The sequence below is a fragment of the Vipera ursinii genome, assembly GCF_947247035.1.
Source record: "Vipera ursinii genome assembly, chromosome: 4".
Classification (NCBI taxonomy): Eukaryota; Metazoa; Chordata; class Lepidosauria; order Squamata; family Viperidae; genus Vipera; species Vipera ursinii.
This window is the reverse complement of record NC_139514.1, coordinates 14,882,497-15,121,528: the sequence shown is the minus strand read 5'-3', so window position 1 is coordinate 15,121,528 and position 239,032 is coordinate 14,882,497. Positions and strand designations below refer to the sequence as shown.

The following is a 239,032-nucleotide window of genomic DNA, read 5'->3' as shown; positions in this document are numbered from 1 at the left end:
GAACAATTAACCAGTGGAACAACCTGCCTCCAGAAGCGGTGAATGCTCCAACAATGGAAGTTTTTAAGAAGAGACTGGACAGCCATTTGTCTGAAATGGTATAGGGTTTCCTGCCTGAGCATGGGGTTGGATTAGATGACCTCCAAGGTCCCTTCCAACTTTATTATTATTATTATTAAACTCTGCCCTATGGAACACCTATTCCCTTGAGATCTGAGAGGTCCCCTACCCTTTTAATTTTCCAATAAGCACTTACAACCTGTCTTTCTCCCCAAGCACTGGCATAGCGTGACCTTGCTATAGGGCAGGGATCAGCAACCTGAAACAGTGAAAGAGCCACTCGGAACCGGTTCCCTCACAAAAGGAAAAACTGGGAGCCACAAAAAATGTGTGCACATGTGCATACATGCACGCATGCGCAGAACAGGGTTTGACTGAAGAGTGGAGACAAGGTGAGATATGCACCTACCCTGCATATTTGAATTGATTGGTTGAACTTTTTTAGTCCCACTTTTTTTTTTTTGGACTGCACATGGCAGAGGACTGGGAGCCGCAGGAGACGGCTGAAAGAGCCACATGTGGCTCCGGAGCCACGGGTTGCAGACCTGTGGTATAGGGCAATGTGTTGTGGGCTGCATCAGAAAGTTCAGCTCTGGCACTAGTTTTATATATATATATCATTATTTTTATTTCACTGTTTGTATATATTGTTTTTGTCCTTGAGTTGTGACCTTCCAGAGTTTGATTTAAGATGGGTGGCTGTATAATTGTTTGAACGAACGAACGAACGATCGATCAGAGGTTTATAAATACAGGCAGATACGGTACTAGAGAACTGAGTATGTTTATCCTTTGGAAGTCCCTAGAAGATAAGTATGAAGGGACGTTTCAAATACCTGGAGAATCACTCACTACACAGAAAAAGGGCCTTGACTTTTTTGTTTCATCTTTTTAAATTATCACAAAGGCCAAACAACTGCTAAGCTACTGAAAGGCAGATTATGGCTCAACGAATAGGAAAGTGTATCCTTATTGTAAAGGCAGTTGAACATTTGAATCTCCACGAAAAGAGGTAGGCTCCCATTCCAAGGTCTTTTCAACATTTGTCATGGATGCTTTGGATTTGGATATTCATCAGAAGATGATCTAAGAGTTCCCCATGGATTTTACCAACTTTGTAAGGCAGTCTAGTGTGAGTGACTATGTCTGCAAAGATCTTCCTGAACAAGTTAATCCTGAACTACTATACTAAGCTGGTTTACGGTATATAGGCGTCCATCCATACACCTATCCACCCACCCTCTCTCCCTCCCTTCCATCCATGCATCAATCCACCCACACCACAGTAAAAAACTTTAGCAAGATTTTTTTAGCAACTTGGAGGCTATTTTATAGGAAAGAGTATGGTGCACTATCAGATTTGTATTATACCAGTTAGTTCCTCATTATATTCTCTAGCAGGTAGCCTCTTTCAAAAGCCTAGTTCTTTAATGCACAAATGCCTGGAAAAATACAGAAATGTAGTTCTCCAACCACTGTTCACAAATCAGTATGTCATATATAACAAATTCTGAATATCGCTCCATCTTTCCTGTCTTCTAGACTAGAATGAAAAAAAAAAATCAACTCCATCTGTGACCTGTAGGGATTCTCAAAACTTGCATTATGATAACCCCCCTAAAATGATAGTGTAAATGAATTTGTTCAGGAAATAAATGTGCTACTTTTAATCATGAAATGTTAGTCTAACTATGGAATAAAGCAATGTGGAGCCTTAACAATTCTGTAAAATAAAATGGCTTTATTGGAAATGATCCAATTTTTGAAGCCACTCTAATTTAAAATCATTTCATTTGAAAAAATCAAGACAACTGCTCCCCTCAACTTTAAAATCATATTTTAATAAGAAGATTGCTTGCTTACTTCTATGTTAATTCCTGGAATCTAAGCTTCAATTTGAAAATGAGTTATCTTGTTCACTAAAGTCAGGGAGAAAAATGCTACTGGATTTGCAAATGGTGGCCAGGCACCTTGAGAATCATTATTTCCTTCAAAGGTGAGCATCATAATCCTTCAAAAGTATTTTTTAAAAGATAATCAGTGGGGTTTTGTTGTGAAGCATGGATCAACCATTTATACAGATATTTCATAATATGAATTTTACATAGCCTATTAATTTAATTTAGAAGCTGGACTTGTTCTTTCAACTATCCACATTGTTATTGAGCTAACTTGCCTCTCTGTGAAAGAGGCTGAATTTAAAGCTATCAGAGACATTGGATACAAGATGGGTGTAAAATATGTTTTCTAAACAAATAAGCAAAAAATAAATGAAACAAAGCAAGGTTTTCAATTCAGATGCAGTTGAATATCGCGAGCGGCTTCCCTTCATAATAGCTACCAAAAGATCTACGATAAAAGTTGAGGTAGGGAGGAAAAAAGAAGAAGCCAATCTATTTTTTAAAAAAGCAAATAGCTTTATATGTAGTGTTGAAATATTTGTTGCAGTTTTTAAACGAACGTTAATGTTTTTTGGTTCTCTTTGCTTCTTAACGCTCAACTGTTCTTGGAGTCCAGCACTGTGGACTGGCCACATTAATCTTTCTGCCCCCTCAAATTAATTTGGATATCTGCAATCCAGATATACTTCCCTCATCCATTCCACTTACCTTAATCATGTGCATTTTTTTGGCCAGAGGAAATTTTTCTCCTCCACCTCTCCTGCCTAAACTAATTTATTATTCACATCCACAAGAGGGGATAGACACACAAACTGTCTTTTATTGTGCAAGATGTATGCTTGGATCATACTTACTATGTCCATTCCTCTTTCTCATGAAAAAGGAATTCCTTGCAGAGGTTTTCTATCCTGACCAAATGTAGCAGTGTAAAATACTCTATAATTGGAATTATATTTTAAATAGCTCAAACTCTGGCTCTATCAGCCAGTCCTTATTACAGTATATCAAAACTCTTTCAGTGTACCCGCCATTTTGGCTCTGCTCCCTGCTTGACATACTTGAGCTGCTGATAATCTCTAAGTGGGAAAATAATATCTAAAGTTTGTACTTATTTGGAATTTTCTTCTTGAAAAACATTCCAATGCAAACTCTTCAGACTAAAGAGGATTTTTTTTCCTTTGTGAAAAGAAAAGGAGGCCATGAGAAGAGCCAGATGAGGAGTGAGAAAATATGACTTGCAATGACAGAAAGATAGGGAAGATAGCAAACTTCTTAGTAGACAGTATCTTGGCCAATTTGAACAGAAGGAAGCAACCAGAAGGATAAATTGTACGCAAAAAAATGCAAAGTCCTACATGAGAGTAAAAAAAAGGAGATATTTAACAATTCTTTCTCTTGAGGTTTCCTCTTTATCGTACAGTTCCTTGTAGCATTCCTTGATTATCTTTTTTATTTCTTCATTTTTAAATTGTAGATGACCTTTCCCATCTAGTAAGTTATGTATCGTTTTCTTCTCTTTCTGTTTTTTAAGTTTATAGGCTAACGATCTTCCTGGTTTATTGGCATTATCAAAAAAATTCTGTTTTGCTCTCTTTATCTGCTCTCTTTAAATCTGATCCAACAGATTTAATTTATGTTTTATTATGTCCATTTCTCTTCTCAAAGTCTTTTTTGTGGATTTTTTTGCAATTCTGATTCTAACTTTCCAAATTTTCCTCTTAGTAGTACATATTGCTGTCTTCTCTGTTTATTTTTCTTTGCCATATATGTTAGCTATACCTCTAAAGTACGCTTTAGCTGTATCCCATACATTTTGTAATGTTGTATCTTTATTTTCTTTGAAAAAAAATCCATTTCTTTTTTCGCTAGCTCTATAAATTCTCTTTCTTTTAATATGGATTGATTTAAAGTCCATCTTGATGTTTTTTGTGTTCCTTTCCAAGTCACTTTCAGGGGATTATGGTCTCCCCACGTGCCTATTTCTATCTCAATATCCTGTATATTCATCCTCAAGTCAGCGGTCATCCAAATCATATTGATTCTTGCCCAAGATTTTTGGCTGTTTGAATAAAAGGTGTATTGTAGTTTTTGTGGGTTGATTTCCCTCCAGACATCCTGAATTCCAATTTCCTCTACCATATCAAAGAATGTTCTGGGTAATCTTCTGGTTTTTCCTGTTTTATTGCTTTTATAGTCAATTTTTCTGTCTACTATCATGTTAAAATCTCCTACTAAACAAATATTTTGGTACTCCATTTCTATTATTTTTCAGTGTAGGTTTTTATAAAATTCTTCTTGATTGTTGTATGGTGCATAAATTGCCACCAGCAGTGTCCAAAAATCTTCCAAAAATCCCAGAGACATTTAAAACTATGTTAGAAGAAAGGATTACAATGATGGAAATATCAGAGGCCATGTCGTTGTTAGCTGCGAAGTTATGTCTGACCCATCGCGACCCTATGGACAATGTTCCTCCAGGCCTTCCTGTCCTCTACCATCTTCTGGAGTCCATTTAAGCTCACGCCTACTGCTTCAGTGACTCCATCCAGCCACCTCATTCTCTGTTGTCCCCTTCTTCTCTTGCCCTCAATCTTTCCCAGCATTAGGCTCTTCTCCAGTGAGTCCTTCCTTCTCATTAGGTGGCCAAAGTATTTGAGTTTTAGCTTCAGGATCTGGCCTTCTAAAGAGCAGTCAGGGTTGATCTCCTCTAGGACTGACCGGTTTGATCACCTTGCAGTCCAAGGGACTCGCAGGAATCTTCTCCAGCACCATAGTTCAAAGGCCTCAATTCTTTGGCGCTCAGCCTTTTTTATGGTCCAACTTTTACTGCCATACATTGCAACTGGGAAGACCATAGCCTTGACTATACACACTTTTGTTGACAGGGTGATGTCTCTGCTTTTTAGTGTTCTGTCTAGATTTGCCATGGCTTTCCTCTCGAGGAGCAAGCATCTTTTAATTTCTTGGCTACAGTCCCCATCTGCAGTGATCTTGGAGCCCAGGAAAATAGGCCATAAAAAGACAAATAAATAAATAAATGGGAAAACACCGTGTCCAGATGGGCTTCCAGCGGAGTTATATAAAAACCTTCAAGATATACTAAGTGAAACACTGAAAGATGTTTGTGAAGCTAAACTCCCATCTACATGGATGGAAGCGCATATTACTCTAATACCCCAAAAAAAGATTCCGATTTGACTCAGATCAAGAACTAGAGAGCGATTTCACTGCTCAATGTGGATTATAAAATTTTTATATCGATAATGGCAGAGAGACTGAAAAAGTACTTTTTAGAATTCATACATTCAGATCAAAATGGTGTTTTTTTTACCAAAGAGACAAATTAAGAACAATTTAAGAGTGTTAACAGATGTATTAGAATATTATAAACTACATACAGGGAAACAATTGGCACTAATATTATTAGATGCCCAAAAGGCATTTGATAATCTTTCTTGGCAATTTATGACTCGGCAACTACAAATAATCGATTTTGGACAGAACTTCATAAACATGATAAAAACAATATATAATAAACAGACAGCGAAAGTGATTGTGAACGGAGACCGTACTGAGAACTTTGAGATAAGAAAAGGCACAAGGCAAGGATGCCCACTATCTCCTCTGTTATTCATCTTCACTTTGGAAGTTTTAAACAGAAACATTAGACAAAACATAGAATTAAAGGGCTGGGGATAAAAGACGAAACATATAAATTACAAGCATTTGCTGATGATCTAGTATTCATTCTAGAAGAACCTCTAGAGATGATCCCTAAACTGTGGGGAAAGAGAGAACAATATGGAGAAATAGGATTAAAAATAGAGAAAAAACTAAGGTAATAGTTAAGAATCTTACAGATAAACAACAACAACAACAAAAAAACGAATGTCAGAAACAATAGAGGTACAGATAGTGAAAAAGGTTAAATACCTAGGTATATATTTATTGGACAAATGCTCAACAATAAAAGATGACAACTATATAAGACTATTGAAACAAATAAAGTTGGACTTGGAAAAGTGGAAGAATTTGCAATTGTCAATACTAGAAAAAATAGCTACAGTTAAAATGAATGTATTGCTAAAGATTTTATTTTTATTCCAAACAATTCCGATATAACTTGAGAAAATTGTTTTCCAAGATTTAAATTCATTAATTTTGAACTTTGTTTGGCAAGGAAAGAAAGCTAGAATTAAGATGAAAACATTACAAGATGCTAAGGAAAATGGAGGTTTTGTGTGGGTTTTGTATTATCAAGCATCTGTGTTAACATGGGTGAAAGAATGGATAACTGTTAGAAATAAAAGGTTGTTATATTTGGAGGGACATGACCTACAACTGGGATGGCACGCTTTCGTGTGGTATGGGAAAGATAAAATTCATAAGTATTTCCAAAATCACTATATAAGAAATGCTTTGTTGACAGTATGGGAAAAAATTTAAACTAAAATATATGTAAAAATTCCAGGGTGGTTATCAACGATGGAAGCTTTTTTACATCCAAACTTGGTAAACTTTGAAAAAATTTGGACGTATAGAGATATTCTAAATACTGATGGGAATTTAAAATCGAAACAAGAAGTGGAAAATCAGGGTATCAACCTGTCGTGGTGGGCACATTTACAGATGCAAAATAGGTATGAAAAAGACATGAAACTGTATGGGTTTTATAAAGAACAAACTGTATTTGATAAGATATTGTTAAGTTCTGATGAGAAATTAATTAAGAAAATGTATAATTTTTTGTTAATCTTGGAGATGGAAAATGAACAAGTTAAAGAAACAATGATAAGGTGGGCGAAAAACTTTGGTTATAACATAGAACTAGAAAAATGGCAAAAGCTATGGGAGAGGGATTATAAATTGACAATGTCAACTTCGTACAAAGAAAATTTATATAAAATGTTTTATATGGCACTTGCCACCAGTAAGACTAGCAAAAATGTTTAAAAATATGTCAGATAGATGCTGGAAATGTAAACATAATTCAGGCACATATCATATTTGGTGGACATGTGGCAAAGCAAAGGCTTGTTGGAAAAAGATACATACATGCATGGTTAAAAAAAATGTTGGGAGAATATGTTGAATTTAAACCTGAACTTTTCTTATTAGGTATAATGCCAGAAAAGATTAATAAACAAAGCTTATATTTGATTCTACACGTCACAACAGCTGCAAGAATAACCTTCGCATAATATTGGAAAAATGAAGGAGTACCACCAGAGGAAGAAATAATTAAGAAAATATTGGAATGTGCAGAGATGGACAGATTAACTATGAGATTGAAAGATAAAGAAGAAACAGAATATTACCAAATCTGGGATTCATTCTACAAATGGCTAGAGGAAAGAACCAAGGATTAGGAATTGATTATGTATTAGCGCTTTTGAATTCAGACAGCACGCTAGTTGAAAAATTAAAATATGTATGTAAGGAAAAAAACTAATAAAATCTTTTAAAAAAAGAGAAAGACAAGGATATAAGATGGGGGGGCAATACTGGACAGCAGTATAAGCAAAAGGGAGCTGAGTATTTTGTTGAACTCAAACTGAACAAGAGCCAATTGTGTGGTGCAGCTGCAGGAAATGCAAATACAATCTTAGGCTGCATTGAAGAAGAAAAAAAGTAGTATCAAAACCAAGGGAAAAAAAGTATCTTTTCCCTTTTTTCTGCACTTAGAATATTACATGCAATTTTAGGCCCCACATTTTAGGAAGGACACGGAGAACCACAACTAAGATGAAACAGGTTGGAAAAAGAAATGTAGGAACAAAGTTAGAGGTATTAACTTACAAATATCTAGGCACTCCTGGTCAATCTGTACAATTAAACCTTAAACTGAATCTTTAAATGAACAAAAGCTGACAGTCTCTAAATGCAACAAAGTTAACCATTCACCATTCTGCAAGTCTAAATGAATACTTACTATGCACACATAGCTGTTTGATTCAAAATATTAAAATAGCAAATATGGCAGGTTCAAAAGTTTGGTTACATTTCCAGTTGATTCTTGGGTTTTTTCCCTTTTTCTTCTTTGTTATTGCATCATTCCTAATAAGATGCCAAAATGTTGGCCCTACAATTAAAAAATTCATAAGATGACAAATACTCTAATGTCCCTAACAATTTCAGGTTATGATTGCTGTTCTGTCTTCTTTCAGCTGCCATGAGCACCTCTAAATGGCAAGATGACCATTTTAAAACGTGTAAATCGTTCTTACAAAACAGAGGAATGGCAATTTGAAAACAAACCACTTTTCAATCTAAAGTTTCCAGCTAGCGGTTTCAAGTGGGAGAAACATTTAAAAAAGGAAGTGACATGGAACTGTTACAAGACCTGAAGACTAAGAAAATTTTTCGTTTGAATCGCTCCAAAACCTGATCAGAGCTGCAAAACAGTTCATCGCAAACAGCTTACTGAAAAATTCAGCTGATCTTGAAGTGCAATGTTGCTTATACACAGGGCTTTTTTTCTCATAGAACGCTCAGAATGGCGTTCCAGCACCTTTTTTTTTTGGGGAAAAACACTTTTCAACAAGCTGTGTAGCAATTCCTATTGGCTTTCAAAATCCAATAGAGGGAGCTCTATTGGATTTTGAAAGCCAATTGCTGCTGAGCCCGCCAAAAAACCCGGCCAGCAAACTTTGCACAAAGAAGTTGTCTGCAGCGAAGGCTAGTTGTCAGGAACTTTGCACCATCTCAACTGGGTAAATAAGACAGGGCAAGGAGTGGGAGGTGGGTTTTGCAGAGTGCATGTGCACTTCTTCCTTATGCTCACCTGTCAGCCAGCTGGTGGCCTACCCGGTGCTGGACCTGGGGGGTAGTTAGCGTGTGTTTCTGAACCATATCCACGTTGGTCTTTCCCGGCTGTGCCTTCCCTGTGTGATGAAACCCAGACACGGAGCTGCAGCTGGCATTGTTGCTAGAGGGGCACCAAATGGGCAGCGCAGCTGAACCCAAGGGGCTGGGGAGGAAGCTCAGGGAGGCAGCTCGGGGTGTCTGTGTCAGACACCTCGCAGTCCTGCAGCCCGTAAATAGCCACAATGTCCAGGAAGTCCCCCAGCGGGTGTCCAGCTTCCTTGGCATGGAGGGGAAGGCAGGGGGCTTGGCTTGCTGTAGACCAGGCTGCTGCAGGGTGCCGCTGCAGCCCCCATTATGCAGCCGCTGCCCAGGGCCAGCCCCGCCCGGCGGTATCGTGGAGTGTGTTGGCCTAGCCGGCGCAGGCGGGCGTCCATCCGGGAAGTGCTGACGGCCCCGGCAGGCAAGTGCAGGAGTGTCCGCCAAGCTCCCGGCTGCCCTGGCTCTTCTGCCCCGGCCGCTATTTGTAGTCCGGGAAGTTGTTTGCGGGCTTCTACACGCTGGAGGCGCCCGCCAGCGGCTGAGTGGTGGGCCGTTCTTGCCGCCGCCCTGGACAGCCCAGCCGGAGGTGAAGCGGGCGGCCTATGGAACACCATCATGTCTGGTTGTGCGCGCAGCAGCGGCAGATCACGCAAGAGCAGCTCTGGCTGCACAACTCAGAGCTCTCCAAGCGGCTGAGCGCTGGTTGGCATGCCAAGCAGCGCTCAGCCGCTTGGAGAGCTCTGAGTTGTGCAGCCAGAGCTGCTCTTGCGCGATCCCTTGCTACAACAGAAAGCAGGCTGAAACGGAGTGAGGGAGATTGCCAGGAATGCAAATCGGCTGATCTGGCGCTCCTGCAATCTCCCTCGTTTCAGCCTGCTTTCTCTTGTAGCAAGGGAAGCTGAAACCGAGTGAGGGAGATTGCAGGAGTGCAAGATCAGCTGATTTGCGTTACTGGCAATCTCCCTTGCTCCGTTTTAGCTTGCTTTCTGCAAGAGAAAGCCGGGCCACAGGGCCGCCTCCGCAGGTACTGCTCTAACGTGGAAAGGGAAGGACAAAGAGGGAGGGAAGGAAGAAAGGAAGGAATGAAAGAAGGAAGAGACAATGGGAGAGGGAGGGAGAGAAATAGAAAGAGGGAGAGAGAGAGAAGGAGAAAGGGAGGGAGAGAGGAGAAAGAAAGGGAGAGAACTAGAGGGAGAGAGAGAAAGGGAGAGGGAAAGAGAGGGAGAGAAAGAGAGACAAGGAGAAAGGAAGAGGGAGGGAAATAGAGGGAGAGAGAAAGGGAGAAATAGAGGGAAAGAAAAATAGGGAAAGGGAGAGAGAGAAGGAGAAAGAAAGGGAGGGAAATGGAGATAGAAAGAGGGAGAAATAGAGGGAAAGAGAAAAACAGGGAGAGAGAGAGAAAGAGGGACAGAGAGGAGAGAGAAAGAAAGAGGGAGGGGGAGAGAGGGAGAGAAAGAGAAGGGGAGAGAGAGAAATTAAATTAGTAACATGATCGTTAAGTGAATCTGGTTTCCCCACTAACTTTGCTTGTCAGAAGGTTGCAAAAGGCAATCACATGACCCTGGAACAATGTGACCATCATAAATATGAATCGATTGCCAAGCATCCGAATGTAAATCACATGACCCTGGGGATGCTGCAACAGTCATAAGTGTGAAAAATGGTCATAAGTCACTTTTTTCAGTGCCGTTGTAACTGAACAGTCACTGGGCGACTGGTGGTACTCGGACATTGCCTTGTCCTAAAAGTGGTGCAATGGATGAAAAGGTTGAAAAGCCCTGTTTTAGTATACTGGTACTATTTGGTTCAGAATATTTTTTTTCTTGTTTTCCTGCTCTAAAAACTGGGTGTGTCTTATGGTCCGAAAAATAGGGTAATTCTTGCCTTGCTCAGCAGTGCAGGTTGATCCCTTTCCATCGTCCCACCCTTCCTTTCCTCACACAGCCTGTTACTTGACCACAAAGAGCTGCTGCCCAGCACATTAGATTACAATATATTACTGGTTGACCTCTACCTTCTGGAGTGTTCAGTTTCTAATTTTATGGCCTGTATCAATCAGATTATTGAATGGTGTCTGAAATGCAGCTATCTAACACAGAAATCCAAGCCACATGGAGTGGAGCCTTAAGAGCCAGACTAGAGTTTACAGATGCAACACACTATGCAAATACACAGATCTGGGTCAGTAAAGAATCCATATACATAGTCTGACAGTATTTCTTATTTCTTTGAATCCACAACTAATCTTCGAATTGGACAGCATATCACATACCTGTGTCTGATATTATTACAGAGTTATAAAATAGACTGCTGTCACTAAATCATTATATGAGATTCTAGATCTGTCAGCCCAGTTCATCGCAGGTCTGAACTCCCATGCAGTGAAAAGGAGAGGGGTTGCAACTTCTGTTTGTAGTTATCCACGTTTCTGCACACTGAGATAATCGGCCATCGTACAAATACAGAGCCTATCATGCTTTTAAATTTATATATGGAACAAAATGTATGTTAAGAATTGAATATATAATTGTTTAATTATATAAATAAATATATAAATAAAATTATATAAATAAATAACAAGATGAGAGTTCCGGCACCTTTTTTTTTTTTAGAAAAAAAGCCCTGCTTATACATAGGAGGTTGTCATACAAAACTCTTTTCTCCAGCCTCATCACTAAAGTCCCTGTTTAAAATATGCAAAAGGAAACCCTGATAAACCTATTATATTTTGGAACAAAGTGCTTTGAACTAATCAAACAACCTTGCAAGATAAATTTGCAGAAAAAAGCATGAAGCATCAAAGGAACATTTGCTAATGGTTAAGGAAGGTATGTGTAGGTTTGTATATCAACCAGTGACCCAGGAAATACTGTGCAAATACAAGGAAGAATGAATTCAACTGATATCACCATATCCAAGAAGCTGATATCAGTGAAGATAATAAAACTGAAGAGAGGTTGGCTATTTTATTTATTTATTTATTTATTTTAATCCCATTTATATCCCACCCTTCTCCAAAGACTCAGGGCGGCTTACAATCTAAGAAGCACAAACCAATGTGCTTAGCAATAGCCTTCATTCTATGTATATGCCTGCTTATTACGGCTTTGCCCCCCCCAAGCGGCATTATTACAAAGTCAGCTTATTTTAGCAAACAATAATACAAAACACGCTTCCAAATCAACCATAGAAGACTGTCCTAACTTGTATCCACAACATTCACTGTGTATATTGTACATCAAGAGTATGTATGTATTCAAATGTACAAAAAAGGCATCTTTAATCTTGCACTGTTGAAAGAGACTGAGTTGGTCTTTGTTCACTTAAGAATTTCATGGGAATATATAGTCTGACCAAGTGTAATTAAACTGGTGCTTGTAACTGTCTGTTTAGCCCAGAAAAGAGAAGTCTGAGGACAGATGAGATGTCTTCAGAGATCAAAAAGGCTGTCATGCAGAAGAGATGGCAGAATTGTTCAAAGTTGTTCCAGAAGAAAGGAGGAGAAAGAACTTGCTTAAAGAAGTGTATTTTCCCTGGTCATCAGGACAAACATTCCTAGCTGTAAGAACTATTTCACAAGGAAAACACACTGCTTTGGGAGATAGAATCTACTTCATTGGAGGTGCTTATATGATGTAGTGCAGTGTTTCTCAGCTTTGACAACTTTAAGATGGGGTAGGCTTCAATTCCCAGAATTCCCTAGCCACCCATGTTGGTTGGGGAATTCTGGGAATTGAAGTTCACCTATCTTAAAGTTGCCAAGGTTGAGAAACATTGGTGCAATGAATCCCTGTATGGGGCAGGAAGTTAGATTAGATTCATTGCAAGGTCTCTTCCTACATTCTGTATTTCTATGAGATGTTGTACCACAAATATTTCTATATTTTTCTCCCACCCACCCCCATTCATTTATAAAGAGAAATCAAATAAATTTCCAATAAAAGCATAGGAAATATACATAACTGAGTACAACTAACCAATATTCCTCTTAGTTATGCTGGTGGATTTTTCTCAGCCACCAAACTTCTTTCAGAGAACCAAAAAATACTAAAAGTACACCACGATCTTTGGCAAGCAGACTCCTGCTAAGTTAGTTATGCATCCTTACAAACAGTAAGGACAATGGAATGGCAGCGCTCTTGACACTGCATTAAAGAATGTAAAGCAATATTTCAGCTAAAAGAAAATTGAACTGCCAGTTAAGTACCTGAATGCAAATTTTGAAGCCCCCCAAGAAGATGGGAACTTTTACATGGTTCAAGAAACTTCCTGCGAAGTCCTAAGGACTATTTATTAATTCAACTCTAAATACCAGTTTGATTTTCTTTAGTGCAGGGCTGTCTCCAAACTTAGCAAATTTAAGACTTGTAAACTTCAACTCCCAGAATTCCCCAGCCAGCCATGCTGGTTCTGGGTTACACCTTTATTGAAACAGTGTTTAGCAGCAGAAAGGCTTCTGCTTATATGCTTCATTCTCAAGCAGGCAAGTATTGCAATTTGATGTGAGAACAATGCTCAAGCAGCCAAACTTAACTGTGAAGAATATCTCCAGTTAGTCTTCTGCATATCATAGAATAGACTCCTCACCAACCCTGCCCACATAGCAAAATTGGGAAGGACACAGGATGGGAAAGACAACTTTAGGTCCAGGTAGCAGATAACAAAGCTGCTGATCTAAATAATGGAGGGTTAAGGACTACGTTCTTTGACAAGTTGATTTGTTAGAGGTCAACACTTTATATTTCTCAACCCAGTACACAAGAAAAAGACTTCTTCTCAATTAATGTTTGGGTAGCACAGAGGAAATATTTGGATGAATAATATGAGTGGAATTCTTCTACAAACATTTGTAGAAACTATCAGGTTAAATCTCTAAAAGTAAACAGAAGTTCAGGAGACCGCTTTCACTTTTTTTCAAGGAGAGTATCTCATCACAAATATTCAGCAAAGGAGCTTCTGACTATCTGATTTACTATTCAGAGAGCAGGCATACAATCCTAACCTTGAGCTGCAGCACCCTAATGGCAATGGTGCCTAGTACTCTGCTGTGTTTTTAAAAAAGAAATCAATATTTCGGGCAATGATGGAGTGCAGGTGGACATTTTTCTAGGATTGGTATTTCCCAACCTTATAAAACACACTGAACTGCAGCCAAAATGCACTGAAGTTGTATCTGCCTCAAGCATTTCCATTGCTAAACATAAATTCAGCACTAACATTTCTTAACAAGGCTTGGTTCCAACCTTGGGAGTTTCCTTTAGCAAAATCTTGAGGGGCAAGCATTTTTTAGTGACACTTTTCAACAATTCACAAGAAAGAGTAACGGATCATTATCTCAATCGTAAGAAACCAAGAGTGCAGGTTTTTCTGCAGTTAAACAATACATGATTACAAGAACAATAAGTCATTTTAATTCCTTTAAGTACTTCATTACTACGGACTGTAGAGGTAGCAGTCACCAGGAATTTCTATGCTCACTGATAGTGAATTAATTGGTTAGTTATATATGTATAGATTGAAGATAAAAAGAAAATATTACAAATATTATACAAAACTTTAGGGAAAAATCTGTTGGAAAAAATCTGTTAGGTGGAAATAATATTTGTTAAACCTTACTTGAACCTGTTATATTCTGAAGATTTAAAAAAACCTGGGAGTCATTTTAAATCTTTATCAGAAAGGTTTCCACCCTCCTCAACAGATCAATTACAGTGCTTATAATAAAGTACATAACGTGCCTAATTTCAGTCACAGCATATAAGCTATTAAAATGCTGCAATTTTCAGCACATTATTATGCTTTTTTACCACTACTGACAGCACGTATTACAATGGAGTTCAGAAAATGGAATTGAAAACTTTGGGTAAAGAAAAGCTAAACTTTGTTGTTGTTTAAAATCAAAAGCATACTTATTCAATCATTACACTACTGCAAAAAACAAAAACAAAAAATCAAAACCAACACCCAGGAATAAATTTCTTCAGGCCTGCAAGAAATGTATTCACTTAAAGATTTGCATGCATATATTTATGCAAGCACAAATAAAACACATGCAAAACATGCTATTCTACACAAATATGTCTAGCCAAATAAATGTAGTTCATTACCTCTGCAAACCTTTGGCTTGTGCTTTGAAAGTCAACCATTCTATTAATCAGCTTAAGACTGCTATTTTGCTAGGCTATTTCCCCTGCCCCCCTTAGTAAATGCATAGTTTATTTGTTTAGTTTATTCAGAACAGCACTGCCTTGATCCAGCATTAATGGAATAAGGCTGATTTATGAGGCTTTTGTGTCACTGCCAGTAAATATGCTCAATGTATCTTAATAAAGAAAGAGAAAGTATTCAGAATTTAATGTCCCTCCATATACAATATTTCATTTTTTCTGCACGCATTTATTTTTATACTGCTATACTCCCAAGACTTCTGGCAGTTTTCAGGAGAAATACACACGCTCAAATGATATAAGACATACCTATGATGAATATTATATTATCATAAGCAAGATGACACCACAGAGATAGCACCCCACTGACAAAAAATAAACAGTGAATCCACACGAAATGATCCATTTCAGGCACTGTTCTCAACATTGGAAAAGAGGGCACCATGAGGAATTTGGGGGAGGGAAGCTGTCCCAAAGGATTACCAATGTGTTCTCCTCAAATATCATCAACAAAAAATAGCTTTGCGTGCTGCCTGCATCTGGAGGAAGGGGTTTTGCTTATGGGTGCGGCCCAGTTGCTGGCATGCTGCGGCCTGCTACTGGTCCACAGACCGGGAGTTGGGGACCTCTGCTCTAGAGATGAAGAGGACTCTTGCATAGCCTTCAGAGTGTCCAGAAATGGTCCAAGAATGGGGTGTGCTTTCATGTGGTTTTCTGAGGCTGCAGAGGCCAAGAACAAAGGCCTCAAGTGACCCGGAACTGCATCAGGTAGGCTGTATGGGCTTGTCAACAGAAAGATAACGCTGCCTTAAGGTAAGTGGCATGTGGCAGATTCTGGGGATCACACATAATTGGACTATTTTTTTTTAAAGTAAATCTGTAAAGAATGGTTTCTCTTTTGTTCGGGGGAGATGTGACAAGCCCACAATGTTTGCCATCTCTGGTCTAATCATTCCACTTATATATTCAATAAACTGGTTTGAATGCTGGTGCTTCAAAGCCCTGGAAAAGCTCTTTGACCAAAACAAATAACAAATATGTGCATGCCATAAAAGGAGTGCTTTCTTGAAACATGTTCATTACAGTAGTCCTTGACTTCATTTAGTGACCGTTCAAAGTTACAACGGCACTGAAAAATGTGACTTATGATCATTTTTCAGTCACGACCTTTGCAGCCTCCCCATGATCATGTGATCAACATTCAGATGCTTGGCAACTGGTTCATATTTATGACCTTTGCTGTGTCCCAAGATCACATGATCCCCTTTAGCGACTTTCTGACAAGCAAAGTCAATGGGGAAGTTAGTTTCACTTAACAACCAGGTTACCAATTTATCAACTGCAGTGATTCATTTAACTACTGTGACAAGAAAAAGTTGTAAAATGGGGAAAAACTCACTTAACAACTGCCTCACTTAACAATAGAAATGTTGGGCTCAATTGTGGTTGTAAGTCGAGGACTAACTGTATAATCAAAGTCATATATAGATTTCTAAATATCTAATTCATCCTGCTCAACAGCACTCTATTTATGCCTACTGTTATATTAATAAAACATCTGAAACATAACAATACTTTATAAGGATTTCTCTTACTGAAGCAGTAGGTGTGAGCTTAAATGGACTCCAGAAGATGGTAGAGGACAGGAAGGCCTGGAGGAACGTTGTCCATAGGGTCGCGATGGGTTGGACACGACTTTGCAACTAACAAGATTTCCAAATATCTAACCCACACACTTAACAGCACATATATGCCTACTGTTATATTAGTAAAACATCTGACACATAACAATACTTTATAAGGATATCTCTTACTAGTTTAGATTTTAAATCATGTAAGATTTTAAAAACAACGTTGTTTTGGTTCCAGTCACAAAGAGTCTCGTATGAGCCAAAATACCTTTATTGCCTTCTCTATCCTTAAATGTTAATTACTCATGAGGCATCAACAAATGAAACTAAGACACTGATTGGATTCAGAACATTTCATGAATAGAGGAGACCAACTGATTCAATTAAATCTTACTGTTTTCAATGACTCTATTCTGAGCATGATTAAATCTAAATAATCCTTTTTTTGCTTAGATTTTTAAGAAAAAAAGAAAACCCTTCAGCTTGTCGAAGAGGTAATTGGGATTGGGGAACTCATTTCTTATCCCATGCTTCTCTTTCTTTTCTCTTATTCTCTCTCTCTTCCAGATACAGAACGATAGGTTTAGTACAGTAATTTGGCAATTTTCTTTTCATCCAGAAATAAATTAGCAGTGCATCATTATTATTAGAAAAGAAAGGTAGAGATTTCCCTCAACTGAGCTTGAGTCATAATTACATGAACACAATCAATTTTCTTGGCAACAATATACAAGTGCATATCACTTTTTTAATGTTTCTTCAATTTCCTAATAGTAGAGTAATTCCCCATGATTTTCCATCCAAGGGACAATCAAGCCTGAGCTGGTTTAGCCAAAGCTGCTGAGAAGTTCCTCTTAGTAGATGTACAAAAACAATCACAGAGGGTGGGACACATTAAAAGTATGTACCTTAAGCACTTGCATTGTTAGACCCTTTACAAACTTTTCCCGTTAAGTTATTGCAAGAACTTTTGATGATGCACATGCTGAAAAGTGTTGTTAAAATAAGATATATGTTACACAATAAAGTAATTCTTTCAATAATTTAGAAAGTCAGGATGATCTGCTCAGCTTTGCTCATAAAATATCTAAGAAACAGAGATGATTGAACAGGACTAAAAATAAAACGCAGAGGACATCATATATGCCCTAAACTAAGCACCAGCACTGTTAATTTGTTGGGGGTTTTAATCTGTAAACGTCTGCCATATTAAATGAGAACTAATTTCTATATGGGAAATGTATTAAATAGAACTAAGTATGAGTACCTGAAATGATTCATTAGGATATACCAAGGATATACGGTACCAAAGTATGTCCATATATATACCAAGGATATACTATGTGTCCATATAAAGTTGACAATAAAGAAGAACATGAGCTATTGATTTGTAATACTAACACACCTGGGTATAATCTATCCACATATGGAATTTTCTTGAATTTCCCTTCCATGATTGATGTAATAATAAGGATATTAACTTGGGCTAATATTAGTGCCCTTCTGAATTTAGGATTTATATTATTGGGCTGGTTTGATTTTTCCAAAAAGACCATTTATAAACATGTTTCTAAGAAGGGCAGCATGGTGGCTCGTGGTTAAGATGCTGGGCTTGTTGGCTGGAAAGCCGGCAGCCCAGGTTCGAGACCCGAGCACCACACAATGGGGTGAGCTCCTGTTACCTGCCCCAGCTCCTGCCAACCTAGCAGTTTGACAGCATGCAAATGCCAACAGATCAATAGGTACCACTACGGTGGGAAGGTGACAGGGCTCCATGATGTCATGCTAGCCACATGACCACCGAAATGTCTTCAGACAGCATTGGCTCAATGGCCTTGAAATGGAGATGAGCACTGTCCCCTATAGTTGACAATGACTAGCAGAGTAAAATCTGCATGGGCGCCTTTACTTTTACATCTTAGAAAAGAAACCTCCTTGTTTTTTGCCTTCATGAACTTTAGAATATATCAATGGCTGTTTCACTAAGAACTGAATGGATTTCCATTTGTCGTTTTCTGCAGCTTGAGGGAAAAACACACACATTGATTTGAAGGCATAGATTCACATAAACATGGATCACCTGAATCATCCTGACAAAGTGATTTAATCAGTTGTTTTTGTTATTTTACTATCAAGACTGAAGACAGAGTCATTTGTGGGGGTTTTTCTGCCTTGTATTATGCATCTTGAATTGAATTACTCTGCTTTAGATAACATATGCATGATTCTCTAGCCTAGGGTTGTTAACAGTCTTTTTTTCACTTGAGATTCCTTGTTCTGTATGCACTTTTTTCTAAAAATGCATACAACACGCTAGAACAATAAGACGTGGAGTCAGAAAATGACTCTGGATTTCTTGTTAATGTCAACCTAAATAAGTAATATGTCTATAAATGACATCCTGGAATCTCATAAAAGGAGCACCAGCTCAGTTTTACTGTCTGCAAAATATTTCAGTAACAACATACTGTAATCAGAGAAGTTTAACTTTAGTCTGATATCACAAGTAATGAATTTTCACTACTGCTTGTTCAAAATAATTTTCAGTTTTTTCATCTGAAGAATTTACACAGCCCCAAGTACAACAGTTCCTTCTACATTTGAAATACCATACCTGAAATCATCTTACAAGTGGAGTGTGTGTGTGTGTGTGTGTGTGTGTCCGTCTGACTCTTCACAATCCGTGGACCATAGCACACCAAACTCTCCTGTCCTCCACTGTCTCCTGGAATTTGCCCAAATTTATGTTTATTACATTGATGACACTATCTAACCATCTTGTCCTCTGCCGTCCTCTTCTCCTTCCATCTTTCCCAACATCAGGGTCTTCTTCAGTGATTCCTCTTTTCTCATTTGGTGGCCAAAGTATTTGAGCTTCAGCTTCAGAGTATCTGTCCTTCCAAAGGACAGTGAGGGTTGATTTACTTTAGGTTTGACTGATTTGATCTCCTTGCAGACCGAGGGACTTTCAAGAGTCTTCTCCAGCACCACATTTCGAAAGCAATAATATAGAAACATTATATTCAGCATCCAATATTACCTAAATTAAACTTTGCAAAGTATTGTCAAGCTTGCAGGATAAAATTCAAGAGCTTAATTAGTTTCACGTGTCAAGCCAGTGTAATGATTCAAAATTACTGATTGCCTTATTTCTTTTTTGAAATTTGGAAATGAACTTCAGGTTCTTTTACTTGTATTTATTTCTCAGTTAATTTTGGTCTTTCATTTTAAGGTATCTCAAGTAAAATATCAGATAATAATAACAACAACAACAATAACAATATTGGATCTGCATAACACTGTGCTCGTACATTACAACATTCTAAGCTTTGAGGAAAAACTCGAGGTGTATGATGGTGAACCACCAGCTAAAGTACTGGAAATTGTTTTGTATACGAGAACAATGCTTAAAACCAAATCTGCTGGTGATGACCTATAAAGCCCTAAATGGCTTGGGTCCAGGATATTTGAGGGAACACCTCCTGCCAGCATCAAGTTCCCTTCGTCCAGTGCGCTCACACAGGGAGGGTCTTCTCAGGGTGCCGCCGGTAAAAGATTGCCGGCGGATAACACCCAGGGGGAGGGCCTTCTCTGTGGGTGCGCCTGCCCTCTGGAACCAGCTGCCCGTGGAGCTTAGGACCGCCCCTGACCTTCGTTCATTCCACTGGGACCTGAAGACCTGGCTCTTTGAGCTCTCCGGCCCAGGCTGAGAATTTTTAACTGGGGTTTTTATTTTAAGGGATAATTTAATCTTTTTAAATTGTTTTTTAACTTTTGTATTTTGTACTGTTTGATTTTAAATACCCTGTAAACCGCCCTGACTCCTTCGGGAAAGGGCGGTATATAAATTAAATTAAATTAAATCTTAAGAACAAATGCATACAGAATTCAGAAAATGGCAACAGACGGCAAGTGCCACCTGTGATCCACCTGAAGAAACAGTGGATCACCCGGTCAGCTGCTGTAAGATGATTGCACAGATTGACTACAAGCAGCAGCATAACAAAGTAGCAACAATGGCACACTGGAAGATCTGCAAGAAATATCATTTGCCTGTAAGCAAGAACTGGTGGAACCATAAAAGTGAGTAATAGCAAATGAAAAAGCTAAAGTGCTCTGGGACTTTGGAATTCAAACCAACAGACACTTCCCACATAACATCCAGACTTAACAAATTGTCGATAAGAAACACAAAAAAGGTCTGGATAGTAGATGTGGCAGTACCTGGAGACAGCAGAATAGAACAGAAAGAAATAGAGACGATAAATTAATACAAAGCAAATAGAAATAGAATGACTATAGCAGGAGAAAGCCAAGATAGCATCAATAGTAATAGACTCTTTGGGGGCAATCCCAAACAACTGGAGCACCATTTGAACACTACTGGCATTGACAAAAATCACCACTGGTCAATTGCAATTACATCCTGCGGCAATACCTCTATCATCATCAAACATCCACACCTTCCTAACCAATGTTCTTGGGAAGGACTCAATAGGTGGATAAAGATACCAAATCCAGTCTGAACATTTGGCTGATTGTGCAACATACCATAATAATAAGTAAAAACAATAGCTTATTTATGAAGTTGGCATTCCAACGTATTATTAGAATGGAAGTGAGATTTTATAAATATAATTTATTAATAATTATAGGATAAAACATAGAAGTGAAGGAAGAAAAACCAAAACACATATACTATATACCGCGTTAAAATGCCATTTGAAACAAAAATATGACTTTGATGAAATGTTGCTTCAATTAACACATTTATATCCCTATCTATATTGCTTTTACAAACAATGACATCGGTGAACATTTATTAACAATTTAAATACAAGCTCAAGCTTTTCTTGAAATGATAAGGACCAATTGAGAATCAGTCGCTCAGATTTTAAAAAAAAAGTGGATTCATTTTCAGGTGAATTGATTTTGTGCATAAAGGAAAAAAATAAAGTGATTTTTCTCGTTAACAACAGTGGAAGACAGAGAAAGTACCATGTTCAGTTTAAAAACACAGACTGAAAAAACAAAACCCATCCTCTTGACTGTTTTCGTTAAATTCTGTTCTACTTATACAAAGCTACATAATCTGCAGTTGCAGAAATGGAAGGGAGTCAACCATACATGGGGATAGCTGGCAGACCCTCCATATCTGTGTCAGATTTTTTTAAAAAAGTCACAGTGCTTATTGCTTGTTACCATGGATACCATGAAGAAACTGCTGTCCATTACTATCACTAGAGAAAGACAACATAGTTTTCTGGAACAAGTCCTGTTTTGCCTTCATATGTTGCTTTTAGCCATCCAGGTTCCACAGATGGATATACTGTTAAGAAAGAAGGACAGTGCTTGACTTACATTGATTATGGTTTTCTCCCTTAGACATACTTTAATGTTTAACAAAAATAATAATATAAATAATAACAATATTCACATGCACACACATACATGCACAACACATGTTTATAACATATTCACGTTATCACTCATCCTTGAAAAAGTAATATGATGAAGAATAATTGTGTTGCACTAATGAAAAAACAAGCAGTCTTAAAGCTCTAAAGATGAACAGAGGTGCTGGTTGCTAATGTTATTGCAACAAAGACAATAAAACCTAATTGCATCTTACCATTGGAAAATACTGCCCCCTGCGGGAAGCTCAGTTCATGACTGTGTTCAGCCTTACAGGAATACATGGCCTTGGCTTGCCTTGAAAACAGTAAGAAGCAAAAAATGTAGACAAAAAAGAAATGGGTGATCAATGGAAAAGCACTCCAGTAGAAGAAAATATTGGATTTTCAATATGGGAAACACATCTGTAAATGAAATGCTTCAAACCAGGGGTCTTCAAACTTGGCCCTTTTATGACTTGTGGGCTTGGAATTCTGGGAGTTGAAGTCCACAAGTCATAAAAGGGCCATGTTTGCAGACCCCTACTTCAAACTAACAGACCCTTTTGAAGTTAACTATTGTTTTAAGGCACTCTCTAAAATGTGGTGGGACTGACTTTTAAATGTGTCCCAAACGTTGTGGCCAGACAATTCGCAGGATCCAGTTATACAGTTACCTTGAGGTAAGATGGGTGGCTCAATCAATCAATCAATCAATCCAGTTACAAGTAGTCTTTGACTTATGAACCTGCCCATCACAGTCCTACTAAGTTGCGACAGTTTTAAAGTGGGTTACCTATGTGATTGACCTAATTTTGAGAACTGTTTTTGTGGTGTTCATTAAGTGAATGCCATGGATGTTAAGTGAATGTCACAGTTGATAAGCAAACTCATTGTTCACTATAATATGTTTTTGCACCAAACCAGAAGTAAAACACAATTTTTGGGCAAAAATGGCATAAAACCTGGTTACGTGACCCTGGGACATAGCGAACAGGCATAAATATGGCCCGGTTGCCGAGTGCCCAAAAGATGATCATGTGACCATGGGGGGCAGCCATTGGAACTTTGGAACCAGGTCGTAGGTATCATTTGGGGGATCTAACATACCTTTGAATGGTCACCAATGACCAATTGCAAGTCGAGGACTATCTGTATATAGAGCACTAGCTCTTTAGACTTCAAAAATACACTCAAGATATATTTCCTCCCCTTTCTCTTCCCTCCCTGATACAGCTGACAAAGTGAGAAAGAGCCTGTGGCCTAGGGGTCAACACAGCTGCCTAAGTGCAAGCAGCCCAGGTTCGAATCTCAGAAGGGTATGGCTGGCTGATGAGAGCTAATAAGCTCGAAATAGCTATCCCAGTCCCCCTTTAACTCTTTGTTAGCAATCCAAAAAATTTAGCATACACACACACACACATGTATACATATATACACACACACATACATACAAGATTTTGCTCCTTATCAGATTTCAATGTGCTTTTAAATCTAAATTAAGTGTAAGACAAAGTTCAAGCTTAACTGACAAGAAATAATAAATATTACATCCTAACTATTCTATCAATTGATTAACACTTAATGAAAATTATTTGGCTGATTTAGAGTTTAGTCTAGTCTCAAATTAGAATACCCGCCCTATCTTTTGTTTCTTTTTATTGAAAAGTTTTACAATACATTTTGAATACAAAAAAACCCCTCCTCCCCCTCCCCTCCCCTCCCCACTCCCCTCCCCTCCCCCCCTCCCCGACTTCCCAGAGCTGAATACAGGGTATAATAATACAAACAAGCATAATCTAAAATATGCTAACAACAATAATAAAACATCAAATTCTATCACACTTTAACTCTCCATAGTCAAAATATTAATAAAATAACCACTAATTATACGTCATAAAAATCCGCTACTTATTCAAATGCTAAATGATACTTTTTAGTCCCATATTTATTCTGAATATATTCAATCCATCTTCTCCATTCCACAATGTATCTCTGTTGCGATTGATCTTTCAAATATGCTGAAATCTTTGCTATTTCCGCCAAGTTAGAAACTTTCAAAGTCCACTCTTTTATAGTGGGCAGTTCTTCCTTCTTCCAATATTGTGCTACTAAAAGTCTCGCTGCCGTAATTAAATTCAACCTGCCCTATCTTTTGGATTCTGAGGGGAAAATAAAGCCCTCAGACACACTGAAATCAATAAAGAAAAATATATGTAAAGAATTGTAATTTCTTTTAGAGAGGAATATGTTGACATCTAGTTGCAAATAGCAGTTAATTCTGTTAAGTAGCCACCGCTCTCATTTTTACAATTTTCCAAATTTTTAAATTTATTTTACATACCAAAGTCTGTTTCATAGTCACCAAAATGATTCCTCTTTTGTATGTGTCTTAGGGAAACCGCCCCTCCCTAATTTTTTAGGTAATTACCCCAAAGTGGGGGCAGAGGTGTCCTTTGCTGATAGGCTCCAAAACTCTGCCTTTACTGCTCTGCTTCTCTGTTTTACTATGGAATTTGGCTCATAAAGCCACACTCTGTCAGCAATTGGGCAAAACTGAACAACTTTGGATAGCGTATCACACAAATTACAATTCACCTGGACATCTGGAATATGCACAATGGTTGGGTGTGTCAGATGTTGTTATACTTTGCTAGCACAATCAGTGTATCCTGCATGCAATACAGGTAGTCCTCGACTTACAACCTTTCATTTAGTGACAGTTTGAAAGTTACAATGGCACTTGAAAAAATGGGGTGGTTAGAAACAGGCATGTTTTTACAATGGTTGTTGCAGTGTCCTGGGGTCACGTAATTGCCATTGGTGACCTTCTCAGCCAGTTTCCAATAAGCAAAGTCAATGGGAAAAGCTGAAGCTGTTTAATGACACGTTATTCACTTACTGTAGTGATATGCTTAAAAACTGTAGCAAAAAAAGCTCATAAAATCTGGTGTGACTCATTGAACAACTGCCTTGCTTATCAATGGAAATTCTGGTTCAAATTCTGGTTATATGCTGAGGACTATCTGATGCCCCTCCAGATGGATTACAATTGCAGCTCCTGGTTTTTCCAGTCAGAATGGCCAAAGCTGATTCTGGGAATTGCACATCTGGAGACATCATAATCCAGGGAAGCCATGCTAACAAATAATACTTCCATTTTTCCCCCAGATAAATATCTCTTCAGTTCTTTCCTACTTCCCATGCATGTTGGTCAAAATGCTCTTCACTCTCCTTGCTAATCATCTATCCTCCCTATTCACTCCATAAAGGCTCCAATGCTCACGCAAAGAACTCGTTGTATGCTTTCCTTTCTTTTTCTCCTATTTAGCTACTAGTAAAAGAGGATGTAAAAATAACATTGCCAACTGCTGTATGTTCCTGAAGAGGAATCTCACTTCATTTGTGCAAGGGCTCAAGCTCTCTAGGACACACAAAGGGACTTTATAAGGGTGCACTTACATTTCTATGAAGTTAATGATTTCTTTGAACCTGGCTGACAAATCTTTCTGACTGCCTCCATATAACCCTCTATTTGGATTGGACTGGAATTTAGTTTTCCACATGTTAGGGAAATTACCCAACCTTTCATGCAAGAAACTAAGTGATATAGGTGGAGGCTTTCCTGGCCAGTACTTGTTGGGCTCCAAGGTTTAGTGACCGCAATCTAGACACCAGGTGTATTGATGTTTCACTGGCAACTGTGGTTGGCACCTTCAGAGGCAAGTCTGTTACATAGACCACTGACAACAGACTACAGGTAGTTGTGAACTTACAACCGATCACTTAGCGACTGTTTGGAATTACAACCACCTTGGAAAAGGCAGTTTATGACTTATAAATCACTTCTGGCCATCTTAAAATGCCACATTGCCCTGATGGTCACATGACCTTATTTTGGATGCTTGGCAACCAGCTCATATTTATGACTTGGTTTTAGCATCCTGAGGTAATGTGACTGCGATTTGTGAATATATGTGTATGTATGTATGTATGTATGCATGTATGTATGTATGTATGTATATATATATTTACACAAATATGAGCTGTCACTGGTGTGACTACTGCCTGTCAATGGCCTTCAGGTTAGGCTGACACAGGAAATAAAGATTTGTCCCATGTTTGGGGCCTAGCAAGGTAATCTAAAAATAGCTAACAAGCATTTCAAACTGTTGTGACTCAGGGCCAGCCTGTGGGTCCGACAGCCGGCTCCGATGTATCGGAGGACTCAGATGTGGGGGAGGAGGGAAACGAACCGGCTGATGATGATTTGGAGGCTTTGCAGAGTCCTCAGCCGGGGACCTCTTCTCAGCTGCGTGAGCCCGAGAGTGCGGAGGAAGATGACCCACAGCTGGCCCTGTTCAAGGACGCCCGACGCAGGAGGCAGTCGAGCAGGAACAAACAAAGAAAGGCTGTGAGACTCCTCGGGAGGAGGCACAGGGAGACCACGCCCTGAGCTCTCTATAAAAGGAGTGTTTGGGGAGGGGCTGGTTGCTGAAAGCAACTTTTCCGCTTGAGAAGACAAGCTCTAGTGTTTTTGTTAACTGCGTAATTAAATCTTGGCAGAAGCCTTTTAGCCTTGGACGCTCTCCAGTCTCTTCTTTTGAATAGGGGTTTGTTAGAAGAGGGCTGGTTCAGAACACAAACACACACACACACACAAAAACACACATCAATATATATATATATATATATATATATATATATATATATATATATATATATATATATATATACATACATATACATATACATACACACCTATATATGTACCTATGTATGTATGTATATATGTATATGTATATATATATACCTATATATGTATGTATGTATGTATGTGTGTATGTGTATATATATATATATATATATGTATATATACGTATATATATATATATATATATATATATATATATATATATATATATATATACACACAGACACACAGAGTACATATATATATATATTACCAGTTTCCTGCAAAAAGATCCTCATTTGTCAGAATGGATTCAGAGTTGTGACTCAGAGTGTGATTTGCTTAACGACCACTTAAAAATGGTCATAAAACCAGGTTAGGTTAGATGGGTGCTTTGACTTAATGACTGTCACAATTAAAATACTGGTCCCGATTGAGGTTGTAAATTAAGGACTGCCTGTCTATTTATAAGACAGAAACCCAGTCGGTTCTTCTTCAGTTGCTGTGTAAGTTTCCTTGGTGGATTATTACACTACCAAGAAACTATACTATATTTCTGCATCCCATATTTTCTTGAATGCTCAGAAGCATCATTTCTAATCAGCATTTCTTCTTATCTCTAGCAATCCATTGCATGGTTTCCCCAATTTTTTCCTCAAGAAGGAGAGGAAACTCTGAGGACACACCTAAAATTGGATGTGTTCAAGTTCAACTTGAAATACGTTTAGATTTTATTCAACTCTTAATATTCTGTTACTGCTAACTAATAATTGTAAGGACAGATTTTCTTCCAGCATTGATAGCATCTGCATTTCAAAAGAAATTGTAACACTCAACATAGAAGTAAAATATGATTTAATACTCAAAGGAGCACAAATTAATGTGTTAAAACCTACCTTCCAGAGGGAGCCTGCTTTACTGAGCAACCACTTTCAAATAGTTGGGCTCTTGCTGCTACCCTGAAATATTGAAAACAATTTCATGATTACCAATAATTTCCAAGCTCTTTCCAATGCAAAAATTCACGTGTTCAAAATGTGAATAAACTTACACAGACCCTGGTCTTTGGTAGCCATTACTCGATGCTGTATCCAATCGTAATCTTCTGCACATTTTTGGAGGCAGATCTGGATTTTCTAGCATCTTTGGTCCTTCCTTGGCATCCAAGGAAGCTAAACTTTGCAAGGAACTTCTGCAGCTTTTGTTACCTAAATAACAAATTATTACATGAAATTAACTTGAATGTCTCCTTGTTGGTGTTCACTACAGGTAGTCCTTGACTTACGACCCCAATTGAGCCCAAAATTTCTGTTGCTAAGCAAAAAACAGTTGTTAAATGAGTTTTACACCATTTTACGACCTTGCCACAGTTGTTAAGTGAATCGCTGCAGTTGTTAAGCTAGTAGTGCGGTTGTTAACTGACTCTGGCTTCCCCATTGACTTTGCTTGTCGGAAGGTTGTAAAAGGTGACCACAGGGGGATTCTGCAACTGTCATACAATAAAGTTGCGAGGTGTCTGAATTGTGATCATGTGAGCACACGGATCCTGCAATGGTTGTCGAAATGGTCACAAGTCACTTTTTAAAAGTGCTGTTCTAACTTCATACAGTCACTAAACAAATGGTTATAAGTTGAGGATTATCTCCACATAGAGGAAGGTGTGTTGGATATGTTGCCTCCTTCAGTTATTTGCAAAAATAATGAAGTTTGGATATGAATGAATGAACAAACAAATGAACAAACAAATACATACATACATACATAGATACATACATAAAATACTTGTTGACTCTTTGGATGACTCTTCTATTCTCATTATTTCACTGAAAGACCATGATGTGTGAATAATTGATTTAAAGGAAAGATAAAGTGCTGAACACTTCTTTCATCTATTACTCAGTTCCAAATATACGTTTGCGGCTTACCACAATCCTTATTGTAAATGCAAAATAGGCATTGAGAGCATTTCCCCCCCCCCCTAATCCTATATTTGAAATTAGCAACAAGAGCACATGTATTATAAAACATGGTAAAACCACAAACTTTATTGGAGTTCACTGTCCCCCCAAATGTTGTGTAACAATGAAGCAAACTGATATTTGTCAGTGAAAACAATAGACTTATTATTATAGTAAAAAAATGAGATTACAAAATGTATCTGAAAGACAAGGGAATGGTCAATATTTCTGAAGTCTGTTCCTTGAAATTTGGAAGGAACTCATAACTTAAAAAGACCCTAGGTTTGGATTTCCTGTTTTCTCTTATTTGATTAAAATATTCTTTTATTATCTATTTTCCTCTTCAAAAATGTTTAGAAATTGCAGTGCTTTTACACCATTGGCATGATAATCCCATGACATGTGAGACATCAGTCATAAAGGACTCAAATGTCTATACACCAACCCACAGAGTATGAGCAACAAACAGAGTGAACTAGAAATTCAGGTGAACGAGGGCAGATATGATATTGTTGCCATTATGGAAACTTGGTGGGATGAAACCCACAAATGGAACACGCAGAGAAATTTAAATTATTTAAAAGAAACAAATCAAATAAAAGAGGAGGTGGAGTTGCTCTCTATATAAGAAATAACTACACCTCTACAGAAATGGAACACAACAATGATGAAAATTGTCTTCAATGCATTTGGGTCAATACAAAAAGGGGGGAAAAATGACATTGCCATAGGGGTATACTATAGGCCACCCAATCAAACAGAGGAAATAGATGAACTTTTTGCTAGTCAGCTAAGGTACATAGGAAGCACATCACAATAATTATGGGGGGCTTTAATTACCCTGAAAACAACTGGGAGACAAATTCTGCACCAAGTGGAAGATCAAACAGATTCCTGACAAATGTAGCAGACAACATTGTCTTCCAAAAAGTATAGAAGGGAACTAGGGGATCAGCCATATTGGACCTAATTCTCACTAACAGAGATGAAATGACAGACGGTGTTGAAGCCACAGAAACCTTTGGGGGGGGGTGATCATGCAATATTAGAATTCAACATTATGCAAGCACAAGCAATAGAACACAGTCAAATTAGAGTTTTGGACTTTAAGAGAGTTAATTTCAATAAACTTAGAGACAGCTTGGGAAGGATTGCACGGATGAGAATCCTCAAGGGGAAAACAATTCAAGAAGTGAGATAATAAAAGCCCAGTCTAGCACAATAGCAACGAAGAAGGAAAATAACAGCTCTCAAAAGAAACCCTCATGGCTGCAATAAAGAACTCTCTGATAAATTGAAAGACAAAAAGGACAAGTATAAAAAGTGGAAAGAGGGGCACATAACTAAGGCAGAATATCAGCAAATAGCCCAAGCCTGCAAAGCTGAAATGAGGAAAGCTAAGGCTCAAAATGAACTAAGGCTTGCAACAAAAGTCAAAAATAACAAAAAAAGCTTCTAGATGATCTCCAAGGTCCCTTCCATCATCATCATCATCATCATCATTATTATTTCATCATCATCATCATCATCATCTCAACAAAACCTTAAGGTCTTCTTGTGGATGCCTTCCTGTATTGGCTAATTTAAGCTTTTTATATGGCTGTCCAATTCATACCATGTAACTCGGGGGGTGGGGGATATACAAAAATAAATGAATGAAAAACTATAACCACATTAGAACTTAATAAAATAATAAAATGACAATCAAAATTGAAATCTTATATAGCTTTTCATTAATGTCTATGATTTCTGAAATAGCTCCCATATACTATAAGTGCAAACACTGCGTTTATTTCACTTTTAATAAAAACCCTTTGTTTCACATATGATTTGTCATCCCAGTTAGCAAAAACTCAATACTACATGTATTTTTGCCTTTAAGCATAGCCACCAACTATTCCCAATTTTATGTTTATTTATTCATTTATTAAATTTATATGCCACCCATCTTGCTGGCCAAGGTCCCAATATTATGTAAATATTTCTCGATTTGCAATGTTGAAATATATGTGAAAATAGATATGCACAACCCATTAAATAACTTATTGACCGTAAAGCAATGGATCATTCAAAAATTACCTTCTGCAGAAGGGATAGACCTTAAAGATGAAGCTGTTTTCATTCCAGAGAGACTATACAATCCTCTTTTGGCTGCGTCTCCTGGTGAGGTCACATTGTCTGGTCCAGTAACAGATGTGACACTTTGACAGTCAGATTCCACATCTGTTTTTGCTGCATCCTCCTTTGAGGAGGATTCAGGACTTGTGGTCCAAAGCCCTGAATTTTTTGGTCCATTGGATGATGGTGATGATGCAATCCATGGAACAACCCCTGTTTTTTCCCTGGATTGAGAAGACACAGGTTTGGTAGTGCTGTTCTGTTCTGAAGAGTGAGAGGACAGTGATTCTATGCTGCCCATTGGAGTGCTGTCTGGACTGCTACTGTATGAATCACCTGGAAGGTGGAAAGGTTAAGAGAAAGGGATGGAAACAATAAATGGCATTTCTCAAATTTAGCCAGCATTGATGATGTTACTTAGCTTGCTAACGAAACGTCTGTAAGAAAATCAGCAAGCTCAGAGAGCACCAAGGACCCCACATTTCTCAAATTTCTTTGCTTTTCCCTGGAAGCAAAACAACACTACCTCTTATTAACTAATATGCACAGAAATACAATATGATCTAAATTGACTTTACCAGAACAATATTTTACTTCATGATTCTGCACAAGTGTAGCAAAACCCATACAGATTAATGATGGCATGAGAATGCATTAATCTGAACATCTCGAGTGTGACTGTATGAGAAAATGGCTTATGGCTATACGACATGTAAGAGCTGTGGTGGCAGGCTAACTCTGCCCACAGCCAGGAATTCAATCCTGACCAGCTCAAGGTTGACTCCGCTTTCCATCTTTCCAAGGTTGGTAAAATGAGGACCCAGATTGTCGGGGGCAATGTGCTGACTTTGTAAACCATTTAGAAAGGGCAGTAAAGCACTATGACAGGGCTTTTCAACCTTTTCACCCATTGTACCACTTTTAGGATATGGCAACATCCGAGTACCACCAGTCACCTAGCAAGGTGTCAAAAACTTGATGACCAAAAAAAAAAAAGGAAAAAAATTATGAAGTACAGGTAGTCCTTGACTTACAACAGTTCACTTAGTGACTGTTCGAAGTTACAATGGCACTGAAAAAAGTGCCCCGCAAGCCACAGCCAAGCAAGACACCTGCCTGCCTGCCCGGTGGCGCTCTTCCTCCTGTCCGAGGTTTTCATTGTTGTGAGCATTTCTGCTGAGGATTGGCAGTGGGGGTGGGGTGGGGGGGTGTTTGGTTTTTATTCCCCCGTCTGCTGGGTGGTTGTAGCAGGTTTTGGTCACTTCACCTGGGACACTGTGGCCATCATAAATATGAATCAGTTGCCAAGCATCTGAATGTAAATCACCAGACCCTGGAGATGCTGCAACATTCCAGCTGATTGGCGCTTCTTTTGGGCTCAGCAGAAGTGCCAGGATCAGCGCCAAGCTCCAGCTGGAGCCCGGTGCTGATCCTGGCACTTCCGCTGAGCCTTGACAGCCCCCAAGAAGCACTGATCCTGGCGCTTCCACTGAGCCCTGACAGCCCTGCAGCTCCAGCCATCTCTCGCTCAGGCTTGTGAGGTGCTGCCACCGGTTCAGCTCATTCCCTGTTCTGTACCAGCCTACTACAACCCCTTTACAAAACGGCAAGAGGCTGGAACTAAGCCTGCCAAATTTATTGACATAAAACAGCAAACAGAGCAAACAGAAACACGAACCATGAAACAGGAGCTATTCAAACGGTTGCCTTCAGCAAACCAGCCCTCCCACACATTCCCCTTTTAAACAGTTCAAGGCGTGGCTTCTCTCTGCCTCCTTCCGAGGTGCCCCATTGCTTTCCTCTGTTTACTCCTGATTGACTGCCTCCTGCGTCGGGCGTCCTTGAACAGGGCCAGCTGTGGGTCATCTTCATCCACGCTGTCAGGCTCACACAGCTGGGTCTGCGTCATAACCAGATGGGAGGGGCCTGGCTGAGGGCTCTGCAGACCCTCAAGGCTATCCTCTGGAGGCTCTCGAACAACCCCGTCCTCCTCCTCTGAATCGTCTGACCCAACTGCCGAACCCACAGGCTGACCCTGAATCACAACATTCCCCTCTCCTGCTACCACTTTTCTAGGATGGTTGCGTACCACCTGCCAGGTGCCAATGTACCACAGGTGGTACCCGTACTACTGGTTGAAAAGCCCTGCACTATGAAGCAGTATGTAAATCTAAGTGCTAGTGGTAGTATTCCATGCCAGATGAAGGTCCCAAGAAGACGTCTTAATGAAACTTTCAATAGTCAGTTGAACAGCTGTAGACAAGCATCAGAATATTTGAAGTCCTATTTTCAAGTCTTTTTTTAAATGAAACCACTGGAATTTGATGTCACAAATGGCTAAAAGAAACATTTGCCCTTCACTAGTGTGATTAATTGCCCTTGAACATTTAAATTTTACATTTATATATATTGGGAGTTTTCCAGCATGAAGCTCAGAGCAATACAAATAAACTTCCAGGAAGTATTTTAGTGAGATAATCACTAAATCTAAAATTGCATCATGTCCCTTTGTACCATACCCTAGGATCCCTCCTATATCTTTGGTTGAGTCAGGAGAGGAAGAAAGAAAGATCCTCTTTGTGTACCATTACGACAGCTAATTCTGCCTCAGCATATCTAGATTTTGTTGGGGGGAAAGGTTATAAAAATACATTGAAACAAAGGAACAAGAAATATATAAACGTTCCAATATATATGCTATATAAATATTTTAAATAAATAAGAAAAGCCGAAATGAAAAAAATGTAGATAGGTGCACTGTGAATATCCCAAAATGCTCAGCAGAGAAGCACCCCTTGTGCTCAGAGCAACACAATTATTACCACCCATTTATAACCAACTGTGAGAAATCACAGTGCTAACAGAAACAAATGCACTTACTATCTGGATCTGCTAGACATGGAGTATATCGTCCTTTAGGCTTGCGAGAACCTGTGGAGAGACAGATTGCTCTTGTCCTTCTTGAGCTTGATCTGGACTGAGGCTTTCCAAGAGGAATATTGGGATCGGGGGCTGTGTGGAATATCTATCAATAAAGGCAAACATCCATATTGTTGAGAATCTTTGGGAATACCTGTATTTGCTTAGGCTGAGAGATTGTGAGTCATCTGCTTCCAGTAGAATTTTTTTTCTATACAATTTGAGTATCACATTAAATTCTTCAAAATAATTTAATAATTACAGAATAACAGAGTTGGAAGCGAGAGACAAACTCCCTGCTCAGGCAGGAAACCCTATATCATTTCAGGCAAATGGTTGACCAATCTCTTCTTAAAAACCTCTAGAGTTTGGGCATCCACAATTTCTGGAGACAAGCTGTTCCAGTGATTGTTTGTTCTCACTGTCAGGAAATTTCTCCTTTGTTCTAGGTTGGTTCTCTCCTTGATTAGTTTCCATCTATTGCTTCTTGTCCTGGTGCTTTGCAGTATAAATTGACCGCTTCTTCTTCTTCTTTGCGGCAATCCTTAGATATTGGAACACTGCTATCACGTTCCCCCTTGTCTTTATTTTCATTAAACTAGATGTACCCAATTCCTGTTTTAGCCTCCAATCCCCTAATCATCTTAATTGCTCTTTTCTGTACTCTTTCTAGAGTCTCAACGTCTTTTTTACATCGCGGCGACCAAAACTTGATGCAATATCCCACTATTACGTAAGACAATACACACAGCATCCTACTGTTTTCATAGGCTGAGGCTTCCCTTTCCCAAACTGACAGAATTTTGGGAAGTATCGGAATGTGAGAATGTGAAGAAAGCTTACCCTACATTATTAAATGAAGGAACCCCTCAACATTGCAGACACTTAAAATTCTGAACAATTTGAAGAGATTCTAACTTTTGGTACACATAGTGATTCTGATATTACCCTATTTATTCCAGATCAATCCAGATTACTTCTTTTTCAGAATATACTGGCGGTAAAAACTGCTTCTTAGCAAAATTAATACATATTTTGTAATGAGCATCTTTTATTTACTAAGTCACAGAATGTGGCATCATCTAGCTGATCTTGGCTGATTTTTTTAAAAGTAGGGTCACTGATGATAGAGTAAGAAAGGGCCTAAAAATCTTCTAGTCCAACCCTTGGCTTAGTCCTGGATCCTGTGGAACAAGTCCTCAAGCTGTGTCCTACAGAATCCTAGGATACCTTAATGGGTTCCATTAGAGATTAAGGGGGGTTGGAAAGTGTTCATTTGAACGCAGTCAACTTTCTTCCACTAAAGCTTTGCCTAGAATTTTTTCTTAACTAACAAGTTTCCATAATCTGAAAAATGTTGAAAACCTCTATATTAGAGCATTTCTGAAAGATGATTCTCAACCCTTTGATCAGATAATCTAGTGCAGCGTTTCTCAATCTTGGCAGCTTTGAAGATGTGTGGACTTCAACTTCTAAAATTCCTTACCAGTCATGCTGGTTGAGGAATTCTGGGAGTTGAAGTCCACACATCTTCAAGCAGCCAAAGTTCAGAAGCACTGATCTAGTGAGTGAAAACTTATTATGTCATGGGATAGCCCATTAAATTGTCTGATACAGTCTGGAAGTTTCTTCCAATAACTGGTATCTACTCCTTTGTTATACTTTTAACCTACTGTTTCTTGTCCTGCTATCTGGGACCACAGAGAATTCATCTACTTCCTCTTCTGTGTGACAGCCCTTCAGAAATTTGAGGACTGTTGTCATAGCTACTTTTTGTTATCTCTTCAATAGGCTGAACATTCATAGAGATTTTCTCCTTTCTTCCTTTCACTTGCTGTTCAGATAGGAGCTGTGAGTATAGGAAGATTCCCAAGTTGCAAATTACTTCCAGGAAATGCTATGCTGCTCTTGACTGAATAAACTATTCAATTTATTCACTATTGATTAAAAAACCCAAGACATTTATATTCCTACAGTTATTAAAGTAATATAATGTTGCATTTAATATTTTTTATCATAAGATTTCAGTAAAACTCATGAATTCTACCTTCTCATAATGCTCAATGAGAATCTCAACCACAATATTCTGAAACTTGATGTTCATCATAGCTGCCACTGTTTCCTCCTGGGCTCTCATCAACGTGGGACCAAAAATAACTCCAAGATTGGAGACTGTCATGAGATTCTGCTGACTATGTAATGATACCCTGAAAATAAGCAATTAAAATAATAGTAGAATTTAGATATCATGCACTAGCATTTCATTTCCATTCAATATAACTGGACATTCCATTTATGTATATATTAAGTAAAATATGTAATTTGTTTTGATAACATTCTTTGGAAAGACAAAAACTATTTGCTCTTTGGTGAGGAATATACTATTGTAAAAATTTTGGAAACAGGCTTTCCTATTTAATAATTTACATATTTAAATGATTTAAACATTCTACATATTTTAAGCAGAGCTTCAAATATTTAATATACTTTGTTAATTCTAGTTTTCCTCCCAAGCTATTTTCTCATGGAATAAAATTTCTACTGATTAACACAAATACTAAGTAATGCATTGCATGTACACTTATTCTAAAAAACAGGTTTCTTCCCAATAAATATAAATCCAATATAACCCTTTCTTTTATATGTGAAAGGGAAACTCTTAACTTTTTTTCCTAGCAAAAAGAATCACAAACAAATGTAGCTTACGGGCTTAGCTGAAATTAGAATATATAAATATCATTTTTCCAAAATGCTAATGGACATCTCATTCAATCTATTGCCACCAACGGTTTACCTAATTCAAATCAATTCACACAAGCCAGTTTCAAACACCAAAACTTTGTACCATGATCACAGGAAAAGTCACGCCTGGCAGAATTTGTCATTTTATACAATCTGTAAGAGTCCAGAAATTTATAAAAGATTTGTGTTAGACTACAGATTGACCCTGACTTATGACCGATCACTTAGCAACTGTTTAAAGTTACAATGGATCTGGAAAAAGCTACTTATGACCTGGATTTGAAGTTCCAACATCTGACTCCCCCTGGTCATATGGCAGCATTATGGGTGCTGGCCCACATTTATGGTCACTTGCAGTGCCCTGCAGTCACGTGACCATGATTTATGATGTTTTTGCTGGAAACCAGTACTTATTTCCAGTTTCTGGGGGGGAAATCCTCATAGCAAATGATAGATTCACTTAACTAGTGTGGTATTTGCATAAAAAAGGTAATAAAATTGGGTCTGGTCAAGAGGTAACCTACTTTATGACTATCATGATTTACAACCAAAATTGTGAGCTCAATTACAATGGTATGTCAAGGCTTATCTATATGGTTCAACACGAAGCTTCTAATGTTATTGGATTATTCATTCACAGCTCTACCTAATCTTAGGATGCAATACCTGGCCCACTTTCTCAAAATTACTCATTCTTTGATATGGTGCTTTCTTGAAAATATACAGATGGTCAATTTGGAACATGTCCCCAGTGAATGGTACTTACGGATTTTAGCAAATGAAAAGGCAAGATTGGAAATCCTTTACATCAATCCCCCCCACCGAGATGATTTGCAGATATCTTGTTCATATAAAAATTGCAAGTTACCGTATTTTCCGGCATATAAGACGACTTTTAACGCATGAAAATCTTCTCAAAAGTCGGGGGTCGTCTTATATGCCCAGTCGCCTTATACGCCGGAAAATAGTAAATCCTCGGGAGCAGAGACGTTAGTGGAAACGGACAAATCCAGCGCTCGAGAATGGCGAAAGACGGCCTCCTCATAAATAAACCGACCAGCCCAACCGAGGCTGAGGCTCCAGCTTACCGGCGTCCTAGGGCAGCAGACGCCCTTTTTTTTTTTTTTTGGAAGGGAGCGGGAGTCAAGCGTGTGCCGAGCCGCCGGCGCTCGGCGAGCATGAGAGCTCAAGGGAGCGCGGGAAGCCAGGTGGAGGCCGACCTGACATGTTCGCGCGGAGCTGAGCTTCACCTGACCCTGGGAGTTCGACTTCAGGGCGTGGTGCCGTGGCCAGACCTACAGCAACACCTGCCCGGGAAGGCGCAGCTCGGGAATTGCGACAGGCAGACCGCAGCGGAAAACTGGCGCTGGGGCTTCAGCAACCCGGGGTCGCCCCTCCGTCCTGAAGTAGAAGGCGGCCTTTTGAAAAATAAATATTATAATATGTGCGGGGTTTTTCCCCTTTATTTCTTTTCCCCCTTTCTGTATACTCCAGCGATAACTTATGCAAGTGAAAGGAGGAAAAACCCCGACTTTGCATTTTCTTGGAAAACTTTAGAAAAGCACAGCAAAATGCAGGGGGCTTCTCGATCTCAGTGCCACGCAGGGCTCCTTCTGGTTTCTAGTTACTTGGAAACTCGGGGCTTTCTTTGAGGGAATCTCAAACTTGCGGCACAGGGCTGAGCCCGTTTCTTTCACCACCACACCTGCCCTCCGCCGCCCTGTTCATTAACTAACCTACGGAAAGAACCACCTTCTTTCAGACCTGGTGCCTTCCCGAAGTGTTGGGCCACAATGCTCGTTGCTCCTGGCCGAAACAGCCAGCGCGTGTGGCTGAAGTAGAAGGGGGCGCCAAGGCGAGAGGAGACGAGGTTTAGGCGAGGCAGAGCAAAGCTGATCTCGAGGCCAAAAGCTCTTGATAAACCTTCACCTAATTGAGAAGCAGCCGTGACTTCCTACTTACCCATATTTTCTGGCGTATAAGACTTTAACCCATGAAAATCATCTCAAAAGTTGGGGGTCGTCTTATACGCCCAGTCGTCTTATACGTCGGAAAATACGGTATATTTTCGAGGTGTAAAAAAGTCTTCCTGGTTCAGCCGTGTCCAATTCTAGGGCACAGTGTGCATCTCTGTTTCTTGGCCATGGGAATCAGCATTGTCCAAAGACGCTTCTGTGGTCATGTGGCCAGCATGGCTATATGCCAAAGGCACACAGAATGCTATTACCTTCCCACCGAAGTGGTGCCTATTAGCCTACTCTCGTTTGCATACTTTCAAACTGCTAGGTGGGCAGGAGCTGAGGCAAGGAAAGGGAGCTCACCCTGTCTTATGGGACTTGGGTCTCGAACCCGAGCTGTCAGCTTTCTAGCTGACCAGCTCTATGTCTTTAACCACTGAGCCATTGAGCCCCCCTCCCTTTTAGAGGTGTACTCTAGCATATATTAAGGCAGGGGTCACCAATCCCAAGGCTGCAACCCAGTACCAGACTGCAGCCTGTTTGAAACAGGGCTATGGGAATGGCAGGCAAGCACATGAGGGCATAACTCCATTTGTGCAAGAGGTGTGTGTGTATGCGTCCATTTGTGCAAATGGAGCTGCATACACACTTGCCCGCCACTTGCACGAAACCACTCTCTCTACCCAACCAGTCCGCAAAGCCAGAAGGGGAAGAAACTCTGTATTAAGGCATCAGGATTTAGTTAAGGAGCCCCTAAATTGACCCTAAATTAAGGAGGCTCTTTTCATTACTGAGAGTTGTATGTGTTGATGCATCCTACATTTATATATTTATTTCTTCTCTGGAACATTTGTCACCTGGACTCATTGTGGAATTCATATCTCAGAGTAAGTTTTCCTACACGTTGGACACACTTGATGCAGGGTGCTGTTCTTGGTGATTATCTCCTTTATATTAAAGCAGTTCCAAATTTAATAAGCTAACCCTATTACATATTTCTGAATACAATAAAGTTGGAATAGTTTATTGCTTCATATTGTTTAAAGTAACTTTGTACAGATAGAATGCTCTGATAAACGTTTTCAAATCTTTACTAATAAAAGAATATTGAGTAAGTAAAGTTAAAATAGAGGTAGAACAGATATCAGTTTCCATATTACTGTAATTTATTATCTTAACAAGGAAAGCTTGGGCTACCTTGGTGACAAATTGTATCTTTTAGATAACAAAAGTGAGGCTGATATTGCCATGACAAGTAATAACTGGACATAAATTTTTGAAACGGGAACTAAGGCTTAGTTTCTTGAAGAAATTTCAGAAAATAGCTTTTTCATAACAGTAATGAGATAGAAGTGTTATTGTAATAGTTTTATTTTGGGATAATGAATATAAATAGGCTGAAATAATAAGAGAATGAAATTTATATCATTACATCACATTAAAGAAAATATCCATTTCCTGGAAATCTACTTTTCACAACAGTAAGTGTGATGTAGAGAGCGCAACTGTCTGAAAGTCATCCTGTGAGCTTTTCCTAGTCCTGGTTAAGCACCTTAACCACAACACCAAAGTGACCCCGATAGTTTCACTTGCATCTTTATTGTTTTGGCTGCCAGAGATCAAACATACATAGTCATGGGAAGAGAAATGGAATGTGTGAATCCAATGACTGAATATCATTGATTATTGCTGAAAATTTTTGACGAACACACATGTTAACCACACACACATTTATATAGAATTAAATGTAGGGATTGTTATTTAAACACAAACACACAAGAATTTTCAAACAAATGGCAGTGTGACCACCTAAATAGCAACAGGAACAAGAGACATAACAGGCATTTTAAGTTAAAAGTTTTTTCAGATATATAAGAAAAGATGAAGTTAGTCAGCCTGGAGTAACCTTCTACAAAATAATTCTTTGCCAAAAAAGAAATATGTACACAGATCATGGAATGAATGCTACTTCGCACTGGGAACCTCCACGGGGTGCAAATTAATAAATACATTTCCAGTCATGAATACTTGTTTTGGGATATGATTTAAGATTTATGATTTAACAGCACTAAAACTCCTCTCTTTCCTCCTATGATTATAAACAACCCACATAAAAAGCAATTATTACTTGACCAAATGCTTTATCAGAATGTCCAACATCTCCCGGTTTTTCTCTGGCAACTTGTGGACAAGCGCATGGACTGCTTCCACTCTGTAATTCTGGTCATCAGACTCTGTTAAAAAGATAGTAAAAAGAAGAATAACCCAACGAGGTCTCCTGTACTATATGCTTTCAAACAGAAGTTGGGTCCTGTCTGAGATGTTCTAGCTAGTGGATCCTATGCTGAGAAAGGCATTGATTAGGATGATCTTTAAGATTCCTTCCAATTCTAAGAATCTATATAAATCTCTGCTACTTCAATCATTATGTCACATATATATATCACTATATCACATGCTACTTATTGTAAGTAACAAAAATGGAATGCGTAGTGGCACAGTGGTTAGAATGCAGTATTGCAGGCTAATTCTGCAGACTATAAGGGTCAAGGTTGACTCAGCTTTCCATCCGTCCGAGGTCAGTAAAATGAGGACCCAGATTGCTAAGGGCAGTATGCTGACTCTGTAAACTGCTTAGAGAGCGCTGTAAACACTGTGAAGCGGTATATAAGTCTAAGTGCTATTGCTATTGCTAAAGATTTCTTTAAGCCAACAGAAACTGACAAAGTATGTCACCAGACGTCTAAACACTACTGATTTTTCACCACACAGAAATGCATGAGGCCCTCCGTAGATAGAAAGTTATGAAATGCACACTAAATCCTTAAAATAGAAATGGATAAAATAGCCATATGAATAGCAAAAGCTACCAGCGGGAAGGGGACAAAAGAAGACGTGATTAGCAAATGGGACATATAGGTGAAAACGCTGAGCTCACCTCCCACTCCCATTTTTGTCATGCTGCAGCCTGATTCTACAATTGTTGAAATTATTTTTTTCTCTCATTCATCTATACTCAGTAGCCCATAATGACAAAGACAAAATGAAAACAGTATAACAAAATTGAAGGTGGTCTGAATACTTTCTGAATGTAGTGCACGCGCACACACACACACACACACACTAAATTTATGTCACAGCAACCTAAATCTATAAAGAAACCTGAATTCTTATTATGTATATTATATATAGTTTGTCCCAACACCAGGATTATCATTCATTTTTTTTCACTTACTAACAGCAATGATGAAATCCTTGTGTAACTTGAAGGTCATAAGTGGCTCTGCAAGACACCTGAGGAAAAAAATTAGTGATTGAAAGAGGCTGAATGTAGTATTTTGAAGATATTCACATTTAATTCCAAAGCAGACACTAGCTTTAGCTCCATTCTAAACTCGCATGCATGGCTGTGTTATGGATAAGGTAAAGGTAAAGGTTCCCCCGCACATGCGTGCTAGTCGTTTCCGACTCTTTCATAGCCGAAGAGCCAGCGCTTGTCCGAGGACGTCTCCGTGGTCATGTGGCCGGCATGACTAGACGCCAAAGGCGCACGGAACGCTGTTACCTTCCCACCATTGTGGTCCCTATTTTTCTACTTGCATTTTTACGTGCTTTCGAACTGCTAGGTGGGCAGAAGCTGGGACGAGTAACAGGCGCTCACTCTGTTACGCGGCACTCGGGATTCGACCCGCCAAACTGCCGACCTTCTGATCGACAAGCTCAGCGTCCTAACCCACTGAGCCACCGCATCCCTGTGTTATGGATAGTACTACTTAAATAATCTTAGTCACACAGCTGGAAGGAGAGATGATAAATAAATCTTCCTGAGGTGCCCTATTGCAGCCTTCTTCAAGCTGGTGACCTCCAGATGAGTTGGACTACAGCTTTGTTCTTTCCCAGCTGTATGATCTTTAGGGGACCTTGCATGGGGAAGGATGCTCATGGAAGCACAGGAGACAAAATGTTGTGACTAAACCATTCATAGTTCTCAAAGGTAAAAGACCTTCTCATATCAAGTTTGGTTCCTTGATTCCATGTAATTTTCCTGGCCACAGCACAGTGGTGATTTATTACTACCATTTTTAGGTTGTTTTGTTTAGCCTACAGATCTGGGATTTCTAGTGATTTCCCATCAAGTCCTAAATGGGTTTGATTGCTTTGCTTGTTTAGAGACTAATGAACATTAGCTTGGTGGTGCAACGGGCTATCTTCTATGATTTCACTGAATTATGGGAAGAAGTAGGAAGTTTAAGATTCCAAAGTTACAACATCCCTAACTAAAATTCAGTATTTTTTCCTTTGATTAGGGTTAAACCTCTAAGGATGTTTAAATTAAAGAGAAGTACTTAAAGAGTCAAACCCTCAGGTGATCCTATCAAAAATACTGCTCCAATCAGCAGTTATTACAAAAAAAAAACCCTGTAGAAGTAATTCTGATAGCTTATACAACCTGAAATCCTTTTAAGTTTGTTCTAATAGCCCCTCTGAATGTCTGAGCTCTTAACAACTTTTCCAGTACATGTACAGTCAAATTTGATAGGACTCTACACTCCCAATATTTGGAGGGCTCACTTAAGTGAAATCAATATTAGGTTGTCTAGAATGCAAGACAATGCATTCAAAACTAATCCGCTTTCTGAATAAATATATACCTTCGGTTTTTTTTCCATTCCTTGACAATGCAAGGTTTTATTAAACAAATGAAATACTTGTACTTGTTTTATGTGATTCTAATAGCCAATTAGTGAACCATGCTGTGCAGTTTTGATCAAATAAATTAACTAGTTAAAGAAACTTATTGCCCAGTGTTGTAAGCATTAGATATCAACTAAGAAAAGCTCAGTTTAAAATGGAAAGATTCACAATGCACTGAAAATAAAGACAACTATATCAGTGGCTACAAACACCATCCTATGCTCTCTACATTACAGTAGGGTTTGAAGAGTATAAGCCCTAAGACATTGGAATGTTGCATGACTTATGCTTACCTGAGGTAGTTCTTTAGCCCACTTGTTATAGTTTTATTGTCCCAAATTTCCAAATCAATGTCCATATCAGGAGGGGATTTAGGAGCTATTAAAAGAGAGAGCAATTGGATGAATCCATTTCCCAGTGGAACTTTAGACACCACTACTAGGAGTGTCAACTTGAAAAGTTGTACATATTCAAATATTCAGTACTTGGGTAAAAGTCGCTCAACATTAACAATTTATATGATTGGGAACAAGTAGTTTAACTGACAAACTATATGCAATTTTGCTCCAACACAGTTTAACTACTGGTATGGATTACTTCATCCTTCAAAAGAAGGAAATCAAAGCCATAATATCTGGGATACAAAACCATGGGACAGCATTCACCCACAGATGGCTCTTAGCGCTCATCAGAAACTTTCTTGGGACTCTGAAAATCTGAGCGCTATTTGCAGATTGACCAGGAAGTGAACTGATCAGGAGCTCAAGGGGAAGTTGGTTCCACAGGGCTGGCGCTCCCACAGAGAAGGCCCTCCCCCTGGGGGTCGCCAGCCGACATTGTCTAGCCGCCGGCACCCTGAGGAGGCCCTCCCTGTGTGAGCGCACTGGGCAATGGGAAGTCGTTCCTGGCAGTAGACGGTCCTGCAAATATCCTGGGCCTAGGCCATGTAGGGCTTTAAAGGTAAGTACCAACACCTTAAATCTCACCCAGAGGGCAACCGGTAACCAATGCAGCTCACGCAGGAGGGGTGTAATATGGGAGTATCGGGATGCTCCCACCATTACCCACGCGGCCGCATTCTGCACCAGCTGGAGCCTCCGGGTGGTCTTTAAGGGCAGCCCCATGTAGAGAGCATTGCAGTAATCTATACGGGAGGTAACGAGTGCGTGAGTGACCGTACGTAGGGCATCTCAGTCCAGATAGGGGCGCAACTGGCGCGCCAGGCGAACCTGGGCAAATGCCCCCCAGGCCACAACTCCTATATGATCTTCAAAACTGAGTTGTGTATCCAGGAGGATGCCTACGTTGCGTGCCCTATCAACAAGAGGTAATACCTCTCCTCCCACAACCAAAGATGGAACCTCTTGGACTAAATGAGATGCCGGTACGTAAAGCCACTCAGTCTTGGCCGGGTTGAGCTGGAGCCTGTTTTTCCCCATCCAGATCCGTACCGCTTCCAGGCAACGGGACATCACATCGAGGGCATCGCTGGGTTGGTTCGGGGTGGAGATGAAAAGCTGGGTATCATCAGCATATTGATGATACCTCACCCCGAAACCACGGATGATCTCACCCAGTGGCTTCATGTAGATGTTGAACAGGAGGGGAGAGAGGACCGACCCCTGAGGCAACCCACAACTAAGGGGCCTCGGGGTTGACCTCTGCCCTCCTGCCAACACTGTCTGCGAACGGCCCGAGAGGCAGGAGAACCAGCGTAAAACGGTGCCTCCCACTCCCAACCCCTCAAGACGTCACAGCAAGATACCATGGTCGATGGTATCAAAAGCTGCTGAGAGATCTAATAGGACCAGGACAGAGGAATAACCCCTATCTCAGGCCCGCCAGAGATCATCCACCAGCGCGACCAATGCCGTCTCCGTGCTGTACCCGGGCCTGAAACCCGATTGGTACGGGTCCAGATACTCAGTTTCCTCCAGGACCAAAGGGAGCTGTCGAGCCACCACGTTCTCAACAACCTTCGCAAGGAAGCGAAGGTTGGAGACAGGATGAAAGTTATTTAAAATAGCTCGATCCAAGGCAGGTTTCTTGAGGAGGGGCCTCACCACCGCCTCCCTCCATGCCTGGATCATATTCCATGGACTCCAAAGTGAAGGCCAGATCAATATACTATCTTTCATGAGTATGAGCAAGGTAATTTGGGACATGCCCATGAACTGTTTCTGACCTTGGGCCTGGAGCACGGAAATGGAAGCTCACCACAAGAAGTCCAGTGACAAGGTCAAGGAGCTCTGTGAGGGCTGATGCCAAACATCGAGGTAGATTATACACCAGAAGCAACTCCAGTCTGAATCACCTACCTCTAGGACAGTGATACTAGCTACTGATGAGGTACCAGTAATAAACTTTGGACATTCTTCCTCCTTGCCCTTGGTATGGTGGCTAATGGAGGACCCAAAACTAGGAGGATTCATCTCTGTCAAGGGAATATCTCCTTGGGTATTTGGTTGCAGACTTGCATGCCTGGTCTATGTATATACACGATGAGATGTGAGAACGTATGGAAGGGAAGAGAGTGTAGGGAAGAGAAGGGCTTGCTGCAGCTAGAGGGGGGTCAATGAGGATGTGCCCATTCACTACAAGAACACTGGTGGTTTTATAGCTCAAAAAAGGGGACTAAGGGAACATTCATATGTGGCATAGATATCATGGATAGACATCCCCTCACCCTTTACAATATTACAACTCAAGGTCAGCTACTGAAACCAGATGCAGGGAGTTACTGAACTGAATCATGAGAAAAACTGGGTAAACTGTGGAATTTGCTGCCAGCAGTTACAATGAATGGTCATCAATTTAAAACTTTAGGAAGAGTTCATGAAAGATCAGGCTGTCAATGGCTATTAACAGTGTTGGTCATTTATTATTTTCTAAATAGAAAGCAGAATGCATTAAAAATTGGTTCCTGGGAAACAAAGAGTGAATGAGGGTTTTGCTCTCCAGTCCAACTTCCTATTTCCACCCAGTTGGCCATTGCGGGATACAAAATGATGGACCAGATGAGCTATAGTCTAATCTGGCAAGGCTTTTATGTTCCTTCTCTATTGCCAAGCTACAGCTGCTAGCTGTGTCACTGGCAATTCATTCATTCTCTGCCACTGTTTGATTATCTTGCATAAATACCAAAATGTTCCAGCATTTCAAAAGACTAAAAATTTGTGCTTGGTTTTAAATCTGATTACTGAATAACTCTCATTTTTGGAAGTTTAAGGAAGCATCTTAGAAGTTACAATAATCTGAAATAAATAGTTTCCCAATAATTTGCTGTAATATATCTGGCAACTAACAACAGAAATTTAATTGCTCATAATCTCCAAAATGTTTCTCAAAAACTAGGGACCAAAATGATAATCAAAACAAGAATTTTGCCACTAGAAATGGTAACATATACTAAGCGAAATACAATCTTTCCAACATAATCAAGAAAGACTGATTAATGTAATTTTATGAAAGAATGCCATATATGAATTATTTTACAACCAATTTTGATGATTTTCCAAAATGAAAAGGAATTTTATAAAGGATTCCAAACTGATTCATGTATTTAAAATTTGAGGTTCTCTTCCATATAGGAGGGCTATTTTATATGTTTTATTTTGCGTAATAATAATGCAGTTCCTTTAATTATAAATGTTGTGGAAATAGAACTTTGTTCTTTTTTATTAGGATGTCATACTGTGCTTAGATTTCAGCTTAACATTACAAATCTTATATAGTCTCAAAGTATAGTATTGTCTAGGCAGCGTGTTTTTATATTACTTTATGCATAAAAATTTCATCAGAATAATGCTGAAATAAAATTGGGAAAAAATAAAATTGGAAAAGAAGCAATAAAGAGTACTTTAAGGTTTCAGCATTTACGAATAATGCAATTATCCTAGCAAATTGATAAGCTCATTTGCAAATTTAATGCTAATCATTTAGCAATTGATTGCTAAGCACATTGGTTTGTGCTTAAATTGTAAGCCGCCCTGAGTCTTCGGAGAAGGGCGGGATATAAATGGGATTAAAATAAAAAATAAAATAAATTTAATTGGTTGATCAGGAATTTCTCATCTGATTCCAAGTTGGTTATAATTTATTTCAGCCAGCTTTCTTGGAGATAAATGAATAACACAAGGAAAGGACTTTAATTTTTTTCTGCACGTTTCATCCAATTGGCAATGTTTTGACATGCAAATGGGAAATGGTAGTCAGCAACCAGGATGCATATTTGGAAGAATTAATATTTAACCATTAAAACAGTTAGATGGGTTTTTCCCTCTTAAATTCCTTCTTTCACAGGAACATTCCAATAAGCAAGGCTGTTGGATTACAAGCTTATTTTGCTTATATATTCAAGTAGATTCTGTCTGAACACACAATAAAATACTGAAGTACAATGAACATCACAATATTCTTACAGAAGACGGTGTTCATCAGCTTCTGCACTTTGGAGTTCACACCCCCTATCCGGTACAATCCCAAGATTGTGATACCTTCAAAGATAAATGAGAATACAATGTAGTTAGACTTTATCCATTATGAATGCTTCAACACCACTTATTTACAGTTTACTTAAAACATGTCTTGTCACCTTGCCACTGTTGTGATGCATGATTATTGCATTCACAAATCCATATGGCCTGAGTGCATTTGTGGGGCACATTCCACCCCACCCCATATTCACAAGTAAGCCCATCACTCTTTGCAACCTGGTCACATGACAAAAGAGCCCCAGTTTAGAATAGGAACGAGAAGGCCAGTGAAGTATGATGGTCTCAAGTTCTCAGCAATCTGGAGTCAATCATTTTTTGAGTCCAATTTCCCTCTCAAGGTTATCACTGGGATAAAATTAACATAGAAGGAGGAGGAATTGAGGAATAATGCAGTAACAATGTCATAGGTATTGCTGCCAACCACACAAAAGAAAAAATCTGCGAAGTCTGTCACAGATATTTGAAATAATTCATTTGCACAAATGTATCCTTTTCTGCCATGGCGCCTACCTTGTCATTCCTACCAGAGATAAGACTGGCCCCATCCTTGTTAACTTTCTGGAAGTCCTCACAACGTAGCTATCTCAGTAGGCTTGTGGATTTCAGGGAAATTTATGCTGCCTATCTCCTTTATAAAGCAGTTTACAGATTATAAATGGAGAAATGGTGAGATGTTTATATTGTAACATGCTCCATCCTGGTCTTTACTAAGAATAGTAATAATGATCTCTTTTATTGTGGAATGATGTGCAATGTTTTTTAAAGATGTTTGTTTACATGCCACACAGAGTCACATTCATGAGATGGGTGGCTATGTAAAATGATTGAATTAATAAATCAATACAATGAACCAGAAATGTACAAGCAAGGTTTAATGGTTTGAAAAGCCAGTCTTGTATAGCATTGCACAGTTTGATGTCTTCTTGGAATCGTGTTTAAATCAGTCAACTAAGATACGTTGAGTGAAGAGACTTAAAGCACAAAGAAGGTGGTTAGTAATGACATCACTGAACATCACTGAAGACCAAAGGCCTAATTTTTTAGATTGATTTAGGGTTTTACTGAGTAAGCTCCCTGATAAAAAGCAGCCTAATATTTTTGAGAAAGGGCATTGCAGTGGTGAAATATAAATTATGCATTGCTTTCATTAAATAGGAATAACAATTATAGAGAAATACAGCCCAACATTTTATTTAAAAGTTTCCCACCTGCCAAGAAAAAGAAAAACAGAGGTAAACTGGTGGTTGGTAGTTCATATCATGGGTATGATTAGTATTTTGCAATAAGTTACAGCCACAAGTGCAGACACTTTGAAAATAGTTGAATCTGCAATCCCCTCAAGGCAACCATTTTGTTTGAACTGAGAACTTGTTCTCAAAGTTTTACATATGCTCAGCAGGCCCCAAAGGGTAAGGATTCATTAATTTAATTGCAGTGTTAATTAATTAGTTATTTAATTATTTGGTTTAATTGCAATGGTTTTATTAGATCAACCCTTTAATACATACCTCTTGTTTCCACTGCATGAATGCATCTCCTTACAAAATTAAAGCCAGCTTCATTTAGGAATGCTATCAAAAGAAAAGACTCAAAATTACATGTCATTATTCATCAGGCAAACCAGAAAGCCAAATTCACTGCTATCAAAATCACTGAAGTACTGATGAGGATTATATAATAATAATAATAATGATTAGAAATCAATGACTAGTTTTTTAACAGGAGACAATCAGCATTAAAGAAGCAGCATTCCTTATTATCATTATCCTGTCATCAGCAGAGAGAACCATAGATATAGATTAAAAAAGAAATCACTCTCATCTATTATAAAGAAAACAATGAGACATGCTTGTGATGTCACCACTAGTTGAGTTCAATCGGAAGGAAACCCAGTTGACATTTAGACCACCATTCATACAATTTAAAAAGCTAAAAAGTAAGCCATTTTATATGATGCAATGAATTCAACTAGCAACGGCACCTATAATTCCATCCTTACTGATTTGGTACACTTTTTTCCCAACCGAAAGAAAAGAAGGAAAATAGAAGGTATTGTTTAACACAATGTTGCTTAAATTCAGCAAATTTAAGACATGGGGCCTTCAATTCCCAGAATTCCCCAGCCAGCATGCTGGAGAATTCTGGGAATTGGAAGGTCATAAGTTTTAAAATTGCAGAGACTGAGAAATAGTGATCTAACTGAACAGAGATTTTCAATTAATGGTGTCCCAGTTTCTGGATGTATAAGTGATGTCATCTTAGAAATCAGACCAACTCAAAACGTTTCCCTTCAATCTATTATTTATTCATCGTTGCCTTTAAAAATCCGTCCTCTCATTTGAATCCCCAGAACTCAATTGCCTAGGAGGTAATGTGGTTTTGATATACTCCGGCTTTTGAAGATGGCGGACGTGTCGGGCTGAGCTCCGTGAGCTCCGTGAGCTCCGGCTGAGCTCCGTGAGCTCCGGCTGTTGGGCGTCCCTTCGGAGTCCCTCAGGGGTCTTTTTGGGCCCGCTGGGTAGGGGATGTGGATTGTTAATCCATGAAGCTGAATTTATGAGGCAAATAAGGAGGTAGTTTTGCTATTTGCCTGTTCCATCTGCGTGTTGCCTTTTCCTTCGCCTGTTCGTCTCCCGCGGTGTTGCTGGGTTCGGCTTCTTCGGCCTGCCAGTTCCTGCTGCCCTGGTGTCTCCGGGTCTCTCCTAGGAGGCTGCGGTCGGCAGCGGGGGTGTTTTCAGCTGTTTTGGGCTGCCATGGGCCGTCGGGTCGGCGCTGCTGTCTTGGACGGTTTTCGGCCGTTTTCGGCAGTGTTCTCGGCGTCTCTGGAGTTTTCGGCGTCCTCAGAGCCCCAGCTGATCGGCGCTTCCGTGAGAGGGGAGGAGAGCCGGTGTGAGATGCCTGCAGACCATTCTGGCGGCAGCGGCAGCGGCGGCAATGGCGGCGGAGACACTTTGTTGTTGGACCTGCCTGTGCTGTTTCTTTGGCGGCTGCGGCGTCTTCGGGCCGTTTGGCAGCGGAGAAGACGGCCGCTTGTTACTTTATTGACAAGGCTGCCCTTTGTGCTGGTTTTGAGCTGCTGCCGGCGATGGAGGTGGTTATGGCGACGGCGTCCTCGGGCTGCTCTGGGCGGTGGAGAGGACGACCATGGCGACAGCGACTCGTTGGGTTCCGGCTGCTTGAGGTGATGGCGGCGACGGTGATGGCGATGGTGGCGTCTTCGAGGCCCACTGGCCTGTTTTACCGGCAGCGACGATGTCTGTGGCAACGGTGGCGACATAGCGGACTACCAACTTATTTATTAACTTATTTATTAACTTATTTATTAATTTTCCATCTGCCTCCTTTTCTCCCCTTTGGACTGGGACGGACCTGGGCACAGGCCACAGTGGGAGAGTGGCTTGTTTTACATCGGCAGCCCCATAGAGGTGGGAGCTCTGTGGGTGCTGCCCCACCCAGGGTGGGCATTTTGGACCATCCCCGGGAGCAGACTCGCGCCCCGTTGTGAGAGGATGGGTTGTGGTGTGCCACTGGGAGCATCCAACCAAGTGGCAGTAGGTTGGTGGATGGCCCAAATGTTCCACTCCTTACTTTCGAACCTCCTGTTGGATTTTTAATCATTGGACTGCCCTCTCTGGACTTGCTCGGACTGTATGCATCGATATTCTGATACGGACTTGCTCGCCCTCAGGGGTGCCCCCCTCTCCTGGGTGCGTCCCGCCTTCTTTTCTATCCCCAGTCTCGATGAGGGGCCCAATTATTGGGACACTGAGAGATGGCCGGGTAAGGCCAGGGGCTCTCGATATAAATTTAATAAGAGGCCCCTGGTTAATTTTTTAGTCAAATTTTTTAGGGGGTTGGGGAGGGGGGTGGGGGGTAGTGGTTGTCTGGCTGTGGGGGGTAGCCAAACAACTGTGTTGCAGGCCAGGCCTGGGTCTGACGGCGTTCGGGGAGAGCGGGTTGTGGTTACATTTGGGGCTCGGGAGCGGGTCGTGGGACTGCCGATTCCCACGACACTGGGGTATGGCAGCAGGCGTATGGACAGAGGGCCGTATCGTTACCGGGAGGGCCGTCTCCGCTGTTTACAAGCGGTGAGGCGCTCCGACCCTCTGGTTCTTCCCCGAGGTGCCGGGAGCGAGGATGTGCAGCCTCCTGAGCTCCGGCTGGTGTACCTGAATGCCAGGTCCGTGGTTAATAAAGCTCCCCTCGTTAGGGATTTAGTTGAGGGTGAGCATGCGGACCTGGCTTGCATCACGGAGACTTGGTTGGGCCCAGAGGGTGGGGTCCCTTTGGTTGACCTCTGCCCACCAGGCTTCCGGGTGCTACACCGGCCACGAGCTCATGGCAGGGGTGGGGGAGTGGCGGTTACCATTAGGGAGACCTTATGTCCGCGGGAGACCACCGTTTCTCAGATAGTCGGGTGTGAGTCTCTCTTTATGAGATTTGGTCCTGGGGCGCAGTTGGGCTTGCTGCTGGTGTACATTTCGCCTAGTCGCACAGCGGCAGCCCTGCCCGAGCTGCTCGATATCCTCTCGGGTTTGGTGGTTGAGTTTCCCAAACTTATAGTTTTGGGAGACTTCAATCTACCATCCCTGGGAGGTTCATCTGAGCTAGCTCGGGAGTTCATGGCTTCCATGGCGGCCATGGACCTGACGCAAGTAATTTCAGAGCCAACTCATGAGGGAGGCCACACCCTTGACCTGATTTTTTTATCTAGACGGTGGTTGGATGATCTAGGTGGAGGCTCTCCATTTATTATGCCCCTGTCATGGACTGATCATCATCTCCTGCGGCTGGTCTTCCGTTTTGCCACCCCCCGCCGTGGGGGTACGGAGCCAATTAGATGGTACCGCCCCAGACGCTTAATGGATCCTGATAGATTCCAAGCGGCGCTGGGGTCCCCACCTGCCTCCACTGCTCACAGCTCGGCGGATGCCTTAGTGGAAGCCTGGGAAAGGGCAGCCACTGAGGCACTTGACCGGGTTGTACCCTTGCGGCCCCTGACCCGGCGCAGATCCCAGCGAGCTCCATGGTTTTCCGCGGAGCTCCGGGAGATGAACCGTCGGAAACGGGGCCTAGAGAGCTGCTGGAGGTCGAGCCGATCCGAACCCGACCGGTTGCGGTTAAGAACCTATATTAGGTCTTATCTCGCAGCGATGAGGGTGGCGAGGTGTAATTACTTCTCCACCCTCATCGCGTCCGCAGATAATCGCCCGGCCGCCTTGTTTAGGGTGACTCGCTCACTTCTTAATCAGGAGGTGAGGGAGGATCCCTTGCAGGGTCGTGCCGAGGAATTTAGTCAACATCTGTCGGATAAAATCGCTCGGATTCGGACCGGTTTGGACTCCAGCTGGGCAGAGTCAGGCGATCAGGACACGGGCGGTCTTGTCAATGTTACCTGGGAAGAGTTTGATTCTGTGACCCCTGATGAAGTGGACAGGATTATGGGGAGGCTGAGCTCCTCCACATGTTTGTTGGACCCGTGCCCTTCCTGGCTGGTTTATGCAGCTAGGGAGAGGACACAAGGCTGGCTCCAGGCGGTTATATCTGCTTCTTTGAGTGAGGGTTATTTCCCCACCGTCTTGAAGGAGGCGGTGGTGAGACCTCTCCTCAAGAAGCCTGCCTTGGACCCAGCTGTTTTGAACAACTTTCGTCCAGTCTCCAACCTTCGCTTTCTTGCGAAGGTTGTCGAGAGTGTGGTGGCGCATCAGCTCCCTCTGGTCCTGGATGAAGCGGATTATCTGGACCCCTACCAATCGGGTTTCAGGCCCGGGTACAGCACGGAGACGGCATTGGTCGCTCTGGTGAATGATCTCTGGAGGGCTCGGGATAGGGGATATTCCTCTGTCCTAGTCCTATTAGACCTCTCGGCGGCTTTCGATACCATCGACCATGGTATCTTGCTGCGGCGTCTCAGGGGATTGGGAGTGGGAGGCACAGTTCTTCAGTGGTTCTCCTATCTCCTGGGACGCTCGCAGTCAGTGTTGGCAGGGGGGCAGAGATCGGCCCCTAGGTCTCTCGTTTGTGGAGTTCCTCAGGGGTCGGTTCTCTCGCCTCTCCTGTTCAACATCTACATGAAACCGCTGGGTGAGATCATTCGTGGTTTTGGAGTTGGGTATCATCAGTATGCCGATGATACCCAACTTTTCTTTTCGACCCCAAACCACCCCAGTGATGCCCTCGCTGTGATGTCCCGTTGCCTGGAGGCGGTTCGGGTCTGGATGGGGAGGAACAGACTTCAACTCAACCCTGACAAGACTGAGTGGCTGTACATCCCGGCATCCCGGGACATTCAAAATGTTCCATCTCTTTCTATGGGGGGTGAGCTCTTACCCCCCGTGGATAGGGCTCGCAACTTGGGAGTCCTCCTAGATTCACGGCTTACCCTGGAAGATCATATAGTGGCCGTGACTAGGGGGGCTTTCGCCCAGGTTCGCCTGGTGCGCCAGTTGCGGCCCTATCTGAACCGGGATGCCCTGTGTACGGTCACTCATGCGCTCGTGACCTCTCGCCTTGACTACTGTAATGCTCTCTACATGGGGCTTCCCTTGAAGACCACTCGGAGGCTCCAACTGGTACAGAATGCGGCCGCGAGAGTTGTCTTGGGAGTTTCCCGGTACTCCCATGTTACACCTTTGCTCCGCGAGCTGCATTGGTTACCAGTTGTCTTTCGGGTGAGGTTCAAGGTTTTGGTTACGATCTTTAAGTCCTTACATGGCATGGGTCCGGGATACCTCAGGGACCACCTGCTGCCGGCATCAACTCCCCTCCGCCCTGTGCGTTCCCACAGAGAGGGCCTCCTCAGGGTGCCGCCAGTCAGGGAATGCCGACTGGTGGCCCCCAGGGGGAGGGCCTTCTCTGTGGGCGCTCCGGCATTATGGAACCAACTGCCGGTGGAGCTCCGGATGGCATCAGACCTCCGAACTTTCCGTCGTGGCCTGAAGACCCATCTATTTGAAATAGCTGGTCTGGCCTGACGGGGGATTATGGGTTTTAATCGTTGTTTTAGATTTGTATTACTGTTTTTAACTGGGCATGGGTTTAATCTTTTTTAATTTTTGTATTGTCTTTTTTATATATGCCCTGTGAACCGCCCTGAGTCCCTACCAAGGAGAAGGGCGGTATATAAATTAAATAAAACTATAAACTATAAACTATATTAACCAGGATAGAATAATTTATTCTATTAAGTTGAATAATTTTTCTTCTGCCTTTGAATGGAACTTTATCACCTTGGAAAGAGTAACTGACACTTCAAATACCAATTAGACATCAATTAATTTTGAATGAGGTGCAATAATCAGGAGAAAGAAAGAGGGGAGGGGCATGTATTGAAAATAAAATGAAATATATGGGATGTATGGAATCCTCATCTCCAATTCTAGCTTCCCATGCAGACAGAGATGCACAGGAAGCCCACAAAAATGAATGATTAATGTAGAGAAATCAAAAGCTCAGCATTAGACTTGAAATATTTAACTTTCTTAAAAGTTTTACTTTTTAAAACTTATCCATCTAAGCCGAGGAGGCATAAGGGAAAAAGGAAGACAGGAGTGCTTGATAACATAAGTGTTCTGTTTAGAATTCAAGAAATGAATCCAAACCATTCAAGAGAAAATGCTAGGAGCAGAGAATTATGTCATGGTAAACTAATTAGAAAAGATGAAATGTCAGGCTGAACTGTACTTGACGTCCATTCACAGAGGGAAGGAAAACAGACTATTACCAACTCTTGAAAGGCAAACAGCATTTGCAAACATTACTTATCCTTTAAAATGGGTAGGTTTATTTCTGTAAGGTACGCTTCACAGATATGTTTATAAGCCTTCTCTAGCTTATTTTGAATTATGGAAAACAAAAGCAGGGGTTCTAGCATAAAACGGACTGTCACAAGCAATAAAACAATAAGATTTCATTTCCATAATACATAGACATCACCTTTCAACAAGTTTTCCCATTAATCATTTTTTAAAAATGCTACGAAAGCATTCTTATTGTTAAAAAAAAGTGATCAAGAAATTCACCTTGGCATTTATATGAGCATTACCAGGTTGAAATTCTGAAAGGTTTCTAGATAATGTGAGTTGTACTCTTCACACATTTGCAGTTATTATCTAACTTATAGGAAACTCTTTCATCTAATTAATTTTAAGTTTGAAAAAATACAAGTATTTATTAATAATTGATCAATTAAATCTGCTTTTTAGTCAAACACAGTTTTTGCATTTTTCTTTTGTTTTGGGGAATATGGACATCAGATCAAACACCTAAGTGAGGATGGTAAGGTAAAGGTAAAGGAGTCCCTGTGGATTTTACTCTGCTAGTTGTGGTCGATTGTAGCGGATGGTGCTCATTCCTGTTTCAAGGGCCAATGAGCCAGAGCTGTTTGAAGATGTTTCTGTGGTTACGTAGCCAGCATGGCATCATGGAACGCTGTTTTCTTTCCCACTGAAGTGGTACCTATTTATCTACTTGCATTTGCTGCTTTCAAACTGCTAGGTTGGCAGGAGCTGGGCCGAGGACGGGAGCTCACCCTGTCATGTGATGCTCAGGTCTCAAACCTGGGCTGTCGGCTTTCCAGCTGACAAGCCCAGCATCTTAATCATTGAGCCATTACACTGCCCCAAGTGGGGTTGAATTTGTATAAATTATTTTTAGTGTGACTTGGTATTAATAATGGTTTAGGCCCTAATCAGTGAGTGTGGCATGCCAACACAACCAACCATAAAGAGCCTACTGCTCTCAGTTGTAAACCATATTTTAACATGTTGCCAAGGAGAATTTCACGAGGGATTTTGTGGAAGACTTTGGTGAGATCCAAATACAGTAGTCAACATCTAATTTTTATGTGGTGTCTCCAGATGGATGTTACTCAGATATGGTGTGTGTGTATGTGTGTTTATGTATGTATGTAGGAAATTCAGTGGGAAGATAACAGTGTTCTGTGTTTTGCTGCATGCTCTGTGTTGCAACATGATATTATGCTGTCCACATGACCTAGGACAATGCTGACTTCCTTGGCTAAGAAATGGAGGTGAGCACCGCCCCTAGAGACAGAGTTGACTGGACAGGGGAAACCTTTACACACACACACACACACACACCCATACACATTCTCAAGTAAATAAAATGCGCTATTTATATGAAAGCTTCCCCCAAACTTTTTTTTTATTGAAAAGTTTTATCATACATTTTATTCTTAACAATCCCCCCTACCCCTCCCCCCTTTCCCCTCCCCCCTCCCCCCCCGACTTCCCAGAGCTAAGTACAAGGTATAAAAAACAAAAAAAAGAATCATATACAACCATATGCTAACAACCGTAAATTCTAAAATCTATCACTCTCTAGCTCATATAGGATAACTACAAACACTATTAATATAAAATATATAAAATAAGAAAAAAGAAAAAGAGAAAAGAAGGGAAGACTTATTCAAATACTACATAAAACCTTTTAGTCCCATATTTGTTCTGGATATACTCAATCCATTTGTCCCATATTTATTCTGGATATACTCAAACCATTCCTCTTAACAGTTTAATAGCCTCCTTAAACTTCACATCCTCTGGATTCAAAATCAAAGCCTTTTCTTTTTCCTTTATTTCATTCTCCAATTCTTTCCTCCTAGCTTCCACAGCACATCTAAATTTATTATTCATATATATCAACACCCCTCTCATATAGGCCTTGCTAGCATCCCAAACCATGTCCATAGAGGTGCCCTTATTCATAATAATTAAAAAAAAATAAAAATAAAAAGGACCCTTTATCCGCTGTTTACATTCATCCTTAAAAAAAAATCCTTAATCAACAAAATAAAATCGATCCTGAAAAAAAAAAAATGATATCTGTCAGAAAAAAGAAAGTATAATCCTTTTCTTGCAAATGTCTTCCACGCCAAATATCTCACAGTTCCAAGTCATCCTTCATTTCAAAAAAGGATTTAGACAGTCTAACATGACTTGGGACACGCTTAAAAGCTCCAGCCTTGTCCATCTGTACATCCAAAACACCATTCCAATCCCTCATAAAAATAAAAAATTTTATAATCCAACTGGGCAAACTTCGTATAAAGTAAACTAAAAAAGTCAGCTTGTTATTGATCATTAATATTAAAAAACTTTCTTCCTCTTCTGTGATGAATTTAGTCCATTAACGTTCCAAGTTAAAAATTTACTCATGCATATCATCCCAAAGCTCTTGAAGCACTGCTTAAATAGAACTATCTTTTTTAGGCCCTACTCCTCCCACTGCTTGGCTGTAAGTACATTTTTCTTTTATTTTTCTTTGATCGTTTTAAAGCAGCACGCGTCTCCCTCTGCTCTCCAGAATCATCCAAAGAGGTTATAGCTTGATCTCCTCCAGCACCATTCTCCTCTATCTGTCCATCTTCAGCCTCTTGGTGTTCTCCTTCTCCAGATCCCTTTGCAGCTTCCAGAAGTGATAGAGGGGTTGCTTTTAAAACATTATTGTAAAAATCACGCGCCTGCATCACAGTGGCCAAACGGTGCCTTTTACCTTCATACATCACCATCAACCCAACTGGAATCTCCCATCTGAACCTTATATCTCGTTGCTTGAGCTCTTGCACTAAAAACGTAAAATCCTTCCTTCTCCTTAAAATCTTTGGAGGAATTTCTTTTAGAACCAAAACATCTTGATCAGCAATCACAACTTTAGTACCATAGGCAGCTTGAATAACTTCATCTCTAATTTCCCTCTTTACAAAATAAACCACCACATCTCTAGGTAACTTTCTCTGTCTAGCAATCCATGAATTCACACGAAACACTTTATCCATGCCTCCCTTTATTTCAGATGCTGGCTGATTCAATACTACTTCCAGAGCCTCAGAAATCAACTGCTTTAGGTCTTCCTTAATATTCTCTTTTAAACCTCTGATTCTAACAGCATATTGCATCTGGAAATATTGAGCAAGACTCAGTTCTGTGTCCATTTTTCCTCTTAAATCTTCATTCTCCAGTATTTTTGCTTCTAATATGGCATTCTTTTGAGTCAAATCTTCCACTTTTTCCTCCAAATCTTCCACACATTCAGCCACTCTATACACTGAAGACAAAATGTCTACCTTCATCACTCTGAACTTCTCTTCCATCCTCTCTTCTATTCTCTCCTCCAATTTCTCCAATTTCTCCTCCATCTTTGCAAATTTATCACCCATTGTTTCCAGAATTACCTGGGCATATTTTTCAAGAGCATCTTGTAGATCCTTCGGTGTCAATACATCAGGAAGAAGCAACGCTTGTAATGATGACTGTTGCATCGGAGAAGTTCCAGCACTCCTGAGAGCTTTTGGGGAAGATTTAGCCGCCATCTTTACTTTCACTTACTACGCACTTTCACTTTTAAATTTATAAAATCCATTAAGCTAGAAAGCAGCCATAAAAGTCCTCTTCACCTTTTCCTCCTGTACCGCTCTGCCTGCTCCTTTTATTCCATGGTCTTTCCTTCTGGCAGGGGTGGTCGCAAACGCCTGGCTCCGCTCCAGGAATCACGGAGCAGAGACGCTGACCAGCTGGGAGCAACCCAGGCTACGGGGGAGTTCAATCCTTCAGCCGCCCAAGCTTTAAGCTCAGGCAGCCCCGGAGAACTCAACCCCTACCTGGGAGCTCACCCCCTCCTCTTCTCCCGAGGAGGGGGCTTCAAATCCACCCGAACAGCTGATCGGCGCTGTTTCGGGTGGAAATAACACAGCTGAGCCGCGGGCAGCCCGCAAGGGCTGTCTCCGGCGCCGCGCCGCCACCGGAAGTCTCCCCCAAACTTGCATAGGGGAAAAAATCAGAATCTTTTAAGCATCATGGTTTACACAGAAGGGAGCAAAAATATATGAATGATTGAGGAGTGGGGGTTATTTAACATACGTACAATGAAAAAAAATAGTCATGCCTTATTTTGTTATCTTCTGAATGTTTCTTTCAGCAGACAGCTAATATCAAACGCTTACAAACTGAAGTCTTGTTGATTGAGAAAATTTTGGTTTTTCCTCCCATGGGAAGAAAAAAAGGTGGAATATTATTTAAGGAAAAACATTTAAGATGAAAAGAAATACTTCTGCTCTTTCAATCCCTACCCCAAACTGTTTTCAAAGTAAAGAAATTACTTTGCTGGGGGGAAAAAAATGAAAAGACTAGAAAAATTTGTGTGATTCATATGGCATTTCATAGGTGTAATTGTTCCCAGAAATACAAATAAAATATTTTTCTTGCACAGTTAGAAAGCCCCAATAAGATTTTGGTCATGAATTCTTTTCCTAAAGTCCAAAAATATTATTACAGTTTTGTCAACATTTTAGCCATAAAATAAGTTACTTTGCAAGTTCTTAATTTAGTTTATTTTTTGACTTAGCTTGATAGGTTAATAACAGGAAACCATGTTTAGAAACTCTCAGCTTAATGAGATTGTAGCCTAAGGGTATTTCACTAGTAAGCAAGCTATATTCTTAAATATATGCAAAGTAGCGATCAAATGCCTACACTGGAACATTTTATTTAGATGGGCTATTTGAGGACTTGAATGGCAAAGGAAGATAATAGTAGAAGAAAATGTGGAAAAAAAGCAGGAAATATTTACAACTTTAAAAAACAACACCATACATAATGATTTCATATAATTAAAATTCAACTTACTTTCTTCTTTCTTGCTAATAATAGCCGGTAGAGTATAAATCTAAAAAGAACAAAGTTGTATTATCATAAGGTAATTGTTTGAAAATCAGATGGGGTTATTTCACTTTTTTCTTATTAGAGATATTGTTATTGTGTATAGACAGGAATCTTGCCAGACTAAAGCACTAGCTGTATAGCTATTAGATATAGTTGTGAACTGCTAGGGAGGACTCACCTTCACTCTCTTTCTGCATACCAAAAATTCCAAGCTATGTTGTGTCTTTTTTCTCTGGGAAACACAGCCCTTCCCTCCTGCAACTTTGGATTACATTGGACCACCTACCTGATTCCCATCATTCCTAGCTATCATTGGAGGGGGACTCAGGAAGCATGACTTTTCTGTAGCTGCATCTGCCCTTTGGAACAACAAACCACTAAAGGTTCAGCTGGCCTAACTCTGCTCATCTTTTAGAAAGTCTTAAAAGACCTGGCTATTTCCCAGACATTGGGGCCAAAAGAGTAATTGAGTCTATGCTATTAGTTAATGGTGTTTCAGGGAGCCCATTTATATTAATTGGCTGGGAACTGTGTTTATATAAATATTTTAATTCTTCTTGGCTGCCCAGAGGTGCATTTGGTGAGATGGGCAGCCATATAAATCAAGTATAAAAGAAATGAATAAATTATTGATGGGATGCAACTCTCACCAATCTACATATGCCTCCTTTAATGTACCTCTACAACAACCTAGATAATATCTACCTGTCTGTCTATCTGTCTATCAAATTTCTACACCACCTAAGTGACTCTGGGTGGTTTACAAATAAAAAAATATATTCAGAAATATAAAAAACAGAATTAAAAATAGAATTAAAAACAAATTAAAATTAGAGATTATAAATTTAAAGGTGAAAAAGTTAAAGAGGTGGTGGGGTTGCATATTACTCTTAGACGCCCCATGCCAATTGTACCAAAGTTGCTTTTTCCAAAAGGCAACTGGACTTTCTTTGTTTTTTTTCCAAAAATGTTTCATGTTTCGCTTCTCATCCAAGAAGCTTCTTCAGTTCTAACTTCAGTTATTTGCTAGTTTAATTCCTTCTGGTGTCCTGATATTCACTTTATTTTTATAGTAAATCACTGAGAAATTTTGATAGCTAGTGGTAAATCAAGTCAGAACCAATTAATTAATAAAAATATAGCTTTGTATTTTAAAACAGCTATGTTGCACTTATATTTTTAAATGGCATATATAACAATTTTGTGTCTGTTATTTACAAAAATCACACACACACACACACACACACACACACACACACAGAGAGAGAGAGAGAGAGAGAGAGAGAGAGAGAGAGAGAGAGAGACACGAACAGCTAGCAAGAGAGAAACAAATGTTTTTCTTACAGGTTCTTTTCCATCCATAGCTTCTAGCCAAAGTTTTCTGTTGGATTCAGAAAAAGCTTGCAGGGTAATGATCCCATGTCTATTTAAAAAAAAGAGTACCACACATAAATCAGAAACCTGGTTATTCATTTTTGTTTCCATGAATCTGAAGACTACACTAAATAAAAGTGCAAAACAGAGAAGATGAAAAGGTGTTAGATACTACAATTCAGCTGAGCATAAGTTCTTATCAGGTAACTGCTTCTATTCTTAATACAAAATGTTCTTGCTTATTACAAGTTTCCCAAGTGGAAATTTTCTAGGCCCAAAAGCTTAATAAAGTTAACACAGCAATACAGCAGAAAAAACACAAAGATTAAAAATTCTTAAAAAGTGAAAAGCAAGGTCAAAGAGGATTTTTCAAGGAGACAAATTCAAATTGTAATATTATTTTATTAAAAACTGTTAAGGACTGAGAAAGATCATTATTTATTTCAGAATATTTTATCTTCACCATTTACTTTAAATAAGTGATAAGTTTGCTTTTGATGCAAAAATGATAGTTGCTGGGAGAACTATCTACTACTGAAGGATGTATTAGATGCTTAATATTGCAAACCTATTCTTGTGGGAATACACGCATGCATATATACATACACAGAGACATCAACCCCAGCACACACATACACACAATAAAACACATTCAAATGAATAACTGTAGTCTTCCAAAATGATAATAGATGGCACATTCAGAAAAAAAAGCAATGCATTTTCTATAACTTATAACCTCAAAGGAGAAATTCAGTAGGAAAATTTGGTGGGAGAAAATGGAAGTGCAAAATGAAAATGAAAGTAAGAAAACAAAGAAAGAAGAGAATTGAATAGCAGGCTACCTAGATGAGATTAACCAGAAAGGTTTGATTTTCTGAAATAGGATCTCTGTGATGCAAATTTGAAGGACTATTTACAGAGATCACTGAGAAAAAAATATTCACAATTCTGTTCAAAGAGCTTTGAATTCAGTCCCTACCTTAAGAGGAGACCACAGACCAGTTAACTATTGAGCTCAACATTAGGTGAAGCACATAGATGATGGCAATGCCAGCTAATGTAGGGGCAACAAATATTCATGGAGGCTGCAAGATCAATATTGTAGGGAACTATCTTGGAAATGGTGATTCAACAGCACAGAAACCTGAAAGGATGTCTTTGAAATGTGATGAAATGTATAATGTTACAGAAGGTGTGTTCCGTAATGGAAACGAATAGGGTCCTCTAGGACAGGGCTTTTCAACCAGTGGTACGGGTACCACTTGTGGTACATTGGCTCCTGGCAGGTGGTACGCGGCCATCCTAGAGAAGTGGTAGTGGGGGAGGGGAATGAGCTGAACTGGTGGCAGCACCGCACAAGCCTGAGTGAGAGACGGGTGGAGCTGCAGGGCTGTCAGGGCTCAGCAGAAGCAACAGGATCAGCACCAGGCTCCAGCTGGACCTCAGCGCTGATCCTGGCACTTCTGCTGAGCCCAGGAGAAGCGCCAATCAGCTGGAATGTTGCAGCATCTCCAGGGTCTTGTGATTTACATTCAGATGCTTGGCAACTGATTTATATTTATGATGGTCACAGTGTCCCAGGGTCAGGTGACGCGACCAAAACCTGCTGCAACCACCCAGGAGACCGGGGGGGGGGAATAAAAACCAAACACCCCCCCACCTCACCCCCACTGCCAATCCTCAACAGAAATGCTCACAACAATGAAAACCTTGGACAGGAGGAAGAGCGCCGCCGGGCGGGCAGGCAGGTGGTACTCGGATTTTTTCAGTGCCATTGTAACTTCGAACAGTCACTAAGCGAACTGTTGTAAGTCGAAGACTACCTGTACTTCATCTCTTTTTTTCCTTTTTGGGGGGTCATCAAGTTTTTGACACCTTGCTAGGCGACTGGTGGTAGTCGGATGTTGCCATATCCTAAAAGTGGTACAATGGGTGAAAAGGTTGAAAAGCCCCACTCTAGGACAGGGGTCACTAACCCCTGGGCCACGGCCTGGTACTGAGCCATGGCTCTTTTGCAATTGGGCCGGGAAAGCAGCGAGCACACACACCTCTTGCACAAATAGAGCATCACACAAATGAAGTTTCACACGTGCGTAAGAATGCCTGCTGCTTGCACAAAATGGAGCTGTGCACATAAATGTGCACACCTGCCACTCACACAGGACCATTTCCTCTCCCCCTTTCCCCCCCCCCCCAGTCTGCAAATGCAGGAAGATTGGGGACCACTCCTCTAGGATATCAAATCTGCTGAGAGAAATAAGAGTTTGAACAAAAACCAACATGAAAAGATCTGAAAGTCATTAAAGAGACCTAAGGGCAGCTGCTTACAGGCAGTGGTGGGATTCAGCCAATTTGGACCAGAACTGGCTGAATGCACACTGCTTCTGGAAGTCCGTTTTAGGCCTCGGAGGCGGCCTCCCAGGCCTAGAACAGCCCTCTGGAAGTGCATGGATGCCATTTCCAGAAGTCCGTTCTAGGCCTTAGATGCCCAGGCTGAGAACGGACTTCTGGAAGTGTCATCCAGGCAGAGAACCGTTGTTCAGGTATTTGAATCCCACCACTGCTTACAGGTAAAATGATCCTGGAGGACTTAATACACCTGTTTTATTTCTAAGAAGTAGAAAACTATTACCATAACAAACAGATTTCCATCACATTTTGTATAATCTAGAGAGATTTTGGGAAGAGGAAAAAAAAGGCTTGTGGGGTCAAGTGATATGCAGATTGCTCACAAAAATGCCTTGGTAGGATACCAAGGCAGTTTTTTCTTTAAGAGAATAAAAAAATCACCCTTTCTAAAATTTCAAACCTTTCGGCAACTTCGATATCAAAGCAGAAGCGCTTGTCAATTGAATCTGTTTTTCTCCGGATGCAGGACTTCAGCTTGAACACTTCTGGTGAATTTGGAACAAGGCCATTCTACAAAAAAAAAAAAAAAAAATCAGAACATTTAAAGTTAGAATGTAGAATCATTCATTACTTATTGCACAAGCAAATCAATTGCCAATCAAGATAAAGAAACTGTAATTATCAATCACAGGAGCTTTGGTTAATCAACTTGGCAATAGAATCAACTTGGCAGTGGGAGAGAGATTTATCTCTAGCACCTGCTTAGTATTAACCTAGAGCTATCTTACTGGCCATGAGACAAACCAAATACAGACTTAAGATATTTATGGTTCTAATCTAGCAGATCTATATTTCATTTCTACAGTTATTAATTTGCATAGACAAGCATATTTACACCTTTGCTTTTAAGTAGTGTTCACATATTATTTCAGGAAGTATTTTGATCGAGGCATTCATCCTTTCTCTTCAAGAGAAAGGAGAATATCTCTTTTGCAACAGATTCTGCAGACATTTGCCATATTTAGCATTAAGAAACTTTTTGTCAGTTTAACTAATAAATCCATGCTGGAATCTGGAGTTACAAAACATACTGTAATCTCCATTGGCTTTATTTCTGGAGAGGCTAAAATCAGCCAATGTGTAAGTTCTTCACTAAAGGCAACTTATTGGTTTGCTTGGTCTTTGGGTCACTGTTGACTCCTGGGGACTACCTGGAATACACCCAGCAGTTTTCTTGGAAGTTTGGAAGTGATTTGTCATTGCCTTCTTTGTAGGGTTGAGAGAGAGAGACTGGCCCAACCTCACCTAGCTAATTTGGTGTCAATTTCTAGCCTGGTGCCTATTAGGCCATTAGATCAGTGGTCCTGAACCTGTGGTCTCTAGGGGGGGGCTACGACATCATCACAGGGCGTCCGCGAAGGCTTGAAGAAATGTTATGATTTATTAACTGCAGTGAGAATTGCATTCACTCAACATTGGAAAAATGAAGCTTTACCAACAGAGGAAGAGTTAATTAAAAAATTTTTAGATTGTGCAGAAATGGGGAAAAAATGATACTGAAAATGAAAGAGAAAGAAGATTCAGTATACTTTAGAACAGGGGTGTCAAACTCAATTTCATTGAGGGCCGCATCAGCACTGCGGTTGCCCTCAGGGGGCCGGGTGGGTATGGCCAGGGTGGGTGTGGCCTACTGGGTGGGCGTGGCTAGAGTGCGTATGGCCTACTGGGTGGGCGTGGCCAGCTCTACATCGTTTGCCTCAAGGGTGCCTATGGGGGCCTGGGCAGGAGTGGGACAGATCTGAGGGTCTCTGGCAGGAGGAGGGTCTCTGGGCCAGGGCCAAGGAAGTGGGGGCCATTCCCTCACTGTTTCCAGGATGGCTTCACGGGCCACATGAAACCACTTTGCGGGCCGGATCTGGCCCCCGGGCCTTGTGTTTGACATGTCTGCTTTAGAACATGGGATACCTTTTATCAATGAGTAGAAAAACGAGATAGAGAGAAAGGAATTTAACATGTATTAATAAGTTAAATGTTGGAACCCAGACAATATGTTGCTGATAAATCTTGAATTGAATCTTGGGAGGTCAGTGGTCACAAAAGGTATTTAAAACGGGTGAAGAAACAGACTACAGTGGCTCTTTAAATGAATTTGCTGCTCTCTGTATACAGGAAATAATTATAACTCAGCACCATGCTGCTGGCATCACTCTACAGTTTACCTTTTTTTCCATTATCACATTTACAAATCCTATCTTGGCAGGCATAAGAAGTGTTACATTTTAAGACTTAAGACAGAATAGAGAGAGAGAGAGACAGCCAGCCAGTTTGGTCTAGTGGTTAAAGCACTGGGCTACAAAAGCAGGAGACCAGGAGTTCAATTCCTGCCTTAGGCATCAAAGCCAGCTGAGTGATTTTGGGCCGGTCTCTCTCTCTCTCCCCCTCTCTCTCTCAGCTTACCTCACCTCACAGAGTTGTTGTTGTGGAGAAATAGGAGGAGGAAGGTGTGTTAGATATGTTCACTGCCTTCAGTTATTTGTAAAAATATTGAAGGCAGGATACAAATAAATAAGTCTCCTTGAAATAGAGTATAATATAATTTTGCCATATAATTTTGTTTAATAAAAAAATCAATAAATATTCTGGGAGATACTGACATCTTTGAAGCCCAGTTTTCTTTCAGACCCATAACATGTCAATATACAGTATGTAAATGAATGTGAAGGATAATTCAAACTCAAAAATTAACCAATTTTTTTCCACTGGAAGGCAGACATACTTCATAAGAATACTGAACACACACACACCAATCTTCCTAATAATACATTAAGTATAATTTGCTAAAGGAGACACTATCCTTGGTAAACTTGGTAAGCAGATGACTAAAAAGTCATTCAGTCTTTGTGATGATACTTACAACTTTCCCTCCAGATTTGGCTTCAGAAATACTCATTGTGAATGCTTTGGTCCCCTTGTCATATGTACAATAATGTTTTGTCCAAGCAAACCCTAGCGGTCCTAAAAAGAAGAAAGAAAAAAAAAATAAGGGTTTTTTTTTGCAGATCACTAGAACAAAAAATTCATAACAAAGAAATATTTTATGATAAAGTTTATACTATAGTAATACAGAATAAAGTAATTATTAAAATATTGTAGATGACACACTGATGATGTTACTTAGTTGGGTACTGAAAGGTCTGCAAGAAAACCAAGCAAGCTCAGAGAGGCACTCGGGAAAGTGTACAAAATTAAAAACAAAGGTTGGGGGGGGGAAGGAAAATGCCCATTACATTTGGGTCATCTTTTTCCCTTAGCCTAAACAAATGAGCAAATAATTTCCTCCACTACGACAGTGTGTCATCTTGTCCTTTCACTGCTTAATGAAGCACTGAGTGTGCCTGGCATTTTCCTATGTCCTTGCTCTCCTCTTAATAATGTCCAAGGTATTTTCCGCTTAACAGAGATCTTTAGAGTGGGGGTCGCGTTTTATTATTACCAGTTAATTAAAGGATAAGAAAAAAAAAAACCCAGCTCAGAGCAAACTGTTGCTGCTCTGAAGCAGGCAAAGCTGCCTTGGAAAATCATTGTGAAGGAAAGACCTATTTTTTGTTACTTAGAAGCTGTTTAATAGGAGGAAATGGCAAAACATCTCAAGCTACTTGGTTCTTGGAGATTTGCTTTTAGGCAATTGAGCATCTCCATTCCACAGCCAGCAATTTAACAGTCACCTTCAAGTGATCACACAATAAAAAGGTAAAGGTTCCCCTGCACATGCGTGCTAGTGGTTTCCGACTCTAGGCAACGGTGCTCATCTCCGTTTCAAAGCCGAAGAGCCATGTGGCCGGCATGACTAGATGCCAAAGGTGCACAGAACGCTGTTACCTTCCCACCGTACTGGTCCCTATTTTTCTACTTGCTTTTTTACATGCTTTCAAACTGCTAGGTTGGCAGAAGCTGGGACGAGTAACAGGTGCTCACTCTGTTACGCGGCACTTGGGATTCGACCCGCCAAACTGCTGACCTTCTGATCGACAAGCTCAGCGTCCTAACCCACTGAGCCACCGCGTCCCTTTTGATCACTCAATACTGAGAAACAAATCAAATGAATATATCTGATAGATATCCCAGGAACAACCATGTTCTTTCTTTTATCATGTGATACAATGATGACAACTCCTTGGGAATCTAAGAAAAACTTCTGCCATTTGATGACTTCTTGAAATGTGCAACGATCTTACTTATAAACTGCTTCTACAAAATCTCCTTTTTATTGGTTAATTCTCTCTAATGATTCATAATACAGATCAGTTCTAGCAGTTGGTCTTTCTACCTCAATGTGCAGGTGCCTTATCTTTCTTATCCTTCTAATAAAATCTGAATTTTACTAAAATATGTATATCCAATAGTAAAACTCTCAACAAAACGCCTTATACAGTGCAATGACGTGGGCTGATAATGTGTATAATAATATCACAGAAGAAACCAAAGGTAGTACTAATAGCAATAGGCATGTTGGATACAATCCCAAAACAACTGTAATTTGAACACCATTGCCATTGACAAATTCACTACCAGTCAATTACAAAAGGCAGCTTTACTCAAGAAAAGCTTATGTTCTGCTATAACAGGGGTCTCCAACCTCTGGGCCATGACCCACTAGTAGGCCATAAGGTGTTTACAAGTAGGCTGCAGAAACGGTGGGGGAGCGTACACGTGGATCCACATCCCCACTTGTGCAAGCAGAAGGTGAGCATGTGCACTCCATTTGCAAGAGCAGCGGGTGTGCATGCATGATGCTCGTGCAAATGGAGCTGCGCGTGCATGCTTGCCGTCCACTCATGTGGAACCATCCTCTCTCCCCTCTCCCCTGCCAGTCCCCAAAGCCGGAAAGGTTGGAACTCTGTGCTGTGATATCTCTAACGCCATAAAACATCAGCATTTGCCTATCCCAGGTCCTTGGGAAAGACTTAATAGGTGGGTTAAAATGCCAAAACCAGTCTGAACATCTGGCTGAATCAATATAATAGAAAAGAGTATAGGTAGTCCTCAACTTACAATCATTATTTAGTGCTTGTTAGAAGTTATAATAACACTGAAAAAAATGTCACACCTAACCATACAGTCATGTGATCAAAATTTGGGTGCTTGGCAACTGGCTTGTATTTATGACAGTTCCAGCAAATAATGTGATCACCATTTGCGATCTTCTCAGCTGGTTTCTGACAAGTCGGGTTTATGTAACAACTGCATGATTCACCTAACAACTGCAGTGAATTAACAACCGGAGGAAAAAAGTCCTAAAACTGAGCACAACTCACTTAACTGCCTGGCTTAGCAACAGAAATTCTGGTTCCAATTGTGGTTGTAAATTGAGGACTACTGTACCAGTACATATAATGTGTATTTAGCTCTATGATGTATTAACCTGTGGTCAACTTATAAATATATGGTGTGACCTATTGACTACTCACGTTTCTCTTGTACGTAGAGGTAGCCTTCCATAGTCCATTGGCTGGGTGGCCTGTAGTCCTGGCTGGCAGACTTCATTCTCTGCATAAGTCGTTCCACTTCCTGACGGGTGCTTTCAAAATTATTCCTGGTCTAAGCAATAAGGCAGAAAAAAAAAGAAAAAAGGATGATCTTGAGTTATAGGCATTCTGTTCTGAATATGATCTAGTACAATTAGTAGTTTACTTCTGCATAGGTCACTGCTCCATTTCTATCTAAAATTTCTAAGGCAGAACTATAAGCTTACTCCAATGTTTCTGAATGTATGAAGCATCCAAATTAATAATTTTTTCTCTACATCCTTCTGCATCCCAACCACACTTATCGTATCATAATATGGTCTTTTCGTATGATCTTTTAGTTTTCTCTCTTCCCCTGGCAAACGTTCAAACATACAACCTACTGCTTGCAACTATAAGCACTGCACCCCAGGCAAACTCTATAGCTTTTCAACATTTTCCAATTATTTTACGATTTTTCACTTAAGACTTCTTCACGATCTTCATGCACACATTAAAAACTAATGACACAGCATAAGTGTCTTCAAGGGCCATTAATGAAATATATACAGGTAGTCCTTGATTTATGACCACAACTGAGCCCCCAATTTATCTTGTTAAGAGAGACATTTGTTAAGTGAGTTTTGCCCCATTTTACAACCTTTCTTGCCACAGCTGTTAAGTGATTCACTCTAGTTAGTAATACGGCTGTTAAGTGAATCCCGTTTCCCCACTGACTTTGCTAGTTAGAAGGTTGCAAAAGGTGATCACGTGACCTTGGGACACTGCAGCAGTCATAAAGCATCTGAATTTTTTTTTAATCCCATTTATATCCCGCCCTTCTCCGAAGACTCAGGGCGGCTTACAATCTAAAGCACAAAATCAATGTGCTTAGCAATAATCTTCATTCTATGTATATGCCTGCTTATTAGGGCTTTGCCCCCCCCCAAGTGGCATTATTACTAAGTCAGCTTATTGGCCCCAACAATCTGGGTCCTCATTTTACCTACCTCGGAAGGATGGAAGGCTGAGTCAACCTTGAGCCTGGTGGGATGCGAACCTGCACTAATTGCAGGCAGCTGGTGTTACTTAAGGAGGCATTAGCCCACTGCTCCACCAAGGCAATTTTGATCATGTGACCATGGTCGTAAGTGTGAAAAACAGTCATAAGTCACTTTTTTCAGTGCTGTTGTAACTTCAACCGGTCACTAAATGAACTGTTGTAAGTCGAGGACTACCTGCATTTAATAGAACTATTCTGCCTTATGTCTACAAAATGTAATATATTAATGTATTTTCCTTCATAACCTCTCTGAGTACAATAAAGGCTATTAATAAGCAAATTATATATCTGAAGAGAACGCCAGTATTGTATATTAATATACAATTAGCTACTATAGGAGTATTGCAGGTCTCCATTAATGCTTGTGATGAACAAACTGCAACTATATTTTTCTGAAGTACAGATAAAGAATCTCTGCTCTGCTAATAAAGTAAGAAGACTTCAAGGCAACAGCATTATCACATACATGTAAAGTGGCCTTGGAGGATATTTATTATTTTTAGCCAAGCACCAAATCAGCCACAAAGAAATCCAGGAATTAAAGACTTTTTCCTCCTCCTTTCAACTTATTTTTGAAGATGGTATCAATAAGCACAGGTGCTTTTAACAAGGTCAACAACTGGCACTGAATCATTGTGAAATGTAACCAGAGTTGTGGGATCAAACTAATCTAACAATGACCTGTAAATTTCCTCAGTGCTTTTTGCTAAAACACACACTCCCTTTGCACTTTCAAAATATAAAGTTAGAGCAACAGTGACCTCTGCTGCTTTTAAAACCAACAGTTTAGATATGATCTTACCACACACTTTTGCTCGCTGTGGTCAGATTTTATAATTCCACTGAGGGAACATAAATATGCAACAGTAAATATGAAATTTTTGCTTCTTCGGTTTTGAATTTATTTATTTATTTATTTATTTAGATTTATATACCGCCCTTTCCCGAAGGACTCAGGGCGGTTTACAGGATATTTAAAAGAAAATCCAAACAAAAGTTAAAACAATTAAAAAAGATTAAATGAAACCCTGAGAGAAAATAAAAACCCCAGTTAAAATTAAAAATTAAAAATTCTCAGCCTGGGCCAGAGAGCTCAAAGAGCCAGGTCTTCAGGTCCCGGCGGAATGAACGGAGGTCGGGGGCAGTCCTAAGCTCCGCGGGCAGCTGGTTCCAAAGGGCAGGCGCACCCACTGAGAAGGCCCTATCCCTGGGTGTTACCCGCCGGCAATCTTTAACCGGCGGCACCCTAAGAAGACCCTCTCTGTGGGAGCGCGCTGGACGAAGGGAGCTTGATGCTGGCAGCAGGTGTTCCCTCAGATATCCCGGACCCTCGCCATTTAGGGCTTTATAGGTCATCACCAGCACCTTGAATCTCACCCGAAGGGCAACCGGAAGCCAATGTAGCTCGCGGAGTAGAGGTGTTACATGGGAGTATCGGGGGACCCCCATCACGACTCGTGCGACCGCATTCTGCACCAGCTGAAGCCTCCGGGTGGTCCTCAAGGGCAGTCCCATGTAGAGAGCGTTGCAGTAGTCTAAACGGGAGGTTACTAGCGCATGAGTGACTGTGCGTAGGGCATCTCGGTCCAGGTAGGGTCGCAACTGGCGCACCAGGTGAACCTGGGCAAAAGCCCCCCTGGTCACGGCTCCTATATGATCTTCAAGGCCCACAGAGAGGGCCCACAGAGAGGGCATCCTCAGGGTGCCACCGGTCAAAGAATGCCGACTGGTGGCCCCCAGGGGGAGAGCGTTCTCTGTGGGTGCACCGGATTTATGGAACCATCTTCCGGTTGAGCTCCGGATGGCGCCCGATCTCCACTCCTTCCGGCGCGATCTTAAAACCCATCTCTTTAAACAAGCTGGCCTGGCCTGATGGGACGGGGTGTGATTTTTATAAATGATTTTAATTCTAAATTTGTATTAATTTATGGGCATTGTTTAATCATGTTTTAATAATTTTAACTTTTGTATCTAATTTTTATGTATTGCCCTGTTCACCGCCCTGAGTCCCTAGGGAGAAGGGCGGTATACAAATTAAATTAATAAATAAATAAATAAATAAATAAATAATAAAATTGAGCCATGAATTGACGAGGACGCCCAAGTTGTGAGCCCTATCAACGGGGGGTAACACCTCACCCCCCATCATTAGAGATGGAATAGTCTGGTTGACCCGAGATACCGGGATACACAGCCACTCAGTCTTGGCAGGATTGAGATGAAGCTTGTTTCTCCCCATCCAGACCCGGACCGCTTCCAGGCAATGGGCCATCACGGCGAGGGCATCACTGGGTTGGTTCAGGGTGGAAAAAAAAATTGGGTATCATCAGCGTACTGATGATACCCCACCCCAAAACCACGAATGATCTCGCCCAGCGGCTTCATATAGATGTTGAACAGGAGGGGCGAGAGAACCGACCCCCGAGGAACTCCACAAACGAGAGGTCTCAGGGCAGACCTCTGCCCTCCCGTCAACACCGACTGCGAGCGGCCCAGGAGATAGGAGAACCACCGTAAAACAGTGCCTCCCACTCCCAACCGCCTGAGATGCCGTAGTAGGATACCATGGTCGATGGTATCGAAAGCCGCTGAGAGATCTAATAGGACTAGGACAGAGGAACAACCCCTGTCCCGAGCCCGCCAGAGATCATTCACCAGCGCGACCAATGCCGTCTCCGTGCTGTGCCCAGGCCTGAAACCCGATTGGTACGGGTCCAGTTAATCAGCTTCATCCAGGAACAGAGGAAGCTGATGCGCCACCACACTCTCAACAACCTTCGCCAGAAAGCGAAGGTTGGAGACCGGACGATAGTTATTTAAAACAGCCGGGTCCAGGGCAGGCCTCTTGAGGAGGGGTCTCACCACTGCCTCCTTCAGGGAGGCGGGGAAGACACCTTCCTTCAAGGAAGCAGTTATTACTGCCTGGAACCAGCCTCGTGTTTCCTCCCGGGCCACATAAACCAACCAGGAGGGGCACGGGTCCAACAAACAGGTGGTGGAGCTCAGCCTCATCATCATCCTGTCCACTATCATCAGGGGAAACAGGATCGAACTCAGTCCAGATAATATGTTCAAGACCGTCTGATTCCTCCACGTCAGATTCCGCCCAGTCAGAATCCAACCTGGTCCGGATCTGAGCGATTTTGTCTGTCAGATGATGACGAAACTCTTCGGCCCGCCCCTGCAAGGGATCCTCCCTTACCTCCTGGTTAAGAAGGGAGCGAGTCACCCTGAACAGGGCGGCCAGGCGATTATCTGCGGACGCGATGAGGGCAGTGAAGTAATTAGCTTTCACTGTCCTCATCGCCGCAAGATAAGATCTTATAAAGATTCTTAACTGCAATCGGTCAGATTCGGATTGGGTGGATCTCCAACAGCTCTCTAGACCCCGTCTCCGACGCTTCATCTCCCGGAGCTCCACAGAAAACCATGGAGCCCAATGGGATCTGCGCCGGGTCAGGGGTCGCAAGGGTACAACACAGTCGAGTGCCTCAGCGGCTGCCCTATCCCAGGCATCAACCAAGGCATCAACTGGGCTGTGAGTGAGGGCGATGGGTATAGACCCAAGCGCCATCTGGAACCGTTCCGGGTCCATTAGGTGCCTGGGGCAGAACCACCTGGTCGGTTCCACAGCCCAGCAGTGGGGGTTAGCATAACAGAAGACCAGCCGCAGGAGATAATGGTCGGACCATGACAGGGGAATAATGACCGGTGAACCCCCTCCCAGATCATCCAACCACTGTCCGGACAGGAACACCAGGTTTGTTTTTTTTGTTGTTGTTGACATTGTTGACATTTGGAGGTTTGTATGAGGCTCACTGTTTTCTTTTTCTTGGTTCTTCTTGCTCTCTCTTACAGAGATCAAGAAACTTCTATTTCTCTGTTCTCTCCTTCTAGGCAGCGATTTGGATTTGGCCCAAAGGCAAGACAGATGACAGCCCAAGAGTTAAAAGTATTTTGAGCACTGACATCCACAACTGACTTACTTCATTCTCTCCAATCATTGCCCTCTACGTTAATAAGCTGTTCAGCATGAAGCATATTTTCAGACTAACTCATCCTAATATTTTTGTTAGTTCTTTTTATTGGACCACTTACACATTCCAGTTATCTGGGATTAAGATGGAAGGTGGGGGGGGGAACTACATTAGAATGTAGAACGGAATATAAAATGCATCTTGTGATATATTCACTCCTGTTTATTGAGATTATGTTTCTAGATGTCATGATGTCTATTTAAACTTGCTATACTCAATGTGGGGTCCATGGATTCCAATGCACTCAAAGTCCCCACATTTGAAATTCGTAAGGATCCTATCCAGTGGTGGGATTCAAATATGTGAACAACCGGTTCTCTGGGTGGATGCCACTTCCGGAAGTCCATTCTGGGCTTGGGCAACAAAAAATTAGCTACTGGTTCTGCCGAAGTGGTGTCAACTGGCTGAATCCCACTACTGATCCTATCTCATGTGACGTTTTATAGAAATCTCATAAAAATAGAAAGTTGGCATGCTGCAGAATGAAAGTCTGCTCTCAGCATTTTTATTTTCAGAATGCTTCTGGACTTCCAACAGGTCAGTAAGAAAAAGGAAAATAAAAAACAAAAGATCAAAGCATATGTTCTGCTTTGAAGTGTGTCCACTTGTGGAGAAAAACAATAAAAGGTAAGGATGGCCAGGAAGATGGATGGCAGATAACATTCCAGTAAAGCAGTGTTTTTAGCTGCGTATAACCACATTACATGTAGTCCTCGACATACAATAGTTCATTTAGTGATTGCTTGAAGTTACAGTGGCACTGAAAAAAGTGAGTTATGATCATTTTTTCACACTTATGACTGTTGCAACATCCCTATGGTCACATGATCAAAATTCAGAAACTTGCAAATGACTCATATTTATGACGGTTGTCATATCCTGGGGTCATGTGATCACCTTTTGGAACCTTCTGACAAGTCAATGGGGAAGCCAGATTTACTTAACAACTGTTACTAATTAACAACTGCAATGATTCACTTAACGACTATGACAACAAAGGTTGTAAAATGGGGCAAAGCTCACTTAACAACTGTCTCACTTAACAATGGAAATTTTGGGCTCAACCGTGATCATAATTCGTGGACTGCCATGTACTTCCATGCTGTAAAGGAACTCATAGCATATTCTCAAAACTCTAACTAGCCTGCCTCCATATCCTTAAAAAAAGAAATCAAATTAGAGAGTTGTGTACTGAAACATTAAAAATTAAAATTTTCTTTTATCGAATTTTGAAATTGCCCATCTCTCTCAGAGAGGAAAAGGGAACCAACACCTTTTCTAGCTGGCCTTCCTGGGAAGGCTTGATGAAAACAGTAATTCAATATCTGGAAGGGTATTGAATCTTCTTAGTACATCTTGAACTAAGGTGTAATTCAAAATGTACAAAGTAGCAGTAGCAATAGCACTGAAATGTCTCTACCTTGGAATTATAATCTATAACTGATGATTTTTAATGTTTTTGTTTTATATTGTAAGCTGCCCAGAGTCACGAGATGGGAGACAAATAAATTTCATAATAAATCAATAAATGTAATAAGCAATGCAGGAACGATTGTGCGTTTATGCCTGAAATTATTCATTTTATTTTCTGGAGCTTTCAAAATTGTAACTGAATTGGGGATTCATCATAAAGGAATTCAATTATTCAAAAAATGGTAGGAGATGAAATTTAGTCTTACATTCTGCAAATTGAATTGCAGCTGTTGCTTGTAAGGTGCAAATTCCTGGGCCAGCTCATATCCCTCATGGTAAAATGTAAATAATCCCTGAAGAAAAGCCAAAAGCTGAAAAAAAGAGAAAAAAACAAGAATAGAATCAAAACTCAAATGAAGCATTTAAAATTCATTACATCCATTGTGTAACTGACAATGTCTGTGAAGATATTAAGAGGGCAAAATGTTAAAACAAAACACGGTTTCTTTTTTTGGCTTTTTCAAAGAAGAATTGAGACTCTGACGCATCATTCTAAGCATAGTTTGTTAGCCCATCTCAGAAGCTGGCTGCTAGCACAAAGAGGCAGTGAGCACAAGTCTTCTGGTTTGTAGCTATGCCATGATGGAACTCAGCCCAAGATGCAAATGTTGCCTCTTTTAAAGTCAGAAATCAGGAGGTAGGCCAGCAGGGATTTCCAACCTTGGCTACTTTAAGACTTGTGACCTTCAACTCCCAGAATTCCCCATCTAGCAAGCTGTCAAGGTTGGATACCCCTACTATGGTGCAAGGATAGGAATAAAAGGCTGACTGGTCCTAAGGAATAAGGAGGTAAGTCAAAAAAGAACATGAAAGGTAAATAGGTAAAGGTTCCCCCGCACATGCGTGCTAGTCGTTTCCAACTCTAGGGGCCGGTGCTCATCTCCGTTTCAAAGCCGAAGAGCCAGCGCTTGTCCGAGGACGTCTCTGTGGTCATGTGGCCGGCATGACTAGATGCCAAAGGCGCACGGAACGCTGTTACCTTCCCACCATAGTGGTCCCTATTTTTCTACTTGCATTTTTACGTGCTTTCGAATTGCTAGGTTGGCAGAAGCTGGGACGAGTAACAGGCGCTCGCTCTGTTACGCGGCACTCGGGATTCGACCCGCCAAACTGCCGACCATCTGATCGACAAGCTCAGCGTCCTAACCCAGAGCCACCGCGTCCCTTGAAAGGTAAATAGGGAGAGATAAAAGAAAAGAAAGAGAGCCAAAGATAAAAGCTCGAGTTGTATCTTATTCAAAATAATTATGTAGTAAGAAACTGAGTCTGAATATTCACCATAACTGCAGAGATCATGCAGCATTGACTAAGATATTTTAGGTCTTCTGCTAACAGTAGATACTTCACAGACCTGTCTCAGAGTGACAGCTTGATAGCTAAAACTTAGCACATAGGTTTACACATGTGGTGGGAGATAAAGGAACAATCAATTGCACTGTCTCCATTCCAGTTTGTAGCAAAAAGGCTGAGTTTTAGGAAGAATGTCCAAAGTAAGATCAAATTTAAGACCAGCTTCCAATTAATCAGAGGATCGTTCTTTAAGCAGTGAGCAAAGCTTTTTATCAAAAGCATTATTAAGGCTTGTTAATACTGCTAATTTCACAGCCAAGGTTGAAGATTTTTTATTATTTTTTTGCAAATGAATGTAAGTTGCCTTAATTTTCCTGATGTCCATCTTTTTTTGTATACCTATCATGCTCCTTAGCTCAATATCAATGCAGTATTAAGGTGTCGCTTCCATGTGAGCAGGTTCAGATTATGTGTTTGTTTTTAGATATCTCCTTACTCTTGGACAACTCCTGACACTAGATGGCAGTCATGGCAAATTGACTGAGAACTGCTACATCTCTTAAAAAGAATTTTAAGTTTCAGAAATCCCTACTTCAAAACGCTTTTGTCAATGCATAAACGGCAGAAAAGTCATACAGTAGAATATGGCACTCGCTGACCAGATACATGCAGAGTCGCTTCTAAACGAGAGGGGCAGCAAATAAATTTAATAAATAAATGTTAGTCTTGTTGTTGTTGTTGTTGTTAGCTGCGAAGTCGTGTCCGACCCATCGCGACCCTATGGACAATGTTCCTCCAGGCCTTCCTGTCCTCTACCATCTTCTGGAGTCCATTTAAGCTCACGCCTACTGCTTCAGTGACTCCATCCAGCCACCTCATTCTCTGTCGTCCCCTTCTTCTATTGCCCTCGATCTATCCCAGCATTAGGCTTTTCTCCAGTGAGTCTTTCCTTCTCATTAGGTGGCCAAAGTATTTGAGTTTTAGCTTCAGGATCTGGCCTTCTAAAGAGCAGTCGGGATTGATCTCCTCTAGGACTGACCGGTTTGATCGCTTTGCAGTCCAAGGGACTCGCAGGAGTCTTCTCCAGCACCATAGTTCAAAGGCCTCAATTCTTTGGCGCTCAGCCTTTCTTATGGTCCAACTTTCACTGCCATACATTGCAACTGGGAAGACCATAGCCTTGACTATACGCACTTTTGTTGACAGGGTGATGTCTCTGCTTTTTAGTGTGCTGTCTAGATTTGCCATGGCTTTCCTCCCCAGGAGCAAGCGTCTTTTAATTTCTTGGCTACAGTCCCCATCTGCAGTGATCTTGGAGCCCAGGAAAATAAAATCTGTCACTACCTCCATTTCTTCCCCATCTATTTGCCAGGAATTGAGAGGGCCAGATGCCATGATCTTGGTTTTCTTAATGTTAAGTTTCAACCCAAGTTTTGCACTCTCCTTCTTCACCCGCAACAAGAGGCTCTTTAGTTCTTCTTCACTTTCTGCCATTAGAGTGGTATCATCTGCGTATCTTAGGTTGTTGATATTTCTTCCGGCAATCTTAATTCCAACTTTTGATTCATCTAGCCCTGCCTTTCTCATGATGTGCTCTGCATATAAGTTAAATAGGCAGGGCGACAGTATACAGCCTTGCCGGACTCCTTTCCCAATTTTGAACCAATCAGTGGTTCCATGTCCAGTTCTCACTGTTGCTTCTTGACCCGCATATAGGTTTCTCAAGAGACAAATAAGATGGTCTGGTACTCCCATCTCTTTAAGAACTTGCCACAGTTTGTTATGATCCACACAATCAAAGGCTTTAGCATAGTCAATGAAGCAGAAGTAGATGTTTTTCTGGAATTCCCTAGCTTTCTCCATGATCCAGCGTATGTTGGCAATTTGATCTCTAGTTCCTCTGCCTCTTCGAAATCCTGCCTGTACTTCTGGTAGTTCTCGATCCACATACTGCTGAAGTCTAGCTTGTAGGATTTTAAGCATGACTTTACTAGCATGAGAAATGAGTGCAATGGTGCGATAGTTAGTCTAGTTTAGTATTATAGAGCTGTATGAACCATCCAGCAAATTTCGGTGTAAAATGTCTTGCATGAATTAACGGTAAAGGGTTCTAAAGTGTCTCTGCAGATCTTCATCAGTTGGAGACTTGTAATTGTGAAGATTTCAGACATGGTTCCTGACTCATCTCAAGCGATTCCACCTGAATTCATATGTAGGTTGGAAAGTGGGTGAGTTGGGCAGGGAGGAAATATCAGTCACCAGTAAGCAGGAAGAAAAAATAACTTTCTAACTAGGTCCTATATGGTGTCCTTTGGTGATGGAATATTGTCTGGATTCCCAGGAGAGAGGGAATGCATTCCAAAGGAGTAAAAGTTAGCAGAGTTTAGAGAAAGAGAATTAAGACATCTCCTGCCTACTGGTTCCCAGAATATATGTTTTATGGTGCAAGTAATTGCTTTAGTTTGACTTCTGTCTATAGGCGAGGAACAACAAAGGAAACTGCTTAGAAGAGTCTCGATCTTTCTTGTTTTTTGGAGCCTGACACACTTTAGAGTCAGACATGTCAAACTTGCGGCATCACGTGACATTGCGCAACGTATCGGGACGGATTTGCCATTGCCGGCAATGGGGTGGGCATGGCTTCTGCATGATGCATCCGGTTGGCGGGCCAGCAGTTTGACACCCCTTCTTTAGATGAAGAGTTTTTCTGTACCTGGAGTAATGTCTACAAGGTTGAACAGTCTCCCAACTGTGGCAGCAAGACATTTTTCATTCCATTACTGCCAACCACAGGTGTCTTCATGATCTAACATTTTGTCCAAAATGAGAAAAACAGTGTCATGCCATCATTATGCAAGCTGTACCCTTTTCATGCATCAACACAAAACTGCTGTTGCCATCTTCACCTTCTTTTGGCTGTGCTGCTCCCAACGAATGTCTGATTTTTGCCACTTTCTTTCTTCTTTCTTTCTTTTTCTTTCTTTCTTTCTTTCCTTTCTTTTTCTTTTCTTTCTCTCTCTCTCTCTCCCTCCCTCCCTCCCTTCCAACAGTAAGAGGATGCAAATGCAAAAATTGTGGGGAGAAAGACCAAGCAAGAAAGCAAGCAAAAGAACATGAAGTCAAGCACAGTTGGGCTAAAGAAAACAGGGCATCCTGGGAGGGTCTTGCTCTGCCCCACTTTAGAAATGCAAGTAGAAAAAGCCATTTCTGGATGGGTGGGTGCGCCTGAGGAACATGTCTAGGAGGATCATTCAAACTATATAATAGGCAAAGTCCTCTTCTGCACTTGTGCCACCTGCTTCTTGGAAGATAATTATGCTTGTTCAAAAATTACCCTGCAGTAAAGATAATTTAATAAGTATCTGTGTGTAAAATGTGGTTGGGAGAAAGGATTAACTGTTTTTAATCTGATCTCAGTAATTAAAATCTAATTTTCAACCGGCAGGATTTTAATCACACCATTCAGATCTTAAAACTGAATAACAGTAAGTTTACAAGCTTCTCCAATTTCCTTCGAGACCTACCAAAAAAATCAAAATCCTTTTTCTATTTCTGATCCAACAAATGGTGACATATAAATTCCCAGTTCAGATGCAATATTTATCAAACTGGTTTATTGCAATAACCCATTGTTATAACCCAGCCAGGTTTAGAAACAATACTGAAGTTAAATCAAGAAGCAAAACCTTTGGGTCTCCTTAGGCTATCCTAGCTATTATTTATTCCAATTTGAATTCAGCCACTAAGTTGGTTTTCATGGGATCCATCTGAATGTCAGACAGCAACCTCTTTTGTGGTTTTCATGAATACACAGTAGCCAGATGAAATCTATTTGTTGTTTGTATTTTGGTGTTACTTAAAGTAGATAATATTAATGTTCACTTTAATTTACCATAATTATATATATATGACTGAATTATCCTTCTTTCTGGATTCTTTAAGTGAATAAAAGCAATGAAAACAGATTTTAAAAAGTTAAAACAGTTAAGTCAACAGATAATCTATGCATTTTAAAACTTTTATAAAAGCCACAAAGTATGTTACTACTTCAACTAAAGAAATAAAGTCTTGAAGTTGAATTCATAGATATATCTAGTGCCTACTTAGTTTTCTTGGCAATAACATAGAAAAGGCTTGTTATTTGTCTCTTCTGGGATATTCCTTCAATTTGCCAGTTTAGTTTACAACCCATGTACAACCCATCCAAGCCCTAACCAGGAAAGAAAGTACTTAGCCTTCAAGTCTAAACAAGATCAACTAGATCAGGCATGTCAAACTCGCGCCATCACATGACATCGCACAACGTATCGTTATTTTTTCCCCATTGCCGGCAATGGGATGGGCATGGTTTCAGCGCGACACATCTGGCCCATGGGCCAGCAGTTTGACATGCCTGAACTAGATAGTGTCACCTTAAAGATCTTATAGGAAACACATTCTAAAACCTTGGGATAATCATAGAAAACTTGAGTCAATGTCTGATGAGTCATCAGCAGGTTGCTAAGTTAGCTTCTAAGAAATTTAGGTCCTTAAAAGCAATCATCATCATTTTTTCTCTAGAGATATACCAAGAGTGGAATAACTTTTATTATATGAGCAATATGAAGATTAACCTAGTTGCCAAATTTTAAACCAGTTGCCACATTTAACACTAGCCCAGAGATTTACTGGAGAAGTTGAGCCTATAAATTACCAACCCATGTAAATCTGATTAATTTGTTTTAGAAACAGATGATCCTGTGAGAGGGCTCCTATACTTGTTTCTCTTTATTACAACTTGACCTTGAGGTATTCAGAAAATAATTGCTCTTGTTTGCAACTTATCAAATTTCACTTCAATCATGCTTTAGTCTTCCACAACTTACTGCCCAGCTTTGTTGTTCCTGTGTATAGCATTATTCAGATCTTTAAAGCAGGAAATACAGAACCTCCTACTCTTATTGCATTTGCCCAAGAGATGCTTACTATATGTTTTCAGTTTTTTTAGGCTGCCTGAGCACTTTCCAAGCTTTTATTCTGTGGTAAGATGGGCGGCCAATTCAGTTAATAAATATTTATGTTTCATCCCCATTCTCTCTGCCTTTAGTGCCTTCTTCAAATTTTTGCTGTATTTTTAGGGCTTTTTTCAAAAAATGCACAAAATGTGGCAAAAAAAATTACCCCCCTGGTAAGTACCTGGAGTATTTGAGAGAAATATTGCTGACTTATGCACCACTTGACAAGCCTTTATAAAATTAACCATTTGTTTTACATCTGGGCAACATTTTGGGAACAAGCCCCTAAACCTGCAGATCCCTGAGCATCAATAAAGCAACATCTCAATGGTTATGTATTATGACCTTGGTTTTCTCACTGAGTCTTATGGAGTCATAAAAAATTCAATTCTTATGGCCTCTATATTGAAGGAGTAGACCTTCCTTCTTTTTGCTTCTATGATCCAATGTTAAAATGGAGTGGCTGAGGAACCACATAAAGAAAAAAATCCAAGGTTCAAAAATACTGAGAACCATACTTTGATCCATGTGCCAAATTTGATCCCGGTGGAAGCAGTAGCAGGAGAATCATCTCATCAGCACATTATGCCCTGGTTGACAGACAAGATTGAAAAAAAATGGCACCTTGGATAGGAAACAATACTCCAGATGGACTTAGATTACCAGGCCTAAATGAACATGTGCCATTATTTCCTCATATTTCCTCCTTGTTTAGGCTTCAGAATATTATAAGAAACTGAACTGTTTAAAAGTGCATTTGATGTACAGATATTGCTATCTATTTTTATTGATTTTTGGTTGGCTGTTTCAGGATTTTTCATGTAACTTAATTGTGAAAACTGCTTACTGCTTATTTGATGGTTGTATTTGTAGTTATGAAATTGTAATTGTAGGCTGGAAATTTTATTATTATGACTATAGCCCCCAGGGAATTTCTCAACTCTTGTGGACAAGAGATCCAATCAATCAGCAAGCATTTTCTGTGGAAATATTACCCTAATACTGCCTGCCTTTTGAAACTAAGGCCTCAAGGATATTGAGAAATATAGCATAATATTATCATCAAGCATCTCACCGACTGTATATTTAGGAATTGAGGAAGAGGATACCTCTAAGCAAATGTGTTTGGATGCAATCATGGATCTGAGATGGAAATTTCTATGTCTGGAAATTTCTATCTATCCTAGGAGATGTTAACTCTGCTTTGCTGCTGGAGAAAGTCATTATCAGTCTAGATACTCCCCTTTAGCAAATTTTAGAGTGTCTTGTGTTGCTGCAAAAGTAAAAGATGCCTGCTGCAGAATATCTATAACACTATAACAAAGGTGTAGCATCCACACCTTTCTTTTGATGGCTGAATGGCTTCTTGTTTCCATAATAAGGACCCAAGCTGTTGCCCATTTCAGCACAATTATTTTTTTAAATGATCTAGGCCTCTGCATTAACTTGAAAATTCTTACCTTTTTACATATAACCTCTTCAACAGCACCTCTTTAACTTTGCGAAACAGAGGAAGTGGATAACTGTGAACCACTCTTGGCAGCCAATGTTTGCTTAGGTGCATGGTTGTATGAACCTAGCTACAGATGTGAACCAGTTTTGATTTTTTGAAATATTCTCCACTGATATCCTCCTCATAACTGCTGGTAATCTCTTCTCACTTATATTCAACGCTTCTTTTTGGGCTAAACTCAAGGAAACTTGTACCAAGGAACCCGGTTTTTCTCCCTTAAAATCCAGTCACACATCTTGATGTGGAGGAGAGGACAGGAATAGTCTTCAGATTAGACAAATTTGGACCAGGTCAGAGACAATCCCTACATAAATAACTTAAGAACTTGCAATTCTTAAAAAAAATCCACAGATTATCTAGTACTTAGTGCTTGATATCTAGGACTGGAGCATTTGGAGATTTATCTTGTTACTCATCTTGTGGGTTATTCATGTACAAAGGATTTACATGGCCAGATGTTAGACTGAAGTTCCTGCGTACAGCAGGATGAAACATGGGCTTCTTGGAACTAAATGTGAACAGGTCCTTTTTTTCTCTTATTCCTCCTGCTTCTTAAGGAGGTAGTAAAAGGTGTCAGAGAAGGAACAATGATCGCATTAATCATTTCTTGGTAGCCGTTTACAGTTTTCTTTCATCTGTTCCAGAGTTAATTAGAAAATGCCTCAGAATCTGATCTTCTTCAGATTTAATCTTGCACTAAACCACTTAGGTATCTAAGATGACTGCCTCAGAGTGTGGAGGGTCTCTTCATCTTCAGCATTAACACCAGATGTTCAACTGTACTGGTGATGGCCAGGAAGCCACCCACGTGGTGATCTTCTGTTGTAGCGCCAAGTGAAAATATTTCCCTTGTTTATCCTATCAACGTTTACTGGATCCACACGCTTCTCCAAAGACAGTTTCTTGTTCCTGATGTCTCTCTAGTCTAAGAAATTGACCACATCTTATTTGAAAGTTTCTTGCCATCATTTTCCACAAACAGGTGGATTTGTTATTCTAATGTCTCTGAACCGTAAACCTTCAGGGCCTTTTGTCTATTGTGATTTCAGATCATTTTTTTTCCCTAAGAAGCTGATAGTCATGTCTGCTTGCAAAGTCAGCAAGCTGGCTGCCCTCAAGGTGAACTAGCCAGATCTTATTTTTCACAAGGATAAAGCTTCCTTTTGCATTATTTTTGACAAAGCTTGTGATTATATACTACTGTAGCCAGGAATTAATTCTACCTCTTTTTCCCCCCATACCTGTTGACTCCTTTAAATTTCAGGCATACTTCACTAGAATATAGAACATAGAACAAGAGGGTTGGAAGGGACCTTGGAGGTCTTCCAGTCAACTCCCTACTCGAGCAGGAAACCTTATACTATTCCAGACAAATGGCTGTCCAATCTTTTCTTGAAAACCTCGTGACAATCTGTCATTCTCCATCAAAGTAGAATACCTCTCTATTAGATCAACATACCGCCATAGGTTTGGCTTATGACATTTTATGGCTTTCATAACTTAACCCTTCGCATGCATTGTTGGACCATCTGCCATTTACCTCAGAGATGCTACTGCTAATTATCTGAAGATCAGCTCCATGATCCCAACCTTCAACCTTCAGCCTTCACAAAGCGCTGTAAGTTGGTATTTAGGCTGGAGTGTAAACTGGTTTCCACAGGCCAGTTCATTCTTCACTTATTCTGATACTACCTGCCCTTGCATTTGTAAGTATTTCACCCACTTATGAGATGCACAGAGATCAGAAACGAAAAGGAACATATTATCTACCCGTAGTAATGCTTCTTCCAAGAGTCGTTATGCTACACCGTAACCCTTCTATCCCCATGCAGGGAATCCAAACTTGCCATTTTGTAATCTGTTTTATTTCTAGCTGTATCAGTTCAAGAAACTGTGTAGAAAATGCCTATGTTCAGTGAAAAAAAAGTCTGAATAATTTTTTATAGCAACACCACAGTTGCAGGTCAGCATCCTTTTCCTTACATTGTTTGAAGTCTTCTTGGTGGATCAAGTAGCATTCTTGGATAGGCAATCCAAGTTGCTATATAGGCCAGGATGGCTCTCCATCTATAAACAACTTGTAGACATTTAAACAATGTTTTCTACCAACTTCACGTTTTAAAGGAGTAAATTTAGGTCCTAGGGATAGTTGGAATTATTTGCTGAGCAGAGCAGATTTCAGGGGAAAAAAAAGATATGAGCTTCCCACACCAGAAAACCTATCACAGGGGTGGGCAACTATGGTTCCTTTACGGCCTGTGGACTTCAACTCTCAGAATTCCTGAGCTAGCTGTGTCATTCTGGGAGTTGAAGTCCACAGGCCGTAAAGGAACAATAGTTGCTTGTCCCTGACGTATTATGTCCCCGTTTTTATTCTTCAAATTTATGGACTTTCAACTCCTCAAATGCTTCAATTCCATAGTAATAGCCATACTGGCTAAGGAACTGAGAGTTAAAAGTCCAAACATCTGGAGAATGTCCAGACTGGAAAAAGCTGCTGGAGAAACAGCCACCACTTTAAGAGCCACCCAGCTTCAGCAAAACCATCCTAAATAAATTTCTTCTTGGCAGACAAACTTGAATTGTTTAAGACTACCCCTTCTAAAAATATATGCACAGACGAATACCAAAGAACTCCTGATAACTATTCCACTTTTTATTGACAGAGTGATGGTTATCAAAAGTCACTTGCCTCTCCTCTCTTGCCAGATTGCCAGCAACTTTGTTTAAAACTGATTATTCAAATATATTTCGCGGTAGCTGTTACTTTTTCTCTCTCTTCCCTAGTTTTTTTAAAAGAGGAACTAGGAAGATAATAACTGCTTGGCTGATGAACTGAAGGGTAGAGGTTAAATTCCTACCAAAATCGTCTTCCTGTGAGAATGAGATGACCAAACAATCTCAGGGTCAACAACATTACATAAAAATAAATACAAGACTATTTGAGGTTTCAGATACTGTGTTTTGTTGGCTGGAGCCTTAAAGTTACTGGCACACTCATGGTTTGAGCTGTGTTAAACTTTGATTTATTGAACTGGTTAATTTAGGGATTCAGAGAAAGGTTAATGTTTGTGGATCAACATATAATTATCTCCAACAAAACATTAAACATGTTCATCGCTGCACAGTTGCAGTACCAAGTTCCAAACGAGCCACTATAGATTAATTACATTAATTACTTATTAATTCAAATCCAAGGTTTTTCAAAAGTGTCATTTTGTACGATTGGAACAATCGGGGGATGCATCGTTATATGCGAGACGGCTCATAATCTTTTGTGGCTCTACTTAATAAAACAGAACTGTTTATAAATACACTTTTCATGAGACATCAGCTAAAGTGGTTAAGCACACATTCTCATCTACAGTTAGAGATCTCTTGAAAATGGTTATGGGGTGAAATTGTGTCACTAGCAGTTGTGCAATTAAAGTTTGCAGAACTTCTCTTTTGTTTGTTTCTTGTAAGGAAGACTGGTAACTGCTGCCCTTCCCGTGCTCATCAAACCCAAATCCTCTGAAGCTGGGCCATCAATGCAGCCACTGAAGATATAAATTTTATGCTTTCAGTCATTGTGTTTTGCTATATCCTGACTGCTCTGAAAAGAGTCAACAGGAGGAAGATCAGAATTCAATTTGTGGAGTCCTGATGTCCTCTAAGCTTGGTTGTTTGCTCTCAGATGTTTCATGTGGGGTTTGCTTATTTGTCCTCGACCTACGACCACAAGTAAGCCCCGAATTTCCATTGCTAAGTGAGACATTTATGAAGTGAATTTTGCCCCATTTTACGACCTTTCTTGCCAGAGTTGTTAAAGTTATTAACACGGTTGTTAAGGGAATCTGGCTTCTCCATTGACTTTGCTTGTCAGTAGGTCGCAAAATACAATCACATGACCACAGGCCACTGCAACTGTCATAAATATGAGTCAGTTGTCAAGTGTCTCATCACATAACTGTGGGGATGCTGCAATGGTTGTAAGTGTGAAAAACGGTCATCAGTCACTTTTTTCAGTGCTGTTATAACTTCGGACAGTCACTAAACAATCTATTGTAAATTAAGAACTATCTGTACTCACTAACACTGATGATGTTACCTAGTTGGACAATGAAACATCAACAAGCAAACATCCAAGCTCAGAAACCAGCAAGGACTCCACAATTCATCCCTGAGATACATATATTCTCTTTTTTTCAGAGTTCAATTTTATCTATATTACGCCCCCTACAACCTGACTTTGGTCGAATCTATTTAGAAATTATTTGGCTGAAATTATTTGCTAAAAGAACCGGGCTGGAGCATAATAGTTCCACTTTTATAAATATTTTCCATATTCTTCTTTATTATTCTTAAATAAAAGGTCAAATAGATTTATTGAAACCTGAAGAACAGTTTCTCTGGCAAGCATTTTAGCCAATTTTTACATTATGAAATTCTAGTTGCACAAAAAGCACTGCCATTAAAATGTCACACAGATAGATGGCAAGCCATATGCAATTTTATTCCACAGTGGATGAGAAAACCTTTCTGTGAACTTTTTTTTTTTAAAAAACATGATTTAGTTTAGACTTTCAGTTGTTTATGGGAGAAATTTTGACTCATATATTTTACCTGATTTACATTCCTTGAGAGGGTATAATCCTGGTTATTAAGAACTGCATCCACTAGGAATCATAAGACTCTTTAGAATTTCACTAGCAGGTCCTTATTAAAGTAACCAATATTTAGATAGCTTGACCGCTAGTTAGCTTTAGCTCAGTTGAGATGTTACAATCTACATTTAGGAATATAGAATAACAGAGTTGGAAGTTGAATATTATGGAAAAGTAGCCTAGTCTATCAATCCTATGAATTATTTGTATTTTGGTCTGTATGTAGAAGCATGTTGGCTATAGCAAATAGGATTATTAAAACTTACAGGCTCAACAAATTCAAACTTCTTTCTCTCTTGTACTTCTTGGATTTTGAAGACGTATTCTAATGATGCTTCATAAAAATTTTGATGTTCTCTGTCAATCTGGGTATCTGCCTAAAATTGAAACATAAAATGATTGTAAAATATACAGTTTATTATTAGTGTTGTTATAATTGTGTCAGGAAAGTCTTATGAAACAGAAGCGCCATAACAGTTTAATATATCCTATAAAAAGGAAACACAAGATAAATTCTCATGGTTAGGCATTCTACTGGATTAGGAGAAGCAAATAAATAAAAAGAAATCTATAGGAATAGATAGATCAGCATGCAAACCTAAGTACTGCAAAGTATACAATCATCTGAGATTCACATTTCCATGAAAGGAAATGCAATGACCTAATCAAAGAGTTGCTACAGTAAACTCACTCTTATTTTCAGACATGATGAATTATTTGGTCTGAGAACTATTAAAAAAAATCAGAGCAAGAAATAGTTCTTAGGGGTTTTTTTTTTGGGGGGGAGTTACTTCCGATGTAACTTAGTTTTATTTAGAATTTTCTCCGATCAAGAACATAAATGATTATGTTAAAGACTGGAGTAAGTTAGATCAAACTCAAATTAATTGTTAGACGAAATATATTCCTCTTATGGAAAAGAAAAGGAAAAAGTACTATATAAATCTCCATGAGTTAAAAGTGAGCAGAGGTTCATTGTGTAATCATGTGCTGTCTGTCTGTCCGTCCATCCATCCATCCATCCATATAAATAATGATGGTCAGCCATCATTATCAGAACTCAGATTCAGAAGTATAACAGGAAGGATTATAAAGAAAGAAGTTAAAAAGAAATGCACTGTCCCTCACGAATGTACATTAATTCTACAACCCACATCTAAAATTTATTCAGTGAAATATGGATAAATGATAAAGTCAGTCTAGAAACTATTTATTATACGATCAAGATTTATAAAGCAAAGACTTCAAAGAACTAAGGAATGCATAGGGCATTTTTACTGGTCTCAAGCCAAAGACAGATACTTCTACAAATCCCATTGAATCAATAGTACTTTAGTAAGATCATTCCCTTGGACTGCAAGGCGATCAAACCGGTCAGTCCTAGAGGAGATCAATCCTGACTGCTCTTTAGAAGGCCAGATCCTGAAGCTAAAACTCAAATACTTTGGCCACCTAATGAGAAGGAAGGACTCACTGGAGAAGAGCCTAATGCTGTGAAAGATTGAGGGCAATAGAAGAAGGGGACGACAGAGAATGAGGTGGCTGGATGGAGTCACTGAAGCAGTAGGCGTGAGCTTAAATGGACTCCAGAAGATGGTAGAGGACAGGAAGGCCTGGAGGAATGTTGTCCATAGGGTCGCGATGGGTCGGACACGACTTCGCAGCTAACAACAACAACAACAAGATCATTCAGTAGATGTCCAGAGGACTTATAAGCAATTAATGTCCTTCACTTTGGGTAACTGTCTATTGAGATAAAGTTAATCACAAAAAAAACTTTAGCAACCTTAGAGAACTTCTGGAAAATACAGAGGACAATTTTGGGGTTCAATGCACCAAAAAGTAAGGTGTAATCCAGTCTTTTCTATTATGGCATTTACTAGGTAGTGGTAGTCCTTGACTTATGAACACAATTGAGCCCAAAATTTCTGTTGCTAAGCAAGACAGTTGTTAAATGAGTTTTTCCCCACTTTATGACCTTTCTTGCTGCATTTGTTCAGTGAATCACCATAGTTGTTAAGTTAGTAAATTGTTAAGTGAATCTGACTTCCCCATTGCCTTTGCTAGTCAGAAGGTCACAAAAGGTGATCACATGACTTTGGAACACTTCAACCATCATAAATTTGAATCAGTTCCCAAGTGTCTGTATTTTGATCACCTGGCCATGGGGATGCCTCAACTGTGAAAAATGGTCGTAAGTCACTTTTTTCAGTGCCTTTGTAATTTTCGAACTGTTGTAAGTCAAGGATTACCTGTATATTGGATTTCCAGTATCAGAACAACCAGCACAATCAATGATCAGGGAGTGTGAAGCATATTTTCAAAACAATTGGATGACATCATGTTACATCATGCTAGTATGAATGTTGGGTTTCACCCTACGGATGATGGTAATGTATTCCCCATGAACCAGACTGAAGGATGTTTATAGGGAGTGGAGGATGATAATGTTGTTGAGGAATAAATCATTAAAAATTGCAAAGCCCAACAAAAATAATAAAAAAGTTAGACTTCTGACAGTCATACCCTACCCAACACTTTCACCCCCTCTTTTTGGAATGAGTGGGTGCGTCTGTGGGCAACATTCTAGAATCCTCAGTGGGCTATGAAATGTTTAGCTTGACAATCTAATAGTGAATAACAGGAAATAGCAGTAATCTGGTGATTTTTTCTACTTGCTGTTCTACTCTTCTGTTATAACAGCTGGAAAAAAAATGAGACAGATACTAGACCAAGCACCACTACCAATCTGAAGAAATAATTACTAAAAAATGACATCTATGTTCTGCAATGTACCATTAGCAGTTTTGTTTCAAACAATTAAAACTGATGTTTTAATTGAAATAAAATTGTTTGACAAGGGCACTGGACTAGAAGACCTCCAAGGTCCCTTCCAACTCTGTTCGTCTGCTATGTTTCAAAATAATGACAAATCTAAACATACAAATAGTGCATCCCAGTCTTTCAACCCTAAATTTAATGGCACGAGGTAGCCTAACTTTTATCTGACAAGTGATCATTGTATATTAATTCTTTTAAATTCATGGAAACTAGTCAAGGAGAGAAGCAACCTAGAACTAAGGAGAAACTTCCTGACAGTTAGAACAATTAACCAGTGGAACAACCTGCCTCCAGAAGTGGTGAATGCTCCAACACTGGAAGTTTTTAAGAAGAGACTGGACAGCCATTTGTCTGAAATGGTATAGGGTTTCCTGCCTTAGCAGGGGGTTGGACTAGATGACCTCCAAGGTCCCTTCCAACTTATTATTATTATTATTAACCCTTCTTCAGTAACCTCTTGTCAAAGATAACATAAAGGAAAAAAATAAATAAATCCAGAACTTATATATCTTGGTCATAAAAGAAACACAGTCAGACATATTTAAATTATTAAAACAGACAAACACTCCTTTAAAAACAACATCAACTTGACCTCATATATTTATTTCAAATTACTTTCATTTCTGCTCTGGGGAAAATATTTTCAAAATATATTTTAATTTCCTCCATTTAAAGTTGAAAATACAAAATCCCAGTTGCAAAAAAAACTTACATCTTGCAGGTGTGACTCCTTTTTCTTAGCTGATAAATTTAAGTGCTTCTCCAAAGTGGAATAATACTTTTCACTTTCTTTGTCAAACTTCTTCTTTCCTTCCTGGAAAATAAAGACACTTATAAAAATAAAGAATTGTAAAATAAAAAAAATGCTTATGATATAAAGTTAAAAAAAAGTTCCTTTCTCTGCCCAGAACTTAGAAATGGTGGCTTAAATATGAGAGATCAAAACTGAACAATTGCTGTGAAGACACATAGTTTAAATGCAAAATGTGTCATTCACACCACTTCAATCATTGTTTCTATAATGAACAGACTTTAGATTAAAAGAGAAAAGGCAACATCAGAACCTATAATTGCTGATAAGTTAGTAACTCCTTAAACCAAATGTGTTTCTCTCCCCCCCCCCAGGATTGCAGTTTAGATGGGCATGACAGTTGCATGATATTGAGAAAGGATGCAGCTGCTTCAAAGAGTTGCCAAAAGGACCCCGGCATGCCCTAAAATGTCTTCTCCTTCAGAGCTGAAGTCCTCAACAGCCAATCATATGATGAGTTGTTACAGGATAGCACCTGATGGTAGGACAAGAAGCAATGGATGGAAACTAATCAAGGAGAAAAGCAACTAGAAATAAGGAGAAATTTCCTGACAGTGAGAACAATTAATCAATGGAACAACTTCCCTCCAGAAGTTGTGGATGCTCCAACACTGGAAGTTTTTAAGAAGAGATTGGACAACCCTTTTTCTGAAATGGTACAGAGCAGGGTGTCAAACTCGCAACATCACGTGATGCAACATATCGTGACTTTTTTCCATTGCCGGCAATGGGGTGGGTGCTGTTTCGGCATGACACATCTGGCCCACGGGCCTGCCTGAGCAGGGGAGGTTGGACTAGAAGACCTCCAAGGTCCCTTCCAAATCTGGTATTGTATTGTATTGTACTGTATTGCACTTTCATAATTGGTTCCCATTATATGACAGCAAAGAATGGCATCCCCCTTTGGATCTGGTGGACCCAAAGATCTGAAAGCCCCAAATTATGAGCACATTTATATGTATGCTGGATAAATTAAAACTAAGTAGAATGATGGCAATGAATGCTAAGCTAATGCTAATGCTACCATGCTGCCTGTAATTATCAATGGCAAAAAGGGCAAGATATTATTCTAAATACCTCTCCTGTCTGAAATTATTCAATACAGCATACTAGGTATGTGAGAATGCATAATGATAAAGCACCTCTTTCCCATGTCCAAGTCATGCCGGATGCTTTACATTAATGTTTGGGTATATTAGGCCTATGGAAAATAATGTGCCTTATAAAGACAATATCTAGCATGATAACTGCTTATGAGTTCTAAATAAACTGATTTTCCTCATCTAGCTGAAACAATTATACAAATGAGCATTAGTATGAACCTAGCCATCATACATGGATGTGTTCATGCATTGGAATAATGGATAATGTGATTTCTTTGGTTCTGGTTTGTAAACCATGATTTCTGGTTCCCTATCAATGAGCTGGAGATCAATGATGTGGCTGAGTAGGTCACGGCCTATAGTCTCCAGCGTATTTCTCTATGGTTTGATGATTTTGGGAGATCATCAAATCACAATAGATGCTTTGCTTCCATACAAGTGTTATGTCAATTTCATTTTTTTTACATTTGCATTTAAAAAAATGACTGAAATTCTGAGTTGCCATGAATGCCTTCTGAAGGTCAAATGGGTCATAATCATGTAGGTGTCATATTGATCTGTGAGCTTTATGGTAGTCTTCACAATCAGCAAAAACATCCTAAAGTTCTGAAAATATTTAAGAAAAGTAAAACACTCTGACTTTCAGGGTTTTTTTTAAAGATAGGAAGCTTCATTCTTCAATTAATGTATTACTAGTCACCTGCCTATATGTTTTCTTTATACCAGGCAAGGCAAAATTCTCATTTTGCATTATTTTATATGGATAATTAGATAAACAGAGTTTTAATTAAAAGAAAAAGAACATAAAGCAGGTTAGTTTTTCAAACAGAAAAAAATCATTAGGTCAGTTTTGGAAAATGTTGATGACTCAGTTGGCACCACAGCCCACATCCAGACAGAGAAGTCTGGCTCAGAGCAATGTTGATCATTACATTTTTCCTGAATACCCATATCAACTTTTTGGGGAGAAAGGGGTGACAAACAGCTAGTGAAAAATCCCTACTGATCCATTTTTAACTGTATGAGATTATCCCTTGCAGGAAACATCCAGGGACAACTGGATATAAATTCCCGTATGATTTGGCAGGAAGCATAAGATGAGCACTTTTATGCTTTCACATGTCACTCACAAACTCTGCAAGATAGAACAAGTTGGTTCAAGAGCCAATAGCTCACGTTGTTAATGCTTATCTCTTTCAGGAAGTCTTCTCATTTTACCCCAAGTCACTTTTCAGGTGAAGTCAACAATTTCATATGTATTCCAGCTGTATGTTAAAATATACAGAAGCCAAGCAACATACACAGCTGCTGAAGTTTAAACTAAGTTTACAAACATAACTTTGGAAGAATGGAATTCAGAGCAAGGGAGAGCTAATAGCACCACACATCTCCATAAATACAGAATGCGCAATTGTTGATGCTGTTATCAAAATTTCAGTTTAATATAAAAATCAAGAGGAACAACTGGACCTTTGTTTACAAAGAATTCCAAATGTTTATTACACAATAAGTGGAGAATTTAACAGAAGTTATACTTGGAAAGTTGGAAGTACTGACTCTGCTTATGTTAACTGAAACTATTCTTGATAAGTACCTCTCACTGAATTGTTCAAATTACATCACTCTTTTACTGATCTCCATGTGTTCACTCTCTCCTACTTTATTAAGAGCTGCTGTCACGGGATGCCAACCTGAGTTCAATTAACTAAGGTCATCTTTTCCCACAGATAACTTTGATTACCCGGCTATCTGCAGTAATATGGTGTCATCTTTGCTATCACTGCTATGGGTCAAGATTGAGGGTGCTCCTGTGTCTACTGCTTAATCTATAAATCTAAAGCAGCACTTATATGATCTGAGAATCCTTTGCCCAAAATTTTTATAAGCCATTCAAAGATCAGGTCAATGCAAAGGAAAGATAAGGAGCAAACAACAGACAGACATTTTGTGTACAGACCAACCCAGGCTGTGTGTCTCATAATAGAGATAGGAAAGATTCATGTTTCAAAATCTAGAATATCCCTCCTAATCAGTGAATAATGTAGAAAACTGAGATGGACTATTAATATTAGTATTTCAAGCAGTATAATCTGGCAGTAGATAATAAGTTCTTTGACTATTGTGAAGAAAGAATATGCTGAATTGTTCAACATGTTAAAATGAATGTTGTCATCTACTAAAACCCCAAAAATAACTTATAAGGAAGAAACAGTTACCTTAGGAGAATATAAGTAGGGGAGTCTAAGTAGGGGAACAGAAAAAAATGGATCTCTCTCTTTTTATTTATCCAGTTTGCCAACATATTTGCAACAAAACCCAAGAAATTAGAACATGTCATAAGTAAGTCAGTTCAGTGGAACAGATCATATAGTATTGTTCAATGATTGATGTGATGCAACTGTTGATACCCTGAACTATGCAAGGGGAATTTCCCAGTGAAAGCAGAACTTCAGCAATGAATTCTTTACAATACTGGGTCCTATTAATCATATTGTTTCACTCAACCAACTATTTGTAAAAATAATGCTAGCCTGTTGTATAAAATCTGTAGCTCTGTTCATAAAAGGGCCTTGTTCTGTGTGGCAAGCCGTTTACTTGCTTGCAAATGCCATGAATTTCACATGTGTCAGCTCTACAAGTATTAATGAAAATGGTATAGATACATTTCTTCGAAATTTAACAAGAAGACAACATTAACTGAAAGTCACATTTCTGTTTCTTTTGAGTCCGTCTTTGTCTTTTGGCAACTGCCTGGACCAATCCCTGCAGTCAACATTTTGGCAGTGGTTTATCATTGTGTTTTTCTTCCTTGAGCTAAGAGACTCACTAAGCAAAGTCCCTCAACCGTGTCCCAGCTTCTAGCCTGTGGCTTTTAACACCTATACCAAACTGGCCCTCAACAGAAAGTATTAGTATTATTGTACCATCTAGTCAACCAGTGCAAATTTGATTCACTGAAGAAAAATAAAACCAATACTTAGAAGACAACAAGTACCTAGAAGCACTATTACCATCTTGTAACCTATGAATTCAATAATTGGCGTAGTGTTCTATACTGAATTATACTAAATTATGATAATAAGGACATTGTCACATATGCTGCAGATAAGTAAGTAATATGTAAAACATCAAACTGGGAAGAAATAATGATAATTTCATCACTAACTTGCTCACAGCTCTATAAATTGCTGATTGTTGGGTTTCTTACAAATAAATTCCCTGTATTAAGTCTCACAAGCCACAGGACTGTAGCCTTGAAATCTCAGCCATGATTTGCATGCAAAAATATGCAACCACTAACAAGTTATGAAGTAGAGATGAGCAGATGCTCTTTGTGGATCAGCACAGAAACTGCAAGATGGAAATTCTTCCCAAACCTTATTTCCAATTACAAGGTAATATCATATATTTAGCCTGATGATTTACCAAGTAACACCTAATAGTATTTTCTGGATTTGCTTACTAGTTTTTTGTTTTGTTCCTGCCAGGACCTGGTGCTTGTGAGGTTTTTTTTTTTTGTTGGTGATGAGAAACAGATTGGGAGACTAATGGCTTTTGTTTTTGAAGCCGAGAGGTCTTTGTTCCTTGAATATAGGTGAAATCTGACACCAATTATACTTGCTGCTAATAAAGGCATTCCGTCTACAAGAATGGCTGGAGATTAAATTATAAAATAAAGATTCTTAATGACTTAACCATTTGGTACAGGAATTTATTCTGGTGGATTCCACAAAGGGCAAAAGATAATGGTATTAACCTACTGGGGAAAAAAAAACAAAAGCCACAGTAGGTTGAATACTTTGCATTCAACAAACCGTCTCCCTCTTTGGGGTTCTCCGGAATTCTTCATCCACTGTGGGGTGCTACAAAGAACAAGAGGTGCGGGGAAATGAGCTTCCTCTACCTTAATTTGCCGGGGTGGGGTGGGGATTCGATCTTTCCTGGCACCTCTTGTTCTTTGTAGCACCCCACAGTCGATGAAGAATTCCGGAGAACCCCAAATAAATTCCTCTACCAAATGGTTAAGTCATTAATGTGCTTTGATAAACTGTAAACATTTCCCAATGTTACCTACACACAGTCAATGAAAATTCCAACCTCCCTCCAAGAAGGGGAAACAAAAGATAGTCTGTTACAGTAAGGGCAATAGTTCACCTACCTTAAGATTCAATGTTTTTTGAAACCATCTCTTTTGAAAAAAAAGAAAAAAGAACTTAACTATGATTTCCTGTTACCAGATCATCCAGTGACCTGAGAGGTCCGTTTACTGGAAAGCAGCAATACAGCTTTTTAATTGTCTCTATTCTTACCACATGCTGGCATTTTTTTTTTATTCCAATGCCAGAAGAAAAGTACATACCCTTAGTAGTAAAGTACTCTTAGTAGATGTCAGAGCCATTCATCACACATTTCAGCTGATTTATATCTTCATTTTTATTGAGACTTAAGATCTCACTGTTGAGAATTTCTCAATAAAAAAATTAGTAAGCCAGTCTTTTCAGCTTTGGAAATAAAACTACTTGACAAATATTCCCAGAACACTTCTAATACAAAACCACTAACTTTCAAATTTATGGGTCAGCAAGAACAAAATGCCCAGCTTTAACTGCCAATAAAAATACATGCTTTCTTTTTAATGGAAGCCCCCATTTCAACCTCTTAAGATTCAAAGAAAATCACAATAAAGGTGGAAGAGAAGCAAAAGTCCATATTTTCTAGCAGCAAGGGGATATGTTTTGTGGGAAATCAGAGCATTTTCAACTATGTCAAGAAATCTCTTCTTACCTGCCTCCCAAAAGCAATTACTTGTACTTCATAGTCAATAAACTAGTAATATTGTATGTCACTATAGAATACCAGCATTCTTTTCATAATCCTTTAAATCCTTTTTTCCCCAAAACAGCACAAAAAGAAAATCCTACTCCCAATAAAACTGGGAAATAAAAAGCAATTTTCATCCACTATAAGCATTTGTTCCTGCCTGTCAAAATTAACTGCTAATTCTTTTGCATTTGGGATCCATTTGTACCTTAGTGTACTGAATCCATTGTTGTGCAATTCTTCTTTAGTCTCTTAAAATGATACAATTGGAAACGTATACCAATTTAAGAGAAGCTGCTGTTTGGGGTCCTTTTTGGATGAGCCTAGTAAGATTCAAAACTTAACATTAAGAAAACCAAGATCATGGCATCCGGCCATCTCAATTCCTGGGAAATAGATGGGGAAGAAATGGAGGTAGTGACAGATTTTATTTTCCTGGGCTCCAGGATCACCGCAGATGGGGACTGCAGCCAAGAAATTAAAAGACGTTTGCTCCTGGGGAGGAAGGCCATGGCAAATCTAGACAGCACACTAAAAAGCAGAGACATCACCCTGCCAACAAAATTGCATATAGTCAAGGCCATGATCTTCCCAGTTGCATTGTATGGCTGTGAAAGTTGGACCATAAGAAAGGCTGAGCGCCAAAGAATTGAGGCCTTTGAACTATGGTGCTGGAGAACACTCCTGCGAGTCCCTTGGACTGCAAGGTGTTCAGTCCTAGAGGAGATCAACCCCGACTGCTCTTTAGAAGGCCAGATCCTGAAGCTGAAACTCAAATAATTTGGCCACCTAATGAGAAGGAAGGACTCACTGGAGAAGAGCCTCATGCTGGGAAAGGTTGAGGGCAATAGAAGAAAGGGACGACAGAGAATGAGGTGGCTGGATGGAGTCACTGAAGCAGTAGGTGTCAGCTTAAATGGACTCCAGAAGATGGTAGAGGACAGGAAGGCCTGGAGGAACGCTGTCCATAGGGTCTCGATGGGCGGGACACGACTTCGCAACTAACAACAACAAGAACAGTAAGATTCAGTGTAGTTTGTAAATTGGACCCTCTGTCTTGAGATGGGTTTGCTGAACCATCTGCATTAGAAGTTTGCAAGAATCAAAACATGGACCTTTCACATAATGGATATTCTGCCAATATTCAAGCAATACTATATCTCAGGAAAATACTGTATTTCAAGCAATATTGTATCTCAGGAAAAAAATGGGTTTCACAAAGTATACCTGGTTGCATATCTTGAATAGCATGTGGTGGACATGTATGTTGAGTGTAAGGCAGGGAAAAAAGCAGGAAATTCAAATGATTAATCAATGTTCATTAATATCATGAAGCACCTATAATCATTTCTTTTGGAACAGATTTGCTTCATCCTGTAAGACTGCAGGGGCAGGATTGCAAAGAACTACTTACTTACTTTTACTTGGTTACCTAGATCGGGGTCCCCAACCCCCAGTCTGTGGACCAGTATCAGGCCATAGCATGCCAGCAACCGGTCCGCACAAACAAAGCCCCATCTGTGAGATGCGGGAAGCACACAAAACCATGCACCCTCTGGTCCACGGAAAAACCTCTCTCCACAGAAGTCCACAAGTCATAAAAGGGCCAAGTTTGAACCCCCACTGCTTTAATCATTTGATCTATTTAACCATCTACTCTGATTAGCAACAGCTTTTTTTTTCTTATCTTCTTGTCATCAGGGATTGAAACAGTGATCTTCATGCTAAACATGTGCTCAACTACTGAGTCATCACACAATAGGAAGTTGTGTGTGTAATACTTGCCTGGACAAAAAAAGAGGCAGGCCACCGTTGTAAAAAGGTATCATTAATAGTAAACATTTGCTTACAGGGATATAACTTGCAAAACATGTTACTGATGAAAGACTGCTTGCTTATCTCAGGAGAAGAAGGAAGTATTACAGACTCCCAAGTTCCCACAGTGATCTTAAAATCCAGGTTGAATTACATGGTTGGAGAGCATTAGAAGTGGAAGATGACTTGTTTTGGTTCCCTGGAGATAGCAAAAGAGCTTAATGCTGGCATAGGATTAACCAAGGAATCTTGCTTGCTTGCTTCCTTTCTTGCTTATTTATTTGCAAAATTTATTGGTCATCATTCCTTTTTACCACAGGGTAACTCTGGGTGGCTCATAATATTAAAAAGATAGGTAAAGGTAAAGGTTGCCCTGCACATGCGTGCTAGTAGTTTCCAACTCTAGGGGCCGGTGCTCATCTCCGTTTCAAAGCTGAAGAGCCAGCGCTTGTCCGAGGACGTCTCCATGGTCATGTGGCCGGCATGACTAGATGCCAAAGGCGTACGGAACGCTGTTACCTTCCCACCGTAGTGGTCCCTATTTTTCTACTTGCATTTTTTTACGTGCCTTCAAACTGCTAGGTTGGCAGGAGCTGGGACGAGTAACAGGCGCTCACTCTGTTACGCGGCACTCGGGATTCGACCCGCCAAACTGCCGACCTTCCGATTGACAAGCTCAGCATCCTAACCCACTGAGCCACCGCGTCCCATTAAAAAGATACAATTGCCCAAAACCTAGATGATATACGGTAAATAAAAGACTACAAAGATCCCAATTACTGAGCCGTAATCAAAAAGATGGGGAGGAAGGGAATAGAATGAGACGGAGGGGTGGGTGGGAACTGTTATTAATCTATCAACTACCCCCAATGTAAAATTCATCCATTGGAGTCTCAAGCCAAGTGGCTGAGCCAGGCTTTGAAGCTCTTGCTTAGAGTTACTTTCCCACAGTCTCTCTGTGATTAGTTCAAAACAATATAACATAATTTTAAAAAAGAAAAAGAAAAAAACAGTTTACAGTAGCCAGGTTTTTTTTTTTTAATGAGAGATAAAAAGGATTGGCAAATGACTTGAAAACAAAATGTGCATCAAATAAATTGGGGACATAGCTCTTAAAAGCAACTACATCTTTCCCTAGGATTAGACAGCTCTCCTTTTGCAATTCTGTCACAATTGCAGACAAAGATACTTTTGGTGTAAAGGAATTGCTAACTGTTGTTACTTATGAACCCATGTAAGTACCAAAAGACTTTTTCTCATCCAGTACAAGATATTTTTGGTGGTTTAATTCCATTTTTATCCAATTATTCTTCTCAAATATTTTGGGAAATTCTGGGATTTATAGTCCCAACACATTTCTGGATTGGAAAAGAGTAATTTAAATTAGATTAGATCCACCAATATTTCCTTACAGAGCTATTTACCTCTTAATTATTTACTGTATATAAAATACTTATTTTTAAGGCTTAAATTTCTTTCAAAATTTCACAGCATGCCAAACCATCTAGTTATTATAAGAGAAGGAAGTGAATTCTCCATCACTGTTCTACACATTTTCCCTACAAACAATTATGTCATCTCCTTTATATAACCCCACCCCCCAAAAAACAAATGTTTAGCTTTTCAAAGTGATGTATCTCATTCCCTTGATCATTTTGTTTGCTTTTTACATGACCTTAAATTAAAGAGGTTGAAGTCACAAACAGTGGAAAATATTACTTATCTTATAAAGTGTTTGCAGATTTATACTCCTCTTTGCTAACATTCTCTGGGATAGAGAGAGAATTGAAAACCAAAAACATTTATTTAACACAGCATCTGCTAAATATAATTTTTTTTTCATTGCAACTATCAAGTAACATCACAGCATAAATCCCTGTAGTTTTGAGCCAGAAACTTTCTATCGGAAAACAATCTCATGCTCATCATCAAAGATTGTATACAAATGTTTTCCTGTTTATAGAAATGGGGAAAACAAGGGGGGAAAAACAAATGAATTAATCTGAAGGTTAATCAAGGCTGCCCAGCCCTTTACTTATGTAGACTAATCAATTACTATCAGATTCTGATATAACGTTGTTTTATGTTATGCTATAACATCTCTACAAGGGACGTGGTGGCTCAGTGGGTTAGGATGCTGAGCTTGTCGATCAGAAGGTCAGCAGTTTGGCGGGTCGAATCCCGAGTGCCGCGTAGCAGAGTGAGCGCCTGTTACTCGTCCCAGCTTCTGTCAACCTAGCAGTTCGAAAGCATGTAAAAATGCAAGTAGAAAAATAGGGACCACTACGGTGGGAAGGTAACAGCGTTCCGTGCGCCTTTGGTGTCTAGTCATGCTGGCCACATGACCACGGAGACGTCCTCGGACAAGCGCTGGCTCTTCGGCTTTGAAACGGAGATGAGCACCGGCCCCTAGAGTCGGAAACGACTAGCACGCATGTGCGGGGGAAACTTTACCTTTACCTTATAACATCTCTATTTGGGACACAGAAGGCTTATCTAGTGTACATGATTAATAGACAGTAGACAATAAAAAAACAACAACCAAGATCAGAATCAAGCAACAAGCAAAACAACACTCTTCTCAAATTCTTCAGTGGCTGGTATCAGAACTCCAATTGTTTCTTTTAGAAGATGTATAAGATGTTATAAGACATAATGGATATCTATTGCAACTAATGATTTATATAGCGGCTCACCTTGTGCTACACTACTGGGGGGTAGCTAACAATAATAATAAAAACAGAAGCAATAAAAAGAATTACAGAACAGGAAAACAAATCAAGAAAAAACTGCCTCCCAATCCATAACTATACCCTTTCATCTCCAAAATCCTTAGATTCCAATCCCACTGTCGTAGCACTTGTGTGAAAAGCCAGCTGTTCATAACTTGCTGGAAAGATTAAGTGGATGGGATCCTATCAGAGCTTAAGGGGAAGGGTCTTCCACAGGGCAGGGGCATCACAGGAAAAGCACAGTTCCTAGGTGGGATTTAAGGGTAAGGACCTGGAGCAGGTCCACTATATCTAATCTAGTAGAATAAGCAAATACCCTAGGAAGAGCGTAGTCCCACCAAGAATCTGGCTCTGTGCCATATAAGGTTTTAAAGATGATAACCAACACTTTGAAGGCACACAGAAATAAATTGGGAGTGTTTAATGTCCCATAATCTTCAACAACACACCTTCAATAATGTTATCCTTTTCAAGCCCAAAGAACCAGGACCACACATTAAGCTCCAATTAAGTTGATTTATTGCTCCTATCTACACACAAGAATCTAATCACCTAATGGTCAACACTTAACTGGTGCTAGATTCAATGCAATCAAGAGTCAATGGAATTCAACGTGTTGGACATAGAATGCTTATGGGAATGTAATGACTCTAGTCCAGGGGTGTCAAACTGCCGCCCCACGGGCTGGACGCATCACAAGGAAACTGCGCCCACCCCATTACCGGCAATGGGGAAAAAGTTCCAATACGTTGCGCGATGTCATGTGACTTCACAAGTTTGACATGTCTGCTCCTGGCTGATTACTCTCTTGACTTCGCCTCCAGGCTTTTCCTGTCCTTCTCCTACAATCCTTTAAATATTTGTCTTAAGCATCCAGTCCGAGTTGGAATTCTTATTCAATTATTCAATTGTTTTCAGAGGAGGAATTGTTAGTTTAGTCCTCAACAATATATCTTCTTCAATGTCAATTTTTTGCTTCAGTGTGCACCTGTTTGCATTTATTGTTTTAATGCCTACCATCACCACCCCTTCTTGTAAAGGTAAAGGTAAAGGTTCCCCCACACATGCGTGCTAGTCGTTTCCAACTCTAGGGGCCGGTGCTCATCTCCGTTTCAAAGCCGAAGAGCCAGCGCTTGTCCGAGGACATCTCCGTGGTCATGTGGCCGGCATGACTAGACGCCAAAGGCGCACAGAACGCTGTTACCTTCCCACCATAGTGGTCCCTATTTTTCTACTTGCATTTTTACATGCTTTCAAACTGCTAGGTTGGCAGAAGCTGGGACAGGTAACAGGCGCTCACTCTGTTATGCGGCACTCGGGATTCAACCTGCCAAACTGCTGACCTTCTGATCGACAAGCTCAGCGTCCTAACCCACTGAGCCACCGCGTCCCTTTACCTCTTCTTGAGAGTCTCTCAAAACTCTTCAGAGTCCCATTTTGTTTAACTGCTCTGACAAACTTAGCCAATGGAGAGCATGAAAAAAAGGCCTGCTCATCCAATATTAGTGATGTGGAATCCTGAACACCCAACTTCTAGAAGTGTACACTTCCAGTTCCCAGAATTCTCCAGCCACCCTTGCTGGCTGGAGAATTCTAGGAGTTGAAGTCCACACATCTAAAAGTTGTCAAGACTGAGAAAGTGGAACGCGATATGATCTACAACAAGGATGACGACTTTGGTCAAGGGCTATGTAGAATAATGAACCTAACATTGTACCATTGAAGCACAGCAATCAATTATGTATGCTAAGCTTTATGGAAAGCATTACATAGCGAGAGGTTTTTTTTAAAACTAAGTTGAACTACAAAGTGAGAATATAGATTTTTTTATCATTGTATTCTCTCATCAGAACATTATTTTATTTTTAAAAAATCATATTATTTTAACAGCCAAACCAATTGCATTCTACCAGACCAGGCTGAAACTTACTTAGTTATTTAAAGCACTTCTATCTTGCTCTTCAGTCTGGAAAGCTCTTAGTGTGACTTACAGAATAAAATAATAAAAAAGAACACCAGACCATCTCTTCCTCTCAGTCTCCTGATTTAAAACACCACCATGTTGAAGGAACAGAAAGGGAAAAAATGCTTCAGTTATTTGTCTTGAGACTAAAGTATCTGCTACTCAAAATAATTTGGCAAAATTGCTTTATTCTTTACATATAGGCATGTGAGCATTTTATAAAAGATTTCTGCTAGCTGTATAAGAAGTCCTCTCTTCCATGGTTGGCACAGAATCACTGCAAATCATTCTTCTCCTCTATCTGAATTTCTGTATCAAATAGGAGGGTGAATCAGAGACCAAAAAAGTTCTCCCAGCTACACAAATTACTCTCCCCTGTTCTGGCATCTTTTAAAATTATTGCTCTCCAAAGATTCTAATTAGCATAATTGTTTTTCAAAACTGTCTCATAGGAGAAGGGTGAACAGGAAATAATAATAATCATAGGATTCAATGTGGACAAAAATGCAGTCTGAACATTTGGCTGACTGTGCAACAAACCATTATAATAATATTTGAACACCATCAGCATTGACAAATTCACCACCAGTCAATTGCAAAGGACACCTTTAATGGGAACAGCTTACATCCTGCGACGATACTTCAAACACCATCAAACATCAACATCTCCCTATCACAGGTCTTTGGGAAGGACTTGAATGGAGGACAAAAATGCCAAATGCAGTCCAAATAGGTGGCTGACTATGTAACCAACCATGCTAATAGTTTTGGGTGACTTCAATCTACCATCCCTGGGAGGGTCATCTGAGTTAGCCCGGGAGTTCATGGCTTCCATGACGGCCATGGACCTGACGCAGGTAATTTCTGAACCAACTCATGAGGGAGGCCACACCCTTGACTTGGTTTTTTTATCTGGACGGTGGTTGGATGATTTTGGTGGGGGCTCTCCATTTATTATGCCCCTGTCATGGACCGATCATCACCTCCTGCGGCTGGTCTTCCGTCTTGCCACCCCCCACCGTGGGGATGCGGAACCAACTAGATGGTACCGCCCCAGACGCTTAATGGACCCTGACGGGTTCCAGGCAGCGCTGGGATCCCCACCTGCCTCCGTCGCTCACAACTCGGCGGATGCCTTAGTGGAAGCCTGGGAAAGGGCAGCCACTGAGGCACTGGACCGAGTTGTACCCTTGCGGCCCCTGACCCGGTGCAGATCCCATCGAGCTCCATGGTTCTCCGCGGAGCTCCGGGAGATGAAGCGTCGGAAACGGAGCCTAGAGAGCTGCTGGAGGTCCAGCCAATCCGAATCCGACCGGTTGCGGTTAAGAACCTATATTAGGTCTTATCTCGCAGCGATGAGGGCAGCGAGGTGTAATTACTTCTCTGCCCTCATCGCGTCCGCAGATAATCGCCCGGCCGCCCTGTTTAGGGTGACTCGCTCCCTCCTTAATCAGGAGGTGAGGGAGGATCCCTTGCAGGGTCGTGCCGAGGAGTTTGGTCAACATCTGTCGGATAAAATTGCTCGGATTCGGACCGGTTTGGACTCCAGCTGGGCAGAGTCTGACGATCAGGACACGGGCGGTCTTGTCAATGTTATCTGGGAGGAGTTTGATTCTGTGACCCCTGATGAAGTGGACAGGATTATGGGGAGGTTGAGCTCTACCACATGTTTATTGGATCCGTGCCCTTCCTGGCTGGTTTATGCAGCCAGGGAGAGGACACGAGGCTGGTTCCAGGCGGTTATATCTGCTTCTTTGAGTGAGGGTAATTTCCCCACCGTCTTGAAGGAGGCGGTGGTGAGACCTCTCCTCAAGAAGCCTGCCTTGGACCCAGCTGTCTTGAACAACTTTCGTCCAGTCTCCAACCTTCGCTTTCTTGCGAAGGTTGTTGAGAGTGTGGTGGCGCATCAGCTCCCTCTGGTCCTGGATGAAGCGGATTATCTGGATCCGTACCAATCGGGTTTCAGGCCCGGGTACAGCATGGAGACGGCATTGGTCGCTCTGGTGAATGATCTCTGGAGGGCCCGGGATAGGGGATATTCCTCTGTCCTAGTCCTATTAGACCTCTCGGCGGCTTTCGATACCATCGACCATGGTATCCTGCTGCGGCGTCTCAGGGGATTGGGAGTGGGAGGCACAGTTCTTCGGTGGTTCTCCTCCTATCTCCTGGGACGTTCGCAGTGGGTGTTGGCAGGGGGGCAGAGATCGGCCCCTAGGTCTCTCGTTTGTGGAGTTCCTCAGGGGTCGGTTCTCTCGCCTCTCCTGTTCAACATCTACATGAAACCGCTGGGTGAGATCATTCGTGGTTTTGGAGTTGGGTATCATCAATATGCTGATGATACCCAACTTTTCATTTCGACCCCAAACCACCCCAGTGATGCCCTCACTGTGATGTCCCGTTGCCTGGAGGCGGTTCGGGTCTGGATGGGGAGGAACAGACTTCAACTCAACCCTGACAAGACTGAGTGGCTGTACATTCCGGCATCCCGGGACATTCAAAATGTTCCATCACTTTCTATGGGGGGTGAGTCTTTATCCCCCGTAGATAGGGCTCGCAACTTGGGAGTCCTCCTAGATGCACGGCTTAGCTTAGAAGATCATGTAGTAGCCGTGACTAGGGGGGCTTTCGCACAGGTTCGCCTGGTGCGTCAGTTGCGGCCCTATCTAGACCGCGATGCCCTGTGTACGGTCACTCATGCGCTCGTGACCTCTCATCTTGACTATTGCAATGCTCTCTACATGGGGCTTCCCTTGAAGACCACTCGGAGGCTCCAACTGGTACAGAATGCGGCCGCGAGAGTTGTCTTGGGAGTTTCCTGGTCCTCCCATGTTACACCTTTGCTCCGCGAGCTGCATTGGTTACCAGTTGTCTTCTGGGTGAGGTTCAAGGTCTTAGTGATGGTTTTTAAGTCCTTACATGGCATGGGTCCGGGTTACCTCGGGGACCACCTGCTGCCGGCGTCGACTCCCCTCCGCCCTGTGCATTCCCACAGAGAGGGCCTCCTCAGGGTGCCTCCAGTCAGAGAATGTCGGCTGGTGGCCCCCAGGGGGAGGGCCTTCTCTGTGGGCACTCCGGCTTTGTGGAATCAGCTGCCGGTTGAGCTCCGGATGGCACCGGATCTCCGCTCCTTCCGGCGCGGGTTAAAGACCCATTTATTTGAACAAGCTGGCCTGGCCTGATGGGGAGTTACTCAGGGTTTTAATATTTATATATATTTTCTATTGTTTTTACTGTGGGCAATAATTTAATTCTTTTTTAACTTTTGTATTTTTGTAGTTTTATGATATGCCCTGTTCACCGCCCTGAGTCCTTCGGGAGAAGGGCGGTATAAAAATTTAATAAAACTTAAACCTAAACCTAATAGCAACAATAATAATTGCTTATTAGAAAGATAAAACAGTCTGGAGTGTGAATGTGGCAGTACCTGGAGACGGCAGGAGAGAAGAGAAAGAACTGGAGAGAATAAGAAAATATAAAGACCCACAAATAGAAACAGAATGACAAAGTGGCAAAAGAGAGCTAAGGTACTACCGATAGTAATAGGTACCTTTGCTGCAATCCCAAAATAACTGGAAGACCACTTGAACACCATTGGCATTGACAAATGCGCCATCAGTCAACAGCAAATGGCGGCTTTACTTGGAACAGCTTACATCCTGCGACGATAACTGTAACACCATCCACATATCCACATCTGCCTATCCCAGGTCCTTGAGAAGGACTCAAGAGCTGTAAAAATGTCAAATCCAGTTTGAACATCTTACTGACTGTGACGAACCATAATAATGCAATAGCAAGCTAGTAATATGATAGGCAGATACTATATCTGGAAAAGATAATCAAACAACAAATCAGCAAACACCTTGATGCGAACAAAGTTATCACTAAAAGCCAACATGGGTTTGTCAAAAACAGATCGTGCCAGACAAACCTTATTGCATTCTTTGACCAAGTGACAAAACTAGTGGACCAGAGGAATGCTGTATATATAATTTACTTGGACTTCAGTAAGGCATTTGATAAAGTAGATCACAACCTACTACTTGGTAAGATAGAAAAATGTGGGTTAGATAGCATCACCACCAGATGGATTCGTAGCTGGCTGACCGGCCGTACTCAGCGTGTGGTCCTCAATGGAACTGCATCTACATGGAAGTGTGTAGTGGGGTGCACCAGGGCTCTGTTCTGGGCCCAGTGCTCTTCAACATCTTCATCAACGATTTGGATGAGGGGATAGATGGGGAACTCATCAAATTTTCAGATGACACCAAGCTGGCAGGAATAGCCAATACTCCAGAAGATAGGCTTAAGATACAGGAGGATCTGGACAGACTCAAACACTGGGCACTATCTAACAAAATGAAATTCAATTGTGAAAAAAGTAAGGTTCTACATTTAGGCAGAAAAAATCAAATGCACAGGTATAGTATAGGTGGTACCTTGCTCGATAGTAGTAACTGTGAAAGAGATCTTGGAGTCCTAGTGGACAATCACTTAAATATGAGCCAGCAGTGTGCTGCAGCTGGCAAAAAAGCCAACACAGTGCTAGGCTGCATTAACAGAGGGATAGAATCAAGATCACGTGAAGTACTAATACCACTTTACAATGCCTTGGTAAGGCCACACCTGGAATACTGCATCCAGTTTTGGTCAGCACAATGTAAAAAAGATGTCGAGACTCTAGAAAGAGTTCAGAGAAGAGCAACAAAGATGATTGGGGGACTGGAGGCTAAAACATATAGGGAACGGTTGCTGGAATTGGGTATGTGTAGTTTAAGGAAGAGAAGGGTGAGGGGTGATATGATAGCAGTGCTCCAATATCTCAGGGGCTGCCACAAAGAAGAGGGAGTCAAGCTATTCTCCAAAGCACCTGAAAGCAGGACAAGAAGCAACGGATGGAAACTAGTCAAGGAGAGAAGCAACCTAGAACTAAGGAGAAACTTCCTGACAGTTAGAACAACTAACCAGTGGAACAACCTGCCTCCAGAAGCTGTGAATGCTCCAACATTGGAAGTTTTTAAGAAGGGACTGGACAGCCATTTGTCTGAAATGGTATAGGGTTTCCTTCCTTAGCAGGGGGTTGGACTAGATGACCTCCAAGGTCCCTTCCAACTTCTTCTTCTTCTTCTTCTTCTTCTTCTTCTTATTATTATTATTATTATTATTATCATCATCATCATCATCATCATCATCATTATTATTATTATTATTATATGGTATTAGGTTTATAGGGCTCTTTCAGGAATTGCAACAAGATCTCATAGCTTGAAGATCTGGGACATTCTGAAATGCCATAGAAATGTGAGGTATTGTTAATTCAAGATATAGATACAGAGCGAAATCAACAGAACAACAAACAGATCCGTTTCTTTCTCTGCCAAAAAGAATAGCAAAGCAGAAGGAATGCAGTGCTGGGCGGAAGAAAGGAAGTGAAGAGCGAAGAAGTCTTCTTTAATGTCTTAAAAACATCAGAGCTTACTCCTCCATATTCTTTGATGCGATGCAGATTGTTGCAAAGAGGTCAGGGAGCACTTGAACAAATACTGCTAAATATTATACCGCACAGATAAAACTGAACCACGAGAGAGAGAGAGCTGGGCCCTAAAAGCAGACAACACAGTAATCCATGATTTCAACAACATTACCAGCTGAGTTCCAGCTAACCACACTGACCAAATAAGGAAAGTGCCTACATGCCTGGAATCCTTTCCCAGTTAGCTCATTCTACTTTTTCCCCCTTTTTTTCCTACAATTGGGGAATATAAAAGAGAGAGGTCATTCTTCCCCTTCCCCATACTTTCTGGCTCAGATAAACTCGATTGCCAGGCTACCCAAAGCATATTGGGATTTGCTAATGGTAGGGAAAGCAAGAGATTCAATGGTGTTAACAAAAACTTATCATATACTCCAGAAGTGGGCAACCTACTGTTTGTTCTTCACATATTTTGATCTACAATTTCTATTAACTTCCAGCCAGCATGAGCAAAAGATGAAGGGTCTGCAAATTAGAGTACAGGTAGCCCTTAAATTCATTTAGTGACTGTTTGAAGTTACAAAGGCACTGGAAAAAGGGACTTGTGACTGCTTATTGCACTTGCGACTGTTGCAGCATCCCCATAATCACGTGATCAATGTTCAGATACTTGGCAACTGGCATGTATTTGTGACGATTGCAGCATTCCCGGGATCGTAAGATCCCCTTTTGCGACCTTCTGACAAGCGAAGTCAAAGGGGAAGCCAGATTCACTTTACAACCATCTTACTAATTTAAGAAGTGCAACGATTCACTTAACAGCTCTGGCAAGAAAGATCAGAGAAATGGGGCAAAAGTCACTTAAGAAATAAATGTCTCACTTAGCAACAGAAATTTGGGGCTCAACTGTGGCCGTAAGTCAGGGACAACCTGTAATTTTTATGACATTAGCTACCAAAAGTCTTTATTTATTACAGGATCACACAAAAACCAACCAATGAAGAGCTTCTTAGGGCAAGAAAAAAGATATAGCATATAAAAGATATAGCGTATACAACAACGTAGTAAAAATAATAGTGTTCCTTAACAACTCACTTTTGCTGCACCTATTTGCTCTTTACGAAACTTCTCAAGTGGTGCTATTAAAACATCATCCGCATTCTGGATCTGAAATACAAAAGCAAAAAAATAAATAAATAAATCATTATTTCAGTGTTAGGATTTTGAAGTAGTTCAGTAGTTTTTACATTTAAAACACTAATTCCCAAAACGGTGTAAAAGAACAAGTCTGTGAAAGCGGGCGAGAATTCATTTCTTTTACACCGGCTGCAAGTACCAGGAGCCAAAGGCAGCCTCTCCGAAAGCCTCACACCCAAAGACGCAGGCACGCCCACACCGAGGAACGCCGCCGCTGCCGTTCTTTCTTTCTCGTTTGCGGGAGCGCGAGGCGGCGTGCGCATACAGAGGCGTATATAGACCCAGGGAGCCGCCGAGCCTTCCCCCACCCGGAGAGAGAAGCGTTTCTGTGTCGGAGCAGGCACAGATACCCCTCGCTCGCGAGCAGCCTTGCCCTAGCCCGCCGGTCGCGCCCCCCCCGATGTTGCGCCCGGTGCGAAATGAATTCTCGCCCGCTTTCACAGACTTGTTCTTTTACACCGGCTGCAAGTACCAGGAGCCAAAGGCAGCCTCTTCGAAAGCCTCACACCCAAAGACGCAGGCACGCCCACACCGAGGAACGCCGCCGCTGGCGAGGCTCGCAGATGCCGCCGCTGCCGTTCTTTCTTTCTCGTTTGCGGGAGCGCGAGGCGGCGTGCGCATACAGAGGCGTATATAGACCCAGGGAGCCGCCGAGCCTTCCCCCACCCGGAGAGAGAAACGTTTCTGTGTCGGCACAGGCACAGATACCCCTCGCTCGCGAGCCGCCTTGCCCTAGCCCGCCGGTCGCGCCCCCCCAGATGTTGCGCCCGGTGCGGCCGGCCCCCCCCTGCACCCCCCACGCTACGCCACTGCACTACAGTCCTCGTGTTTCCCAGGGTTGCCCGTCATGCCAGACATTCCCTATAGCCCGATTCTTTAGCTCCCCACGTTCCTTAATTCGAGCGAATTTTGTCGGTGCTCCGTGGAGAAACAATATGCAAATGCCATTTATTTAACCGCGCAAAACTTTTTTAAGACTTTTCATTTCTGTTTTATGCATGGGCTGGGTGGGTCACGAAGTTTACCTCTTTTATTTTAGCAATATCGTGGCACTTATAAAAAAAGGGTACTAAAAGAGTTGTTAATATGCAGATTGTGTGCCAGGAAGTGAAATATTGAGTTATTTCTTTCGCTTCTGTGTACCGTAAATATGCATAGAATCTGCATCTCCTCCTACTGGGGTGAATTCTCAATGAAGCACATTAGAGCTACTGGTACTTTATAAAACTGGGATTCTTTACCTTTGCTATAAGGCAGGGTTCCTCAAAGTCTTCAGCTTATTGACTCCCAAACACTCCTGTGACACATTGCATAGCTCAGATCTCTTGGAGACAGGGAGGGCTGGGCAGGCAGGGAGGGAGAGCTGACCCACCCAATCCAAGCAGATTTTGTATGCAGGAAATACATTGCTTGTTGTGATTGGCTGGTTGTTTTATACTGGGAATGGTGATTCTGAGGGAAGGTAGTCTTGTCTGGTGAGCAGATACATTTGGTGGTGAATACAGTACAGCACAGCACCAGTATCTGTACTTGTTCATACAACTGGCTAACAGTCAAGGCCCCATCATGGCTCCACCAGTAAGAAGAAAGAAATATGAAGCCAGTTTCAAACTTAAAGTTGTAAAGTTTGCCACAGAACATAATAACTGTGCTGCTGCAAGACAATATGGAGTAACAGAAATGATGGTTCGGAACTGGAAAGCAAATGAAAAAACCTTAAAGAGTATGCCAAGGGGTAAGTGTGCATTAAGAAGAGGCACTCCACATTGGCCAGAACTTGAAAAACATGTAATAAACATGGTGAATAAGCATCGCCAAAGCGGTTATATAGTGACAAGAAATAAAATATGTTTGTTTGCACTTCAGTGGGCCAAATCTAACCCAGATCACAGCAAAGGATTTAAGGCCACTGTATCCTGGTGTACTAGATTCTTGGAAAGGCATAATCTGGTACTGAGGCAAAAGACAAAAATTTCACAAAAAATACCTACAGATCTTGATGCCAAAGTAATTAGTTTCCATCGATACGTAATACAACAGCGCAAAAAACATGGCTATGCATTAAGTAGTATCAGAAATATGGATGAAACCCCAATGAGTTTTGATATGGTTGGAAATAAAACTGTCCATCCAAAAGGTGAAAAAACAATTTTAATTAAAACAACAGGACATGAGAAGTCCAATTTTACAGTGGTACTAGCATGCACAGCTGATGGTGCCAGACTGAAACCAATGATTATTTTTAAAAGAAAAACAATGCCAAAACTCAAGTTCCCTGTTGGTTGTTTTGTACATGTGAATGAAAAAGGCTGGATGGATGAAGAAGGGGTGAAGCTATGGCTTGATAATGTATGGAGCAGGCGACCAGGTGGACTTATTCAAAAACGTAGTCTACTGGTGTGGGATATGTTCAGGGCTCATTTAACTCCCAGCACCAAGCAAAGGCTGGCAAGAATGAACACAGATGCGGCAGTTATTCCTGCAGGATTGACATCGTTGGTACAGCCACTGGATGTGTGCCTAAATAAGCCATTTAAAGATCGCATTCGAGAACAGTGGAATGAGTGGATGGTTAGCGGCGAAAAGTCATTCACAAAAGGAGGAAACATGCGTGCTCCACAGTTGGATGTTTTGTGCAAGTTTGTCATAAAAGCGTGGAATGATATTAATGCAGAAACAATAATCAAGTCTTTCAAGAAGTGTGGCATATCAAATTCATTAGATGGTATGGAGGACGACTGCTTGTGGCAAGATGAAGAGGAAGCCAAAGCTGAGACCACACCATCTGATACGCAATTAGATCCATACGATGACTGCCTTACAAGTGTATCACAAGATGTCATTGATGTACTAATGAAATCAGATGATGAAGAGGAGGATTTTGAAGGCTTTTAAAGGGAAACTGTCACTCCAGCAAATCCTGTAAAAATAGCTTGGAGTTACGATGGGCGTTGCTGACTCGCCAGGGACTTGCCCGGCACTTGCTCTCTCTATATTGTTTGTTATCTTCCTCCTATCATCATCAGTTCCAGTTTGGTTGACAGCTTAGAAAACAAACAGCATGGCAGCTCCCATGGGTTTATTGTCTTTATCCTTCCTTTCAGCTTTAGAGTGAATTAGGAAAAGTTTAATCCACTTGCACTGTTTTATGTTTACATGTTTGATGACAAACAGCCTTATGTTTATAAGTGACAGTTTTCCTACTAAGCACCTGCATGTCATAAGCATTTGAATTAAAATTACCATATTAAAATCAAATCTGATGTTTTTTAATTTTTATTTGGAAGAGGGGTAGTCTTATACGGTGAGTATAGCCCAAACCCTATAATTTAACAGGAAAAGTAGGGGGTCGTCTTATACGCCGGGTCGTCTTATACGCCGGAAAATACGGTATAATCTGAATAGGATGAAGTATGCTTATCTACAAAATCTTCAAGACACTTGTTAGTAGTATTAATAATTATATTCAACATTACAACTGTTGCCTGCTACATGGCATCATGGTTTAAAAACAATTGCAGCCAACCCAATTGTTTCAACTGCATTTACATACATACCCACTGCAACAGTGCTTCCCAAACCTCAGTAAATTACCCCAAACACCCTATGAATCTTGGAGTTATGATGGCAACTGGAACTACCCAGGATTGCTGTTGCTAAATGATGCAGTCATATGATGTCCTACATTATCAGATTGCTTAGCAACAACAATTTCATCCCCAATTGCTATCATAACCTGAGGTCTATTTATATATGCACGCAGGAATTCATTACACAAATGACAAGAACAGCATACTGTATAACATAAGCATCATGATAACACTAGCATGAATTATATTTGCGTATTATAATGGATGTTACAGAGGCTGCCATTGGAGATCTAGGCATCTTATCTATAATGACTCTATACCTATAAGGTCTTACTTTGATTCATTCATTCATTCATTCATTCATTCATTCATTCCATTTGTACTCTGCCACAATCCCACAAGACCACACTTAACTTGAGAGCCTTGGTGGAGCAGTGGGCTAATGCCTCCTTAAGTAACACCAGCTGCCTGCAATTAGTGCAGGTTCGCATCCCACCAGGCTCAAGGTTGACTCAGCCTTCCATCCTTCCAAGGTAGGTAAAATGAGGACCCAGATAGTTGGGGGCAATAAGCTGACTTTGTAATAATGCTGCTTGGGGGGGGGGGGCAAAGCCCTAATAAGCAGGCATATACATAGAATGAAGGCTATTGCTAAGCACATTTGATTTGTGCTTAGATTGTAAGCCACCCTGAGTCTTCGGAGAAGGGCGGGATATAAATGGGATTAAAAAAAAACACAACTTCCAAATCTGTGAATTTCTTGAATAGAAAACATGCATCACTGATTTCTTAAAATACATTCAGTGGCACAACTAAATAAGTATTTGCTTTTAAAATATGAATGCTTCTACTATATTTATTACCAGTAATTCTTTGGACTGGAAACTTAATCATCCCATCTGTCCCCAACTTCTATATTTGTACAGCTGAGACTTTTTTCTTAAAAAATGCTTATGAATATTTAAAGAGAAAAACACTGTAAAACTAAACTCCCTGAGCTGCAGTTATTTTGGAGTAATTAGACTTTAGTGTTTGAACATTGATTCATTTCATGTATTTCAGTGTTAAATGTAGGATATTAGGGCAAGAAAATTGCCCGGAGCAAAGTTTTATATAATCATGTAGACATCATAAATATCACTCATATCTGGAAGATAAGCACTTAGCAAGACAAATGAGCAAAGGCCATAAACATTGAGGATATTTTATAATGGCTGCTTAAGAGGTCCTAATGATATGAGGGGAAAATTCCTAAGATTAAAGTACTGCTTTTGAAATCAAATGCAATATATAAAATTCATATGTGTGGAAATAAAGTAAATTTGGATTATGAGACATAACTGAGTGTTCTTTGCAATAGGTGCTCAGGATTTGGTTAGGAATTATTTGCTAGACTTAATATAAAGGCATTATTTTTCCAGCTGGAGAGACCAAATCCTCACAGGGCTCAAGGAACTTATTTCAAAATAACTGCAATCCTCCTATTATCTTTTCCCAAGGAAAACACAAACTTGTCTCTGCTACTTCATTAAAAAGTGTGTATTTAGGGTCCTGAGCCACAAATTGGTAGCTTACCTAAAGCTGAATATTTCACACAGTTAAATTTGTTCTTGAGTGAAAGTGAACATTGTAGAGGACTACCTAGCTTGCAATTTCACAAAATGTCAAAGAGATGCTAAAAATACAAAATGTTAAGTATCTTTAGTTAATATGAAAACGATTTCATTTTTTAAAAAAATCTTCCATGTTACTTTTCTCTGGAACTCTTTAGAACAGGGGTCTTCAACCTTGGCAATTCTACGACCTGTGGACTTCAACTCCCAGAATTCCCTAGCCAGCCAGGGAATTCTGGGAGTTGAAGTCCACAAAGTCTTAAAGTTGCCAAGGTTAGAGACTCCTAGTTTAGAAGTCTGCTAGCTGTGATAGCAATCCTGCACTGCTATGTTTCTATGCTGGGAAGAGAAAACACGAGGTACTTCTACTAATTACTGACTTCATATGTGCAATTTTTCCATCGCTCGTTTACTCACCTCAACACAATTCTTGATCAGCCAATGATATCTTTCTTATATTTAAAGGCAACAAAACTGTTTTACAAGCACAGATTCTTTTGGATTCTTGGTTTTCTCTTGAGCTTGCTTCTTTTCCTGCAGATGTTTCATTACCCGGCCAGGCAATAGTATCACTGCACTGGTAGCTTGGAAATGAAACATCTGCAAAGAAGTAACCAAGTCTCAGAGAATACCAAGAACCAAACAGTTGAACCCTGAACAACTTATATTCTTTATTATTGATTCTCATTTACCTAAGGTCCTTCATTTCAGAATCATTGTAGACTAACTTACTGATTAAAAATATTTACTTCAGTAATAACGTCTGCTGTTATAACTGAACACTTCTACCTCTTTGTAACAATAGTCATTTTGTTTCTTGATGTACTCCATCTGGTGATATCTACATATACCTATAGTACTGGTTATTTGAAGACTGTGTTACCAATGAATTGCAAGAATAATGAAACCCTTAAGATGCAGCATTTGTCTAGAAAAAAGATTGTGGAGTTTCTTGCAGAATAAAGACTAAAAGGGATAAAGGAGTTTATTAAAAATAATTTAAAATCTGGTGATGAATTCAATTCTCTCTTTATCAATGGATCCAGAGATATCCAAATCCTTTAAATTTAAATAAGTAAATAAAAGTCAGTTCCTTTAAGTCATCTTAAAAAGGGAAACTTATACACAAACACAGGGAGAGAAAGAAACACACACATAACTTTTGCGGTCACCCAAAACCATGCTCTCAGGAATTGTAAAGAAATGCCTATAATAAGTTCCTTATGTTATTATTCCATGCTTTTTTAAAGGTTCAAGCATTTGCCATAAACCAAAATCTCTTCACCAAGTATATACCAAACAATTAAAACAAAAGAAAAATGTAATCACAACTGTCTTCCTTGTGAGGTCTCCATCCAGTGAAAACTCAAATTTAATTGATTTTTTTTAAAAAAAAAATATGCAAGCGGTCTTGAGAGAAACAAACGCATGGTATGGATTTTTCTCTTTCATCATCGATATAAAAGCAAAAACCGTGCTATGAAACTGAACAGGCAATCTTCAATGTGCAGAAACGGCCTTACTGCTGTATCCTTCTTGAGGAGCTGAATAGAATTTAAAATAGAATAGAGCTGGAAGGGACCTTGAAGGTCTTCTAGTCCAGCCCCCTGCTCAAGCAGGAGAATCTACACCGTCTCAGACAGGTGAATGTCCAGTCTCCTCTTAAAAATCTCCAGTGATGGAGCACCCACGATTTCTGAAGGCAAGCTGTTCCACTGGTTGATTGTCCTCATTGTCAGGAAGTTTCTCCTTAATTCCAGGTTGCTTCTCTATTTGATCAGTTTCCAACCATTGCTTCTCGTCCTTCTGATGCTTTGGTGAACAACCTGGCCTCCTCTTCCTTGTGGCATCCCCTCAGATACTGGAACACTGCTATCATGTCTCCCCTATTTCTTCTTTTCTTAGCCAAACCCAAGACCTGTAGTCGTTCTTCGTATGTTTTAGTCTCAGTGGCACAGCATCACTGGTTTGGGGGTTTTCCCATTTGTGGACACTGTTGTCACACGGAACTTGAAATTTCCTAATAGATTGAACCCAGCCAATTGTTCAGTGAGTCGTGCACCATATTACAACCTTTTTGCCATGTGTGTAAAACAAATCACCACAGTTAAACATGCAGCCATTAAGCGAATCTGGATTCCCTCATTGACTTTTTTCGTGAGAAACTCCCTAGGAAGGAGAAGTGTAGATGATAATCCCAGGACCCTGGAATGCTGCAACCATTGTAAATACATGCCGGTTTCCAAGCACCTGAAGTTTGATCACATGACTTTGGGGAATGCCGCAAGGGTGCAGAGTTCCTCTTTGAGGTAGATGAGTGGTTTGTAAATATGAAATATAAATAAATAAATGTCGTGTGAAAACTGGACATACATCACGTTTTTCAGTGATGTTCTAACCATATGGTTAGAAGAGCCTTGGTGGAGCAGTGGGCTAATGCCTCCTTAAGTAACACCAGCTGCCTGCAATTAGTGCAGGTTCGAGTCCCACCAGGCTCAAGGTTGACTCAGCCTTCCATCCTTCCGAGGTAGGTAAAATGAGGACCCAGATTGTTGGGGGCAATTAAGCTGACTTTGTAATAATGCCGCTTGGGGGTGTGTGTGAAAGCCCTAATAAGCAGGCATATACATAGAATGAAGACTACTGCTAAGTTTGTAAGCCGCCCTGAGTCTTCGGAGAAGGGCGGGATATAAATGGAATAAAAATAAAATAAATAAATAAATAAATATGGGACTTGTGCTTAACCTCACTTCCTAACCTCTTGCTCTGGGGTTTTCAAACTTGGAAACTTTTAAGATTTTTGGACTTCAACTTCCAGAATTCCTCAGCCAAATTCTGGAAAGTGAAGTCCACAAATTTGGCTGAGCAACTCTGGAGTTGAAGTAAACAAGTCTTAAAGTTGCCAAGTTTGGAAACCCCTGCTCTAGCTCAAGGGAGCTGAAACTCACCTCCTCCCCTCACCCTCACAGTGGCTGGACAATGCGATCTATGAGTTGTTAGGAAAAGTGTTTGGCTATAAAACTGCACTGCTAGGCCATCCTTATGTAAAGCTTTCAGACGGAATTTAGGCACAGGTCTTTAGCCAGACAGATCTTCCCAATGATCAAGAGTTCAAGATTTCTGCAAAGCAAACATACAGAACATATGCTGAAAACCCCAAGATGACTAGGGTTTCAGCAATTTATTTCTTCAATGTTGGGTAAGTTTGAAGGGACTTTTCCAGACAATCCTACACTTACAGGTATAATTGAGTCTTACAATTTTAGTTGTAAGTCAGGATAATCATAAAGAAGGTCTTCATGTGACCATGCCCAATTTTACAACCATTTTTGTGGCAGTTGTTAAGTCAACATGGTGGTCATAAAATGGATGCTACTGTCATTAAGCTAATCCATTATTATTCACTACGGCAAAATTGCCTTTTGCTGAAAACTGGAAGTAATTGCTGGTCTCCAGCAAAACTGTCATCAATTGCAGTCATGTGACCATGGGGCATTGCAAAAATATGGTCACGTGATCATGGTGGGGGGAGGAGGAATGTGCAGGCATTGGAACTCTAAATCTGGGTCATAATCCTATTTTCAAGGTATGTTGTACTTTCAAATGGTGGCTAAGTGAACACTCTGTATTATTTCGGGAGCTATTGTTGCTCAGGCAGAGAGTTATAAACCAAGTTATGATTTTTTTATTGTATAACTGATAAGTTGGAGGATTCACTGACTGGCTGATGATTGTCCCTATTTGTTGATAACATTCTGAAGTCAATAGGAATAAAGACAGTCACATACTGGTTTTCAAAAATGCTTTCGACAGACTGGGTAGTGGTAGTTTCCATGTGGAAATGCTAATATTATGTATCCTTATCCAACCTAGCACCTTCCAAATGTATTGGTGCAATCTCCCTTACCCCAAGTTATAATGGCTTGGAAGACACAATAATAATAGCCCAATGCAGAAGGAAGGCAGCAGGTTGGACCATGGGTGAAATTTCAATGTCCATTTCATCTAGCAGTTTATTCTCCACTTGGGAAATATAGGTTTAAGAAGAAAGATGATCTTAGTGATGTGATCAACAGATCTGGATGCCTTACAGTTGTTAAGATGCCAACTTTAATCATTTTAGTCCTTTTTCCTCTTAAAATCAATCTCTGACCATTTTCTTGACAAGTGCACAGTGGAAAAAAATTTGCAAGCACTGTTCCACCCAAACAATCCCCCTAGTGACAAAAAAACTAAGGCCAGGGTCACTTAGAAATTTTGTTTTGAACAAGGTCTGATCCAGCAGAGCAGTTCTTTTATGTTCTTTAAAACTGGATCATTTTGTTCCCGAACTGTTTGAGCTTTTCATGTCCTTCCTCTCACTCTTAATATGGGAAGTAGAAAAAAAAAGCTGAATTGAAGGGAGATGTCCACTATCCTGCTCCATTTGCAATCAGGAAGAATAAGCCAGGTCCATGGATAAATAAATTAACTTTACTTGGAAGCAGTTATCCAAAATGATTATGGGATCCCTACCTTTTCAAAGTGTCCAAATAGAGCAATGTTTCTCAACCTTGGCAACTTTAAGGAGTGTGGACTTCAATTCATCGATCAGAGTTAACTTGAGGTAAAATGGGCAGCCTATAAATTTTTATAAGTAAATAAAATTCCCACAAATCCTCAGCCAGAAGGACTGGCTGGGGATTTCTGGGAGTTAAAGTCCATACATCTCAGAGTTTCTTAGGTTGAGAAACATTGACATACGATACAATGGGTCGAAGTATTTTCCAAAGCACCAAAAGGCAAGGTGAAAAACAATGGATGGAAACTAGCCAAGGAGAGAAGCAACCTAGAACTAAGGAGAAATTTCCTAACGGTGAGAGTAATCAACCAATGGAACAGCTTGCCTCCAGAAGTTGTGGGTGCTCCATCACTGGAGCCTTTTAAGAAGGCACTGGACAACCGTTTATCTGAAATGGTATAGGATCTTCTGCTCAAGCAGGAGGTTGGACTAAAAGACCTCCAAGGTCTCTTACAACTTTATTATTCTATGTTCTTTCATGTGGATTCTTGTTCAAATTGGGAATTTGGACTTAATGGCTCCTTCTTATGCTACAATTCTAATGTCTGTGTGCCACAGGCAAAGCAAAACAGATCCCAATGATCTTATTGTGCGGAAATCTTGTGTAATACAAATTTCCCCCTTTAAAAATACGTCAGTAGAAAAGTGATATCATATTTATGGTCCCTATACAGAGCACCACTGACCCATGACATAACTGTTTGGTGGCTTATGAAACAAGAGCAGAAAGCATGCAAGCGTATCTGTTGTAGAGAAAGAATATAATTGGAAGCGATGGTTTCAACAGGATTTCATGAATGAACATGTCCAGGCATCCAGCCAGATCAGCACTGCTGTTTGTAATGGTACCATGCCCAGCAGCCTTGAACTTGAGACTACTGTGCAATTCTCGATTCAGTAAAAGCAGTACAAAGATTTACTCAAACAAGTCATAAAAATAATCCTAGATATAGAGAATGTAATGGCAAGTGAGATATATTTTTTTACCTTGGAGCTTTCTTCTCTCCTCAAAGCAGATGAGAGAGAGTGTACAAAGTCTTCACAATCATAATGAAGAAGCCTATAAAGTCTAGGATTGAGTAACAGGAATTTACTAGGACTAACAAAAACAGCCCTAAGGAACACTGAAGTTTTAGACTCCTTCTAAAAGCTTCATCAAGTTTTTTTTTAGAACAAATCAAATAGAAAAGGAATAACAAAGTCTAACAACAAAACCAGATGTTCCAGCCTTGAAGTTTACAATTCAGGTCAGTCCCAAGATGGGAAATATACACTGATAGATTGGTGGGTATTATCTAAGGGAGATTACAGCCTTAGGCAAATCTTCATCTCATCTTCCATTAGAATCAAGCATCCAGGGTGGTTATAAGGATTGCATTAAGAACAATTACAGGAGGAACTTTGGTATGTTTCAAAGCATGGCTTGAAGTCCCAAAGATCATCAATCACTTTTCAGGGCAGCAAGGATTTGAGGTCAGAAAGAACAAGAAAAGGAGAAATGAACGGATCTTTTTGAACAAGAAAGAGCCAGTGCCTCTGTGATTCTGGAATCCTACTGTACAATCAGGTTGCACTTTGGCTGAACTCAGCTGAGCAGTATTCTCTCTCCCACTCCCACAAAGGTTGTTCTTCAAGACAAAGAAGGCAAAGCTGTTTGATATACCACGAAAAAGGAGACAGTTTTTAATGTCCAAAGGAAGCTCCGTTCAGCTGTTTTAGTGAGATATCTGGGGTTTTGTTTTATATTAGGTTGTGCTGCTTATCAAGCAAAGTATAGGCTTTCTAAGGCATATCATAGCCTGGAATATAATTTCTGGTAGGAATTATACAAGGGTTTCTGTGTTAAGAATAAGTAATCAGAAAGAATGCACCTTTCTCCTCCTGTTTTTCCCCTGTGAACAACCCTGTGAGGTAGGCTGGGCTGAGTGTGAGTGACTGGCCCAAAGTCACCCAGCTGGCTTTCATGGCTAAGACGGGACTTGAACTCATCATCTCCCACTTGCTAGTTTAGTGTCTTAATCACTAGATCAAACTGGCTCTCGTTTATTTTATTTGTCTTCCTAAGCCTTCAGAAATGTAGTGTGCTTATAACTTCTAGCTTCCCCAGCTAATGTAATAAATAGCTATGTTAACTACAAATTTCAGGAATTGAAGGCTCAAAATATTATGGAGAACAAAGGAGTGATCAGTTTGGTACTGGGTCCATTAGTATTCCACATGATTCACGGGAATTGCCATTGTCAAAGCAAGAAGTCCTCAGACAGGAACTGCTTTACGGTAATTTATTCTGAGGAAAAAGAACAGCCAACCACTTAAGAGTATGATGCAAGCATACCTGGCAGACTCCACCGTTGAGTCCGAAATGAATAAATTCTTGTGTAAGCAACTGGAGAAGAGAGGAAAATCCCAACAACTCCCAAATGGAATTTTACACAAAGCTCAGTCTTGTTCTTAGTGGGTCAATGACAGCTCTGTTCTGGGGTTCAAACTCTTGGGTTAAAAACAAGTGCAGTTTTTATTAGCCATTGTTAAAAAAGCAAGCCATCATAACTCTGAAATTATCTCAGAAAACCTTTCCTTGTGCTTCTGTCCAATATGCTTTTTCTATTTAAGATTATTTGTCTCACTAGCCTCTTCTAATGACCTTGGGCTGTTAGATGCAAGGACTTTGGAAAAATATCACAGAGTTCTGAAAATGAAGGCATGCCAGCGATCTTCATAATGGCAGACAACACAACCGTCTAAGATCTAAGACCCTATCAGCAAGTCTACCACATCTGTGATAAACGAATGCATTCAATATGCTGTTTTTCTCTCAACACTTAGGCAGTTGTGCGTTGTTTCACTCAGCTGATTGCTTTTTAAGGACCTTGTTTATTCTAGCTAAAGACTTCCATGAAATCTGGCACTGTGTTCCATGAAGTTTCTGGAAGACTATGCTGATTGGTAATTACTGGAGTTGCAATCTAACCTAACATGAGGGTGCCAAGCGGCAAAGGCTAGTCTGCAGTATTGCACAAACTAGTTATTGTTGTAATGAAAATTGCCGCTTTTGTGATATATTAAATAAAGAAATGTTCTAGTATGTGGTCATGATTTGGCCAGGTTAGACAAATTCTGAATTGGTCAAGCGCTGATCTAGAAACCCTTCATTTTTGAGCTAGTTGCTTATTTCTGAATCAAACCCATGTTTTTTTAACCCCACTGTTTCACTGTTTTTATTACCAGCCTATAACTACCCTCAAAGCCATTTTTTGTCATAGCTGGTATTTTATTCTAATGAGCAGTAGGTCTCAAGAAATCCATGATGCTATGGACTGAAATGGTAGTCTTCTGAACACTACACAGATGTTACATTTACGAGCTGCCTTCCACCATGGTCGAAACATTGGGTTGAAACTCACAGACCTATGGGAGGAAAAGGCCACTCTTTGTCTTCAAATGCACTTCTACCCTACAGACTATGACACAACAAAGGCAAGGGCATTATAGTAAATCAAATCATATTTCATTATGGCCTGAGGCCATTTCAAGGGCACTATGGATGCAATCACTCACTTTGTACAGCATCCTATAACTTCCCTCTCCCCTCGTTTCTGTTTTATTCATTTATTTACGTATTAAATTTCTAGGCTGCCCTATTCCAAACAACTCTGGGAGACCTTACAGAATTAACAACAGGATTACAGGAACAAAAAGAGAAGCAACAATTCAGCGACAAAATAGCAGTGGCAATAGCAATAGCACTTAGACATATATACTGCTTCACAGACTTTTATACCACTCTCTGGGCAATTTACAATGTCAGCATAATGCCCTCAACAATCTGGGTTCTTGTTTTACCAACCTCGGAAGAATGGAAGGCTGAATCAACCTTGAGCTGATAAGGATCAAATTCTTCCCAGTGGACAGAGTTAGCCTGCAATACTACATTCTAACCACTGCGCCACCAAGGGTCATATGTCAACATTGCTAGAAATTCATAGGGTGAGTCCATCAATCCATCCATCCATCCCTTAAATTCTCCAAATCTGAGATTAGGCAGTAGGGGCTATTTATGACATGAAGCAGAAATCTTTCACTGCTGCAGATATCATTAAAGTCTATGAGTTCCAATCAGCATAACCAATGGTCAAGATTGATGGGTACCTATATTTAAAAGAGAACCAATGCCCAGTTACTCTGCAGAGATTCCCCATTTCTTCGCCTCCTTTGTCTTTTTCCCATCCTACTACTGATTATGCTTTTGCTTAAAGGACATGAATGGTTGATAACCAAATGGAAGAATGCTAAGATACAGAAAATAATTTATCTTAGATAATTTTTAAAGCCTATTAAAATCTTTACTTTTTTAAAAAAAATCAATAAGGGAAAACAAGATCCTCAAATAGGATGGGAAAAATAATATGCATAGTTTTAAGCATTTTGTTATTCACCTCCACAAAGAAAGCAAAAGGAACCTCTACAGATGGTCAAGAGAAGTGAAGTTGGTCTTTAACAGCAATATTAATCTTTTGCAAGTTAGAAAGGGGTTCCATGTGACCTTCAATTTCCCTAACACCAGACACATTTTTTTTTCTTATTCCACAATGCAATGCTCTAGACCAGACATGTCAAACACAAGGCCCGGAGGCCGGATCTGACCCACGAAGTGGTTTCATGTGGCCCGCGAAGCCATCCTGGAAACAGTGAGGGAATGGCCCCCACTGCCTTGGCCCTGGCCCAGAGACCCTCCTTCTGCCAGAGACCCTCAGATCTGTCCCACTCCTGCCCAGGCCCCCATTGTTGTTGTTAGCTGCGAAGTCGTGTCCGACCCATCGCGACCCTATGGACAATGTTCCTCCAGGCCTTCCTGTCCTCTACCATCTTCTGGAGTCCATTTAAGCTCACGCCTACAGCTTCAGTGACTCCATCCAGCCACCTCATTCTCTGTCGTCCCCTTCTTCTATTGCCCTCGATCTTTCCCAGCATTAGGCTCTTCTCCAGTGAGTCCTTCCTTCTCATTAGGTGGCCAAAGTATTTGAGTTTTAGCTTCAGGATCTGGCCTTCTAAAGAGCAGTCAGGGTTTATCTCCTCTAGGACTGACCGGTTTGATCGCCTTGCAGTCCAAGGGACTCGCAGGAGTCTTCTCCAGCACCAGAGTTCAAAGGCCTCAATTCTTTGGCGCTCAGCCTTTCTTATGGTCCAACTTTCACTGCCATACATTGCAACTGGGAAGACCATAGCCTTGACTATACGCACTTTTGTTGACAGGGTGATGTCTCTGCTTTTTAGTGTGCTGTCTAGATTTGCCATGGCTTTCCTCCCCAGGAGCAAGCGTCTTTTAATTTCTTGGCTACAGTCCCCATCTGCAGTGATCTTGGAGCCCAGGAAAATAAAATCTGTCACTACCTCCATTTCTTCCCCATCTATTTGCCAGGAATTGAGAGGGCCAGATGCCATGATCTTGGTTTTCTTAATGTTAAGTTTCAACCCAAGTTTTGCACTCTCCTTCTTCACCCGCAACAAGAGGCTCTTTAGTTCTTCTTCACTTTCTGCCATTAGAGTGGTATCATCTGCGTATCTTAGGTTGTTGATATTTCTTCCGGCAATCTTAATTCCAACTTTTGATTCATCTAGCCCTGCCTTTCTCATGATGTGCTCTGCATATAAGTTAAATAGGCAGGGTGACAGTATACAGCCTTGCCGGACTCCTTTCCCAATTTTGAACCAATCAGTGGTTCCGTGTCCAGTTCTCACTGTTGCTTCTTGACCCGCATATAGGTTTCTCAAGAGACAAATAAGATGGTCTGGTACTCCCATCTCTTTAAGAACTTGCCACAGTTTGTTATGATCCACACAATCAAAGGCTTTAGCATAGTCAATGAAGCAGAAGTAGATGTTTTTCTGGAACTCCCTAGCTTTCTCCATGATCCAGCGTATGTTGGCAATTTGATCTCTAGTTCCTCTGCCTCTTCGAAATCCTGCCTGTACTTCTGGTAGTTCTCGATCCACATACTGCTGAAGTCTAGCTTGTAGGATTTTAAGCATGACTTTACTAGCATGAGAAATGAGTGCAATGGTGCGATAGTTTGAACATTCTTTGGCACTGCCTTTCTTTGGAATTGGAATGTAAACTGATCTTTTCCAATCCTGTGGCCACTGTTGAGTTTTCCAAATTTGCTGGCAAATTGAGTGTAGCACTTTTACTGCACTGTCTTTTAAGATTTTGAATAGCTCAGCTGGAATACTGTCACCTCCACTAGCTTTGTTGTTGCTCAGCTTTTCTAAGGCCCACTTCACTTCACATTCTAGGATGTCTGGCTCGAGGTCAGTGACCAACTCATTGTGATTATCTGGGACATTAAGCTCATTCTTGTATAGTTCTTCTGTGTAATTTTGCCACCTCTTCTTAATCTCTTCTGCCTCTGTTAGGTCCCTGCCATTTTGGTCCTTTATCATGCCCATTTTTGCATTAAACGTTCCCTTCATCTCTCCAGGCCCCCATAGGCACCCTTGATGTGAATGATGTAGAGCTGGCCATGCCCACCCAGTAGGCCATACGCACTCTAGCCACGCCCACCCATTAGGCCACACCCACCCTGGCCATACCCACCCGGCCCCTTGAGGGCAACCACAATGCTGATGCAGCCCTCAATGAAATTGAGTTTGACACCCCTGCTCTAGACAAAAACTCTTGGCAAGAAGGCTTGTGCTTAAAGCCATTTTTCATTAGTTAGTAAAAAGGGAGTATCAAGAGATTGTGAGCTATTAGTTATTTCTGATTGTGAATGATTATGACAGAACATTACTTAGGTATTTCCATACATCAGAGTGCTCTCTTGGACACATACAAAAACTATTCCAACCAAGTCTTATACTACACAACTCTTTTATTATTACTGGAATACATTTTTCTTTAAAAAAAATCTCAGGAAAGTCTTCATGATGTTCCTTCGATAAAAGCATTCAAGAGGCAAAACTTTATACTGGCTTCTAGCATGTCTGCCTATGTCCATCCTAGATATTGTTTGACTTTCCCTACAGCTCAAAATGGTCTAAAGAACATCTAGTCCTAGTGGACAATCACTTAAATATGAGCCAGCAGTGTGCTACAACTGCCAAAAAAGCCAACACAATGCTAGGCTGCATTAACAGAGGGATAGAATCAAGATCACGTGAAGTGTAATACCACTTTGTAAGTCCTTAGTAAGGCCACACTTGGAAAACTGCATCCAGTTTTGGTCACCACAATGTAAAAAGATATTGAGACTCAGAAAGAGAAAAGCAACAAAGATGATTAGGGGACTGGAGGCTAAAACATATAAGGAATGGTTGCTGGAATTGGAAATGTCTAGTTTAATGAAGAGAAGAACCAGGGGTGACATAATAGCAGTGTTCCAGTATCTCAGGGGCTGCCACAAAGAAGAGGGAGTCAAGCTATTCTCCAAAGCACCTGAAGACAGGACAAGAAGCAATGGATGGAAACTAATCAAAGAGAGAAGCAAGCTAGAACTAAGGAGAAATTTCTGGACAGAACAATTAATCAGTGGAACAACCTACCTCCAGAAGTGGTGAATGCTCCAACACTGGAAGTTTTTAAGAAGAGACTGGACAGCCATTTGTCTGAAATGGTATATCATTTCCTGCCTGAGCAGGGGGTTGGACTAGATGATCTCCAAGGTCCCTTCCTATTATTTTTTATTATTATTATTATTATTATTATTATTATTATTATTATTATTATTATTATTATTATTATTATTATTATTATTTCCTCCTCCTCCAAATATCCTACAGAAGACTTTGTTGAACTGAGGAACTCAAATTAACGTCATTTTAGACCCAAAGATCCTGATCAAAGCAGATCCTTCTCCACTTGTACAGAGAAGATGAAGTCCTAGATTATACTAAAACCAAGCTGGAGTAGAAAAACATTTCATACAATTCTGACATTTGGGATTTAGCCTCACAACATCCTAAAAAGAAATGAAAAAATAAATGCAAAAAATAAATTTCCAACCATCAGATGAAAACAGGTCATTCTTAGCTATTTCAAGAAATATTTCCTATCCGAAATGTCAACAACTATTTTTTTTAAATGGAAACTCCAGGCCTCTAGAGACAGTCCTTATCTTGCTCAGCTGGAAACTCATCTAACTTGGTAAACTGACATAGCTTAAGTGTGAAGTATTAAAATATTGACACTGAAATCCAGTTATAAAACTCTGTCTCAACGTACAGAGGCAGATAGAAAAATGGGAAAAGTTAGCCTTCAGGCAGTAGTTTAAATGGAGACCATTTGCATGATGACTTTCAATGTGAAAATATTTCATTTTTAAATCAAATCAATCCTACGGTATGTTTCCAGATATCTTCTCTTGTTACTAAAGTCAAATAAAATATTGAAAACATCGAAAACTATTTTCTATGTGAATATATTTCATTTTTAAATCAAATCAACCCTATGGTATGTTTCCAGATATCTTTTCTTGTTACTAAATTCTAATAAAATCACTGCATCCATCTTAATGTGTGCTTCTTTGGTACAGTATTTTAATGATCCCTTTCCCCCCTTTCATAATGGTTTCCCCTCATGTACGCTTTTTGGGGATCAACCAAGTGCTGATTTATTGGTGGTGACAGGAACTGATCATCTTCTAGCTTGTCATCTGAGCCTGACATTGTAGGGGTCTTTTGGGCTGAGAGTGATCAGCTTAGCCATCCAGCCTGCTCACAGTTTCCTGGTTTCTACTCTGGTGTCTTAACCATTAGACCAGGGGTAGGCAACCTCGGCTCTTTTATGACTCATGGACTTCAACTCCCAGAATTCCTGCTGACTCAGGAATTCTGGGAGTATTCCTGCTGACTCAGGAATTCTGGGAGTTGAAGTCCATGAGTCATAAAAGAGCCGAGGTTGCCTACCCCTGCATTAGACCAAATTGGCTCTCGTAATGTTTTAATTTATAAACCATCCTCCCTGCAGCAAACTATTTGGCACAGGTCAATCCTTGTCCTGTTAAGATTTAACCGATTTATAATAAAGCATAAATGTGTTTAAACTCTAACTGTGGCAGTTAATCATTAGACTGTGGCAGCGTGCATGAATTTCCCTTCAGACAGCCAAAAAGACTAGATGTATTCATCATCTCCATCTACCAGTGAAACCTGACCAAGGGGGGGGGGGAATCATATTCTGCATTCTGTTGGATAACAGAGGGGAAAAGGAGTGGAAGCCTCAGTTCTGCTAATCTTTGTCAATTTGGCCTATGTCACATGCATTGGGCTAGGTTTCCAGATATTTTCTCTTGCTACTAAAGTGTAATAAATCTGTGATCCAGCAGGCTTGAGAAGCCTATTCTCCGATCAAGTGGAAAGCACTAGTTGGTGAAGTTTAATCTACGGCAGGGGTGAAAAAAATTGGTGAAAATGTAACGAGTACAAGGATTTAATTTGAGGAACAGGAAGAAGAGTTGCTATTAAGCCAACAGTCAGATACAGTCTGGGACAGAAATGTAATCTGAGAAAACAACTTGGACAAGATCCTCTTTAACACTCATGAAGATAAAGAGAGGGAGTGGAGAAACACATTCAGATTTGGAAGATTCTGCTATGATAATCTTCAAATAAAAGTATTATACGTCTCTATGACTTTGTTTCCTAGCCTGGTCTGTCTTGAAGGGCTGATGATGTTAGTAGAATGCCCCAATTAAAAAGGTATTGGTAGAGTTAGTACAATTATTTGTTTCACTTCTACTTAATTAGAATTAAATAACATCATCTATCTATCTAACATTATAATCTCTGGTCATGTATTTAATAATTTGCTCCTTATCATCACATAAAATACAAGAATTTCTCAATTTAGGACTACAATTGGAATCAGAATTTCTGCGGCTCAGTAAGGCGGTTGTTAAGTCAGTCATGCCAAATTTGATGACCCTTTTGCCATGGTCGTTATGCAAATCACCACAGTTGTATGTGAGTCATGCAGTCGTTAAGCGAATCCAACTTCTCCCATTGCCTCAGAAGCCAGTTACTGGCAATCACATGTTCCCAGGATGCTGAAATACATGCCGGTTGCCAAGTGCCCGTATTTTGATCATGTGACCATGGCATGCTGCAATGGTCATAAGTGCAAGGAGTGGTCATAAGTTACAGTAACTTCAAACAGTTACAGGTAGTCCTTGACTTACAAACACCACTGAGCCCACAGTTTCTGTTGTTAAATGAGACATTTGTTAAGTGAACTTTGCTCCATTTTACCCTTGACCAAAGATCGGTACACTCCTTCTATCTGGGATGGTCGTCCTCTTCCACTGAGCGCGCAGCTTCGGGAGGGACGCACATGGAGCGGTGAGGGAGGAAGGGGACACCCGCCTAGCCAGCCAGATCAGCCGAATCAACCCTGGCGATCAATGGGGTGACAGATGTCGCAGCCAGATCGCCCTCACATCCCCCCATTTTACAACCTTTCTTGCCTCAGTTGCTAAATCAGTCACAGCAGTTGATAAGTTAGTAATACGGTTGTTAAGTGAATCTGGCTTCCTGATTGACTTTGCTTGTCAGAAGGTCACAAAAAGGGATCGTGTGACCTTGGGACACAGCAATGGTCCCAATTATGAAGCAGCTGCCAAGCATCTGAATTTTGTTACTGTGAAAAATGGCCATAAGCTACTTTTTTCAGTGCCATTGTTACTTTGAATGGTGACTGAACTGTTGTAAGTTGAGGACTACTTATACTACAGAAATGGTTGTAAGTTAAGGATATCTATATTACAATTTGGTAACAACTTGTGCAAGTATTTGGGATGGCAGCAAAGGGGCTAAGCCAGGGGTAGGCAACCTCAGCTCTTTTATAGCTATGCTGACTCAGGAATTCTGGGAGTTGAAGTCCATGCGTCATAAAAGAGCCGAGGTTGCCTACCCCTGGGCTAAGCTTTACTTTCAGTTTCAAATTATATAACTCTAATCTAGGGTCTTTGGGCTAAATGTTCTTCATGCTTAAAAAAGAGAAGTAGCATCATAGCTCCAACTAACCGTAACAGCTACTATAGTGCAGTAAAAGCAAGAATTCTGAATAAAAATAAGGCTGGTTTCTTAATACCAATAGCAATAACACTTAGACTTATATACCAGTTCACAGTGCTTTACAGTCCTCTTTCAGCAGTTTACAGAGTCAGGTTATTGCCCCCAACAATCTGGGTCCTCATTTACCGACCTCGGGAGGATGGAAGGCTGAGTCAACCTTGAGCCGGTCAGAATCGAACTTCCAAACTGCTGCCAGCTGGCAGTCAGCAGAAGTAGCTTGCAGTACTGCATTCTAACCACTGCACCACCACAACTCTTAAACGTGTAAAGAAAAAAAAAAAAGCAGAATATGCAGACTGTGAAGTACAAAATGATGTATTTAATCGTCCATTTAACCTGCCCAGTATTATTTTTAAAATGTGGTTAATTCTTGCAGGGATTTTACAAAACTGAAATTAGGGAATTTCTAGGATATAGAAAGAAAAGTGAAATTTTACAAGTATATTCTCAGGCAGACTTACCAGGCGTTTCCTTTCCTCTTCTACAGCAATCAGTAATCGGGCAAACTCTTTTAATGACTGGGCTATAAAAAGACACAAAAAACCCCACATTACTTTTACATTATACTACCGTGCTATTCATCACACACACACCCCGCTTATAAATTCCTCCGAGAAGAATCATAACTCCAAACTAATATCCCTGGCTATAACTTCAACACAATGCTCTTTAGGCTTCTTTTCATTTCTATTAAAATACAGAAAGAAAGTGGGGAAGGGTTCAGAAACAAACAAAATAAATACAGAATTAAAACACACATGAACATATAAAAACATCAGTTTTAAACAAACCAATAAACCTTTACATCCATCCATTCTCTTTAAAAGAGAAACGATCCAAAAAGCTTCCCCCTCCCACTCTTCACTTAATTATTTTTTTAGGGGGGATTCATAATTATTAAACCTATAATATATTTTAAAGAGATTGTAATGAGTATGGCCAGGTACATAAATATGAACAGATGAAGACTTAAAACCTACTGGGATGGGAAGGGGGAAAAAAGATGGTTGCATTCCTGTACACATATCTTGCTGAATTACCCCTTTTTCTCTGTAGATATGGACACCTATGAATGTTTATGTGTACATACACACACATTTGATGTTGCTTGTTCTCAACCTGATGTTTCTGCGTCATTTAAATCATCATCTACTTCCCTTTCATCAAATCTGCCTATAGTGCTGAGCCCAAGCCTTTTGAAGGACACAAAACTCCAAATTGTTAAGAGGGTCCAAATCTTGAATCAAGTGCTCACATGTTAAATTTGGGAACCTTTATTTCCAGCAATAGTTTAGAACTATGAGTAGAAATTAATAGACAGAGTAGAGCAGTTTAATAAAGAAAATAATAATAATAATAATAATAATAATAATAATAATAATAATAATAATAATAGAAGAAGAAGAAGAAGAAGAAGAAGAAGAAGAAGAAGAAGAAGAAGAAGAAGAAGAAGAAGAAGAAGAAGAAGAAGAAGAAGTTGGAAGGGACCTTGGAGGTCATCTAGTCCAACCCCCTGCTAAGGCAGGAAACCCTATACCATTTCAGACAAATGGCTGTCCAGTCTCTTCTTAAAAACTTCCAGTGTTGGAGCATTCACCACTTCTGGAGGCAGGTTGTTCCACTGGTTAGTTGTTCTAACTGTCAGGAAGTTTCTCCTTAGTTCTAGGTTGCTTCTCTCCTTGATTAGTTTCCACCCGTTGCTGCTTGTCCTGCTTTCAGGTGCTTTGGAGAATAGCTTGGCTCCCTCTGCTTTGTGGCAGCCCCTGAGATATTGTATCACTGCTATCATGTCACCCCTCACACTTCTCTTCATTAAACTACACATACCCAATTCCAGCAACCGTTCCCTATATGTCTTAGCCTCCAGTGCCCCAATCATCTTTGTTGCTCTTCTCTGTACTCTTTCTAGAGTCTCGACATCTTTTTTACATTGTGGTGACCATCCTATCAAAAGGAGGGTACTTAGCTCAACAGCAGTACTTGTAACATACATAAGTGGGTAACCACTTAAGTATGAGCCAGCAGTGTGCTGCAGCTGCCAGAAAAGCCAATGCAGTCCTCGGCTGAATTAACAGAGGGATAGTATCAGGATCGTGTGAAGTGTTAGTACCACTTTATACTCCATTTATAAGACCATACTTGGAATACTGCTTCCTGTTTTGGTCCCATTACAAAAAAAGATGTTGAGATGCTAAAAAGAGTGCAGAGAAGAGCAATAAAGAAGATTAGGGTACTGGAGGCTAAAATATATGATGAATGGTTGAGAGAACTGCATATGCCTAGTCCAACAAAGAGAAGGACTGGGGTGAGGTGACTGAAGTCTTCCAATATTTGAAAGGCTGTACAAAGAAGAGAGGGTTGACTTATTCTCCAAAGCAGGACAGGACAAAAAATAACGGATGGGAGTTTATCAAAGAGAGATTTAACCTAGAATTAAGGAGAAATTTCCTGTCAATGAGAACAATTAATCAGTAGAATGGCTTGCCTCCAGAAGTTTCTCCATCACTGAGACTTTTAGAAAGAGATTGGATAGCCATTTATCTGGAATGGTATAGAGATCCTGCTGGAGCAAGGGGTTAGAGTAGATGACCTCCAAGATCCCTTCCAAGCCTTATTTTGTATTCTGTAAATTAACAGGAATACAGCATAATAGTAAAGAGAACCGTAACTTCACATTATCTTCCAATCTTTAAATTCTTCTTTAAACAGATTATATTTCTTGAGAGACAAGCTCTTAGTCAAAGTACAAATTATATGCATACAACGAATATTTTAATAAAGATGTCCACTGCAGACAAATTATAAATATCTCAAGGACTCTTTATTTTCACTGTCGACACAAACAGATGCAAAATTATGGCTGTGAAATTATTCCAGATAATTCATGCAGGAACTTACAGATACTTCAAAATGACAGTCACAAAAAAAAATCACATTAATTTGTCACGAAGATGATAAAGAACACAGTTTGAAATTGCACTTGTGTTCAGACAACTGCTTTGATAAAACAGTTGAATTCTTGTAAACATCAGTTAAAAACCCACTTTGAAATGACTTCACAACGTAGCTATTCCATTTTAACTATAATTTAAGTATACGTAATGTGATCTGCAGCTGCAAAATTTGTAGGCCTTTTTCCCCCGATGTTGTTTTATACTGTTTTGATGGCACAGAATTTCCATGTATATGTTCACCATGAAAACAAATATGTAGCTCTCTTAAGGATCACTTTAAGTAGAATCTTTTAACATAAAAGAAACAGACGATTCAGTGAAGATCTTCAGCTTAATGTCTAGTAGCCCCTCAAGGCTCCTGATTAGGGATTCAGTATAAATCCATCACCATGTGTGAGAGACTGGAATAGCTGAGAAAGGAGTGGAAGGGAGAAGAGAGACAAACAATCAAGATACAGAGTCTGAATTTATTGGTAGCAAACCAGCCAGGGTGATTAAGAAACCTGGAAGAAAAAAATCCAACGAGTCTCTGTCATAACAACTCACCATAAATGAGCCATAGTTTGCAGGATTCTGTATGTAACTCCAGATTAGCATTAACACTGCCTTAAAACTTTGTAGTTCTTGCATTCCTGAATTTGCATAACTGAATGGGACTAGGTGGTCCACATAATAGGTTCACTTTCTAGACCCCATTGTGAAAGTTTACTTTGGATATGTGACTTCTATCTTCTACCAGAAATTGACCACTACAAATTTTAGGTGTCTCTAGCTTCCATTCAGAACACACCAAGAAATCCATCTAGTGATACCTATAATATACAAATCATTCAGACTCATGAGATAAACATAGATATTTAAAGCAGGAATTTCTCAAGATACAAATATAGCGCAATGAAGTTAAGAAAGAACTGGATTGCCGCTTAGGATTAATGCACAACAGTACAAAATATAGAGTACAACCAAATACTATTGCTTGCTACCTACAGTTCCCAATAAAATGATGCAGGCATATAAATTAATGATTTACAACTCAGCCTAGACAGTTCTAACTTTTAATTTCATATGTTTGAATAGCTAGCAAGCAAGCTGTTTATAGAATAACCAAACTTAAAATAGTTGCTAATCAACATTGGACCAACCCCAGTGATTGAGAAGCAGGGATAAAACTCAGGAGCAGCGTACAAATGCCAATTCTTCCAGCATTAAAAAACAAAATAAAACAAAAAACAAATAGGGTACATGTTAACTTCCCAGGTTACTCTATAACTGACCTAAAGTTGGCCTTGAAAACAGGAACTGTACAAAGCTTTAAGGCAGATTTTATTAGAAGTCTTAGTATAAATTCTCATGCATTAAAATGATATAAACTTCCTTATCACAAGACTTGTTTTAATTATTAATTATCCAAGAATGCCTATATAACACAGCTAACAATTATTCAAATTGTTGATGTTGCCTCTGAGTAATTTTCAGTTTCAGATCTTTCTTTTACTATCCAATTATTTGAAAAAGTTAACTGTGATCCATAAAACCTTAGATGTTTGCATTTAAGACGTCCCATGATCCTTTGTTGTTTTTATTTGAGTGACAACTTAATTCTTGCATTAACATTTAAATTAAAAAGTAGTCATAGGAACAGATTGATCTGATTGATTAGGTACCATCAAGTTGTGTTAACTCTTAATGACCATCCAGATTGATTTTCTTCTAGAACAGGCATGTCAAGCTGCCGGCCCACGGGCCAGATGCGTCACGACAAAACTGCGCTCACCCCATCGCGCAACGTCACGTGACGTTGCGAGTTTGACATGCCTGTTCTAGAAGACCCATTTCCAATCTGATTTTTCACTGTATGATGATGTGTAAAACACATTTCTTGAAAGTGTTTTTGTGTGGCTTCAGTTGAATGAATCCAAGCAACCTGCAAAAGCTATGTAACTGTAATACTTCAGGCGACTTCACACATATGCACATATAGCACTTAGGCTTATATGCTGCTTCGTAGTGCTTTACAGCAGGGGTCCCCAATCTCTGGGCTGCGGCCCATTACGGGGCTGTGACCTGTTTGGAATTGGGTTGTGTGAGCAGGGGATGAGCACATGTGCACGCATGAAGCTCCCCTCGAGGGAGTGGTGGCCGCTTGTATTCACACAAGAAGCTCCCTTAGCACGAGCCATGTGCACAAATGGAGCTGTGCACGCTTGCGCAAGCCCACCTACCATTTGCAGGGAACTATCCCTTCCCCCTGAGCTACCAAACCAGAAAAGATGGGGACTGCTGCTTTACAGCACTCTCTCAGCAATTTAGAGAGTTAGCATACTGTCCCCAACAATCTGGGTTCTCATTTTACCGAAGAATGGAAGGCTGAGTCAACCTTGAGCCCCATCAGGACCGAACTCCTGGAAGTGGGCAGAGTTAGCCTGCAATACAGCATTCTAAACACTGTGCCACCCCAGCAATTCAATACCCCAACCACATTAAAACAAAAGAAGCAATCCTTGTATATATGCTAGCTACACATTTACTGCCTTGTCATTCTTGAATGCCCACTTAAAGAACACAGATTTATTAAGTATACTGAGGACATTGATCTCATTTCCACAAGCCACTAGTTGTAGAAGACTGACCTCAGGCCAATTCATGCAAAACTCCACGTAATCCCAAAGGGTTCACATACTTTTTCTTGCAACTGTACATTGAGCAATAGACTTCTATCCAGGTATATAAATCTGCCAATGAATTATAGTCCTTCCTCTAAAGAGGAAATAACTTATTCTCAGACTAAAATGTATTAACAAGGTTGTTGCAAGGCGTTTTAAACGTGTGAGAACACACACATGCAAGCACTACCAAACAGAGGGAAATGGTATTGGTGTTTCTATATTCTAACTATAGTTGATATGACAATATTTCTTCAAATAGTCCTTGAATTTCTTCCACCGACTCTTCTCCCTGGTCACGGATTCTCCCAGTCAGCTCAGCGAGTTCCATATAGTTTCTATAAGCTATTTTTAAAAGTATAATTAATTATAATTTGACATTTATCAGTTTCGAAAAGTATATAGGACAATAGGGAATTATTGTTTCCTTTAATTTCCAATGCTTCAAATCCTTTCCTTTTGGTCCTACTGAATATTAAGAAGAGGGAGGCAACACAGGTAGTAAAAGATCTAAGGCCAAATTTGTACAAAGTGAAGGTGCGATATCTTGGCTGAAAAACTCTAGGCTAACACCAGATGGCAGCAGAGTTAGATTTCTTACTCCTATGTCACTCTGGTGCCTTTTGGTGGTTACCCCGTTTTTGCAGGAACAGGGATGGCAATCTTAAATTGGTATATTTTCTATAATCATTTTTGTTATTAAAATTATAAAAAAAAATATACAAATGCAGAATGTAATTATGCAAAGAATAGTATTTTAAAGCTTTACATTGTATTACATCAAATTGATCCATGGTCTGATTTCCATATAAAAGCTGTTTTGCAAATTAATTGTAACAGAATATTTATCATTATAATCAGAATAATGTCTGAAACCAGATAACACATAGAAAACAACTGCATTTTTTCCCCCTGTTATGTGTTTGGCAGTTTCTTTCATGAAAGTTAAAACAGGTTTGCAGCTGTTTTCCCCGGAGGTTTTCCAAATCCAGGGAGGAACGAAAGATGTCAAGATATTGAATTGTCTGAAAAAATAAAATAGTTATATCCACTTTTAATTTTTATTATAACTTATAATAAACTTTTTGTTATAACCCCTTTGCCTTCTGTAGAAGAAAATAATGTGATTCTAATTTGCTAGTATTTATAGTTGCTTAACATTTTTGTCCAAAATAAGGAACTATCAATGTTATTCTGTGCTCTACTCCAGGACTTAGATGATAAAATATAACTCAAGAATTGTTCACTTAAAATATTTGATGAAAATTCATACATATAGGACTGTGTTTACAGAAAAGCAGATGTTCTCTGTATTTCAAGCACTTTTCAGATGTGCTTCCTAAATAGTTCTTTAAATAAATCCAAAATGATGGATTGCATTTTAGGACTAACCTATTTCATCAGGAATTTATCAGTGTAATTATTCTTCCAGAACTTATTCATATCTATGGGGAAAAAAACCTAGATACATTAAAATCACTCTACTTAACTGAAAAGATTAGAACTTATGGGTGTAATTTTCTACCCATCTGGATTTTGTTTAAATTCCTAACTGCAGTATTAAGGATAAAATACCATAAACAACTATATAAGTGCAGGATATGCAAATACTTCATCTCATTAATTCTTAACAATATTCAAATTTCATTTGCTGATTAAGGATTTATTATATAAACTCTAAGATACATTTTATCTTTTATGTTGATATTTATCACTTGCTTTGATCGGCTGGGGACAGATAGTGTGTGTGTGTGTGTGTGTGTGTGTGTGTATGTTGTGTGTAAACTCCTTTTTTTACGAAAAAAATATTTTTCTTCAAAAAAGGGAAAAAGGGAAAAAACAGATCCAGGAAACTATAGAACAATCAGCCTGACATCAACATCTGGGAGGATCCTAGAAAAGACAATCAAGCAACAGATCTGGCAGTTATAACCAGAAGCCAACATGGGTTTGTCAAAATCAGATCATGCCAAACAAATCTTATTTCATTATTTGACAAAGTGACTAAATTAGATCAGCGAAATGCTGTGGATTTCAGCATTTGACAAAGCAGACAACAACCTATTTCTTGGTAAGCTAGAAAAATGTGGGATAGATAGAATCACCATGAGATGAATTCATAACTGGTTGACAAACCACACTCCACATGTAGTCCTTAATGGAACTACTACATCCACATGGAGAGAAGTAAGCAGTTGGGTACCCCAAGGTTTTGTTTTAGGCCCAGTACTCTTCAATATCTTCATAAACAATTTAGATGAGGGAACGGAAGGGGAAGCTGGCAGGAATAGCCAACACCCCAGAAGATAGGGTCAAGATCCAGATGTGGATTTTGGATAGAGAGGACCATTGGTTTGAAAAAGGATAAAAGAATCCATCTATATTAGAACTGAATACCCTCCCTCAACAGAGAGGGGAGGAATAACACACCACCTATCTCCAGTCTACAACACAGCACTTTCAGATATTCCAAGAAGATTCCACAACCAATTGCACTCTGATTTAGGTGGCCCTGCAGGCACAGATAAACCCCCAAGTAGCTTCAATAGTTCTCAGAGAGAGTGTTAATGACCAGATGACTGCAAAGAAATATAGTCCTTCCATCCCCTTCCCATCATCCTATCAGAACTATAATTTCATCATAACTGATGAAGCTTCTTGGATGAGAAGCGAAAACTTTTCTTCTTCTTTCTCAAGGAAAAGCAGTCCAGTTGCCTTTTGAAAACACACCTTTGAGACAACTATGACCTAGATGAGTGCAAATTTCCACAGAGTTGTAACTGTTCATGACATTTTAAGTGTGAAAGCCAGATCTGCACAATCACAGCCATTGAGAAGTTCATTTGAAGGAAACTCTTCTTGTTCAATTTCATGAATAGCCACTGTGCATATATACTTGCAATCTTTGTCTCCCTCTTGCTTAGTGTACATACACACACACAATCTTTGTGAGGGATGGAAATAAATTGACAGTACAAGAGAACAAACAAAGTTTCAGCTGAAAGTATTTTTGTCCAGTACCATTCAAATGGACAAACAAAAACATGACAATATTCCTAGATTTTGTCCATAATCAGAGTAATGAAGACGTTTGGTTTTTACTTTATTCATATTATCAAAGGGATGGAAGAAACTACAGACTATCTTCAAGTCTACTATATAGACTTGAAGTAATCCAGACAGGAAGAGACCAAGGTATGAACAAACATGAGCAGAGTGTCCTGATCCAGAAAAAAAAGTACAACTGATACATAAGAAGAATTTGTGCAAAGCCCTCTCAGATACTCAGACAACAATCATCAGGAGTTGTGAGACGCAATGATCTCCAAATTCTATACTGAGTCTGTCTAAGAAAGTGCAACCCCATTCAAAGCTAGAGATAGAAAATCTCCAGACTCAGGAAGTTTCAAAATCTACAGTCATTTGGTCTTCCTCTCTATCCAGTCCACCACGACCCCAGCCTCCAGACAGTAAGTTGGAAGCTTAACAGAATAACAGAGTTGAAAGGGACCTTGGGCCTTCTAGTCCAACCCCTCTTATTTTTATTTTATTTTTATTTTTATTACATTTATATCCCGCCCTTCTCCAAAGACTCAGGGCGGCTTACAAGCTTAGCAGTAGCCTTCATTCTATGTATATGCCTGCTTGTTAGGGCTTTCACACACACCCCAAGCGGCATTATTACAAAGTCAGCTTAATTGCCCCCAACAATCTGGGTCCTCATTTTACCTACCTCGGAAGGATGGAAGGCTGAGTCAACCTTGAGCCTGGTGGGATGCGAACCTGCACTAATTGCAGGCAGCTGGTGTTACTTAAGGAGGCATTAGCCCACTGCTCCACCAAGGCTCTTATACCATTTCAGACAAATGGCTACCCTATCTTTTCTGGAAAACCTCCAGAGATGTAGCACAACTTATGGAGGCAAGTTATTTCACTGGTTAATTGTTCTCACTACCAGGAAATTTCTCCTTTGTTTTAGATCTGATCTCTCTTTCATAAGCTCCCATCTGACTCCGTCTTAGGCACAGTACTCTTCAATATCTTCATAAATGACTTAGATGAGGGGATTGAAGGGAAATTCATCAAATTTGCAGATGGCACTAAACTGGCAGAGATAGCCAACACCCCAGAAGACAAGCTCAGGATTCATAAAGATCTTGACAAACTGGAACAATGGGCCCTATCCAACAAAATGAGTTTTAATGTGGAGAAAAGCAAAGTTTTACATTTAGGCATGAAAAAAATCAAAGATATAAGTACAGATTAGGTGAGACCTGGCTCAAAAACAGTAACTGTGAGAGGGACCTTGGAGTCCTAGTGGACGATCACTTGACTATGAGCCAGCAGTGTGCAGCAGCCGCCAAAAAAGCTAATACAATCCTGGGTTGTATAAACAGAATCAAGATCACACAAAGTATTAGTACCGCTTTATAAAACCCTAGTGAGACCACACCTGGAATACTGCAACCAATTTTGGTCACCATACTACAAAACAGATGTTGATACCTTGGAAAAAGTTCAGAGAAGAGCAACTAAGATGATCCAAGGCCTGGAGACTAAAACGTATGAAAAACAGCTGCAGCACTTGGGTTTGGCTAGTCTAAAGAAGATATAGGGGTGACATGATAACAGTATTCCAGTATTTGAGGGGCTGCCACAAAGAAGAAGGGATCAAATTATTCTCCAAAGCACCAGAGGGCAGGACAAGAAACAATGGTTGGAAACTGACCAAAGAGAGAAGCAACCTGGAATTAAGGAGAAAGTTCCTAACAGTGAGGACAATCAACCAGTGGAACAGCTTGCCTTCAGAAATCGTGGGCTCTCCATCACTGGAGGTTTTTAAGACAGTCACTTGTCTGAGATGGTATAGGTTCTCCTGCTTGAATGGGGGGCTGGACTAGAAGGCCTTCAAGGTCCCTTCCAGCTCTATTCTATTCTATCCGTTGCTTCGTGTTCTTCCTACTCTGAATTCAGTGATGCTCTATTGAGCTTCAAGGAACATTTCAGAAAGCATGTTCCCACCAAGTTTGTTTTTATTTCTGAACACAGCAAAAACTTTTATGATGCACATAAAAGCCAATCTTTTGGCAATTGAAATGCTGGCCTAGGAGCCAGATTCAAATCCAGCTACAGCTCTTCACTAAGTAAAGAGTCACTATCTCTCAGCTCAATCTAGCTTTGAGTTATTGTTATTAGAAAAAACTGGAAGAATGAATTTGGATAAAAGATGGGATATAAGTATTTCACACAAAATATCAGTAAGTAAAATTCCAGGGTAAAAGGATTTTTAGAGACCTAAAAAAGAACATGAAAACTCAGTATTTCCTGATTTAGTACTAAGACTTTCCTAGGATTTCAGGTAAAAAAAAGTGGCAGGTCAACTTCTGAGGTACAATTCACAGCATTTTATTACACTGTTTCCTTTAAAACAAACTCTTATCTCAGTTATAAAGATTAAATGTCAGCATTTAATTGTAATCTAAAATATGGGATTCAATGAGTCATAACAGCTAAGCACTTTTCCCCCCCAGTGTTGTGACTACAGACAGTATCATAATTACTACAGTTACCGTGTGGTAAGATGGGCAGCCAATATATTTAATAAATAAAATAAATAATGCCCTTAATATTTTGATCTTGCAGCAGTTAGATAGCTGATGCCATAACAGCAATGTTCCAATAGTCATTTAGGGACGTGGTGGCTCAGTGGGTTAGGACGCTGAGCTTGTCGATCAGAAGGTCGGCCGTTTGGCGGGTCGAATCCCGAGTGCCGCATAACAGAGTGAGCGCCTGTTACTCGTTCCAGCTTCTGCCAACCTAGCAGTTCGAAAGCACGTAAAAATGCAAGTAGAAAAATAGGGACCACTCCGGTGGGAAGGTAACAGCGTTCCGTGCGCCTGTGGCATCTAGTCATGCCGGCCATATGACCACAGAGAGGTCCTCGGACAAGCGCTGGCTCTTTGGCTTTGAAACGGAGATGAGCACCGGCCCCTAGAGTCGGAAACGACTAGCACACATGTGCGGGGGAACCTTTACCTTTACCTTTTAATAGTCATTTAAAGCTACAAGAAGGGAAAACCTGTAACCTGAATGTCATTTCCTATTCTCTTTAAGGCGAGACAGAAGCAAAGCGGTTGTGTTAAATCAAGGGAAAGAAAAAAAGATTTAGTTAACAGTAGCAAATGTTCTTTATTCAGCAGGGAAGGCACTAAAACATGTGGATTTTACTGCCAATGGTAGCACAATGAACAACATATGCGAGAACAAACTGCATAAGTTCCCATTAGAGAAGAAGTCATTCTAAGTATTAATTATCACAGCTGAAAGAAATTGGTCAGGGTTTCTTAAATAACCTTCACCAGCTGCACATTTTATCATTAGTTCTATAGATGACCACTGTGAGATATTGTATTACTATTATATGTAGCATTCTCCCTTCTGTAACACTCATAAGCAGCGATAGCAACTAATATTTAAACATTGTAGAAAATAATGCAAAAGCAACTATTAAAAACCTGAGATGCAAAGAGCAAAAAAAAAATAAAAAATAAAATCAAGATTGCTGTGTTTTAAACAGCACAAATATCAGAAAAAGTCAGACATCAAATCTCCAATATTATGAAAAGCACTAGCAGTTTACTATTACTACGCCATAATATGCTGCTTATGAAAACTATTACTACTGAGATGTAAGCTAAAATGTAAAAGCTAAAGGTTTCCCCTATCTCATCATATCTGACTCTAGGGCATGGTGCTCATCTCAGTTTCTTGACCAAGAGAGTCAGCATTGTCTGAAGACCATTTTCATGGTCATGTGTCCAGTCTGGCTATATGCCGAAGGTGCACAGAATGCTGTTACCTTCCCACTGAAGTGGTACCTACTTATCTACTTGCAGTTGCATGATTTTGAACTGCTAGGTAGGTAGGAGCTGGAGCAAGTAATGGGAGCTCACCCCATTCATAGAGTCCGGGTCTCGTACCCTGGCTGTCAGCTGACAAGCTCAGTGTCTTTAACTGCTGAGCCATCATGCCCATAATGTAAGTACACAGTGTAAAATGCCGTATAATGTATATGTGCTTAAGACTCCTTTTTGACATAAATTTAAAGGATGTTTAAGGATTGTCTGTTATTTTTAATTCCAGCTTTAACCATCCTGTCCTACACTTACACTGGCTCTTTGCACAAGTACTGAGTTTAGTTTTAACCCCTCCAAATTTCACTTTTGCAATAGTTTTACCTAACACCCACCCTAGGTCACCACTGATTTATAAAGTTGGAAATAAGTGTTATTAACTAGGATGAAATTAATTCCCAAAGGAGAGTACTTCAACCAATCTTTATATCATCTTGAATGCTACTCCTGAGATCTTTTCCTTAAAGATGTAAACACTTGACACTTTTGTTTTACTTTTCATACTGATACCCAACTTGGAATGTGAACATTTAACATAGAAAGTATAAGCCATGGAATCAACTTTCTGTTCTTGGAAGTTGGATTTTATTTTGTATGTACATCTCTGCCAAAATATGTGATAATGGGTTAGTGAGCCATTATATAAACAGTTCACATTTTAAAATGGAATCATTAAGATTTTTCTGACACAAGTTTGCACACAATATTTTTTTGCATGGTTACTTTTTATCTTAGGCACTAGTTGCAGGTCAGAAGATGGACTTACAAAAACAAGGCATAATTAAGTGTGAAAAAATACAATGGGCACAAACTAAGGACCCCCTGGCCTTTGCCTACTAAAATAGTACCTGAGATTTTCTTTACAACCATATCACAACAATATTTCTTATGATACCTGCTGATAGATCTCTTTTGAACTACTTGGCTAAACACAAAGCAGATGGGTATAGATGTTATTTCACTAATTCATTGTGATGCAAGAGATATCTTTCCTGCTTCTAGAAATCCATCATTTTATAAAGCAAGGCAGAATGCAAATTAATCTAGACAATCAATATGGATGCAATTTAAAATTAAAATGTTATTAACTTTTTCCAGCTGACTGCTTCTAAGAAGATATATATTCACAGATACAGGTCTTTAGCTATATTATTAATAATAATAAAGTTGGAAGGGATCTTAGAGATCATCTAGTCCAACCCCTTACTCAGGCAGGAAACCCTATACCTATATCATTTCAGACAAATGGCTATCCAGTCTCTTCTTAAAAATTTCCAGTGTTGGAGCATTCACAGCTAGAGGCAGGTTGTTCCACTGATACAGTCAGGAAATTTCTCCTTAGTTCTAGGTTGCTTCTCTCCTTGATTAGTTTCCATCCGTTGTTTCTTGTCCTGCCTTCAGGTGCTTTGGAGAATAGCCTGATTACTTCTTCTTTGTGGCAACCCCTGAGATATTGGAACACTGCTATCATGTCACCCCTTGTCCTTCTGTTCATTAAACTAGACATACCCAATTCCAGCAACCGTTCCATATGTTTTAGCCTCCAGTCCCCCAATCATCTTTGTTGTTCTTCTCTGTACTCTTTCTAGAGTCTCAACATCTTTTTTACATTGTGGTGACCAAAACTGAATGCAGTATTCCATATTAAGCAGTTTCAGTATACTAATTTTTAACAACGATTCTCTATGTCAAACAAATGTTACTGGATATTTTTTAAGTGTATAAGTATTTCAATAAAAATGAATTTCCACTAAAAGTTGCAATTTAAATAAAATAATCAAAGAAAACAAAATAGTTAGTTTGCTCTAGTATAGAAAAAAGACTCAGATATTTATATAGCAGGAGTATGCTAAATCTACGATAATTATTTTTGAAGAGTCAACAAGAGCTTTAGTAAAGGACAAATGTTGTTCAGATCAGGCTAACTCAAGTTTATATCAAAGTAAGATATGGATAAACAGCTTCATTCTCTGATTATCTAAAGTGGGAAGAACAAAAAAATAACTGTTTTACAGTTTGAGGTTTTAGTTTAAAGCAGAATGGCTTATAATTTGCAAGAAAGCTAATTAGAGAGAATGAAGCTTCCTAAACATTGGAGAACAGTGCAGAAGATTTTGTTATGCCTCTTTAAAATCTGAAGTACTATAACAATTTCTACTTGCAACAATTTGCAATTAAATTTGCAACTTTATTAAAGTCTCTATGTAAAAGTACTGTTGCCAAATCTTAGGCAAATATACTGAGTCATTTTTGTAAAGGAAGATAATGTCTCTTCTGAATGAAGTAGAGCAGGGGTGTCAAACTCAATTTCATTGAGGGCCGCATCAGCATTGCGGTTGCCCTCAAGGGGCCGGGTGGGTGTGGCCTGGGTGGGCGTGGCCTACTGGGTGGGCGTGGCTAGAGTGCGTATGGCCTACTGGGTGGGCGTGGCCAGCTCTACATCGTTCGCATCAAGGGGAGCCTGGGCAGGAGTGGGACAGATCTGAGGGTCTCTGGCAGAAGGAGGGTCTCTGGGCCAGGGCCAAGGCAGTGGGGGCCGTTCCCTCACTGTTTCCAGGATGGCTTCGCGGGCCGCATGAAACCACTTCGCGGGCCGCATCCGGCCCCCGGGCCTTGTGTTTGACATGTCTGAAGTAGAGTAAACTGACAAGGATGGGACCAGAGACAATCTCACTAACATTAAAGAAATCTTACTGGAATCGCTGTAGCTCTTGATTTTGTCCAAGTGTGTTCAGACATGACAATAGATTTGGATTTAATCTGAAACAGTTTTTAATCTGTACAAAGGTTTGGGTACACTTCCCCCCCAAATTACTCCATTCCATGTATCATACAGGTAAGTCCTGGACTTACAACTGTTCATTTAGTGACTTAGGACCGGATTTCACAATGGTTTGCAGCATCTCCATGGTCATGTGATCCAAATTTAGGTGCTTGGCAACTGGCATGTATTTATGACAGTTGCACTGTCCTGAGATCATGTAACCACCATTTGTAATCTTCCCAGCTGGCTTCTGACATGCAAAGCCAATGAGGGAAGCCAGATTCACTTAATGACTGGATGATTCACTTAACGGCAGTGATTTGCTTAATAAGTGTGGCAAGAAAGGTCATAAAATAGGGCACAGTTCACTTAACAAGAGCCTTGCTTAGCAATTGAAATTTTGGGCTCAACTGTGGTCATAATTCAAGGATTATCTGTATATGATTTGGCTGCAAAATGATTCAATTCCATTTTTTTTCAGACAACCCTCCTATCTGCCATCTTTCTACTTTGTTTATCTGGAGACACTGTAATCCAAATGAACACAGCAATCTAGGTCTCTCTCCTCCAGATGGATTGAACAACTTTGTTCCCTCCCACAATTAAGGTTCAACTTAGGCCATATCTTTTCAAATACTGCACATAAAATGAAGGGATCACAAAATTGGATGGAGCAGACCTGGCTCTGGATGTAGAACATGTGAAAAGGATTTGGATGTTCTTTTGGACTACACGTTAAACATCAGCCAGCAATGGGAAGCTGCTATTAAAAAGGTAAATGCTAAATTACGGTATATTAATAGCAGTAAAGAGTACAGATCAAAGGAAGCAATTTTTCCATTCTTCTCTGCCCTATTTAAAGTCTCACCTCATAAACCAAAACAACAACAACAACAACAACACAACAAAACCACTACACCAAATTCTGAGTAGTTCAAACAGAACAGCGACAAAGTGGAACAAATTAAATGCCAAGATAATACAATCACAAAAGCCACCAGAGGAAAGCTTAAAAAGATCAAAAAGTCCTTTGCTAAGGTCCAAATGCCTCTTGGAAGAGACCTGTACTGAATGGTTTCAAGCCAAATGAACTTGTTGAGAGCACCATCGAGAAGCTTTGCCCATCGCTGTCTTTCCCTCACGTCTCTTGCATGATGACCTCTGGACAAGAATCCTTCAAAGGTAGACTGACTAAACTGGGAGAGATAGTCCTACAAGAAGTGGGACTGAGGCATGTAGATTTTTACTGGTACAGTAAATGTTAGCACTTTGCATTCATCCCATAACCCTATTTACAATCCTTGTAGTATTAGGCCCTAATCCAGAGACGAGGCAGCAAGATCCAATTGAGCCCAATCCTTTATTTGCTTATACTTAATGGACAGAATCGTTCCAAACTTTCTAACCTACTAGATCTATCCTCGAGATTGTAGAGCAGGGGTCTTCAAACTTGGCCCTTTTATGTCTTGTGGACTTCAACTCTCAGAATTCCTCAGCCAGGCACACAAGTCATAAAAGGGCCAAGTTTGAAGACCCCTGTTCTAGAGTGTGGCTATCCTGAACCTCTTCACACCTGCCCATCCATTATGGGACAGTGTAGTCTCTTAATGTGGGCTCTTTCTCTCTATGATGTCTAAGGTTTTTCTTTTTTCTCCTGCTGGTGTACATTCCTTCAAAAAAATATTTTTTTTATCCATCTCTATTATTTTTACAAATGGGACACGGTGGCTCAGTGGGTTAAGACACTGAGCTTGTCGATCAGAAGGTCGGCACTTTGGCGGGTCGAATCCCGAGTGCCGCGTAACAGAGTGAGCGCCTGTTACTCGTCCCAGCTTCTGCCAACCTAGCAGTTCGAAAGCACGTAAAAATGCAAGGAGAAAAATAGGGACCACTACGGTGGGAAGGTAACAGCGTTCTGTGCGCCTTTGGCATCTAGTCATGCTGGCCACATGACCACGGAGACGTCCTCAGACAAGCGCTGGCTCTTCGGCTTTGAAACGGAGATGAGCACCGGCCCCTAGAGTTGGAAATGACTAGCACACATGTGTGGGGGAACCTTTACCTTTATTATTTTTACACCTTGCCCTATCCTATTAATTGGCTAGCTTCCATGAGCACCTGAATTCCACCTTCCAAGTGTATTTCCAAATCGTTTTGGTAAGCAGCCCACATATAGCACATTCAGTAAGTTAAACATATGGCAATGAATTTATAAATCACTGCTGTTAAGTGCTTTCAGTTAAAAAAAAAGACTAAAATAGGATCATTTAGATGGCAGCAAAGAGATTTAAAAAAAACCTGTCTAGTCTCAAAACAACACCCTGACCCTTGATCAATGGTCTGAATTGAAACAAAGCAACTCCCTACCTAAAACAAGTAAACCAGAGAATTAACTTCCTTATGTTTTTGTGAAGTTTTTAAGGAGCTATTTAAAGACAGCAAGATAATAGTTTTGTTAAACTTGGTGGGAAACTCTCACCCTCTAATTTAAACATGGGATAAGGAGTCTCCTTGTAATACTTTGCTCAGCTTAGGGGGAAAAACGAATCTTAAGGACAGTAAGTATACTTTAACAGCCAGGAAGCAGTCTTTAGACAAAACCAAAATTATACTTTAAAAAAGACTTCTAATGTGCCTATGTATAATTGGTAAGGCTTCTGTCACTCTCTGTCATCACTGTTCTCTCCGCCTTTCTCCTATTTTTCCAGACAAGTTCAGAGTAATAATATCTAAGTGTTTCAACTTGAATTTTCAACCTAAGTTTGATATAGATTAGACAATGACTTGCATATGACCAACAGTGACTCTGGTCAAGCTAGATTCGAAGACCAACATTCCTAAACTTTAACCCTCTAGATGCCAGGACAAATACTCTCAGCTAGATGCTGTGAGCCATATCTGAAAGGGCCAATTAGTAAGACAGGGAGAGAAAGCTGGTTTACACCAGGCCCTTTTATGACTTGTGGACTTCAACTCCCAGAAGTTTGAAGACCCCTGGTTTAGACCTTAGCTATTCCCAGATACAGTTTGCTTTCTACACTTTGTATACATATTTGTATAAACAATTAACATAAGGAAAACAATTCTGCTCTCCAGTTCTTAAAGTAAGGAGAAAACCCCCCTGATATTTCCATGACTGTAGCTATATCATCTTTAAACATGGATGGCTTTATTTCTTGTAGGTGAACAAGAAATAAAAAGAATTTGGGACTTAATCTGTGCTTTATGCAAGCTTCGACAGCTTTGAAATACTCAGTTAATGCATGTGAGGATCAAAGATTTAAAATGTTTGAAGGTTAGTAGCTAACTAGGTGCTTCTGGGTTCCTGGAAAGTCGGAGAAGTGGATAGGAACCTCTCACACTGTTGATCCCCATCAATTGATATTTTGGAGACAAGCTGCCCCATTTTCAGAGATAACACGGAGATTAATAGCCCTTAGTAGAACTATCCCCTATAACTTAATGCACTCCCTCTTTAAAGCCATCCAATTTACTAGCCATCATTACATCTTGTGGCAAAGAATTCTACAGACTAATTATGACCTATTTTAAAGTTCCTTCTCATCAAGTTCATTGGATGCCCTCCTAATATAACAGCCTTTCTCTGGATCATGCATGATCCATATTCTAGAGGCATGACCCATAAGTCCCCTTTCCCCCCACATTTAAGCATAGTCTTTTCCACATTTCTATACTCCACATTTTCCACATTAAAACAGTAAGGTGTTTTCAGCACCCTGATGATTCTGAATGCCCTTGCTTGCACTTTTAATGGCTCTTATGTCCTTTTTGAACTGCAGCAAGCAGAACAACATACAGAATCACAGATATATGTCTATGGAGATTTCCGGTCATCCAGGTGCTGGGCAGTTTTTCAAAAGAGAAACAAGAAAGTCCAGTTGCCTTCTGAAAAAGCACCTTTGGGACAATCGCAGATACAGATATTTTTTAGATCCTTTGCTTTTCCCCCCTTCCAAAATATCTGCCCAAGATCAAAGGGTTGAATAAGCCATTCTGTTTTGTGGATCATGGATTGTGACTCTGCATATTTGCAAGCTCAGCCAATTACGGTCTGCTCAATGCCATGATTTGTTAGCCAACATTTTAAAGTTTCTGTTTGAGTTCATGTACAAGAACGCACATTTTCTATGTGCTCTAGAGAGAAGGAAAAGAAGGCCACAAAACATGTCTCAACTTATAAAAGAATCTTCTTTATCAACTTTTAATACTTTTAAGAAAAAGTATTCTGCATGAAAGGTGAACCCAGAGACATAGCCTGAGGATCACTGTCACAGATAGTTATGAGCCGGCAATGTATATTTTAGTTGATAATAGTTGATCAAAAAGAATCTAATTTCATGACTAATAATAATAATAATAATAATAATAATAATAATAATAATAATAATAATAAAAAGTTGGAAGGGACCTTGGAGGTCATCTAGTCCAACCCCCTGCTCAGGCAGGAAACTATACCATTTTGGATAAATGCCTGTCCAGTCTCTTCTTAAAAACTTCCAGTGTTGGAGCATTCCCAACATCTGGAGGCAGGTTGTTCCACTGGTTAATTGTTCTAACTGTCAGGAAGTTTCCCCTAGGTTGCTTCTCTCCTTGATTAGTTTCCATTGGTTTCTTCTTGTCCTGCCTTCAGGTGCTTTGGAGATCACTGTTCAGTGATCCCTACCACAAAGCTTTCCACAACATCACAGGGAATGAAGAATTCTACTATTGTGTAACCCAAACAGCTCACATTCTCCCAACTCTATGATCCGTAGGTGAGTACAGGTTTACTAGGTGACTTATTCAACTTCTTGTAATTTACGGCTTCAGACTCTGGAATGGCTTAACTGCGGTAAGAATATTAAAAAACCTGATGCAATAGTTGTCCCTCTTACTGTTAACAGCAGAGCCTAACCTAAGTAATAGGAAGATGTTCAAATCCTTTTAGTGTGACCTTTATGGATAATTATCCAGAATGTTTACCAGATGCTTTACTTTTGTTATTCTTCAAATATACTTTTGTCTGGGTTAATGTGATGAATTCTAATCCTTTGACCCCTTTGCCATCCAGTTAATCCTTCCCACTTCTCCCAACTATCAACTCTCAGCCCTATTTCTTTGTTCCCATCAATCCCTCCTTCCACTAACTTTAACATCCCATACATAAACAATTAACTTCTCTCACCAGTCCACATCTGACCTTAAACCCAATCAGTGGCCATGTTATTTTTCATTAACGGAATAAACTGATTGATCATGTCATACAATGGAAGAAAACAACTTAGAATTGTTAACCAGCTGAATCTATTTAATATTGCAGGGATATATAAAAAAATCCAGAAATACACTCAGATCAGCCACCAAATGTTTGTTTCTCTTCATTCTCACCCCTGCAAAAATATCTTGCAATGGTAATTCCAATTACTATTTATACAAAAAATCAGGAAATACAGGGTCATAAATGAATAGTGGCTTGAACTGCACCATATTTATCCATTAAATATTTGGAGATATGATCACTCAACTTTCTTGATTTTAAAAAAAATTATATCCCAAGATTCTACCAAGATCAGAAAAACAACTGAAATTCATCAGTCATGTGATATCTTTAGCAAGTGTTCCTCTCATCCTAACCAAAGATCTAAATTTCTTCAAGCTGGACTTTTTTCACAACTGATGTGGCTAATAATAATAATAATAATAATAATAATAATAATAATAATAATAATAATAATAATAATAATAATAATAATAATAATAATAATGTAGGAAGGGACCTTGGAGGTCATCTAGTACAACCCCTTGCTCAGGCAGGAAACCTTATACCATTTCAGACAAATGACTGTCCAGTCTCTTCTTAAAAACCTCCAGTGTTGGAGCATTCACCACCTCTGGAGGCAGGTTGTTCCACTGGTTAATTGTTCTAACTGTCAGGAAGTTTCTCCTTAGTTCTAGGTTGCTTCTCTCCTTGACTAGTTTCCATCCGTTGCTTCTTGTCCTGCTTTCAGGTGCTTTGGAGAATAGCTTGACTCCCTCTTCTTTGTGGCAGCCCCTGAGATATTGGAACACTGCTATCATGTCACCCCTCACCCTTCTCTTCATTAAACTACACATACTCAATTCCAGCAACCGTTCCCTATATGTTTTAGTTTAGTAAATGAGTCCTTTGCCAACTTCATCTACAAGTAATGGTGGCACACTGTTGTGGTCTCATTTTAGTTTTAGTGGGAGATTTTTAAATATACATATTATTTTTTTATTTCTTTTTGCCTGAAAATGGATCTAAATACTCCAATTCCTATCAATTTATATTTCATATATCCAGCTTCTGCTATAAATCATTTTATAATAATTTACCTTCAATAGCTAACATCTTTACTGTACAGATAATCCTCAACTTACGACTACCACTGCACCTGCAATTCCTATTATAGGTCAGTGCAGTCATAAAGCAAGTCATCATGTGACCATGTCCGATTTTTTGACCATTTTGCTACAATTGTTAAGCAAATCCAGCTTCCCCAATTGATGTTGTTTGCTGGAAAATGGCGGGATAGATTGCAAATCACAAGCAAAGAATGCTGCAACTGGTCGCAATTGTGAGTCAGCTGCCACATGCCCAAATTGTGATCATCTGACTGTAAGGGTGGTATGGTCCTAAGTGTGAGGACAGACCATCATAACTTTGAATTATTGTAAAATGAACAATACCTATAGATTCTTCCTATCAACAGAAAGATTCATATTACCATATGTAAGTTCCAATTTATAGGCAGTCCTCAACAGTCTAGTGACCGTTCGAAGGTACAATAGCACTGAAAAAAGTGACTTGTGACCTTTTTGCACACTTACAACTGCTGCAGCATCCCTATGATCATGTGATCAAAATTCAGATGCTTGACAACTGACTCATATTTATGACGGTTGCAGTGTCCCAGGGTCATGTGATCACCTTTTGCAACTTTCTGACAATAAAGTCAATGGGGAAGCCAGATACACTAACAACTGTGTTACTAACTTAACAACTGCAGTGATTCACTTAACAACTGTGGCAAGAAAGGTCATAAAATGGGACAAAGCTCATTTAACAACTATCTCACTTAGCAACAGAAATTTTGGGCTCAATTGTGATTGTAAGTTGAGGTCTAGCTGTATTTTAAATAGTACCAAAACATTTTTATAAGATTTACATTCTACCACTCCTAGCCATTTGTCCTTTACTGCCAGTTTTTTAATGCTACCTCTGCACTAATTTCTATATACTGCATATCCATATTCATCTCACCCAGTAAAAGACTTCTAAGCTTTTAAAAAGTAAGTCTTCCTTCGATTCAGTTCCATAATTGATGACTTGATAGAGATGCCCACATCTCTGTCAGGATATTTTTCAACTTCCCTGACTAATCTACAATTCAGGAATTTTCTAGTGGTCTCCCATTCAAGTAGTAACAAGACGTGAGTAAGACAAGCTAGGAGCTGCTGCCTGTTAGGCTTTTTAATTTGATCAACTTCCAATAGTTCATGGATCGACTATAGCAAGACGAGACCTGAATCTGATGCTTTCTCACCCTCCGATAGCTATGCTTGAATTCACACAAGTCCATAACTATCCACCGCATTAGCATTCTGCTAATCCCAACTTTGAAAGCCAAGCCAACCCATTCATTTGAAATAATGAATTTCATAGCTTCTGCATATTGCTCAAGAGTTTCAAGAGCAGTGAGGCAGAACATTAGCTATAAAAAAAGATTCGGGTCTTAACATTCACAACCCTGGGAGAAATGTAGCGTAGCTATCTAAACCCAAAGTCTAACGTTGCAAGTTTACAAAAACAACACACTGAAGCAGAAGAATCAAAAAGCTTTATGCTAGGTCCTTCCTTTGAAAGAAATCTTACGTTAACATGAACTCATCTTTCCTGCAATAATATCCACTGATTTAATTATGGCATTTGGATTAATTACTCTAATTAAAATCCATCATTCTTCCCCTGAATAGTCCTGCAAAAAAAAAGTTTTTACAATTTGCTGTAAAAAATGAGTTGTCTACCTTTAAAAACTTACAATTACAAAGGTTGGAGGAGCCATTATGAACATCTTTTATCCACTGAAAGATGGCACTCATCAGCATAACAACTTAAGTCCCATTTGCTCCCAGGATTGTGTATTGATTACACCAATGTATATGCTACCTGGATATAGCTAATCTAAACCAGAGGTCTCCAAACTTGGTAACTGGCTGAGGAATTCTGAGAATTGAAGTCTACAAGTCTTAAAGATACCATGCTAACAATGTCATTCTGAATTCAAATTTTTGTAGAAGAATGATAATAACTTCAATAATAACTTGCCATTCAGAATATAGGTATTAGCAATACTTCTTACAATTAACAGAAAAGATGTTGTTTAAAATGATAATAACCATTTCTGAGATCCTTCCCATTGGCAATTGATAGTAGTAAGCCCAATGGAGAAATAATTCAATTACAGCTAATTCTGAGACTTTAGTATAGGCCAGGGGTAGGCAACCTTGCTCTTTTATGACTCGTGGGCTTCAACTCCCAGAATTCCTGAGCCAGCATGACTCAGCTTGGAAACCTCTCTCTTTCCCCTCAGCACGGCTGGCTCAGGAATTCTGGGAGTTGAAGCCCACAAGTCATAAAAGAGCCAAGGTTGCCTACCCCTGGTATAGGCAGACCCTGACTTATAACCTTCATTTAGTAACTGTTCAAAGTTAAAATGGCACTGAAAAAAGCGAGTTATGACAGGAATTGGGTATGTCTAGTCCAGGGGTAGGCAACCTCGGCTCTTTTATGACTCATGGACTTCAACTCCCAGAATTCCTGAGCCAGCAGCTCAGGAATTCTGGGAGTTGAAGTCCATAAGTCATAAAAGAACCAAGGTTGCCTACCCCGGTCTAGTCTAATGAAGAGAAGGACAAGGGATGACATGATAGCAGCCCTCCAGTATCTCAGGGGCTGCCACAAAGAAGAGGGAGTCAAGCTATTCTCCAAAGCGCCTGAAGGCAGGACAAGAAGCAACGGATAGAAACTAATCAAGGAGAGAAGCAACCTAGAACTAAGGAGAAACTTCCTGACAGAACAATTAACCAGTGGAACAACCTGCCTCCAGAAGTTGGGAATGCTCCAACACTGGAAGTCTTTAAGAACAGACTGGACAGCCATTTGTCTGAAATGGTATAGGGTTTCCTGCCTGAGCAGGGAGTTGGACTAGATGACCTCCAAGGTCCCTTCCAACATCATCATCATCATCATTATTATTATATGTTTTCACCCTTATGACCATGCAGCATCTCTGTGGTCATATGATCAAAACGTGGACACCTGCCAACTGGCATGTATTTATGACCACTGCACTGTCCCAGGATCACGTGATCACCATTTGTAACCTTCCCAGCCGGCTTCCGACAAGCAAAGTCAATGGGAAAAGCCAGATTTGCTAAATGTCCACCCGATTCACTTAACAAGTTTGGCAAAAAAAAAAACACCTTTGTAAAATGGGGCAAAGCTCACTTAACAAGTGCCTTGCTTAGAATGGTAATTCAGGGGTCATTTGTAGCTGTAAATCGAGGACTACCTATAGTCAGTTAAATCTTATTAATTCAAGTTGCAGTAAAGTAGGTTTACCAATGCTGATCTCATCGTCTGTTTCAGCATCTCCAATGCATTCAAACTGAAAATCTTGAAGCGACTGGAAAAATTTTTGCACTGCCATTGAGAGAGCTGTAAAATAAAAGAGCAAAAGTTAGTCTCGAGTTTCTTCTTAGAACGCAGTGTTTCACTGAAACAAGAAAAAATAAAGATACAAAATTTAAAACACTGACCATTACTTGGAAAGGCAATAGTCTATTCCAGGGGTCTTCAGACTTGGCAACTTTAAGACTTGTGGACTTCAACTCCCAGAATTCCTCAGCAGAGGAATTCTGGGAGTTGAAGTCCACAAGTCTTAAAGTTGCCAAGTTTGAAGACCCCTGGTCTATTCTATTGGAATTCCATAGCATGGAATAGGTAGGAATAGACACATATTTTCACAAATAACTTTCCAAGTTCCATGTTTAAAATTTAATTTACATTTCCAAAAGTATAACAAATACCATATATTTCTCATGCCTTGAACTGTTAACCAAAATACCATGAAAAATGCAAATAAGCTGACCCTTAAAATGTTGTATATTTTAATTTTCACCATTGGCTTATCCATGGGTAATCCCTGATTTTTTGATGGGATTTTGGTTAAAAATTTGAAGGTAACCTTGTCTGCTAATGAGCTTATACATGAGTGCATAAGGGATATAGGATTACTACCGTATCTACCTGCGGATAAGCTGAATGCAATTTTTGGGTGTATATTGGCACCTAAAAAATTTAATTTATTTTCAAGTATATGCGGTAGATTTCTTTTCCTGCTATTTTAAATTTTCTTGCTCCTTGTATCCTAAATATGGAGATTTTGAAGGCTGGGGGAGTAAAATGAATTATCACTTATCACAAGATTAAGATGAAGAGAAAGATGTTAAAGTGTTTTTTTCCCCTCACAATGCAGGGTCCATTTTTGGGGGAGGATCAAAGAGTGTTGATTGATTGGTTGTGATAGGCACTGACTGATCAGCTTGTCACTCAAGCCTCATGTTGTAGCTGAGAGACTGTGATTGGGCCTTGGTGGAGCAGTGGGCTAATGCCTCCTTAAGTAACACCAGCTGCCTGCAATTAGTGCAGGTTCGCATCCCACCAGGCTCAAGGTTGACTCAGCCTTCCATCCTTCCGAGGTAGGTAAAATGAGGACCCAGATTGTTGGGGGCAATAAGCTGACTTTGTAATAATGCCGCTTGCCCCCCCCCCCCGAAAGCCCTAATAAGCAGGCATATACATAGAATGAAGGCTACTGCTAAGCTTGTAAGCCACCCTGAGTCTTCGGAGAAGGGCGGGATATAAATGGAATTAAAATAAAAAAAATAATTTTAAAAAAAAGTCACCCAGCTGGATTCCACAACTAAGGTGGAACGAGAACTCACAGTCTCCAGGTTTTTAGCTGGTATCTTAACCAGTAGACCAAACTGTCTCTTTCCATATTAAATGATCAATCTACAGATTTTTTTTATGGGTCCATCATTTTAAGTGTGTAATCTTACACTTCCCCTTACCATGGGACCTTCATATTCCCCTTTAGAGTAAAGCAGAAACACCTATAAATTCATCCCAAGGCTTTGCTCTCCGCTGCTCTGCCTTTAGAAATCCTGAGAAACTAGCTGTGAATTGAATTATGATTATTAAAAACAGAAGTTCATCTGGTGGCCTTCTTGATGTGATGAGCTACTGTATTATCTCGTTTTTTTTGTAAAGGTACATTTTCCATTTTAAAAAAAGGCACTGAGTGAATGTTGGACAAAATTAGCGGATACCTCTTCTTGTTTAAACGTACAAAAACACGCACTGAAGAAATATATCATTTTTATTTTGCAACTAAACATCTGAAAATTGACAACCAAGTGTTCAGTTTGTTTTGGCAGCAAAAGCTGGACCTCATTCTTTCCAACTGTGATCCAGAAAGAAGTGTGTTTTCCCTTAGAGGCCTGTGAAGGATTCTTCAAATTGAAAATCAACTCAGTTAAATAGTAGGCTTTCCTTAAAGCAGGGGTCTTCAAACTTGGCCCTTTTATGACTTGTGGACTTCAACTCCCAGAATTCCTCAGCCAGCTTTGCTGGCTGAGGAATTCTGCGAGTTGAAGTCCACAAGTCATAAAAGGGCCAAGTTTGAAGACCCCTGCCTTAAAGACTCACACTTGTTCCTACCCTGCTACCACTAATAAGTCCTGCTTCCCAAGGCCACCACATAATTAATTTGGGATTAAAAGGGGAAAAAAAACTGTTTGGTCCCATAATTCAACCAGCAAGATGCACAGGCAGCTGAGAACAGGCTCCCGCTCCACTTCATTGCAGGGTGAAACCCCAAGTTTATCTTCCCTCAGGAATACACAACAGGTAGTCCTCGACTTATCACCAAAAATGAGCCCAAAATTTCTGTTGCTATGTAAGACGTTTGTTAAGTGAGTTCTGTCCCTTTTTACAACCTTTCTTGCCACAGTTGTTAAGTGAATCACTGTAGCTGTTAAGTTAGTAACGTGGTCGTTAAGTGAATCTGGCTCCCCCAATGACTTTGCTGGTCAGAAGGTCGCAAAAGGGAATCACATGATGTCAGGACACTGCAACCGTCATAAATATGAGTCAGTTGCCAAGCATCTGAATTTTGATCACATGACCATGGGGATGCTGCAACAGTCGTAAGTGTGAAAAACGGTCACAAGTCACTTTTTTCAGTGCCATTGTAACTTTGAACGGTCACTAAACAAACCGTTGTAAGTCAATGACTATCTGGACATGTGTACTAATTGGTAGGACCAGGCAAAAGTTTCAGAAGAGCTGCTTTGCAGCACGTGGAACAACTCTTTGTGAATCATTAAAGCAGCCTTGGTTTTCTGTAGAATGTTCTCTTCCAACTGTTTTTTTTAATGACTATACACACACAATAGTATACAGCTGGGGATAGCTTTTAAAACAGCCTTTTGAGAGCTGAAAAAAACAACATGGTTTTCACGATCTAGAGAGAGGTGATCTATTTGTGTTCCTGCATGTTGCAAAGCAATCCTTTCAAAAGCTTTGCATGGTACTAATATCTAAGATTAAAGGTAAAGGTTCCCCCACACATGCGTGCTAGTTGTTTCCGACTCTAGGGGCCGGTGCTCATCTCCGTTTCAAAGCCAAAGAGCCAGCGCTTGTCCGAGGACATCTCCGTGGTCATGTGGCCGGCATGACTAGACGCCAAAGGTGCACAGAATGCTGTTACCTTTCCACCGTAGTGGTCCCTATTTTTCTACTTGCATTTTTACGTACTTTCGAATTGCTAGATTGGCAGAAGCTGGGACGAGTAACAGGCGCTCACTCTGTTACGTGGCACTCGGGATTCGACCCGCCAAACTGCCGACCTTCTGATCGACAAGCTCAGCGTCCTAACCCACTGAGCCACCGCGTCCCTTCTGTCTAAGATTACCTTTTCCTATTTTATCCCTATTCTACTTTCATGGGGGCATGATGGCTCAACAGTTAAAGATGCTGAGCTTCTCAGCTGGCAGCCCAGGTTCAAGACTGAAGCGCTGCATGAAGGGGTGAGCTCTAGTTCTTGCCCACCTAGCAGTTTGAAAACATGCAAATGCAACTAGATAAACAGGTACCACTTTGGTGGAAACATAACAGTGTTGTGTGCCCTCAGCATATAGTAATGCTGGTCACATGACCACGGAAGCCTCTTTGGACAATGCTGTCTCCCTCAGCTAAGAAACGGAGATGAGCACTGCCCCTCTAGAGTGGGACATGATTGGACAGGGGAAACCGTTAGCATTACCATTATACTTTCATGCTCCTTAAAATTCATCACCAAATCAAGCTTTTTAATAGCAATACCAATAGCACTTAGACTTATATACCACTTCACAGTGCTTTACAGCCCTTTCTAAGCGGTTTACAGAGTCAGCCTATTGCCCCCAACAAACTGGGTCCTCATTTTACCGACCTCGGAAGGATGGAAGTGCTGAGTCAACCTTGAGCTGGTGAGAATTGAACTGCTGAACTGCTGGCAGCTGGCAGTTTGCAGAAGTAGCCTGCAGTACTGCATTCTAACCACTGCGCCACCACGGCTCTTTAAAATGCTGATTACTGCATGATTTTTAAATACATGCTCATTCAGCCCATACTGAATATGTTCTGTTGTATACATCCCTTCCCAAAATCCAAACACTGAAACCAGCAATTGGATGAAAGCAAGATTGCTTCAGAGATTACACCTCTTCTTACAAAACCTCAACCCACAGACACCAAGTTAGCTACACCAAGATTGAAACATAGGGTGTATGGAAGGCTTATAAATAGAAATGGTATCCTGGCTGTCAAAATCCTAGACCTCATTGGCTAATCAACGTAGTGAGAGATGAAAATACTGAAAAATATGCATTCCAAAATAAAATTGCCTTTCCTTTAAAGTGGTTGTGGTTTTCAAAAGCTTAATGTCTTCAGGAAATCCTTTTTACATCAATCCCTGCATGTCTACTCCACAAACTATAAATATTGCGAAATGCAAGGCAGGTTTTATGGTTCCCAATCCATTCATCATAGGCCCTTGTCCAGCTGCTTGGGCTCTCCTTGTGAGACCCAAATGAAGCATAGGGTAGCTTCATATTACTGTACAGGAATCAGGTAGGCTGTTAAGGGAATTTCGTGACTAATTCTCCAAATGAGAAAAAGTCCCAATCAGCCTTCTGAATAAAGTTTGCAGCATTAAGCCAACAAAACAGACAATGAATCTGGAAAAAAAGAAAAAGACATTAACATCCTCCTTGCAAGTTAAAAGATTGAAAATTATTCCCCTTGACTTAACTTGGGACATGACTTGCAGAGATGGTTAAGAGTTAGGTTCGGTTACATTAATGGAACATGGGAGGCTGATCTTGAAGAATTTAAAATAATGTTAAGTTATTATATTTTTATCCAGCTTTATTGCTTTGGAGTTCCTGGGGTTCTCTCAGCTTGGTTGTTTACTTGCAGACATTTCATTACCCAACCAAGTACCATGCTAGAAGGGAAGTGTGGCTTGCTCTTTGTTTATATAACGTGGCTTGCCCCTGTCAGTATTTGTGGGAGTGTTCTCAGTAGTTCCTTGATTGTTGTTGTTGTTAGTTGCGAAGTCGTGTCCGACCCATCGCGACCCTATGGACAACGTTCCTCCAGGCCTTCCTGTCCTCTACCATCTTCTGGAGTCCATTTATGCTCACGCCTGCTGCTTCAGTGACTCCATCCAGCCACCTCATTCTCTGTCGTCCCCTTCTTCTATTGCCCTCAATCTTTCCCAGCATTAGGCTCTTCTCCAGTGAGTCCTTCCTTCTCATTAGGTGGCCAAAGTATTTGAGTTTTAGCTTCAGGATCTGGCCTTCTAAAGAGCAGTCAGGGTTGATCTCCTCTAGGACTGACCGGTTTGATCGCCTTGCAGTCCAAGGAACTCGCAGGAGTCTTCTCCAGCACCATAGTTCAAAGGCTTCAATTCTTTGGCGCTCAGCCTTTCTTATGGTCCAGCTTTCACTGCCATACATTGCAACTGGGAAGACCATAGCCTTGACTATACGCACTTTTGTTGACAGGGTGATGTCTCTGCTTTTTAGTGTGCTGTCTAGATTTGCCATGGCTTTCCTCCCAAGGAGCAAGCGTCTTTTAATTTCTTGGCTACAGTCCCCATCTGCAGTGATCTTGGAACCCAGGAAAATAAAATCTGTCACTACCTCCATTTCTTCCCTATCTATTTGCCAGGAATTGAGAGGGCCGGATGCCATGATCTTGGTTTTCTTAATGTTTAGTTCCTTGATTAGATGGTTGTATAATGTTTGACTTTGTCTGAGTTGGTAGTGCCTTGATTGGGGTATTGTTTATTGCTTGATTGTTGGTGTAGTAATAATCTTGGTGTTAATCTCTGCCTATTTGGATTTTGACTGCTCACAATGAGGTGGTCTTTTAACTTTGGGATTATCTCTTCTGAATGGTATGTACATGTTGTTTATCTCTGTGCCTGTTAATGGCCGATTTGTCTCAGGGCCAGAAATACTTCAGTGTTTTTGGACTTAGTTTCTCCATTTGATCAGTGACAAGGTACTGGTGTCTTTAGGAACTCACATTTGATAGAGAGTTCCTAAAGCTCCTTACTAGAGTTAATGAACTGCCTTTATTCTGGATTTCATTGGATTTGCAAACTTTTTTCAAATGAGTTCACTGGAAAGCAGGATATTAAAATCTAACTCCCCAAAACCTCATAGGTTTCGGCAAAAATATAAGAAAGATAAGCATGGAACACAAGAAAATTAATGTACCTGCTATAAAAACTGAGAAAGAGAAAAAAGCCCCCAAAATACTTTCCCCTCCAGTAATGACACAGGGGCACTGGATGACTACATCTTCTGCAGGCAAAATACTGATTATGGTTATGATATGACACCCTGGCTTAAAAAAAACCTTGATAGGGTTTTGCTCTAAATCATTTGGCTTATACAGCAGGGGTCCTCAACCTTGGCAACTTGTGGACTTCAACTCCCAGAATTCCTCAGCCAACAAAGCTGGCTGAGGAATTCTGGGAGTTGAAGTCCACAAGTCTTAAAAGTTGTTAAAGTTGAGGACCCCTGGCCTATAGTAATGCAAGATAGGGATTAAGCTGTTGGACTGGCACTAGAGCAGCCCAAATTCAAGTTCTACCTTCATTAGGAAAGTTTATTGAATGACTTAGGGCCAACCATTTCCGTTCAACCTCAGCTTACTTCACAGGGGTGTAGTGGGAAAAAATGGAAGAAGCCATCTTGGGCTGCTGACAAAGAACACAGGCAGTTTCAAAGATTAAGACTTTTAGAGGCCTCACTAAATGAAGTAAGGTGGGTAATCATTATACAGTGGGACTTTATAATTCGGGCACCTAGCATCTATGAAATGCTCTTTTCATATAGGTTAAAGTAGCCCTGAAAATATTTGTATGCTGTCCAAAAATGCCTTCTGTTCTTTTGGGCTTTTTCAATGTAGGTCCTATCATTTAGGCACCCTAGTTTTAAAACACTGCAAGTAATTTTATTTGGGAGTGGCTGTCTACTTTTTGTTTATTTATTATATGTTGCATCTGACTTTCTGATTCTATTCATTATTTGCTGAAAGCCATGTGGAAAAATTTAGTGAATCAATAATTCCTGTTGTCATTTTAAAAAAAAACACATCTCAGATGATTATTATACTTAATCCTCAACTTACAACCAATCATTTAATGACCATTCAAAATTATAATGACACTGAAAAAAGGGATTTACAGCCAGTCCTCACACTTACAACTATCACAGCATCCCCACAGTTCCCTGATCAAAATTCAGGTGCTTAGCATCACATGTATTTGTGATGGCTGCAGGATCTTGGGATCATGTGATCCCCATTTGCGAGCTCCCTAGCCAGCTTCCAATAAGCAAAGTTAAAGAAAGAAGCCCAGTCCATTTAATAACCGTCTGATTCACTTAACAACTGCAGTGATTTGTTTAATAACCATGGGGTTTATCAGGCATGATTCATTTAATAATCACCTTGCTTAGCACCAGAAATTCTGGTTTCAGTTGTGGTTATAAATCAAGGACTACCAGTAAATACTAGGATTTCTTATAGCAACGGATTGAGTGCCTTTGTAGGATGCTAAATCCTATTTGCATCTATTAGTTTTGACAGCTAAATACAGGTTCTGATGTTATATATCAAGATGCCAGAAGGTGAGAACAAGCGAAGAATGAATTCTAGAATTTGTCAAGACAAGGATAGATTGCTAAATGTTGCCAAAAGCTGAATAATGCATCCAACAGACTACTTACAACCAATCTTATGCTCGGCTTGCTTATTTAGAAAAAGCCATTCAATTTCACAGAACATGATTTTCTTTCTACTCCGTCACTCTCCTTTTGTTAGCAGAAGCTGAACTGAAGCTCATCCCGAATTCAACATTTCTTTTTCTAGCAAGAGCTGTCTGTCTGCACTTGTTTCTCTTTTTGGCCAATTTTCTAAAGAACTTATTAACCAGATTATTAACCACTTTGCATAATAAAACCAGGGCCTGGCAGTGGGGGTGGGGGATCTGATACAAGCAAATGCAGAGCCTAACCAGCAAAAAAGGAAAGACTCCTGGCCAAAAAATTTACAGGCTGATTAGCCTGCATTAACAGTAGATCTACTGCCTTCTATAATGAGTGATCTTTCACATATTCTGCATTTCTGCTATGTGCCAGCTTGCAAGCAATGGAACAATAGCAAGCCAAAATATGTAACCCGGTTTAGGGGGGAGGGAGATAGAGGGTCTGATTGTTCTTCTCATAATAAAACAGCAGTGACAAAAAAGATGAGTGGATTGACCCTAACTAAACCTATATTTCCCCTTAATATCTAGGACATTCAGTGCTAGCAACTGGATAACAACCCTACATGCAGTATTTCATATTTCCTCCTTACCGGCATCTAACCATTTTTGTTTAACAAAAAATGTAATCACATGTGAAAAATTATTCCTTCTAAATTTAATAGCAATTGATGTGAACAATGTAAGGACTCCAGTTTGGAGGCAAGGCTTTGCTTCTTAATTTCTCCCTTTGAAAACCACCACAAGATTCAAAAAAGGGGTTAAAAAAAAATCAAACTATTTGATCTCCCCCTCTGAGAAGATTCTATGGGCCACAAAAAGGTGGTGGTGATTGTTTTTGTTCCTCTGACCAAGACCACTCAAAATAGGGAAAGGGTTTAATCATTTAGTATAATGTTTCTTATACTTGGCAACTTTAAGATGTGTGGACTTCAACTCCCAGAATTCCCCAATCAACCTGGGAATTGAGGTCCATCTTAAAGTTGCCAAGTTTGAGAAACACTGATGTAGCAGGAAGCTCTTAAAGAAGATACAAGTGGAGTTTCTTCAGAATAGAGCTTGAAATTGCTTAAACAAATTTCCAAGTACAGTAGAAATAAGTGAACCTCTCAAGATTATTTTAGTAGCAGCAGGTTTCATAAAGAGCTTTAAATATATCAAAGCCCATCAAAGTATTTCAAATATTTTCTTTCACATTACAGAGCACTATTCTCATTTGTAAATGTGGGCGCAAATTTTACTTCTGGATACAGCACTCCAAAAGGGCACATAAATGCTAGGATAAAATTGGATTGATCACTGCAGATGGGGACTACAGCCAAGAAACTAAAAGACGCCTGCTCCTGGGGAGGAAAGCCATGGCAAATCTAGACAGCACACTAAAAAGCAGAGACATCACCCTGCCAACAAAAGTGTGTATAGTCAAGGCTATGGTCTTCCCAGTTGCATTGTATGGCTGTGAAAGTTGGACCATAAGAAAGGCTGAGCGCCAAAGAATTGAGGCCTTTGAATTATGGTGCTGGAGAAGACTCCTGTGAGTCCCTTGGACTGCAAGGCGATCAAACCGGTCAGTCCTAGAGGAGATCAACCCTGACTGCTCCTTAGAAGGCCAGATCCTGAAGCTGAAACTCAAATACTTTGGCCACCTAATGAGAAGGACTCACTGGAGAAGAGCCTAATGCTGGGAAAGGTTGAGGGCAAGAGAAGAAAGGGACGACAGAGAACAAAGTGGCTGGATGGAGTCACTGAAGCAGTAGGCGTGAGCCTAAATGGACTCCAGAAGATGGTAGAGGACAGGAAGGCCTGGAGGAACATTGTCCATGTGGTCGCGACGGGTCGGACACGACTTCGCAACTAACAACAACAAAAATTGGATTAGATCCAGCATTTGTAGTCTGGTTTGAGACTTCAATGTTTTGGGAAGTCCTTTATTTTCATCAGTTTTCTATCATGCTTCTACCAAACTCAAATGGGTGGATATTCATGTACACAGATTTATTTTCAACTTATTGTTTCATAGCCCAAAGAAGATGCTGATGATACTAATATTGGTGATGTTGTTATTTAACAATTTTGTGACAAAATCATTAACAAAAGCCATTTTGAAAGAAAATAACAAGTCTAAGGGGAAGGACAGGAAAGTGATGGAACATGACTGGTATCATCATGCATGTCTGCAACTTATGGATTTCTGTCATGACAAAACTACATAACTGTGACATTTGTGTGATGTTGTCACTACACGTCTATTGTCATATTAACATCAATGTGGTATAGGTAGGTGGAGATGGGCAATCCCTTGGATTCAGTTCCAAAAAACCCCTTCACCATTGTTCTGTAATGTAATAAAACACTCTTGAATGTTTCCACGATTGCTGCATTGCTGTGGAGCAACTATTCAGCAGACATGTGATCCTGGAAAAAGACACGGCTAACTTTAATAACATGCAAATACAGGTAGTCCTCATGTTACGACTCTTCAGCCAGCAAATATTTAAAGTTACAACAGTACTGAATAAGGGGACTTATGATGGCTCCAGCCAGCACAGTGACTCCACGGTCATGTGATCACGATTTCCATGTTCCCTGCTGGCTTCCCACAAGTAAAGTCAATGGAGAAGCCAGCAATTGTAATCACCTGACACCCTCACTTAACAACCTACATGGTCCTCATTTAACAATGGCATAAGGGACTGGGAGCTCCATTGCTAAGTGAAACAGTCACATGATGTTGCACTGTATGACTGCACTACTCAGCAGTGGAGTTCCTAGCCTCACCTGCCATTGTAACCAAGAAAAACTTGTACATAGGCTGTGGCAGTGTCCCAGGGTCATGTGATCCCCGTTAGCAACCTTCTGACAAGCAAAGTCTACGTGGAAGCCAGATTCACTTAACATCCGTGTTGCTCACTTAACGCCTGCAGTGATTCACCTAAGAACTTTGGCAGGAAAAGTCATAAAATAGGGCAAAACTCAGTGAACAAATCCCAAAGGTGGTTTTTCAGGAGGCAACTGGACTTTTTTGTTTTTCTTTGAAGACGTTTTCCTTCTCATCCAAGAAGCTTCTTCAGCTCTTCTTCGGAGCTGAAAAAGCTTCTTGGATAAGAAGTGAAAAGTCTTCAAAGAAAAACAAGAAAGTCCAGTTGCTTCTTGAAAAAAAGCACCTTTGGGACAGTCGTGACCTGGATGACTGAGAATCTCCATAGGTATCACTGAACAAATGTCTCACTTAGCAACAGAAATTTTGGGCTCAATTGTGGTCATCGGTCAAGGACTCCCAGAATACAAATATGCACACACACAGGGGAATGATAAATTGAAGCATGATCCATGTTTCAGTTTGTAAAACATACCACAATTTTTTTGTTATAGCTTGTGCTAATGATTGCTCCCAAATGGACGAAGCTCAGGTGTAACAGGAAATTCATGGGAGTTTTCTGAATTTAAAAAGTTGTTCTTTAGCTTATAGGCTGCGATCCAAACAAATTTCGGCACACCCAGGAATTTGCACACACCTAATGAGTTTTTAGAAGTTTTTTTTTTTTTTTACTTTTGGACAGCAGATAACCCCATGAACTATCATTTCTATATCCCAAAGTTCTTTATTCTCTTTTCTACTGTTTCAGAAATTATTTATCAGTCAGAAGAATATTCATAACTATGCTTGAATGAATGGAAGCAGTCCTAATGCTCTTTAGCTCCTGGCTAACAAACAAAAGAATGTAACTTTTCACCTCTTCTCCAGTTCTTGAAACACACTGTATTATTACACCCACTTTTCTAAACAAAATGCCTATGAAATTAAATATGTAACTAAAATTAATGTGGATACAGCAAATTTTTAAAAATGTAAAAGTGCAAGCAACCAATGTGTGTCAGGAATGGGGGAGGGAAAAGACAATCGCGTGATCATGAAACACATTTATTCAGCGTGAGATCTATTTCAACATAATCTGAACAGAGGAATTTGCTTACATTTCATTACTTATTGATTTCAAGCAAGATTAAACAAGTTTCTTAGTTCACACGAATTACAGGACTGAGGTCTAAAGAAACCTGGAAATACAGAAATAAGATGCAAACATGAAGCAAAGAGGGAGCATATAGGAATAATGTTCATGCTTGGATTAATAAATCATGGTTCTGTCATGTCAATCTGTAACAACAAAACCCTATACAAAAGATTACAATGCCAAGATTTATTATTTGATGGAAATTTTTGTGGCTGCTTAACAAAACTCCATAATAACAGGCCAGAACAATAAACACAGAGAATCTAATCAAAACAACATATAAACCTCAAAAACTTAAGTATCAAAGACAGGCGAGACAACCCAATCATCACCAAGTTACTTGCTCTGTTTCCTTACTCAATGACCATTGGACTGCTCCTATATAATTGTGAAAACATCCATTATACAAACAGAATGTAAAAGACTACTCCAACACTTTTATAAGTTACATAATAAGAAACAACACCCAGAAATAAAAGGCATTGTCATGCCCAGTGCTTTTTTTTTGTAAAAAAAAAAAATTGCCGGAACTCACACACGTCATACAACCCGCCTTGCCTACCCTACATGGTTTACCTTTGTAGTTGAAAAAAAAAACCCTTCAATTTTTAGTGTATCTAAAAGACTAGGATTTTGTTCAAGGCAAGTTAATACTATTAAAGTTACCATTCACTGTCTGGCTTTAAATTACAAGAAGCCATTTTATTAATCTTTTGGGACATTTACCATTGGCATACCCATTTAGTTGAATGAGTGGAAATGTCAGCTTTCTATGTGGAATGAAAATGGCCCAATAGAGCAAAATTTGGCTGCTTGTAAAAGACTGAATTATTTTAAAGAAGTTGTCAAACAAGGTGGAAAAATTTACATTTGGAGTTTAATATGGATATTGACTTGAAACAAATTAAAGTTGAAACTTTGTCAGTGAACAGATTACTTTTAGTTTACCTTTAATAAAGTTAATAAATAGATCTGATTAAACCTCATAACGTAGGTCTACCTTTACATCTGACCAATGCATAATTTATATTATTGTTAATAATAATACCTCCAAATCACAAGACATTGGCTTTATTCTTATTCTTCCCCTCTGCAGTTTGAATGTAAAGTATAAAAGACTAAAAAGAGATTTTCGTACACATTCCAGCCTTTGAATTACCCAAGGAACCGAAATACTATTATTTCGCTGTCGTGCAAGCTTCCACGCCAGCTGCCTTTCTTTCTTCTCATTCTGCCTCTTTTTAACCTCACCCCCCACACCTTCAGTAAGGGAAGGCAAAAGGCTCACTCACCCTCTCATGAAAGAGGGCCTCCATGTTTATGTGTCTCCCACCGCTACCATCGGCTTCCACACCACATGGTCCGACCCAGCCAATCAAGCCACGCTCTGGCTGTGGTGCTCTGGTGCCTCATGGCTCCTCCTAGAGGAGGCAGGCAACGCTGGAGGGGACCCCGCTAGTACCATACCGCCAGCGGAGCATTTTCAAAAACAGACGAGGATAGGAAGGAAAACAATAGGAAAAAGAACGCGACTCTGGAAAATCTGTCGAAGAAAGGTGCCGGAACTCTGTTCCAGTGCGTTCTATGACAAAAAAAAAGCCCTGGTCACGCCACTAATCAGCACTGAAACTTTAGATATTCATTTTCCATTTCAGCTAGGTAAAAACACTGTAGAGGCAAAGCAACTTGACTGAGGTCAGATGGGACAATTGAACATGGCTGCCTTAACAAGCCCACTTCATCTCGGGGGCCCCACCACAGCTTACCAAATGCTGGCATTCATACTTGGCTGGGTCTTCGCCAGCGCTTCTCTCTTACCACTGGTCCACCGGGGCTCTTCCCCCCGCCACTTTAACCTGAGCAATTCACAGAAATTGGCTGTGTGGGACATTTAAATGCATATCCGTGCAGCCAATCCACATGTCAAGGGGTTGGGCAACCTGCTCGGAGCATGGACTGGCTGCAGAGATGAGTGTTTAATTGTCCCACGAAGCCAATTGGTGGGGAAAAAAATATACCTCTGTGAATCACCTGGGATGAAGGGGCGGGAGAAGAGACTTAGTGGACCATTGGCAGGAGGAGAGAGTTGGCGGAGAGCCAGCTGAGTATGAACACCCATGTTCAATCAGCTCACACAGGAGGCCCTGGATCAAGTGGGCATGTTAAGGCAGCTGTGATCAATTGTCTCAGACTCAGTTAAGTTACCTGATACTACGGACAAATCCACTTATGGTTAGGGTTAGGGCTCAATGAATTTGAAGAGAAGAAAGGATATTGCAAATGGATAGGAAGCACATGGATATGCTTAGGAAGTTGCTGATTTTTTGAGACTGCCTTACATATCTTCCTGGTAAAATACATGGGAGAATCCAGTTGGGGGTAAATACTTTAAGAGATTGGTTTAGGGTTAGGTCACCATGAATCCGAGAGCAAAATGGAATTGTTTGGAATTCCTAGTAAAAGTGCATGGGAAAATCCCATTGGGGGAAAAATCCACTTAGGGTTAGGTCAACATGAATTCGGAGAGCAAAATGGACATTGCCAATGGATTTGGAGTATGTGGGTATGCTTAGGAGGGCAATGACTTTTCCTGCCTGCCTTATATATGATTCCTGGTAGAATACATGAAAAAAATCCCACTTGGGGAAAATCCACTTAGGGTTATGTCACCATGAATTCAGAGAGCAAAATGGGTATGCTTAGGAGGGCGCTGCCTTAAGATGCCCATTTTATCCTAAACCCATCCACCCCATCATACCAAATCCAACATAGGCTGGCTGGGGGGGGGAGGGTTAGGGTCTAACCTTTCACTGATAACTACCCAGTCTTTTTTTGCCCCCCCCCCCCGTCTCCCTGTGATTGCACGATTCTCCTTTTAAAGATCTGCCACTTGTAGAATCTGGGAATCAGTAGCAATTGTTTCAGCCTTGCTGTATGTCATTAATATTTGGAAGTAAATATTGCCCTTGTATTAATTTGGAGCCTTGCGGCAAAACCACATCAGGTTGTCATTAATTTTTTCATTGTGCGGGGATGAGGACAGCCTCCTGAAAAGATGGGAAGGAAAAGGCTCTGCCTCCAATGACCTTCCCAGTAGGTGTTATTTTCCCTATTCTTATGCACATGCCAAAACAACCGCTGGCAAAGCAACCAATGCATACCCCGTCTTCCCGTGCCTGACACCCTTTGATTGGTTGCCTGGATGCGCTTTTAAATATCCCACACAGGGATACTAGCCGGGGAAAAAGTATCCCTCTATGAATCGCCTGAGATAAAGGGGTGGGAGAAGAACCTTGGTGGACCAGTGGCAGGAAAGGAGTACTAGCGGAGAGCCAGCCAAGTATGAATGCCCGTGTGGGTCAGTTCGGTGGGGAGCCCAGGATGAAGTGGGCGTGTTAAGGCAGCCGTGTTCTAATCGACCTAGATCCTTCTCTGTTGCTGGATGGAATAGGAATACATATGAAATTAAAGTGGTTATCTGAGTAATGGGTCCCTGGAACAACAATATCCAGAGTGAGGGTCATGGGAAAAAGAAGCTGTGTTCATCCTTTTTTCCTGGCAAGATTTTCTACACTTGAGTGGAGAGCAATTGGAGTTTTACAAAACAGAGAACTAAAAAGGCATCGCTGTATTTAGCTTATTTTTCAAGAGGAAAAAAAGAGCAAACTAATTGCTTTAAAGGAAATGAAGCACATTCTAAGGTAATTTCCTTTAGGCTCTAGTCTAAGCAGTCAATGATTATTAGCCTTTGATCATTCACTCTGGCTTGATCACCTCATTTCTAGGGTGGCATTTTTTAAAGCACGCAAAGAAAAAGCGAAGGAATATATTCAAGGGCTATTTATGCGCATTTAGACTGCACACTTAAAAGTGCAAGCTCTGATCTCAGCTCTGATGCAGCATGAATTTATATGGAGCCATTTTGGTCTAGTATACAGGGGTCGGCAACCTGAAACAGCGAAAGAGCCACTTGGAACTGGGAGCTGCAAAAAATGGGTGCGCATGCACACGCATGCGCAAAACAACAGGCTTGACAGAAGAGTGGAGCCTAAGGCGAGACATGCAGCCGCCCTGCCCCCTCCGCTCTCATTCACTCACCTTTGTCTGGAAAAGCTTCTCTTTCGCTCTCTTTCACTCACATTTTGCTATAAAAAGCCTCTTTCACACTCTCATTCACTCACACTTTGGTTGAAAATGGTTCTCTCTTGCTCTCATTCACTTGAAAGGCCAGCCGCGGCACCTCCATTGACTTCCATGGGGATGCTTGGCAATGAAGGGGCCGATTAAAACCACTCCCGCTAGTGCTGCTACTGCTAACTTTTTCACTTGCTGCTTGGTTCCGATGAAACCGGAGAATCCCCGGATGTCACTGCTGGGGGTGGAGGAGGCTGCCTGGGCTCGGCCGTAGCGGAAGTCAACGACAGTAGCGGTGGAGGCGGCGGCGAGAGGTCTGCCGCATTTCCGTAAGCCTCCACCTCTCCCGCAAAAACAAATCCCCGTGCCAGCCCCCATGGCAGCAGCAAGCCTCAAGAACCGGGCAATCACTCCGCCGGTGGTGGCTGCTGTTGAGGCAGCCTAGTGCGCTCGCTGAGACGCTGGAGCGTCTTTGGCGGCAGGAGTAGCAACGCCTGCCTGCTGGGCAGAAGAAACAGGTTGGCAACAGCAACGGCGGCTGCTGTTGAGGCAGCTTAGTGCCCTTGCAAAAATACTGGAGGTGCTCCAGGCCCCGCGGAGCCCATGCCCACTTGCCGAGTACTGCCTGCCAGGCGCCCCGCCACTACCGCCTTCCTGTTTCCGCCAAAGCCACGCAGCGCGGCGGCTCTGCCAGGCCTGGAGCACCTCCAGGATCTCTGCAAGGGCACTAAGCTGCCTCAACAGCAGCCACCGCTGCCACAGCCAACCTTCCTGTTTCTTCCGCCCGGCAGGCAGGCATTGCTACTACTGCCACCAAAGACCCTCCAGCATCTCGGCGAGCGCACTAGGCTGCCCCAACAGCAGCTGCCACTGGCGGAGCGATTGCCCGGTCCTTGGGGCTCGCTGCTGCCATGGGGGCTGGCACGGGGATTTGTTTCTCCGGGGGAGGCGGAGGCTGACAGAGATGCGGCAGACCTCCAGCGTCTCTCTCGCCGCCACCTCCACTGCTACTGTCATTGGTTTCCGCTACGGCCAAATCCAGGCAGCCTCCTCCACCCCCAGCAGTGGCATCCGGGGATTCTCCAGTTTCATCGGAACCAAGCAGGAAGTGAAAAAGTTAGCAGTAGCAGCACTAGCGGGAGCGGTTTTAATTGCCAAGCGTCCCCATGGAAGTCAATGGAGGCGCCGCGGCTGGCCTTTAGAGTTGGTGAGTGAATGAGAGCGAGAGAAAAGCATTTTCGAGCAAAGTGTGAGTGAATGAGAGTGTGGAAGAGGCTTTTTAGAGCAAAATGTGAGTGAATGAGAGCAAGAGAAGTTTTTGCGAGGCACGTGTGAGTGACTGAGAGCGAGATAAAAGCTTTCATTTTATCCCTTTCTTCTGACATCACCTTCCCCCCTCCCGGCCGTTTCTCCCGAGTCACCAACCTTCACAGCTCCCTGCCGCTAGCAAGAACCATCTTTTTGAGTTTTTTTACTCTTCTTTTTCCAGGCTAAGGAAGTGCCAGCCCTGCTGATGTAGGAAAAGCGAAGCAGGGGCCCTGCTGGCTCTCCAGAATAGAGGGGCCGCTTCCAAATAAATGCGGCTGATCAGTCTTAGTTTCTTCTGCAAGGAATGGTTGGGGGAGGGGTGTGTTTGCTTCACTCTTTCCTCCCCCAAAAGGTTCCCTGCTTGGAAGGAGGAACGTGAAAGGGGTGGCTTTTGGTTTCTTTCCTTCTAACGGACAGAGTGGTGCCCGATGGGTATTAGGGAAGGTACAGATCGGGAAAGGGGATTGTGTCTTTCCTTATCCTTGAGCCTTGGTGGAGTAGTGGGCTAATGCCTCCTTAAGTAACACCAGCTGCCTGCAATTAATGCAGGTTCGAGTCCCACCAGCCTCAAGGTTGACTCAGCCTTCCATCCTTCCGAGGTAGGTAAAATGAGGACCCAGATTGTTGGGGGCAATAAGCTGACTTTGTAATAATGCCACTTTGGGGGGGGGCCGAAAGCCCTAATAAGCAGGCATATACATAGAATGAAGGCTATTGCTAAGCACATTGATTTGTGCTTAAATTGTAAGCCGCCCTGAGTCTTTGGAGAAGGGCGGGATATAAATGGGATTAAAATAAAAATAAATAAAATAAATCCAGGAAAACTGGTAGGAGAACGCTTGTAGGCTGACCAACTAAGCTGCTAAATCCCCTCTTTCTAGTGGACCCTCCTCACTGGGAAGAAAACTTGGCAATGAACGGATTTGGAGGCGTGCGTGCGTGCGTACACACACACACACACACACACACACACACAGAACTCCCCCTCCCCAGCACGCCCCATCTGACCAACCCACTCACCTTTCCAGCAGTCCTCCTGTCTCTTCCTCCGCTGCCGCCATGTGCAGTCCGAGGAAGAAAAGAGGTTTGTGGGCAGTCCCACAAACAGCTTGTGGGAAGTCCCACAAACCAAAGAACTTCAACCAATCAATTTAAGCTTCGCAAGTTTTTTTTTCCCATGAGAAGTTTGAATTGATTGGTTGAACTTTTTTAGTCCCACTTTTTTTTTTTTTGGACTGCACATGGCAGAGGACTGGGTGCCGCAGGAGACGGCTGAAAGAGCCACATGAGGCTCCGGAGCTGCGGGTTGCCGGCCCGTGGTCTAGTAGTTAAGAGATCAGGCTACAAACCAGGAGAACTGGAGTTACAGTCCTACCTTATCCATGAAAGCCAGCTGGGTAACTTTGGGCCAGTCACTCTCAGTCAAACGCACCTCACAGGCTTGTTGTTGGAAAAATAGGAGGAAGGGGTGGGGGTGTCAATTTATTCTCCAAAGCACCTGAGGGCAGGACAAGAAGCAATAGATGGAAAGTAATCAAGGAGAGAACCAATCTAGAACTAAGAAGGAATTTCCTGTCAGTCAGAACAATTAATCAGTGGAACAACCTGTCTCCAGAAGTTGTGAATGCTCCAACAAGTTTTTACAAAGAGATTGGTCAACCATTTCTCTGAAATGGTATAGGGCAGGGGTAGGGAATCTTGGCTCTTTTATGACTTGTGGGCTTCAACTCCCAGAATTCTTGAGTCTGCATGTCTGGTTCAGGAATTCTGGATATTGAAGTCCACAAGTCATAAAAGAGCCAATGTTCCCTACCCTTGGCATAGGGTTTCCTACCTAAGCAGTGTTTTGGACTAGATGACCTCCAAGGTCCCTCCCAACTCTGCTATTCTATTCTATTCTATTCTATTCTATTCTATTCTATTCTATTCTATCCTATCCTATCCTATTCTATTATGTTTGCCGCCTTGACTTGCTTAAAAGAAGGACATACACTAAATAAATAAATCAAGGTGAACCTGGGCCTATGAATCTGAAGAAATGGAGATTAGAGATGCAGAATTAAACCTAGTTGGGGAATTCATACCAAGTCAAGCACATTAAATCCCTTATAGCAGAGGACCCCAACCTTTCAGGCACCAGGGACCGGTTCTGTAGGGAGAGGTTTCTTCATTAACCAGAGGGGATGTGGTTTCATGTGCTGCCTGCATCTCATAAGTAGGGCTTCACTTGTTTGTGCGGCCCGGTTTCTGGGATGCCGTGGCCCAGTACTGGTCCACTGACTGGGAGTTGGGGACCTTTGCCTTACACCATGAATGGAAGCCTCTAGTTCAGTGATGGCAAACCTTTTAGAGAGCGAGTGCCCAAACTGCAACCCAAAACCCACTTATGTATTGTCGGGTGCCAGTTGGACGTGGCCCATTGGGTGGGTGTGGCTCACTGGGTGGGCGTGGCTGCAGTGGTAACGGCAGACTGTGTGGAACTAAAAAGTTCAATCAATCAATGTCAACTTTGCGAGATCTTTTTTTCCTGCGAGAAGTTGAAGTTGATTGAACTTTTTTTTTGCACACGATGGCAGAAAGCAAAAAGGTTTTATAAAACCCAGCTGAAGGCCTACTAGGACTGGGGCGATGGTGCCCACGCCCACAGAGAGGGCTCTGCGTGCCACGTGTGGCACGCCTGCCATAGGTTCGTCACCACGGCTCTAGTTGAAAAATTATAGGAAAATTCCCTTCCTTAATTCTTTCTTAAATTTTGTACATTGTATTTTTTATTGTATTGCCCTGTACACCGCCCTGAGTCCTTCAGGAGAAGGGCGGTATAGAAATTAAATTATTATTATTATTATTCCTTTTATTGCATTAAACTAAGCATGTCAGACAAACTATTTTGACATATTGTATATAATTCAAAAGATATTCACATACAACTAGCGGAAAAGCTATAAAGAATTTCTTAGACACTACACAGAAATCTGTTACAAAGCACAGCTTATAAATTACCAATATTTTTTATACTGGTTAATTAATTAATAATTAAAGTTTTCATTTTCCCTATATACGTCTGCAGCTCAGGCACATATACATCTAAGGAAATTAAAGTTTGAGGAAATCACTATTAGAAAAACCATGATTCAGGATAATCTATCACTGACTAAAAAAATTTATCGTATGACTGGTAGGCGTTAAATTCAAATTCTTTCATTTCATGCATCAAGCAATTCTGCCCAAACATCTGACCATTTCAAAATGAAATACTGTCTTTGATTCAGAAGCATATTGTGTTTCCTTAAAGCTGTTCATTTTATAAATTTCTAATAAAATTTTATTAAATTATAATAAAGAGAAATTGGGATCAGGTGACTTAGAATGTGTTAAGATTCAATAGCAGCAAATCTAAGCATTTTGTAGATCAAGTAATCAACAAAACTTCATAAATTATTAGAATGTGATGTGCATGTTCACTTGGATTTATTTATTTATTTCAGAGTAAAAATAATCACCAAACTGAAACAGTTATACAGGTTATTCCTGTTAATTATCTTTTGAATAGTGATGTATATAGTTTCTTATTTCAATCTCATGCATTTTTCCTATGTAATAAAATACAGAATATTTATTCAGTTAAAAAAATAAGAAACATTTTATAATAAATAAACTTCCTGATCTCTTAGTCATCTCATCTAGTAAATTTCAGATGCTATAGACAAATTATGTAACAGACTGATCAACGGCCAGTTTTCCTGGAAATTTCAAGCAAGGATTTGGACACGGTGATTAACTCTCCCACAGCCTACCAACCAATCTATCAGCCTCTCTATGCTATTCACTTGATTTTGATTATAACTGAAAGCCAAGTTCTCCCACCCATTTTGTCTTCTTGTCTCCTTTTCCAGGACCCAATGTAATTTTTTCTTCTCCAGACCTGTATCAACAACCTCTTTGGACAAAGAATCCTGTAGTGCAGGGGTGTCAAACTCGCCACGTCACGTGTCACGTCGCAATGTATCGTGACTTTTTTCCCATTGCTGGAGCTGGGGTGGGCGTGGTTTCGGCCAGATGCATCTACCTCGCGGGCTGGCAGTTTGACACCCCTGCTATAGAGAATCAGCTTCAGTTGAAACCTACGTTTTGACAGGAGTGATGAATAATTGATTAAAAACAGCGATAGCCAAGTCAAAAGGTGATGATCTAAAACATATGAAGAATGGCTGCAGGATTTGGGCATGGTTATTCTAGGGAAATGAAGGACGAGGGGTGACATGATAGTAGTATTCCAGTATTTGTGGGGCTGCCACAAAGAAGAGGGGGGTCAACTTATTTTCCAAAGCACCAGAGGGCAGGGCAAGAAACAATGGATGGAAACTAATCAAGGACAGAAGCAACCTGGAACTAAGGAGAAACTTCCTGACAGTAAGAACAATTAACCAGTGGAACAGCTTGCTTTCAGAAATTGTTAGTGCTTCATCACTGGAGGTTTGTAGGGAGACTGGACAGCCATTTGTCTGAATTGTATAGGGTCTCTTGATTGAGCAGGGAGTTGGACTAGAACAGGGGTAGGCGACCTTGGCTCTTTTATGACTCGTGGACTTCAACTCCCAGAATTCCTGAGCCGGGCTCAGGAATTCTGGGAGTTGAAGTCCACGAGTCATAAAAGAGCCAAGGTCGCCTACCCCTGGCCTAGAAGACCTCCAAGATCCCTTCCAGTTCTATTCTGAATTTTGAATCTGAATCTCTTTGATTTGGAGATCTTGGTCTTTGATAAACAATTCCTCCAGTCTGCCAATATGAAGGCCACCTGCATTCCAAGGATCTTACAAAACACACACATTCACTTATTAGTGACTCTTCCATTCAACATTTCTGACCCTTGGTTAATAGGAATATGGCACACTCCAGGCTTTTGAGTAGCAGCAACAAATATTGGTCACAATTCTGCTGTGCAGAATCCTCTAACTACGCATACAGTAAAACCTCAATGTTTATGGACCTCAAAGCAACAGACTTAACATCCAACAAAACAAATCCCATTGCAATTTACATCCATGAAGTCATTACACAAAAATGTACATCTTTTGCATCAATCATGGTCATTTGCATAATAATAACATCCCACAACCATAAATGATGCAAATGACATTGCCACAATGATGTATTCAGACTGGCTAGACTAGACTCTCTGAAATTATAGCCCTCTTCTCCAATTAGTTCATTAAGAGCTTTTACTACAGAGACTTGGAACAACTAATTAGGCTGGATTATTCAAATAAGAGGAGGTGGGCATTTTAACACATGCAGAGTTATTTGTTCCATGTTTTTCTACAGCAGTTGCAACATTTTTTTTCAGTCCAAATTTTAGTGAGGGAAGCTGTGCAAATCAGCAAAATATTCTGCTGTGTTAATGTAACGCAGACATGTCAAACACAAGGCCCGGGGGCCGGATCCGGCCCGCGAAGTGGTTTCATACGGCCCACGAAGCCATCCTGGAAACAGTGAGGGAATGGCCCCCACTGCCTTGGCGCTGGCCCAGAGACCCTCCTAATGCCAGAGACCCTCAGATCTGTCCCACTCCTGCCCAGGCCCCCATAGGCACCCTTGATGCGAATGAGGTAGAGCTGGCCACGCCCACCCAGTAGGCCATACGCACTCTAGCCACGCCTACCCAGTAGGCCACGCCCATCCAGGCCACGCCTACCCAGTAGGCCACGCCCATCCAGGCCACACCCACACGGCCCCTTGAGGGCAACCGCAATGCTGATGTGGCCCTCAATGAAATTGAGTTTGACACCCCTGAGTAACGCATCATATGGGTAATCATTAGCCCCTCCTACAGACAAAGCAAGCATCTGCATGTAAACCTGGCTTTGCCCAAAGTCACTTTATAATCAGAAAACTAAATTGCTTGCTACAGGATTATGATTTATTTATTATATATATAATTAATTCTCCCTCCATTGCATAGCATAATTTTTTAAATACTATTTCAACTGGAGTAACATCAGGGCATTATTTTGGGAATGTGACATGTAATATCACCTCTCAGAAACAGACACCTACTAAATTTTAAATTGACAAAACAGACATGCCATGCCTCTTATTAATCACCATAAAGGTTCCAAGAAATATAAACAGGAAGTGTCAGACAGTAACCTCATGTTGAAAGTGAAACACTTTCAGCCATCATTTGGACCCCCAGATGTAGAATAAAAAGCAGATTCACAGTTCAATATATTAGGTCAGACAGTGAGTTATGGAACACACAGACAGCTAAACAAATGGGAACTTCTAAACATACTTTTGAGGGGATTTTTAAAAAATAGTTAAAAAGGTAGAAGTTCTTAGATAAATTAGAAGGCAACAACGCATTTAAGAGTAATAAAAATAATTTAAATAAAACCACTGCTTATTATTGAGGACCCTATAACGTCAGGGCAACACATACATTCCACAAAAGAAGAATATTTCAACTTTACACTCAGAATTTCTCAAAAAGCCCCAAAGGACTGTGTGTGTGTGTGTGTGTGTGTGTGTGTGTGTGTGTGTGTGTGTGTGAAACGACACAGAAAAACTATGGAATATCGAAAACTTTTTTTAAAAAAATCACTCAAATTTAAAGAGTTTTATTGAAGAGAATAGTTGCAGAATACATAAACAGCCTGTGAAACTTCACCGGCACAAAACCTAGTGATCTTTGAATTTACGAAGAAAGAAAGTAAGACAATTTCATAATCCTGTTCATGTCTACTCACCCATTCCACTGAGGTCACTTAGCTTCTCCTAGGAACAGGCAACTTGATGCCCTCCAGATGTTTTAGTTCTCAGCTTCTATCAGCCTCAGCCTGCCTAACCAATGAAAAGGCACTGTGGGAATTGTCATCTGAAACATCTGGAGGCCACCATGATGTTTTCCAGAGCTTAAGTTTATCAAAGATTAGTAGCTATATATGAATCCCTCTACTCTTCCTAAATAGAGGTAATATTAACGCATTGTTTGCAATGGGTCAAAGAGGAACACAGTCATAAACTTCATTATTTTGCTAAGAAAAGTCTCCTTTTTCATATCCTGCTACATACAGTTCCTCTAGGAATTCATCAGAGAGGAAGAAATGTAACTGGAACTTCTGGCATGTTGCTTCCTTAATAAGCTAGGATTTGAAGTTGGTATGTTTGGAAATGACAAAATGTGAGCCGGATACAATATTAAGCTCTTTTTTCTGAGGGGTAGATTTCTGGATACTGAAGCTGGTTCCACTGGCAGAAGAGGTTGAAAAATGGTTGGACATATGTTAGCTGGCTCAGGAATTCTGGGAGTTGAAGTCCACGAGTCATAAAAGAGCCGAGGTTGCCTACCCCTGGTCTAGTCATTCTCGAAATTTTATTTAAATGAATTTTATTTATTTACATTCACTAATTTGAGAGTAGAGATTTTTCCCCTATGTTTCTTCCTAAGACAACACTAAGTATTCTTGTTGCTTGCTCTCCCAATAATTTTGCTATACGAGTCATATATCAATTAGAAATATAGCCAATACCACTGTTTTATTTATTTATTTTAATTCCATTTATATCCCGCCCTTCTCCGAAGACTCAGGGCGGCTTACAAGCTTAGCAGTAGCCTTCATTCTATGTATATGCCTGCTTATTAGGGCTTTCACACACACCCCAAGTGGCATTATTACAAAGTCAGCTTAATAGCCTCCAACAATCTGGGTCCTGTTAGTAGTTAACTGGTAGTACCATATATAGTGAGTCCTCAATTTATGACCAAAATGGAGCCCCAAATTTCTCTTACTAAGAGAAATATTTGTTAAGTGAGTTTTGCCTCATTTTATGACCTTTCTTGCCACAGTTGTTAAGTGAATCACTGTGGTTGTTAAGTTAGTAACACAGTTGTTAAGTGAATCTGGTTTCCCCATTGACTTTGCTTGTTATAAGGCAGCAAAAGCTGATCACATGACCCCAGGACATGACAACCGCATAAATATGAATCAATTGCCAAGGATCTGAATTTTGATCACATGACCCTGGGATGCTGCAATGGTGGTAAGTGTGAAAAATGGTCATAAGTCATATTTTTCAGTGCCATTGTAACTTTGAACGGTCATTAAACAAACTGATGTAAGTCGAGGACTACCTGTATTTTTTTAAGGAGAACAATAAAGTCTTTTAAGTTGAATGTGACTTCTGGTGACGTCAAGAATACCTCTATATTTACTGTTCTTGGTAACAATACAGATTATCATTTATAGAGGTTTTCTCAACAACTCTGTGGTTTATATGTTTTAAATTACAGAATAGCCTTGATTTAAATGTATATGATTTTAGACCATTTTTTTAGTAAAAATTGTATACAAAAGTTGAATGTATGTCCAAATAAAAACACTGGCTTTTCTTTGTAGACTTAACTACGTCTGTGATATAAATCTGATTATTTCCTTCTCTGACTCTTAGTCAGAAGTAGGCAATTTCTTGTCCTTCAAGTGTTTGCAATATAATTCCCATAATTTTCAGAAGTTCTCTATCCAGTTATGATAAAAAATATGATAAACAAATCAAAATAAATAAACCAATTCTTGACCTCCAACTGGTAACATCTTTCACAAGATTATTGTGAAACAGCTTTTACAAAACTACGCCACTATCTTGTAAGCTTGAAAGTCTTTATTCTACGAGCACAGCCTCAGCAGGATGCCCTTTGAACAAAGAAAGAATATCTTCCCAAAATAAATAATAATAATAATAAAAGTTTTTGTCCTTGGTTTAAGCAATCAAAAATAAACTCATGGCACAAAACACAGATAAAGCAGAACATCATTTTGAACACCGAAAGGAAACTGTCTGTTGGAGACAACAATTTCCAGTCTATAAAACCCAAGCAGATAACACAAGACTCATTTTTTCCATTTTAATAAAAGTACAAAATTCATGAAACTAATTTCTTCTGAACTGAAGCAATACGTTTTACTCATCCAGTAAAATGAAAGCAATATTGTAGGCTTCAATCAATAATCCTTCTCAATGGGACTTACTTATATCTCACAGTGAGGAAATTGGTCTACCAGACATTGCTTTGCTGGCCCAGTTTCTGGTATGCTGCAGATAGGTGCTGGTTCACGGACCGGGAATTGGGGACCTCTGATCTAGGGACTGATGGGAAATACTACTTGGAGGAACTGCATTCTATTATTTTTGTGCATCCAAGCAGAAGTCTGACACTTCCATTCTAAGAGCACACAATACAGGATAAAAATTAAAAGGCAGCTTATGAATGTAGGAATACTTCCATTTTCCAGTAATTCCATACAACTTGTCCTATCCCTTCCCCACACTGATTATGCTTTGCATTACAGAAATACAGAATAACAGAGTTGGAAGGGATCTTGGAGGTCTTCTAGTCCAACCCCCTGCTCAAGCAGGAGACCCTTTGCCATTTCAGATTGGCTGCTGCCCAATCTCTTCTTCAAAACCTCCATCCAGTGATGGAGCACCCACAACTTCTGGAGGCAAGCCGTTCTACCGATTGATTGTTCTAACTGTCGGGAAATTTTCCTTTATTTCTAGCTTGCTTTTCTCCTTGATTAGTTTCCATTCGTTGCGCTTTGTTCTGCATTCAGATGCTTTGCAGAATAGGTTGACCCCTCTTCTTTGTGGTAGCCCCTTAGAAACTGGAACACTGCTATCATGTCATTCCTAGTCCTTCTTTTCATTAGACTAGAAATACCCTATTTCTGCAACTGTTCTTCATATGTTTTAGCCTCCAGTCCAATCATGGTTAAAGCCAGGCTTCACAATAATGCCTCTAGGCCAGGGGTCAGCAACCTGAAACAGTGAAAGAGCCACTCGGAACTGGTTCCCTCACAAAAGGAAAAACTGGGAGCCACAAAAAATATGTGCGCAGGGTCTGACTGAAGAGTGGAGCCAAGGCGAGATATGCACCTACCCTGCATATTTGAATTGATTGGTTGAACTTTTTTAGTCCCACTTTTTTTTTTGGACTGCACATGGCAGAGGACTGGGAGCCGCAGGAGACGACTGAAAGAGCCGCATGCGGCTCCGGAGCCGCGGGTTGCAGACCTGTGCTCTAGGCTTTCCCAGAGGCCAAGCATTTCAACTAAGGCCACTTATGTCAATCTATCATAGCTGGCTCTGGTTTAATGAAGAGCAGAGAATGGACCTATAAGCCAGGGCTTTTCAATCAGTGGTACGGGTACCACCTGTGATACATTGGCACCTGGTAGGTGGTATGCGACCATCGTAGAAAAGTGGTAGCGGGGAAGGGGAATGAGCTGAACCCGTGGCAGCACCGCACAAGCCTGAGCGAGAGACGGCTGGAGCTGCAGGGCTGTCAGGGCTCAGCGGAAGCGCCAGGATCAGCACCAGGCTCCAGCTGGAGCTCAGCACTGATCCTGGCACTTCTGGGCCCAGAAGAAGCACCGATCAGCTGGAATGTTGCAGCATCCCCAGGGTCTTGCGCTTTGTTCTGCATTCAGATGCTTGGCAACTGATTCATATTTATGATGGTCACAGTGTCCCAGGGTCATGTGAAGTGACCAAAACCTGCTGCAACCACTCAGCGGGGGGGGGGGAATAAAAACTAAACACCCCCACCCCACCCCCACTGCCCCTCCTCAACAGAAATGCTCACAATAGTGAAAACCTCGGACAGGAGGAAGAGGGCTGCTGGACGGGCAGGCAGGTGTCTTGCTCGGCTGTGGCTAGGGGGGCACTTTTTCCAGTGCCATTGTAATTTCAAAAAGTCACTAAGCGAAGTGTTGTAAGTCGAGGACTACCTGTACTTCATCACTTTCCCCCCCCTTTTTTTTTGGTCATCAAGTTTTTGACACCTTGCTAGGCGAGTGGTGGTACTCGGATGTTGCCATATCCTAAAAGTGGTACAATGGGTGAAAAGGTTGAAAAGCCCTGCTCTAAGCTACCCCATGTGAACCTTCTAACTTTGCACAGGGTTGCCTAACAAAGTTTTCCCCAACTTGCAAAGTAAATCAGTAAGTTGAGAAGGTCCTCCATCAAAAAGAGAATCACAACAGCTATGGTCCTGTTCAGATGTACCGTAGACAATTAAGGCACACAAACGTATGAGTGGGTTTACAAGCACAGGTTTGGCCTAAAAGTCCAAAACAGTCCAAAAAGGCACATGACTACTATTTTTCATAGCTGCACTGCCATCATTTTAACATTTACAGCAATCTGTGATTGTATAATGTTAGTGTCATCACAATGGGACTTTTCCTGTTATCTTAAGAAAAGGAGGAACCTCTGGCATATTTCAGGCCTCCAAGCAGATGGACAAATTAAGAAAAAAAAATAGCTGCAGTGAAAGAAAAGAGCATTTAGTTAACTTTGAATGTACTAACTTCAAACATCCAAATATTTTCAAGTTGTAGAATACTAGACTTTATTAAAAGAAAGTACTCTATTTACATTACACTTGATCAAATATTTGCTGAAGGAATAAAACCAGCTACTGGCAACGGTTTGCTATTCTGAAATCCTGAGCTATGCAGCTTGGAAAAATACAAGAGTCTCTCATTTCCCCAAATGGCACTTGAATTCTGAGTAATTGTGAATTCTGCACAGTTTAATTGCTGTATTTACTTTCAATTGCCTTATTCTCGGTGAAGGTGCAATATTTTAAGAAACCTTTTGCCCAATTTATTCATTAAGCTAAGTAAGTTAAGAAGAGGAAGTATAAGTATGCTCTTGCAATGTTTCTGCATGGAATAAAGATTACTTGAGGTTACTTGGAGTAAATAGAGGAGACAAGTATGAAAATTAAAAAGTCAGTGCACGCAACATTATTCCAGAGAAGGTGATACAGGTGGTGCTCAACAATCAATTCACTCATGTTCATAATTATAACAGTGCTAAAGAACATGACTTAAATATGACCTCACATATATGACTGTTGCAGTGTCTCTGTAGTCACTTGATCACAATTCAGAAGCTTCGCAACCAATGTGTTCTTACAGCAGTTACAGAGTCCCAGGATCATGTGACTGCCATTTGCAAGCTTCCCAGACAGCTTCCAACAGCAAAATCAATGGAGGAAGCCAGATTTGCTTAATGACCACAATTCACTTAACGACCATGATGATCTCCTTAACAACCGTTGCAAAAAAAGGTTATAAAATTGGGCACAACTCACTTAACAATCACTTCCCTTAGCAACACATGTTCCGGTCCCCATTTGTGGTCATAAGTTGGAGACCACTTGTAAATCAATATTTCCAAAGTCTCCAGCCATCAACCCTGCACGTTTTCGAACCAGAACTCAGCTTGCACCTGGACTCTGAAGAATTTCAAAATGATGGGTACAAAGCTGATCAGCCAAAGAAAACTACGCATTAACAGTATAAGAGGAGAATGCGGTTCACGCAATGTGAACTTGAAAGGATTTTGTCTACCACACAAAAACCAGAGCTACTGCCAAAAACCCTCCAGAAGGTAAGTTTCCGCTAAAATTCAGTGGAATTTCTCAGGCCTGGAGAAGAAACCATTTCTCTCCCACCCACCCCGCCTTCCTTTCAAGCAAAGGCCTATCAAAGTAAACAAATTCTGCAGAACCGTGAGAAATATGTGCTTTTTCTAAGCTTGGATTTCAGAGTATTTTTAACTATAGCAAGTGTTAGTATTCAGATGTGAGCTAAAGTTTAAACACAGTGGAATCCATCACTATATTTGGTGTAAGCGAACTGCACCACAATCAACAGTGAGAAGAACAGCCTAAAATTTAGCCTGGGAAAGGAAGAAGCAAATCCACAGGGCATTCTAAATCTCTTAAGCATTTTTAAGCGATTGGAAAACATATACAGGCAAGGAAAAACAGACCACAACCTCTTGTTTTGTCACAAATCTTACTTTGTGACCGGTTTTTTGAATTAACCTTCTTCCACAGAGTTGTTGCAAAGATAAAATAGAGAAACCTTACATAACTGTACATCACTTAAAGCTCTTTTAGATTAAAAGTGAGATTAAGATAATAGTTTTAGCAGAAGTCTTGCTCAGGAGATATATGGTTTATAATATTCAACATTAACTTAGTACAAAGTAGATTGCTACCTAGTTTATACACACACACACACACACACACACACACACACACTGTACATTGTCAAGTCTACTTAAGACATAACTGGTTATGTTTTCCAGATTTTTTAAATAAAGTACTAAATTTTTGTCACCCTAAAAGGATCATTTATTCTCACATGTTTATAGAATAATAACCCACTCCATCGGTTGTACAGTGAAGTAGACTAATGTCATGAAAGTTTATATCCATAATAAAAATAATATTTCTCAAACTCTCTTAAGATTCTTTGATGGCTTTGCTGTAGCAGACAGAACTACGCCTCCAGAAACATTCTAAAATATTTTTAGGTCTGATAAAGCAATAATCTTTTGCTTTATGTCATTATATCAGAAACTTTAAAGAAATCAAAGCCAGTAAACCATTTTACTGTTTTCTTTTCTTTTTTGAAGGAAACCCTGCCTAATGCTTCAACCTAAGAAAAGATTTTAAACACCTATTTCTTAAAATGCCTCTTATGATATTTCTCAAAATGTGACATTGTAATCATATGTTCTGATATTAACCTAAGTAACAGCAAACAACTACAAAGTCCTCTTTTTGTATGTAACCAGGAATGGTTTAAAAGGGGGACGTAGGTATATTTCCCTAAGATCCTACAAATTTAGGGAATGGATCAACAATTCTATTCATGCCACAAACTAATCAATTAAAATATGTCAGTAGTTATCCCAAATATTACATTTTTTGAAGCACGGAAATAAATGTATACCTTATAAAGAGATGTATCGGATTGACAGATGGTGCAATTAAAAGAAACCCAAAGTGATAAATAAACTTATTATGTTTTTCCCTCTGAGCTTTCTAACTCATAAAAAGCACCTGATTTTATAGTCTCAATGCAAAGACTTAACTAGATGAATGCTGTGTTATCTGGGACATCCAAGTAAGATTACCTGATCCTATGAACTAACAGAAAGGTTAAATTTCCTAGAGATGTGCAGTGCTTGTGTATGAGTCCAGGAAAAAATAAAAGTTGCAAAGACATAGCTGTTTTAAAGAATTGTAGACAATTTCTGTATTTGCAATCTTCCATATATCAAAGCACTTTCCTGAAACTGAGTCCAAAGTGCTTAACAAACCTAAAATTTAGATGAAGACTCATTTTCCCAAGATTTTAATTAATTCCATATATTTAAAAAATTCCAGCTCTTGCTATGTGAACATATAAAGTCAGTTAATCAACTATCTAAGAAAAAAAACCTGGTCTCTTAATACAGAATCTATGTCTAAGCTTAGTAACATACCTCTCAAATGCTTTCTACAGAAGCCACCAATGGCATCACAGATACTATATGGGACCAAGGACCATGAGATCCTAGATACTTTCTAGAGAAAATGAGTAGGGACTTTATTTCCATAAGGATGGGCAATTTTATTGTCAATACGATTATTTATTTGCTTCTAGTCTGTGTGAACATACGTAGACCCTATGCACGAGGATTAAAAGAATTCAAGCCCAAGTCTTAAGTCCAAGTCTTAAAACTATCTTAACAAATTCATTACAACATATCAATTCTCTATGAATTATCACTAAACTGAATTAAAACATGCCATAGAAGTCACCAGACCACAGCCTTAATACTTTCGGCAGCCACGTTCTATCGTTTTAGGCATCACAAGATGGCAAATGAGGATAGTCAACCCAGCCAGCACACCAGATTTAGACTACAAACTTTGGGTAAACGCTAGATGGTGGCAAAAAGCTAGCTTTATCAATTTCTTTACTGCCAGCTAGTGGTCACTTTAAGTTTTACAGGATAGACATTTGCTCATAAATTATTTGTGAGCTCCACACAAATTTAAAAACATTGAATAATTATTAACTCTCTCTCTCTCTCTCTCTCTCTCTCTCTCTCTCTCTCTCTCTCTCTCTCTCTCTCTCTGTGTGTGTGTGTGTGTGTGTAGGGAGGGGAAACAGAGCTGCTTATTTTAGGCTGCTGACAGAACATTTGGGGACCATAACATCTATACAACAAAATAAAGCTTTTGCCCCCCTCCCCTTCACAACAGACTACCAGTACAAGAAAAACAAAGATATTTTTTTCTTGTTTTCTACTAAGTGCTTCTGTCTCCTGGGCGTATTTTAGATAAGGGTCAAACAGACAACACAGGAAGTTAAAAACCTCCCTACGTTTATTGCACAGGTTAAAAGAAAATGTAAACAGCACTGTGGAAGGGAGACAGCAGCAAACAGAGAGGGGAGTTTAACTAGTCCCCTGTAGTCTAAAAGAAGAATTAATCCCCCCAAGGTGATAGCTGTTTTAAGGAAAACCCTCCCAATCTTACTGGGAAATAGCCTCTCCATGAGATCATTACTTTGGAAGAAAAGATTTTCAACAGCACTACCACAAGTTGGGCAAAAAAAGTGACCTAGATAAATATCAACTGAACACGTCAGCTCAACATTCCTAACTTGAGGCATTAATAACCATGTTCTAATTATCTTTCTAACTTGCAAGTTGACACTCTCTTTCTCAGAATATGATGCTGGAGAGGGTGGAAGGAAACAGAAAAGCAGGACAGTCAGCACCAACCTAAGATGTACAGAATGACAAGGTTGCATCATTGAGAGATCTTAAGGACTATGTTGGGAACAGATTCTTTTGGGGGGAAAAACCCCATAGTTGACCCAGCTTGGTGGCACATAGTCAATTATCACATGTGAATTATCTGATGGTTTGTGGTGGTGCCTACATCTATCATAGCAATGCATAGTATTCAATGGACATTTTCTAATACATATACCTACAGGTAATCCTTTTGAGCCCAGAATTTAAATTTAAATTGCTGAGTAAGGCAGTTATTAAGTGAATCATGCGGTTGTTAAGTGAGTCTGTGTCCCCCACCCCACCCCAACTGACTTTGCTTATCAAAAGCTCAGTTGTAAATAATGACTTTCCCAGAAAGCTGGGATGCTGCAACCATCATAAATACATCCCGGTTTTCAAACACCTGAAGTTTTAACACTTGACTGTGGGGATGCAGCAGTGATCATAAATGTGAGAACTGGTCATAAGTCACTTTTTTCCAGTACCACTGTAACTTTGAACGGTCATTAAACAAATGGTTGCAAGTCAAGAACTACCTGTACACACAAAAATCATCTGTAATATACAAAGTTTAGGCCTAATCACAATTGCAACAAACCGCATGGCTCATCTTTTTACGAGTTTTAGGGAATCAGTTCTTCAGGCCTTCTCACAGATGTGTCCGATATTAAAATATTAACTCTCCTGGTGCCATCATACGGAATAAAACAGGTCTGTTCTATATAGCTTAGGAAGGGACCAAATCTATATGCATTTCCCTCTATAACATGCTTACTGTTTTCATTTTTTAAGTGTTTTACAATAGTTTGGGCTTCCTTTTAGCTTTTATGATCGCTCTTTTTGCATTTATATAAACCACCCAGAGCTGTTAAGAGAGAGTGGGTAGCATAAAAAAAAGTTCCTAAATGAGATAAATAAATATACTGGGAAGACAGCCAGGTCTGCTTCCCTAGAGTAATTATGCATTTCTAAAAATGTATTTCTTGCATACAGCGATCACAGCCCCACAGCATCCATGCGCTCTGTCCTATATGTATCCCCAGCTGAACTTGCTGCCAGAACTCACTCCCAGGTAAAATGGATAACTGAAGCATCATTTAGCAGTCTTCATTTTGGGCTGCTTTTATAGGATGTCCTAAGGGTGGGGAATCTGGTGCCCTACAAAACTGTTACTCTACTCAATTATCCTCACATTGTATTTTGTGGCCATACCATTTAGGATAGCGGGAGTTGCAATGTACCAAAGTTGAAAGTGCCAAAATACTTCTAGCAGAGTTAGTCCTCAACTTATAAGCTTTCATTTAGTGATTGTTCGAATTTACAATGGCACTGAAAAAAGTGACTTATGACCATTTTTCACCCTTATGACCTCTGCAGCATCCCCATAGTCACATGATTAAAATTTGACACTTTGGCAACTGGCTTATATTTATGACAGTTGCAGTGTTCTGGCGTCATTTGATCACTTTTTGTGACCTTCTGACAAGCAAAGTCTATGTGGTATCCAGGTTCACTTAACAACCATGTTACTAAATTAACAAGTGCAGTGGTTTCTTTAACAAACGTGGCACGAAGTCATAAAATGAGGCAAAATTCACTGTCTTGCTTAGCAACATAAATTTTGGGATCAATTGTGGTCATAAGTCAAGGAATTGTTTGCAACCCTTGTGGGAAAGGTATTCCATTTGTATTTTACTATGCATCTTGGAAACTTTTTTTTAGTGATTCGCCTCTTCCATTTAGTTGTACACCCACAAACATTCAGGCATCAAAGCAACTAATCCCCAGCTTGAACTTTTTTGAACCTAGCTCATAGGCCGGGGGAAAAATAAACCGAACACACCACCTACCACATGTTTCTGAGTAAAGCCACAGACAGTTTCTTAAGATTGTAAACACCTACAAGGGAGGGAAAGTATACAGACTTATGACAATTCAGCCTAAAATTTCCATTGCTAAGCGAGACGGATGTTAAGTGAGTTTTGCCCCATTTATGAGTTTTCTTGCCACTGTTGTAAAAGGAATTACTGCAGTTAAGTTAGCAAAATGGTTATCAAATGAATCTGGCTCCCCCATTGACTTTGCTTGTCAGATGGTCACAAAAGGTGATCGCATGACCCCGGGACACTGCAACCGTTATAAATATGAGCCAGTTGCCATCATCTGAATTTTGATCACGTGACCAGGGGGATGCTGCAATGCTGGCAAGTATGAAACGTGGACATGTCACTTCAGTGCTGTTTAGCTTTGAATATGGTCATTAAATGAACCGTTGCAAGTCAAGGACTACCTGCATTTTGGTAGACTGATGTACACATACATACATACAAACAAACATACATACATACATACATACATACATACATACATACATATATATATATATATATATATATATATATATATATATAGTAAAAGGTAAAGGTTCCCCCGCACATGTATGTGTGTTTATATGTATATAGGGGCCGGTGCTCATCTCCGTTTCAAAGCCGAAGTGCCAGCGCTTGTCCGAGGACGTCTCCGTGGTCATGTGTGAGTTTTATGAGTTTTCTTGCCACTCTTGTGGCATGACTAGACGCCAAAGGCGCACAGAACGCTGTTACCTTCCCACCGTAGTGGTCCCTATTTTTCTACTTGCATTTTTACATGCTTTCGAACTGCTAGGTTGGCAGAAGCTGGGACGAGTTAACAGGTGCTCACTCTGTTACGCGGCACTTGGGATTCGACCCGCCAAACTGCCGACATATATATATACACACAGTAGGTTTTATCATGCTGTTTTCTGATCTTATGGTTGTAATAAATGTCTTGATTTGATGCAGGATTTCCCCCCCCCTCCGATTCTTTCATCAGTGATTGTACTTCCTTTGAAATCCTATTTCAATACTTATGAAAGTAACCAGAAAAGACTAAACCCCCCCCCAAAATAATGAACTTTTCTGTTTCTCAATTGAGATCACCCAAGCAATGTTCTACCTGAGAGGAAAAACGGGTCATAAGTCACTGTTTTTTTTTTCCCCAACGCCCTTTTTAACTTCAGCCACTGAACGAACTGTTGTAAGTCGAGGACGACCTGCATTTGTGAGGCGCTGGTGTCCTGCCCAGCGTCCTGCACACGTCTGCAAAAGGGGGAAAGCGCAGGGAAATACGATCTCAGAAGTCAGCCCGGGGAGGGGAAGAAAAGAAAGAAAAAAAAAGCATCTGGACGAAAGCAGAGAAAAGAAATCGAACCTCCCCAAACGCAACGCCGGCGGGACGCTTCGGCTACTCTTTAAGGCAGCGTTTCCCAACCTTAGGAACTTGAAGATGCGTGGACTTCAACTCCCAGAATTCCCCAGCCAGCATAGCTGGCTGGGGAATTCTGGGAGTTGAAGTCCACGCATCTTCAAGTTCCTAAGGTTGGGAAACGCTGCTGCCTTAAGGCACGTCGGCCTTTTTTTTTTTTTTGCACGCGAACACGCGGGAAAGCGCGCGTGGAATGGAATGTGTGAAACCCAGCCCACCCCCGGGTGTTTTTGTCCCCCCCCCTTTTTTTTCCCTTTCTTTTTTTGCTCTCAGCAGGAGAAGAGCCCCTTCCGCCGGGTCCACGGAAACAAAAGAGCGGCCCTTTCCGCCGCCGCGCAGCCCAAACTCCAGCGGCGGCTCCCCGATCCCGGCGGCGGCGGCGGCGCCTTGGCCTTGGCCCTTTACTCACTCCGGAGCGCCCCGATGAGGAGGCTGCCGTCCTTGATCAGCTCCTTAATGAACTTGTTGGTCCTCTCCAGCTCCACCTCGTGACATTTCAGCCTCTCCCTGAAATCCGGACCGTCCAAGTAGGAATCGCTGAACTCCAGCGTGGGCAGCCCCATGGCTGCAGCCCCGCCGGCAGAAGGAGCAAGAAACCGGCAAGGCAAGGCAAGGCAAGGCAAGGCAGGCGCCGGGCGCTGGATCTTCCGCCCGCCTTTGCGGGGGTGGGGGTGGTCTCTGCCGGCCAAGCGGCGCGGAGCTGCCCGAAGTCGCTGTCAGCTGCTTACACGGTCCAGCCAGCAGGAGGACATCGCCCGGTCAGAGACGCCTTCCGGCCGATCGCAAAAATGAAAATAAATAAAAAATAAAATAAAAATTCTCCCTGCTCCCGGCGGAGCTTTTTTTTCCTGGGCCGGCCGGAGCGACTGCTTCTGCCCGCAGCACGAGCAAGCTGCGCTGGGAGAAGAAGGCAGGGCCCGCTCCGGTCCAATCAGTGCAGCCCGCCCTGGGTTCCCCCCACCCAGGTTTTGGGTGGGTTTTTTTTTCCCCACCCTGCCGGGCCACGCCCCCCCCTCCCTCCCCGTCTCTCCTTTGGGGGCTGAAAGGGACCACCCACCTCTGCGAAAAGTTCGCCCGGGGAAACGCGTAGCTGTTTTCTCTGCCCGCTTTCCTCCTCTAAAAGCCTCGTCCGCTATTGCCGCGTCGGAAGCAGGTGGGTTCAAGTGGGGGTGACTCATGCTCCAGAGCAGGGGGTCTTCAAACTTGGCCCTTTTATGACTTGTGGACTTCAACTCCCAGAATTCCTCAGCCAGCTTTGCTGGCTGAGGAATTCTGGGAGTTGAAGTCCACAAGTCATAAAAGGGCCAAGTTTGAAGACCCCTGCTCCAGAGCAATCAAATAATAGAATAAAATCAAACAGCCCCGGCGATTAGAATAGAGAAGCGCAAGCTGAGTTTGAATTTTTTTATTATTTATTTTTTATTTTAATTCCATTTATATCCCGCCCTTCTCCGAAGACTCAGGGCGGCTTACAAGCTTCAAACTCGGGCTCTTTTATGACACATGGACTTCAACTCCCAAAATTCTTCAGACAGGCACGCTGGCTGAGGAATTCTGGGAGTTGAAGTCCACAAGTCATAAAAGGGCCAAGTTTGAAGACCCCCTGCTCCAGAGCAATCAAATAATAGAATAAAATCAAACAGCCCCGGCGATTAGAATAGAGAAGCGCAAGCTGAGTTTGACTTTTTTTATTATTTATTTTTTATTTTAATTCCATTTATATCCCGCCCTTCTCCGAAGACTCAGGGCGGCTTACAAGCTTCAAACTCGGCCCTTTTATGACTCATGGACTTCAACTCCTAGAATTCCTCAGCCAGGCACGCTGGCTGAGGAATTCTGGGAGTTGAAGTCCATGAGTCATAAAAGGGCCAAGTTTGAAGACCCCTGCTCCAGAGCAATCAAATAATAGAATAAAATCAAACAGCCCCGGCGATTAGAATAGAGAAGCGCAAGCTGAGTTTGACTTTTTTTTATTTTTATTTTTATTTTTATTTTAATTCCATTTATATCCCGCCCTTCTCCGAAGACTCAGGGCGGCTTACAAGCTTAGTTTAACTAGCTTTTCTTTTCTTTCAGCTAAGGATCAGGGTGGAAGGTCAACTCGCTTTGAGGAGGAATTTCCTTTCCTTCCGAGGTGATTTAATAATGATAATAATCCTGCGTCGCTTAAAGGAGACCTGGGCATTTTATTTTACAGCCCCTAAGCCACATCTTTGGCTGTCCCCCTTGTCTGGCCCACCTGAGGTCAATCGGAAATTAGAAATCAAATGTAAAATAAGGCACGTCGTGGTTTCTTACCGGTAGCAGCTAATCAAAACCGTATAATCTTCTGCTTTTTATAAAATAATAAAATTAATACTGAGCAGAATTAAGCAAAACCTTTTAGTTCCACCATCTGCAACACTCTAGGACGGTTTTTTCCTGTGACCTCCTTGGGAAAATTAATGTGACTACTCCTGTCTTAAATCAGTTGATTGATTGATTGTCCATTAAAGTGTGTTGCTAGGACCCCTGGAGTCCCCCAAAACCCACTTGGATCAAATCGAAATGAGTCGCCAGCCTATGCTGAAAAATAGTACAGTATTAAAACCCCATCAGATGTTTGTGAGAAATGATAGTGGTGATGACTGCATCAATTTGAATTTTTAAAATGATAAAAATAATGCAAAAGCTCTTTTAGAGTCCTCCATCATTTTTAAAAGTGGGGAGGGGTTCTGAAAGGAAAGAAGAAATTAAATAATTGATAAGCCACTCTTTATTTTAATCTGTATATTTATTTTAATTTATTAGCCACCCAACTTCAGTAGATCCTGGGCAGTGTATAAAGCTGAAAAATATATAAGGAAAAGTTTACAGAATTCAAGTAAAATGCAAAACAACAAATACACACACCTTATTTTTAAGGGCTAAAAGCAAAGCAGTTTATCTTCAGAAGCTTTGTGCAACAACCAGCGAAGGTAGGTCGGTATGATTAAAATTATGATCAAAACTTGCTGATTCATAGCATTAGCTCAGAAATGTCTGGAAGGTATAGATTACCTGGGAAATTTTTCACCACACAGATATGGATTTCTGCCTGAGCTATTGAGCTCACCAAACATCTATATATATATATGTGAATATGCTAGAAAAAAAGACTATCTTATAAATTTGTTTATATCAGGGTTAAGATAATAGAGCTATAAGCCACTCAGAGTCACTGATTGAGAGGAACAGCTTTAGAAATTGAATGAATGAATAAATAAAATTTTCCTTGGAATAATGGTTCTCTGTTTCATAATCTTATATACCCAAATCAATTTATTAAAGAAACTGGGTCTTTCCAAGATTAAATTTATCATATCTGGTTTGCATAAATCCAGATAGCCATTAAATGGCAGCAAAATGGTGCAAAACACTAACTCTTTTGTGACATCTACTGGTCAGCCAGATTTGCACTCTAGGTATGTAAATCTACACTAACTAAAACTTTTTTTCTGAGAAAACAATCTGCATGTTGACTACTATTAGTTTTCAAGTATAGTACTGTAAGTTTTAAAGACAAAAAAAATGTAATAATGGTGCTGATAAATTTTTACTGTAATTGGGGGATTGGATCTGTGTTTGGCGCTGTGGGAAGTCCCAACCAAAAAGTCCAAATGATGACTTTAAACCAAGTGGGGATGAAGCAGGTTTACTGCTGTTGGAGCAGCCTTTCTCTAAGCCCAAACCAAGAAATTAGCATAAACAATGAGAGCTAAGACTTCGAAAATATTATGCCCTGTACTCTTAAAGAAAGAAATCAAGGAAATTAGTCCTCGACTTACCACCACAATTGAATCCAAAATTTCCATTGTTAAGCAAGACAGTTGTTAAACAAGTTGTGTCCCATTCTACGATCTTTTTGTCACAGCTCTTAAGGGAATCACTGCAGTTAAGTGAATCAAGCAGTTGTTAAGCAAATCTGACTTCCCCTATTGTCTTTGCTTGTCGGAAGCCGGCTGGGAGGGCTACAGACGGTGATCATGTCAATGCAACTGTCATAAATACATGTCAGTTGCCAAGCCTCTGGATTTTGATCATGTGACCATGAGGATGCTGTGACAGTTGTGTGAAAACTGGTCATGAGTTACTTTTTTCAGTGCCGTTGTAACTTTAAATGGTCACTAAATGAATGATTGTAACTCCAGGATTATCTGCATAGCTCCACTGCAACATTAGGTAGCAGATAGTCCTTAACATTTACACAGGTGTACACAACCTTCATGCCGCAGGTCACATGCGGCCCTGGACAGCTAATAATGAGTCACCACAAGATCATAAACTTGTAACACTATTATGTGATATGTAGTCCAAGACAATTTCTCTTCACTCAGCATGGCCCAGGCAAGCCGAAAGGTTGGATATCAGTGGTGGGATTCAGCCGGTTTGCACCACTTTGGCAGAACTGGTAGCTAATTTTTTGTTGCCCAGGCTCCGAATAGACTTCTGGAAGCAGCATCCACACAGAGAAAAGGTTGTTCACATATTTGAATCCCACCACTGTTGGATATCCATGGTTCAGTGATTGTTCAAGGTTATAACGGCACTGAATATAGTGATTTACAACCAGTCCCCACCCTTACAGACAATACCGTTAATTAATATACAGTTAATACGATATTAACCAATAAGGCTCTGAAGAAATATAATTCAGTTTTACAACTGGGGCTAAGCAGGACAAGATCTGTCAGTTTCCTGGGTGGGTGACTTGATCATATGAGCACCTAGGCAGAGAGGGTTGGGGCAGCCACAGTAATGTTGATTGGCTCCAAAATGTTGGCTGTAATGGGAAGTCAGAATCCCCCCCCCCCACATACACACACTTTTAACATGTATCACATACTCCTAAAATGGGACATGGCTTTGATCACCCTATCACACCTGACATGCTAAAGGCAGTGACCATCGCTGAAGAGTAAGTTTAATATTCTAAGAGTAAAACAATACAAGAAAAATAAAATCAGGTCATCTCAAACATTTAGGTATGTTGTGGTTAATATTTATTGATTTATTTGTATCCTGCCTTTATTATGTTTACAAACAGCCAAGCCACCACCTTGGCTGTTTGTAAACATAATATCCATCACATCTTCCTCCTCCTATTTTTGCCAACAACAACCCTGTGAGGTAGGTTGGGCTGAGAGAGGGTGATCGGCCCAAAGTCATCCAGTCAGCTTTCATGCAGGACTAGAACTTAAGGCAGAACTAGAACTCAGTCTCCTGCTTTCTAACCTGGTGCCTTAACCATTAGACCAAACTGTCTCTCAAAATATAAGTAAAAATAGCTTGAGAAATGCAAAAAAAGGCATCGGAGAAAGTAATGCAACCACACAGCAGAAAAATACAAGGCCTGCCTTTAATAGCCACCACAAGCCCAGCTTTTATATACACTCTGAGTCAAAGAACTCCGAAATGGAAGCTTGCCATACCAGCTCTTGCTGAACAACTCCCAACAGGCCTGGCCTGCAGAGCTAGGAAAGAGCGATGCTGGGAGTTGTAGTTCAATTACAGCTGGAAGGCCACAGTAATTTTCAGACTGTGGAAGAGCTCTAATTCCTCCAAACAAATAACGTCTTTCTTTCTTAATGAATTTTCCCTGGAAAGGAAAAAAAAAAGAAAAAAATTCAAAAGCTTTTCAAATAGAGATCAAAGGCAACTGGATCCCTTGTAACATTATTGGTAATTATGCAATAATGGTCTCATCTGGAATCAAGCTTAGTAGTAAAATTTGTTGAGAACTGTTCAGCAACTGGTGGAGATATTTTAAGGACAGTCCCTTTTCACAAGGTCCCACAGTGTAGAGGTGAGCCATAATCTCTCCAATATCAATCTTTATTCTATAAGGATTCAGTTCGTCCTCAACTTATAACCATGTTTAACAATTGTTTAAATGTGCAATGGCACTAAAAAAGTGATTTAAGACCGGACCTCACACAACTGTCACAGTATCTCCATGGTCATGGGAGCAAAATTTTGGTGCTTGGCAACTGACATGTATTTACTAAAGTTGCAATGTCCTGGGATCATGTGATCACCATTTGTGATCTTCCAGCTGGCTTCCAACAAGCAAAATCATTGGGGGGGGGAACTGGATTTGCTTAATGACCATAATATTCACTTAATGATTGCAGTGATTCACTTAACACCCATAGCAAAAAAAGTCATAAATTCAGATGTCATTCACTTAACAACTGCTTTGCTTAGCAGTGGAAATCCTGGTCCCAACTGTGAGCTACCTGTAGTCTTCAACTTACAACCACAAATGGGACTGGAATTCTGGTTGTAAGTAGTCAAAGTTGTAAACCAAGGCACCATGTGATGGGATCAGATTTTTTCCGATGGTGTTTTATGGTGGTTAATAAGCAGATCTCACAGTCATAAGTCGAGTCCACTTCCTGCATGGGCATTTTTTGTTGTTATTAAATGACTAGTCGTAAATTGAGGACTACCTGTACTTCATAGGATGATGTAACATTGTTCAGAGAGGGTGGCTTTTTTTGGCAACTCAAACATAAGAAATTCAGGAATACAAGAGCTGATAAGATTTATGGTAGAAAAGCTAACAAAACCACGATGGAAAAACTCCAGTTTTGGCTGAGTATGAAATTCAAAGTGGTTTTTTTGTTTTGTTTTTTAAAAACTAATAATAACAATGAAATCAGGCTTCCCATTTGTGCATGATTTCCCTGCCCTTGCAATGAACGGATCGGGAAGCGCAAAGAAAGATGTCACAGTGGAGCAACAGAAGGCATTCTTCTAGTTTGTCTTGTTTTGCCTACGGCAACAACATCTGCATGAGTGCTTGTGCCATGGAACCAATCCCAGAAACTTTTTCAACATAAAATAGGATTGTTTTCAGCAAACAATGACGTGGTCAGGGCCCAGTGAGCAATCTCGCCGTGTTGTGAGAATATAAGACTTGGTGCTCTGTATCTGTTTTCCAGCTCATAAAATGATGCCCAAAGAGCTGCAATGTTTAAATTAAAATCTCTGCTGGTTCCCACAGTGTCTAAGCAGACGTGGCAAGTACCCTAAGGAAGAAAATGTCAAATGAACTTTTCTTAACAGGAGAGTGTGTATATGTTGGGGGATGTTGAGGGGGAGAGGGGAGAGGGAAAGGGGGGGGAAGCCCTCCTTATTTTCATATGTGAGGCTTGTATTAATGGGAAAAATGTCCTTTGCTTGACTTCTTTCTACCCTTGTTATTCTTCCTCAATTCCTGTGTTTTTATTGTATTATGAGAGCAACAGTTCTCAGTCTGCATGCCAGTGCATTCAGTTCAGAATGCTGGTTTTCTGCTGATACGTATATTTTTTTATACGTACTCCCTGTATTGTTTTAAATTGGAGATGTTTTCTTAGGAGCCTAATGGTTGTATCTCCAAGCATATATTCACATCCATTACTTTATTATAAAAGTTATCTTGCAAAGCATCCAAACCAGGCTTCTCTCTCTTTCTCTCTCTCTCTCTCTCTCTTTTTTTAAAAGATGATTAAATTTTAGGTCAATTCTTTTTTTTTTTTTACACACGTAATCTGAGAAGCAAGAGCCTTTAAGGCTTTGGAACAATAAACAGAAGTATAATTTAGCCTTAAGGTGGAATACTTTGGGCGACTGCTGTTTTAGTAGAGGAGTGCATGACAGTGCTAAAAATGAAAAGATTCACCAGATTTTTTTTAAAAAAGAAAACCTAATGTGGAAAAATAGGGCACAGTTTTGCCTAACATCTCTACATATTAAAGTATGTGGTTGACTCAGCCTTCCATCCTTCCGAGGTAGGTAAAATGAGGACCCAGATTGTTGGGGGCAATAAGCTGACTTTGTAATAATGCCGCTTGGGGGTGTGTGAAAGCCCTAATAAGCAGGCATATACATAGAATGAAGGCTACTGCTAAGCTTGTAAGCCGCCCTGAGTCTTCAAAGAATGGCGGGATATAAATGGAATAAAAATCAAAATAAAATAAAAATGTGTACGGGCTATAAAAAATCTTTTAAATAGAAATATATATAACATTGCATCCTAACCACTGCCAAGGTCATTAAGTGGATTGTCTGAGCCCACTGGGATTCAGGCAGACCTAATTAAGGAGAGAAACAATCTAGAAATAAGGAAAAATTTCCTGACAGTGAGAACCAACCTGATCAAGGAAAGCTGCAGCAGTCATAGGTACAAAAAAAATGGTCACAAATCACTTTTTTCAGTGCTGCTGTAACTTCAAATGGTCACTAAATGAATAGTTGTAAGTCAGGGATTGCCTGCAGACATACCTCCCATCGATCAGTTTCCTTTCTCCTTATCGTATCTCAAAATGGTAACGTGTACCTGCTGGCTTTAAAAGACTGGGAATCTTTACAGTAGTGGCCAAAATTGTGGAAACCTTTTGGGAAAAGTGTACTTTTGAGGTTTGATGGCTAATAACACCACTTTTTCTTTTTTGCATTAGTACCATAAAATTATATAGCAATGGAAAGATAATTTAATCAAGAATGTAATGCAACATACTGTAGTTTGTTCAATTATCTGTACTGTATTCTATGAAAAGTTACAGCCAAATAACCAGAAAAAGGAAACACAACTTGCTTAGGTTGATATCAGGTAGCTTTCCTTCATCTGATTGAAGCCAATGAGCACGAGTGTTTTAGAGAGCCAATCAGGTGTCATCTTGTTTTGGCAATGAGCCAATCAGATCACAGTAGGACTCAGTTATTGATGTCATGTATTGAAGCTGAGAGGAGGACATTTGTCTGTGTCATGTGATCGCTATCGTGTTGGTTGGGTTTTTTGGGTGTTCTTTAGTGAGCTTGTAAAACGTAATAAAATTAAAGTAATGGTGCAAAGAGCTGACCAGTTGCGCAGAAAACTATGTAAAATAGTATTATTAAGTGAACAAGCCTACAGTTATAAAGAAATTAGAAGAAATATTGGTGGAAACTTCACCAAAGGTGGCATTTCTACTGTACACTTTTCCCAAAAGATTTCCACAATCTTGGCCACTACTGTACAATAAAGAGTAAGACAATGAAAATAATCCAACATTATTATCAGGCAGTGCAGCCAATAGTCAAGTTATGGGAAGAGACCTAAGAATACCAATTTTTCAGCCAATACATTCTGGATTAGCTTTCCTCAACACAGTGCCTTCCAGATACATTTGACTTGTTGACCTGTGGGTTGCAATAAGGTTCCAGCAGATCTAAAGCCATCAGGTTTAGGAAGGCTGGTCTAGACAGGAGGCAAGGTAGAGGTAGTAAAACCACTCTAAAAATCCTGTGCAAATAGGAATGTTTTTACCCGGTGCCAAAAAGATTATGAGCTTACTTACACCATCTATACTTCCTTAAGGATAGTGTTCCAAAGGCCTTCTGAGAAAAGAGCTGGGTGTATGCTGATATTCTATCTCAGAGTAATATTTTGCATTTTAACAGAGGCCAAATGTAATTTTATTTTATTATCCCGTGTAAGCCACTTGGGGGATACTTCTGGCAGGTTAGCCAGTAATTGAGCCAAGATTCTCTTATAACAAGTTTTGACTTGAATTTGGGAATAAAATCCTTTTCACATATAATAGAATAAAATGATGGAGGAGGAGGAGGAGGATTGTAGACTAATAAAGGAGAATATTTGTAGCTCACAGTGGAAAGTCCTTAGTGTTCTCTGAGCTTGATTGTTGCAGACATTTCATTAACCAAACTAGGTAACATCTTCAGTGCACTGATGACACAAGCTCAGAGAGCACAATACAATACAGTACAATAAAAATACAATACGGTACCATACAATACAATACAATACAATACAGTATAATGCAATACAATACAATCTCAGAGAGAATCAAGAACCCCTCATACTTGTGGACTGTTCAGTCAGTTGACAGTATGGCTAGTTTATAAGAAGAGAGTAACATACACAGTTAATAGTACACTGGTCACTCACAAACAGACCGGGGTTTAACTTATATAGGAACAGAACGGTCTTAAGGACCTTTGCGATGCAACAGTGGGCAAAGCCACTTTATGTCAGAAGACGCTACTGTATTTGTGTGAAAATGAGCAAAGTTGGAAATCAGTAGAGTGTCCTGTGTTGTTGATACACATCTGTGTGTATGTGTAAATAGAGAAAATTGTACCACCCACATTTGTCTTGCTAACTGAGTAAGGGGAAGGAAAGACCCTTGCCCCAGAACTCTTCTTTCCCACTTCTGCTCAGTTTCTGAAATGGTTCCAAAATTTACAGATTCTCTCCGGTCTTCATTAGCTTGAAGAACAGAGACTGCTGGTTGTTTTTTTTTCCAAATGATTTGGAGGTAAAAGGTAAAGGTAAAGGTTCCCCCGCACATGCGTGCTAGTCCTTTCCGACTCTAGGGGCTGGTGCTCATCTCCGTTTCAAAGCCGAAGAGCCAGCGCTTGTCCGAGGACGTCTCCGTGGTCATGTGGCCGGCATGACTAGACGCCAAAGGCGCACAGAACGCCGTTACCTTCCCACCGCAGTGGTCCCTATTTTTCTACTTGCATTTTTACGTGCTTTCGAACTTCTAGGTTGGCAGAAGCTGGGACAAGTAACAGGCGCTCACTCTGCTACGCGGCGCTCAGGATTTGACCCGCCAAACTGCTGACCTTCTGATTGACAAGCTCAGCATCCTAACCCACTGAGCCACCGCGTCCCTCGATTTGGAGGAGGGGGGGTTAATAAAGTTTTAGAAATGAAAAATGAAAATGCATGTCCTCTGACTGCTTTTTATTATGGTCTGTAATGTGCAACTAAAATGTACTTTTGTGTAATTTAAACCTGTTGTTTAATGTCCTGTGTTTTGAAATAACTCTTCTGTGTGAGAGTCGTCAAATTTGAAGATTACTAAAAAAAAACCTCCTTCAATCTTTGCTTCTCCAAAATAATCATATCCAGTTTCTCCAGTAACAAATTTCTATGTAAGTATTTCATTCCAAGATTGGGAACCTTTGGGTCGTTCTGCTCTGGATTGAATGCATTTTTACAATATACATCTTCAAATGTGGTACGCTAAGCTATATTCACTATATAGGTCGGGGTAGGCAACCTTGGCTCTTTTATGACTCGTGGACTTCAAGTCCCAGAATTCCTGAGCCAGCATGGCTCAGGAATTCTGGGAGTTGAAGTCTATGAGTCATAAAAGAGCCAAGGTTGCCTACCTCTGATAGGTAGTTCTTGACTATCCATTGATCATTTAACAACCGTTCATAGTTTTTGTCACCTCCCCAGAAGTATTTGCAACCTGTTTTTTTTCAAATTATGGCATCCATATTCCCGTGCAGTCACATGATTGTATTTTGGGTGCTCGCTAACAGGCTTGGTTTTACAGTGGTTTGCAGTGTCTCTGGGTTACATGGCTTGCAATTTGCAACAAGGTTTTGGAGCGGTTTTTTGCTGTTTTTTTGGCATTTACTTCTGGTTTGCACAAATAACTCCAGAGAATTCTGTAATACTTGGAAAAGTGGAAGTAAAGAGAAGAAAGCCAAAGCAAGATTGAATGATTGAATTGTAGTGGCAATTAGTGTATCACTGGAAGACTTGAAAGGCCTTTTGGGGTCCGATCGTCCTGGAAAAGGAATATCTAAGATTGCCTTTAGGAGATTACACTGATTTGATAGCATAATATTTGTCTTTCTGTCTCTCTGTGTCTATCCATCGATCCATCCAAAATCCAGATTTATTTATTTATTAGATTTCTATCTTGCCTTTATTACTTCATAAGTAATTCAAGGCGGTAAACATACCTAACACCTTTTCTTCCTCCTATTTTCTCCACAACAAGAACCCTGTGGATTAGGTGGAGAGAGAGAGGGACTGGCCCAAAATCACTCAGTTGTCTTTCATTCCTAAGGCAGGACTAGAACTCACAATCTCCGGGTTTCTAGCCTGATACCTTAACCACTGGACCAAACTGGTAAATGACCAGTTTACATGCTCATAAAGGGATGCAGAACACTTTACTTCCCAGCTGCCAGGCGGTGGGCATCCAAATATTTGTAACCCAGATGTCGTTTGTCTTTCTTTTTTTTCCTATAGGAAGGAAGGAGGGAAGGAAGGAAGCTATTAGCCACTTTTTGATCAAGCCTCTGATAAATTTTATTTACAGTTTACTTGCTCTGTAGGGTTTATCTCTTTTTAGTCTCGTTCCTGCTAGGACTTTACACCAATTGGTAGAAATACTGTATTGGCAGATCAAGGTACTATCAAGGCCTTCTCAGCTCAGTACAGTTTATAACTTAGTAAGTTCTCATGCATTGTCCAGCAAAATAATTATTCCCAACTGAGCAATATCTTGCCAGATCTAATATTATGGAAAAGAAGATTTGTGCTAGATTGTGCTATTCAGGTGATAAAATTGTATTAATTTTGGAAGCTATCCTGGAATTGGAGCCTGGAAATCTGTGCATTGTGCTGAGGATCAAATGTCAGTTCTCTCCCTTTCTCTGTTTACACCAGCTCTGATCAATTCAAATCAGTATAAGAACGTGCGATTTTATAGGGCAGTAAAAGCAGCCAGTTTCGTTACCCTCATTTTTATTATCTCTAAATTTGATTTCATTTCAATCTGGCAAGGTATTTTTAACTGTTTCCTGACAAAGATCTGCAAGTCAGTTAGCGTTCCATTCTTACAAGGTGGGATCTGCTAAAATGTTGCAAGACAAGAGTTTTTCTATTTAGCATCCCAATCAGCAAGCTGCTTGTGGAGGATGGCAGATTAGAATCAGTCTTGGTTAACAGTTATGGTCCATTTCAAGTTTGGGCATATTGTACATCAAGTTAATTTTTCTCAGTTTCTTCCTTTTTCCAAATGTGAAATCTAGGATTTTATTTTTAGCTTAATGGATGGTGCACAGTTGCATTTTTGGTTTATAATTGTATTTAATGTCTATAGATTTTGCAAAGTGCAGTGTTTTTTTTATTTAGCAAATTTAGATACCTTAATGTAAAGAACATTATATTGATATAATGCATTTTGTGCATTTGTTTTCACAAGTAGATTCATTGTCAAATGTGCAATCTCTCTGTCTGTGTGTGTGTGTGTGTGTGTGTGTGTGAGAGAGAGAGAGAGAGAGAGAGAGAGAGAGAGAGAGAGAGAGAGAGAGAGAGAGAGCAAGTGTGCACATAGGCAAACACTCTCAGGACTAAACTCCAAGTTCCAGAAATAGTATCCAGAGAATTCCCAAGGAGCAGTAGATGATATAGCAATTGCTAACTGGCACAGCAGCAGCTTTTGGCATCCTAGGTGCTGTTCTTTTAATCAACATATGGACTGGTATGCGTGCATTATAACACTTGTCTATTATATTAACTTTCTCACACCTGGCCCCCTTTCCGTTGTATGAACTTCAGTTCCTAGAATTCTCAGCAAGGACTGTCTATACTTGCTAGGTAATTCTGGGAGATGACACCCACCACTTGAGAGAAGGTACCTGGTTTGGAAAAGATTGCCTTAGCTCTCTTATCAAGGTGATGCCTATTCCTATGTCGGTTAGTTTAGCAACATGCCAATAGACGTCAATTTTGTTCTTTCAATCAGGTTGAAGTCACGGTTTTTAATGAATTCAAAGTATAAAATCTTATACACAAGATGTTTTCTCCACCCCTAAGGTTCTGATTATGCTGATTGTGGTCTTGATATTCCCTGTGACACTTTATGAAAAGTTGGGCTTGGAAGAGCAGGATAGTCCGAGTATTGATGTGTTTGAACTTTGATGTTGGAGAAGATTCTTGAGAATCCTGTGGACAGTCAAGAGAAGAAACCAATATCTCATTAAATAAATCGTCCCAGCATTCTCATTCAAGGCACACACGATCAGCTCAAATTTTCCTACTTCTGACCCATTATGTGAAAACCCATCTCCTCTCTAGTGCTGGGAAGGGTGGAAGGAAAGAGAAAAAGAGAACAACCATCACTAGATGGACTCAGTTATAATGGTGATGAGCCTTCTATTGGGAGAGTCAAAAGAGTTTGGAGACAGATCATCATGGAGGATATCTGTATGTTCACTAGAAGCTGAAAAGTACTTGATGGCACATGATCAATTAAAAACTGAGTAAGACAATCTTCTTTGAGGGACAATCTTGTGAAAATTCCTGAAATTAAACACTACTTAACCAACCCACTCTTCCAGGCATTCAATGTAAGATTGCTTTTTTTTTTTAAAAAAAAAATTAACGTTGTAGTTTGATACCCCCTCCTTTCTTTTCCTTCCCTTCTTGGTTATTCTTTTGCCACTCTTTTTATTTCAGATTGAGTAAATGCAATAGTAATTGGAGAAGTTACAATGGGATGAGAACAAAGGCGAAAAAAGTGAGATTTTGACAATGGATAAGTTGGAGGCCAATCAGGAAGCTAAGAAGTTTAGAGGAGAATGTTTCTGTTAGAGGAGAATATTTCTGTTTCCCAGAATGTAAGTAATTATCTCTCTTTGTATGACACACCATGTTGACAAAGTAAAATTATTCCATGATAACAAATTTGAATCCAAATCAGTAATTGATGCTTTGTCTTAAAAGAAATAAGGACAGCTAGACAATTATCTCCAAATGCTTTACAATGCCTTTGAAATCATAACATTTATGAATTTTGGTGCAATTTTGTGTATTACCATCAAATTTACATTATATATTATTTATTATATATTATATATTATATATTATGTATTATATAATCTACAAAAACATATATATATATATGTATGTATGTATATATATATATATATATATATATATATATATATATATATATATATATATGTGCATCTTTGGTTATTCGGGTTTTTCCCCGCGTAGAACTAAAGGTGTAGGGGCGACGTTTCGACGGAATCCCATCCGTCATCATCAGGCTGGTGGCTTCTGCTTCCTTCTTCTGGGAGAAGCATGTGGCTGTTTGTTCCAATTTTTTAAACTGCCAGAGGGGGTGTGTTCTGTGGGTGGTGTGCTCTGATTGGGTGGGGGAGTAAGTGTGTTCTGATTGGGTGGGAGTGTGTTTTGAATGGTGGGTGTGTTCTGATTGGGTGGGGGTGTGTTTTGAGTGGATGGGCTGGTCTCAGCTGCCAGCCTTAGACCTGAGCTGGTGAGTTGTGCTGCTTTTGTTCGGCTTCGTGTTTGTGGTGGTGCCATGTTTTTATAGTGGGTGTCAGTTTGCTTATTGTGTGGTTTGGAGGGGTTTAAAGTGGCTGATGTTGCAGCTGTAGTTAGGTTTCTGTTTTGTGGTTGTGCCTCGTTATCATTGTAGGTTCGGATTTGCTTTTTGAATGGTTGTGTGGTGGTGATGTCATGTGGTGTTATCATGAGTTTGGGTCTATCATTCTTGGTGGTTGGGACTCGTCTGTCAATCAAGGCGGGTTTCCAAATGGTTGGTAGGCGAGAGGTATCATCTCGTTTGTTTATGCTGTGGGGGCGTTTTTCTATCTCAATGGCTTCTCTGATTATTCTGTTGTTAAAATGTTCAATTTTGGCGATAGTTTTGGTTTTTTTAAAATCAATTTCATGTCCCGTGGCTTCAAAGTGTTGGACCAGGGATGAAGTTTGTTCTTTGCCGTCTGGCCAGATTACGAAGGTGTCATCTACGTATCTGAGCCGGAGTTTGGGTTTGTGGTTGGATTTTTCTAGAGCGAGGGTTTCAAAGTGTTCCATGTAGAAAAATCCAACCACAAACCCAAACTCTGGCTCAGATACGTAGATGACACCTTCGTAATCTGGCCACACGGCAAAGAAAAACTGGATGACTTCCTCACACACCTCAATAGCCTACACCCCAAAATACAATTCACTATGGAAACAGAAGCTAACAATCAACTCCCCTTCCTTGATGTCTTAGTCTACAAGAAATCCAACGGCTCCCTAGGACACACTCTCTACCATAAAAAAACACACACAAACCGCTATCTGAACGCACTCTCACACCACCACCCAGCACAGATCAACTCCGTAGCCAAGACACTCATCTCCAGAACAAAACACCTAGCTGACGAACAACACCAAAAAACCGAACTACACACTCTCACTAATGTACTAACAGCCAATGGATTCCAAAGAAACACGATCACCAACTTAATCCGAAGAGAGACACCCACAAAAACCCAAGACAGAGAACAAGAAAATGGCAAAGCCCTCCTCCCATACTTAAAAGGGACCACAGACAGAATCAGTAAGGTCCTCCAAAAACACAACATCAAAACAGCATTCTACACAGACAGAAAAATATCCACCATCCTAAGAAACCCCAAGGACATAATTGGCTTAGAAAACCAAGGAGTATACGAAATCCCATGCCCCACCTGCCCCACCACATACATCGGACAGACCAACAGAAGAATATGTGCACGCATTGAAGAGCACAAAAACTCACTCAGAAAAGGAGAACAAACTTCATCCCTGGTCCAACACTTTGAAGCCACGGGACATGAAATTGATTTTAAAAAAACCAAAACTATCGCCAAAATTGAACATTTTAACAACAGAATAATCAGAGAAGCCATTGAGATAGAAAAACGCCCCCACAGCATAAACAAACGAGATGATACCTCTCGCCTACCAACCATTTGGAAACCCGCCTTGATTGACAGACGAGTCCCAACCACCAAGAATGATAGACCCAAACTCATGATAACACCACATGACATCACCACCACACAACCATTCAAAAAGCAAATCCGAACCTACAATGATAATGAGGCACAACCACAAAACAGAAACCTAACTACAGCTGCAACATCAGCCACTTTAAACCCCTCCAAACCACACAATAAGCAAACTGACACCCACTATAAAAACATGGCACCACCACAAACACGAAGCCGAACAAAAGCAGCACAACTCACCAGCTCAGGTCTAAGGCTGGCAGCTGAGACCAGCCCATCCACTCAAAACACACCCCCACCCAATCAGAACACACCCACCATTCAAAACACACTCCCACCCAATCAGAACACACTTACTCCCCCACCCAATCAGAGCACACCACCCACAGAACACACCCCCTCTGGCAGTTTAAAAAATTGGAACAAACAGCCACATGCTTCTCCCAGAAGAAGGAAGCAGAAGCCACCAGCCTGATGATGACGGATGGGATTCCGTCGAAACGTCGCCCCTACACCTTTAGTTCTACGCGGGGAAAAACCCGAATAACCAAAGATGCACATACGAACACCCGCGAAAACCTCAGAAAACATATATATATACCATATATATATATATATATATATATAATCTTTGTACAAGATACATGATAAGTATTTTGGCAACGGCATTAAATAACATCAAATTTTGTGGTTTGAATTAGCTTTCTGCAATATTGTGATGTTGAGCGAGTATAAAAATCTGAAATATTGACAAAACTATTAAGAGATATATATATGAAGTGCATTTGTAATTAGAATAATGAAATTTTACAACTACTTGATATCTGATATAGCAAGACTACAGGTCATCCTGTAAATCAAAACTACAATGAAAAGTCATTACATTAGTGTGCGTTAGGCTTTTTTTAACCTAACTGTTATATCTGAAACATAATTTTAAATAGCTAAAATGTGGGATTTATGTATGGGATGCATGTGTCTAGTTTAAGAAAGAAACGGTGATATTTTCAGCAGATTCCCAGAAGTGAAAAATTGCTACTGCAAGTGGCAAGTTTAAAAGTAATTGGCTCAAATATTCATTCATTTGACTAGATGACCTCCAAGGTCCCTTCCAACTTTATTATTATTATTATTATTATTATTATTATTATTATTGTTGTTGTTGTTGTTGTTGTTGTTGTTGTTGTCGTTATTATTATTATTATTATTATTATTATTATTATTATTATTATTATTGGCAAGTGAAAATGCAAAACACAATGGAGAAAACTTTTTTTGTCAGGATCTTCAAATGCTAGCTTCTTATGTGAAGTTGGAATCTTTTATTTGCATAACTTGGTCTTGAAATGCCCTCTAGTGGTCATAAACTGGATAAACTTCATCTACGTTTGCTGAGCCTCTTCAAAGCAGGAAAGGGATGTGTTGAAATACTGAATTATACCGTAGCAGCAGATGGCTGACTGGTTCGTACTGACTCATAACAAGACAGTCCTCCCTAAAGGACTTGCCATCTCAGAGAGTTGATTGAAACAAAGCAGGTGCAAGATCAGTGCAAAGAGAAATCAGTAACATTTCACTGAAAGGAGGAAGATGATACGCCAATGTACTTGCTTGTCAAAGTTTGATATTAAAATGTAGTGATGCTGGAATGTTAGCATCTGTTTTATATTGAGAGCAGATGTGGGGAGATGCTGTGGCATTCCAGATGTTGATAAAGTAGAGGTGCAGCCAGTCTTTGGAATTAGAGGAAATAAAAATTAGAGTTCAACATCTGGAGAGATGCAGATTCTTCATTCCTGACCTGAAGCTGGTGCAATTTAATAAAGGAAAGGTATGCTTTTTGTTCATCCCCATGTTAAAAAAAAGCATGAATCTAGCCAAAGTTTTCTCTTTGGGTCCTGGATCTGCAAAGTTCTCTGTAGAAAACAGAAGAAAGAGGCATAAATAAAGGAGAATATTTGTACTTCAGGGGTCCTTGGTGGTCTCTGAGCTTGGTTGTTTTCTTACAGATGTTTCATTACCCAAACTGGGTAACATCAGCAGCACTGACAGTGTTATCTATAGTAGTTTGGGTAGTGAAACATCTGCAAGAAAAAAAAGAAAAACAAGCTCAGAGAACTCGGCCGATCGCTCAGAAAGTGGTATGATTTGCTCCAAGTATGATGTCCAAAATCCTCGCAAAGTTTCATTTGCTGAGTTCTCTAAAAGGAAAATTAAAATAGCCTTTTATTTTATCTTGATTTCAGTCATTCCCTTTGAGCCCTTGTGTCAAATGATCAGATTATCTCATACATACTTTGAGTTATATCAGAAACGTTGGCTGTGAAGGGAGCCTTTCTTAGGAGTAGCTGAAGGAAGGGAAATGCCACCCTATTGTACATTTCCCAAAGTAAGTTTAGAAGGCAAGAAGTCCTTAACCATAAAAGAACCAATAACATGTTTGTCCAGATCAGTGTTTCTCAACCTTAGCAATGATAAGATGTGTGGACTTCAGCTCTCAGAATTTCTTGGCCAGCTTGTTGGCTATAGAATTTTGGGAGTTGAAATCCATATGTATTAACATGGTTGAGGTTGAAAGCCACTGATCCAGATAATTTATTTAAAATCCAGACATAAACTGCCAGAGCAAAAATCTATCCAGCCAAGCAGAATACGAAGCAGATAAATTTAGACCGATCTATACCTCCCTACCGAAGGGACGCGGTGGCTCAGTGGGTTAGGACACTGAACTTGTCGATCAGATGGTCGGCAGTTTGGCGGGTCGAATCCCGAGTGCCGCATAACAGAGTGAGCGCCTGTTACTCGTCCCAGCTTCTACCAACCCAGCAGTTCGAAAGCACGTAAAAATGCAAGTAGAAAAATAGGGACCACTATGGTGGGAAGGTAACAGCATTCCGTGCGCCTTTGGCGTCTAGTCATGCTGGCCACATGACCACGGAGACGTCCTCGAACAAGCGCTGGACCTTTGGCTTTGAAACGGAGATGAGCACCGGCCCCTAGAGTCGGAAACGACTAGCACACATGTGCGGGGGAACCTTTACCTTTACCTTTATACCTCCCTACCATGGTGTGATAAAAAGTGATATATTTAAACAATATGAAAACAATGGACCATTCTTGTCACTTTCAAAAAGGGAAACTTTTATTCATGAATCAGGACATTTATTTCTATAGTTTGAGAAATAGGACCCTGTTTTCTTCTTAAAAGAAATTATTCTTCCAGTACAATCAAATTATGTTCTCTTCTCAGCAATGAATTTGATTATTCTCCGTAATGTTCAATATCTTTGCTTTAAACCCAGTAACCCCTACTGTGAAAAATTGTATTTTCAGCAAGCTAATAAAAAAGATCTGGTGCTAATAAACCGTTAATGCTTTCTCTTAACTAGGCTAATCTCTGATATTTATTAAAAGTCATGCCTGTTCCGGATTTACTGGAAGAGTTAACCCCAAGAAGTCTTTAATAGGAATGGAGCGTTGATTAGATGTAGGAGGAAGAAAATCAGTTGTCTACCATCTTCAAGAAGTGATGGGATCTGGCTAACTAGTGAAAGGAACATCATTTTCTTGTCACCGTACATATAACCACGTGATAACCTGTTCACCTGTAACAGGAAGAAGCAAGAACATTAATTGGATACAGATTTGTATTCTCTGAGAGCCTTAACAAAAGTTCTGTTTTCTGGAATTTTTAATCTTCTAGAACTTGGCAACTTTACGATTTCAGCCAGCATGGGGAATTTTGGGAGCTGAAGTCCATAAGTCTTAAAATTGCCGAGTTTGGAGTCTCCTGTTAGAGGTATCACCAGAGAGTAGGGACAAATACTTGACTTTATTTAGCTTACTCACCCCTGCAAGTATATACTTTAAATGGGAATAACATAGGGGGATTTGTAGTATGAAGAATAAGCAGAGAATGGACATGAGATCTGGATATAATTTCTGCCTACTTGAGCAGAAATGTCCTCAATCAGGATCGCATCCTGAAACTTTATTCATCTCATTTCCTGGAGAATAGCTTCAGAAGATAGTTGAGGCCTTGGCTTTAGGTTTACCTGGAATCAAAGCTTTGAATATTGATATCATTGGACTGCAAGGCGATCAAACCGGTCAGTCCTAGAGGAGATCAACCCTGACTGCTCTTTAGAAGGCCAGATCCTGAAGCTAAAACTCAAATACTTTGGCCACCTAATGAGAAGGAAGGACTCACTGGAGAAGAGCCTAATGCTGGGAAAGATTGAGGGCAATAGAAGAAGGGGACGATAGAGAATTAGGTGGCTGGCTGGAGTCACTGAAGCAGTAGTCATGAGCTTAAATTGACTCCAGAAGATGGTAGAGGACAGGAAGGAACGTTGTCCATGGGGTCGCGATGGGTCGGACATGACTTCGCAGCTAACAACAACAACATCGTAGTAATAGAAATCTCTTTCCAAAAATGGAAATCTGGTTTACACTACTTACTTTGAAAGTAGGCAGTGATGAGTACATGTATAACACCAACATCTTCAACTGAGTCTTGGTTATACATCGAAAGTTACACAATGCGGTAATATAATTGACTTGTTTCACCTGATTATCTTAGTGTACTAGGCCATTTCCAAAGGCAAACTCATATATAAGAAGTTGCAAAATTCAAAATAGAAGACTTGTCAGAGCTACCTGTAGCTGTCTTATGGTGAGACTAAATTCTGTTCAATATATCTCCTATACGTTTGAGAATGACTTGCCCAATGTTACCTATTATCTTCAAAAATACAGGACTTTCGTTGAGAGAGGATTTATCACTCTAGCCCCTGCAAATATTGCAGATTTAATCTACTGTAAGATCTTCACAATAGTACTAAATGGTCTTCCATTAAGCTAGGATTCATATGCAAGATTCAGTTGCCACACTATTTCAGTCTAGAAAATCAACGCGTTGCAGGATTATTTGTGTAGAAAAATAGCAGCTGGTGTTCTGCACTTAGTGGTGACATGTTTTTGCATATGGAAAAGAGGGTGGCTGCCATGTTTTCACTGGTGCCTTGAAGGAACTGGCATCTTACATCATTATTATATACTATAATTTTTAATTAATAATAGTAATAATAATAAAAGTTGGAAGGGACCTTGGAGGTCATCCAGTCCAACCCCCTGTTCAGGCAGGAAACCCTATACCATTTCACACAAATGGCTGTCCAGTCTCTTCTTAAAAATGTCCAGTGTTTGAGCATTCACCACCTCTGGAGGCAGGTTGTTCCACTGGTTAATTGTTCTAACTGTCAGGAAGTTTCTCCTTAGTTCTAGGTTGCTTCTCTCCTTGATTAGTTTCCATCCGTTGCTTCTTGTCCTCCCTTTAGGCACTTTGGAGAATAGCTAGACTCCCTCTTCTTTGTGGCAGCCCGTGAGATATTGGAACACTGCTACCATGTCACCCCTCACCCTTCTCTTCATTAAACTAGACATACCCAATTCCAGCAACTGTTCCTCATATGTTTTAACCTCCAGACCTCTAATCATCTTTGTTGCTCTTCTCTGTACCCTTTCTAGGGTCTCGACATCTTTTTTACATCGTGGTGACCAAAACTAGAGGCAGTATTCCAGGTGTGGCCTTACTTTAATTTCATAAACCTTTGAAGGGCAGGAGATCTAAGATTTCCATATGGTACCAAGATGCATTGATCATGTCTGTTGGTGCCAGAAACATCCACCCTGGCCCTACATGATCTCTCAGTGGCTTTTGATACCTTCAGTCATGATCTGAACCAGTAGAAGGGGTTGGAATTGGAAGGCACTCTTCTTCAGTGGTTCTCCTCCATCAAAAACCAGTTTGGGGGGGCGGGAGAGGGCTTTGGGTGTTAAGAAAAAGAGAGGGAAAGGTTGAGTCTGCGGACTACTTTGTGGGGTGCTGTGGGGGTCAGCTCTTAACATCCACATGAAATCTCTGGGTTGAGGCCATTTATCAATGTCAGAGCCCCTCAAATGTATTTGCCCTTAATCCTTCCCTTTCTCTCTTTCTTTTGCCTATGTATTTTTGGGGCTTGCCATACTGTTCAGGGAGGGTGCTTGCATGGGGATTATTATTTGCTTTGCTCTGCTCTGTACACAATGCCCTCCCTCTGGGTGAGAGGAATGCAACCTGAAAACTTCTGTCTTATCTCCAGAAAACAGAGTCTGGGACCATTGGGAAACGAAACCGATAGAGACCTTGAGATGGGCGCTAAATCCCCAGTGTTATTTCCCATAACACTGTGGCACCTGTGGATTGGCTGGATTTCAACCGGACGGTTGGACATTGGGGGGGAGGAGGAGTTTTGAATTGCCTTTTTGATGTAATCCTTTCTGCACCAAATCTTTAGACCTTGCTTTGCACTCTTGCCATCACGAACTCTCAATAAAAGTTTCCTTTTGAACCAATCCCCATTTTCAAGAGTTCTGCTTTCTTGGGAGATCTAGCTGAGACAGGTCTTTACAATCAGTCTAGGGTTAATATAATCATGATATTCAACTGTATCCTTGCCCAATCAGATGAAGTGTCCTGCATAGGAAAGACTTCAGCTTAACCCTGAGGGGCTTTAGGGTCACGTGGTATCTAGCGATTTGCTATATTTAAATTTGGTCGGAGTGACACTATCCCAGTCAAAGTTGATGCAGAATCTGGAGATTCTTACGGATAACATGAGTCAAAGAAGAGGTGGCAGCCATGGCCAGGATGACTCTTACCCATATATATCTTGGGTGCAGATGCACCCTTTCCTAGATTGGGGGCACTCATGTCAATCTTGCTTTAGTCAGCTCTCAATTGGAGTGTTGCAATGTGCTCTCCACGGGGCTGCTTTTGAAGAACATTTGAGGTTGTCCACACAAGGAGCACCAACCATGTGTACTAATGCTTAGTGTAGCATTAAAATAACAGAACTTTCAGGTTTGAAAGTCTCTCTCTTCCCTCCTATTTACTTTCCCAAAAAGTAGGAAGAGCCCTTTCTGAGATGCTTTTTCCAACCCATCCATCCTTTGGACACAAGAGTTTGTTTCTCAGACCATTGTCTTGGGTTGGACGATGGAAGTGGGGCAGGTGATATATATGGTAACTATGCCGTCTAGTTTGTCTCTTCATGCACAAGAGGTTGCATTGAGTCCTATCTTTTTGTCACAAAAGGGTTGGGCCAAAACCTTGGAATTTCTTCCCTCCTTTGAAAATTTCAGAACAGAATTCCTTTCATGTCTAGGGAATATGAATGAATGGCCTGTGGGAAACGTAAGGAGAGAGGAGATATTTTCAGCTTAGTACTATTATCAAATTAAATAGGAAGTGTTCTGAGACTTTGATCTTCCCTGAAATAAGTTCTGTCAGAATGATACAGGTTTTCTTGTGGGTAAATAATTAACCAAATTGTGCAGTGTTTTACAAAAAGAAAAGAAAAGAAAAGAAAGAATATATATGCCTTATCTATCCATCCATCCATCCATCCATCCATCCATCCATCCATGTCTGTATCTATATCTATCTATCTATCTATCTATCTATCTATCTATCTATCTATCTATCTATCTATCTATCTATCTATAATTCCATCTCCCTCTCTTCTCCTTAGAATTCCCTATCAAACTCCAAACAAAGTATAAGCTGATATAATGCTACTGCATAAAACACAGTGCTCCGTTCCATTAACGTTCCAATGCTGGAGCCTTAAGCTCCCCATTCTGCTTACTCAAGTATAAAGCATGAAGTTTTATTGCATTCCAGATATGGGCTCATTTGCACTACCACCGGATCTCATAATTCCTGCAGTGATCTAGCTGTCAAGAGGGATTATGCTAGGGAATGAGGGAGAGAAATAGTTCCTGCAATCTAGCATCTGCTTAGACTTAAATTTGAAATGGGATTTTTTTAAAAAAAAAGTTCTTCTAATTCTCTCTTTTAAAAAACAACAACAACAATGCAGGTCTGTAATTTAGGGCTGGTCCCAACTTTATTCTCTGAACTTACAATAATCACTTTTTTCATAATCAGAAGAAGCAAACTGTAAATAATATTTAAGGCTGATTGTAACCTGTCCCATGATAACCTTGGTTCTGTTTTATTAGATATCCCTTAATAATTTTCTGTAGCCTTCAGTAGTAGTCCTGTGGGTCAACTACAAAAAGTAGTAAGACGTTAATTAACTCTCTCTTTCAAAGTGGCCGAACTAAGAGTTATATTTGGTGCAATCTTATCACACGCACACACACACACACACACACACAAACCCATAAAGAAGAGGGGTTTAATCTATTCTCCAAAGCACCTGAAGGAGGACAAAAAGCAATGGATGGAAACTAATCAAGGAGAGAAGCAACCTAGAACTAAGCAGAAATTTCCTGACAGTTAGAACAATTAACCAGCGGGATGATTTGCCTTCAGAAGTTGTGGATACTCCCAACTGTGAACGTTGGAGGTTTTTAAGAAGAAATTGGACAACTATTTGTTTGAAATGATACAGGGCCCCTGCTTGTGCTGAGGGTTGGACTAGAAGACCTCTGAGGTCCCTTCCAACTCTTGTTATTCTGTAATCCTTAGATTCTTGAACCCATTTCAAGACAGGAAAGGAGAAGGCCTAGCCCAGGATATCCCAGAGAGGGATATAGAATAGAGATGAGAAGTCTTTATGGCTAAGGAGCTGCTATCCAAAGATAATTCCATAGGAAGCAGTAGAGATATTGAATAAAAATAATAAACAAAATGTTTTAGCAGTGCAGAGTAAAGTCCCTTCCTTATGCTTTGAACAGAAGACAAAAATCAATAAGGGAACTCTCAAGAAAGCTCATAAATATAGTTAAACTCATAAAATGCTGAAGGGTTGTGTTGAACATTTATTCTGCAATAAACTTTTAGCAGGTATCTATTTGCTTGAGAAAAGAAATGCTTTTCAACAGAGCAGCAAAGAAGAAACTGGGCAGTCTAAAGATCTGTTAGACCTTCAGTAAGAATACATATAGATTTACTCTCTGAGGTAGTGCTAAGGAGAAAAACGTATGAGGCGTTTAACTTAGCTGCACATACCTGTGGCTATCTGTCTCAACGAGGTGCTTTGGATCAATGAGGCATGCCCTTGCTGCAGTGCTACAACACCAGGGTGGGCTGATCCAACTCAATCAGATGCATTGCTTGCAGAGGGACTATATTACTACTATATTGCTACTCCCCTAACCAATCATTGAGATGGCCAGTAGCATGTCTAACTATATTTATCCATGTAGTATCACAGTATTACTATTATTATTCTCATCTTTTCTACTACCTTCTCTTATTGGTGTCTTTATTATTATTACGATGTTGTTTGCATGTACACTGAGAGTTTAATGAACCGGAGACAAATTCCTTGTGTGTCTAATCATGCATGACCAAATAAACTATTCTACTCCACTCCACTCCACTCCACTCCTGCTGTCTCTTTCTCTGCTGTCTTGTATCAGTTCATACCAGGGACAGGCAACCTAGGCTCTTTTATGACTCGTGGACTTCAACTCCCAGAATTCCTGAGTCAGCTGACTCAGGAATTCTGGGAGTTGAAGTCCACGAGTCATAAAAGAGCCAAGGTTGCCTACCCCTGTGACATAGACCATAAGCAACAGAGAGCTTAGATCAGTTTTCCAGGCTCTATAAAGTGCCTTCCAATGACAGGACCATATTGTCTACCTGCAATCCTATACATATTATATTTAGGAATGCAGGTAGTTGTTCATTTAATGGCTACTTGAAGTTACAACAGCACTGAAAAAAGTGACTTATGACCAGTTTTCGCACTTAGAACCATTGCAGTATCCCCCTGGTCATGTGACCAAAATTTGGGCACTTGGCAACTGGCATGCCTTTAAGACAGCTGCAGCGTCCTGGGGCCATGTGGCCACCATTTGTAGTCTTCCCAGCCATCTTCCCACAAGCAAACTCAATGGGGGCAGCCAGATTCACTTAAGAACTGCATGATTGGCATAAAATCCGCAGTGATTCACTTAACATCTGTGGCAAGAAAGGTTGTAAGATGGGGCAAAACTCACCTAGCAACTGCCTCTCTTAGCAACAGAAATTTGGGGCTCAATTGTGGTCGTAACTTGGGGACTACCTATAGTTTTTAGTAAATTTTGTGTTAACTTTGGGATACACCACAATTATTAATAATAACTGATGTTTAATGCCATCTATTTATAATTGAAATTATTAACAATAAATAACCAATACAATTGAGGTACAGATATATGGCAAACTGCCTCCGATTTTAGCGAAAGATGATTCAAGCGTAAATCCTGTCTATGATTTTTGACACAGGATAATTGACAGAAATACAGGTTTATTTGACATAATAAGTGTGCCTCTATGTCTCCTGGAAAGTTTTGAAGTCAGTGAAAGAATTAGTCAGGCTAATTATGTTTGGCTTACAAACCTCTTCTGTGCTTATCTAACTAATTATAGAACAATGCATTAAAATCAAATGCATACGCACCACCAGCACAGTGTATGATATTAGCTTTGGTTGTTGTTTACCATTGTAGTCCACCAGGAGTTTGTTCTCCTAATTACCCTCTGCATAATAGGAGCCCTCATAATTACTAGCTGGCTGTTACTTCGTGATGTTTAATGCATGCAATCTCTAATATATGCAACTGCGATCATGATTTAGTCACCTCTTATGGAGCAATAGAGAGCCTTTTCGGGATTAAAGAGGTGAAATCTTGACATGATCCCCTGTCCAGCCAGAAATGTTCTTGGTCAATAACTAATAGTGTTCTTGAAATAGTATGTAAGTAATTGAATGTGTTCCTGAAATACTAGGCAATGAGTTGGGAGTTTTAATGTAGCATTTGATGGTGTTTCATTTCCACCCATTTAAAGTTGCAGTTATTCAATGTCACTTCTTATTATGTGGTTAGCACTGTTCATGATCAGTATGGATGATAGCTAGATTGATTGACTATCTGCCATCAAGTCAGTGTCAATCCTTATATACTATATACATACATAAGAGAGCTAAGTCTTTCAACAATATATCCAAAATATGATAATTTGAGCTTGGGTATTTGTGCCTTGAGAAAAAACTTTGGATTGATTTGTTCTAACAATTGTTGTTTTAAATTTGTTCTAGCACTTATTTGATTTGTTTTACCATTTTTTTGTTTTCTTGGCTATCCATGGTCTTCTCCAGAGCTCCCTTCAAATTCAAAAGTGTACTATGGCTAGTCCTCGATTTATAACACTTCATTTAGTGACTGTTCAAAGTTACAACAGCACTCAAAAAAAGTGACTTACGACCGAAAAAAATGACTTAAACTGTTTTTCAGTTAACAACCTTTGAAGCATCCCCATGATCATGTGAAAATCCAGCTGCCTGGCAACTGGTTCATACTTATCACTGTTGCTGTGTCCCAAAGTCACATGATCCCCTTTTGTGGCCTTCTGACAAGCAAGGTTAATAGGAAAGCCAAGTTCACTTAACAACCAAGTTACTAACTTATCAACTGCAGTGATTCACTAAGTGGCAAGAAAGGTCATACAATGGGGCAAAACTCACTTAACAAATGTCTCACTTAACAACAGAAATTTTGGGCTCAATTGTGGTTATAAGTCGAGGACATACCTGTACTATTTCTCTTTTTGCTTCCTCAGACTTCCACTTCTATAACATGTTCCAGAGAATACAGTTGCCTGCATGATTATGATTTTTGTTGGTATAGTAACATTACTCAATCTGAATAATTTTCTAAGGACTTCATGGCTAGTCTACCAAGGACTGATCTGCAACATTTTTCTGCTTCTCCACTTTTGACAGTTGATCCTAAAAAGCAGAAGTTAGCCATCACTTCAAGATCCTCACTGTCAGTTTTTAAGGCTGGTTTATGTATTTATTGTCATTAGGTTCCCTCCCCCTTTATTTTATTTCAGTTTGATGCAAACCAACTCCCAGATAAGTCTTTATTTAATCTTTGTCCAATTCCTTTTTTCATTTTGCTCCTCCACTTTTATCACTAGAACTTTCAGATCATTGCATTACCAGCTATCAGAGTAATATCAACAGCAAAGCATAGGTAACTGATTTTGTTTCTCCTGCTCATCTTCTTCTAATTCAGCTTTCATCAATAGATATTAAACCTATATGTTGAATAAATAGCATTTATTGTAGCCTGTGGTGGGATCATTATTCTTATTATTTGTGGTTTTTTTAAATAAATTATAAAATTATCTTTCCATTCAGGAAGACGTGCTCGGAATAGGCATCATTTACTGCTTAACATGTAATCAATCTAGAAAATGTTTCCCACACTCAGAATTAAGTTTGTCAGCCTGTAACAATACTAGCTTGTAGCCAGAAAGTGTGCAGAGAAGAGCAATAACAACAATAAATAATACAATAATAATTTTATTGTCACTTTGAATGTACACCAATCGGCATACATCAAATGAAATTTCGTTGCGTACAGGTCTCAAAGGGCCACCACCTCCGATATGCACTCCTTGTTCGTGGCCAGCTCAAGTTTCAGAACATCCATTTTAGTCTCTAGGGAGTGAACGATGGCAAACAGGACAGATGGAAATGGAGCTCCATGTGGATTAGCTCTCAAATTAGCTTGTATTCCTGCATGACAACCTCGCCTCCTTTCCTTTTTCTGATCCTGTTTCTTTCACCTTTTCCTTAAAGGGGCCTTGCTTCTTTTTGTCCCTGGAGCACGCTGCCACTACCTCCAACTCCTCAAAATACCTCTCTCCCTTCCTCTGAGCCTCCCAACAGCCTTACCCAGTTCCTTTGCTCCATAAGCCTCAGGACCTCTTCTCCTCTGCCTCCTTTGGAAACAGCCCTGATTTGCAATAGAATCCATCGCTGTACCAGCAGTCAGAACTTGCTGCCGGCAGAACAATTTCAAGCAATAAAGACGATTAGGGGACTGGAGGCTGAAACATATGTGGAAGGGTTGCAGGAACTGAGTATGCCTAATTCAGGGGTAGGCAACCTGGACTCTTTTAGGACTTGTGGACTTCAACTCCTAGAATTCTTGAGTCAGCATGGCTGGTTGAGGAAATTCTGGGTGTTGAAGTTCACAAGTCTTAAAAGAGCCAAGGTTGCCTACCCCTGGCCTAGTTTAATGAAGAGAAGGACAAGAGGTGACATGATAGCAGTCTTCCAATATCAGGAGCTGCCACAAAGAAGATGGAGTCAAGCTATTCTCTAAAGCAGCTGAAGGCAGGACAAGAAACGATGGAAATTAATCAAAGAGAGAACGAATCTAGTAATAAGGAGAAATTTCCTGATAGTTAGACAGTTCTTGACAGTTTGTTTTCAGAAGTTGTGGGTGCTCCGACACTTGAAGTTTTTTAAGAAAGAGATTGGACAGCCATTTGGCTGAAATGGTATAGGGTCTCCTGCCTGAGCAGGGGTTTGACTAGAAGACCTCCGAGGTCCCTTTCATCTATGTTAGTCTGTTTTTCTCTTATTCTGTTCAGATCAAACAAGCAATATTACATAATGATGCCAATGTTCCTATTTAAAAATGCAATCACTCTTAGAGGTACAATTTATTGAAATGAAATGAGAACCTCCTCATTCAAAGTGACACATGAGTGGGGCTAGCAGGAAGAAATTGCGGGATCCTGAAATAAATAATAAACCACTCAATAAATATCTGGAGCTTTAAGGAGTTCCCACCAGCTTCTACCTAAGCATCCCTACACACTCTGAAGATCTTTTAAGTCTCTGGATCTGTAGTGTTGTAGCTTCTATTAATGATTCTTTCTGATATGCATGAAGTTTCCATAACCATCACTGTGTTGTTGATAGATTGCATATAATTGTTTTCAAAATGGTCTTGATGTACCATGATAGTAAACACTTGCTTTCGCAACATTGGAAGAGGTGAATTTACTAATGCCCATTAATCAAAGAAGAAACCAATTTTCCGATAACCTCAAAACTGTGTGTGGGTGCATATTGTAGATGCTTGTTGGTATGTTGTATATGTTGAAAGAAAAATTATCAGGTCCAGTTCCAATCTGGGAGTAAACAAAATGGAGGCTAAAGCTCTGGAAATAAAATGGAGGCTGGCTGTTTGGAAAGAAGGTTTAGCGATGAGCAGAACCACCAGCAGCATGTGGTTCTGGGACAGCTGACAAAATGGAGTTGAGAGTGGGTGGGTTTTTATACCTTCCTTGGGTCTTTGTTTTTGAGGTGCCTGTTCCTGTGCAATGTATTTTGACCTGTGCCCTTTGGTGTTCTAACTATTGTTGCTTGATTCCCATTCTGGCTTGGAGGTCATGTCCTGGGTGGGGAATGTAGATTTTAGGAGTTTTGTTTTTCTAATCCCATCAGCTCCAGTCTTCTGTGGGACCTGTTGCTGAAGGAAATTTGTTTATGAATAGATTGACGCAAGTCTTCCTGAATGGATTACCAAACCTGCATTTCTAAAAGTTGGCCTGCTCAGTTTCTGCTGGGTGCAGGGGCTACCTTTAAGATTTTTCTCCATTATTCCTCTGTGGAAACATAATTTGCCTTTTTAATACTCTCCAAAATATTTCCTTCTCTAGGAGGGTGGCGGTGCTAACTTCCAACATATGCAAATATTAAAAGTTTGTGCAATCAAGGTCAGAGAGAGAAAGGGAGGGAGAGAAAGAGAAATAATCCAGACTTGGTATTTGCTAATTACTAGGATTTTACCTGCAGCCCCTCTGTTCCTGGTTTTCTGTCTAGATAATGAAAAAAAGTGTTAATGGCACCAATTAAAGGGTGTAAACATGATTTATCGGTCTTCGTTACTTTTCAGATCACTAAAGATGCAGCAGGAAGATGTGCATCCTGCAATCTAAAGACAATTTAAACTAAAGCAGTTCTTTCCAATTTAGGTATTTAATTAAAGACTTTTAAAGTTTAATTGAAAAGTTAAATCATTAGTCTAATTCTGGAGAGGGATTTTTTATTTCATATCACCAAGCAAAGAAACGGTTACATATTTTTGATACCCAGAATTTACAGTTTCCCCATTCCACCCATTGCTAGCTGGGGAATTCTGGGAGTTGAAGTCCACACATTTTAAAGTTGCTAGGTTAAGAAACAGTCACCTAGAGAAATTGGTGGCCCTTAAAGGTTGGCAGTTTGGCGGGTCGAATCCCGAGTGCCACATAACAGAGTGAGCGCCTGTTACTCGTCCCAGCTTCTGCCAACCTAGCAGTTCGAAAGCACATAAAAAAATGCAAGTAGAAAAATAGGGACCACTACGGTGGGAAGGTAACAGCGTTCCGTGCGCCTTTGGCATCTAGTCATGCCGGCCACATGACCACGGAGACGTCCTTGGACAAGCGCTGGCTCTTCGGCTTTGAAACGGAGATGAGCACCAGCCCCTAGAGTCGGAAACGACTAGCACGCATGTGCGGGGGGAACCTTTACCTTTTTAAAGTGTCAGAAATGCCCGAGAACAGGAAGCTTTGAGTTTCTGCATTTGATCACTGCAAGATGCACCAAATTGTTTCTGCTTCTGTCTGTACATGCTTTGAATCTTTATACTTCTATAAATTGTACTATTTCCTCTCTTAACTTGGCACCCAGCCTTGGCTTCCCTCCATATTTCCAGTAATGTTGGTAGGGAAGATGGGCAGGAGGTGGAGCAGAAAACAAAAATAGAGCTGAAGGTGAAATGAGGGAGGAGGTCCCTGAAAATTACTTGACTATGTCATAGGTGTAAAGATGCCAAAAGGCAGCAGCAGATAATAGGAAGAAAGAGGAAAGGGACATGCAAAGAAATACAAGATACAAGAAGTAGATAAATGGTTTCATTACCCCATCAGCTTTTGCGGGTTGTGGTATGGTTTTTAATAATGTTTTAATTACTTTTATTTTCAACTTATTTGTCCTATTTATTTTTAATGCAAGCTACCTGGAGTTTGTAGAAATGGGCAGTATAGAAATGATGGAAATAGTGATATAAATATTAAGTGCAACACGAAAAATATCCCACTGAAAATTATACATCTGTCTTGTGGATTAGAAAAAATGGAATGTTTATGGTTTGGAGGGCAAATTTATCTTGTTCCCATCAAACAATAGATTTAAGTATCTGATTTTATGTAACAGAACAGTATCAGTTGACACCAATCATAGAGTGGGAAGAATGGACTGGTTCATATACTAGTGTTCACAACGCTACTGTGTCTGAAAAGTAATACTTTATAGTAATACTAATGTGTTCAACAGTAATGCTTCTTTTTCGTATGGGAACAGTTCACTTCTCCATCGAGCACCTGCGGTAGTGACCCTGGCATAGAATAGAATAGAATAGAATAGAATAGAATAGAATAGAATAGAATAGAATAGAATAGAATAGAATAGAATAGAATAGAATAGAATAGAATAGAATAGAATAGAATAGAATAGAAGTTGGAAGGGACCTTGGAGGTCTTCTAGTCCAGCCCTCTGTTCAAGAAGGAGACCTTATATCATTTCAGACAAGTGGCTGTCCAGTCTCTTCTTAAAAACCTCCAGTGATGAAGCACCCACAACGTCTGAAGACAAGCTGTTCCACTGGTTAATTGTCCTCATTCTCCTTAATTCCAGGTTGCTTCTCTCCTTGATTAGTTTCCATCCATTGTTTCTTGTTCTGCTTTCAGGTGCTTTGGAAAATAAAGAGTTGTTTTGAATTGGATGACTTCAAAAACCCAATAGTTTAAATTAATTAAATTAGTTTATCGCCTTGGATTTATATGGTAATCCAGGTATTAATCTAAGCAAGTTCAGTTAGGCCAGGGGTAGGCAACCTTGGCTCTTTTATGACTCGTGGACTTCAACTCCCAGAATTCCTGAGCCAGCCACGCTGAGGGGAATGGGAGAGGTTTCCAAGCTGAGCCATGCTGGCTCAGGAATTCTGGGAGTTGAAGTTCACGAGTCATAAAAGAGCCAAGGTTGCCTACCCCTGAGTTAGGCTATCATTTACTGGGAATGGTAGATGGGAACCGGTTAAAATGTAGATATTAAATCATATTAGTTTTCTAATATATTATTTTATAGGAAACCTTATGGCTCTTGTACATTTCTTATATATTAAGAAATTAGTATAAAGTAGATAATTTGGACTTTAGAAGACCTTGTAGGGAAACCTCAAAATAGTCTAATAGTATAAAAACTTGCATAGCTTAGAGTAGAAATTCCCAGGGGAAGGAAGGGAAGGAGGGAGGAAGGAAAGAAGGAAAACAAAATATCCCATTAATTTATCATCCAACTTCCAAGGTGAAGGTAGCACAAGTTTCTAAGCTAATTTTAAACCTCTGGAATTAAATACATTTTCAAAACAGACTAATTTCAAGCGAAATGAACCCCCTCCCTCAAATTTATACAAGCTAATAATTAGATAATCACTATTTAATTTTTCTTCAAGCTCATTTCTAATTGCTTTTTGCATTATTTTAAATTAAAAAGAATTAAATTACATTTTAAAATTAAAAATAACAAAATTACATCAAATCCCTATTACATTTTTATTTCTATTATTATCGCCTGCTTTATTACCACCCCCCACAGAGTTTAAAATAAACTTTTCTATCTTTTTCCTCCATCTTTGCTACTCCAGTCCACGCCATTGTTTATTTAGTTATTAAACATATATCTTACCATTCACCCCCAAACAGTCAAGATAACTATAAAATGCAGATTAAAAGAACACATTTATGATGAAAGCATTAATATGTATCAGTAAAAAAGTTTATGAAATAAAATGTTGCTTTCCATGATCAGTTGGTTGTAAACGCTAGCTTAAGTTTGTGTAGCTTTCTTTGGTAGTCACCAAAGTGACCAAAGGTAGTGAACTAGAAATTCAGTTTAATGAGGGCAGATATGATATTGTTGCCATTACGGAAACATGGTGGGATGAAACCCACAAATGGAACACACAGCTAGAGGGATTTAAATTATTCAAAAGAAACAGACCAAATAAAAGAGGAGGTGGAGTTGCTCTCTATATACGAAATAACTACATCTCTACAGAAATAGAGCACAACAATGATGAAAACTGTAAACCTGAATGCATTTGGGTCAATATAAAAGGGAGAAAAAATGACATTGCCATAAAGGTAAAGGTAAAGGTTCCCCCGCACATGCGTGCTAGTCGTTTCCAACTCTAGGGGCCGGTGCTCATCTCCGTTTCAAAGCCGAAGAGCCAGCGCTTGTCCGAGGACGTATTCGTGGTCATGTGGCTGGCATGACTAGACGCCAAAGGCGCACAGAACGCTGTTACCTTCCCACTGTAGTGGTCCCTATTTTTCTACTTGCATTTTTACGTGCTTTCGAACTGCTAGGTTGGCAGAAGCTGGGACAAGTAACAGGCACTCACTCTGTTACGCGGCACTCGGGATTCGACCCACCAAACTGCCGACCATCTGATCGACAAGCTCAGCATCCTAACCCACTGAGCCACCGCATCCCTCGACATTGCCATAGGTGTATACTATAGGCGACCCAACCAAACAGAGGAAATAGATGAACTTTTTGCTAGTCAGTTAACTAATGTATGTAGGAAGCACATCACAATAGTAATGTGGGACTTTAAACATCAACTGGGAGACAAACGCTGCACCAAACAGATTCCTGACAAACTTAGCAGACAACTTTGTCACCCAAAAAGTAGAGAAGGGAACTAGGGGATTAGCCATTTTGGATCTAATTCTCACTAACAGAGATGAAATGATAGAAGGTGTTGAAGCCACAGAAACCTTGGGAGGAAGTGATCATGCAATATTGGAATTCAACATTCTGGAAGCACAAGCAATAGAATACAGTCAAACTAGAGTCTTGGACTTTAAGAGAGCTAATTTCAATAAACTTAGAGAGAGCTTGGGAAGGATTCCATGGATGAGAATCCTCAAGGGGAAAACAACTCAAGAAGCTTGGGAAATTTTGAAAAGAGATACTAAAAGCCCAGTCTAGCACAATACCAACAAAGAGAAAAAATAACAGCTCTCAAAAGAAACCAGCATGGCTGCATAAAGAACTCTCTGATAAATTGAAAGATAAAAAGGACAAGTATAAAAAGTGGAAAGAGGGGCACATAACTAAGTCAGAATATCAGCAAATCGCCCGAGCCTGCAAAGACGAAGTGAGGAAAGCTAAGGCTCAAAATGAACTAACGCTTGTGACCAAAGTAAAATTAACAAAAAAAGCTTCTTTCAACATAAAAAACAAAAAAGTGAAGGAAATGATTGGTCCATTAGTGGGAGAAAGTGGCAAGAAGGTGACAAGCAACAGGGAGAAAGCAGAACTCTTTAACTCGTTTTTTGCATCTGTCTTTACACAAAGGGAAAAAACCTGACCAACCTATCAAAAATAGTGCCATAAAAAACAGAATAAAAACACAAGTTAAGATAGGCAAGAAAATGGTAAGTGATCACCTGTCCACCCAAGACAAGTTCAAATCACCAGGGCCAGATGGATTACGCCCCAAAGTTCTGAAGGAACTGGCAGATGTGATCTCAGAACCACTGAACTATATTTTTCAAAGATCCTGGAGCACTGGGGAACTACCAGAGGACTGGAAAAGAGCTGATGTAGTCCCCATCTTCAAAAAAGGGGAAAAATGGATCCAGGAAATTACAGGCCTATCAGCCTGACCTCAATAACTGGGAAGATTCTGGAAAAGATAATCAAACAACGAATCAGTGAGCATCTAGAGCAGGGGTGTCAAACTCAGTTTCATTGAGGGCCGCATCAGCACTGCGGTTGCCCTCAGGGGGCCGGGTGGGTATGGCCAGGGTGGGCGTGGCCTACTGGGTGGGCATGGCTAGAGTGCATATGGCCTACTGGGTGGGCGTGGCCAGCTCTACATCGTTCTTATCAAGGGGGCCTATGGGGGCCTGGGCAGGAGTGGGACAGATCTGAGGGTCTCTGGCAGAAGGAGGGTCTCTGGGCCAGGGCCAAGGCAGTGGGGGCCATTCCCTCACTGTTTCCAGGATGGCTTCGCGGGCCACATGAAACCACTTCGCGGGCCGCATCCGGCCCCCGGGCCTTGTGTTTGACATGTCTGATCTAGAGGCAAACAAAATTATTACTAAAAGCCAACATGGGTTTGTCAAAAACAGATCATGCCAGACAAATCTTATTGCATTGTTTGACCAAGTGACAAAATTAGTGGACCAGAGGAATGCTGTGGATATAATTTACTTGGACTTCAGTAAGGCATTTGATAAAGTAGATCACAACCTACTACTTGATAAGATAGAAAAATGTGGGTTAGATAACACCACCACCAGATGGATTCTTAGCTGGCTGATCGGCCGTACTCAGCGTGTGGTCCTCAATGGAACCACATCTACATGGAGGGAAATATGTAGTGGGGTACCCCAGGGTTCTGTTCTGGGCCCAGTGCTCTTCAACATCTTCATCAACGATTTGGATGAAGGGATAGATGGGGGACTCATCAAATTTGCAGACGACACCAAGCTGGCAGGAATAGCCAATACTCCAGAAGATAGGCTTAAGATACAGGAGGATCTGGACAGACTTGAACACTGGGCACTATCTAACAAAATGAAATTCAATGGTGAAAAAAGTAAGGTTCTACATTTAGGCAAAAAACCCCAAATATACAGGTATAGTATAGGGGGTACCTTGCTCAATAGTAGTAACTGTGAGAGGGATTAGGGTTAGGGTTAGGGTTATGCTCCAACACTGGAAATTTTTAAGAAGAGACTGGACAGCTATTTGTCTGAAATGGCATAGGGTTTCCTGCCTGAGCAGGGGGTTGGACTAGATGACCTCCAAGGTCCCTTCCAACTTTACTATTTTGATTTTGACCTCTGGAGTCCACTTTTCTGCTTATCATTATCATTCTGCTATATTTGTTCACCTAGAATAATGGATCACATCATCCTCTGGCTCACAACTTACTGTAGGTTTTGTGGACAAATATACCAACCAATCAGAGGAACACCCGTTGGAACACCATTCTCAGGGCTCATAGCAGTCTATAGCAGGGGTCTTCAAATTTGGCCTTTTTATGACTTGTGGACTTCAACTCCCAGAATTCCTCAGCCAGCATGCCTGGCTGAGCAATTCTGGCAGTTGAAGTCCACAAGTCATAAAAGGGCCAAGTTTGAAGACCCCTGGCCTATAGCATTTCCACACATACAACCAAAAGTATGGAACCAGTATATAGATGACATCTTTGTCATAATAAAAAAGGAACAACTAGAGGAGACATATGAAACAACATCTTCAAAGAAATAAAAGTCACAAGGGAAGGAGAACAATAACACATTATCCTTACTGGAACAGACAAATGGACAAAATTAACTATAGTATCAAATGAGAAACTGTAAGCATGCTATCTAAATTAAAAATACTAGGGAATTTCTGGAATTCAGACAAATCAATAGATGTTTGCCACATATTTAATTTTTTTAATGGCATTTTAGGGCTTCTTGTTCATCTAACAAACATAAATATAGTAGTGCTATTTTGTTTAATTAAATCTTATTTTTTTTCCTCAGAATTTCCCTAATTTTCCGAAGCCCTCATTGAGAGAAATGATTTTAGGACATGTGATAAGAACATCAGCAACAACTGGCATTTTTTTATTCAGGAAGTTGATGTAAACTTTATTTTTTACAAGCTTGCCATATGCAAGGGTATCAGCTGGTTATACTAGGGCTGTGCCTATATAGGTGAATTACTTCTCCGATAACAGTTGTGGAGCAGTTGCCAGAACTCAACTAAGCATACAAAACAACGTCATTTAAAGCCATACCATAAAGCTATATATATTCAAATCACATGTGAATAATCTCCTTTACACATGTGATACACAACTGAACTAACTGCGGACAACCATCTGGATTTGCCATCTGTTCCTCCACATCAAAATACTGACTCCCAATTTGGCCTCCACGCAAAGACTGTAAATTTGTAAATGCCTTCATTCCCCAATCATCTCAAGAGCAGTGCTGGAGTTAGCCTATTGACCTGATGGTTGGGCAAAGTCCAACGCCCTAGCAGAGGTCTCTTGAGGTAGACAAATCTCACCACTTGGATGGCTACATCAGAGAAATAGCCCATAGAGGTGTCTCAATAAAGTCTCTGAGCCATATGTTCCTTTGGTAATTTCTTTACAAGGGCTCTTGGGTGATCCTCAGCTACCCCATTCTGAAAAAAATCTTCTGGAGGAGAGCACAACTTTTATTTGTTCCTCCTTGTGTCTGGTGAGAAATCAAGTGTATTCTCCCAGATTTCCCAGTTTTGTACTTTTTCCGTTCATTTTCTAACTGGAGATTTTATTTTTCATCTAATTACTTGTATTTTATATTGCCTTATTTTATTATTTATTTATCATATTTACAGGCTGCCCATCTCACCTTTTTTTACCATTACTGTCCACGTTTTCTTGCATTTATATTTTCTTATCAATCTTATATCATTTGTATTTACTTTTGGTAGACTGATATACGCACACAAATAAACACACACATATCCATACATATATAGTAGGTTTTATATCTTGCTGTTTTTCTGACCTTATGGTTGTAATAAATGACTTGATTTGATTTGAAACAGGATTGATTCCTTCATCAGTGTTTGTACTTCCTTTGAAGTCCAATTTCAATTTGTGTGTAAGTAACCAGAAAAGGGTATCCAAAAAATGATGAACTTCTCTGTTTCTCATTTGAGACACCCACAATGTTCTTCTACCCCTCATCTTTCAGTTACTTCAATGAATACTTCAATTCTTTTTTTTTAAAAAAACCCCTCTTCTAACATTGTATGCATGTCTTAAACCCTCAAACCAATTTCCTTTACCTATTCAGCTTCCAAAAGTAATGTTGTGCCATCTTATCACCAGAATATATTGGACAACAGCTCCCACAGTTTCTGGTGTGTTTTTGATGTTGTTTGCTGATGTTTTTTGGTTTTGATGTTGCTTGCAGTGCAGATGTTTCCTTACCAAACTAGATAACATCGTCAGTGCTATTGAGTGTGGGGTTTGCTGCCTGTTTATGTACCATAGCTTGCCTTGCCAGCGTTGGTGGGGGTATGGTTTCACCTACATCCCTGCCCAACTCAGCCTTTGTGTCTAAGGATAATTGGAATTGCAATCACATTGGTTAGTAGAATGTTATTCTGCATTTTCTACAAGCTTTGCATGCTCACCCCTTGAACCCTGGTGGCAAAGTGTTCATAATGCAGTATTGCAGGCAAACTCTGCCAACAGCCTGGAGTTTGATCCTGATGGGGTCAAGGTTGACTCAGCCTTCCATCCTCCTGAGATTGGTAAAATGAGGACCCAGATTGTTGGGGGCAATAAGCTTATATTGTGAACCGCTCAGAGAGTGCTATAAAGCATTATGAAGCGGTACGTACTGTAAGTCTAAGTGCTATTGCTGTAGCTATTTCCAACATTAACTGCAAAACTTTTCAGCATCTTACATGGCTTGACTTCCATTTCCAAACTTTATAGCATTTGGTCCCTTCCCATAAAGCATCCTGGCAGTTTCTGTAGACCACAGTGGGACACTTTGGTGGCACAATATGACACCTATCTCTTTTCAATTATCCAGGTTCATCTAATCCTCCCAATGAGCCGAGACATGATATTCAAAATGTGTGGGATCTTTCATGCTTTGTATATTAATAGCAATATTTGGCAATTCTGACAGTATTGAGAATATACTTTGGAGAACTCTGCCAGGCCCAGAAAGGAAGTTTTAGGGTTCCAGTTTCATCATCATCTTTTTGGTTCATATTTTACAAATCATGAGATACTGTACATGCAATCCCCCACTTATATTTTTCTCCCTTGCTTAAAGTCAAAATAAGTTTCAACATATCTAACTCTTCCCTTTTTTTTCATTTCATACTAGATTCTCCTAGCCATATAACCCATGAAGCAGATTAAAGTTAAACCTGAAAGAGATTCCTTTGGCAAATGCTAGACAGATATCCACCATTGCTAAGAATATGTGGACTAACTAAGGTTTATTTGATGTTTGCCATTCTGAAAAAAATAGTTTTATTATTATGGTCTGTGTGTATTTGTTTAGAGCTGAGTAGACAAAACCCAAGCGCTAAATGCAAGAAGCCAAGCTCATTTCTCTTCTCTCTATTAAGTTTTTGATTTATGCTTTGTTTGCAAACAGCTACTGATGCCTCCTGAAAATTTGCAGAACAGCCATCGTATAGATAATTTTGGTAATATATTCTGTAACAGTGCAAATTCACTTCTTTTTTCTTAATCTGCATAAAAGCAGGAATTTTGAAACATATCCAGCAGAAAAATATAGCAAGCACATTTTTGAAAAATGCTAAGTCAGTGGTTAAAAGCATTGGCTTTTGCGAGATCTTATACTGAGTTAAGAATCAGTGTAACTTTTCTAAGTTTCAGCTTCTGAAAGGAGGACCTGGATCATAGTCTCTAGTATTTGAGCAGTATTTGAGCATGTTAGTTCTGGAAATGATAATCTTCTGGAAACCAAACTTAACATTTGAACAGGACAGACTTACCAGCTCTGAGCTGCAAAAATCAAGATAATTACTAGATGGCAGCAAAGGGCATGATTCACCTATTTTCCTTTGATGCCATCTAGTGGTCACCCCCTTCATGGATTACTGCCTTGTCGTGGCAAAGAGGCTTGCGTAATTCAATGAAGCTATGAGCTATGCCGTGCAGGGCCACCCAAGACAGACAGGTTATAGCAGAGAATTCTGACAAAACGTGATCCACTTGTGAAGGAAACGGCAACCCACTCCAGTATCTTTGCCATGATAACCCCATGGACAGTACCAAAAGGAAAAAAGATATGACGCTGGAAGATGAGCCCCTCAGGTCGGAAAGTGTCCAATATGCTACTGGGGAAGAGCAGAGGGCTAGTACTAGTAGCGCCAGAAAGAATGAAGCGACTGGGCCAAAGCCGAAAGGACGCTCAGCTGTGGATATGTCTGGTGGTGAAAGGAAAGTCCGATGCTGTAAAGATTTTTTCTCCATAGGAACCTGGAATGTAAGATCCATAAATCAAGGCAAGCTGGACGTGGTCAAACAAGAGATGACAAGACTGAACATCGTCATCTTTGGTATCAGTGAACTAAAATGGACAGGAATGGGTGAATTTAATTCAGATGACCATCAGGTATACTTCTGTGGGCAAGAATCCCTCAGAAGAAATGGAGTAGCCTTCATAGTCAATAAAAAAGTAGGAAAAGCAATACTGGGATACAATCCCGAAAATGACAGAATGATCTCAGTTCGAATCCAAGGCATACCATTCAATATCACAGTAGTCCAAGTCTATGCCCCAACCATCGGTGCTGAAGAGGATGAAATTGACTGGTTCTATGAAGCCCTACAGCACCTTATAGAACTAACACCCAAAAATGATGTCCTTATCATCATGAGGGATTGGAATGCTAAAGTAGGAAGCCAAAAGATAACCAGAATAACAGGCAAGTTTGGCCTTCGAGTACAAAATGAAGCAGGGCATAGGCTGATAGAATTTTGTCAAGAGAATACGATGGTCATAGCAAACACTCTTTTCCAACAACCCAAGAGACAGCTCTACACATGGACATCATTAGACGGTCAACACAGAAATCAGATTGACTATGTGTTCTGCAGCCAAAGATGGAAAAGCTCTATACAGTCAGTAAAAACAAGACCAGGAGCTGACTGTGGCTCAGACCATGAGCTTCTCGTTGCAAAATTTAGGCTTAAACTGAAGAAAGTAGGAAAAAGCACTAGGCCACTCAGGTATGAACTAAATCATATCCCTGATGAATATACAGTAGAGGTGACAAATAGATTTAAGGAATTAGATTTGATAGAAAGAGTGCCTGAAGAACTATGGACGAAGGTTCACAACATTGTACAAGAAGTAGCAACTAAAACCATCCCAAAGAAAAAGAAATGCAAGAAAGCAAAATGGTTGTCTGAGGAAGCTTTGCAAATAGCTGAGGACAGGAGGGAAGTGAAAGGCAAGGGAGAAAAAGAAAGATACACCCAATTGAATGCAGAATTCCAGAGAATAGCTGGAAGAGATAAGAATGCCTTCTTAAATGAACAGTGCAAAGAAATAGAAGAAAATAATAGAATAGGGAGGACTAGAGATCTCTTCAAGAAAATTGGAGAGATGAAGGGAACATTTCATGCAAAAATGGGCATGATAAAGGACCAAAATGGCAGGGACCTAACAGAGGCAGAAGAGATTAAGAAGAGGTGGCAAAATTACACAGAAGAACTATACAAGAACAAGCTTAACATCCCAGATAAGCACGATGAGGTGATCACTGACCTCGAGCCAGACATCCTAGAATGTTTAAGTTTAAGTTTATTAATATTTCTATACCGCCCTTCTCCCGAAGGACTCAGGGCGGTGAACAGGGCAAGAATAAAAATGCAAAATTACAAATATTAAAAAACAGATTAAATAGTTGCCCACTAAAAAACAATCAATACAATACAATTAAAAACCCCCAATAAAACAGCAATAAAAAACCCCACCAATCCCCCATCAGGCCAGGCCGGCTTGTTCGAATAAAAATGTTTTTAGATCGCGGCGAAAGGAGCGAAGATCGGGCGCCATCCGGAGCTCTACCGGTAACTGATTCCATAGTTCCAGGGCGCCCACAGAGAAGGATCTCCCCCTGGAGGCCACCAATCGACATTCTCTGATCGGTGGCACCCTGAGGAGTCCCTCTCTGTGGGAACGCACAGGGCGCAGGGAAGTTGACGCCGGCAGCAGGTGTTCCCTGAGGTACTCCGGACCCCTGCCATGTAGGGCTTTAAACACCATTACTAGTACCTTGAATCTCATGTGAAGTGAAATGGGCCTTAGAAAAGCTGAGCAACAACAAAGCTAGTGGAGGTGACAGTATTCCAGCTGAGCTATTCAAAATGTTAAAAGACGATACAGTAAAAGTGCTACACTCAATTTGCCAGCAAATTTGGAAAACTCAACAGTGGCCACAGGATTGGAAAAGATCAGTTTACATTCCAATTCCAAAGAAAGGCAGTGCCAAAGAATGTTCAAACTATCGCACCATTGTACTCATTTCACATGCTAGTAAAGTTATGCTTAAAATCTTACAAGCTAGACTCCAGCAGAATGTGGATCGAGAACTACCAGAAGTACAGGCAGGATTTCTAAGAGGCAGAGGAACTAGAGATCAAATTGCCAACGTACGCTGGATCATGGAGAAAGCTAGAGAGTTCCAGAAAAACATCTACTTCTGCTTCATTGACTATGCTAAAGCATTTGATGTGTGGATCACAACAAACTGTGGCAAGTTCTTAAAGAGATGGGCGTACCAGACCATCTTATTTGTCTCTTGAGAAACCTATATGCAGGTCAAGAAGCAACAGTGAACTGGACATGGAACCACTGATTGGTTCAAAATTGGGAAAGGAGTCCAGCAAGGCTGTATACTGTCACCATACCTGTTTAACTTATATGCAAAGCACATCATGAGAAAGGCAGGGCTAGATGAATCAAAGGTTGGAATTAAAATTGCCTGAAGAAATATCAACAAGCTAAGATATGCAGATGATACCACTCTAATGGCAGAAAGTGAAGAGGAACTAAAGAGCCTCTTGTTGGGAGTGAAGAAGGAGAGTGCAAAGGTTGGGTTGAAACTGAACATTAAGAAAACCAAGATCATGGCATCCAGCCCTCTCAATTCCTGGCAAATATATGGGGAAGAAATGGAGGTAGTGACAGATTTTATTTTCCTGGGCTCCAAGATCACTGCAGATGGGGACTGTAGCCAAGAAATTAAAAGACGCTTGCTCCTTGGTAGGAAAGCCATGGCAAATCTAGACAGCACACTAAAAAGCAGAGACATCACCCTGTCAACAAAAGTGCATATAGTCAAGGCTATGGTCTTTCCAGTTGCAATGTATGGTAGTGAAAGTTGGACCATAAGAAAGGCTGAGCGCCAAAGAATTGAAGCCTTTGAACTATGGTGCTAGAGAAGACTCCTGCAAGTCCTTTGGACTGCAAGGCGATCAAACCAGTCATTCCTAGAGGAGATCAACCCTGACTGGTCTTTAGAAGGCCAGATCCTGAAGTTGAAACTCAAATACGTGGTCACCTTATGAGAAGGAAGGACTCACTGGAGAAGAGCCTAATGCTGGGAAAGGTTGACGGCAAGGGAAGAAGGGGATGACAGAGAATGAGGTGGTCGGATGGAGTCACAGAAGCAGTAGGCGTGAGCTTAAATGGACTCCAGAAGATGGTAGAGGACAGGAAGGCCTGGAGGAACATTGTCCATGGGGTCACGATGGGTCGGACATGACTTCACAAGTAACAACAACAACCAGTTGTCACCCAAAATCTTGTACAGTAGTCCAGCAGTGACAGCTTTAAAAGAGGCAAATGCTTTTGGGGACAAAGCAATGTTCCAGTGTCATGGAAAAGTTGCCTAAATAGTAATTGATTAATTTTAGTCATTTCTTAAGTTGCTATTTACTGTATTGAAAAAGAACCCCAAATGGCTTATATAGGACCAGTGAAAACAAGAATAATTTCTCACCATTGATTTACAATATAAAAGTCACAAAATAAGAAAAACATGGGATGAAAGAGTTAAAATAAGCAAATCCAGGCACCAAACTGTAAAGATTTCTTCGCTATTGCCTTTTGGTTTAGTGTGTTGTCCAAATCCAATCCAGATAGTGGATAATGATTTGTATTGTATGAACTTATAAAATTAGTTCATTGGGTAGCCAGAATGCATTTTACGCAAACCTAGCCATAGTATCCTTCGGTAATCAAAACAATTCAAGGAGAAGAAGCCAAAATAAAGCTGGTCATTAAGCAGAATGGCCTTGTTCATTTTAACACAACTATAGCCTAATTTAAATCCTCTTTTCATGCTTCACTAGGAAAGCTATCTGCAAATAAAAAATTAGCAACAGGTGGATTGGATTAGATCTTGGTCTTGTTTGAGACTTGTAAAAATTATTCACTAGTTGTTGTACTGCAGCATGAATCGTGTACATGAAACAGCTTTCAAAATGGCATCCAGCTTAGACTGTCTCTTCTGGATTCTACCATTTCATTAACGTATATATTCAAATGCATGTTAAAATGGCATTCTTACACATACTTATTTGGGAGTGAACTCCACTGAACTCAGTCTTTGAAGTTAAAAAATGTGTACTGTAACGGAGGGGTTGCAATTCTTGCATACTGACTGACAAAG

General features: G+C 40.3%; 1 protein-coding gene across 1 annotated transcript; it reads right to left on the bottom strand.

Moving 5' to 3' along the window:
- Window positions 1-21,269: 21,269 nt before the first annotated feature.
- Window positions 21,270-193,999, bottom strand: ARHGAP42 (Rho GTPase activating protein 42). The gene is made up of 24 exons (XM_083361927.1): window positions 193,666-193,999; window positions 157,032-157,127; window positions 132,552-132,613; window positions 111,155-111,226; window positions 92,054-92,155; window positions 88,767-88,877; window positions 76,264-76,368; window positions 69,449-69,578; window positions 66,895-66,995; window positions 64,441-64,550; window positions 61,602-61,680; window positions 60,222-60,261; window positions 49,086-49,148; window positions 47,503-47,577; window positions 43,375-43,459; window positions 41,622-41,680; window positions 40,515-40,620; window positions 35,734-35,893; window positions 33,648-33,792; window positions 30,729-31,103; window positions 27,743-27,899; window positions 27,588-27,650; window positions 22,238-22,317; window positions 21,270-21,934 (listed from the first exon to the last, which is right to left on the bottom strand). The coding sequence occupies exons 1-24, from the start codon at window positions 193,817-193,819 to the stop codon at window positions 21,846-21,848; spliced, it is 2,619 nt and encodes an 872-aa protein (XP_083218053.1). The 5' UTR covers window positions 193,820-193,999; the 3' UTR covers window positions 21,270-21,845.
- Between the last annotated feature and the right edge of the window lie 45,033 nt (window positions 194,000-239,032).

Excerpts from the sequence above, each read along its gene's own strand:
- ARHGAP42 (XM_083361927.1), bottom strand. The coding sequence starts at position 193,819 with ATGGGGCTGCCCACGCTGGAGTTCAGCGATTCCTACTTGGACGGTCCG. Across the intron at positions 35,894-40,514 it reads CTGATAAAGCATTTGGTCAA|GGTATCATTACATAGTCAGC; the intron begins GTAATAATTGCT and ends GCTTATTTTCAG. Across the intron at positions 27,651-27,742 it reads TACCAAAGACCAGGGTCTGT|GGTAGCAGCAAGAGCCCAAC; the intron begins GTAAGTTTATTC and ends TCAATATTTCAG.